The following is a 278,348-nucleotide window of genomic DNA, read 5'->3' as shown; positions in this document are numbered from 1 at the left end:
AGCAATGCTGAGGCCGAGGCAGTGTTTGTTCGGTTGTGCGTGGGGCCCTATTGTGAGGTTTCTCGGTCATACCTCGGTTCTTGGCTTCCCACGAGAAAGAATTCACGCCGAAGCCTGGTATGTTAAGTGGGTTCTTAAGAAAGGCGGGAGAAGTTTCAGGTCCACAGTCTCAGAAGATTGCATGCTATTTCAGGGAAGTATGCCAACCCACGTAGAAGTTCACAACTGGATACAAACAACCTCCCTCTTGGAACAGCGCACCCCTACTCGAGTGGAACTGGGACCAGAGAGAGCACACCCCTGGCACAAGAGCGGGCGCAGGGGCAGGGTAAAAAGGGGCCGGCCTTCTGCCGCCAGGGTATTTCAAATCTCTGCCTGGGGAGATGTGGTTGAAGGTATTGTTTGATTCATTGGTTCTGTTAAGTCCACCTGGGTGGGGTCACAAGCCTGGGCCTAGTTTGGGCAGCCCAGGTGTACCGCCCACCTGGCTTGGGGCCTGAATTTGAGCATGCCCAGTTAAGGGGTCTGCCTAGGTGTTTAATGCTCGCCTGAATTACTTCTCCACCTCCTCTAGGGGGGCTTTTGCAGGCATGGGGGGGGGGAGGGTCAACCCTCTGTCCCTACTCTAGCTACTATGCGGTGGCGTGGAGTCGGTAGCATCCAATTACAATACAATGTGGGTCACAGATACATGGGAGTTCCAGACCATGAGAACAGCTTACCAGAAGCCTGGAAGCAGGGTTGTGTAGGAGACGTTGTGGGAGGAGGGAGGAGCCTGCTTTGATTGGAGTGTGAAGTGTGTGAGGGGGAGGAAGTTGTTGGAAGAAAGAGCTAAATCATGGCTCCAGTGCCAGACTGAGAAACCTGGTCATGACCGTAGGGTACTGGGGAGCCATAGAAGAGTTTAGAGCAGTGAAGGGGGTCTGAGCATATTTATGTGTTTGGGCTGAGGTGTAGGGTATGGACAAGACAGCTGAAGACTGTTGGGAGAGCAGCTCCCATCTCAGGGACTTTGTTCCGTGCCTGAAAGTTGACCAGTTCTCCGATACTCATAGTTCTAGAACCATACATAGCTGAGAACAAGCCAAGACAAACCACTGCTGATAAGCTGGTTCCAACAGACCCAAACTGCCCCTGCCAGGTCTCAAGGCTGTGGATCTTTGCAGAATCAGACTACCACATCTTTCTCCCGTGGAAATGGCCCATGGGTTAGAACTACTAACCTTTTGGTTAGCAGCCCAGCGCTTAACCACTGCACATGGGTGGTAGTTACATAATCTGTTGTCAATTTGAGACTTACAAGTGAAGGGGTGGAGTTTACCTGTCAATCAGGTCGCAGCTTGATGACCTCATTTGGAGGCGCCAAAGAGAAAAACAACTTGCTGGAGGCGGGACACATGCTCACTCCCTGTGAGACATTTCTGATGAAAGCCACCTGAAGCTACCCTGATGCAGCCAGCGCCCTGGGAGCTGAAGGAGCCACGTGCAGACCCCTCCCAGCACTGATATGCTTACACCACCACTGGATCCACAAGACTTCCCACCCACTGGCCTGTGAGCTTACTGCAATCGGCGTCATTGCATGTGTTTTGTGAGTCTGAAGAGAACTTTATAGATTGGTATCAGACATATGGGCTCATATCAGACCTGTGGACTTGCTCTGAACTGGGGCTGGGATGTTAACTCAATATTCAATTGCTCCTGTATCTAAAGCTTTTTCTATACACATATGAATTTGTTTTTCTAGACTACCCAGACTAACACAAGGTAGAATAAAGCCTCATTTCCTAGCCTTCTTGGAATTTATCTATGGGCCCATGTCTAAGTTTTGGCCCATAGGATGTGAGCAGAAAGGATTTATGTGCTCTCTTCTTTCTCCTGGCACAGAGGATGACTGGGGTTCAGACAGCCATTTGGGGCCATGAGGTGGAAGCCATATTTTAGTTGAGCCATGAGATGGAAGCGGGTGGGACTATGGAACAGACCAATGAGTATTGTTTGGCTTCCCACCTGTACTTTCAAGAGTGAGAAAGAAGCTTCTAGCCTGGGTGTGAGCTACTGATGGTCTCGGTCTCTTGGTTACAACAGCCAAACGTTGATATCAGATACGGGTCAGAAGGATGAAGTGGAAAGTGCAAGAGCAATAAAGGAGGAAACAGGAATTCCAGACAGAGAACAATAAAGGCTCAGAGGTGGTGAGACCAAGGTGGAGAGGGGCAGAAGACTGGGCTAGATGCCGAAGAAAGGCATCAATCATGAAGGAGGAGTGGGGATCCAGGAAATAATTTTCAACAGGGTAGGTGTGACATGGGTCTAAATTAGGGGGAAGAAAAAAATAAATATATAGATACAGAGATGATAGGTATATAAGTGGATGGATGGATGGTGGGTTCATGGATGAGTGGGTGCATGGATGAATGGGTGCATGGATGAGTGGGTGGATTGATGGATGGGTGGGTGAATGAGTGGCTGGATATGTGAGTGGTTAGATGAATAAGTGGAGGATGAATGGGTGGGTGCATAGATGGATGGATGAATGGATGAGTGGATCAATGGATGAATGGATAGGTGAGTGGATGAGTGGATGGATGTGTGAGTGGATGGGTAGATGGATGGGTGATGAGTGAGTGAGTGAGTGAGTGAATGGGTAGTTGGATAGATGAGTGGGCGGATGCATGGATGGATGAATGGGTGGATGGATGGGTGGGTGGGTGGATGAGTGGATCGATGGATGAATATGAATGGATAGGTGGATGGGTGATGAATGGGTGAGTGAGTGAGTGAGTGAGTGAATGAGTGAGTGAGTGAGTGAGTGAGTGAATGAGTGAGTGAGTGAGTGAGTGAGTGAGTGAGTGAATGGGTAGTTGGATGGATGAGTGGGCAGATGGATGGATGGATGGATGGATGGATGGATGGATGGATGGATGGATGGATGGATGGATGGATGTGTGAGTGGATGGATGGTTGGGTGGGTGAATGGATGGATGGATAAGTGGATGGGTGAGTAGATGATAGAAAGTCAACTCTGACATCACAGTGACTTCAATTCAACAGAACAAAACATTGCCTAGTCCTGCATGGTCCTCACACTCGCCATCATATCCAAGTCCATCATGGCAGCTACTGTACTTATCCATCTCACTGAGGGTCCTCTCCTTTACCAAACACCATGTCCTCCTTGAGAGATTGAGGCCTCCTGGTGATGTGTCTACAGCAAGTGAGTCAGACAGGGTTCTGTGATGACTCATAGGATTTTCATTATCTAGCTTTGGAGTCGACCACCAGGCCTTTCTTCCTAGTCTGTCTTAGTCTGGAAGGTCCGTTGAAAACCTGCCTACCATGATCACCCTGATGATATTTCAAACACTGGTAGCATAAAGACTGCCATCACAGTGACTCTAAAGCCACCACAGTATGACACACTGACAGACAGGTGGTGGAATACAGACACACACTAAGATTCTTTTTTTTTTTTTAATTGCTTCTTCGGATTGCATGATAGATCACTCCCTCATCTCCTTCAGGTCTCCCCTTAAATATCACCTCCTCAGTGATACCTGGCCCAACAACCCTAATTGGTGTGTGTGTGTGTGTGTGTGTGTGTGTATTGAAATACACATGACTTAGAATTTGCCACCCCAACCATTTTTATGTGGATAATCTTGTAACATTGATTACATTCATCTAGTTGTACAGTCTACCCCCATTCTCCATTCATCATCCTTAAGAGAAACTCAGCCTGTGCCCATTCAGCAATCATAGTCACAGCAACAACCAGCTGCCGGTTGACTCCATGTGAGTCGAAGGAGAATGATGCTCTGTCGATGTTCAGTGTCCAGAGGCTAATGTGTTCGGAACCCGATCACCAAGCTTTCTTCCAAAGCACCTCCACGCTTTGGAGTTTGTGAGGGGCAGGTTTTGTTTTGTTTTGTTTGTTAACTCTTTATTGTGAACGAGGTGAAGGTTGACAGAGCAGACCATCGGTCTTACATGAAACGTTTCCTTTCAGCTCAGTGGCCCATCGCTCATCCCACTTCCTCCCTGTGTTTCCTGTTTCCATCCCTCCTGCTTTCACAGCTCTCTGAAGATCGTCCTTGGGGAAATGCTGCCCCTGAGATCTCAAATGGTGGATGATTCTAACACGGGAGGTGGGTTCAGACCCAGACCCAGTGGGCGACTAAGGGTCATAGTCTTGCCGGGGTCCCACCTGTCTCCATTTGACAAGTAAACCTGGTGTCCTTAATGATTTGTGTTTGGGATCCACGTGTTCCTCCCGCCCTATCCAGGACCTTCCAGTGTGATCCATTTGGGGAGAAAGGGTGAAGTTGTACGTGTGTGTTTGAGAGAGAGAGAGACAGAGACAGAGATATAGGGAGTGTGTGTGTTTACAGAACAAATTTGCTTCCACCATCAACTATTTGTACAGATTCTGTCCCCTGAGTTATAACTTCACCTCCAAACTTTTGATTGGCACATGCGTGTGTTAACCTGTTGCACTACGCAGGGATTCTGGGTAAGCACTACCTCCTCACTCTTCCCTGCCACCCACCCTTTCTGGCATTGTCGTTAGGTATCATCGAGTCAGTTCCAGGTAATGTTGACCCTTATGTGCAACGGAATGAAACACAGCTCGGCCTGGCAAGAAACTCAGCATCGGCCTCACAATGGTTCGGTTTGAGCCCCTTGGTCCATCCTCTGCGTCCATCCTCCTCTTCTTGCTGCCCCTTGACTTTACCAAGTACGATGTCCTTCTCCAGGGACTCGTCTCTCCTGATGACACGTCCAAAGTAGGTGAGGTGAAGTCTTGCCACCCTCTCTTCCAAGACAGACTTAATTGCTTCTTCTGGCAGCCTCTGATGCTTCCGATATTTTCGCCAGCGTGATCATTCCAATCCACCCACCTTGGTAACCACTTGGTTATCTTTGGTTGCTATGCATTTGCCTCCTCCAGATAGTTCACATATGTGGGATCCCTCAATAATTGTCCTTCGGGGCCTGCCTTCTTCTACTCTAAGTGTACTTCCAAGATGCATCTACATCATAGCATGGACCAGGACCCTGCTTCTCTTGTGGCAGAGTAATAACTCGTTGTGTGGGCAGACCGTCTGTTCATCTGTTCCTCAGCGAGATGGGCATTTGGGTTGCTTCCACCTTCTGAGCTGTTGTGAAAAAGCATTGCAGTGAATGAGGGTGCGGGCTTTCCCATTTTATAGAAGCAAAGTTCATGGGCTAAACTCACAAGGCACGTACGTCTCTGATCCAGGATCCAAACTCCAATCTGTCTGGCCTCTTTCCCTTCCACTGCTCACTGGGCCCAGCACCTCTGGGGCTCAGAACCGGTCTCTTCCAGTTTCAGAAAGGGGTTCCCCAGAGGGCTCCACCTTCACTCCCTCCCTAAGAACAAACAGCTCCCTCCTGCGCCCTCCTTCTCCTCCCCCCACTGACCCTGTTCTCAGCCTACCTTCCTGGTGCCTCCTGCCTCTCCCTGCCCAGCCCCATGAATGGTCATGGCAAGCAGAGAATCACCAGTCGAACCCCCTTAGACCAGGGAGCTGCCTTTCTCTGAGCTCTCACCCTGCCAGAGCACCACCAAAGGAGTCCTGGTAGCTCTGTGGGTCAAGCACTGGGCTGCTAACTAAAAAGTCAGCAGTTGAGACCCCCCCCCCCAGTCTCTCTGCAGGAAACCAGTGGAACTATCTGCTCCCCAGAAGACAGGCAGCCTCAGAAAGGCTAAGGGTTCCACTCTGTCCTGTGGGGACAGTGGGAGAGGCCTCTGAAGAAGCCCTGGTGCCATTAGTAGTTAAGTGCACCACTGCTTACTGAAAGGTCAGTGGTTCAAATCCACCAGCCGTCCTGTGGGAGAAAGTTGAGGCCGTCTGCTTCCCTAATGGTTTATAGCCTTAGAAACCACATGGGGGGAAGCTCCACTCTGTCTTCTTGTTGTTGTTGGCTTTGGTTGGGTGTCATTGACTTGATTCTGACTCACAGGGACCTTATGTGAGTCAGAAAGAAACACTACCTTGTCCTGCTCCATCCACATAATTGCTGCTGGGCTTGAGCCTGTTGCTGTGGCCACTGGGTCAGCCCATCTCCTTGATGCTGTGCCTCTCTACGATACTAAGCTCGGTGTCATTTTCCAGGGACCAGTCTCTCCCGATAACATGTCCAACGTACAGGAGATGAAGCCTCACCATCTCGGCTTCGAAGGAACCTCCTGGCTGCACTTATTCCAAATTGATTCTTCTTCTTGAAGTCCGTGTGCCTTTCGAGATTCTCCGCCAACACCGTAATCCAAAGGCACCGATTCTTTGATCTTCTTAATTCGTTGTGCATCTCTCACATCTACATAAGGCGATTGAAAGCACCGTGCCTCGAGTCAGATGTGCCTGAGCCCTCAGAGTGCCATCCTCGCTCTTTGGCGCTTCCCAGAGGTAGCTACGCAGCGGACATTGCTGTCGTGACACTGCCTGGTCTCTTGACTGCTGTTTCCACGAGCACTGATTGTGGGTCCAACCAAGATGAAATCCTTGACAACTTCCGTTGTCCGTTTCCGTGCGTCCTGAGGGCACCTCACAATGACAGGTCTGGGCCTGTCGACAGGGTCAAGATCGGAGGCTGAATGCAAATCTCGACTTGACTTTCGCACGGGGAGCTCCCTGAGGGCCCACACAAGATGCGATGTGGTTAACAAACTAAACTGATACCTGCGCAAGGAGTCCTCGTGGCACTGTGCTAAAGTGCTCAACTGCTAACCAAAAGATGGGTGATTCTAACCCACCGATCCCTCAGTGGGGGGAGGGGGTACGGGGTGGGGCAGGGGAGGATGTGGCCTCCTGCTTCTGGGAAGATTCACAGCCTTGGAAGCCCTGTGGGGGTAGTTCTACTCTGCCTTCTAGAGTCAAAGTGAATTGGTGTAGGAGCCCTGGTGGGTTGTTCATCGGGCTGCTAATGCTAAAGTCAGCAGTTCAAACCCACCAGCCACTCAGAGTGAGGAAAACGAGGCTGTCTCCTCGCATAGATTTACAGCTTTGGGAACCCACAGAGGCAGTTCTCCTCTGTGCTGTAGGGTCGCTGGGAGTTGGACTGGGAGCTAGAACTGACTCCAGAGCAGTGGGTTGGGTTTGTCAGTGGTGGTTTGGGTTGGGGTTTGAGCGTCTTCCATTAAAGCACGTCCAGAACAGCCCACGTCTGCGCGTGGCCCCAGCCACACTTGGAGTTTCTGGAAACTCAGGTTTGGGACCCATCCAGAGCTTTGAGCTGATTCAAAATGGTTCCGTAATTGCACTGATAAACAAGGGCCGGGTACACATCATGACCACCAAATCTGTTGCCCGCAATATTTGGCCCAAGTAGGAAACAAAACACCCCTGCCCATCTCAAAGCTGCTGGCCAACCCCGGTCATAAATGGCGGTTGACTCGGCTCCACCATGGCGGCCAATCACAACGCTTAGCGTGTTTGCTACTCTGCCGAGGGCTGCTAGGAATGATCCTCTCCCAAAGTCTGATCACACTCTTTCCTCCTGGGCGTTTCAGGAGCCTGAGGCGAGGAGATTGGATTATTGGGACTCTGGAGAGCAACACGCATTCAAAGAGAGCTGCCGGCCACCCTCTCGGAGGGCACTCTTTACACAGAACATCGCTGTTTCCTCCAAAGGTCAAACTCACTGTCAATGCGTCCCTTGAGTTCAAAACTGCCAGAGACGGAGGGTCAAGTGACCCCAGGCTACAGGCTCAGCTGGTGGCAATGCGTGCAGGGCCATGTTTTTTATTGCAATCGCTGAAATGTTTTGAACTGGTTGGAAGCCCTGGCCAACCCATTGGAGTTGTGGCGGCTGGTCGGTGTCGTTGTTTCTGCTGTCCTCGTTGTCATGGCCATCATCAAAGTCTCCATTTCACTTCCTCCCCCAGCCACTCCCTCCCCCGCCCCCCGCCCAGACTTCACCCTTCCTAAGGCATACCCTCTTTACGGAAGCCCTGTCTGCAATTCTGACTCAACCTTGAAATCCAGGCCAAAGCTCTGTGATTATATCCTCGCAGCAAACTTCCCTGACCCTCACCTGAAGCAGCCACACCTGCCTGCCTTAGAGTCGCTCCATCTCTGGAAGTCTTATTCACCTATTTGCCAACCTGCTTATCATCTGTCCCTCTCCCCACCCAACCCATGAGGGTAACAGCCTTGATGGGGCCTGGGCGTTTACTCACCTGCCCCACCCATCCATCCAGCACTTAGAACATGCTTGGTACACACACACACACACACACACACACACACACTCAAACTCAAAGATTTCTGATATTGTAAACTTTCTATGGAGACAGCCTCTTCTCTCGCCCGTGGACTGGCTGGCTGCTTTGAACCAGCAGCCCGGCAGTCAGTAGCCCAACGCCTAACCCATACCATCGCTGGGACTCCTGAGTTTCTGCTTGCGTGATGGTACAGTGTGGAAATAGACCAGATCGTGATGTTGGTTGGGCAACATGTTGAATACAACGTCACTAAATTACACACGTGAGGGATGTTGAAATGGCCAATGTCTGGTGACCTGTGTGGCCCAATTTGTTTAAAAGTCAGTTTGAGAAGGGATTGGAAAATAATCATTGCTTACCGGGTTCTGGGTTTCGTATGTATGGATTGTGATAAGAGTTGTATGAGTCCCTAATAAAATGTTTTTTAAAAAAACAACTTAAAAACAAACACAAAAGCAAAACCTAAATACATCCCACTGCCGTGAGGTTGATTCTGACTCACCTCAATGCTGTAAAAACTGCTCCTGAGGGAGGGGGGAAATGAGCAGCAGATATTAAGGGCTCAAGTAGAAGGCAAATGTTTTGAGAATGATGATGGCAACAAATGTACATATGTTCTTGACACAATGGATGTATGTATGGATAGATGGATGGATGATGGATTGTGATAAGATACGAGCCCCCAATAAAATGATTTTAAAAACAAACAAACTGCTCCTTAGATTTTCTGAGACTGTAAATCCGTATTGAAGCAGACAGCCACTTCTCTCTCTCTCTCTCTCTCTCTCTCTCTCTCTCTCTCTCTCTCTCTCTCTCTTTCTCTCTCTCTCTTCCCGTGGTTGGTGGCTTCAAACTGCCAAACTCAAGATGAGCAAGCCAATGCCTAACCTACAGCACCATGGGGGCTCCTGTACTTGGTACAAAACACTCAAAACCAAATTCACGGCCATCGTGTCGATTCTGACCCAGAGCAACCCTATAGGACAGGGTAGACCTGCCCCCTGTGGGTTTCTGAGACTCTAACCTTTTACTGGAGTAGAAGGCCCGGTCTTTCTCCTGAGGAGCGGCTGGTGTTTCCAATTACTCACCTTGTGGTTAAGCTCCGATCCTAAAACACTACACCCAGGGAAGCAAGCCTTAGAACTGATGGTGATGATGGATATACACCTATTTTTAAAAGCGATTTAACTATGGAAGTGTATGATATGTGAGTACTCTATCAACAAAGCTACTTAAAAAGAAAAGAAAAAACAAATTTGACCAATGGTTACCATGCGGGAAAGAGGAACGGTTGTAGCTTAGGGGACATTGAGTCTATGTTAAGGGTGGAATCGTTTAGAAAAGGATATCAATAGTGGTTGTACAACACAAAGAGTATGATCGATGGCACTGAATGATACATGTTGAACATCGGTGCACAACCTTCCTAATGCCGTAACCCTTTGATACAGTTCCTCATGTTGTGGTGACCAACCCCGACCCTCAACCATAACATCATTTTCGCTGCTACTTCATCACTGTCAGTTTGCTACTGTTAGGAATCGGGCAACCCCTGTGAAAGGATCGTTTGACACACACACACACACCCCAAAGGGGTTGTGACCCACAGGTTCTGAACTGCTGACATAGAAGGTGTTGAATTTGGAGGGTGTGTTGTTGCGTCTGTTTGGCTCACAGTGAGGGAAATAAAAATGACATGAATAACATTGGGTCCAAAGGAGAAGAAAATGCGCTGGAATTGATTGTGGTGGTCCTTGCACGACTCTTCTTGGTGGGGCTGGATTATCGAGTTGTGTGATGTGGGTGGTGTGCGAACAAAACCGCTTTAAAACCAAAAATACTATGCCCAGGGCCCCCAGGCCAAATCCTACTCAACCCCCAAGGTCCTATTGAGTTATCCTTAACCCAGAGGAGCCTTTTGCTACGTCCCGATCCAGGACGTTGCCTATGACACTTCCAGTGCTTAGGACACCATTCCTTCCTTGTTGCCATGTGCCACCATGCTGGTTCCTACTCACGAGACCCCCTGTGCCCGGTCCCACACGGCCCCTCAATCATTGTTTTGTCTGAGTCCATGTGCACAGCCACTGTGTCCATCCATCTCCTGGAAGATCTTCTTCCTCTTGTTCGCCGACTCTCTACCAAGCCTGATGTCAAGGAGCTGGTCTTCCCCAAAACATCTCCAAAGTCCCTGAAACAAAATCTCACATCCTTGGCTCGCAAGAACATTCTGTCTGTACATCTGCTGAGACAGAATTGTCTTTTTGGCTGGCAGTCCACGGTACTTTCAATAGGCTTCACCAGCACCATAACTCAAATGTATCAATTTTTGTGGTCTTCCTTATTCATTATCCAGCTCTCCCATGCATATACCTACCACCACCACCCCAAAAAACAAACTTAATGCCATCGAGTTGACGCCAACTCATAACAACCCTATAAGACAGGGTAGAACTGCCTGTGCCTGTGGGTTTCCGAGACTGTCACTCGTAGCAAGTGTGGAAAGACCTCCTCCAACACGCAGATCAGGCCACTGGAGATCCTCCGGCTCACATCACGTGCACCTTCGTCCTCGAAGTGACAGCTTTCTTCTTTAACACTTTACCATGTTTGGGGGTTTTTTTGCAGTAGATTTACCCAATGGAAAACATTGTTTAAAATTTTTTTAGAGAGAAAAAAGGAACATATACATATATGTGTAAAAGTTTTTGTTGTGAAGTAGGTAAGAGTTTACATTTTCTAGCATCATATTTTTTATTATTTAATCACTTATCGGGAGCACTTACAGATATCATTCAGATCGTTATTTGTTTTTGATTCAGCAGCTTAAACACTTTATCAAGCCTCCCAATAGCTTGTCCTGTCCCCCACCCCCACCTCCTCTTTGTTTCTTTCTCTCTTCACTCTCCTTCTTGGAGGCCTTTGAATCCTTGACTGCTGCCTCTGTGAGCATTGATCCTTGACAACTTCCGTCTCTTTTGCATTTATCATGATGCTGTGCAGTGATCCAGTTGTGAGGATTTTTATGTGTTTGTTTGTTTCCTTTTTACTGTGTTGTAGCCCGTACTGAAGGATGTAATCTCTGTTGTCATTGGAGAACTCCTCTTCACCCTTCAAAACCCTGTCAAGTTAACCCTTATGCAAAGAAGGTCATTGTGACTGCCTCACACACTTACATTAGGATTAAACCCAAGAACAAAGTTCCCTGGTAGTGTAGTGGTTATGCATTGGGCTGCAATCCCCAAGGTCAGCAGTTAGAAACCACCAGGGACTCCTTGGCAAAAGATGGAGCTTTCTACTCCCATAAAATTACAGTCTCAGAAACCTACAGGGACAGTTGTACCCTGCCCTGTAGGGTCTCTATGAGTCAGGAGGAATTCCATGGCAGTGAGTGAGTCAAAAAAAGAGGAAGAATGGCAAGGAGGGACGGGGAATTGGAGGGCGATCCGTGGACAACAGGAAGAGTATCATCAATGGCACTGAACTATACACGTAGACGTTGTTGAGTTAGTGACTATTTTGTTGTGTAAAATTTTTGTCAAGCTTGAAAAAAATTACATGAATAATGAGTACAGAGAAGAATAAAATGTCCTAAAACTGTGGTAAAGATTGTACAACGCTTCCTGATGTGGTCGAACTACTGAGTTATATGATGTGTGGATGAAGTGCCAATAAAGCTGTTTTAAAAAGGGAGAAGGGACCGAAACAGGGAGGAAATGGGATACAGGATGTTATAGTGTGGGAGTGCAATCAATGATATGAAACAAAAGGTGTATGGATTGTTGGATGGAAACCTGACCTGCCCTGTGAACGCTCATCCAGTTCACAATAAAAAGCTAGCTGCTTCCAGAAGATGATGCCCATGTAGAATCACTGTTCTGGGCTCCTGTTGTTAGATGGAAAAATCAAGAGAAAGTAGCTGCTAGCTTGAGAGCCAGAGCAGGCCAGAGACCCGTAAGCAGGCTGGAGATCCAGAGCAGGCCAGAGACCCGTGAGCAGGCTGGGGATCCAGAGCAGAGCTCTTGTCTTTCCTTGGCTGTGGATGCCGACCGAGCTCAGTCAGTTTCCCAGGACATCCTCAGCCGACGGCAGCAAGGTGGGCCTGCCCTTGCATATCCCCTTCCAACCCCAAACACAGAACTACAGCTCTGAGGGTACTGGAAGGGAGGGGTGGGAAGTAGGGGAAGACTCTGCTACCCCACTTGAGGGGAGAATTGTATGTGAATGGTTATTTTGGATGGTGTAAGATATGGCCAAAATAAATAAATAGATAAGGGGAGTGTGGAGGGGAGCTGATACCAAGAAAGAACATGTTTGGGAATAGATTGTGGTAGTGTTAGGTAGCTAGCTTAGGGACAGGGACTGCCTCTCCCATGCCTGCAAAGGCCCCCGTGGAGGAGGTTGGAAAGGCACCAGGCAACCACTAGACACCTACGAAGACCCCTAATTGAGCATGCTCATATACAAGTCCCTGGCCAGCTGGGAGGTACACCTGGTTGCCCAAACTAGGCAGACATCACCCAGGTGAGCTTAACTCAGTCAATGGGGTCAACCAATACCATCAACCTTGCCTCCCCAGCCAGAGGCTTGAAATATCCTGGCTGTGGAAAGCCACTCTCTCTTACTCTGCTCTTGGTTAGTGGTAGGTCGGAGGGTGGGGGCGCACATGGGACGCCCGGGCATGCCCCCTCAGGGCCCCCTCCAGGCCTGCTGGGGCCTCAGTCTCTCATGCCCTCTAACTCTCTGGCCTCCACAGCCTCTTGCCCCTTGGTCCCTCGGCCCCTCGGTCCCTGGGATCCCCCCAAGTTCTGCACCCATGGGTGCTCTTTTCCCCAGATGTGAGCACCTTTGAGACTGGGAAACCCGAAACGTGTCCTGTCCTTCCTAAAACACAACAACAACAAAAAGCCCTTGGATTACAAAACGGGCATCAGCATGAATTCTTTCTCAAGGGAAGCCAAGAACCAAGATATTTCCTAACACAACCTCCAGTGATGTATCATGGCCTGTCACTGTGGAAGGGCAGTGTCCCCAAGTGGAGACTCTCCTTGAGAACACGGGGTGAGACGCCTATGCAGGCCCAGGAAGTAGCCATTGAATAGATACAATTAATGTATGTGCAACGGTGTTTGTTCATCGGGCTTACGTAGCCTCCACGCTCAGCAGCCTGGGTCCCTGGCTGCCTCAAGCCGCTCCCCACTCCCCAGACTGAGCAGAACCGCCTCCCACAGTTCCCCGGGTTTCCATCTTTGAGGGCAATGTAGCTTGATGGCTAAACGCTGGACTGGTCGCCAAAAGAAAGGTCAGCGGGTCGAACCCCCCCACTGCTCTGTGTCAGGAAAATGAGGCCGTCTGCCCACATGAAGATTCTACACTCACCATCGAGTGGACGTCAACTCACAGCGGTCTGATAGGACAGGGTAGGAGTAGAAAGTCTCCTCTTTCTGCTTGTGAATGCAGAAACCCTGCCCTGGGCCAGCTTTGCTCTGTCCTGCAGAGTCACTACTTAGGGGCCCTGGTGACGTAGTGGACCGCTCACCCCAAGTTCAGCAGTTTCAAACCACCAGCCGCTTGCAGGGAGAAAGAAGGGGCTTTCCACTCCTGGAAAGAGTTACGGCCTTGGTGTAACAGCGCTTTTAGAATTTGTCTAGCAGGGTTTCCAGTTTCCTCCAAAAGACCCCCCCCCCTGAAAACAAAGGGGGTGGGCGGAAGGAGTTACAGTCTCAGAAACTCAACCCTCTTAGAATTTGTCTAGCACAGTGGTCCTCAACCTGCCTCGTGCCGCGACCCTTTCACACAGTTCCTCAAGTGGTGGTGACACCGCCCCCAACCATAAAATTATTTTCGTTGCTACTTCATCACTGTCATTTGGCTACTGTGATGAATCAGGCGACCCCTGTGAAAGGGTCCTTGGACCCCCAAAGGGGTTAGGACCCAGAGGAAGAGAACCGTTGGTCTAGCAGGATATTTGTTTTTCTGTAGAAGACACCCCACACACAAGAAAAAAGAAGAAGAAGGAGAGAAGAAATACATAAAGAAGTTAATTCCAATCTTCGACACCGCCAGGCCCCTACCCCAGGGGCAGTTCTACCCTGTCCTGTCGGGTCTCTGTGAGTCAGAACGGACTCAATGGCAGGGAGCTGACAAAGTCACTGGGAGCTCTGGTGGGTGACAGGTTGCGTTGCTAACCTCAAGGTCAGCAGTTCAAAACCACCAGCTGCTTTCTCTTGCAAAGTGTTCTAGTCTGGGAAACGCACAGGGGCGGCTGGACCCTGCCCTTCAGGGTCCCTGTGAGTCCTAACGGGCAACGACAGGGAGTTTGGGTTGTTTGTTTCAGGCTGGTGTGCGGGGTGGTCACTGTGAGCCGGAATCAACCAGAAGGCATGGGGTTGGCTCACAATGCGTGGAATGTAAGCTTCACAGATGCAGATTATCAGGTGAGTTCGAACTGCCAACTGTCAGCCCAGCACTTACGGTAACCATTGTGCCAACACGACACCGTCCCTAAAAGCCACAGCCGAGAACCCTCTGCAGAAGTTCTGCTCTGAGGACCACGGTGACATAGTTTGGGGACAGAGGTAGACCCAGGGCAGGAAGACCCAGGCAAACTCTTAGGGCACAGGCCCAGGCCAGCCTTGCCCTCGGCCCTGGCCTTCCCGAGTTGGGCTGTGCAGGAGTGGCCGCTCCGCTGGTATTTGGGGAACCCGGCTCTGCGGTCTGGAGAGAGGGTGGGGCCCTCTTGGCGACCAGCGAAGGAGGAAGGAGGGCCTGTCCAGCAAGGCAACCAGGGAACCAGGGCGGTGGCAGCGTTGGTTTCGGGCTCTGAGGCCCCCGCAGTCTCAGACACCTGACACTGGGCGCAGGGCTGGGCCTGGGCCTCATACCTGCTGCCCTTAGGAGAGGGTGTCCTGACCCCCAGTTCCTCCCTCAGACCAGGAGTCCTGACGCCCAGCCCTCCTCCTCCCTCAGACCAGGGGTCCTGACCCCCAGCCCTCCTCCCTCAGACCAGGAGTCCTGACCCCCAGCCCTCCTCCTCCCTCAGACCAGGCAGGAGTCCTGATCCCCAGTCCTCCTCCTCCCTCAGACCAGGAGTCCTGACCCCCAGCCCTCCTCCTCCCTCAGACCAGGCAGGAGTCCTGACCCCCAGCCCTCCTCCTCCCTCAGACCAGGAGTCCTGACCCCCAGCCCTCCTCCCTCAGACCAGGAGTCCTGACCCCCAACCTTCCTCCTCCCTCAGACCAGGAGTCCTGACCCCCAGCCCTCTTCCTCCCTCAGACCAGGAGTCCTGACCCCCAGCCCTCTTCCTCCCTCAGACCAGGAGTCCTGACCCCCAGCCCTCCTCCCTCAGACCCCTCTAAGAGAACACTTCGTGCCACCTGCACTGTGACATGGGGCTGGTGGCCGCCCCCTCTGAACCTCTGTTTTTTTCCTCTGTACACCCAGCTGTCCCAAAGATGACGTCGTGACCTATCCGCCAGCGCAGGCAGGCAGAGCCCCAGACATTTTTGTGGTGTGAATACCACAGAAGGCTCTAGGAAGAGAAATAAACAAGGACCCGCCTCCCTCACCCACTGGGCAGTGGCGTGGCAGCAGCCCTGCCTGTCTGCCTGGCCACTCCCTCCACCTGGGGCTGTCCGACTTGTCCTTCAGGTTGGCTCCTGCCTCCCCTCCTCCTCTGGGAAGTCCACCCTGCTTCCTGGGTTTCTGCTCCGCCCTCTGAGTAGTCAGTGATCACTAAGGTGACCAGATGTCCCGCTTTGGGCGGGACAGTCCTGATTTTTAACAAATTTTCCCGCATCCCGCAGCGTTTTTAAAAAGTCCCGATTTGGGGAAAGAATGCACGACAAGCTAGGGGATACGGTTTTCGGCTGCCACGTGGCTATTTCACCAGGATATGAGTTTTATCAACGGTGTCCCGCTTTGAAGGAGAGGCTGACCCTCAGTGACCGCCCTCACTGTGGTGGTAACACCACTGCCCAGCTCCCCCAATGCTGCATAGGGACACACACACACACACACGCCTCCCCTACGCCCCCCGAGGCCTATTCTCCTTTTACTTTGGGGACACTGGGACACCGAGAGTTTAGTGAAGCCATTTGCCCAAAGTCACACAGCCAGACAGGGCCAGCTTAGTCCCCACAAGACACCCGGGCTTGCTCTTGCCGGGTACCATGGTGGGTTATGTTGGGATTAGGGTTTGGAGTCACCATCTACTCCCCTGGAGAACAACGGCGTCTATAGGTCCTATAGGGTGCCTACAACTCCAGGGCAGTGAGGTGTTTTGTTTTGTTTTTGTTTTTGAAATGATACCGGGGAGAGGGCGCATGTGGGCAACCGGTCTGCATTCATTAAGGAGTCTGGGAGGCCAGGGCTCCCGTGGAGGAAGCCTTCGCATCTGTGGATTGAGATGCGCCTCACTCACATTCTCCTAAGTAGAAGTTATTCCCCAAGACGTTCCCGCGTAATGATGCCATTTTTAAGGTGCTGCTTGCAAGCACGTGGCCGCTGCTATATACACTGGAAGATCATCTGCTTGAGGGCTACCTGTCTGAAAGTTGCCAGCCTGTCATCAAAAGCAATCAGACCCTGTTGTCTGTCCCACCCTAAGCCGGGCCCATTCTCTTCTGATCAGGATAGGAGGTTGTTCCCCTAGAGCAGGGGTCCTCAAACTTTTTAAACAGGGGGCCAGTTCACTGTCCCTCAGACCCATTGGAGGGCTGGACTGTAGTTTTAAAAAAAACTATAAACATATTCCTATGCACACTGCACATATCTTATTTTGAAGTACACAAACCAAAGGGGCAAAAACACCCAGCGGGCTGGATAAATGTCCTTGGCGGGCCGCATGTGGCCCGCGGGCCGTAGGTTGAGGACGCCTGCCCTAGAGAAATGCTCAAAGACACCCGAAGGTCAAGCCAACTCAGCAATGACCAAGGTTAGGCTGCCATCGAGTCTAGAACCTGCCCACCTTGTTACGTGTCACACGCGTGCCTCTACTGCCTGCCCTTCCTATTGCGCGTACTCTCCTAGCTCGCCCCCCTCCTGTTACGTGTTAAACCTCTTATACTACCCTTTCCTGTTACATGCGTGCCCGAGATCAAGTAAACGCGTGAGATGACATGAAGCTCGCTCTCTGCCCGGACCTGGCTCCTGAAGCCATGACTGAGAGGTGAGCCCTTGCCTACTTGACCTTTCACTTGCCCCTCAATGACACAACCACCCCTTGAGCCCATTCGGTTGTGGGGAGGCACGTCCCCGACAAATTGACTTGCACTGAGCTAAGAGAGCTCTGCTATCAAGTGGTGCGTCTGCCCCAAGCCCCGGGGACCTCCTTTGCACGTCACAGTTGGACACTGAAGAAGGGAGTCTGATGAAGGAGCGCCCATGCGTTTGAGTCGTGGTGCTGGAGAAGACTACTGAAAATACCAGGGGCTGCTCAAAGGACAACGCCATCTGCCTTGGAAGAAGTAGGGCCAGAGCGCTCCGCAGAGGGCAGGATGGTGAGACTTCATCTTGCATCCGTGGTCAGGAGAGGCCCGTCCCTGGAGAAGGACCTCATGCTCAGTAAAGTGAAGGGCAGCGAAGAAGAGGGAGGCCCTCGAGGAGATGGACGGGCATGGCGACTGCCATCATGGGCTCTGGGAGTGGGCCCATTGTGAGGATGGCGCCGGACTGGGCAGGGTTTTCTTCTGCCGTGCCTGGGGTCGCTATGGGTGGGAACCAGTTCTGTGACGCCTACCCACAACAGCATCAAAGTGGTTGAAATGACTCCGGTGGCTAACCAGAGGGTCTGCGATTCGGCTCGCCGGCTGCTGGGCTGAAGAGAGATGCGGCCATCTGCCTCCGTCAAGATCAGAGCCTCAGAGGCTCCGTGGGGAAGTTTGACGCTTTGCTGTCGGACGGCTCGGAGTGGGAGTCGACTCAACAATGTGGGTTTGGGTTTGTGTTAAACGAACCTAAACACCAATGCATGGACATAGTGGCGACACCCATGGGCTCAGGCATAGCAGCAATTGTGAAGACGACGCAGGACCAGGCAGTGTTCGGTTCTGTTGGGCACAGGGGGTCTCTAAGGGCTGGAACTGACTGGAAGGCACCTAACAACCACGACGAAGTTTGGTGAGGGACCCCTAGTGGTGGAGGGGGTTGCACTGGGAAGCCACCCGCCAAGTCAGCAGTCGGAACCTCTCAGCCACTTAGCAGGAGGGAGATGAGGACGTCTGCTCCCATAAAGATTTACAACCTCGGAAACCCACAGGGGACCAGCTCCACCCTGTCCCATAGGCTTCCTGTGAGTGGGTCTCACTAAGCGGCACTGAGTTTGGGGTTGGGGGTAGAGGCTGATGGTTTGAACCCATCAGAAGTTCTGCGGAAGCAAGTTCAAACCACCCGCACCCCCTAGCAAGACATGACCGTGGTTCCATCGTAGACTTTTTAGTTACGTTGCACCGTACACGAGTAGCCGGTGCGATGGGCATTTCTGATGATGCTCAAGAACTTGCATTGCAGGTGGCATAGGTACTGCACTATTATCTACCTGGTAGCAACACCGCTTGGTAGTCAAGAGAAATGAGGGGCCCCTGGGCGGGACTTCTGAATTCTCTTAGAACCTCAAGGGTGTCGTCTTGCTTGGATCCACCATCTGTGCTTATGGAAGCAGCAGTCAAGAGATCAAACGATGCTTTGCCTTAGGTAAATCTGCTGCATGAGAACTCTATTTAGAGTATTGAAAAGCCAGGGGTGTTACTTTGAGGTCTACGGTGCACCCGACACAAGACATGGTATGTTCAATGAGAATGTTTGACATTGAATTAAGAAGACCGAAGAAGAATTGCCACGTTTGAACTGTGGTGCTGGAGAAGAAGACTGAAAGTGCCATGGACTACTAAAAGGAGAAACCGATTTGCCTCAGAAGTACAGCCAGGAGGTTCCTTAGAAGAAAGATGGCGAGACTTCATCCTACCTACTTTGAACATGTTGTCAGGTGAGTTAGGCCGGGTTGACCAAAGCAACAAATTCACCCCAGTCCAGTCCAGATCAAGTCTGATATTAGCTCATAAGACCAATACGAAACTATAGCTCCCTCTTCAGACTCATGCAGCCACATGCAATGATGCCAAATGCAGGAAAATCCCAGGTCGGTGGGTAAAAAGTCTTGTAGACCCAGTGGCGGTGGAAGCATCTCAGCGTTGGCGACCATTTATCTCGGTCACCGTCCACTCAAGCTGCGACCTGATTGACAAGCTAAACGCAACCCACGTGTTCCTACAGAGCCATGTTGACCAAAAAGGATCTAACTATCTCATCAGGAGAGACCAGTCCCAGGAGAAAGACATTGTGCTTGGTAAAGTAGAGGGGGAGCGGAAAAGAGGGAAAGCCTCAATGAGATGGATTGAAACTCACTGGTGCAACAATGGGCTCAAGCAAAGGAACAATTGTGAAGATGGCACAAGACGGGGCAGGGTTTCCTTCCGTTGTGCATCAGGTCGCTATGGGTTGGAACTGATTCAGTGGCATGTAGTAACAACCATCAGAACCTCAAAAGACCAAAGGAGGTCAGGTGTTGCTCCCACAGATGGTAGATCAGGCACGCACTCAAACATGGTATAAGTACAAGGATTATTGGTGTTAGGTGCCTTCAAGTCGGTTCCAGCTCATAGTGGGACTGTGTCGTACATGGACACAGAATGAAACAATGACTGGTCCTGCGCCACCTTCACAATTGCGGCTGGTCTGGGCCCCGGTGTTGCAGCCACTGCGTCAGTCTATGTTGTTGAGGGTCTTCTTCTTGTTTTGTTGACCCTCTACTTTACCAAGCATGCTGTGCCTCTCCAGGCACTGTTCTCTCCCGATGTTCAAAGCACAGGAGACGGAGTCTCACCATCCTTGCTTCTAAGTAACAGTCTGGCTGTACGTCCAAGACAGATCTGCTTGTTCTTCAAGAAGTGCATAGTCTTCACCAACACCCTAATTCGAACAAATGGACGCTTCTTGGGTCTTCTTTCATCACTGTCCGGTGATCATAGGCACACGAGCTGATTGAAAATGTCATGGCTTGGATCAGGGACACCTTAGTCGTCAAAGTGACATCGTGGGTCTTTAACACATTCAAGAGGTCGTGCGCTGCAGATTTGCCTAATGCAATACTCCTTTGATGTAGTGACTGTTGCTTCCATGAGTATTGATTGTAGAGTCAAGTAAAATTCAATCCTTGGCAATTTCAGTCTTTCATCCGTTTTTCACGATGTTGCCTAATGACTGGCCCAGGTGTGAGGATTTGGGTTTCCTTGACCTTGGGTCCTGAGCCACACTGAAGGCTGCAATCCTGGATCTTCACCAGCAAGTGTTTCAAGTCCTCTTGCCTGTCATCAAGCCAGGTGTGTCACCTGCAATCTTTCAGGTTATTCATAAGCCTGCCTCCAATTCTCATGCTGAACTTTTCCTCATGTAGGCCCAGCTTCCTGGTTTATTTGCTCAACGCACAGATTAGAGATCCTGAGACATCTATAGGAGCCCGTGTGGAAAGGTTGCTGAAAGGATACAATAAATGCGGGTCAGTAATAGGTTGCAATGAAAGGATTTTGCCTGTGTTCCTCGTCACCCCTCCATAGCATTGTTTCTCCTTCTCTCTGGCTGTTTAATCCAGCCAATCCAGGGTAGGGGTGTGCTTTCCCCCTGCCTCCCTCCCTCCCTTCCAACCTCACTGGTCAACATATGCTGAAAGAAGTGATAAAGCGCTGGGGGGAGGGGAAAAAAAGAAGTGATAAAGCAATAATGCACATACATACTCCAAACACAAAGCTATCAGAAATGTTTCTAACAAACACCTCTCTGGCACCTGCTCTATGCTGAGGCCCGTTTGACATGCAGAGCAGGGGAACTGAACATTCAAAAGTCTCCATACCCATGAAGCTTATGTTCCAACAGGGCAGATTGTGTTAGGCTAGGCTGACTAGAGAAACAAATCCCAATGACACTCATATATGGGTAAAAAAGAGCTTTCTACCAAGAAGTAATTATGAATCAATAAGATACCCCAGCCTAATCCAACTGAAGTCCTTAAGTCTGATGCTAGTCCATAAGTCCCTCTCAGACTCACGCAGCCACATGCAATGATGCAGCAAGCAAGATGACCACAGGCCGGTGGGTGCAAAGTCTTGTGGATCCAATGGCGGCGGTCATATCAAGAGCTCTGGCACCAACTAGAGTCTGCCCGGAGGGAGGTGAAGGCAGAGGGTGGGGGTAAGTCCAGAAGACCCTTCTTATGAGAAGGCCATGCCCACAAGGAATCGCCATCAAGCTGTGACCTGATTGACAGGCTGAATGCCACCCCTACACTTTTAGATAGCTTCAGGTTGACCTACCATGGAGGAAACCAGCCAGGTGTAGGGGTCAGAAAAGCACCCAGCGGCAACTGACAACAACATTACCCAGACGGAGGGCTTTCAGCTCAGTGGATAGATCAGGACAGTTCTGGAAGCAGGTTGCCTGTGTTCCAATACTGCCCGTCTTTACCTGACCTTTAGCTCTCTGAATTTCTCTATGCTTAACTTGAGTGTCTAGCATGTGTGCAGTGTCCATGTTGTGAATGGGAGCTTTGAGAAGAGCAAAGTGGTGTGTTCAAAGCTCCTGGTCTGTGTTGAGCACACAGGGAGAGCAGCCGTCTGGACCAAGGTAACAGAATGTGCTCCTTCGGCTGAAAACCAAAACATTCCTCCAATATTTTTTCACCTTCACTATCCAGCCACCACTCACAAAACAAGTCCAAATTCTTTCCTCTCCTCTCACATCCCCCTCTCCCCTCCCCTCTCCTCTTTCTGTAAATGTGTCTGGACATTTTTTTCTCCAGGTCATGGTCCACCCATGCCTTGTTTTTGTCGTGCGGATATGGGCCAGCCAGAGAGTGAACACAGAGTGTGTTTTAGTGGAAGAAAAGAGACGAGTTGTTTAAGTGGATGCATGCAGGGAAATGATGATCAGAAATGAACCCCACACACTTAATTCACGGTACAATTTAAAAGCAAACACGACCACCCCCACCCCCCAAAGTAGAACACCTGAGACCTGCGTGGTAAAAATGGTTCTGGGCACGGCTGCCTACCGAAGGGCTGGAGGTTCGAATCCGTGCGGGAGGGAGTGCCTGGGAAGAAATTCCTGGAGATCTACTCCTGAAAATAAGCAGCTGTTGAAATCGCCGCAGCGAGCAGGGCGCCATGGATGAGACTGACTCCATGGGAACCGGGCTTAGCTGTGGGCTGGGTTAGCATGCGCTATGTGCTCGGGAGAAAAATGAATGGGGTACAGGGAAAGCTGGGGGGCGTGGAATTACAAGATGCGGGGCGGAAGGAGGGGCAAGGGGTGCTCCTGTTTAAAGAGAGGGATCCACCAGGCCTCTCTGAGAAGGTGACATTCTAGCAGAGGTCAGAAAGAGGTGCGGGAAGCTATCTGGATGAAGGGCGTGTTCAGCAGACGGAATGGCATGTGCAAAGGCCCTGAGTCAGGAGGGAGCAGCAAGGAAGCCAGAGATGTCAAAGAGAGCAAGAGAAGGAGGTGAAGCCAGGCATAGCAAGAGGTCATGTTCTTCCAGGCCCGGAAAGACTTCAGATTATATTGGAGTGGGGTGTTGGGTCGGGGGATGTACGGGGGAGCCAGTGACATGGGGGGAACCTTGAACAGAGGAGTGACAGGAGCTGAATTAGGTATCCACAGGAGCCCAGTGCTGAGTCTGGATGGAGGCTGGGGAAGGAGAGGAGGGAAGATTCCTAAGGAGGTTATTGAAATATGAAAATAAGACAAGAAGTATTATTATGAAATCCTTTCAGACAAACCCACCAAAACAGGGAGCTATTGTTTCTGGGCATATCCTCCATTCAGGTGCACACACTTCTGAAGGAAATGTTTCCATCTCTCTAGCACTACAAACAGAGAGCTCTGGGGGCCGAGCGGTTACATATTGGACTGCGATCCACAGGGTTGGCAGTTCGAAACCAGCTTCAGCTCCACAGGCAAAAGCCTGGACTTTCTACTCCCATAAAGAGTTACAGCATCAGAAGCCCACAGGGGGCACTGTGAGTCATCATGGACTCGATGGCAGGGAGTAACACTTCGAACAGATTGAGCATGGTGCAGGACCATGGGCAGTATTTCCTTCTGTTGTACATAAGGGACTGTGGGTCAGTACATAGGGGCGCTATGGGTCAGAACCGACTGGCGTGCACCTGACAACACTTCCCCCAAAGAAGTCTTTGCTCTTTGATTAACACCACGTCAAAACAGCCCATGTGAAAACGGCAGTTGGGGCCTCCTCCTCAGGGGACTCAAATCACACTCCTTGGAAATGTTTAGGGAACGATGAAGCGGCAGGAGCACTATGGCCATTACATCATCTCCTGTCAACTTGCAAAGGGGTGGAGTCTAGCCTGTCAATAAGGTCAGAGCTTGATGACCTCATTTGGAGGTGCTAAGGAGATAAACAGCTCACTGGAAGCCAGACACACACTCTCTGCTTCGTCTTCCTGCTGACAAGACCAGACCAGAACCCTGGATCCACGTGGAGACCCACGCGAATGCTAAGTTGCTTCCACCACCACTGATGCACAAGACTTTCCACGCACTGGCCCACGATCTTTCTGCATTCGGTGTCAGTGCATGTGTTGCGTGAGTCTGAAGAGCAGTTTATAGACTGGTATCAGACATATGAGCTAATGTCGGACTTATGGACTTGATCTGGACTTGGCTGGGTGTTCTCTTAATATATAACACAGCAGGGATGTGGCAGGGATGGGATGAGGTTTCCCAGCACAGTTCTCCTAGGTCAGCCATTGCTACCCTTAGTGTGTGAGCAGGTGTTGAGCGACAGAATAAATTCCTCTGCGCACAACTTTCCTGGCCTCTATCTCGCCCCTGAGGGACAGAGACGATGCTGCTATGCCCCTAAAGGATTAGGGTCCCCAAAACCCACCGGAAGCCACTGTTTGGATCCAAAACTGAAGCTCATTGCTGCCGCCGAGTCGAGTCTAGCTCACAGCCACCCTACAGGGCAGGGTCGGAATGCCCCTGTGGGTTTCTGAGACTAACTCGTGACGGGAGCAGAAAGCTTCCACTTTCTCCCACTGGTGGTTTCGAACAGCTGACCTTGTGGTTGACAACCCAACTTGTAACCCGCTAGGCCACCAGGACCTTATTTTATTTTATTTTTTAAATCATTTTATTGGGAGTTCTTACAGCTTTTTTTTTTACAGCTCTTATGACATTCCACACATCAATTGTTTCAAGCATATTTGTACATAGGTTGCCATCATCATTTTCAAAACGTTGTCTTTCTATTTGAGCCCTGGGTGTCAGGTCCTCATCCACACAGGCCCCACCACCACCCTGGTGACCCCTTGATAACTTATAAATGATTATTGTTTTCATGTCTTACACCCAACCACTGTCTTCCTTCACCCATGTTTCTGTTGTTCATCCCCACCTTTTAAATTTTTTAAGGTCCCCCTTCCCCCAAGGAGAAGACAGCGTCTGACTGAGAGAGCTCTGTCTGCGGCTGTGAACTAAAGTCAGAGGCCTGGTCAAGTCGTTCTGTTTGGGTTAAACCCGTGCAAGTTGGCCTGGGACTCCGGCAGGAATCCTTTTGGACTTCCAAGGGCAAAAGATGAGGCTGTCTGTCTCTAGATGGACTACAAATTGGACCGCTAATGCCCAGGTCACTCTGAGGGAGAAAGATGAGGCAGTCTGCTCCCAGGAAGGTTACCGCTTCAGAAACCCACGGGCGCTACTCCTCTGTCCTATAGTTCTGCCTGGTAGGGTCGCTGTGAGTCAGATGCGCCTTGATGACAGTGGGTTACCGAGCTCCTGAGGAGCCCTGGTGGTGCTGTGGGTTAAGCTCTGACCTGCCAACAACAAGATCCTTGGTTTAAACCCACCAGCTGCTCCAAGGGGAAAAGAGGAGGCTGCTGCTTCAGTCAGTATACAAAGGATTGCTAACTCACAGGTCAGCTGTTCAAACCCCCCCTTGCCACTCCCCTTTGTCCTCCCCCCCATCACTTTACAGCTTCAGAAACCCACCGGTTCTACTCCACCCTATCATTTTCTCCCTTATAGGGTCGCTGCGAATCAGCAGTGGCTTCATGCCTGGGAATGGTATTAAATTCCAAGAGGCCTTTGGAACCATGCCAGCAGCATAATGAGCACAGGTTTAGCTTTGATCTTCAAGATAGAATAGGTGAGTTCCAAAGGGCTCACCTTGGCTCCGATACCCCACACACACCCCTCTGCAGAATAAAACCATGCAGCTTCAACCCAGTGAAGTCCTTCTAGGCCCCCCTCTCCTCACGTCTAGAGCCAGTGCCCTGCCCCTCACTCCAGCCTCGATGAGCACTGTCTGCTCTGCCCAAGGTCAGGTGCACCATCCAGTCCATTCTGACCTGCACTGACCCTGTTGCTCAGGGTGGAACTGCCCCTGAGGGTTTCTGAGACTGTGACTCTACACCGGACCTGAACACCTCCTCTTTCTCCCCAGGGGCGACTGGCGGGTTCAAACTACCGACCTTGCGGTTAGTAGCATGACCCACTGTGCCGCTAGGGTTCCAGGACACCCCCCCGCAACAAATAAAAACACCAAATTCACTGCCATCGAGTCGATTCGGACCCATGGTGACCCTGTAGGACAGGTTAGAATAGGCCCAACACCTTAACTCTGTCAGGCAGTAGAAACCCGTTTTTCTCATGTGAAGAAGCTGGTGAGTTGAAAGACCTACCTTGGGGTCATTGCCCTGGGGCATCGTAAATGTAAATGTCGCTCTTAGTTCTAGGGGCTTGAGTGTGGGGGAAAAAAAACACCTGGAAAAGTATCTGGACCCTCTTTTCCCCACCATCGGCTTTCCAGGTACCGGGAGGAAGGCAGCGGGGTGACTCTAAACCCTGCTCGCTCAGCACACACGCGGAACTCCATCCAAACCAACCCTGGGCTGCTTGTGGGTCTGTTTCCTTGCTAACAAAACCAATCTGTTTCCTCTGCAGCTTGGAGCTGGGGAATTCAGCTCTCACAGCTAACTACCAAGTCAGCAGTTTGACTCGCCAGCCCGGGGACACTCTGGGGGAGCGATAAGACTGTCTGATACCCTACAGACTTACAGACATGAAACCCACAGGGGCAGTTGGACTCTCTGTCCTATAGAGTCATTAGGAGTCGATATCGACTTGAGGGCCAGTGAGCTTTGGGGATTTAGACGCAGCAACTACTTTGAATTTGGGGTTCCAATTTCCCAAGCCACGGGGTCTTCAATCGCCTCATGTGCGTAAGAGGATGTTGAATAAGGAAGGTTGAAGAAGTCATCCGTGCATTTGTACTGGGTGCTGGCAGAGACTACGGAAAGTGCTGTGGACTGCCGAAAGGACAAACAGCCTGTCTCTGAAGACATACAGCCAGAGTTCTCCTTAAGAGGCAAGGAAGGCAAGACTTTGTCTTACCTACTTTGGACATGTTGTCAGGAGAGAGACCAGGCCCTGGAGACCGACATCACATAGGAACAATTGCGAGGATGGCGTGCCACCCAGCAGTGAGCACGTAGCATCTGTTACAGTGCCACAGTGCGTTAAGCGCTGGGCCGCTGGCCTCAAAGTCTGCGGTTCAGACCCACCAGCTTCACCGAAGGAGAAAGATGAGGCTGTCAGCCCGTGGGCAGACGTACAGCCCCCCAAACCCACAGGACGGATCTCTGTCCTACAGGGTGAGAATGAGTTGATATTGCACAGAGTTCAAGAGCCTCTGTAACTCAGTCAGGTATGCTCGTGGACTGCAACGAGCAAGGTCAGCGGTTCAAACCCACCCGCTGGTCTGTGGGAGAAAAAAGAGGCCATTTGTGCCGCCTTGGAAGGAAACACTATGCAGGGGATTCCCTGCGAGTCGGAATCGCCTCTGTACCAGAGTCCGGGGGCCGGATTTTGTTTGGGGGCCTATTTTTAATAACCCCGGTTTTTAATAGCGGCGATCTCATGGCAGAAGTAGACAACCAGACCTTTGTGCCTAGGCACCTGGGGTTGAACTCAAAATCTCCAACACAGGTGATGAGCCCCTTACCTGTTAGGCAAGCCCAGAGACTACACAGTCATCAAGGAGTCCGGGGGAGTGGGAGGGGGAGTGGTAGGCAGGGGGGAGGGACCCAGAAACAAAGCGCAATGTGTGGACTCCGTGCATCGCATCGTATTCTGCCTCCTGAAGACCGCACAGGTGACAGCGCGGACCTGGCTCGCGGAGTGTTCTTGTTAGAGCGCCAGGGCCTTTGTGCTAAGGCACAGGTGCTGGACGGGCTCAAACCTGCAACCTTTCTGTGAACCGTACATTCTTTGTCTCCAGATTAGGGTATCTTCCAGGGGGAAGAGGAGGGCGCCGGCGCGGGCAGCAGCCCTGGACCCGGGCTGTTGGCCTGGGTAGGGCAAGGGCAGACCCTGGTCGGAAGGCGAGTAACAAGCCGGGGGTTCAAACCTCGGTCGCTCGCTGGCTCCGCTCAGTCATCACCACCCAGGAGCTTAGCTTCATTCCCGATGAGCTTCCTCCTCCTGGGTCAGTGCGAAGGCAGCCTCCCCCTTCCCCCCAGTCGCCAGACGAACCCCAAGGGGCGTAGAACACCCAACTTTTCAACCGTGACAGAGCGCATGTGACCTCACGTGCGCGCTGTCGTGTGCGACGGGCGTTCAGATGGGGACAGGGGGATGTCTCAGGCTCCCCGAAGCAGGCCCTGCCCCCCTCGTGTCCCCGGGCTGCCCCACCCCGGGCCGCGGTGGCGGCGGGGCGGTGCCAGGTGGAGGCTCAGGTATGCGGGGGCGGGGCAGCCGGGAAGGAGCAGGAGGAGGGGCGCGGAGGCCCAGACAGAACCCGGAGCGGAGCGAGGGTCGGACAGAGCCGGACGGGGCAGGTGCGCAGGGGACCCGCGGAGCCCGACTCAGGGTCTGAGGGAGGAGGGATTGGGGCCTGGACTCAAAGACCCAAGGGATGGGGGACTGACGGTCAGGAGTCCCCGGGTCCGTAGAAGGGGGGCGTGTGTGTGTGTGTGTGTGTATGTGTGTGTGTACTTTCAAGTCTAAAGGAGAGGGCTGGGGGGGGGGGTGTTGATCAGGACTCCTGAGGTGGGGGAAGGGGGTGGCTGGACCCCTGTCTAAAGAAGGAGGGAGCTAAGGGCCTGGACTCCTGGATCTTAGGGAGTAAGGGCTCCCCTCAACTAACTCTAGGGAGGAGGGCTGAGGGTCAGAACTCCTGGTCTGGGGGAGGAGGACTGGGGGTCAGGACTCCTGGTCTGAGGGAGGAGGACTGGGGGTCAGGACTCCTGGTCTGAGGAAGGAGGAGGGCTGGGGGTCTGGTCGCCTGGTCTGAGGGAGGAGGGCTGGGAGTCAGGACTCCTGGTCTGAGAGAGGAGGGCTGGGGGTCAGGACTCCTGGTCTGAGGGAGGAGGAGGACTGGGGTCAGGACTCCTGGTCTGAGGGAGGAGGGCTGGGGGTCAGGACTCCTGGTCTGAGGGAGGAGGTCTGGAGGTCAGGAAGGCTGGGGTCAGGACTCCTGGTCTGAGGGAGGAGGAGGACTGGGGTCAGGACTCCTGGTCTGAGGGAGGAGGAGGGCTGGGGGTCAAGACTCCTGGTCTGAGGGAGGAGGAGGGCTGGGGGTCAGGACACCTGGTCTGGGGGAGGAGGACTGGGGGTCAGGACTCCTGGTCTGAGGGAGGAGGACTGGGGGTCAGGACTCCTGGTCTGAGGAAGGAGGAGGAGGGCTGGGGGTCAGGACTCCTGGTCTGGGAGAGGAGGACTGGGGGGTCAGGACTCCTGGTCTGAGGGAGGAGGACTCGGGGGTCAGGACCCCTGGTCTGAGGGAGGAGGGGCTGGGAGTCAGGACCCCTGGTCTGAGGGAGGAGGAGGGCTGGGGTCAGGACTCCTGGTCTGAGGGAGGAGGGCTGGGGGTCAGGACTCCTGGTCTGAGGGAGGAGGAGGGCCTGGGGTCAGGTCTCCTGGTCTGAGGGAGGAGGGGCTGGGGGTCAGGACTCCTGGTCTGAGGGAGGAGGGGCTGGGGGTCAGGACTCCTGGTCTGAGTGAGGAGGGGCTGGGGGTCAGGACTCCTGGTCTGAGGGAGGAGGGCTGGGGGTCAGGACTCCTGGTCTGAGGGAGGAGGAGGGGTTTGGGGTCAGGACTCCTGGTCTGATGGAGGAGGGGCTGGGGGGTCAGGACTCCTGATCTGAGGGAGCAGTGAGGAGAAAGAACCCCAGGTCAGCATCCCCTCTCCTTGGTCCCCAGGTGGCCGCCGGAGCACCTCATCTCATCACCATGAGCACCCCTGTCGGGTAAGTGCTCCCACGTGCACACACTGACTCCCGCTGGCCCAGCTGGGCTCTCTCTCTAGAGGGGACGCAGGGCCCGGTCACTTCTGGGCTGGGACCATCAGCCACCTCCTTGGGCCCTGGGGAGGAATAGAAATGTGAGGCTTTTAGGGCATTGTGCCAGGCGTGCCAGGCGACAGGTGCTCCACCAGCAACTGCTAGTGCTTCCGGGGAGTTACCCTGTTCTTTAAAACCCACAAACTTCCAAGGGGCTCTGTGGGAGAGGTCAGCAGTTTAAGCCCCACCGCCGCTCCCTGGGAGAAAGATGAGGCTGTCTGCTCTCCTAAAGATTTGCAGCCTCTGTACCCCCCTTCGGGGACTCTAGGAGTTGGAATTTATCCAAAGGCAGGCAGTAGGTGCGTTTTTCCGATTCTGTGACGGGAGTGTATGTGTACAGAGCAAACTGTTTTTCCAGTCTACGGTTTGAGCACATTTTGTTTCACGACCTTGTTTATCCTCGGTGTAAGCACCCTCTCCCACTTCCTGCCTGCTTTCCCTGGTCCTCTCCTTCTCTGCTCTCCCTTCCGGCCTGTCCTTCCATGTTGGATGGTTGGTTGTTCCAGAGTGCTACCCTCTCTCGTGACTGTTTCTCTTATACATCCATAGTCCGTGGGGGTGAGTTCAGTGCTTTACCTGAAGGGTGATGAAGGGCCACCTCAGTTGTCTCGAGGGGTCCACTGGTCTCTCCCTGACCAGTGAGCCTGCTCTCTCTTGTGATTTTTTTTTTTAAGCAAAAGGGAAGAAATTTATTGGAGCCCATACAGTAAACCCTAGAGGGGCCCAGCATACCCTACTGTGTAGGCATGCCCAGCACAGGGTCACACCATTCACTGTACCCCCCATGTTCCAGAGGGACTCCCCTCGAGCCGAGTCCCAAAGCCCCAGGACTGGCTGGGGCTGGGGACAGTCTCTTGTGATTTTGAATGTTGTCCCACATTTGCCCTCCTCTCTTTCCTGGACCTTTCAACGCGATCCCTTTCAAAGCGGTTGGTCACGGTGACCAGGCACCATCTAGTGCTTCAGGTCTCTGTCTGAGGTTCCTGCGGCCCATTGGTCCTGTGGACCGATGTTTCTCTGAGTCTCTGATTTCCTTCCCTCCTCCTTGCTCCGCAGGGGAGATAGCGTGTCCATAAATATGAGCTGTCGCAATGGATGTGTGGATGGATTGTGATAACAGCTGCAAGAGCCCCCAATAAAATTATATATATAACCATCTCCTAGAAACCCAGGGGCTTCCCTCCTGACAATGAAGGGCTCGAATCTCCTGGAGCAAACCCAAAGCAGCATAAAGGGATGGGTGGAGACAGTTCCACAAGGGACCGTGAAGAAGCCCTGGTGGCATAGTGGTTATGTGTTGGGCTGCTAAGCTCAAGGTCTGCAGTTCAAAACCACCAGCTGCTCCGATGGAGGAAGATGGGGCTTTCTACTCCCATACAGAGGGACAGTCTCAGAAGGTTCAAGAGGGAAGGGGGTGGAAATGAGCTGATACCCAGGGCTCAGGTAGAAAGACAATGTTTTCCAAATGATGATGCAACCTATGTGCTTGACACAATGGACGGATGGATGGATGGATGGATGATGATAAGAACTGTAAGAACCTCCAATACAACTTTTAATAATAATAATAAATAAAAATTTTAATAATTGATTACATGAGAAGAGTGACAGTCTCAGAAACCCACAGGGGCAGTTCTGCCCTGCCCTGTGAGGTTATTTGTTTATTTGTTTGCTGTAGGGTAGGGATCAGGGGTAATCAAATTGTGGGAAGGCTTGACATAGTGCCCAGGATAAAGAATAGGGGGCTGACAGCTGAAGGAATTTCTCAGGCCCCCTCACCTCCACCTGAGCTCGGAGTTTCTGTTATTTTCTCCCGACAGAAGGACCTCATGATTGCTGGGGATACTCAACCTGCAGGGAGAAAGGGATGAGGAGGATTTGGCTGGGGCAAGCCTGGACCCCAAGGGTGGGAGGGGAGAAGGGAATTTGCCATCTGTGGTGCACACGAATGCGAATCTAATCATTTATTGAGAGACTACTGTATGCGAAACCCTTTGAAACCTCATAGTAGTTACTGAGAGTCAAACAACCTGGCCCACAGTTCAAGGGATGCTCACAACAGCCCAACCAGATGGGTGTTATGGGAAGAGCCTATTTACAGAGGGGGAGACTGAGGCAGGGAAGGTGAAGCCACCTGCCCCCCACCCGGCAGACAGGGGATTGGAATCCAGGTGGTCCCACAAGCCCACAGTCACCAGGACCACTGCCTGCCTTCCCTGTCTTCTCACAGTCCAGCTCTGGGCCTGCTCTCCCCCCCTGATGAGCCTTCTATGGCTCCCCTTTGCCCTCACAATACAGTCCTGGGACATTTGAAACCCCAGGTCTCAAGACCTCGCTCTCTCCTCTTGGCTTTCCCTAGACCTGAAGCTGCCCCCAAACCAAGCGCCAAGTCTATCTATGGTGAGTTCAGGGGCTGAGGGGACCCAGGCAGACAGAACCCAGGTCAGAGGGACTGGGGTCCTAGACCTGGATCTGAGGGAGGAGGGGCTGGGAGCCAACATTCCTGGTCTGAGGTAGGAGGGGCTGGGGGTCAGGACCCCTGGTCTGAAGGAGGAGGTGCTGGGGCCCTGGATTGCGGAGTTCACTGCCCCATACCCTACAGAGCAGAGGAAGCGTTACTCCACCGTGGTGATGGCTGACGTGTCCCAGTATCCGGTCAATGTGAGTCTGGGGTTCCTGTGGCCGAAGGGCAGGGAGTCTGGGCATTGGGGGTGGGGGGAGGTGCTGGGCCTGGGGAGCTGGGCAGATGAAAGAGTAGCAAAACCAAGAAGCAGAGGGGGCTTGGGAAGCTCAGTTGACTCAGTCTTGCAATAGGGCTTCCGGTGCCCTGCCTCAGCCCCACACCAGTTCCTCCTCTGAACCAGGGCCCCAGTAAGAATGGGGGGACAGTTCAGATGCTTCCTGAGTGAGCAGGGGGTTGGCACCCCACAGGAGCCAGGTGGACAGTATGGCAGTGCAGAGGAAACCCTCCCAGGTGCTGCTAGGTGCCCGGGAGTTGATTTCTAATCATGGGGCTCAGGTCATGCCTTAGACCTGCTCCCTACCGTGGCCTCGGTAGGACAGACACCAGGCTTTGTAAAGTGGAAGGTCAGAGAAAAAGAGGACAGCCCTCTCTGAGCAGGACTGACACCATGGCTACAACAGTGAGCTCCCACATGGCCATAATGGGAGTGTGAGGCCGGCCCAAGACGGGTCGATGTCTCCACTGTTGCACACAAGGTCGCTATGAATCAGAGCCAACTCAAGGCCCTCAGTCGTTTTCTGGGAGTGGAAGGCCAAGTCTTTCTTCTGCAGAGCTGCTTGGTGGGTTGCATCACCCGTTTATTACTTAGCTCCCAAACTCTCTCAATCATACCCTGCTTAGAGGGGACTAGATGTAAAACAGGAGTCTCAGAGGGGCAGTGTTCGAACAGGTAACACATTAGGCTTCTAACACAAAGCTTGCAAGTTCAAGTCCACCCACAGGCCCATGGAAGAAAGACCTGGAGATTTACACACACACACACACACACACACACACACCAAACAACAACAGCCATTGAAAACCCTGTGGAACACAGAGTCTGAACCCACTGCAGGCTGGTAGTAACTAGATTGAAATCAGACCCCTTCCCTGGCCCCAGAGCCCTGGGGCCCTCATAGTTATGCATGGGACTGCTAACTTCAAGGTCAGCAGTTCAAAACTCTGTGGGAGAAAGACAGGGCTTTCCACTCTCATGAACAGTGACAGTCTGGGAAAACCACTGGGGTGGTTCCCCCCTGTCCTGTAGGGTCAGTAGGGTCAGCATTGATTTTTTTTTTTTTTTTTTTTGCGTTTTCCCCTGTCTGCCAGGAAGGTGGACCCCAAGGAGAGAAACTGCAGTACCAGGCAGGAGGGTGGTATGGGGTGGAGCCCTCCAGCGGCAGGCTCGGGTCTCACAGCTCGCTCTGTGGTCTGTTTCAGCACCTGGTGACTTTCTGCCTGGGGGAAGAGGACGGTGTGCACACAGTGGAGGATGCTTCCCGGAAGCTGGCCGTCATGGACAGCCAGGGCCGCGTGTGGGCCCAGGAGATGTTGCTGCGAGTGTCGCCAGACCATGTCACATTGCTTGACCCCCTCTCCAAGGTGCTGGGGGGCGGGTCTGGTGTCTGCGGGAGGAGGGAGGACACAGCTGACCAGACTGGGGACCTGAGGGTGCATCTTCACCCCCTTCATTCCTGTTCAGTACGCCCACCACCCCTCCCTCCTTTCTGAGCCTTCCAAGCCCCATCTATAAAATGGGGGTAATTGTTGTCGTTGTTGTTGTTTTTAATCATTTTATTAGGGGCTCATACAACTCTTATCACAATCCATACATACATCTATTGTGTCGAGCACATTTGTACATTTGTTGTCCAAAACATGTGCTTTCGATTTGAACCCCTGGTATCAGCTCCTCTTTTTCCCCCCTCCCTCCCCCTGGCCATGAAGTGTTGGAATTGGCCTCAGTCTAGCCCCGCCCCACCCCCCACCCCACCCCACAGGAGGAGCTAGAGTCCTATGCGCTGGGCGCCATCCTGCGCTGCGATGCGGTGACGCCCCCGGGCCGGAGCCGTTCACAGCTGCTGCTAGTATGTCAGGAACCTGAGCGCTCTCAGCCGGATGTGCACTTCTTCCAGAGCCTGCGCCTTGGGGTGAGCTGGTGCCTGGGGGCGGGGTCAGGAGAAGGAGGCGGGGTGTACAGTGTGGGGCGTGGTCTAGGGAGGTGGGGCCTGAGTGAAAGGCTTGGTCGGAGCAAGGAGGGTTGTGGTGGTCCTGGGAGAAAGGCAGGGCCAAGTGAGGGGGGTCGGGGCCTGATAAAAAGTGTGGTCGTGTAAGAGGAAGGGATGTGGCCTGAGAAAAAGGCGGGGTTCAGGCACTAGAACGGTGTGGTAGGAGAAAATGCATCCCTGGGGATGGAAGGGCGTGGCATGGTGGAGGGTGTGGTCAGGGGTCTGGCACAGTTGAGTTTTTGGGAGAAAGAGGGTGGCGGGGCGCGTGGAGGGGCGTGTCCTGACGGCATGATTGGCAGGCGGAGCTGATCCGAGAGGACATCCAGGGGGCGTTGCACAACTACCGCTCGGGCCGCGGGGAGCGCAGGGCTGCGGCGCTCAGGTACCTGGCTGGGGGGGAGGGGCGGGGGCGCGCGGAGGAGGGGCGATGGGTGGAGGAACGGAGAGGATGGCTTCTGTTCCCAGACCTCCATCTCCGTCCTCATTTGCGAAATGGACTGACTTGTAGCTCCAGGACCCCATCCTTCCTAGTAATGGTCCTCAGTTTGCCCTTCCTCCACTCGGTTTCCCTTTAGAGCGGTGCCCACCCCCGAATTCACAACCACTAAGCCCTATTTGACCCCTTCGAGTCACAGTGCCCTGCATTTCTGCGACTCTGGACCTCCTCAGGAGACAGGAGCCCTGGTTGCGCTGTGGGTTAAGCATTGGACCGCTAACCACAAGGTCAGGAGTTCAAAACCACCAGCCGCTTCGTGGGAGAAAGACAAGGTTTCCCACTTGCATGAAGAGTCACGGTCCCACAGGGGCATTTCCACCCTGGCCTGAAGGGGTGTCTGTGAGTCCGCATGACTAGGTGGTAGTGATTTTGGCTTAGTCCTATTATTGTTATTCCTGGGAAGAAGTCCTGGTGGTGAGGCGATAGACTCCTGACCTTAAGGTCCATGATTCAAACCCACTAATCTACAGAAGAAAGAGAAGCTTTCTACATGGGTAAAGAGTTAGTCTCAGAAACCTACAGGTGCACTTTTACCCTGCTCTATCGGTTGGCTATGCATTGGAATTGACCCATGCTAGTGTTTTGAAGAGTCAGAATGAGGAGCCCTGGTGGTTGGGGGTTAGGCATTGGTCTGGTAAACCCAAGGTCAGCAGTTTGAATCCCACCTCGCTCCGGGACAGTTGTACTGTGAGTCATAGGGTCGCTGTGAGTCAGGGTGGCTCCGTGGCAGTGAGTTTGGTTCTTTCTGTTCGAGTCGTTGGAACCGACCCCGTGGCGCTGGGTGTTTTGTTTTCGTGGACCCCCTCGGTCCGCCCAGCCACCGTTTCCCCTTCTTGCCCCGCAGAGCCACGCAGGAGGAGCTGCAGCGCCGACCTTCCCTGGCGGCCGAAACCCCGCCCCTGCAGCGCCGCCCCTCCGTCCGCGCAGTGATCAGCTCGGGGGAGCCGGGCGCAGGCCCGGGACGACCCCCGGCGGAGTCCATCCCCGAGGTGGAAGAGGCGCGGGCGACCCTGAGCAGCGCTGGCCCTGTCTCCCCGGACTTAGGGCCCCGGGGGCCTGACATGGCCAGTCTGCAGGCGGAGCGGGATGTGGTGAGCGAGCCAGCCCGGGCCCTGGGTACCGCGATCTAGAGGTAGCGGGGTCAGATACCTAGAGGTAGGGCCTGGGCGTCGGTGTAGCACTAGAGGTCTGGAGGCGGGGCTAGGGCGTGGGCAGTGTCAGCTGTCTGGAGGCGGGGCTAGAGCATGGGGCAAGGTCAGCCTTCTAGACGTGGATCTAGGGGCCAGATTAGCAGCAGCTGTCCAGGAGCAGGGCTAGGGCCTGGGGCGGGGCCAGGCGACTAGAGGAGGGGCCAGGACGTGACCAGACGTGTGAAGGCTGGGCTAGAGCATGGGGGCGGGGCCTGTGGTCTAGAGGCGGGGCTAGGGGGAGATCGGCTGTTTGGGTTCACACCAGAAGTGGTATCAGTCTGAACTGCTGCAGCTAATCAGACCTGGAGGCCCTGCTGAGGATTGATGGGGCTCTAGGCAGGGCTGAGGTCGGTGGCAGGGAGAGGCTTGGTCTAAGACGCAGACTTCTGGGAGGGTGATGGCGGATGGAAATCTGGGGAGGGCCAGGTATCTGCGGTAGGCGGGGGGGGCCGGGGAGCGTCTTTCCCGAGGGCTTCTGCAGAAGTGAGAATGTGTGGCTGAGGAACACCCCCACACACCCCTTTGTCCGTCCCCCAGGATATCCTGAACCATGTGTTTGATGACGTGGAGAGCTTCGTGTCCAGGCTGCAGAAGTCGGCAGAGGCCACCCGTGTCCTGGAACACCGAGAGCGAGGCCGCAGGACCCGACGCCGGGCGGCTGGGGGTGAGGGCACCCCAGAGTGCGGCTCTGAATACACCTCTCCCACCCGCCCCCCAATTCCCTCTCTCTCTCTCTCTCTCTCTCTCTCTCTCTCTCTGGGGTCTCCCTTCGCACCGCCTGCCAGGTCGGGCTCTCCTGTTTCTTTCGCTCTGACCCTCTGTCTCTTCTTCCCTCACCCACCGACAGAGGGCCTGCTGACACTTAGGGCCAAGCCGCCCTTGGAGGCGGAGTACAGAGACGTGCTCCAAAAGATCAAGTACGCCTTCAGTCTGCTGGTGAGGGCCCGTCCACGCCGGGTGCTGGGGCGGAGACTGGACGGCCGGAAGGAGGTCCACGTCCAGTGAAGCTGACCTGTCCTCACACCCCCTCTTCCTCTGCCCCGCAGGCCCGGCTGCGTACCAACATAGCCGACCCCTCCTCCCCAGAGTTGCTGCACTTCCTATTCGGACCCCTGCAGATGGTGAGGCCCAGCCTGCTGGTCCTCCGTCTCCACCTGCAGCAGGAGGGATGGGGGTTAGACTGCAAGGATGCCTGACCGCGTTCCAACTGATGCTCTCGTTGCAGATCGTGGACACTTCAGGCGGCCCCGAGTTTGCAAGCGGGGTGCGGCGGCCGCACTTGACATCGGAGGCGGTGGCGCTGCTGCGGGACACCGTTAACCCGCGTGAAAGCGCGCTCTGGACCTCGCTCGGGGACTGGTGGACCCGGCCGGGGTGAGGGGGGGGGGGCTAAGGGAAGGGACTTGGTGGTCGGTGGGGCAGCCTAAGTGGGGAGGCTGGGGCATCCCATTTGGACAGAAGAGGTGAGACTTGAAAGGGTGTGGCCAATGAAATTGAGGAGGGACGGGACCAAGGGCAAAGGCCTGGATGTGATTGGAGAAAAGGTCTAATGCTAAGATGCGATTGGGCTGCTGATTGAAAGTTGGGGGGAAGAAAAATGAGGCTGTCTGGACCCTCAAAATCTGAGCCTTTGAGACCCTCTGGGGCAAATCTACATTGTCTTGTGAGCCAGAATGGCTTTAGATGCAGTAGATTTAGGATTGGGAGGTTTGGAGAGGGGGCGGAGCCCGCGCACTGGGCAGCCCATGGGGCGGGGCTTAGGGAAAGGGGGCGTGTTTTGCGTAACTAGGCAGCTTGTTTGGAATCTGATGAGTTTTTAAAGCTGGGATGGGATTTGGCGACCAGGGTCGGTGTTTGAAGGGTTGGCTGGAAAAAAACTGTGTGTAGTTAATGGTGGGGAGCAGCCCTTGGGGGTACCGTGGTTATGCCTTGGGCTGTTCACTGCAAGGTCAGCCGTTCGAAATCACAAATGAACTCAGAAGCCACCCCTGTCTCCTGGCCACAGGGTGGAGCTACCCCCGGTTGAGGGAACCCCGTACACCCCTGAGTTTTACAGCGGCTGGGAGCCCCCGGCCACCGACCCGCAGGGCCGCGCCTGGGAGGACCCGGTGGAAAAACAGCTCCAGCATGAGCGGATGCGGCGGCAGGTGAGGCTGCGGGGAAGGCGGGTGGGGGGGGCGGTATCTAGAGGGCAACCACGGGCCAGGGCCATCGGGGTGCAGGCCAGCTTCTCTGACCTACTGCTCTCTTCCCTCCTTTAGCAAAGCGCGCCCCAGGTCGCTGTCAATGGGTGAGTGTCCAGTCAGGTGGGGCAGGTGGGGGATTGGGATGGAGGGTGGCCTGTGGGAGGCGGAGCACTTGGTCCTGACCCCGCCCCCTTTGCTTTGGTTTCTTCCTCTCCCCCTCCCCCTCAAACCTCATCCATTCTTTCTTCTCAGGTGGGTGAGGTGGTGATCAGGCTGGGGTTGGGGGGTAGGGAAAGGGAGAGAAGCAGGGGGAGGGAAGGGGGAGGGCCCCTTAATGCTAGGTCAGAGGGAGGAGGGAGGGCGTTGCAGGTCCACAGCCAATGGTTGACGGAGGCAGAGACTGGGAGGGGTCCCTGAGTGGGTGACATCTGAAGTGGGATCCCAGGTCCTCCAAGGGCTGGTAGTAGAGATGGGCGGGTTGGGAGTTGCAGACTCCCGGGTATGGGTATTTGAGGGTAGAGGCTGGGGGGTTGGCGTCTGGGGGTTGAAGATTTGGAGTCTGGGGCTGGGGACTAGGAGGAAGCCGACTTGGGACTTGAGGGGCTGAGAGGATGCTCCTGGTGTTAAGCTGTGGAGGCAGCTGTGGGTTTTCCCCAGAGAGATAAGGGCCGGAGGAAGCTGGAGGCAGGGAAAGCTTGAGACACCTGAGCTTTTGGGATCTTCGGGGAAGAAGCAAGGGAGAGGCCAGGAGGGCAGGCCTGTGGACAGGTAGAAGACATACTGGAGAGATGCCTCGTGGGCAGAGAAGACCCCAGAATTTCCACAACGGAAGAAAAGAAGGGGGGTCTGGATGGGGGCCCCGGCAGATAAGACCCAACAGAACGACAGCTACTGGCCCCACACAGGGGGTGCCGTGGCCCTGAAGACCCCCCCTCTCCCCTACACAGGTAAGCCTGAGTATTTCTTTCTTAGGGGGGTGGGGGCCGGGGGTCAAAGGGAGCATGTCCAAGAAACTGGCCCCCACATCCCCCTATATCTGTCTTGTATGTCTGCCAGACACCTGTCACTCATCATTCACCTGCTCTGAGCTCAGGGTCTTTGCAGGGAAAGTGGGAATGACAGTCCTTCCTGGGTTGTCAGGCTCCTGGTCCAGTCCAGCTGAACCATTTAGGCAGGGACTCTGGGGCCAGCCATGGCCCACCCCTGCTTCATGACCTGGACCCATTCGTTCGTTCTCCCCACCCCCCACCCCATCCACACCCACTGCCCGTCTGTGCACCAGACTTCCAACATTGTCAGAGGGCTTCAATACCTTGTGCTACTTTCACAGAATTACCACAAAGGGGGTGGCTTTCACAAACAGAAATGTGTTCTTTGACAGTTTAGGAGGCTAGAAGCAGGTGTGCAGGGAGCCATCTGTAAGTAGTTAATGCACTTAGCTGCTTAGGGGTAAGGTCGAAGTTCTAATCCACCCAGAGGTCCCTTGAAAGAAAGGCCTCGGAGACCTATTTCCAAGCAGTGGGTACTATTCTACCCAGAGACACACATGGGGTCACCAAGGGTGAAATCCGCTCCATGAGAACTGGTTGCTTGGGGGGGGGGGGGAAGAGTTTTCTTGTGATTTGAGTGGAAGTAGACCAAGCAGGTGACTGTCTGTTCGACAATTTGAGCACACGCTGTTTTGTGACATTTGTACCCACGATGACACAGAATTTTACCCATTTTACCCTGGTCTCCTTTCCTCCACCTTTTCATCGGAGCCTGCTTGCTCCGCCTTCTCTCTGGGCCAGTGGCAAAGCTACCTGTTGGAGCTTGGCTGGTCGATGGGTCAAAGCTGCACCCCTCGCTGGAGCGGGTATTGTTTGCCTTACAGTCCTGAGTGGCACAGTGAGCTAAGTACGCGTTGGACATAAGGCCGGTAGTTCAAATCCACCAGCCGCTCCTCGGGAGTAAGATGAGGCTTACTGCTCCCATAGCGAGTCTTCAGAAACCCACAGGAAAAGTTCTACACTGCCCTCTAGAGATGCAGTGAGTAGAAATTGACTAGATAGCCGTGAGCTTTTGGTTTTGTGGTGTGGCTGAGAGGCAAGCCACTGGGCTCAGCTCTAGACCTAAAGTACAAGGATGAAAGTCAGGGTCACCTGGTATTAAGTTTTGGCTCCAGCCGCAGCCGCCCCTGAGCCGACTGCCTCCTGATCCCCGCTCTCCTCAGTCACCAGGACTCTGCGTTGGAGGCGGAGCCCCAACTGGAGCCAGCACCGGCGGTGGGGAAATGGGTCCTGTGTAATTACGACTTCCAGGCCCGAAACAGCAGCGAGCTGTCTGTCAAGCATCTGGACGTGCTGGAGGTCAGGGGCGTGGCGGGCCGAGGGGCAGGGTAGATGGGGGTGAAAGCCCCAAAGTCAGGTTCTGAGCCTTCCCCCTCCCCCCAGGTCCTGGATAACAAACGCAAGTGGTGGAAGGTCCGGGACCCGCAGGGGCAGGAGGGATATGTGCCTTTTAATATCCTAACCCCTCATCCAGGACCCCCAGCGGGCCAAAGCCCTACCTGCAGCCTGGTGAGCCGAGACTGCGCGGTTTGGGGGGAGAGGCGGTTGGGGGCCAGAACTCGGTGTCAAGGATCCTGGCAAGGAGGTTCCTGGGCACTAGTCTCATTCTTAACCCGCTCCCCTCTAGAACAGCACGTCCCCCGAGCCTGTGGCTCCGGTTCGGTCCCACTGGGACAGCTGCGACAGTCTCAACCTGGACCCCTGTGAGAAGGGTGAGTGGTGGGGCAGCCCAGGGAAACCGAGACCCAGAAAGAGCACGTGGGTGGGTCCCGGGATCACGCCTAGGGAGGTGGAGGCCCCTAGCCCCGGCCCTGAGCTCCCTCCCTCCTGGCTTTCTGCCTGCAGAGAAATTCTGCCAGATGCTCAGCATCAATGAAGAGCTTCAGGTGCGCCTGGCGCAGGGCCGCTCAGGTCCCGGCCGCGCCTCCACCGCGGGACCCCGCGCCCAGGAGCTGCAGCTCAGCCCGCACTCGGACGCCTCGGAGGTCCGGGCTTGGCTACAGGCCAAAGGCTTTAATTCTGGGTGAGTAGCACCAGCGGCCCGCTCATTGGCTCTGAAGCGCGAGCGTTGCCAGCTGAGCATTCTGATTGGCCCCAAAGTAGGCGGGGCACAGGACCTGCTGTAACAGGCCGTGATTGACGTATTTTCTCAAGTTTCCATTGGAACCTCCGGAAAGCCCCTCCTCCAACCGGAAGCAGGATGCTTTACGATTGGAGGATGGGGGAACCGGCTTTCAGACACCTCTCCTCCTTCAGCATCACCCCGCCCCTGCGTGTTAGGGTGCTGCTGATTGAACTAATGGCTAAGTGGGAGTGATTGGAGCTGGGATTGGCTAGCAGCTGACCGTGACCCTTACCCCTCACCTCATTAGCACGGTGAACGCACTGGGCGTGCTGACGGGCGCGCAGCTCTTCTCGCTGCAGAAAGAGGAGTTCCGGGCCGTGAGTCCCGAGGAGGGGGCACGCGTGTACAGCCAGGTCACAGTGCAGCGTGCGCTGCTAGAGGTGAGCCCGAGCTTGCTTGCCCGCCTCCCCGGGGCTGCTCTAGGGTGGGGCGGGAGATTTAGGTCCGGGTGGGGGGGGCGCGGGGAAAGGGGTTCTGATGCCTGCCTCCGCCCTCCACCAGGACTCGCAGAAAGTGTCAGAGCTGGAGGCGGTGATGGAGAAGCAAAAGAAGAAGGTGGAGGGTGTGACGGAAGTAGAGGTCATCTGACGCTCTACAAAAAGTTTCGGAACCTCCCCCTCAAACCCAGGGCATGAGTGGATCAGTCCTTGCTGGGGTCCTGCTCCAGTGAGTGGACTGCCTGGCACGGTAGGGGGCGGGGCGCACTTGCCCATTAGAGGGTACGCTCAGGGGCCCAGTGGGGTGTAATATACCACTACTGCCCAGCCTATAAACAGCCTACTCGTGGTCGCCGTGTCAACTGCTTTGTCCCCTTTACCCAGCTACTTGGGGCCCAGCGACCTGGTGCCTCCTGCGGTCACAGCCTCTGCCTGGGACAGAGGGAGGTTTTGAGTTCTGTTTCCATCGCTGCCTTCAATCCTGGATCCTGCCCCCCCCCCGCCCCCCCCCCCAAAATGCCCTGCTTAAGAGAGCCTGGTCAGCTTTGAGGTGCTAAATTCCAAGTCTGTGGTCCATGCTCATCAGCCCTCCACAAGAAGGTGAGGCTTCCTTCTGTGAGGGCACTCAGTTCCTCCGACTAGAAGCCTGCCCTAACATTAGAGGCCCAGACCGGTCTTCTTCCCTCCTCTGCTACCCACCCACCCCGACCTGGCATGGGTGGCAAGGGGACAGACAGCTAGGAGGTCTAGGGCCCGTGCCTTGGCTCCAGCTCCCCACTCGTCCCCGCCCAGAGGGCCGCCGCCCGCTGGCCAGGGCAGGAACCGGGCGCACGTCCCCAGTGGCAACACCGCATCTTTATTTGTGATGCCTGAGCTTTCTCTCAAAAATACCTTCTCCCCCAAGACCCGCCCGCATGGTGGGCAGGAAGGGGGCAGCAAAAATAAAAGACGTCCCTCCCTATTGCACGTGGGCGTGGCCCTCGGGAAAGCCCCTGCCCGGCCCAGGCCTCGTGGGCTAGAGGCTGGCGGGCACGGTTCTTGGCACGTTCTTGGATCCCTGTTCTGTTTGGAGGAGGGGAGGGGGTGGCGGAGGGGCATCACACGTGAGGTGGGGGACCCCCCGGGGCGGCTACTCTAGTCCCTGGCTTCTGGTCCTTGCGTTCTGTAGTCCTCAGTGCCTTCCTGGCTCTTGCCTCCTGCCACAGTCCCTTCTCGGCAACGTCCCCCTACCTGGCTCGGCCTCCCACCTGCCTCCCTCCCTCCATCTGGTCTCGGGCGGCACCCCCTGGTTCTCCCCTCCCATTCAGGAGGGAGGTCCCTTAGGGGAGTTATGGCTTCTCAGAGTCGTCCCCGGAGCCCTGTCACTCGTGGTCACACGGGGAAGGGGTGCGTGTGGCAGAAGCAGCTGCATAAATACGGGGGGGAGGGGTCCTGCGGAGTCACTTGGAGAGCTTGCTGATGACGCGGATCAGAGCTGCATTCTCGTCCTTGAGCCTCTGGTTGTCTGCTCGGAGGTCCGACAGGGCCTGAGGGGTGTGCGGCCGTCAGCCACCCAGGAGCATGAGGACCCCTGACCGGCCTAGCCCCTACAGCCTCCCCAATCAGCCTCACCTTCAGCTCCTCCTCCAGCTCTGCAGCCTTCCGCTCCAGGGCCCTGCGCTCCTGCAACCGGCCGGGAAGGGGGAGTGTCAGGGGTGCGTCAGGGTGTGGCATGGACTTCTTTGAATCCGGCTCAAGTGGGTTGGGGTCTGGGGATATGCCTGTCATACCCCCAATGGCCCTACTCACGAATCTCTCCAGCTCCAGGAGGGCCGGCCTCTCGGCGAAGCGCTCGTGCTTCTGTTGGGCCCCGTGGGGTGGGGTGGGGTGGGGGTGTCAGAAATGCTCAAAGTCAAGGGCCCCATCCACCCCCAGCACAAACCCCAACCACCTTCAAGCTTCACCCTCATCACTCAAGACTCCAAAGGCCCACCCAAAAAAGCCCGGCTCAGAATCACTCAGGCCCACAAGCCCTACCTTCAGGCTCCACCCCCATAGCCCCACCCAGCCATAGGCCCCGACCCCTACCTCAGGACCGCAGTCCACCTTCCAATGCCCCAGCTCACAAGTCCCACCCCTCTCCTTAGGCTCCGCCCCCAGAAGGTACCAACAGCCCCTCACCTGTGTGGCTTTCTCCAGCTCCACCTTGAGCTGCGAGAGTCGCAGCGTGGTCTCTGTCAGCGCCTCACGCAGCCGCTCGTTCTCCACTCGCAGCTCTGCGTACAGCTGGGGGGGGGGAGGGGGAAGCAGGCAGAGAAGGGGGGTCAGGAGGGCCTGCAGCCCAATAGGAGTGACCATGCGGTGGCCTCACCGGACGGACGGACAGGCGGTGGACGCAGTGGGAGGCAGGGACCTAGCAGGGCGTCCCTGCATAAACCCTGCTTTGCTGCAGCGTCCACTCCAACCTCAACCTGGAGACCCGCTCCCCTTGGCTTTCCTAGGCGGCGCTTGCTCTGTAAGGGGGCAACCGCGGGTCTTTCTTCCACAGGGGGATTGGGTGGTCTTCAAACCACCCGCCCACCGTTAGCTAACAGCCCAGCGCTTAGCCGCGGTGCCACCAAGGCTGTCTTGGATTACGCCCCTCCCCTCCCCTGTAGCTTCTGACTGGTAGTGTCACGGAAGATGATCCCCACGTGCAGGCACCAGGCCAGCACCAGCAGCCCCTCCTAGGGCCGCTAGAGGCTCTAACTGCCTTTGGTTCAAAGCCTGGACCCATCCCCTGCCTGGCCCCTGCTCTGGGTCCCAGCAGCGCTGCCCCACGGCTTCTCGAACCTTCCGGAAACCTCCGTCTGGCTCCTCCTGGGCCTCGGGCTTGGGCCGGGGGCGCTGCCTGCGGGGCGCGGGACCATCAGGTGTGCTGGGGTGGAGGCGGGGCAGGGTGTCAGGACAAGGCCCACTGTGCCACTATGGGCGGGCAGCCCCACCAACCTCCCCGCCGCAGCCGCTCGTCTGGCCTGGTACCTGGATTCCGAGCCTCCCTCCGCAAGCTCCGCCTCCTCCCCCTGAGGATAGAGATGGTGTGAAGTCAGCACGGAGGGGGGGGACCGGGAGGCATAGCCCCCCACACCCCGCCAGCCCTGCTCTCACCTCCGCAGGTCCCCTGCGCTCCTTGCCAGTCCTGCGTGGCTCCCTGATGGCTGGTGGGCCCTGGCCTTCGGGCGCCTCTGCTGGGGGAGGGGCAGGAATCAGAGCAGACCCCTCTCTCTAGGGGGGCTGCCCACCTGCCTGCTGAGCAGTACGTGGTCCCCAAGCCCCAGGAGTGGAGCTCACCTCTCTCTGCAGGGCTCTCAGAGGGTTCTAGCCCAGGGACTTGGGGCCTCCGGGAAGGGTCCTGTGCGGGGAAGTGGGGGTCAGGCACAGGGATCCACATGCCCCCCCAACCCATCACCCTGACCCTTCTCACCAAGTTGGGTGGTGACTGCACCTCTGGCTCCAGGCCTTTCCCTGTGACCTTCTCAGCTTCCTTCAGGTCTGTCAGGGTCACGCCCTGCCCGGGTCAGAGGCCCTCAATCATGCTGTCCATCCCCACGCTCCCCGAGTAAGACCCAGGCATCGGGGACTCCAACCTCCTTCAACCAACCCTGGAGTCCTGACCCCCAGCCCTTCCTCCCTCAGACACAAGTTCTGACCCCCCTCCACCCCCCACCTGTGTGGACCTCCGAGACTGGCGCATGAGGCGGGAGCGAGCTTTCCGCTGGGATTCCGACTCCTCATCTCGCACAGGCATCTGGTAGGACCTGAGTGGACAGACCCTCAGAGACGGTGCTTTGAGCCCCACCCCCCACCGCAGCTGAGTCCCGTAGGGGGAAAGAGATCTAATCTATTCCATTCCCAGCAGGCCCAGTGCAAGCTACCTCCCAAGAGCAGCATCCTGAGCCCTGGGGTCTCCCAGCTAAGGTAGTTCTATCCCAGCAGGGAGCCCTCCTCCCCACCCCTCTGACCTCCTCCGGTCCCGAGAATCAGTTGGGGGTGCTCCGGGGGTATTTGGCTTCACTGGGGGTTCTGGCTCCGGTATCTTGGGGCGTTGGGCAGGAATGGAGTTACTCAGCTCCGACCTGGATGAATAGTTATTCAATCATTCATTCACACACTGATAAACCCAAATATGCTGCACCCTGGCCCTGCCCACCCCACCCTCACTGCCTTGTGTCCATTGGGACCCCAGGGACCCCAGGCTGTACTCTCAGGAAAGGTGTCCTGGTGGCACTGCAGAAGTGGTACTGGGCTGCAAGCTACATGGTCGGTGGTTCAAGCGCACCAGCCCAGAGTCTGAGAACGTCCTGGTGCTGCTGTGGGTGAAGTGCTGCCTGGTCCCACAAGCCTTGTGGCTTGCAAACCCTGTGCAGCTGGTGGATGTGGATTGGAACCAGGTGGATGGCAGCAGCTTGAATCTTATAGGAAGATGGCTATGACCTTCTTCAGCCCAGCATCTCTCACTCTCAAACTTGTGACCCCAGGCATGCAGCCCGATGCCTCACCCACTGTGCCACCAGGGCTCCGCTCTGGCGAGGCAGCAGTGGGGAAGAGGTGAGCAAACCGTGTGTCACTGTGCCGTGCAGGCCCTGAGCTGACAAGAGCTCTCTCTCTCTCACCCTGTCCCAGGCCACTCTGCTGTTCCCAGAGAGCGCAGAGCTCTCCATCACACTACTGTACGGCCTACTCTCCCGTCTGTGTCCCCTCTGTGTCCTGCGAGCCACAACGGGTGTGTGGCTTGCCCTTCGTGATCCCTGGCTTCACTGAACACCCACCCCTGGGTTCATGTTCTCTGTTAAGCGAGTCTTACGGGCCTAGTAGTCCATACCAAGGGCTCAAGTAGAAAGACAATGTTTTGAAAATAATGATTGTAACAAATGTAAAAATGTGCTTGACACGAATGGATGAGATGGATGAGATGGATGGATGGATGGATGCATGGATTGTGTTAAAAGCCATACAAGCCCGCAATAAAATAATTTAAAAAAAATAAGTCAAATAAACTAATAAAGAAATGGTAGAGAGAGAAAGAAGTGAGGGAAGGGACTGAGAAAGGGTTGGGATTGCTTGAGGAGGCAGGGGCAGTTGGGGTGTTCCTGTCATGTGACGGGGGCCTCGGAGACCCTCACAAGGCCGTGTGGGCTCCTGCAGCCCCCTCTGAAGGAGCAGGACATGAACTGCATGAGTGGGGGCGGGGAGCTGGTGCAAAGTTGCTGGGGCGGCAAGAATGCTGGGGCAGCTCAGCGCCAGGCTGGGGACTCAGGTGGGACCCGGGACAGCCAGGCAGTGTGAGCCATGTGTCTTAGGGCTTCAGACATGTGGACAGAGAGCTGCAGCCCAGTGTGGTGAGGACCAGAACCCAGAGAGGGGAGGGACTTGGAGCGCAGACTTGCCACCACCTCCAGAGGCCCACGCCCTGGGGACTCACTGGGCAGGCGGCTCCAGCACCTTCCCCGAGGAGGTAGGGGTGATTCTGGCAAGACGAGGCTCCTTGGCCTGTGGAGAGGGGAGGGGAGGCTAGATACCAGGCTGGTGGGGGCCCAGTCCCGCGGCCCCTCACCCTGCAGGCAGCGCACCTGGGTGGAGGCCCCTTCCAGCCGAGAGGAAGAGGCTGAGCGCTGCGGGCCAGCCCCAGGAGCACCCTTGGTCCCTCGAGTCTCCGGGGGACCCAGGGCACCCGCGCTCCCTGTCTTCTGGAGGCCAATGCGCCTGGGGAAGGGGGTCTCTTCTGGTGGCTGGAGGGGAAGGGGGGTCTCAGTGAGAGGGAAGGAATCCTTAACCTCTGCACGCCCCCCACCCCACAGCTATAGAACCACCACAAACTATAATTCCCATCAGCACTCAGGGCAGCTGGAGACAGACAGTTGGTTGACCCAAAGGATTCTGGGAATTGTGGTCTGTAATCCCCCTCCCTCTCCCAGACTCACTGAGAGGCTCTTAGAGGTGGAGGGTGGTGGGGAGGAGACGCCGTTGAGAGTTCGGGTTTCTGCAGGGGGTGACTCTGAGGTGGGGAAACGGGACACAAGGACATGACAGCTGCCTCTGAGGACCAGACAGCCCAGCCATCCTCCCCAAAACCCTCCTCCCTCAGACCAGGAGTCCAGATCCCCCAAGTTCCTCCTGCCTCAGACCTGTTTTCCTGACCCCCAGCCCCTCCTTCCTCAGACCAGGAGTCCACATCCCCAGGCCTCCTCCATCAGACATGAGAGTCCGGGTCTCAGCCCCTCACCCATGGGCGCTTCTTCTGCCTCGTCCTCGTCCTGGAGTGGGGGCCCCCCTGACCCCGCCGGTCGGCGTTCCTTGGACAGGTCCTGGAGGGAGATCTTCTCTCGGCTGCTCAGGCGGCTCACGGAGCTCCTGGGGGGAGGAGGGTGTGAGTGTGTGGAGCCTGAGCCTTGGGCGATGCCCTCTCCACACAGCCCAACAGGCACCCAAGGCGCCCTCCTACCTGCGGTGTTTGCTGCCCAAGGGGCCCTGCAGCTCAGGAGCCCTGCTCTGGGAGGCTTCCTTCTGGTTCCGTAGCTGCAGGAAGACAGCCAGGGGCGGGGCTGAGGACTCCCTCCCTCCCTCCCTCCCTCCCTCCCTCTCTCCCTCCCTCTGATGATTTCCAACCGAGGTAGGCCAGGGTGACTAAGCCTCTTAGGATGTAGCCCGGGTCCCTCTTCCCCAGGACCCCCGGGCTGACATGAGATGGTATCTGAAGTCTAAGACTCACATCCTCTTGCTTCTGGGCCAGTTCCTCCAGCAGGGTCAGCACCTCCTCATCAGCGAGGTCACAGGGACGCTGCCCCTGGTGGGAGAGAAGGGGACAGCGATGAACAGGCTGGGGGGCGGGCTCTCCTCAGCCCCCCCACCCTCCCACCAGCTCTCCTGGACTGGCTGGCCCTTACTGCGTGAGTCAGGGAGTCCATGCCCCCACCGTGCTCGGCCAGCAGGCGGCAGGCATCCTCCACGCCCCAGTGGGCAGCAGCGTGTAGGGGTGTCCAGCCGTCTCCGTCCCGGAGCTCTGTGTCATAGCCAGCCTGAAGGAGTAGCCTGAGGGGGGGGGGGGGTAAGCAGGACACTGAGGTTAGGGGTCTGGGCTGCAGGTGGGTGGTGGGAGGTGAGTAGGCTAGACCTAAGTGTTGACCTGTGAGGCCAGCTGTTATAGATCACTGAAATACCTCTGAGCTGTTCAGTAAGATGACCCTGCCCCCACTGAGATCCAGGCACTGAAAACAGTAGCCTGGGCCAGCAGGGGTCAGCCAAAGGAACCAAGTACTCAGAGGCAAAGTGGCAAGAGAGACAAACGTGGGAGCAATGAGCCCCAGAGACCATGCAGCATAACAACTTAGCACATACGTGTGCCAAATAATCTAGCCTGACATATCTACCAAACCAGTTCCAACTCACAGCGACCCCTGATGAGTCTTTCTGAGACTTGGAACCTTTTTGAGAGCAGATGGCCTCATGTTGCTTCTGCAGAGGGAATGGTGAGTTTGGGCAGCTGACCAGCCCCACATCTGCTCCACAGTAGGAACTATGGACAGGACCGGGAGGAGAAGTGGGCAGATGCACAGCCATCGTGGGAGAGCTTCACAGACCTCCCAGGATAGCTGGCAGAGTAACTGGGGGATCGAATTTAATGATGTTGGGGATTTAAATAGCACGATTACAAAGCCGACCTCATAACCTATATAGAACACTGCACTTGACGACACAATCTTTGCCAGGTTTCATACACCAAGGTATAAGGTAAACCTCGACACGTCTCAAAAGGCTGAAATCACCTACAACCCGTTCTCTGACCATCACCAAACCTCAATAATGGTGAACAGGAACTCTCACCGGCTTGGAAATTAAGGACACCCTTCCGAACAGCCCATTACGTCAAAAAAGGAAGATCACAACAGGAAGTTTTAGACTGAGTGACGTGGACAGCACATATCAAACTTGGCGGGCGCGTCCGTGGCTGTACTCAGAGGGACACACGTAGCCTTTCAAGTGTCTGTGAGATACCGTGGGGAAGGGACGCAAGCCACAGGAAGGTCCAAGGCAGCCGAGAGTCACTGGGGTACAGCAAGCACAGCACGGGGAGCTGAGGCCCGCTCTCAGCCAGCCCCGCTTACCTCATCACCTCGATGTAGCCCTTGGCGGCAGCCACGTGCAGGGCGGAGGCTCCAGTGCGTGGGTGCCGGGCCTCGGGCATGGCGCCCCCGTTCAGCCAGCACCTGGTGTCATGCAGCAGCAGCTCCTCCTCAGCCCGCTTGGCTGCCTCCACATCCACGCCTGGGAGGGCGAGAAGGGTTCATAGCACAGGTGCGGAACCCAGGCCCGACCCGGCTGTTCCGTTCCCCGCAGCTCTGCTGGCCAAAGACATGATCTGCTCCTGTGGAGGTGACGGCCTGGGAGACCACGGGGCCTCGCTACTGTATGGGGTTACCAAGAACCAGGGAGACCCCATGGGGCAGTGCTACCCTGTAACCCATGGAGCACCAAGGGCCACTCTTTAACACAAGGCGGCACACTGATCCAGGAGCTCCCAAGGAGCAGTCATCCCAGTCGGTCATCCCTACGGGATCTCAACTAACAACGGGGAGAGGCAGCTGTGGAAAGCACGTGACACGACACAGGGCCACAGCCCGTCTCCCAGACTCAGTGCACAGAGTGGGTCCCATGGCAGGTGACATTGAAGCCAGAGACCTGGGCCCTCAAAACACACCAACAAGGTGGGGCAGAAGGAGACAGAAGGGCCCTGGGGACCAAGAGCAGGGTGTGCCAGGGCAGGAGTCAGAGGGTAAGGCCCTCGTGGGAGAGGCAGCACCTAAGCAGGCGGCCAGGACGATGGAGTCTGCGCCCTGAGCAGGAGAAACAATGTAGCCGCTCCTCCCCAAGCCTGCAAGGACCAATGTCTCCTGGCAAAGCAGCAAAGTGTGTGTGTGTGTGTGTGTGTGTGTGTGTGTGTGTGTGTCCGTCCCCACAGACAACCGCGGCAACACTGTTCCCTTGCTCATGGTGACCCTGCTGTTGGGCAGGAGCATGGCCGCAACACAGACCATGGGACTAAGAGGCCTCTATGCGCGTCTGTCTCTCCCCGTCTGGAGCAGGAAGGGTGCAGATCAAAGTCTCCAGAAGGCAGTCGTCCAAAGAGGATAACAGGCCACAGGACCTGAGACCCGGGGCACAAGGTGCCGGCTGCAGTGCTGCCCGGCTCTGACAGGGATCGCAAGAGCAAAACGGAAAGCCTCTTGTTTCTCACGAGGAGCTACTGGTGGGTTTGCACTGCCGACCTCAGCAGTCCACAGCACAGCCTGCTACTCCACCACAGGTCCCTCAGAAGCCAGAACCCCGAGCCAAAGCCAAGCCGCCCACCACGAGCCCACCTCGGGGTTCCTGGAGGCTGTAAACCTTTCGAGGGGCAGCCAGCCCCTCCTTTCTTAGGGCGACCCCACCCCCACTCCCAGAAGCAAGGAGAGGGGGGGTGGGACTGCACACAGGCAAGCCCCGGGTGCTGTGTGTGGGACCCACAGGGCACAGGTGACCCTGTCTCTGCCCACCAGAAACAGAGAGAGGACCCCAAGCCCCTTGGGTCCCAAGCTGACTGCAGGCCCCATGTCCGCAACCGGCTGGCTCCCAGAGGTGCACCTCGGTGGGCGATCTCCGCCCTCAGCAGGCCCTCCATGGCGTCAGACTCGGCCAGGTCCAGGGGCAAGTCCCCGTCACTGTTGACTGCGGCGATGTTGGCCCCATGGCTCAGGAGGTACCTGGGGGGAGAGGGGAAGTCAGACCTGGCCGGGCTGGCCTGTCTGCAGGTGCTGTTGCCCTGGGCCTCACCTGGCGATGTCCAGATACCCGCAGGAGGCGGCCACGTGCAGGGGTGTCCAGCCCTCGTTGTCCGCCTGGTTGACCGTAGCACCCTGCTCCACCAGGAAGCGCACCACCTCTAGGTTCTCATCAATGCAGGCCTGCGGGTGGGGGTGGGGCAGCGGTCAACCAACCCACCAGGGCCAGGGGAGAAGGACCCAACCCACCGGGCACAGGGTCAGGTCAGGAGACAACTCCAGGGCCAGCTGCTCCACCCAATCCAGAGCAGAGTGGTAACCATGCCCACCCAGGCTTCCCAGCCCACAAAATAAGGTTGCCCCAGGACTTCTGACCCAGCCACACACCCCCAGACCAGGAACCCTGACTCTCACTCAGCCTCTACCCGTTCAGTCCAGGGCCCTGCAGCCGTGCAGTGTTTGTTTGTACACTTTGGGATTTGAGGCACCTCATCCTGCTCTATAGGACAGGGTCGAACTGCCTCTGTGGGTTTCCCAGGCGGTCACTCTTGATGGGAGGAGAGCGCCCATTTTTCTGCTGCACAGGGGCTGGTGGTTTCGAACTGCTGGCCTTGCTGTTCTGCAGTCCAAGGTGTAAGCACTATACCACCTGGCCCTGCCTTGCCCATCTCCCTCATGAAGGGGTCTTGCCCACAGTGGGCGGTCAGGGTGATCTGTGGGGCTCCTAGCACAGTGCTCAGCACGAGGTGGTGCTGGTGAGTGCCTGGCTCACCTCAGCCCACCTGGACACACGGGGCAGGGGTGGGGTCTCCCTGAGGAACGCTCCCTGCCCCAGGACTCTCCTCATCCCAGGGTCAGCTCAGCAGCCCAGCCCAGACAGCTGGACCACAGGGTGCAGGCCTGCTGTTACTGAGACTACCCAGGGGGTGGTTTGGGGGATGGGGTAGACAGAAATGATGCTCAGACCCCTGCTACTTGGGGAAACCTGGAGGGACCCTGGGCACTAGAGGAGGAGGGGTTGGAATCAGGACTCCTGGGTCCTCAAGATTCATTAACCCCTCAGATCCCTCGCCACAGACTTCCATCTGGGGGGCAGGAAGGAGCTCCGAGGGCCAAGAGCATGAAGTCATGGAAACTCAGGCTGCAAGGGGGCCACACGTGCCCTGGGAACGGGATGAACTCTGCGCTCCGTTTATTTCCACCCGGTTGTCATGGTGACAGGGGGGGCAGGAGGGAGACGGGCTTTTCCCTTTCAAGGAGCTGGCCCAGCACAGGCTTCCCTGAGAAAGATGCCCAAGGCTGGGCACCGGCACCAGACCCATACCAAACCCAGCCCTCCTCCCTCAGACCAGGGGTCCTGACCCCCAGCCCCTCCACTCTCAGACCAGGAGTCCTGACCCCCAGCCCCTCCACCCTCAGACCAGGAGTCCTGACCCGCAGCCCTCCTCCCTCAGACCAGGAGTCCTGACCCCCAGCCCTCCTCCCTCAGACCAGGGGTCCTGACCCCCCACTAGTACACCACCACCATCTGGTGGAAGAGTGTCGGCCTGACCCTGTGGTCCTGAGACCACCAGAGGTGGGGGCTGCAGGCCTGAGTCACACAGGTGCACAGCTAGGTGGGGATTGGTGCCAGGAACCCTGCCTGACACGGAATATAGCTGAGGTGCAGCCGTCACTTGCCCACATGGGGGCCAAGCATCCCAGCTGGCCCTGGCTTCTCAGTGCTGCTCCAGCTCAGTCTCTGCTGCCCTGGTGACCTGGTCACCCCCATGGGGCTGTTGCTAACCCAAGATCCCTAGGCGGGGTGGTGGAAGGCACCCTCTGCACCTGCCCCTATCCCCTAGTCTACTGCAGATTCCTGGAGGCCAGTGGGCAGCCACCCTCTTGGAGACAGACAGACACACACAGACAGATACACACACACACACACACACACACACACACACACACACACACACGAGAAACACAGCCTGGAACCCAGAGCCAGTGATCGCTCAGAACAGTCGGGTAGAAGTACTGTAGACTCAGGGCCACCAGGGCAGGTTATGACCCAAGAAAGTCGCTGGGTCTGGGAGGGAACCACACCCCACCTGCACTAGGGTCTGGGGTCCACACAGGGAAGCATTCAGACAGGCGGAGCCAGCAGCTAAATGCAGGTGTGCCCACAGCTCCTAGGGCAGGCCTGGCAACCTGCTTCCGAAGCCACAGCCTGGGGACCCTGTGGGGCCACTCTGCTCTGCACCGACCGGGGCTCCGCGAGTGGGAATGGTGGAGCCATCCTGTAGCCAACACGGCAGAGCGCGCACAACACCCCGCCATGTAGACACACAGATACATGAGTTCTCCCTGCTCTGCCGGAGGCGGGAACAGATGCCAATCCCAGGCCTAGGCCCTGGACCTGCACCGTCCTCCTGGGAACCTGTGGGTTGGGTCTCTTCCTGCACCCCTCCATCTCACCTGCCATGCCACCATTTCTCCCCAGGGTCCTCTTGGGATCCACTTCCCAAGGGGATTTGGGATAAGAGGAGCAACCTCCCAGGCAGAAGATGGAGGGTATGGGGTGGCCAGGAGGGTGAAGGGAGATGATGTAGTAGGCCTCAGGGGTGGGGAGGCTGAGAGCACCCCGGGGCAGGGGCTGCAGGTTCCTGGGTGGCTTAGAGAGGTAGACCTGGGGAGACGGCATGACTGCTTGCAAGCTGCTGCCGCCCAAATCAGAGGTCCAAAGCCACCCAGAGGTGCCTAAGAAAGGCCTGGAGATTGACTTGAAGCAATGGGGGTGGGGGGTGGACTTCGAGGGGAGATCTACTTTAGTGGGTAGGGACCAGCCACAGAAAGCCCTGGGTAGCACAGTCAGCAGGTGGGAGGGTGGAGCTGCCCAGATAAGGGTCTGAGGGGTGACTCATGGCCACAGAAGGACAGGTTGTATGGGCAGAGGTAGTGGCCGGAGTTCATGACCCCGGGCCTCGCTGTAGGAGGGAAAAAGAAGAGAAAGTCGCCAGAGGGAAAGGGAGAAGTGGTGGGGGGGTGAGGAGGAGGAGGAGGAGGAGAAGCCACCTTCCAGGTGGGGGGGAGGGGGAGACTCTGGGGGCCCAGGAGGGCTGGAGGCATCAGAGCCCCTGCTGGGGGAAGGAGGCGGCTGAGGTGGCAGCAGAGGGCACCATCTAAGGAGTTTGGGAGCTTGCGCAGGCAGCTCTGGGCTCAATGCGGGAGAGGAGTCCTGGGGTAGCTGCAGGTTAAGCCCTGCCAGGTGGGCGGGCAGGCGGGTCAAACCCACCAGCCAGGCGCTCAACTGGAGAAAGCCAAGGCTGTGGGCTCCCACTGACAGTGTGGGGAAACCCGAGAATCCCAGTGCACTCGATGGCAGTGGGTTGGGTTGTTGTTTGTTTGGGTTCTTGCTGGGGGGAGTGGGCAGACAGGGAGGAGAGATGAACCACAGAATCCGGAAAGGTTGTAGTTATTGGGCTCCCCAGTGAGCCGGGTGTCAGGACTTCCAGCGCCTGGGGTGTAGCAAAGTCCAGGGTCAGTGGAAGGTCTAGCGGCTTGATTCCAAAGGGGGTAGGTTCCGGGAAGGGGTTATTCGACCAAAGTGGCAAAACTAAAGGCCAGCGGAAGCATACAGGAATTGGAAAAGGGGCGCTCCTGATTGGCAAAGGAGGGTCAGGAGAGGTTGGCCCAAGGTGGGAAAGCTCAGGGCCAGTGGAGGGCCCAGGGGTTGAAAATGGGAGCTTGGAGCGAACCCCAAGAAAGCAAAGTCTAGGGCCAGTGAACTGGCTGAGGGTTGAAGAAGGAGGTGCCCTAGCGGGGACTGGGAAAGGGCCCGAGGATGGCCGAGCGCCGAATCAGTGGAAGGACGGACTGCGAGCCGGAGCGAGGGAGCTCCGGGGGTGCTGGTGGGCGCAGCTGGCGAGTGCGGCTGGGGCGCTGACCTGGTGCAAGGCGCTGATGCCGTCGGCGTTGGTGGAGTCCAGCACGGCGCGGGCGGGCGGCGGGCCGGCGGGGTCGGGCTCGGCTCCGGGCTCGGGGTCCGCGCGCAGCATCAGGCGCGCCTCGTCCAGGTCGCCGCCCGCGCAGGCCGCCAGGAACTCCGCGGCGCGCTCGAAGCGCACGGTGCGGGCGCGCCGCTCTCGGGGGCCCGGCTCGGCGCCCGCCCGCGCCCCCCACTGCCGCAGCTGCTCCCGCCGCCGCTCGCGGGCCGCCGCCGCCCCCGGGCCCGACCCCGACCCGTCCTCGCCCGACATCTCGCCGCCGCCCGCCAGCCCGGCCGGCCAGCGAGCGCCGAGCGCACAGCCCCGAACAGCCGCCGCCGCCGCCCGCCCGCCCCGGGGGCCGCCGGGAAGTGCCGCTGCCCTACGCCGCCCTAGGGATCTCCCGGGCCCCGCCCGGCGCGCTGACGTCACGACGGCGCCGCCCAGCGGCGGCGCTGGGAAATGGAGTCTATCCCCGGAGCGCTGCGACTGGCTAGTTCCCGGGTGGCGAGAGGGGCGGAGACAGGAAATGGGCCGTCCGCTGGGACCTCTGGGAAATGTAGTACTTAGTCTATGCGCGAGGGACACTGGGAAGTCCAAGCTGGAATAGCTAGCCACAGGTCGAGAGAGAATGCTCCGAGGCACGCTGGGAGATGAAGTCCGCGGCCACAAGACTACAACTGGCAACAATTTACAGGGAGAAGAAGGAAGTGGGCTTGGCCCGTGGTGTGTGGGAAATGAAGTCCGCGTCCCGGAGGCCACCACGGGCAATTGCTTGGTGATGGGCGTGGCGGAGCGGGGACAAGGGGCATGCCCCAGGGACATCCGGGAAGTGTCCGATGACCGGAAGTCGCTATTGAAAACAACCTGGGCTAACTATGTCCCCAACGAGCGTGTCTGAAACTAAATTATATCACTCACTTTGTAGCTTTAAAAACCGTATTTGCTCTCCTCAACTTGCAATAACCCACGGGAGCGGAGACTTTCGTCGTCCAGATTCACTGCTTTTATGTCCAGTGCTGAAAACGGAGTCTCAGAGCGACTCTCCAGGACAGAGTAGACACGCTCCTTGGGGTTTGTGAGACTGGAAATCTTTATAGGAGCAGACATCCTTCTCTCCTGGGCTTCCATAGTATTCAAGGCCATTGCGTTAGTTGATTCTGACTCATAGAGACCCTACAGGAAGACATTGAAAATGATTTTTGAGTGAAACAATGAGTGGGTTTTGTATGTAGTGGGAAAGCCAAGGGCATGATGAAAAATTGAGTCCACACCCAAAACCATTAAAAAAACAAACTCGTTGCCTTTTCGTTGATTCTGATTGATGGTGGTCCTACAGAACAGCATAGAACTGCCCCTGTGAGTTTCCAAGACTGTAACTGTTGGTAAGGGCTCTAAACTTCACCATCAACATATACCAATCTTGTTTCTGAATAATTTTTTTCTACGCGTTCTGCTAAGTTCAGAGAGAACACATTACTTTTCGGTGAGCATACTAAATTTTTGCTGGTGCCAATGATGAAGCATCATTTTCCGAATGTCTACGTGTGCCTTTTAGGATAGCAGTACTTAAATTCTGATTCCCACTTGGCACAATATTCCTAAGTCTTGCTGCTGTCAGTATTTCAACCATGACTTCTACTGGTTTCCAGCAATTTGGCGGCAGTTTTTGTCTGCTTTTAATATTTTCCGGTAACATCCATCTGGATTTGCCATCTTTCATATCCTGGATATGAAGCAGCAGGGTGCCTCCACAACCACCACTTACAATCAAGACGGTATTTAAGTTTACTGTGCCAACTTGTAAGTGGAGCATATAAGTGGAGATTAATCAGGTCACAGTTTTATTGGAAGGCAAAGAGATAAATGACTGCAAGGCCAGCCCAGTCTCTCTTGCTCTCTGGTGATTGGACCAGCATGCTGCTGCTTTAGCTAGTTCTCCACCCCAACCTGTGTGCTACACTACCTGTGGGCCAAGCCAACCCATGGATCCTGTTGCTAGAGCTTGAGGCTCCTTCAAGACTTGCTTCACCGCGGTGTTGGTGCATACATCACCTGAGTTTGCCTTACATTGCTTGAGTTTGATGTCCCCTTTGGGCCTGCTTAGCTCAGTTCCTGTGCTACTGACTGTTGCTGACCCACCCTGCTGTGTGATGCCTGTGGATGCCTGCTTTGCCTGAGGGAAGACTTCGAGGTCTGCTTCCTCCACCTTGGACCACGCTCCCTGTGTGAGTTGAAGGACTATGTTAACTGTTCCACAAAAGCGAGTTGAACTGAGCCCTCTGTACTGCTGTGTGGACTAATTAACTGTTATATTCCTTCTTGCTGTATAAGCCTACCCTTTTGTCTATGTATTTTCATAAGTGTCCTGGTTTTGTTTCTCTAGAGAACCCTGCCTAACACAAAGACTATAACCCTTTGTGAGAATATGAAGGGCTAGATGGTGGTTTCAAACTGCTGACCTTGCAGCTCGCACCTTCACACTTAATCACTATGCCACCAGCGCTCCTTCTGCAGTCTCCTGGGAGAACTGTCCAGGGAACCTAGGGCCATGAAATTTGTGACTCACGGGTTATGAATGTATGGCCGGATCAATGCCAGGCCGACTTCTAGCAGCAGGTGACCTTGAGTCTCCCACACACACCTGCGGAGCTGACCAGAGCTGGCTATGTAACCTGTCAGCAGCTTTGCAAGTTTTTTTTCTTGCTTTTACTCATGGCCCATTTTGTTCAAGGCCTGTTTTGTGCATGGTCCATTTGTCTCAGGGCCCGCTTAGCTCTGGACCCTCCACTCTGCACCTGGCATGGCCCATTTTGGCTCAGTGCCTGCTTTGTTCTTGCCCACCCCTCTCACCCAGCACGAATACACCCAGAACCAGAAAGACACCTTACATCCCAGAAACCAGGACATACATGTCCATATGTAAGCATCACTCCTGTAGTCTGCAATGAGACTCCTCCGGCCCAGACACTGTGGACCGTGGGACTTCGCCCAGGCTGGGTTTTTCTCCCCCCAAAAGTCTGTTTGCTCTAATTCAACTGATTTGGTCTCTGGCGCCTCTCGACTTCCTTACAATGAAAATCAGTCAATGGCCTTAGGAAATGTAGTACACAGGACTATGACCCTAAAGTTAAGGAGGCTCTATCCAAAGCCTCAGGGCACTCAGGAATTTGGGCTAAAAGGTAACTAATACTCGAAGGTAGCACCCAAAACCACACTGGGCTATGGAATGTGAAGTCTAGAATGTCTAATGGGAAACCCCTAATCCCACAGAGCAGGGTCCAAAGTGACAGCTCCCAAGAGCCTTCACCAGGCTCTTGTTCTACCTTGTGCCATGGAGCACTGTGGGAAATGTAGTCCAGGCTGTACTCCCTCCCTCGCAAGCCTTTCTGTGATTTGTAGTCCAGGCTAGGTGTTCCAATAGGCTTGGAAGGTTCATGTGGTAAAATATGAAATAATGCTAGCCTTCAGTACTTTCACTTAAATTCAAATTGGGGAGGAGATAGGCATTTTGAGGTAGGAACAGAGACCCGTACACAAGGCAGAGAAAGGGGTAAAAGTCTAGACACAGACAACAGGTTCTATTGTTTTTCTCCCTAAAGGTTATTGGTTATTGCAGTCATACCCCGCGGATTCCATTTCCCATTGTGTCCTAAGGCCATCTACTCTTCCGACTGATGCAAAGAACTACAAATCCCACCAGGCAAAGGGAGGGTTGAACACAGACACAAAGAAGATTGTATTCTTGCCGTCTCTTGGGATATGTAGTCCTTGAACACCTCCCGCACATATACGCACCACCGCTCATGGAAGCCAGAAGCAAATCTTCAGTGTGTTGTTTGTGTGTTTGTGGTCCTGAGTGTTTTTGCCCATGGGCCTGATAGTAACACTCTATAATCATCTGTATAATGGTTTAAATGTGTTTGTGTTGATGTCTGTGTGAAGATGTCAGTGTATATATTTGGTGGCTTTGATTCCTTATCTGCAGGAGATAATATTAGCTTGCTGTTAATGAAAGGGCTGATGGTTGAAACGCACCAGCCTCTTAGTGGGAGAAAGATGCAGCAGTTGTCTTCCATAAAGATTTAGTGCCCCCCCCCCACCAACAACAACAAAGAAAGATTTAGTGCCATGGAATGATTTGGAAGAGAGTGTCAATAATGGCTGGAACCACGAAGAATATAATCAATGTTACTGAATTATACATGCAGAAGTTGAATAGGAGAATGTTCTGTTGTGTATATTTTGCCACAATTAAAAAAATAGGTACAGGAATAACAGTGAGTACAAGGACAAAATTGTTCTGGAATTGATTGTGGTATTGGTTGTACAACTCTTCTGGATACGACTTTTTTTCCAAACTATTTTATCAGGATCTAATACAGATAGCACGTCATTCCGTAGTTTAATCACATCAAGCAGTATTGGGCAATTGCTACCACAAGCAGTTTAGAACCGTTTTTTCTTGAACTCCTTGATATCGGCTCCCCTGTGCTCCTCTCCCCTGCTGTATCTCCCCGCCCCCTCCCCCCAACCCTCATTCTACTTGTTGTCTCTGTAGGTTCATCAATCCTGGGTTTCATATACTGAAAAACAGCAAACCATATAACCAAAACTCAAGAGGGCAACCTGTAAAGACCCAATACATCAGAGATAAACTCCAATATAAAAATAAAATCAAAACGAGCAGCAGTGATTGAACTATTGAATTGTATGATCTGTGGTGAAGGGTCAAGAAAACTGTTTGGGGGGGCATTTACAGCCTTGGAATCCTGTAGGGTAGTTCTCGTCTGTCTCTTAGGAGCCTTTGCTCTAGGAGCCTTGGTGACATAGACGTAGTGGTTACGCGTCAGGCTGCAATCTGCATGGCCTACAACTCAAAACCAGCAGCAGCTCTGAGGGAGAAAGACTGACCTTTCTACTCCCATCAAGAGTCACCGTCTCCGGGACTCAAGGGGCCAGTTCTACCCCGTCCTACAGGGCTGCTAGGAGGCAGAACTGACCCGATGGCAGTGAGTTTTCATCTTTTTAGAGGGTCTCTGTGAGTCGCAATGACCCTTGATGGTGCAATGCTAATCACAAGGTTGGAGGTTGGAGTCCACCGGCTGCTTGGAGGGACGAAGGCGAGGCTGCCGGCTTCTCTCAAGATGGACAGCCTTGAAGTGCCACGGAGCAGTCTTACTCCTAGAAGGTCACTCTGAGTAAGAATGAACTTGATGCCTGTGAGTCAGAAGTCACTCGTCAAAGATAATGAGTTTGGGTTTGGGTTTGGGCCCAACCTACACCCTGAATTCTGGCAAGTGTTCCTGCCCAAACCTGTTGTCAGTCTTTGCATTGATTGCTATATTTAGACTTTCACCTGGACACACACACACACAACCCCCAAAAGAGTATTTTACCATGAAAATCAAACCCGTTGCTTCTGAGCCAGCCCCAGCTAATGTCCACCCTTTGTGTTACTCCACCCCACAGGGGCCCTTGGCTGTTCTTTCTCCAGGGCCAGAGCACCAGGGCCTTGGTCCAGGCTCCACTAGGTGGGTTTGAAACACCAACCTTCAGGCTGGTCATCTGATCACAAGCTGTTTGTGTCACCCAAGGACTACTAGGATAGTTATGGATTCCATCTCTGGAGTGGGCCATCCTGGGCCTACGTCTTGTTTCTGCTGCGAGCTGGGAGCTGGGCCAGTCTCTCTTGCCTCTGCTTCCTAGCGTGCTGGGATAAGGGGCACACAGTGTCTGACCGAGACACGGACGGATGAGGTTAGCTGTTGTCGCCACCCCTTCAGATTCTACTTGCTAGAGGTCTCTTCTGACTTCCCCTTTCCAGGGGAAGCTGCTGACTTCTCAGCCCCGGAGTGGAACGCTTGGTGCTTAACCTTGGACCCCGCAGGCACTCCTAGCTGCTACTGAGAAGACACTCAGGAGGAGGAGGAAGATAAGGAGGCAGAGGAGACACAGAGATGGAGGAAGAGGGGAAGGAGAAGAAAAAGAGGAGGAGGAGAATTCCCAGGAGGGAGAGGGAAAGGAGAGGAGAAAACCTTCCCTCGGCAAGTCAGACATTAGTCTGCGTTTCATGGAGAGGGTTCTGAAACGGGGGTGAACTGGGAGTCTTCAGAACCGTTATGGAGGGTGGGAGTGAGGGGGCAAGTGTATCAGGATCCAGTTCTGGATCCCTGCTGGGTCAGGGCCACCCTCAGGAGAGTGCTCTGCACAAAGGAGCCTTTTAGGTTTAAGAAGGACTTCGATCGCCAAGGATACTTTATGTCTGGCCCGCTATGGCTATTGCTACCCCCTTACTCAGAAACTCAAGCCAACAGGGTTTAAGGAACAAAAACAAAAGTTGTCCCAGAGTTGATTTTCCCACCGATGGCAGCTCAGGCGTTTTGTAAGAGCAGTGTTGGAAGTGAGTTAGCAGATCTTTCTTCCTGGGCATGTCTGCATGGACTCCAGCCCCGAACTGCTGGCTAGCACCCCCTCAGAACTTCTTGAAGTTGCTACTCCCCCACCCACCCACCTCCACCTCCTCAATTGAATTTTGCTCTCAGCTATGAACACAGACAGGGAAGAAGGCTGCCTTTGACGTGGCTCTCAGACAGGGATTAACAGAGGAGCAGGGTTTTGCCAAGTACAGGTTTATGTCCTCTGTTCCCTTTCCTGCCCAGCGCTCGCCAGCATGCTTGGTAAAGTGCAGGAGCAACGAAAGAGAGGTAGGTCCTCAGAGAGATGGGGTGAGACAGGGGCTGCAACCATGGGCTTCATTGAGGACGCGCAGGCCCGCGTAGTGCGTCCTTCCACCACCAGGGGCGCTACCTGGCCGGCAGCAGCAGCACCACCACCACCACGGCCACCGCCACGGCCACCGCCACCGCCACCGCCACCACTGGAGCCCTGGTGGCTTCCTGCGTTCCGCTTGGGACTGCTACCACATAAGGTCATCAGTTCGAAACCACCAGCCGTAAAAATAATTTCAGATTAGGAAAAATCCACAGGGGCGGTTCCACCCTGTCCTATAGGGTCCAGATGAGTCGGAATCGACTCCATGGCAGTGAGTTACCGCCACCAAGACACCGGATTTGGATCAATAATGACATCGAACGTAAATAGATGATAGATAAAATGAAATGAATAAATTAAATGAATTAATAATGAAAATAAATAATCAGTAGAGAGATAAATAATAATAAACATAATGACATCTGAAGGACTCTGAGGTGCCTGCAAAGGGCACGTTTATTTTGAGCTACAGAGAGGACAGTCGTTCAGCTGGCTCCCGGACGTTGGTTGAGGGTGGTGGATGGGGGCGTCCAAGCTGTCCTCATTTCCAGCGGCCTCCCACGCGGCCCTTCCCTGCCCCCTTCCGGCTGGAAGACGAGAAAGGGTTGCAGGAAGGAGGGGCCTCCCCAATTCCTGAGCAGAGCCCCCAAACCCTCCATTCAAACAAAAACCACAACACCCCCGCCCCCCCCCCCACAAATATCCATCCACTCTCCCAGTGGACAGTGTGTTCAGCTGCCCTCAGGGTCCCAGCTTGGGGGGTGGGGGGCTGAGGTCAAATGCCTTCTTGATGGTTGGGAGTGGAGTTTGGTGAGTGGCGGGCTTTCAGGTTGAGGTGCTCATGCATGTTAAGGAGCAGGGTGGGGGAAGGGCTGCGTGGTATATGGGTATATGGTAGGTAACATGCAAGAGGGAAGCTGGGCGGGGGAGAGCATGAGAAGAAGGGAGGGGGGAGAGGGGAGAGACTGAATCACAGACACAGAGGGGATAAGCAAGAGACGCAACTGTTCAGGAAGAACGCACCCCCAGGAAGTACAGAGATGGAGACTGGCTGAGCCGGAGACCACCGAGAGCAGGAGGGAGGAGAGAGAGAGAGAGACGGAGGGCCAGGGAGGAAACCAGAGGGTGAATCAGGGGACAGAAAGGCGGAAGGGGCTATGGGTCTCATTTATAAAAGGAAGAAAGCAAGAAGGCGTGTGGTTTTCACACCAAAAGGAACAGACTTTGATGGTGACAAAGAAGCCCTGACAAGAGCAGGGTCGGGGGAGGGAACAGGCGGCAGGAGGAGGGAAACATAAATACAATGTATGTTTTAGAAAGATACAGAGGTAGTGACACAGAGAATAGATACTTAGAAACACAGAGAATAGATACTTAGAAACACAGGGAATAGATACTTAGAAACACAGGGAATAGATACGTAGAAAGCCACACAGATTGATACATAGTCAACAGAGAACAACCTCGATTGATAGTAGCCTAACTGAAAACCAAACTCCCGGCCCTCCAGTCCGTTCTGACTCACAGCGACCCCCATAGGACAGGGTGGAACTGCCCCTGGGAGTTACTGAGACTGTAATATATATATATATATATATATATATATATATATATATATATATATATATATATATATATATATATATATATATATATATATATATATATATATATATATATTTAGATGCTTACAGCAGCTCTGTTTGCTGAGATGGTAACTCCCCCTTGGAGCAAACCGGTGGCTTAGAACTGCTGACCTTGTGTTTAGCTTGCTCCATTCGTAGCCCATTCTGACACCAAGCTTCTTTCCAAAACTCAAAAGCAAACTCACTGTCGTGGAGTCTATGCAGACTCACAGCCCCTACGGGATAGAGTAGAGCTGCCCCTGTGGGTTTCTGAGACTGTATCTCTGTCTCTCTCTTTAACAGTTTTATTGGCTCTTCAGCCACATATCACCCAATTCAATAGTTCAATCACATCAAGAAGAGTTGTGCGATGCCCAGGGAGCAGCTGGCAGTTCCGAACCTCGGCCTGAGGTGAACAGCCAACGAATGACCATGACTGCCACCAGGGCGCCTCGGCCAGTGCGATTTAAGAACACAGATGGAGCACACAGCCCCAAATATAGACACGAGTAAAGGAAGACGCACAGAAGACAAACTATATTCGAGGAGGGAAATTGCCAAAGGGCAGGCAAGAACTCCAGATTCGGGGAAGCCCAGAGCAGTGGAGGAGGCCGGTACAGTCCAATGGATTAGGGACCCACGTGGATTAGGGGGAGAAGGAGGGCAGGGGTGGTGTAGGTAGGAAGAGACCAGTAGAAGCCATCAGAGAGTGAGATGTTCACAGAGAGAGATCTGCAGACCCAGTAGGAAAAATAGGGGCAAAGGGAGAGAAGAGAGAGGCATTGACTAAGAGGGAGACAGAAGGAGAAATGGAAACTGAGAAAAGGGAGGAGGAGACGGGAGGAAAACAGACAAGAGAAAAGAGAGAGGAGGGAGAAAGCAGGAAGGAGGAGATGGGAGGCGGTGGGAGAAATCCCCAGTCAGAAGGAGGGTGATGGAGGTGGGTTGGGCTCAGAACCTTAGCTCTCACTTACAACTTCTGGGCGTGGCTAATGCGGTTGTACAGCACGTTGATCTGGGGAGACAGGAGGCAGCTGGCTGTGAGGAGGCCCAGGGACCAGGAGGCCAGGCCGGCCCACTCTCACTGGTCCAGCCTCTGCTCAGCCTGGCCTCCCCTACAGGGGATCGATCTCACCTCATATTTCTGCTGCTTCATCTTCTCCATCAGGTCGAACTTCTCAGACTCCAGCTGGTGGATCCAGTTGGAGAGCTCCTCGGCCTTGTTCCTGCAGGGGTGGGGTGGAGTGGGGAGGAAGGGCCATGGTGGGGGTTACATAGTCTCTTGTCAACTTGAGGAAGGGGGAGTCTGGCCTGTCAGGTCCCAGCTTGATGACCTCATTTGGAGGTGTGACGATGAAAAATGGCTCACTGGAGGTCAAATACACACACTCTGCTTCACCTTTCTGCTGACAAGACACACGGAGCTACGCTGGAGCCCTGGAGCTGGAGGAGCCATGTGGACACCCACGCCAGCTCTGAGATGCTTCCACCGCCACTGGATCCACAAGACTTTCCTCCCACTGGTATTGGACATATGGGCTAAATATCAGACTTCTGGACTTGATCTGGACTGGGTCTGGGATGTTTTCTTAATACACAATTACTCTTTATATAAAGTTCTTTCTTATACACACAGGAGTGTCTTATGAATTTTGTTACTCTAGTCCACCCAGAGGAACACAACTGTGATGGAGGGGAGCCGGGCCACGCTCTGCAGGTAGAGACAGCAAAGGACTTGGGGACCCAAGAGAGGTTGAGGGGACTCCCTGAAGGCACACAGCACACCTGTGCATTCAGCATTGGTGTAGGTGGGTGCCATCGGATCGGTTCTGACCCACAGCAACCCCGTGTACAATGGGAGGAAATAGCCCGGTTCGGCGCCTTCCTGGCAATGTTTTTTCCCCCTGAAGTTATGTGTTTAAATTTTTTTAAGAAAACAACCTTATGACCTTCAAAGTATTCTCCATTACACTTCATACATTTGTCAAATCTGTGATTCTACTCTTGGAAACATTTTTCAAACTCATCAGCTCGGATGGCTGACAGCACCTCCCTTGCTATTTTTTTTTTCCCAGTAGCATTCCCCTTGAATAGCCTGGTGGACTGCCGGTGACAGAGGGCAGGGTTCTGGGGCCCCAGCTACACAGGCCCCTTGCCTACCCACCCCAGTGCCCAGAGTGGTGAGTTGGGGAGCACCCAGCGTGGAGCTAGATAAGCCAATTCATTTCCCATCGCTGAGTAGGTCGGGGGAGGCAGCGCCAACCTTAATCACATGGTGGTTAAAAAAAAAAATAACAAGGGGCAGGTGGCAGGGAGGGGAGGCAAGGCCAGGGAGGGGGACAACCCCCACCGGCCGCCCCACGTCCCCCACCTGTGGCCCCCAATAAATATCTGCAGGGGACACCGGGGCTGGTGGCCCTGGCGGGGGTGGGATGGGCGCCAACCCTATTTCAGGCAGCGCTCAAAGTAGGTGGATCCGATGTAGCCTCCCCACATGGAGCGCTGCACATTCTGCTCAAACAGCCGTCAGTTGTTCTGCAGGACCTCGGCAGCCTCCTTGTTCAGGGGGTCTTCGGGCTCCAAGAAGAGATGCTGCAGGCCATCAATGATGGAGTTTATCGTGAGGGCCGGCATCCAGTCCTCCCTGAAGATGTTGAGGCAGCCATTGCCCTTGAGGTCGATGTTGGGATGATAAAGCATTGTTTCATACTTCACTTTGGGAGTCAGGGGGGTCTTGTGGGTAACCCTGACCCACCTTAAAATGGAACACAAACTTCCCACTTTGGTAAAAGCCTCATCAGGACAGAGGACCAGCTTGAAGTTGAGGAGGTCGTCAGGGGCTGAGAGGTTGAGATCACAGGTCTCGGGCAGGTTCAGCTTGCTTATGTCCTTCAGGGTCGGCAGCTGCTCCCTCGTGATGTTCTTCACCTCTTCTACACCGTCAAATCGCTGTCCTTTCACGTCCCTCTTCATTCTCGGGAGCAGAAAGAAGTCGCAGGGAGCGAAGTCAGGTGGTTCAGGTGCAGGGGGGCACAAGGAAGGCAGGCAGTTTTTTTGCCAAAACCCGGCACACTGAGATGGCTGCGTGAGCAGGTGCATTGTCGTGGTGGCAAAACCGGTCCCCCGGCTGCACAAGTCAGGTCTTTTTCGTTGGCACACTGTTAAGCTATCTTTTCAGAACCTCTAAACAGAAAGCTTGATTAACAGTCTGACCTGGTGGAACAAACTCCAAACGCACCACGAGTTGCTGTTTTCATCCTTTCGGGAAGTTGACGGACATCCAGAAGGAGGTTTGTCATCCGTTGACATCTCAGACATTTTTGACACGAGACAACCACATGTACACTTGAGTTTTCCCCCACAAGGGTTCTAGTGTTGGGGCCCACCGTCACAACCAGTATCCGTCCATCTCATGGAGAGCCTTTCGCTGCCCTCCACGCCACCAAGCATGATGGCCTCCTCCAGAGACCAGTCTCTCCAGACAACACGTCCAAGGTGTGTGCGATGAAGCCTCACCACGCTTGCCTCTAAGAAGCACCCTGGCCGTACTGCATCCAAGACAGGTCTGTCTGTCCGTTCCGCAGCCGCGGTATTTCCAGTATTCTTCGCCAGCACCATCATCCTCTGGGTCTCCCTTATCTTCAGGGCCCAACGTTCACATGCGCAGGAGGCTGTTGAAAGTTCCCCGGCTTGGGACGGGCCCACCGTAGTCCTCAGAGTAACATCCTGGCTGTTCAATCCTCTACATCCCCAGTGGAGGAGGATGTCACGGTTGAGAGCCCAGGTTCTGGAGGCAGAGGGCCCTGGGTTCAAATCTCAGCTCTGCCTGTCTCTGGTTCAGACACTGTGACCAAGGGATTCCCCTAGGTTCTTAGTTCTTCTCATAAAAAAATGAAGGAATAAAACTAGGAATGCTCTCTTCCCTTTGTCCTTGGAAACAGAACCTTGAGCAATAGTGTCCCCCGAGACCGTGCCCCCACCTGTTGTAAGTTTGTATTTCCTATTCTCCCTTGCAGGCAGGGGTGATCCATAGGATGAAAGTAGGCCATTGGATGGGGCTTCTAGGGAAGTCTTGGTGGGGAGGCCTTCCCTGGCAATTTCCCTCTGAGACCTGGATGTTGAACATGATGGCTGGAACTGCAGCAGCCACTTTGTGCCCTGAGGCAAGTCCAAGACTGCTGCTGAAAAATCAGAGACCTGGTGATTTCTGTCGCCCTACTATGGATGATCCCCCTTCAGATTTCTTGGGGGTGAGAAACTAACACCCATGTCTTCTGCTGCTACAGTCAGATCTGTTGTGAACAGATTCAATGTGGGGGTGAGAGAATGCCTGTGAAGTGTCGGGCACACACTAAACATGGAATGACACTGGTTGTTACTGTTCCCTTTATTCCTGCTCTCTCCAACTCATAGCAGCCCTATAGGACGGGGTAGAACTTCTGAGACAGGAAGAGTAGAAAGCCCAGTCTTTGTCCCAAGGAGCAGCTGGTGGTTTCGAACTGCTGACCTTGTGGATTGCAGCCCAATGCACAATCATTACCCCACCAGGGCTACTAATATTATTCCTTGTTTTCTTTTTGCCAACAAATGCCTCACTCTCTGGGATGCCTTTTACTTAGAAATGCAGAGCCCCCAAATGAACCTGGTTTTTGTCCCGGATAAACAACGATGTACTAACTTGAGAGCCTCAAAACAAATACCTTATGGACATACGTGATGAGTCTGTGTGGTGGTGGTGAATGTGTTTGTGTGCATGGGTTTGTGTGTGTCTGTGCGTGTACATGTCTGTGTGCTTGCATTTGTGTGTGTGTGTCTTTGCATATGAGTGTGACTATGTGTGCACGCGTTGTGTATGTGTGTCAGTGTTGGTGTGTGTATGTCTGTGACTGTGTGTATGTATGTGTGTGTCAGTGCTTGTGTGTATATGTCTGTGACTGTGTATGTTTATGTGTGTGTATTTAAATTTGTGTGTGTGTATTTGTGTGTGTTTGTGAGTGTGTGTTTGCATGTGAGTATGTGCTTCTATGTGTGTGTGTGTGTGTGTGTGTGAAGAAAGAAAGAAAGAGGTGACACAAGCTCTTGACCAGTTGTCATCAAGTTCTATTCCAATCCTGGCAGCCTTGGGGTGGAGCCGGGCCCTGCAGGGCTTCTGGTGGTGGATTTTCTAGAAAGCACTGCCAGGCCTTTCTTCTGTGCATTTTGGAGTCCATCGTCATCGGTTGGTCCTGTTGCTGGGGGCCCTGGAGCCCATGCTGGCTCACAGCATCTCCACGTGTTACCAAGGAGGCCTGCCCTGTGCTGCACTCATCTTACAGAATCCAGAGAGGCCGGTCTCTGTCCCGTGGAACTGCCAGATGTAACCTAACCACCAACCTTTCCATGGACCGCAGAGTGCTTAACCACTGCACTGCCGGGCTCCTGGTCACTGAACCCCGAGCCCACTGGTGACCATGGCCTGTGGGGCCTGGCAGGTGATGGGAGGGGAAGCCACTCACTCACTCACTTAAGGTTTCCTCAGACGTAAGAGAAGCAGCGAAGCGAAGGATGCCCACGCAGGCTTAGGACAAGGCCCATCTGTTGCTTTCTTTTTGAGAAATGAACACAAATTTTTTTTTTAAGAAATAGAATCATTTCCACGGGGAGGCATGGCCGACATCCATGCAAGATGTCTCAGAAGAGTACAAGGATTCTCCGTAAAGGCGAGACTTGGTCTTACATTATTTGGACCTGGTATCAGGAGAGACAAGTCCCTGGAGGAGGATGCCATGCTTGGTAAAGTCAAAACCAAGAGGGAGGGTGGCGTGGAAATGGGGAACCAATTACAAGGATCTACATGTGACCTCCTCCCTGGGGGACCGACAACAGAAAAGTGGGTGAAGGGAGATGTCTGACAGGGCAAGATAGGACAAAATAATAATTTATAAATTATCAAGGGTTCATGAGGGAGGGGGAGCGGGGACGGAGGGGGAAAATGAGGAGCTGATGCCAGGGGCTTAAGTGAAGAGCAAATGTTTTGAGAATGATGAGGGCAATGAATGTGCAAATGTGCTTTAACAATTGGTGTATTTATGGATTGTGATATGAGTTGTATGAGCCCCTAATAAAATTTTTTTTTTAAGTTGAAACCAAACCACAAAAACCTGACTCCTAGTGACCCTTTAGAATGGAGTAGAACTGTCCCCGTGGGTTTCAAAGACTGTAAATATTCCCGCTAAAATGATTAATAATAGTCGGAGCAGAGACCCAAAGCCCATCGGTAGACAATGGGACATCCCCTCACAGAGGGGCCACAGGGCTGAGTCAACCAGGGTGCAGTAAACACACAATATTCCTCTGGTTCCTTGAGGCTTCCTCACCCTCCAACTATCATGACCCCAGTCCTGCCTTACACTGTGGGCTAGACCAGAGCATGTGCACAGGTACAGATGAGACATAAGAGCTCATGACACATAGAATCTAGGAACAGGAATGGAAGTAGCGATACCAGGAGAGCAGGGGGGAAGGTGGGAAGAGGAGGGGAGGAAGGAGGAACCGATCTAGATGATCGGCACATCACCACACACACCTCTCCAGGGGACGAACAACAGAGCCACGGGGGAAGGGAGACAACGGTCAGTGTAAGATATAAAAATAATCATTTATAATTTCTCAAGGGGTCATGAGGATAGGGGGAAGGAAAAAAGGGTTGATACCAAGGGCTCAATAGAAAGTAAATGTGTCGAAAAGAATGATGGCGAACTAGGTATAAAGATACTTGCTACAATTGACGGTGAGCCCCCAATAGTATGCTCTTTTCATCAAAAAGGAAAAAAGATTCATCATAAAAATAATCAAATAAAACAAAACCTATCCCATAGTCAACAACAACAAACAAAGACTGTACGTGTTTCCAGGACTTAGAAAATTCATCTTTTCGCTCACAGGTCTGCCGGGGGTGGGGTGGGAAGGCGGCGTTGACTCCACCGTGTTGAGTTTGATTTGGGGGGTAGGACTCCTGGTGGTGCAGTGGATTACAGGTTGAGTGGCTAACCACAAGGTCAGCAGTGAGAAACCCCCAGTCACACCACGGAGGAAACTGAGGCTTTCTGTTCCAGGAAAGATGCACAGCCTTGGAGACGCACAGGCACGGCTCACCCATGTCCTATAGCCATGAGTCCGAATGGACTCAGTGGCTGTGAGTTTGGTGTCACCTTAGTTTGATGACAAGAAGCCCTGGTGGCTTCATGCTTCTGTGTTGAGCTGCTCATCACAAGATCAGCAGTTCAAACCCAACAGCTGCCCCACAGAGGAAAGGTGAGGCTTTCTGCCCCAGGAAAGATTCAAAGCCCAGGAAATTCACAAGGGGCATTTCTGCCCTGTCCTCCAAGGTCACTGTGAATTGGAACGGAGTCAATAGGCTCAAGTTGGATAGGCATCTTAGCTACGCAGGGATTCACGGGTTCTAAGTCCATTTCACCCAAACAACTCGTTCTCTCTCCTGTCGTCTGGCTGACCAAGGCTCTTTGTGTCACAAAATCAACCCAAACCCACTGCTATCGAGTAGTGGCCCTATGGGACAGGGCAGATCTGCTCGTGTGGGTTTCCAAGGCTGTGAGTCTTTACAGGAGTAGAAAGCCAGAGAACGGCTGGTGATTTTGAACTGTCAACCTCTTGTGTTTCATCTCAAGGCGTAACCCCTCTGCCTCCAGGACATCTTAGCAGGTACCAAGGAATTCTTGACCTAGACCTCCTCACCTTTGAAGGTGAGGTCAGCATTTGGACGGCTGAGTCTCTTTCCACCAGGACTGTCTCTTCCTCCCCTTCCCATCCCAATTCAGCTCCAGTGCAGGACCAGCCTGGCCTGGGTCTCAGGACACAGAGGTAGGCCCTGGGAGGCTGAGGGTCATTCCTCCAGGGGCCTTGTCTCCATCTCCACATGCTCTGTCTTAACCTGTCTCCTGAGGTCAGAGCTTCCCACCCTGCCTGAGGGGACCCACCACCACCCACAGCTTCCTTCCCCTCAGGGCCCAGCTTTCCCTGGGCAGCAGTATTACTCCCACCCACACGGGGGCGCCAGAGGCCAAAGGGACTCCCACAGAGGCAGATGCCAGAGAGTAGAGACAGCAGCGGCCTGCAGGGGGCGCCACGTGCACACCGCCTCGCAGCGCAGCTGCGCCCATCTCTCACCGAGACCACCTACCGGAGCTGGTCTTCGCCCATGTAGTCGATGTCCAGAGGCTTCTTCCGCTCTGACAGGATCCGCTGCTTCGTCTCCCGCCCAGTCTGGCGCTTACCCCGCTTTTGTTCCGCCTGAGGATGGGGTGGGCAACACGCTAGATCCCAGGGCAAGGATCTTCCAGCTGTGCTTTCCCCTTCCCCCGTGCCCTCCCCACCCCAGTCTGCACTACCGGGGCCTCCCTCAGACCAGGAGTCCTGACCCCCAGCCCTCCTCCCTCAGACCAGGAGTCCTGACCCCCAGCCCTCCTCCCTCAGACCAGGAGTCCTGATCCCCAGCCCTCCTCCCTCAGACCAGGAGTCCTGACCCCCAGCCCTCCTCCCTCAGACCAGGAGTCCTGACCCCCAGCCCTCCTCCCTCAGACCAGGAGTCCTGACCCCCAGCCCTCCTCCCTCAGACCAGGAGTCCTGACCCCCAGCCCTCCTCCCTCAGACCAGGAGTCCTGACCCCCAGCCCTCCTCCCTCAAACCAGGGATCCTGATAACCAGCCCCTCCTCCCTCAGACCAGGAGTCCTGACCCCCAGCCCTCCTCCCTCAAACCAGGGATCCTGATACCCAGCCCCTCCTCCCTCAGACCAGGAGTCCTGACCCCCAGCCCTCCTCCCTCAAACCAGGGATCCTGATACCCAGCCCCTCCTCCCTCAGACCAGGAGTCCTGACCCCCAGCCCTCCTCCCTCAGACCAGGAGTCCTGACTCCCAGCCCTCCTCCCTCAAACCAGGGATCCTGATACCCAGCCCCTCCTCCCTCAGCCCAGGGGTCCTGATCCCCAGTTCTCCTCCTCCCTCAACCCAGGAATCCTGACCCCCAGCCCTCCTCCCTCAGACCAGGAGTCCTGACCCCCAGCCCTCCTCCCTTAGACCAGGAGTCCTGACCCCCAGCCCTTCTCCCTCAGACCAGGAGCTCTTACCCTAAATCCCCCTCCTCCCTCAGACCGGGAACCTGACTACCAGCCCCTCTTCCCTCAGGCCAGGAGTCCAGTCTGCCAGTTCCCTTAGACTAAGAATCCAGAGCCCCAGCCTATTTATCCAACCATCAGAAACCAGGCAGATGTCTGGGCCCTCACCTTCCTACTTCCCTGGGACTCCAGGAAAGTGTAACTCACCTTGACCAGGTAACCCCCAAAGTGGGCCCCCATATTGGACAGAACCTTCTTCTTTTTAGCATCATCCTCAGCTCGCTTCTTGGCTTCTTCTTCCTCCTTGCGCATCTTCTCCTCCTATGGAAAGAAAAGGGTTAACCATGAGCTCTCCCCCACCCCGGGATTGAGGGGGGGGGGCTTCCAAAGGGGCCCCATGCCATGCTGAGAGGGGTGCCCAAAGCCAAGGCCAATACCAGAACCCTGTGGAACTGGCCAAAATGCAGGAGCTACCCATCTGCCTCTTGGCCTTGCTGTGGGACCTCCTACAAGTCCCTGCCCCTCTCTGGACCTGACTGTCTCCCCAAACAAAGCTTAAGATGTAGGAGTGGTATTGACCCGTGCTTGTTTCTTCTCTATCCCTCCAGCTTCAAATGACCAATGGTGAACTTTGTGGTGTGACCTTGTCTCTGGGTCTCTGGGTCCCTTCCATAAGCTACGAGTGAGTGACTGTGTCACAGGGTCACAGAGGGTGATGGAAGGGGGCTTGGGGTACTAAGGAGGCCCATGGTCTTGAGCTCAGACTTTCCAGTGAAGACATTATGATGCTGTAAAAGTCTTCATTAGAAGTTCCAGAAACAATGGCTTTATTCAGGGCGGGGAGGTTAGTACAATGGCTCTTTATACACCCAGCCTTCCCTGGCTTCATTTGTATCCAAATTGTTGCTCAGATTTGCAAGGAAAGTGGCTTAAAATAACAGAAACGTGTTGTCCTATCCAATTCTAGGGGTCCGAAATCAGAAAGGGGTCCCTTGTGAGTGAAATCAAAGTATCAGCAGGGGCTACGGCCCCTTTTGGAGAATTAAGAGTGGAATCCGTTTCCTTGCCACATCTAGTGTAAGAAGTCATCTAACATTTTAAAGGTGTTTTTTTTTTTCCCAAAAAGGAAAGGAAAAAAAAAAGTCAAGATGTCACATTGAGGCCTAAACAGCACCTGACTCCCGTCATGGTATTTTCGATCCCCTCATGTACATGGGAAGGCTGAGCCATGAATCTGGAGCCCTGAAAAAAAGACTCCATGCGTACGGATTCTGGCATTGGCAAAGAATAGCACCTATGACCTTGGACAGCCAGCACAAAGGAATCTGCCTCGGAAGACAGGCCGGTGAGAGGTGGCTTAGAAATGAGGATGCTAAGACTTCATCTCGATCACAGTCTCCTGAAGAGGACATCATGCTTGGGAAAATGGAGGAGCAGCTCAAAAGAGGAAGGGTCTCCCCAGGAGCGCCGGGGCTGCAACAATGGGTTCAAACACAACCCCAATCGTGTGGACACCACGGGACCAGTCAGCATTTCCATCTGTTGGGCACAGGCTCCCCAGGAATCCGAAGTGACCTGACAGCGCCTAACAGAAGCCACCTGCCTTCTTCCCTGCGATCCCTTCCTCCACCTCCCAGGCTATCCCAAACACCTTTAAATCTCTCTCTGCCTGACGCTTTAGCCCCCCTGATCATCTCCCCCTCTCAAGTTCCTTCACATTAGCCCATGCCCATCTACAAAGCCCCCTTTGTCACATCCTGGTCCACCCTGTGGATGAGGAGGTGAGCATCTTCGGGGAGACTGGTCACATGACCCACACCATCCTCCCCCCTAGTCTTTACAAGTAGTTCAAGGGGGTTGGGCGGGGGTTCCACTTGTCCTTGCCAATGTAGAATATGTTTCCAAGGCCTACACCGTTCAAAACATTCGAACCACCCTTCCCCAGCGAGCCAGTGCTCCGGTTAGCGAGGCCACGGGAATAAACTGGGTGCATTGCAGGATTTGTGCAGCAGACTTAGGGACAAAGAGGTGGCTAGTAGCTATTACATGATTTCTGTGATCAGCCGGCTCAGACAATGAGTAATAATAATAGTAATAAAATAGAATGAGGAGTGAGCTCCTTTGACAGATGGCCTATATGAGACCAAATGGTCTCTCAAGCAGAGATGAGCTAGATGTCAGAGGGCCGGGGAAGCAGGGCACGGAAAACCTACTAGCAGGATGGAGTGAATGAGAACGATGCCACATGATGAACACTGTAACCACGATCACCGAATGGTTTGTGTAGAAACTGTCTAATGGGAAGTGGGACTGTGTAAATTTTCATCTTAAGCACAACAAAATATTACTATTAAAGAAAGCAAAGCGGTTAAACCAAGGTATTGGCTGCCACCTTGCTATTTCCAAGACCCAAACCTTGATGGTCATGGGTGTGTGGGCATTGTCAGTGCCCAAGCCAGGAAAAGCCAGGGGAAATCAGAACAAGCTGGTCACTCTGCTGTCCAGAGAAGGATGGACAAAGGGTTGGAAAGAGAAAAAGCTAGGTCTGTGATCTTCTTTGAAGCCCCAGATCCAGCCATACCTGAAGCAAACAAAAGCCCCAAACATATAATAATATGAATCAACCTTTTTTCTTAATCCGTTTGGATTGCGATTTATGTATCTTCCAACAGAAAGTCTTTCTTTTTCTAGAAAGTCTTTTTTAAGGTTATTTCCACTTAAAAAAATAATATTTGTATTGACATATCTGGCTCATTCCAATATATCCCTTCCTTTCCCATACAGTTCTGTTGTTCAATCCCATTGGGTGGGGCTAAGCAATCATCAATGCTGCTATCAACTCCCATCTGCCACCCTTTCCACCCACCTCTACTTCCCATACCCTCAGGGAACCATTACTCCTGTTACTGTCTCTGAGGGGGTCACCTAGCTTGACTACCATGTACCCAGCGATCTTAAATGCACAAATAAACATGCACAAATCTAGCATGACTAATGAGGTCTATCTCGAGCAGACTATACTAACAGTAACAGAGGGAACTTCCAAGAACTAGAGGATTGTTCTGGGGTTCATCAGTGCCACACCGCACCCTGGATTCATCCTCCATTCTGTGAATCAGTCCTTCTAAGAGGGACCAGCAGTAAGATTCTTGACAAATACACAATGGAGACGTTTTCCCCCTAGATCACAGAGAAATCCACAAATAGAAAAGTCGAGCATCCAACCAGAGTCAAAGTAGCATTTGGGCTCCCGGGCAGTTGGAAGCGAGGTACCCACCGCCAGCTTGGCCTGTCGCTCCCGCTCCTTCTCCGTTCTGAAGCGCTGTTGCTCAGCTCTCTCCGCTCTACGCCGCTCCTGGAAGGGAAATGACGTTCCCAGACCCAATAAGTAAACAGGGGGAGAGGAGAGACACTAGGGGACCTCCCCCCACAACTCCTCCGGACTCACAATGCGATCTTTCAGGGCAATGAGCTCCTCTTCCTCTTTCTTCCGCTGCTCAAAATGCACGTCGATGAGCGTCTGCAGCTCGAGCAGATCTTTTTCCATGCGCTTCCGGTGGATGTCCTGCGGGACAGACGGTCATTTATTCTCAGGGCAGCGCCTGGGAGAAAGCGAAGGCTTCTCTAGACGGCTCTACCAGGGGTCAGGCCTCCCGCGTGCGCTCCAGGGAGCTCTTCTCCCATGAATGGATGTGCGGGTCCGTCTGTTATGGCGGTTTACTGACAGCAGGGGGCGGCCAAGCTCCTTGCTCTGAGACCAGTGAATTAACTACTGGGAACTATTTACACAAAGGCCTCCTACGGACCAGTCACAGCGCACGGCGCCCGGCGGTGGGATTAGCCATTACTTACATCGAAGTCTACGCGCTCCCCTTCCGGGATCTTTGGGGGGATCAGTGGAGGCACCACAGGACGACTGTGTGGACAGGAGAGAAAGAGCATCAACTGTTTGAACTCCCCGCCCAGAAGAGGGGTGTACTATTCGGGCCTCGTGCCACCCAAAGTGCGTAATCGGAGTTGAAATGGGACACGAGTGAAATATGCACACAGCAGACTCCAAAGGCTTACAGCCCCAAGCATCATGTAAGAGACCCGACTCATCATTTTTACATTTTATATGGATACATGGTGAAATGATTAAAATATTCATATAATGAACGGGTTGAAGAAAATACACTATCAGCATTCATTTTCTCAGGTCTGGCAATTTCTTTTTCTTTTCTCTCCCACCGCTCCAACATCTATGCTTAAGTCTCAATGTGTGCCAGCTCCTGAACGCCTTTTGGTGAAGTCTAGTCATGCCTTTTGCCTATGTTTTGATGGTCTTTTTTTGGTTTAACTTGTCAATTTTTTCTTTTTTAACTTTTAAATTTTCTCTTTTTTTTACGAGTTGATTATTTTTAAATCATTTTATTGGGGGGTTTATACAACTCTTATCACAATCCATATATACATCCACTGTATGTCAAGCACATTTGTACATTTGTTGCCCTCATCATTCTTGAAACATTTGCTTTCTAAGATTGCTTGTCTTTTTGTTGGTGAGATATTTGTAACACACACACACAAAACAAAAACAAACTCGCTGCCATCGAGTCAATGCTGGCTCATAGTGACCTTCTAGGACAGAATAGAACTGTCCTTGTGAGTTTCTGAGACCAGAACTCTTTATGGGAGTAGAAAGCCCCATCTTTCCCCCTCTCCGCTAAGTGACTGTTGGTTTCCAATGGCTGCCCTTGCAGTTAGCAGTGCAACACATAACCGCTACACTACCAGGGCTTTCTAAAATAGAGCTACTAAACATCTAGAGATCTACTTACAGCTGGATAGATACATCTGCTGCACAAGACCTCTTTAAAGTGTTGAACAGCAAGGATGTTACTTTGAGGACTAAGGTGCACCTGGCCCAAGCCAGGGTATTTTTCAGTTGCCTTCTATGCATGTGAAAGTTGAATGTTGAATAAGAAAGAAGAATCATGCATTTGAATTATGGTGCTGGCAAAGAATATTGAAAGTGCCATGGACTGCCAAAAGAACCACGAAATCTCTGTTGGAAAAGGTACAGCCAGAACGCTCCTTAGAAGCAAGTGTTAAGATTTTAGATGTGCTGTCAGGACAGACCAGTCCCTGGGGAAGGGCATCATGCTTGGTAAAGTGGAGGGGCAGAGAAAAAGAGGCAAGCCCTCAACCAGCTAGATTTACCCCATGGCTGCCACGATGGCTCAAACAACCGTTGGGAGGATGGCACAGGATCAGGGGTTGTTTTGCTTTGTTGTACAAAAGATTGCTGTGATAGGTAGGCTTATTGTGTAACCTGGCCAATAGGAACATGTGGAATTACTCAGGTTGCAGTTTGATTGTAGAGCAGAGATAAATGGCTCGGCAATGCCCACCCCTCACTTTCTTGCTCTCTGGTGATTGGACCAGCGTGCAGCTGCTTTAGCTAGCTCTCTGCTTCAACTTGTGAGCTACACTACTTGTGGGACAGCCAACCTGTGAATCATGTTGCTAGAGCTTGAGGTTCCTTCGAGACCTGCTTCACCGTGTTGCTGGTGTGTACATCGCTTGAGCTTGAGGTTGGTGAATCCTGTCTTCTTGCATTGCTTGAGTTCAATATCCCATCCAGGCCTGCTTCGCTAAGCTCCTGAGCTGCTGACTGTTGGTGACCTGCCCTGCTGTTTTCTGCCTGTGGGCAGACTTTGCCTACATTATGAAGACTCTGCTGTCAGCTTCCTTGACCTTGGACCCATGAGTTGAAGGACTTCCAGTATATTAACTGTTCCACAGAAGTGAGTTGAACTGAGCCCTCTGTATTGCTGTGTGGACTAATGTTATATTCCTTCGTGCTGTATAAATCTATCCATATATATTCATAAATGTCCTGGTTTTGTTTCTCTAGAGAACCCAGCCTAAGACAGTTGCTATGGGTCAGCACCAACTTCGCAGCACCTTGCAACAGCCCCCTGTGGCTGGAGGAGTTGATCCAGCATCCTCTGGCCTGCCTAGCTTAGAACTGACATCATCAGGATGACCAGGGTATTCATGGGTTCCCTGAGAGACAAGACTATGTCTAACCCATTGGCTCTGTACACACTTCTCTCAGCTTAGAGCCCTCATTCCTCAGGACTCAGACATCACCTCCCCCGGGCAGTCTTCCTTGATCACCTCGGTGCTGCTCTGGGACCCTAGGGTAACTGCTCCACCCATTGCTGCATCTGGGTTGGCTTCACTATATAGGGAAGGACAGAGTCTGCCTCGCCCCAGCGAGACCAAAACCAAACTCAATGCCATCGAATCGATGACAACTCATGGTGACTCTATAGGACAGGGTAGAACTGCCCCTGTGAGTTTCGGAGACTATGACTCTTTACAGGAGTAGAAAACCTGGTCTTACTCCTGCAGACCGGCTGGTAGTTTTGAACTGCTGATCTTGTGGTTAGCAGCCTAAGGAGTAACCACTGTGCCACCAAGGTGCCTTTCTCTGGCTGGGGGGTGGGGGTCGGGCAGTGATATTTAAGAGGACAAAATCCTGAATCCCTTCTACACACACACACACACACACACACACACACATCTCACCTGGGTTTGGGGCGCTCCTCTTCTAATGGGAAGGGGTTGGGGGTGGGGATACAAAGACACAGTTAGCAGGAATTCATTCACTGTGGGGGTGCACTGTCACAACCTGGGAAGGAAATCCCCAAGCCATCACCGCCTCTACCCCTGTCCCCCAGTCCTATGCCTTCCATCTATCCTCTTGGGAAAGAGGGGGGGGGGGTCGGAGAAGGGGAAGGGGGAACAGTGAGAATGAGGGTCACACGCAGCATCAGATATACATTCAGAACTGGTGGGGGGGGGTCTCCCTCCACCCCTCCCCTCTCCCCAAACTGGGAATCCAGCAGTCCCAAACTTCAGACCCTTCTCCTTCCATACCTCAAGGGCCTGCCCTCCTCCCCAGTGATCAGGCAGTGTGTGCTCAGCCTCCCTAGCTTCGAGTCCCACCCCACCCCCCTCCATCCCCTACACGCCCCCCCCACCATCCCTCATCCAGCCCTCCCTTCCTTCAAAGACCCAGCCGACGTGTCCCCAGAGCCCCCCTCCCCTCTAGGCAACAGGAACCCCTACTTCTAGCCTTGACTCTCCCGCAACCCCGGAATTCAGGCCCCAGCATTTGAATGTATATGGGGGGGACAGCGTGACGGGCAGGGAGGAAGGGGGCGGGGCGCCTTTCCGCAAACATCCAACCCTTCTGTGCCTTTTCCTCCAGGCGGGGGGAGAAGGTTTGGGTGTCGGTCCCTTTAAGAAGGAAGGGAAAGGCTATTTCCCTCCGTGGCCACCAGAGGGCTGCGGGGCTCTCTGTGGCTTAAAGGACCGGGTCTGGGGTGGGGACCGGAAGTTGGGGGGAACGCTGGGTGGAGCGCCCGGCCCGATGCTATCGGGGAGGGGGTTCTCCCCCGGGCCCCCTACATCGGTCTCGGGAAGCGAAGCGGTAGCGGTTACCTCGCTCGACCACCGGTTCCGGCTCCTCAGGGGCTGGGGAGGGGGCAGGAGAAGCGAGGATTTGGGGTGCGAGGGAGGGGGCGCGAAGGGGACAGGAGAGGCCACGCCCAGGGGCAGGAGGGGGAGAGAAGGGAGAGAGGGGAGAGGCTGTTAAAAGGACTGGGGCCGAGACCCTCGGGTGCGCCCCCTCCCTGGCCCAGCTACCGCCCCTGGCCCCCAGTGTCCCCAGCACACACAACTCCCCCCCCCAGCTCCGAACCCCTGTACTCCCATGTCCAGCTCAGGACCAGCGGAGCCCACGATCTCACCTTCCTCTTCCTCCTCTTCAGCCTCTTCTTCTTCAAGAGCCGGGGATTGGAGAGGGTAGAGAAGAGGGGGTGTGAGGTATTGAGGGGACCCCCGGGCCCAAGGGCACCAGGTGACACCTCCCCCAAAATAAAACAAGCTCGATTGTCTGTTCCCATTCATAGAGCGACCCTCGAGGACAGAACTGTTCTCCAAGGCTGTCAATCTTTATGAGCTCGGACAGTCAGGTCTTTCTCCCGCGGAGCAGCTAGCTGGTGGGTGCCAACCACTGGACCTTTCGGTTAGCGCCCCCATCTCCCACATTCTAACACCAGCGCACCCTCCTTATCCCTGTGTGCACAGTTTTACACAGAGATCTATCACACCTCACACACCTGCCATAGCTCAGTCCTGCTTGAGGAGCTGTATGTACGTAAGTCACCACCATCCCTTCTGGCGTGGCCTCCCCCCTCCCCGCCCCGTTATTCATGATTTTGCTTCCCAATCCCCTCTTCCTCTCCCCTCAGGCCCCAGTTTCTAATGCTCAGATTCTAGGACTTGAAACTCTGTGGCTTGCAGACTTCGAGCACCCCCAATTCTTAACACTTTAAAATTCTGATGCCTCCACGTTCAGTCAGCCCAACTCTAAGTCCTCTCTAATACCCCAAAGGCTGAGCCTCTGTTTTGGGGCCCCACCACTGGGACACCATCCCGCCCCAGCCTCCTACCCCAACCCTGTAACCCTGACTCTCAAGGCAGGAGGGGCGTAGTGTGGGCAGAGCGGATGATCAGAGGCCCTGGCTGGAGGCTCAGAACCTTCCTGAAAGTGAGTATCCGGAGAGCGTCCCGGCGGTTCCAGAGGCATTAAATGCGAGGGGCGTGTCTGAGGCCAGTCAGCTCCGCCCCTATCCCACCCATTGGCTGAAAGCAAAGTGGGTGTGTCCACCCAACGCCAGCCTCCTGGACTCACCTTCCTGCTGTTCCCTGAGAAATGGGAGGGCGAGGGAGAAAAAAGGAAGCGGGGAGTTAACGGCTGTGGGGTCTGCAAGGGGCCCTCCCCGTCTCCAACCCCCACCCCTCCGGCCATCAATGCTCACTCCTCATACTCTTGCTCTTCAGTGTCCGACATCGTGAAGGGACCTAAGAGCCAGGGAGAGAGGGGCAGGGGAGGTCCTGAGAGTCTGGCCTGATGGGTCTGAGGGTGGAAGAGGGCTGGGGGTGAGGACTCCTGGTCTGAGGGAGGAAGGTTGGGGGTCAGGACTCCTGGTCTGAGGGAGGAGGGGCCTGGGACCAGTAGCCAGGCCTTGGATGAGGACCGGGAGGCGTGGTCTGGTGTGGCCCCCACCGCCACCCCAGCTGTCCTCCTTTGTCTCATGACAGGTCCGTGGAACCTGATCCGTAGGGATCAGGAGGAGCTATTTGGGAAGGAACAGTGGCCTGAGACAATAGCTGCCCCACCCCCAGGGGCTATTTTGGGGGGGTGGCGTAGCAGGTGAAGGGATGACATTTCCTAATAAGGGGCTCCAGGGGGCTTCTGGAGGATCAGGCTGACACATACACACACCCTGGCCAGCTGGCTGTGTGTCCTCCCTGGTCACCTCTCCTCACCTTCACCTCCATCCAGGGTGCTGCCTTCTCCAAACAGCTTCTATCATAGGTCCATCCTGAGACCCAAATACTTAGACAGCCCCTGTCTGAGATCCCCTGAGTTCCAAGGTGCCCTGGCTGAAGACACCCCAAATCCCAGCAACCCCGGAGTCAGAATCCCACTTCATGCTCCCTGATTCTGGCCTCTGCAAGCTCTCCTATCTCCTATCAGTGTCTAGGACTAGACTCCAGTCTCTGATATTCAGATTCTGCCTCCTTGAAAGCTTCAGACCCCACCTTGGTTTCCAATACCCCTGATTCTCTTTCCCCCAGATTCTAAGATCCTCAAACCCTCGACTCCCCAGTTCCTGATACTTCTAAGCCCTGATACCTTCAGATTCAGATATCCCAAAGCTCCAACCCAAACCAAACTCACAGCCATGGAGTTCATGCTGACTCACAGCGACCCTATAGGACAGGGTAGAACTGCCCCATGTGTTTCTGAGACTGTGACTCTGTACGGGACTAGAAAGCTCTGTGTTCTTCCCTTAAGGTGCAGCGGGTTGTTTTCCAACCACTGGCCTTGGGGAGCCCAGCGGAATTCGTGACCACAAGGCTCCCTAAAAATCCAACAGCTCCAATGCTAGGTCTCTTATCTCAGCACCCTAAAATGTTACAGCTGTCCTTTCCAAGACCTTCAGTCCTGACACCCCAGTTTGGATGCACCCAAATAGCCACGATTTTGGTTCCGTGGCCCCCATGCAAACATAAAAACAGACATCTTTTCAACGTGCAGTCTGTGGAGATGTATATTTCAGCTCATCTTTCCAGTCAACAACTGAACACAACAAACCTCCCAGTAGCTGGCCCTGCTTGTCCCCACCGCCGTGTCTCTCCTCCCTCTTGGAAGATAGCATTTGTCCCTTCACCCAAGTTAACATCTGTCTATCCTCTAGCCCCCTGCCTGGCCCCGTCTCACCCCATAACCACCAAAGTCTGTTGCTTTGGGTATGAAAACCTCTATCTTGAGTTTTTCTCCCCCTCCCTTTGTAACAGTGGTCTCATGCAATATTTGTCATCTTGTGATTGACAGATGGGACCCCAATGCTTGACTCTGCAGGTTGGGGACTTGAACACCCCCACGAAGCCCTGCACCCTCTTAATCCTGAGGTCGCTGAGGATGTTCCTGGTGCTGGATTCTGTCAACTACATACAAGAGGGACCCGTCTGTACGACAGGAGGAAACACTGCCTGGCCCTGCGTCAGCCTCCAGGCAATTCGAGGTCCCCACCTCCCAATCCCAGTACCCCAGTTCTAAAGGCCAGATCAGCACATCCTCAAATGAGGACACTATAAATTCCTTCAGCTTTAGAGACCTCAGTTCTTGGAACCCCAGCTCCGGACATGCATCCCATTCCCAACACCCTCCAGGTTCAGAACCCCAGATCCTGACACCCACCCGGGCTGCGAGACCTCCAAACTCCGTCTCCACCTCCACCCCCATTTCTGACATCATCCACTCTCAGATCTCCCCCAGAGCCCCTTCTACTTCTACCCTCCTCTCTCCGCTCCACCCCCATCTCCCCGACACCCCCATCCCTCTTCTACTCTTTCCTTGAAGACCTTGTGGAGATTGCAGGTCCCCGTTACCTAAGGCTGGATCTTCTCCGCTGTTGGAGAGGGCTGGGCTGAGTGCCTTTGAGGAGGCTGGGGCATCCTGGGTTTATAGCCACCAGCCCAGCTGCCCCGCCCCCAGCCAGACAGGGAGGAGAGGGAATTCCTTTCTCCAAACAGTTGGCCGCCCTGCCCACGAGGCTCCAGGTTCTGGAGCCAAACAGCTCCCAGCTGCTCCCAGGCCCCTGCCTCACCCATACCGGATGCCTCCCTGGGACCCCAGGCTTGGAGGAGAATCCTTTTGGGCCCCCACCGCGCCTGGTACTGCTTCCATGTCAGGGTGCATCCCCTAGGTTTTGAAGCCCCTGAGCCCAGCACCCAGTAACCCCCATTGTCACGGAGGTTAACTCCAACCCGTGGCAGTGCCATGTACCATTCGCTGGCAGGAACTTTAGACCACACCACAGGGTTTGTTACGGAATGAACAGTGCCCGCCTCAAAACTACCGACTGTCTCTCCTCAGCCCTCCACTGGGGAAGAGCCTTGGAATTGCGGTGCCCCCCTCCCTGCCATTGAGTGGAGTCCCACGACCTATAGTGAGCCTGTGGGATGGGGAAGAACCGCCCCCCACCCCCACCCCGAGTGAGTTAGCTGTTTACGGGAAGCGTACAAAAAAAGAAGCCCATCTGCCTCGGAGGAAGTACAGCAGAGTGCTCTGAGAGGCCAGGACAGCGAGACTTGGTCTCACGTACTTTGGAGACCAGTCCTCGAAGAAGGGCATCGTGCTTGGTCAAGTGGAGGGGTGGCGAAAAAAGAGGAAGGCCCTCGATGACATGGATGGACACGGTGGCTACAGCCCTGGGCTGGGACATCGGAACCAGGGTGAAGGTCCCGCAAGATAGGGTCGTGTTTCCTTCTGTTTTCATAAGGTCTTTAGGAATTGAGACCAACATGACGGCACCTAATGTGTGTGTGTGTGTGTGTGTGCACCCTGATGGTGTGTGTATGTGTGTCTGTGTGTGCCCTGATGGCGCAGTGGGTTATGTGTTGGGCTGCTAGCCACAAAGTCAGTGGTTCGAACCCACCAGCACTCTGTGGGGGGAGGGAGACGTGATGAGGCTGTCTGCTTGTGTGGAGATGTAGCCTTTCATAAACTCGCAGGGGCACTGCCCTGTAGGGTCTCGCTATGAGTCCGAATTGACTCGAGGGCAGGGGTTGATGCTCGTGAGGGTAGTGCAGGGCCAGGCAGTGTGTGCTTCCGTGGCATGCGCAGTCGCTCTCCATAGGGGTGGAGTGCGTGGCAGCCCACAATATGACCATCCTTGGGGAGGTAATCCCATTTGGGAGCAGGGTTCTCTTTATTATGTTTTCAACCTCGACTGGAAACCACGCTGATTGGGTAGAAAGGAGGAGGCAGAGATGGGGAAGGGAGCTGAGGACCTTCCTCTAGAGCCGGTTCCAGCACATGGCGCTTGGGAAAAAACCCATCCCTTGAGTCGATTCCGATTCATAGCGACCCTATGCTGCCCCTGTGGGCTTGTTAGACTCACTCTTTAAGGGAGGGGAAAGCCACTTCAGATGAGGAAAAGCCCAGCCCAACGAAACCCCAGACCAACGGGTGGATTCCGAAGCAATTCGACTCCATAGAGTTTCCAAGACAAGGCGGTAGGTTTTCTCTGGCAGAGCAACTGGTGGGTTTGAACTGCTGACCTTGCCCTTCTCAGCTCAATGACTAACCCAGGGCACCAGACGGTTTGGTCCCCTCAAGGGCCTTCAGCACACACGTCTTGGAAGTGCTTGTGGGTTACAGAACACTTGCTGCTTCTGGCCGGCCGGGTTGTTTCTTGGGTCTCTCTGGCCCTCAGAGCCTGTTCCAGCTCTCTCTGGGACAGTGCGTGTCTGCAGAGTTCTGCCCTCCTCCCTCCGCCCTTTGTCTCTCCCTCCCCCCCCTCACCGCTTTGTCTGCTACCCGGATTCCACTCTGGTGATGACAGATGCTAAAGCCAGGGAAGCAGGTGTGTGTGTGTGTGTTGGTGGGTGGAGCAGTAACAAGGGAGAGATGGGGTGTCAGTGAGGCCAAGTGCAATCTCATTCCCACCTCCATCTGACCGGGACCTTGTTTAGCATCCCCCCCTCCCTTCCCCCTCTATGCCATGACCTTGATGTCTGCCCTCTCTCTGTCCCAGCGGCCTCCTCTTACTATCTCTGTCTACTGCCTCTGGTTTGGTTTCTCCGCTGTCTCTCTTTGGGGTTCTCTTTCTGGGTCTCTGTCTCTCCCTGGGCCCCCTGGGTGGTGGTGCCCAGCCTGCATGGTGCTGCCTCTGAGAACCAGCCTCTCTGGTGGTTCGTTCTGTGGAGAGGCCTGTTTCTGGCCGGCTTTGACTAGGTGCCTGCATTCCTATGGCTCCCTTTCAGGGTGTCTGTGTCTGGCAGTTCTCCCTCCGGGTGGGGGTGGGGCGTGTGTGTTTCTATTTCGGCCTTATCAGGGATCTGGCGCATCTGTACATCTGGTGTCTGCGTTTTTTACTTTCATTGCCCATTTTTCTCGGTGTTTCTGTCTGCCCCAACCGTAGCTACCCCCTTGAGTTTCTGTCTGTCTGTCTCCCTCTCTCTCCCTCTCTCTCTCTGACTCGATTTCTTTCTCATGGTCCCTCTCAGTTTCTGGGCCCCGGTCTCAGCATCTCTGCTCACCTCCTCTCATGCAGTGGACAAGTTGAGAACGGCCAGAGTTGGAGACCTTGGTCTTCTGCCCCTGGCCTGTTCTATAGGTTTGGAGGAGACTTGTCCTCGGGTGCTCAAGCCCCTTCTCCCTGCACCCCCTCCCGTGGGAGACACACAGTCACAGTCACTCCAGCTCAGAGAGAAGTGGCTTTACTTCTCAGGGGGCCGTCCTCGAGGCCAGGGTAGAGGGCCCGTGGGCTCAGCCCTCGAACTTTTTCTTGCGGCCTTCCATGCCGCTCAGAGCATCGATGTTCTTGCGCCAGTCTCCCACCTCCCGGTTTTCCTGGAGAGAGGAGGTGAAGGGTTAGGGTTTCTTCTACTCCCCCCAAGTATCCTCCACCTGTTCAATATCCTGCCTGGCTGCTGTGCTATGGATCTGGTTCCCACAGACAATGTCCGCCATGTTGCCTCAGGCACTTCCTGTCTTCCACATGCACTTCCTGTTTCCCGGTATGTATTTCCGGCCTTCCTGATTACTTGCTGCCAATACTTTCTGTCTTTCTCTTCTACTTCCTATCGCCCCCTTCTACTTCCTGTCTTTCTGTTGCCATTTCCTGTGTCCTTTCTCTGCTTCTCATTAAAGACTGCTGACGAACTGCCTTTCCTGTCAACACCATGCACCGCCTGCCTTCCGACTATGTCCTGGGACTGTTGCCCATCCTTGCACGGAGCCCTTCACCTCAGCGACCCCAGTCCTGACCCTAAGCCCACACTCACCTTCTCAGTGTCCTCCTTCTTAACTTGCTTGAGGTGGGCCCGCAAGTCCAGCGACTCCTTAGACCGAGTCCCCAGCAGCGCCTGCATCATAGCGTCTGCAGAAATCCGAACTCTCCGCAGAGTGGGCCGCTTAAACTTGCCCCGAAGGTCGTAGATCTTCTGGGTCAGATCGGCGATCTAGGGGACAGAGGGGAGGTAGAGTCCCTTCCCGCTGGCTCCTTTGAACCCCATCTTTATCCTGCCTCCCCGCACGCAGAGCTCATCAAGACATTCCCCAGCTCAGGCTCTTTCTCTGCCACCTTCAGGACAAAGTCTGAACGCCCCTCTCTAGGTCTCAAAGCCCTCCCCGATTGTCCCCATCTCTTAACACCAGAAGACATATCTCCCTCCAGCTGCACACATCGTTCGTTTCCGGGCCTGCTCTGCAGCTTTTAAAATAAGACAGGCGATTCCTGGATTTTGCATTTACTGTTCTCTCTGGCCTGGGGCAGCCGTTCCTGGTTACATTGCACTGGTTCGCCTGCCTTCTCCCCTCCAGGCTCACAGCGTAGTCCTGAGTCTCCTGGGAGCCCTAATCAAAAGCCGCTACAAAAGGTCATGCTGGGACCACAGCGCCTGGCATGTCACTGGACCCTGTTGGTAGCGGTGGATGTCATTGTGTTGATCTTACATTAGGTCCTAGATTAGGGACGAAGGGGGTTGTCTCCCCAGTGCCTGCATAGGGCCATAACAGAGGGACTAGGGAGATCCGGGGCATTAATAGGACACCTGTGGGAAAATCTAAAACTTGCCATGTGCAGACTAGGATCCCCACCCCCACCCCACTCCCTGCTAAGTGCAGGTGAAACCAAACCTAGTCACAACCTATAAATTACACAGGTACTGTATAGCCATGACATTATGCAGGTGTGCTTATTAAACACAGCCAGTAAGATCAGCCAATGTCCTCAGCCACTCCTCCCCCAGCCAGGGAGGCAGGAGAGAACAAGAGCCAGGTGTATGCAGCCCGGCACTCTCTCATGGTGCACCGCCAGCCTCTTTTCCTCTGCTCTTGTCAGGTGCAGCCAGCAAGCTGAGCGTGAGATGCATCTCTAATGCAGGGGGGCCGCAGGGGGCGGGGGCGGGGGGAGGGGGAACGCTTGCTCTGTTGGCATTTCCTGCTCTGCCTCCACGCTGATTCCTCGCTCCTGCTCCATTATTCCTTCCACGTGTTCTCTTCAGTCTGTACTGGGCCCTGCATGCTTTCCAGAGATAGCGTGCACTTTTGAGACTGCAATACCCGAAAATTCCCTTTCCCTCATAAAAGTGACTTGGATTTACAAAAGTGCTTCCGCTGTATGAATCTTTTCAGGGCTGTGAAGGGCGAACCACTTCAGAAACCTAACAGCCCCATTTGACAGGTGAACCGCCCTCCTACGGAGATGGTTTTCTTATAAGGGATCAGATCAGTAGGCGTTGGAGCCCCGGGCTGGGCTGGAACTGTCAATCTTTTGTTTTACAATCAAGTAATCAAGTGCTTAACCATTGCCACACCAAGGCCCCTTCAATGGACCCTGGAGGGACCCAGTCTGCCCACGGGCACCCACCTCCGTGATGTTCTTGGCGACTTTTGCCTCCACGTCGTATCTTTCTTCATCCGCCTTATCTACGCGTGCATGGAGCTGTCGGCACAAGTCCTGGTGGAGAAACAGCTCAAGTGTGATGGGGGAGGGGACTGGAGTCTGACAGAGGGGAGGCTGGGGATCAGGACTCGATCTGAGAGAAGGGGACTGGTGGTCTGGACTCCTGAGTCTGAAAGATGGGGCAAGCTGGGGTTCAGGACGCCTTGGGCTAAGGGAGGGAGGGACTGGGGGCCTGAGGAAGCTAGAAATCTTAGCATCTGGTCTCTGATGGAGGAGGAGCCAGAGAACTGCCAACACAGGAGCCGGGGCCCAGGCTCACGAGGATCTGCAGGAATTAGCCTGGGAGGGAGTGGACCTCCGCCAGCCCCGTGGGCAGCTGCAGGCCATGCTTCTGCGTTCCAGAGGCCAGCCAGCCCGGGAGATTGGAGCCCTGCACTGAGAAGCCATAACTGCTTCTCTTTCTCACGGGACGCAAGGCCAGACACTGGGAACCTAGCCCCCAGGCCGCGCAGGTACCTGCAGCTCTGCGAAGCTTAGCCCGGCCACCTCCAGAGGCTGGCACCGGGTACTCAGGGCTCGCCCCTTCTCCCCGCGCCGCTCCTCCGCCTCCTGTTCCAGCTCTTGCTTCGCAATCTGCAGCATCAGGATCTGCAGGCGGCAGGGGCCCGGCCCAGGGGTCACCTCCACCTGCCCTGTTTTCTAATCCCAGGTCTAATTCCAGTGACCGGCCCTCTCGGGGTGCTGTGCTTTATTTCAAAGGCCATTCTCCCCTAAACAAGGCTCTGACATAACCCCGGCCCACTCAGCCCGCCTCTAGAACCCTACCCTTCAAGATTGGCGCCCATCATCGGAAAGCCCCACCCTTTCTTGGCCACGCCCACGACGTGAACCACACCCACTGAAAAACCGAGATTGAGCCCTTGATCTCAAAGCAAGGCTCATCCCTCAGCCACGCCCCGATGAAACCACGCCCACCCCAGCACCACTTCCATATGAAGCCCCACCTCCAGCAACATTTTCCCTGTTAAGCTCCGCCCTGTGAGGACCCCTCCCCTCTCTCCCATTGGCGTCCTCACCTTCAACTGCAGTTTTCTGGAGGCAGAGATCTTAGACTTTTTCTGATGGGCGAGAGGGAGCACAGGAAGACCCAGAAGAGCCAATCAGGAGGGCGCAGAAAGGCTTCAGAGCCCACCTCCTCAAGCCAAGTCCGCCCCCAATTCCCACTCAGTTTACGGGGAGCTTGGCCCTAAGCTCCACCCACCCTCAGACCCCTCTCAGTCTGTGATTCTAGGTAAGCCCCACCCTCCTCCACTCTGACCAATCAGGATTCCCGTGGGCAACAGATCTCCGCCCATAAAAACTGACCAATCCGAACCAGCTGTCTATGAAACGTCTCCCTGTCATGTCTTTGAGCCACACCTCCACATAAGTCTGGGCTCCACCGCACCTTCCCCTTTTTCAATGACAGTGTCCTGACCTCAGTCTGCGCCTAGACCCACCCTGAAGCCCCGCCCCTCTGTGATCCCGTCCAATGCCCCCGCCTCTCACTGGCCCCGCCCCTCACCTTGGCATGGGGTTCGGTAGCGTAGGCTCGGTAGTTGGCAGAGGAGCGACGTCGGACAGGGGCGGGTGGGGGTCGCGAGTCCCCACCCTGGGATGGGGTGACCAAAGCTATGTCAGGACTGAGACTCAACTCATCTCCTCCCCCCGCCCCATCTTAGAACTATAGCCCCCACTCTCCACTCCACCCGAAAGCACCCCCTCCGCAGCCCTGGGGTACCAGCCTACGCCCTAGCCCCTCCTCACCGCATCGTTGCTCCTGCAGGGAGAAAAACAGGGGTGGGAGGAAGGATTCTTATTGAGTCTGGTCCTGTCCGGTAGATGCCAACTAGGACCCCAGCGGCCCTGCTGACCCAGAGGTCCAGGCCAACAGACTCCTGAGCTGCAAACCAGCCGTCCCCTTCCCTCTTCCCTTCTCAGGACTGCTGTCCAACCTCAGAGCTCACCCTCCCCAGGAATCCTGGAGATCGCCCCACCTCCCACCCCCTGGAGACCCCAGAAGCCCTCCCACCGGCCTGCACTCTCACTCACTCGTCTGCCATGCTGAGAAGAGAGTCTGGAGATGAAGGAAAGGGGGTGAGGGGTCACAGTGGGTGAGCTGAGGGGTGTCCCTGGAGGTGACCTTGGAGGTCCGTGGAGGTTTCTGTCTCCTCCTGGTTGTCGGAGCCTTGCTGAGGACACCAGATACAGGGCAAGGACAGACACTAAATATACCCCGCGCCCTCCGCCCCGCCCAGGATGCGAGATAACGGGGCGCGTGATGGCTGGGTCACCCGAGTCACCTTGGTGTCCTGGACATCAGGGCCCCTCCTCGCTCAGACCCAGGAGTACAGGGCCCCAGTCCCTCCTCCCTTGATTCCGGAATCCGATCCTGCCACCTTGCCTCCTCCCTCAGATCTTGGATCCTGAACCCAAGACCCTCCTCCCTCAGACCAGGAGTCGGGGTCTCTGGCCCATCGCTGAAATGTCACCCCGTGAGAACTGGGCTTTTGGGATCCGTTCCCCATCATCGTGCAGTTTGTTGACAGACCTGAGCATTCATCTGTGGGGGTCAGGTGCCTGCCCCTCAGTATCTCAGCATCCTCCCTCAGTCCCTTCTCACTGGTCCCCACTCCTTCTAATTCACTCGGACCCTAGAGAGCAGAGTAGAACTGCCCTCAGGGTTCCAGAGGCTGTACATCTTTATGGGAGCCTCAACTTTCTCCTGAGGAGCGGCTGGTGGGTTCAAACCATTGACCGAGTGGTTAGCTGCTCCGGGCAGCCCACTAGCCACCGGGGCTCCTTCCTCAGTCCCTTGAGGACTCCGATATCCGTCGCCAGACATCCTCCCCTCTCCTAGCCCCCTGGAGATATGTCGAGAGCAAGAACGGGGCCAGCAAACAGATTCACAAAGAAGTTCTTGCTCTTTATGGGGTCCACTTGGGTGGTGACCAGATCCAAACAAGAAGTCACCCCTACCCCACCCCACCTCTACACTGGTTAGGAATGGACATGCCTGTGACCAGGGGGCCGCTGAAGGGAGGCTTACGGGTTTAGAATCTTACGAGTGGAATTTAAGTTTCCGGTGGAACACTCTAGAATTCTAGAGCTGTGATAGAAGGCCACCATGAGTGGAGTGTGAGATTCCAGCAGCACCTGGGGGGATGTGTGAGAATACTGTGGGAGGCTCAGAATTGGATCTCCTGTGTTCTACTTCCACCACGTGACTTCAGGATTTGGAGATGGGGGGTCCTCACGGAGTGGGGTCTGACCCCCTTTGCTAAGGGGGGTGCCTTATCAAAGCCTCTAGGGGTGAAGCCACAACCTTTAAGAGGGATTTCTGCCACTCTCAGGACGGCCTGAAGGATTTAGAGGGTGGGGGGGATCAGGCCAGCAAGAGGCTGGGTGATATAAACAGGGGGCATGACCACAATGTCAGGGGTGTGGTCATGGCCTCTAGAGGCAGGGCTAATAGTGCCAAGTGGTTTGGCTGTAGCCTCAGGGGGTGGACCCATGACTTTCCAGGGGCGGGATCACGACATCAAAGGGCGGGGCCATAGCTTCAGGAGGTTGCACAGTGGTTTCAGGGGGCGGGGTCGTAGCTCCAGTAGGCAGAGTCTTGGCTTCGAGGGCTGGGGCTGTGGTTTCCAGAGACTGGGAAAGGGTATCGGGAGGTGGGGCCCGGGCTTCCATAGCCGGTGTCCCGAGCCCTGCAGCCCGGACACTGCCATCCAGAAGAGGGTCCTGGGACTTGTAGTAGCGCACAAAGGTCTCCGAGGACCCGGCCTCGGGCAGCGGGCTGAACCCCGCTGCCAGAGCTAGCTCCCCGACCCGGGCCGAAAACGCCTCCAGCTGCTCAGGCCGCAGGTCCACCAGGTACCTGGCGCCAAGAAGAGGCCAGTCAGTGGGGGTCCCACCTTCCTTCCCAGGCCCTGCCGGCCCGCCCCCCCCCCCCTCACCCCTCGGGCTTCTTGAGCTCACCGAGCTGACTCCACAGTCAAGCGCCCTCCGGGAGCCACGCAGGCCGCGAGCTCAGGGCTCAGGAGGTGGACCATCCTGCGGGGACACGGGGGACGGGCGGGGGGGGGGGCGGGGGTTGGGCGAGAGTCCCGGGACTGAGGGAGGAGGAGCTGGGGGTCAGGACTCCTGGTCTGAGGGAGCAGGTTCTAGGGCTCTAGCCCTGGATCCTCAAGGAAGCCGGGTCTGCTGTGAGCGGTCCCCTTACCCACAGGCCACGTAGAGCATCTGGAATCGACCCCTGTAGCAGCTCTTGTGGTGGAGGGTCTGGGCAGATCCGAGGGACAGGAAGTGGACAGTGAAGGACCCTTGGGCGGGGGTTGCTGTGGAAGAGGAGAGCGGGGTCATCCCTGCTGGGTGGGGTCATGGTCTGGGGGGTGGTCTGTGACCCGGAGAGCCTTATAAACTAATAGAGTGGGCAGGACGCACACCACTGGAGACAACGTGATTAGCGACCACCACGAAGCCCCAGCCCATGGTCTGTCTCAGCGAGGCCTTGGCACAGTGTAGGGAGCGCAGCCTGGCAGGCAGAGACACCCCCACCCCTTAGGGACAAGACAACAGGCTGAAGAGGATACAGGTGGGGGGGGGGGTGGCAGGTCACAGGTAGCATCCTCTCCAGAGAGGGATGGATATCAGAGATCCTGGCCCAGGATAGTGGGAGGGAAGCAGGGCTAGGCTCAGTGAATGTGTGTTACTATGTTTGAGTGTGTTTGTGTGAATGTGTGTGTGTGCGCGCGCGCGTGTGTGTGCGAGCGTGCATGTGTGATGTGAACCTAATCTAGCACCCAGTCAAAAGGTCCTCAGACGACTTAGATTTCCACCGGGTAAGTAAAAAATCTGAGCAGAAATCAGCATTCCAGCCCAAGTGTGACCATAGAAGAAAGGAGGGGGGGAGGCACCAAGAGCAGGATTCGAACCCGCAAGAGTTCCAGCGCAGATTGGCATGCCTGCAGCCTCGAACCTGGGACCATGCAGGGCGCTGCCCATTGCATCCTTTCCATGAGTCAGCGGGTCTTCACCATCCCCACCCCTAGCCCCCATTCCAGGGGCAGGACCTGGCCTCTGGCTTACCGACCTGCAGCTCTCCAGTCTCCGCTGCCTGCTGCACCTGCTCTGGGTCCCGTGGGGTGGTTCTCGGGCGCCCCCACGCCATGAGTTCCTGGAGCAGCTCTGTCACGTTGTGTTGTGTGATTTCGCCCGCGGTCTGAGGGGAGGGGGCGTGTCCAGACGCGGGGGGGAGGGGCAGGATGTGGGTGTGACTTTTTATGGGGCGGGGGTGAGGTGGGGGGGACAGCGTAGAGTTAGGAGGCCCGAGTACTAAGGACGGGCTTAGGACGGGCTTAGACCTTAGGGATCTGGCTTAAAAACCAAAAGGGACCCCAAGAATGTGGAGTTGTGGGGCTTGGGGATTGGGAGGGCTCACATGCATAGGCGGAGCCCTGGATTTGGGGGTGGGGCCTGGCATTGTGGAGGTGGAAACTAGGGAGCTGGAGGTGGGGCTTGAGCTGAGAAAGTGGGAGAGCGCACTGAGGGCGGGGTTTAGGGGTGAGAGGCAGAGCCTAGGAGTTCGTAGGCGGTGCTTGCATAATTTGGATGGCGTTGCCTTACCCACTTAAGGGGCGGGCCTAGAATGCCAGGGCGGGCCTCAGCGGTTGTGGGCGGGGCGTGGAAGGCAGCGGGTGGGGCCTCAGGGGCTGACCCACCATCCCAGCTTGGCCCATCTCCCACCTTGACTGGCTGCCCGTTACTGGTCCGTAGGAGGCTCGAGTCATCTGCTTCGATACCGAAGGCCACGAAGGGCCCTGTGGCGATGTCCCCCCAGTACCCGCGTGCCGCTACGCGCTCCCCACGCTGGGAAAGCAGGGAAGGGGGGAGGCGCGTGAGGCCTGGGATGGAGGAGCCGCAGTGGGCCAGGGCAGGGGTGTGCACCCACGTGGCTGAGAAGGCGCCCGGATGCCAGGGTCCGGTTGGGCACGTGGTAGGAGCTGGAGTCTCTGAGCTCAAAGGCAACGCCAGTGTCCCTCCAACGCCGGAACTCCCTGGTGTGGATGACCCGCGCCTGGGGTGGGGGACGCAGGGGGTCAGGGAGGGAGGGAGGCCTCAATGAACCAGGCATGTGGGACTCAGCCCGTCCTCCCCGAGACCCTGGAGTCCTGACCCCCAGCCCTCCGCCCTCACACTGGCGTCCCGCCGCCTTCACCCCGCGGTCGTGCAGCTTCATGTGCAGGTCCCAGTCGCTGACGCCGCGGCGGGCGTCGTAGCGGGAGCCCAGGTAGTGGCGCACCCGCGAGTCCCAGAGGCGGCTCATGGGGAAGGCCTGGGGCCCCTTCTCCCCGCCTGCCCAGAAGCGCAGCGCAGCCTCCAGAGCGTCCCTCTCCCGGAACTGCAGGAGACAGGGGTCGGGTGCCAGGATGGAGCGAGAACCTGCCTCTTTCGTCTCGGCCTCCCCATCCGTTGTGAGCCGGGAAGGCGCTCTCCCGCTGCCCAGATGAAGAAACCAAGGCCCCGAGGGCAGGAGCCAGCCTCCAGCCGCAGACCCCACCGCAGGAAAGCGAATCCTGGAGGCTGGCACTGAGGTGGGACCCCGCGCCCGGGCGGGGTCGGGGGATGGGGTAGGGGGTCGGGGGCACAGCACCGACCTTGAGGGCGCCGAGGCCCAGCCAGGGCAGCTGCTCCGCCAGGCGGTCAGGCTCGGGGACCAGGTTGGCCAGGCGCTCAGCCTGGGCGCGGACGTAGACGGCCACCGGGGCGCGCAGGAGCGCGTTGCCCCACACCTCCAGAAAGGTCTCGCTCCTCTCTGCGAGGGTTGCAAAATAAGGGGGGAGGGGAGCCCCCAGATCAGACCCGCGTGGGCGAAGGTTTCCTCTCCAACACCTATTCATTGGTTTGTATATCCATATCGTTGAATAAACGCAATAGAAAACAAAACAAAAAACACCCCACCACCGCCACCTCACCGCCATCAAGTCAATTTTGGCTCACAGCGACCCAATAGCACAGAGTAGAACCTTTCCTGGGATTTCCGAGACTGCAAACCTTTAAAATAATAGTTTTTTAAAAAAAAAACTGTTTTGTTGCATATAATTTAATAGGCTGATCATTTTAGGAATGGCCATCACCACCATCCGTTTTAGGACGTTGTCGTCTTTCTTGTGCTTGTTTTTAACCACCGACCCACTTGGGACTGTTTACTCTTTCCGGCGGTAGAAAGCCTCAGCTTTCTCCCCAAAAGCAGCAGGTAGTTTTGAACTGCTGACCTTGCCATTAGTCGTCCACTGGTAACCCACTCCGCCACCATTGAATAGTTATCCTGAAGCCCAACCAGCCAACCAAATTCACAACCGCGCGGAGTCCTTTCCAATAGAACAGAGGAAGGATTCCTAGGCTGGTATCTTGAGGGGGGTGGGTCCCCAGGTCTTTATTTAGTCGGAGAGCTTACCTTTGGGTTAGCAGGTGAGTGCTTTGACCACTGCACCATCCGGACAACTTTCCAATAAATTGATAGATAAATAAATAGATGGACAGATAAATGAATGAATACAATAATAAAACATCTCTGTCATCTGAGGAGCACCTGGGCCAAGCCATGGGTTTTTTGATTGCCTCATATGCACATGAGAGAATGCATTTGAAGCATGGTTCTGGGATTGCCAAAAGAACAAGCAAATCTGTCTTGGAAGAAGTCCCACCAGGATGGGCCTTAAAGAGAGGATGGTGAGGTTTCGTCTCACATCCTTTGGGCATGTGGTCAGGAGAGGCGAGTCCCGGGAGAAGGACATTATGGGTGGTAAAACAGAGGGGCAGTGGTGAGGACGGCACTGGAGCGAGCGGTGTATCCTGTTGTCGCTATGAGTTGGAATTGACTGGATGGTACCTAACAATTCCTATAAAGTGTTGTAGGAACAAAAGACGTCATTCATGAGCCCAGCTTACGTGTATATCAATATACCCAGAGGGCTGAGACTCTACTCATTTGCTTTATAAAACTTTTCACCATCAGGCCTCCACAGGAGAAAGATAAAGCTCTCTTCTCTCCTAAAGAGTTACACTCCATGATAAATTATGAACTATTATTTTCATATCTTACATCATCCACTGTCTCACTTCACCTACTTTTCTGTTGTGTGTCCCCCTGGGAGGGGATTATATGTCAATCCTTGTGATCGATTTCCCCCTTTCTCCCCCCACTTTCCCCTTCCCACCCCCCTGGTATTCTCATTATTGGTCCTGAGGGATTTATCTGTCCTGGATTCCCTGTGTTGCGGGCTCTTATCTGTAGCAGGGTACATGTTCTGGTTTATCAAGGATTCATGAGGGAGGGAGGGTGAAGGAGGGAGGGAAAAAATTAGGAGCTGATATCAAGGGCTCAAGTAGAAAGAAAATGCTTTGAAAACGATGATGGCAACATATGTACAAATGTGCTTGACACAATGTATGAATGAATGGGTTGTGATAAGAACTGTAAGAGCCGCCAATAAAAGTATTTTTTAAAAGTTACAGTCTCAGAAACCACAGGGGAAGTTCAACTTTGTCCTATGGGGTCACTATAAATCAGAATTGTCTCAATAACTGAATTTCTTTATTTGTTTTTAACGAGCCCCAGCAGCCCCGGGGCGCTGCTAAATAGATGTTGCACTGGTAACTGCAAGGCCCGTGGTTCAAAGGCGCAGGTCGCTCAGTGGGAGAAAATGGAAGCTGTGGGCTCCCTTAAAGATCGGCAGCTTAGAACTTTTATACAGGTTCACCACCAGTAGGAATCCACTAGATGGCAGTGGTGGATGCGCGCCGGACAGAGTTGGCTTTATTACCCAAGTGTAAGGAAGCTTCAGATCTCGTGGTTTCCTCTGCATTTGCCAAAAGCCCTCTTTGTGGTCTTGCTGCTGATGGTTTTTATAATCACTGATTTGGTCAGGTTTACGGTAGTGTATTGTGCCATCGATATTTAGGAACCTATGTCAGTAACTTTTAAAAAAAAGACTTAAGCAGTAATTAAAGGGAAAGGGTAATAATAAAATAATAATAGCTTCCCTGCAGTGACTAATAACGTCGGAATTCAGTCTGGACAGATTTTCCACCCTCATTTTGTTTTTAGTGGTCATGTCATCCATGGATACCCACACATATTTGGCCGATCACTCCCTTTGGAGAAAGATAACGGAAACAAAAAACACCCCGCAAGTAAAAACGTTTGTACTCTAACCCATCATCTAGGATAAAGTGTAAGTAGCTGCTTTTACAGCACGTTGTGTTTCGATCCACAAGGTCAGCAGTTCGAAACCACTAGTCGCTACGTGGGAGAAAGACGGGATTTCTACTCCCGTAAACAGTTACAGTCTCAGAAACTCACCGGGACAGTCTACCCGGCTGGCGGGTGGCTATGAGTCAGCATCGACTCAGCTGGTTGGTTTTTCAGATCCTTCCAGTGGACACTCTCAGCCCCCCATCCCCCAGTAGACACACAGAGGGTAGTGTCCTTAGTTTAGGAAAACACGGACAAATGTCACAGTAAAACGATCTCTGACTGTATTTATCACTCCAGTCTGCGATCTAAGTGGAGAAAAAATGTTACGGACGATTCCGTGTGATATGGCATGGAAGGAAGCCCATGGGCAAGGGTGACACTCTCAGTATGCTGAGCGGCGGCAACCCTACTGACACCGCTGCACCCCGATGGGACAATAAGCAGCTCTAAAAGCACCCCACGAGTGAGCGAGCGATGAAGCAGGGGACGAGGACTCTGGGACAATTGCATCTTTGAAATGCCAGGGTCCCCCGGGGCATGGGAGGGCCTGGGGGCCAGAAGGCCTGCATCCTTGAGCCTGACCTTGCAGCCCCATCTTCTCCGGTTCTTCTAGGGCTAGGCTGAAGAGCAGCAGGTGCCGGGCCACCGCTTCCAAGTTATTCTCCAGCACGTAGAACTGGAGGGATGGACAGGAAAGACTGATTTGGGGACACCCTCAGCCCCACCCCCTACCCCTTAGTCCCTAGCAGATTTGGGAGCATAGGTCTTAGTCTCTTCCTCCCACGGGACCTAGGAGTTCCTGTAAAGCCCCCACCCCACCCCCAACCCCACCCCTCAGAACACAGGGCCATGGGCTCCAAAGCCTCCACTGCTCTATCTGGAAGAGACAAGATCCCGGTGTTCTTCCTGCTAACTAGTTGCCATCAAGTTGATGACCCCGTATGTTTTCAATGGCTGATTTTCTGGAACTTGATGGTCAGACTTTTCTTCTGAGACACCCCCGAGTGAACTCAAACTTGCAACCTATCAGTGAGCAGAGTGTATTAATTAGCATTTGCACCCCTGAGGGGCACCCTTCCTCCCTCTGGAATCCAGGAACGCCAAACCTCAGTCCTTGTAGTGGCTAGGGTTCAGCAGTTAGGACCATTAGCTACCACCTGCCCGAGACTCATGCATCCAGGCTCCAGTTCCTCCTCCCTGCTTGGATCAGGTTTTAGATCTCCGCCCATTTTCTCCTGCAAGGACTCCGGGATCCAGCCTTCCATTCCAATCTCCCTCCTCCCTCCTTCCACAATCCCTGCTCACATTGAGCTTCCTGGGGGGCCAATGTGCAGCCCGGGCCAGGGTCCGCAGCAGGTGCCGCCCATCCACAGAGCCCAGCAGCAAGATATCGAGCTCAGGTACCCCGTGCTCTGTTACTGCTTGCGAGTCTGGCTCCACCAGTGGACCTGGTAAGGTGAGAGCCAGTCTGGAGTTAGTGGCCACCAGCGCATTCCCTGCAGCAGCCACACACGAGGCCCCCCCATCCCTGTCAGACCGATGGACTACAAATCCCAGCAGGGCTTGCACCATTCTTTTAGATTTTTTAAAGGGAGTTGTGCCTCTAAGCCTTCTGGGAAAAGTAGTGCGCACACAAGACAGGGTTATCCATTATGGGAGCGTCCTCTGCCGTTGGAGGATTAGAATGTTCGATGCCCCGCTGACCGCCCCACTCCCATCCCGCTCTAGGTGCTCTATGAACCCTGGGACTACAATTCCCTTAAGGCGCTGCGCCGATTGCCACAGCTGTGAAAGCAGGTGCTGTACCAGAGCATCCTGGGATTTGTAGGCTCACAGGAGACCGAGGGGTTGGGGTGGACAACTCACTCTCAGCCTGCAGGTCTAGAGCTGGAGACAGACCCCACCAGGACACGGAACCGAAGCCTGTCCCGGATCCTGCCGGTGTGGTCATCGCCCTGCGGGACAAACAACCTGGAAATGTCCAAACAATGCTGTCGCATCGCCAGCTCTCTCTCCTCTGTCACAACTCCTTTATTTCTCGCTATTTGCATCCATGTGACAGCCTCCTCACCTTTATCCTTCCAGGTATCTCGAGTCACTCCTCTCTCCCTGCTCGGGCTTGACTGCAGTCTTGTTTCCCCCGCATCTACAACCGCTGTCCACAGACCACGCCCGCTTTACCAATCAGCCAATGGGGACTATGCGAGCTGGTACCGCTGCTATCCATTGATCAAGGAAAGTGAGCAGGTCCCGCCCACCAAGAACTTTTGACCAATGATAGCGCGTGAAGGGCGTGCTAGAGAAGAGGGGGTGCGTGTGTGTGGACCCGGTTGTCCTGACGACGGCGGCTTCAGGGAAAGGGGCGGGGCTGGGAGAGGCTTAGCGCGGAGACTGGGTCGGTCCAAATTTCTGGAATGGGGAGTCTTGGGCTGATCCAAATTTAAACAGAGGGAAGCGCGGATTAATCCAGATTCACGTGTAGCCTTTAGTTTGTGTAACCTTCACTGTCCCCCTTCCTCCTCCACCTTGGGATCGACCGCCTGGGGTTTCTCTGCAGGTGGGGTGCTGATAGGTGGTTGATAACTTTTCGGGATTTGGGGATCTGTTTTTCAGCGCAGCCATTAAACTCTTCAAAATCAAATGATACACAGTCACAATTCAGTGCCTTGTAATTAACATAAAAGCAATCCGTACTGAGACTTAACCCTTTCTACTATAGGACGTGCTGTTGTCAAGGATCTTGGGGTGATGCACAGTTATTCCATCTGTGTTGAGGAAACCTGAATTGTCTGACCTTGCGTCTTCCTGTGAAGCTGGGAGCTTGTGACCATATTCCAAATATCAGCAGGATCATAATGTGTGGGCAGGCTGATTCAGGGAAGCGTTCAGACTAAGTCAGACTTTAGATTTAAGGTCATCCACTTATCTCTATATCCATCTGCCCACCTACTCATCCACCTATTCACCTATCCACCCATCTACCCACTCATCCTTCTATCCATCCACCCATCAATATACTCATCCATCAGCTCATCCATTCCATCCACCTCATCCACCCATCTACCCATCCACCTCGCTCCATCCCATTCATTTATCTTCCCCACCTACACATACACTGTCAACCCACCCACCCATCCATCCCTGGATCCTATTCAAACCTCCACCCCTCCATCCCTTTTTTCCATTCTTTTCATCCACACAACCACCCACCCACCCGCCCATCTACCCTACCATCCATTCACTCACCCACCCATAAACCCTTCCACCCCTTCACCTCCTATCTTTCTACCCATCTATCCACCATCCATATCATTCATCCCTCCTCCCCATTCACACATCTACCCACCCATCCATCTACCCATACCATCCATCCTTCCACTCCATCTAACAGTCTACCCCACCATCCATTCACTCAACCATCAAGCTATCCATTCCATTCATCCTCCTCCCCAACCACACATCCCAACATCAATCCATCCATCCACCCATCTACTGATCCATTAATCCACCCACTCATCCATCCACCCACCCATTCATCCTTCACATCTACACATCCACCCATCTACCCATCCAAACATCAGTCCATTCATTCTCTCATCCATCTCTGCACCCATTCACCCACCCACCAATCCATCCTACTGATACAGAAAATACTCTTTTAATTCAACACTTAGAAAATTAAATTGGCGAACTCCGCTCAGGAACTGGCTGCCTTTTTGTGGTTGTTGTTGGTCAATAAAGTTTTATTGGAATCAGGGAGAGGATTAGAAACCAGGCAGGACCTAGGTCAGGGAGTCGGGGTAAAGGAAATGGAGGATGAGACTCTGTCTCTAGTTCAAATGTTGACATTGCGCCCATCGTGGATTTGCTGCAGGGACTTTGTTCTGAGGGAGTCCTGGTGGAGCAGTCAGAGAAGCACTGGGGTGCTCTACACAATTGGCAGTTCAAACCCCACCTGCAGTTCCGTGGGAGGAAGACAATGTTATCTGCTCCGATCATGACTTACATACAGCCTTGCAAGCCCTGCCTAGGGTTGATGAGTGTCAGAATCAACTGGGTGCCAGTGGGTTTGGGCTTTCAGAATTATCTTCGGTGGTGAAACTGTGGGGAGTACTATTGACAGTGATTGTTGGGTGTTTTCAAACCTCCATACATTTTGGTGAGACTTCGTTTTACCTACATTGGTCATTTGTCAGGAGAGACTAGTACCTGGAGAAGGATGTCATGCTCAGTAAGGGAGAGGGGCGACCAAAGAGAGGAAGGCCTTCAATGGGATGGACCGACAGGTGGCTGCAACAATGGTCTCAAACAGAACACCTGTGAGGAGGGCCCAGGGCCCTGCAGGGTTTCCTTCTGTTGTACATGATGGGGTCACTGTGACCCTTCTGTAGCACATGGATGGGGTCCCTATGAATTGCAACCAACTCAACTGCTCCTAACAATCACAATACATTTTGGAACCCTCCTCTCAGCCCTGGGAAATGCTTTGAAGAAATGGGGTGCACCTCTTTTTCAAATTCCACAGTCAGTGATTTCTTGTCGGTGTTGTGAAATCAGCTGCAGCAGCAGTATTTACACCACGGGAAATGGCACACTGACACACCAAGTTTCAGAGAACCGACTGTTGACTGCCCATGTAGGCTCACATGCCTCCAGCTCCGCTTCTTCACATCGAGTCTCCCCTGTGGCACCCTCCTCTGCTCTCACCCCCAGCACCCAAAATTCCTGCTGAGACTCAGATTTGGGGTGTCTAGCCTCCAGTGGCGAAAAGAGGAAGACCTTCAGTGAGGTGGAGGCACACCATGGCTGTAACCGTGTGCTCAAACAGAAGAACAATTTTGAGAATGACGCAGGGGTGGGCGTTCTGTTGTACAGAGAGGGTGCTGCCAACTCCGTGGCACCTAATGAATAAGGACAACCGCTTCCAGAAATCCAAGTAGAACTGGGTTGGGATCGACAATCCACCGTCCGCGCTCACGGAAGCAACAGTCAAGAAGCCCAGCAACGATGATGAGCTGTCATGTTGGGCATATCACCTGCCCCAGCCCTCTTGAAAGCGTTCAAGGGCAACGATGACAAGTTGAAGATCAAGATGCCTGGGCTGGGCTCAAGCCGTAGTGCTTCCAATCGCCTCAGATGCGTGTGAACGTTGGGCACGGAATAAAGAAGACCGGGAAAGAATTGCATGTTTCTGAATGGTGGTGCCAGCGAAGAATACTCAAAGTACCACGGGCTGCCCCAAAGAACACTCGGGTCTGTCTTTGAGGAAGCACGGCCAGGATGCTCCTCAGAGGCAGGGATGGCGAGGCTTGGTCTCACGTGCTTTGGACCCGTTAGCAGAAGAGACCCGTCCCTGGAGAAGACAGCATGCCTGGTCCAGGAGAGGGTCAGCGAAAGAGAGGAAGACCCACCGTGGTCTGAGTTGGCCTGACACGGTGGCTGCAACCACAGGCTCCAACCCTGGCAAGCACTGTGCGGGTGGCCCAAGGCCAGGCAGGGCTTTGTTCCGTGGGACATGGGGCTGATGGCACATGGGACAGACTCCTCGCCGCCGCCGCCACCACCACCACCACCAGCACCACCACAGAGGCTCCAGAGTTGTGCTGCAACATGGTTGGTGGTGGTTCGGTCAGGCAGATTCCAGAGACCAGATACAGAGGTTTCTGGGGGTTGCCAACTCCCCACAAGGAGCCAGGGGCCAGGTCACCGCAGCTACTGAGCATTTATTTGAATCCAGGGGGGGCGTGAGGATCAGGTTGGGAACCCAGGCATGTGCAAGCTTGTATAGGGGAAGGGATCTGCAGAGGGTTGAGGCCACTGATTGTCAAAGCAGAAGGAGGACCCCTGGGGCAGGGGGAGGCCTGACAGCTCCCCTCTCCACCATCGGGGGTCCCTGGAACTGGTAGGCATGTACATGGGTGCGAAGTTGGCAAGTTATCATGATTGGCATAATGGAGGGGGATAGGGAGAGGGCAGGAGTAGACCAGAGGGTGGGGCAGGGGCAGGGTTAGTGGTAGAGAAGGCTTGGAGAGGGGAGTGGATTTGACTTGGTCAAGAGTCTGGGGTCCGGTGGCCTGAGTCCGGTTTGTCCAGGGGCCTGAGGGTGGTGCTCAGGGTGCAGGCGGTGGTCTCACTCGTTCAGGGGACCGCAGAGAGTGCCACTGGGCAATGGGCCTCCGGGGATTGGCCAGCATGTCTGCCCAGTGCCGCAGGCCAGCCCCGCCAGCCGCTGCCCCCACCGCCACCCTCCCAATGGCCTCGTTCTTGCCCAGCTTGTCGTAGTCCAGCACAGTCAGCTCCACTTGCACCTTCTGGGGTGGACAGGGGTGGGGAGAGGAAGAGGAAGGGGTAGTTGAGGGAAGCAGGCCCAGGGGAGGCACTTAGGTATCGTTGCTTAGGACATTCCCTCCCTGGAAACCAGCCTTATGGCACCCTTTTCCTTAGCAACCAGACTCATAGCACCCTCTCCTTAGCAACCAGACTCATGACATCCTCTCCCTAGCAACCAGACTCCTAGCCACCCTATAGGACAGCGTAGAACGGACCTCAAAGGTTTCATTTCTGACACGGTGAAACTTGAGAGTAGCAGAAAGCCTCATCTTTCTCCCTTGTGGTGGCTGGTTTGAACTGCAGACCTTGCTACTTGGTCAGCACTAGATGCAGAACCCTCTGTGACACCAGGATGCCTTCGGGTAAGCTTTTGAGGGGACATTAGATCGAGGACTGCGGCCTTCACTATGAGTTTGGTGGAGGGTCCAGGTCAGCCCAGATCCGAAGGTTTGACGGGAGTGCTCCAGGGGTGGGACTAGACATCGTAGTTGGGATGAACCTAATGGTAAGGAATCAGGAGCCCGGGTGGCATGGAGATTACACGCTGGGCTGCTAACTACAAGGTCAGCAGTTCAAAACCTCCCACTGAGGGGGATGAACAACAGAAACGTGGGTGAAGGGAGACAGTGGGCAGTGTAAAATATGAAAATAAAATCATTTATAAATTATCAAGGGCACACCAGGGTGGGAAGGAGGGGGAGGGAGGGGAAAACATCAGAGCTGATACCAAGGGCTCAAGTAGAAAGAACATGTTTGGAAATGTTGATGGCACCACATGGACCAATGTGCTTGATGTAAGCGCTCTAGAAGCCCCCAATGAAATGACCTATTAAAAAAAAAAACAACCAAATGAAAATAACCCATTGATCTGAGGGAAAGATGAGGCTTTCTACTCCTGTAAAGAGTCACAGTCTCAGAAACTCACAGGGATAGTTCTACCCTATCCTGTCGGGTCACTCTGAGTCAGAGTTGACTGGATGGAAGTGCTTTTTGGTTCAAAAAGAAAACACCCTTCCATGAGTGAGAGGGCTCCCTGGTCCTCCCCGCTGGTCCTCCTAGGAGGAGGAAGAGGTTGAGAACCCAACTTCACATCTGCAGGTCTCTAGGGCGTTGCTATTGAGTGTCTCTTCCCCATAGCACTGGGTGGTTTCTAAGGGCCTGGGGCTCTTGGGGATGGGTTGCAGAGTTGGGGTGATGGGCAGGTCTGGGCTCACCTGGACCTGGTCGCAGGGCACCTCAAAGCTGAAGGCCTCATTGTAATAGGGGTTCAAGGTGTTCTTCTTGATGGTAGTTTTCTTCTTCCTCACCTTTTTGCCTCCCTGGAGCAAGTGAACTTTGACATACGGATCTGGGGAGAGAGAAGTTACCTGGCTGCCTTCCCCCAGCCCTCACCTCCACCTCAGGAGAATGATTGAGGGAAGGAGGCATGGCGGAGGCACTTAAGTATCAGTGTTTAGTACATCCTCTTCTTAGCAACCAAACTCTCCCTAGGAACCAGACTCAGGGCATCCTCTTCTTAGCAACCAGGCTCAGGACAACGTCTCCTTAGCAACTAGACTCATGGTATCCTCTCCTACTGGAAGACCCCAATTAAGAAACGGAATGCTATACTTCTTTGGACCAGCATAGAGATTGACCCCCTATCCACCCTTAGTTCTCCCTCCCCTTCATGGATGCTAATCTGCGTTCTCCCAGGGGAATGTGGAACTGTATCCCACATACCCCCTGAGTGTGCCCAGGCACCTTCGAGACCTAAGCCAGTAAATCTGCCCACTTCACTGTCTTTGCTTTCCACCCACCTGACAAGCCCCCTACATCCATCTTCTTCAGGTTTTTTGCCTCCAGGACGATGACCGTGAGCTTCCCGGCTGTGGGGACATAGCGGAGGGAGAAGCAGATGTCCCCGAGTTTCTCTTGCTGAAAGAAGAGAAAGGCCCCTATCACCAGGTGCCCCCGGCCACACAGCCAGCTCCTGGCCCTCCCTCCCGCCTTGAAACGGAACGGATTTGACTGTATGGATCATATCACAGCCTACCACGGGAAGAAGGGGGCCTCCAGAACCCTTCCCTGTTCCCCTGCAGATCCCGGACATGGCTCCAGAGGCAGCTGTGCGGACAGAACAGGGAAGGACCGGGGTGTGCCAGAGTGGTGGGGGTCCTGTTACCACACCCATTCACCCCTGTGCCAACAAGCCAGAAAGGGCCTCAGAATCAGAGGGAGTCTGAGGAACAGGCTTTGCTATGCAGGTGACAGCCTTGCTTGCTGCAAAGCAAGGAGGGCTGGCAGTACGTGCTGTGGAAGACCCAGCTGGGGGGGGCCTTTACTGTGGATTAAAACCCCCAGGCAAAGAGAGGCAAGACTGCCATTGTCCAGGAGTTCATCTTGCTGTGATCCCCAACCGCTCGCCCGCGGGTGCATCAGGCTGGAGCCCCCAGGCCACGCTGCACTGGGCAAATCTGCTGCCCAGACCTCTGTAGTGTTTTGAAAAGCAAGGGTGTTGCTTTGGGGACGAAAATATGCGTGGCCCAGTCCGTGATAGCTCCAGTGGCCTCATCAGCATGGGAAAGTTGAACATTGCCTAAGACTGGAGAGGAATGGATGCATTAGAATGCTGGGTGCTGGCGACGTCTAGCCAAAGTCCCATGAACTGCCCTGCCCAAACAGATCTGTCCTGGAAGAAGTACAGTCAGAGTGCTCCTTAGCAGTGAGGTTGGCAACCAATCATAATGATCGATATATAAACCCCTCCCAGGGGGATGGAGAACAGAAAAGTGGATGAAGAGAGACAGCGGTTGGTGTAAGATATGAGAATTATATATATATATATAAATTATCAAAAAAAGGGAAAAAATACATATAAATTATCAAGGGTTCATGAGGGAAGGAGAGTGGAGAAGGGAGGGTAAAAAGAGGAACTGATACCAAGGGCTCAAGTAGAAAGAAAATGTTTTGAAAAGGATGACGGCAACCCATGTACAGATGTGCTCGGCACAATGGATGGATGGATGAATGGATGGATGGAGGGAGGGAGGGAAGGATGGAGGGATGGATGGATGGTGATAAGAGCTGTCCGAGCCCCCAATAAAATGATTTACAAACAAACAAAAAAGAAGCGAGGTCGACTGCCGCGGTGCCTGCAATCATGGACTGGAACATAACCACTGTGAGGATCGCGAAAGGTCAGTAAGAGTTGGGGACAGGACTCACAGTTACCAGAGGAAGCCAGAGGTACAATCCCGGGAGGGGGCGGGGCGTGAACCTGGTGGAAGGGTCTTGAGAGCTTGTAATTGGGCCAGGATGGGAGTGGGCGGTCCTAAACGCGGGGGCGTGGCCGAGCGTGCTCACCTCCTCTCGCGGAGTCGCCTGTAGCTCCCTCCAGGCCAGCACCGGCCGCCCCAAGTCCACGGAGCTCATAGGGACCCGTACCTCACCGATGGCGTCGTTGCGGGAGAAACGGTCGAAGTCGTACACTGCCATGACCAGCACTCTGCCCCCCAGCTCCACGTATGGGACCTGGGAGGGGGTGGTGCGCAGGAAGAGGATGAGGGGACATAGCGAGGCAGAGAGGGAGGGAGGAAGGGACGGAGGCACAGGGAGTTGGAGACCTGGAGTGGGGCAACAAGGACCTGCTCTAGGGAGTGGTCAGTGAAATCAAGCAGAAAAGTCCAGGTCCCAGGGAACACTACAGAGGTCACTGGAGCCCCAAGGGACAGTCCGGAGATGTAGGGAAGCAGTCTGGGGGTTGATGGAGTCCACAGGGACCAGTCAGGGTTCTAAATGAACAAACCAGGGGTATTAGAAGCCAATCAGAAAGCCCTGGTGATGTAGTGGGCTGGGTTACAAGTTGGACTGCTAGCCACAAGGTCAGCAGTTTGAACCTATCAGCTGCTTCACTGGAGAAAAATGAGGCAGTCCTCACCCATGTTGATTTACAGTTTCGGAAATTGCCCCAAATGGGTAGATGCCACTCTGGCCTATAGGGTTGATAGAAGTTGGGATCGACTCAATAGCAGTGGGTGGATTGGAAGTCCAATGGGACAGTGCAGGTTTCCAGAACCAAATGGGGTGGTCCAGGGAACAACCCAGGAGTCTGTGGAACCTAGGTGGGACAGCTCAGGCCTCAGGGGATAGTTCAGCCCCCCCACCCCGGAATCCTCATGGGACACTGGAACTCAAGAGAATGGCAGCATCAATGGATGGGCAACTGGAGTTCCAAAGGAACAGCCTAGGGGTGAGCGAGTGTCCTGAAAGGGACAACCCAGGGTCCAGCTCAGCCCCTGGAGCTGGTGTCGACCGCCTGCACTGTGTCTGCCCCTGGTCATGCTGAAGGTGCCCGTCCCCAGCACTCCGGGGACGGAGTGCAGGCTGCCCACAGACCAGTGATGACAGCAGCTCACCTTGAAGGCAAAGTTCTCTCCGAAGTGTGGGTTCAGCGTCTGCCGGTGCACCTTGGTCTCATACCGCCTCCGTTTGTCGGGCAGGAGATAGACCGACACATAGGGGTCTGAGGAACCACCCAAGTCCAAGGCGGCCAGTGCCTCGGCCTGGAGGATGCCCACCAGCAGCTGTGGGAGGCCCAGGCACAGTGAGAGGGTGGAGACACTCCTCTTAGCTGCCCCTCCTGGCTGTCCTCCAGCCCTCCTGCACCACACCCACCTGGCCACTCTGGAAATCGTAATCCAGTGAGTACTGCAGGCGTCCTAGATCATGCTTCTCAGCCACCTGTTGCCCTGGCCCAGGGGGTGCTGGATCCAGCTCCTCCACTTCTGGCTGCACCTTCAGAATTCAGAGGCAAAGGCAGGTAAAATCTTCCCCTGGTAGGGGAAATCCTTTAAGCTCTGAAGCCAAAGGGAACACAACAGATCCTTTGGGTCCTATTTGATCACTTATGGGCTAAGTGGAATCAGTGTTTGATTATTAATGTCTGCTCAGTAGGGACTAGAGATAATGATACACTGTGCTGTGCTATGTGCCTGTTGGTCTTTGATTAGTAATGTCTGCCAGGGGAAGGGAATGGGCATGGTGGTATGTGTGTGCTTACGGATGTTTGATTGATGTCTGCCATGGTAAAGGAACGGACCTGGTGATACATATGCTGTGTGTCGGGGTCTGATTAGGGTTGTCTGTCAGGAAATGGGAATGAACATAGGTTGTGTGTGTGTCGATGCTTGAGTAGTGGTGGGTTCTGCCAGAGGAAAGGGATAGTGGTGACACTTGGGAATGGTGTGTTTGACATTCTAGACTAGAACTGTAGGGCTGATAGTGTTACCCACAGGAAGGATGCAGGTTTTATCTCACACATTAATGGATGCACTGTGGTGATTGTCTAAAACCATGTTGGTTAGTGACTTTACCACTGCAAAATCATGGAGGAGAAGCAGCGTATTCAGAATCGGAAGGCAGCTCCTTAACCTAAGGCAGCAATTTTCAAATCTCAGTGTGAATCAGAATGCTCCTGAACAGTGTGCCTCTGTGCAGATTCCTGGGGTCATCGCCCAAGAACCCTGATTCAGTAGGTCTGTGGCTTGGTCTGGAATTTGCATTCCCACCAGGTCTCCAGGTGAGGCAGATGCAAATGGTCTTGGAACACCCCTGGTTTAAAGGATCCGGATGGAGACTGAGTACCAGGACCCTCACAATGATCACAGCAATTTTGGAGGAGAGGCTGTGGGAAATAGTAGCTATGACTGTGGGCTTACGGCTCAGAGAGAGAGAGAGAGAGAAATATAGAGAGAATATCTCAAACTCACCCTCCCTCCGGGTTAGGAACCTAGGACTCTGTATCCCTAATGCTCCGATCCTTGAGCATGTTCTCTTGTCTTTTCCACTCCAATGATCGCACCAGACTCCTCCACAGTCCCCTGGCCTCAGCTCTGTTCCCTACATGGGTTTCCAGGGCATTCACACCAACCCTCACCTTACCCTGTCCCCCTCTGGCTCAAAACTCCTCCCAGTTGCCTCCCACAAGTGGACACTGCTGCTTTCTTCAGACTCTTCATCCTGGAACTTGGTTATTATAATGTGCTCTGTATTATCCAACCCACCATCTCACTGGGTCCTACCCGTAATGCCGGATTTCTCCAAAAAGAGACCTTTCTTTCAGGTCTTTCTTCCAAGTCACTGCTTGGTGGATTTGAACTGCCAACCCTCCAGTTAGTTGCCGAGTGCATTAAGGCTTTGCACCACCCAGGGGCTCCATGTATTATCTGTCATTGTTCTGAGCCACTGGGTTTACTTTGGACCCATGGTGGCCTCATGTCATAGAGTAGAACTGCCCCGTGGGGCTTCCGAGGTTGTAAGTCTTTCTGGAAGCAGACTGCCATCTCTTCCTTCTGAGCATGGGTTGGTGGATTCGAACTGCCAGCCTTTGAGCAACGCTTGGACCATCATGCCACCGGGACTACGTATGTACTAGGGCAAGTGCAAATGCACTGCTACCACAATCATGGAAAGCTTTCTTAAGTGCAAACGTAAGAAACGTGAAGCTCTTGTTTCTCAACATGGCCTCCACCTAGTCCTACCTGCTTCTGAGGACGGGTTTCCGTCCCAGTCCTCCCTCCCTGAAGAACCTGGCACTCTTCAACTGGACACTGGGTCAGAGGGGGCCCTTTGGAGTTTCAACACTCTTGGAGTTTTGGGGGGAATATAAATACATCTCAAGGGGCAAGATGAAGACAGGGTGGATGGGCATGGTTTCTGCTGAGAAGCTTGCAGGGCAGCCCTCGTCAGCCTTGAAGAATGGGTAGGTGCCTTGCCAGGAATTCCTCAGTGCAATGCTTCTGGCCTTTTGGCCATCAGACGGCTTTCCATGGTCTCAAAACTTCTTCATCATAAGCCCCTGGGATCATCCTGTGTCCTCCAAGAAAATGGATCAAGATGACCCCCTTTTGGAGTCCCCCGTCCCTGAAAAAAAAATGATCCCTATAACCTTCTGAACTGACCTCCCTGTGTCATATTTAACTGGCCCCACAGCTCCCTTCAGAAGCCATCGTCTCGACTGTGCTTGAAGGCATCCTAACAAGATTCAAACAAGGGTTTCACTAAGAGAACCCGTCTGTAGCCACCCACAGGTTCTCTCAGTGCTATCCTTAGAGTAGAGTACAGTAGAGTAGAGTAGAGTAGAAATCACCCGTTATTCTGAAAAGTAGCTCAGTGTTCTCCAAAGATACCTCCGAATCTGTATCCTTCTTCCCAGAAGTGCCTTCCCCTTGTGCTGGCTTAGCTGTTGTCACCTCCTTCAGGCAGTTTCCAACTGCCGGCCCACACATGACCCAGTATGAGCCCTGATCTCCCATAATGTCCCCTACTGCTGACAAGGACAGGGGAAGCCACCTGACCGGTTTAACTGATGAGGCACCCACACCTAGACTCGGGGGAGGCAGTAGGCTGTGGGTGAGCCTGACTAGCCAGCGCCCTGACAAGTGAGGAGATAGGTGGGTCCCAGCCAATCAGGGACTACTGCTTGCTTTCCAACCAACCAGGGACAACTTCCATTTTTTCCCCCTGGAACACCCCAGCCCTGAGCCCCTGCCAGACATGAAAAGGGGCCTGTTAGGGGCGCTGAGGTTACATTAATGGTGGTGGAATGATGTGGAAAGATATCGCTAATGTTTTTTCCAGCATGAAGAGTATATCAATGGCCCTGGAGTGTACACGTACAAGGTGTGGGATCGGAGAATGTTTTTTGTTGCATGTGTTTCTGCCACAATCAGAAAACAAACGAGCAAACAGGTATACGAATAACCGTGAGTACAAAAGAGAAGAATACGTTCTAAGAATGGAAGGTGGCGATGATGTCACAGCTCTTCTTGGTGGGATTGGATTATTGGATCGTGTGACATGTGGACGAAGTGGTGATAAAACTGTTGAACAATAAAAATTTAAAACTAAGGGAGGGAGGGGGGGCTGATACCAAGGGCTCAAGTAGAAAGAAAATGTTTGAGAATGATAATGTCAACAAATGTACAAATGTGCTTGGAAAAATGGATGGATGGATGGATTGTGATAAGAGTTGTATGAGCCCCAAATAAAATGGTTGAAAAATTTTTTTAACTAAAATTAAATACCAAAAAAAAAAAAAAAGGAGGGGGGAGCTGCTGAGCTGCTGGGTCTCATTGCTTTTGCCCTTTCAGTAGAGTAGATCTGCTGGTGGACGGGGGTGGTGGGGTTGGGGGGGCTTGTCCCCAATGTATCCTGACCTTACTGCTCAGTAAACCTGCCGTGCTGCTTCCCCCTACCGTTTTGTTCAGTCTCTGCATTGCCACCATGCCTCCGCTCTTTTGGAAAGTTTGGCGGAGCTGGGAACCACCTGGAAAAGGGGTCACCGTACCCCCAACATGGCATGGATCACCCTGCATTCTGAATGCCTGTGTCGCTCTGCCTGGATCCCCCTCAGACTGAAAGCTGCATCTTCAGGTCCCCAGAGTTCAGTCAGGTGTAGACGGACACAATGACGAACTACAGCGCCAGGCTCAACCATCATGAAGCATGGGCAGGACCGAGTGACGTTTCGGTTCTGTCCCGTTCAGGGGGCTTTGAACCGGTTCAACACAGCCTGGTAATTGCCCTCGGAAACAAGGGCTGCGCATGCGCATTGACCAGCCTTATTTTGACCTAAATAGACAACCCACAGCGGTGCGCCCTTCGAAGACGGTGGCCAACAGCATCCTTGTGAATATGGCAAGCCCTGACCATAATGTTTGTCTCCAAAGGTCCAGTCACAGTTCTTTTTCCTGAAAGTCTCAGGAGACTGATCAGGGATGCTGGTCACTGTCCGGACCCTGGAGAGTAACCCACACTCAACACTGTGTAAGTTGGCTGCCATCTTTGAGCGGTGCATGGCTGTTTGCTTCCTACTTGGGGTCAGAATACAACAGGTTTGGCTGCTATGCCATGCATCTGTAGCCCTTGCTTATTATACTGAACCGTTTGAAACTGGCTTGAAGCCTTGATACGGTTACCTATAAGGTATCCATGCCTCAGGCACAGCTTGATGGCACCCTACAACCCCAGGTGGGGAGGAGACAGAGACGGAAACTGGGCAAACCATTGAGATGGGCAACGCTGTAGGTGGGAGCAGGATTTCGGCCACAGCTAGACCACACCTTGTCTATATAACTCCGCCCCAACTCCTTCACTTCTTGCAGGTGGAGCTGGGCTTGAGCTTGTATCTTCTTGCCAGACCTCCGCCGACAACGCCTCCGGTAGAGACAGAAGCAGCAGCTGAAGGCGAAGAGGCCAGAGACCAGCACGATCGTGGCCAGGGCCCAGGGGGGCACTGCAGAGGGGGTGGAGACAACGGGCATTGAGGACCCTGTGCGGACCCTGAAATCCTGACCTTGTTTTCCCTCCAACCACGTCCATTCCATCTCATTCCTGTGGTTTCCTTCCAACCCGATTACACCTGCCAAGCGATTTGATGCGCTAATCTAGGTAGACACCGGCTGGACTTCCTGTTTTATTAGTTCCAGCTCTCCCTTCACCCCCTGTCTAATTTCTGCTCAACCCCATGTTGCTTTTAGCAGGAGTTCTTCCGCTCCCAGGACATCCTCTGCCCCAATTATAACGAGAAAAGAGATTCTCCGATCCAAGATCCTATTCCAGTCCACATCCCTTGATCCAATTCTGGGTTGTCTTGCAAACCTAATTCTTCCTCCCTATTTCCTTCAGGTTCCAATCCAGCATTCCGACCTATAACCCCATCCGGATTTGTCAGCCCATCAGCCCGGGATCACGCGTCCGGATCCCGCCCCTTTGGAAATCCTGACCAGGCTTTTTGTGCGCTCTGACTTCAGGGCTTGCTCACCAGGGCTGTGGCTGATGCGGCTGGAGTCGGGAGGCGCGTCAGTAGGTGGAGGCCCCGGGGATGGAGGCTCTGGAAACATGGCGAGGGCGTTCTACAGTCCTCTTTTCGGAAGCTCAAAAGCGTCCTAGACGCCCACTCTCAAGCCAGGCATCCTTTGAAGCCCTGAACAGCAAAGAACTACAATTCCCATCGGCCCCTTGGGAAGGCAGCGGGGTACAAACCGGCCGTCTGACGCAAAGCATGCTGGGCGTAGTAGTTTCATCTTCTCCACACCTGAGGGCGAGCCCTGGGAGGGTTGGGGTTCCAGGACCAAAGGGACGCCGCCTCCCTTTAAGACACCCCCAGGAATCCTGCTGACTTCTGACCCTCCTTCCGGTCTTTGACACTTCGTCGGAAGTAGGAGCAGGAGGGCATGAGAACAAGCGCACGGAGTTGCCCTGGGAGACAGCTGGCTCTGCTCCGGTGGGTTAGAGCACCGATGGTTGCTGGGGTAACGGTCTGTTGCCAGGACAACGGGCGGGGCTTACGCACAAAAGTGAAGTACGGGCGGGGCAGGTTCCTTCTGGGAGCTCTTGGGCCCCGGGGCTCTGACTGGGATCCCGGGACGCAGAAAAGTGGGGAGTGTGGGGCAATCTGTGGTCCACGCACATGCACCCACATCAGGCCCCTCCCTCCACATCTGTCCCCCGCAGTTGAGACTCAGGTTCCCCTCCTCCCCGACTCTTGCGAGGGAAAGGGGGCCTGGGTGGCCTCTGATGAATCCCCCACCCCCTGGGCTTATTCCCCTATACCGCGCACCCCAGTCTTTGTCTGCACACCTGTTCTTGGTGTGTGTCTTCTGACTCCAATAGCCTTTGTCTGTCCGTCCTCCCATCTGGCTCAGGCCCCTGCCCCCTGTCTGAGTCTCTCTGGTCCTCTGTCCGTGATCGGGTCTCCCTCTCCCAGGGCCTCGGTCCATCCCCACCCCCACCCCCTTTGTCTGCCCTCCCACACCTATCTTCTCTCTGAATCCCAATCTCCCCGTTCCAAGCGCCAACCACCCTGTGCCCTCTCTTGGTTCCTCCCACCCCCGAGGGGAGGGGGATGGCTCTAGGGAAGGGAATGAGGACGGGGCGCAGGGAGTGGGTGCCAGCCCAGCATCTCCTACCTGTTCGGGGGCTGCACGGGACCCTCTGGGGAGACACAGCGGCACCAGCCCCGCCCGGCCCCGAGCGCGAGCAAGCCGGAGGCGCTGTCCAGGGTGCTGGTCTCGGCTGAGCTGAGCAGAGTGGGCTGTCAGCGCGCGCGCTCGCGCGAGTGCGCGCCTGTGTGGCCCCGTTCGTCTCGGGTAGGCGGAGCGCCCCGCCCCTCGCCCCTCCCTCATCCAAGAGCCGCGCTGGCGCCACGCCTGTTTGTCCCGGTCTCCCACTATTTTCTGTCTTCTATTCCACCCAGATGGCACCTGCATAGCCAGCCCCAGAACTGGTCGCAGGAGGAGCCTTTCTGGAGACCCAGGTATGCAGATACGCAAGCGCCACGATACCTGGCCTCAGGACCCAGGAGACCCAGGTATCCGGATGCACTAGACGTGGAAGGCGGCGCGTGAAACTTTCCCAGAAACTGGGCCCCCAGGAGTCCAACGTCTGCCTGACGAGCTTCCCTCTGCGCGTCCCAGGAGTCCAGCTCCCGGGCCGCCAGTTCCAGGAGCCGTGACCACATTCAAGAAAATCGACCAATCTAAACCTCCATCGGTAGGTGTAAAAAAAAAAAATGTGGTGGCGCAGCAGATAAGCGCTGGACTGACAACAGAAGGGTGGGTGGTTCGAATCCACCCAGCCTCTTGGAGAGAAAGAGCCGATGATGATCGCCCGTGAAGGTCAGTCTAAAAAAAAACACTGTGGGGGCAACTCAGCTTGCTCCCATGGGCTCACTATGAGTTGAAAATTGACTCCGTGTAAGAGCCCCCAATAATTTTTTTTTTAAAGAAGAAAAATGAACTGATTCCAAGAGCCCAAGCGGAAAGCAAATGTTTTGAGAACGATCCGGTCAACGAATGTGTAAGTGTGCTGTACACAATTGACGTATGTATGCATTGTGATAAGAGTTGTATGAGCCCCCATTAAAATGGCTCCAAAGAAGAAGAAGAAGAAAGTTGACGCTGTGGCATTATCAACAATTACAGATTCCTCCCCTCCGGGGTCCTTGGGAAGTGCAAAGGGTTAATGCACCAGGCTGCTAATCAAAGGGTTGGAAGTTCAAGTTCACACAGAGGCACCAAGCAGAGGACAGAGCGGATGATAACCTCCACGCCATCGAGTCCATCCAGACTCATGGCGACCCCCCTGTGGGGTTACTGAGAGTGTAACTGTTTACGAAAGTAGACAACCGAGTCGTTCTCCCGCGGAGCTGCTGGTGATTTCGAACTGCCGACCATGCGGATCAAAGACCCACGCTGTAACCACTACAACACCAGGGCTCCTCTGAACCAGCCACAGAAAACCACATGGAGTGCAGTTCCCCTCTCAGACCTAGGGGGCGCGTTACTCAGAACCCACTCGGTGGCCGGCAATCCTTCCTTAGGGCCTTGTCTCCAAACCTATATGTGCCTTGTCTCCAAACCTATATGTAACCTTTTGTTACTCTCCTATCCCAACGTTATATCCAGACCCAGAAATCCACCAGGGCGACCAGAGTTGAGGATAACAGTGATTTAATAAATTATGAGATAGAAGAAAAAACTGTACAAGCAATGGGGTACAGGGAGCCCTCTGGAGAGGGGTCACTTCACTCCTAGATTACAGAAGACTGATTTGGTTTACATGGAAAGGCTGCGCAGGGTCCTGCCTGCACTTGGCTGGAAGCCAACCAGAATTGTAGGCCCCCATTCCCTAGGGAGACCTGGTAGAGTGTGGTCACCGGCCGGGCTGCTAACCACAGGGTCAGCAGTTGGAGACCACCAGCCACTCCTCGGGAGAAAGACTGAAAACAGTGGCTGTCTCAGAAATCCACAGGGGGCAGCTCTACCCTGTCCTACAGAAATGAGTCGGGATCAGCTGGACGGTGTGAGGTTTTTGAGTTTGAGGGTTCCCCGGTCGGTGAAGTTTGGTCAAGCCCTGGGCTTCATGGGGAAAGGCCAGTGATTGGAAGCCAGTAGCTGCTCCCTAGAACAGTGGTTCTCAACCTGTGGGTCGCGACCCCTTTGGGGTCGCAGGGGTTGCCCAATTCATAACAGGAGCAAAATGACAGTTATGGAGCAACGAAAATAATTGTATGGTTGGGGCATCACCACCACACAAGGAATGGTATGAAAGGGTCGCAGCATTAGGAAGGCTGAGAACCACTGCCTTAGAAGAACGATGTGGCAAAGATCAGAAGCCCCATAGGGTCTGCTCTGCCCTGTAGGGTCACCAGGATTCAGTCTTTGTTCTCTAGTGCTGGTATTCTGGAAATACCACAAGGGGGTGGCTTTAGTGAACAGAAACTTATTTTCTGACAGATTAGATGTCCAGATTCTATGTGCTGGCTCTCCAGGTGGCTGGGCATCCATCTTACTGTGATCACCGGTTTAATCGCTCTTCTCGCTCATGATCAATTCCAGGTATATCCTACACGGATCCTGCCTCATGCATCCACCACAAGCGACTCATTCCCAAGCGGAATTATAACCGGAGGCACAAAGGTGAGGATGGACAACCAGATGGTGGGGGTGGTGAGGGATGTCATGAATCAGACTCGATGGCAAAGGGCTTGGAAATCCTGAAGGGTTGCTTGGGAATTCCCTCCTCTCAGTCGTGGGTTAGGGCCAGGCTCATAGCAACAGAAGGAAACGCTCCCTGCTGCTAAGTCTGTCTTCTTCACTTGTGGGTGCAGTGGCCACCACTGTGTCAACCCATCTCCTGGAGGGTTGTCCTCTTTGTCGCTGACCCTCGGCCTTACTGGGCACAACGGCCTTGTCCACGTAGGGGCATTCTCACCTCCTTTGAACCTCAGAATCCCTGAGTCAGTCCCCGCCCCCTCCATCCTGGAGACCCACTCCCCCTGCCTCTTCCTCCACAAGGAACCAGGAAATTTAAGTTCGCATCCACCTCTTCCATCAGGGAACCAGGGCTCCAGCTCCCCATTCCCCGCCTGCCCCCGGGCTCAGATCTTTGAGTGTACCATTCAATGTCTTCCCCCAAAAGAAATGGGAGTGTGAATTTTCTAGCCCTTCCTCCTGCAGGGCCCAGGGAGGTCTGGGGCCCCAGCTCTCTGTTCTCCCAGGGGCCCCAGGAGTCTGGAGTCAAGAGAGGATGGAGATCTTGAGTCTGGCTGGGCTGGTGTCGGGAGCCCTCATGCAGAAGAGGCCTCCAAACTGTGGGCCTGGATGGCAGCCACGTTCTCGTATAGCAGGTTCTTTGTTACGTTCTCGTACGTGACCTCCTTCTCCCCGGCTTGCCGTAAAAAGCACAGGATGCACTGATGAAGGAACACATACTGGGCCTGGGGAAGGGGGGGTGCAGGGTGTGAGGGGTGGGCTCCCCTGGCTTTCCCCTAGGGCTTCCCCAGCCTCTCCTCCCTCCCCAGCCCCACCCCTGGCTGGCCCTCATTACCTCCGTTTGAACCATTAGGGGACGGCTGTGTCTCATCTTTTTCACAAAATTGAAGGGCCCCACGGCACCCTCGCTCTCCAGCTGCCGGATCAAGACATCCAGGGCGATGAGGGTGCCGGTGCGGCCCACGCCCGCGCTTCGGGTGGGATAGGGAGGGGAGGTGTCACATCGCACGGGAGATGCCACGGGTAACACTCATGTCCCCCCAACCCCACCTCCCCCCAGTGATAGTTGGCAGCCCTCATGAGTCACACAGGGCAGCTAACCACAGCAAGAGCCCCCAGTGGGTGTCTCTGTGTGGGACAAATGGGCCACAAACCCGAAGGGTGGTGGTTTGGTTCCACCCAGAGCTACCTGGAAAGAAAGCCCTTCCAGATCCAAACCTGCTTCCATACAATTGGTGGTTGGGCCGAGGAGACGGGTGCTATAGCACCCTGTGTTGAAGAAAGTAGATGGTGCCTGGCTGTCAGATACAATGGCGTCTGGGGTCTTAAAGACTTGTCCCCAAACAAGCAGCCATCTAAGTGAGATGTCAACGAAGTCCACATGGAAGAAGAAGCACACCATCATCAGTCACCAAAGGATTATGAAGCACACAATCCAAAGTTGAAGGGAGGGATTGGGATTCAAGCCTAAAGTCTGAGAGTCTGGTTCACAGAATGGCATGGGTGACAGTGGGAACCCAAGATCCATTGGTAGAACTGCATGGGAACTCCCGGGATCTCCCTCTATCCACAATTGAGGGATAGGAGGAAGTGGTCACTTAACGGAGTGCATCGGTGGGTGACTTTAGAACAGAAGTTCAAAGGCAGAAGCCTGACCTAAACAGTTAAAGCTTGTCAGCAGATTTCCCTTGGGATACACGCTGGACCTGATCTGGTTTCCAAAATCTTATGCATCGGGGGAGGGGTGGTGGTGTATTGCTTTGTTTGGCTCTGGTTGGCTGTATTAAGGGTATCTCAGGAGTGTTAAGTCATTAGGGGTCACCCTATTGAAGTTGTAGTCTATGTGTTTTAGTTTTGGGGGTGTGAAAACCAGGACTAATGAACCTATAGCGTCAGCAAGTGGCATAAAGGTTATTTGAGGGAGGGGGGGACAAAGAAGGGGTGGTGGGGTGAAGGGGTGATGACGTCAAGGAGTCCATGTAGAAAAAGAATGTTTGGAAACGGATTGTGGTAGCAAATGTACCATTCTTCTGGTCGTGATTGAACCGTGGAGTGATTTGGTATAATTTTCAGCCCAATTAAAAAAATAATTCGGCTGTTGGAGACTTCCTTGGGTGCAATCCTACTTTGACCCGTGGGAAGCTGCCAGTGAGCTGGAGTTCACTTAACGGCAACTGGTTAAACCTGGTGCCTGTGGCTACGCCCTTGGAGGATACGGCGCATCAACACGGCTTGTGTCACGCTGCGTGGTTCCTGAGGTTCGCTGGTGTCCTGCCAGGACCTTGCTTCTTCCTCCCCCTGGCGGAATCAGAACATTCCACTGGGTCTGTAGACCATCTGTGTGGATCTGGTCATCTGCCGATAGGCATTCAGATTGGCTCCACCTTGTGGCTACTGTGAGTCCCTTAAGGCCTAGCGGGTAGGCAGTGGGGGGTGGGAGAGTAGGGGGTAGTTCTTCTTTGTCCCGTAGGGTGGCCTTGACTCAGAATCAACATCATGGCAGTGAGTTCGAGTTTGTTGTTGATGAGTCTGTCTGCGTTCCGAGTTTCAAATCATTTGGGTCTGTGTCTAGGCGTGGAACTGCTGGGTCCTATGGTAGTTCTACATTTAACTTTCTCACTGTATTCTTCTTTTTAAAATAGATCATTTTATTGGGGCTCTTATACTCTTATAACATTCCATACATCAATTTTATCAAACACGAGGCAAAAGATATTTATAGAGGTATACATATAGGCATGTATATATGTAAATATATGAATATATAATGATAGGGCTATAGATCTATGTACATATATTTATATGTTAAGTGTTAAGGTAGCAGGTGGACATTGGGCCTCTACTCAAGTTCTCCCTCAACACCAGACAAATGTGTTTTAATAACCTGGCATTCTGTGACTCTCCCTTTTCTGACCCACAATCGCTGAAGACAAAAAGTGTGCTTAAGCAAATGTGGTGAAGGAAGCAGTTGATGCCCAGCTATCAAAAGATATAGCATCTGGGGTCTTAAAGGCTTGGAGTTAAACAAGTGGAATTAGAGAATCAACAAAGCCTACATGGAAGAAGCATACCAACTCATGTGATCACAAGGTGTTGATGGGATCAGGTATGGGCATCAGAAGACCCCAAACAAGCAACCATTTTGATGCAAATGACTAGGGTTGGAGTGGAGACCCAATGCCCATCTGTTGACAATTGGACATCCCCTCACAGAAGGGCCACAAGGAAAAGATGAGCCAACCAGGGTGCAGGATAGCACGGATGAAACACACAACATTTCTCTAGCTCTTTAATGCTTCCCGCCCCCCCCCCCCACTCTCATGATCCCAGTTCTACCTGCGTAACCTGCTTCACTGGCCACCGATCTCCCGCCTCCTCCTCCACCACCTCTTTCCTGTTCCTCCAAACTTTCTGAGAACCCAGGGAACACCATCGTCTGACTCACAAAATGGGGCTTGTGTGTGTGTGTGTCTGTGTGTCCACAGGGGAGGGGCCTTACCTGCAATGCACAATGGGTGGACCTCCCCACAGCTGCTGGTCTATCCACTTCCGAAGGACCTTCCAGAAGGCCAGCAAAGGGGCTGGGGAGTGAGGGACACCATGATCGGGCCAGGCCACATAGTGGAATTGCCGCACAGCTAGGCTCTTCTGCTCCTCCAGCTAGAAGGAGGGTGAGTGAGAGAGGGGACTTGTGGGCTCAGGAGCCTTGGGAGCGGGTCTGGATGGTAGCCTTCTATGACTGATGTGGAAACGCTTGCATAGGGATCCTGTGGGCCAGTGTGCAGAGTTCTGGGTTGGGGAATGTGTTAGGGAGGGGTCTCTAGAGAAACAAAACCAGGACACTCATGAATATATATATATATATATATATATATATATATATATATATATATATATATATATATATATATATATATGGAACAGTTAATAGACTAGAAGTCCTTTAACTCATGTGGGCTGCCAGGTCCAAGATCAAGGAAGCAGACAGCAGAGTCTTCCCTGGAGCTAAGCAAGCAGAGTCTGACCATAGGCAGCAAGCAGCAGGGTGGGTCAACAGTCAGTAGCTTGGGAGCTTAGCAAAACAGCTCCAGGTGGGATACTGAACTCAAGCAATGCAAGGTAACAGGAGTCATCAGCCTCAAGCTCAAACGATGTATGCACCAGCATTGTGGTGAAGCAGGTCTCGAAGTAGCCTCAAGCTCTAAAGACATGATCCATGGGTTGGCCTGGCCCACAGGTAGTGTAGCTCACAGGTTTAGGCAGAGAATTAGCTAAAGCAGCAGCATGAATACTCCAGCATGCTCCCATCATCAGATAGCAAGAAAGATGGGGGTGGGCCTAGCAGAGCCATTTATCCCTGCCCTCCAAACAAACTGCGACCTGATTAATACCACATGTTCCTATCAGCTAGTTTGGTCAATTAAACCTAACTATTACAGGGGAGATGCCTGGAATGTTTTGGGATTGGGATTGAGAGCCAAGAAGGAGCTTACGTGGAAGAGCTTCAGGTCCCTCGTGGTCCAGTTCTCTGACACCTCCTCACCCACCAGGGTCACCTGCAGTTGCCCGTGGGTGCAGGTCTGAGAATCCAGGGGCCAATAATGCTCACATTTCACCTGGGGAAGCATGGGAAGGGGGAGTCAAACACCAGGAGGTCTAGAGGACCTTCCTGTGTGCACCTATTGTGTGTGCTGTTATCAACCCCACTTCACAGATAAGAAAATGCTGGTGGCCAAGCAAGGCTAAGTTCACGTGCCCCGATCATTGTAGCCCTTGTGCAGAAAAGTCTCACATGTGTATGGTGTCCATGGGCTTCCAGGTTTAGATCCATCATGGCCAAGAGGATTCTTCCTTCCTGTTATGGATCAAATTGTATCCACCACCTCCAAGCCTCAAATATGCATTGGAGTCTATCATTCACTGAATTGGGGTCCCCCAAAATATGTATCAGTCTGGCAAGGCCATGGTTTCTCAGTATTATGAAATGATCCTCCATTTTGTGATCCGATGTAATTATCTTACGTGTTGTCAATACTACTCCCTATGATGTTCACACATTTCAGTTACGATGCTGGTGGAGAACATTGAAAGTACCACAAGTTGTCAAAGGAACACACAAAGGTGGGGGGAGGAGTGGAGGAAGGGGGAACCGATCGCAATGATTGACGCATAATACCCCATCCCCCAGAGGGGGATGAACAACAGAAACATGGGTAAAGGGAGACAGCAGTCAGTGTAAGATATGAAAATAATAATAATTTACAATTCATCAAGGGTTCACGAAGGTGGGAGGGTGGGGGAAGTATAGCCCAAAGGCTCCTTGGAAGCAAGGATGGTGAGGCCTTGTTGCACGAACTTGGACATTTTATCAGGAGAGACCAGTCCCTGGACAAAGACCTCATGTTGGTAAAGCACAGGGACAGGAGAAAAGAGGAAGGCCCCCAACAAGGTGTTATCCAACAATAAATATGCTCAGAAAGGGGTCCACTCTCACCCGGCCAGACTCAATGCAGTTGGTCAGCATGACCAGGGTGTGGCTCTGCTGCTCCCACACCAGACGCCAGAAGTCACCCACCGTCTGGGGCAGGGGGCCTTGGGCTGCAATGAAATCTTGGGAGCTCCACAGTCCCTGCGGGAAGGAAGTGGGTGGGTCAGGGACGGACCTCTGCAGCCCTGAGCTTTGAAGGCTTTGTACAGCACTCCTGATGGTTGATTTTTATGTCAACTTGGCTGCGACTGTGGGTTGTTCGAGCTGAACGACTATCCCTGGGGAAGGACATCATGCTTCGAAAAGTAGAAGGGCAGTGGAAACGAGGAAGAGTCTTGGGGAGATGGAGTAACACTGTGGCTGCCATGATGGGCTTCCACAGAAGAATTGTGAGCGCGGTGCTGCTTGGCAGGGGCAGTGTGTCTTTCTGTTGTACACAAGGGTCACTGGGAGTCGGAACCTACTTGAAAGCACGTAGCCACAACAGCGTGACTAGGTCGTGATTCTTGGGGGTGCGGCTGAGCCTGGCTGACTGCTGTCCCAGTGAAGAGCATGTCCTGGAGTCACATGACCTGAGGGGATCTATGAGCCATTTGGAAGTGCAGTTCCTTGGAGGTGTACCCTGCTAGAGGTGGTGTGTTCCGGGTCGATCTTCCTCCCTCCCCCTCCACACGTCCCTCCCTCCCCTGAACTCTTCTTGTCATCTGGACTTTGCGTGCATATACCTGCAGAGGTGTCTAACCTGCTGCCTGACATTTTTCAATGCCTTGAACTAAATTTCTCTCTCCTTGTCTATCTAGCATTTCTATATATATCCATACATTGATCTTATCTATCATACATTTATTGTATCTTTATATGCATCTATCTATCTATGTATCTATCTATCCATGTATCTATGTATCCATTTATCTATCATCTATGTATGTATCTATCATCTATGTATCCATCCATCATCTATCTATCTATGTATCCATCCATCATCTATCTATGTATCCATCATCTATCTATCTATGTATCCATGTATCTATCCATCATCTATCTATCTATCTATCTATCTATCTATCTATCTATCTATCCTGTCTGTCTATCTGTCTGTCTGTTATGTTGTGTTTTTCCATACAATCCAGACTAAGACAGTGCCCTTATGGTCCCAGCTCCCAGTAAAAGTCCTTACAGGCATGAAGCTAGCGTTGATATAGTCAGAGCCTGGTTCCCCATGGAGGAGCTTCAGGGGCACACGGGACCAGTCATCTAGGGGAGAAGGCAGTATTAGTAATGCAGAGATGGAGTGGAAAGACCCAGAGAGGTCCAGTCCCAGGGGTCGGAGTTGTGAGGAGGTGAAAACAGACAGAGAGCACATGGAGATTGGAAGGGACCTCCCCGGGGAGGGTGCATAGGCCAAGGGATTCTCACCGGAACCCACCCGAAGGAGACCTTTGTCTCCTCTGAGGGCGCGAGAAAGGGAGCCAGGGATAGAGCGTGGAGAGGTGAGGGCTCAGGACAGGTCAGTGGAAATGGAAGAAAAAATAAATAAAAGCTCCTTGCCCTTGATTCTGACCCACGGCGAGCCCATGTGTTACAGGGTGGAGCTGGGCTCCAGACAGCTTTCTTGGTTATGACCTTGACAGAAGCCCATCGCCAGACCTTTCTTCCCCCTTCCTTCCATGGTGCCCCTGGGTGGGCTCAACTGCCAGCCTTCCGTTCACATTCAGCCGCAAGTCATTTGCAGGATCCCCCTCCACCCCACCCCGGGGACCCTACAACTCACAGGGCAGCACATTTCTGTAACGATTCTTGCCGTTGTTCTCTGGGGCTGAGGCCACCTTGTTGGGCTGGTTGAATCCCTCCAGGGTCAGTTGCTGGAAGTGGAGGCAGAAGAGGGGGGCGGTGAGATTGCAGTGTCTTTCCTTTCCATCCAGAACACCCTTGCTCTCGCATTGCCCCGTCCACCCCTTGTACTCTAGGTTTCTGCACTACCCAGAGAAATGGAGTGTATACCCGCTAACGCATCTGCAGGGCATGTGAAAGGATTTGGGGCACGGGTGGTGGGGGGAGCCATCATGGGGGAAGACTGGGGAGCTGGGTAAAGAAGGTGAGATCAGGGGCAAATGGGGGTATCCAGAGGTGAGGGAGCTCCTTTAGGATAGCCGAAACCCAAATCCTTATTTAAGGCTGTCAATTGCATTGGAAAGATAGATAACTCCATGCCTGAGGGTTCGGTGGTAACCCCACAAAATATGGATTGTTGCGTGTGTTCAGTCTCCGTGGGTTTAGGGGTGGGGCTTGGGGGTCCTGGGGCTCGGCTCAGCCCCCCCTCCACTCTCTTCCCCACCTGGTATTCCTCTGCAAAACCATAATGGCTGTCCTTCTCATTTTTCCGGACATGGTCGGCAAAGTCTTCAGCCCGAATATCTCCTGGGAAACTGTGGGGAGCAAAGAGTGGTGTATGTAGGAAGAAGCCATTTAAGCTCCTGCTCTAGTGACCAGAACCACAGGTCAACAGTTGGAAACCAAGGGAGAAAGATGAGGCTCTCTATCACCCCCGAAACCCACAGGGAGCTGCTCTATTCACTGTGAGTCAGAATGGACAGTGAATTACTATTTTTCCCTTTCTCTTTGGTTTTCAGCTCTGGGAATCAAAGAGATGGCATCTCGTCTTCCCCTTAAAGCAAGTCCCTTCCTCCTGCACTCTAGGTCCAGTGCCCTCCGGTCTCCTTGGGAGCTGTAGGTCTTGAGTTCTTTCTTTTCTTCTAGAGCTAGAGATGCTATTGATTAAGTTAAATGAGAGGTCTCCTGGATCAAGGACTTCTAACTTCCACACCTGTGAGAGAATATATCTCCGGTGCAGCCCTTTGCTGCTGTCACCCTGGCAACTGAATACAGACTAGAACCAAACCAGCCTCCGTTGAGTTGGCTCCAACCCATGATTGCCTCGTGTGTCCCAGAGCAGGACGGGGCTCCACTGGGTTCTCACAGGCTGCGATCTTTCAGGGAAAAGGCCACCAGGTCTTCCTTCTCAGACAACTCCAGGTGGATTCCAACTGCCACGCATTGGGTTAGCGGCTAAGTGCCCAATCATATGCCCTACCTAGGAATGGCCATCCTATAGGATGCCCATCCTCATAGGAAAGGAGATACACGGAGACAGAAAGAAGAAGGCAGCGGTGGTCATTACATAATCTGGTGTCAACATGAGCATATTAAGAGAGAAGGGGTGGAGTCTAGCTTGTCAATCAGGTCACAGCCTGGTGATGTCTCCTTGTGGGCGTGGCCTTCTCATGAAGATTCTGGGAACTTCCTCTCTCTCTCTCTCTCTCTCTCTCTCTGCATTAGTCTTCCTGTTGACAAGCCACGGAAAACTTGGTGAGACCTGCAAGAGCTCTCTCTTTCTCTCTTTCTGCTTCACCTTCCTGTTGAAGAGCCACACTGGGAGAGCTGGAGGAGCCACGTGGAGGCCCACACCAGTGCTGAGATGCTTCCACTGCCACTGGATCCACAAGACTTTTCACACACCAGCCTATGATCTTCCTGCATTCAGTAGCTGCGTGAGTCTGAAGAGGGACTTATGGACTATGGGCTAATATGGACATGATCTGGACTGGGTTGGGATGTTTTCTCAATATATAATTGCTCTTTGATATAAAACTCTTTCTTATACACATATGAATGTCCCTGGATTTGTATTTCTAGTCAACCTGACCTAACCCAGCAGGTGTCTCACGCCATAGCTGCAAAGCAAGGAGCTCCAATGAGCATATGGAGCTACCAGAAACTCCAAGAGGGGCATGAAAGACAATAAACTTCAGAACTCTCAGAGGGAATCAACACGGTGGGCACCCTGTTCTCAGACTCCTAGCTTTCAAAACGCTCAGACAATAAACGCCTATTGTTCTAAGCTACTCCTTTGCGACGGCAGTCCTAGGAATGAAAGCAAACCCAACCAACTGCCGTTGAGTCAACCTTGGGTCTGAGTGGACCTGAGTTCCGTAGGGTGCCAATAGTTGTGGTCTCTTGAAAGTGGACCACCAGTCCTTCCTTTCAGAGTGCCTCTGAGTGGATTAGAACCATCAACCTCTCAACTAGAAGCTGGGTGTGTAAGGCTTTGGGCTTCCCTGGAACTCCAGGAATCTCACACACTTCCCAACCCTCCTACTCACCCAAAGGCCAGATCCGATTTCTCCTGGCTCTTCTTATTCCTGGAAAAAGTATATTGGGGTGAAAGAGTCAGGAAAGGAGGACTAGAACCACGAGTCCCCATTCTTCTTCCACCACCCCAGGCCAGTCTCAATCCTGCCCCCGTCTCACCTCTTCCTCAGGAAGAAAACCAGCAGGCCCACCAGGATGAGAAGCAAGAGAACTCCCACAATGGCTCCGATAATTACACCTGGGAGGAGGAGGCATTGAGAGCAGTATTATAGGCCAGATCCAAGCCCCTGGTATCCTTTCTCCACCCTAACCCAAAGCTTGTGGTCAGGATGCGTGGTGTTTCATTTTATACGTCCACTTGGTTGGGCTGTGGGCCTGATGGTCAGATCAAATACAAGTGTGGATGTTGCTGTGAAGGTATTTTGTAGATGGTAAAATGTACAATCGGGAGGCCTGGTGGCATAGTGGTTATGCGTTGGGCTGCTAACCAAAAGGTCAGCTGTTCAAAACCACCAGGCACCCCTCAGGAGGAAGATGAGATTTCTACTCCCATAAAGAGTTGCCGACTCAGAAACTCACAGGGGCAGCTCTACCTTGTCTAGAGGTTCACGGTGCGTTGGCATTGACTGGGTGGCAGTGCCGGTGGTTTGAACACGCACACTCGGGTGGTTTTAAGTAAAGGGGATGGCTCCTGACCCTGTGAGTGGGCTTACTACAGGCTGGTGAAGGGCTCAAAGATGGACATTTCGGAGAGGAAGCTTCTGCCTCAAGAATGAAATGGAGATATCTCGCTGGTGTTTCTAACCCGCTGCCTGAACTAGAGATTTGGATCGGTAAGTCCCTACAATCATGGGAGCCAATTCTTTAAAAATAAAAGCAACCCATCTATAATATATATATATATTTTGGGGGGAAAGTTCATTATCTTTTCATTCCATTTTCCTCACATGTTTAAGCGTTTTGTTATAGTTATGGATTGAATTGTGTTCTCCCAAAATATGTGCCCTAAATCTTAGCCTCTATGCCTGTGATTGAAAGATTCCTGGTGGCATAGTGGTTACTCATTGAGCTGCTTACCGAAAGGTCAGCAGTTCAAAAACACCAGCTTCTCAGAGAGAGAAAAATGAGGCTCTCTGTTCCTATGAAGAGTTATGGTCTCAGAAATCCACAGGGCGCAGTTCTACCCTGTCCTATAGGGTCATTATGAGACAGTATTGACTTGATAGCAGTGAGGTTGGAATTTGCTTTTTTATGTTCTGTCTTTGTGATGTTACTGAGATAAGATTTGTGTAGGATGTGTCTTGAATCAATCTTCTTTGAGATACAAAGAAATCAAACAGCCACATACCCCCCAAGACAGTTTAACAAACCCCATCAAAATTTTAAAAAGATAAGAAAGATAGGTAGACTCACTAAAGAACTCAACAACAGTGAAATAAAGGACACAAAAATCCACAAACAAAAATAAATCAGCACTGAAAATTAAATAGGACAATGATAGGTGGTTTTTTGTGCCAACCTGGCCAATAGGAACATGTGGAGTTAATCAGGTCACAGCTTGATTGGAGGGCAAAGAGACAAATGGCTCTACAAGGCCCGCCCCTCTCTCTCTCTTGCTCTCCGGTGAACAGACCAGTATGCTGCTGCTTTAGCTAGTTCTCTGCCTCAGGCTGTGAGCTACACTACCTGTGAGAGAAGCCAACCCATGGGTCATATAGCTAGAACTTGAGGCTGGTGGATCCTGTCACCTTGCATTGTCTGAGTTCAGCACTCCATTCGGGCCTGCTTCCTTAAGATCCCGGGCTACTGACTGTTGCTGACCCACCCTGCTGTTTGCTGCCTGTGGGCAGACTGCCTGCTTTGCCTGAGGGAAGACTATGCTGTCTGCTTCCTTGACCTTGGACCCAGCAGCTCAGGTGAGTCGCAGGACTTTCAGTCTATTAACTGTTCCATGAAAGTGTGGATCTGCGGTGTGGACTAATTAGCTGTTATATTCCTTCTCGTTGTATAAACCTATATCTATCTATCTATCTATCTATCTATCTATCTATCTATCTATCTATCTATCTGGATAAGATATATGTGTCCTGGTTCTATTTCTCTAGAGATCCCTGCCTAACCTGAAAATGAAGAGACCATCAATACTGGCAAAAAAAAATTTTTTTAATGAAATGACAGCAGTAAAATTATACATATGGATAAACATGTCAAATGTAAATGGCTTATATGCACCAGCAAGGAATGAATAAAAAATATAACCCAACAATATGCTGTCTACAGCGGTACAGATGAGAACTGGAAACATGGGGAATCTAGGACAGATGAACCCCTTAGGACCAGCGGTGAGAGTAGCGATACTGGGAGGGAAGAGGAGCTAGAAAGGGGGAAACCTATCACAAGGATCTACATATAACCTCCTCTCTAGGGGATAGGCAACAGAAAGGTGGGTGAAGGGAGATGCTGGGCAGTATAAGATAAGATAAAATAATAATTTATAAATTGTTAAGGGCTCATGAGGGAGGGGAAGTGGGGAGGGAGGAAGAGGGGAAAAGGAAAATGAGGAGGTGATTCCAGGAACTCAAGCAGAAAGCAAACATTGAGAATTATGAGGACAACGAATGCGTAAGTGTGCTTTACATAATTGATATACATATGGATTGTGATAAGAGTTGTATGAGCCCAATAAAATGATTTTTTAAAAAAGAAAACATGCTGTCTGCAAGAGATATACCTTAGTCATAAAGACACAAATTAGACTGAAACTATTACAAAATACATACAAGACACTGACACTAAAACAAAGCAGAACCATCCATAAAAAAAATAAAATCAAGACGGTGTAGTATGGAAGAGACCAGACCAAAACCAGGGATGTACATGGTAGACAATGGTGGAGGAGGTGGGGAAAGGAAAACAAAAGGATGAATACAAGGAAGAAAAGGGTAGTGGGGTCATGGGGCATTAATCCACCCAAGGGGAGGGTATTGTTTATATCTCCACAGGGAAAGTGGGACCAGATTTCAACCCAGTGTCGCAAGGTGTGAATGCAATATCCCGGCGTGGAGGAGGGAACCGGTGGAGAGGTCTGGGAGGCTGGCCCCAGCACCATAAATTAAGTGGATTCCTGCCCCTCCCCTGAAAAGAATTTGTTCCAAAGGACGACATTGACTCTGCAGCTATGGGAGATGGACATATTTGATCAGAGCACACGGGAGCAGATGAAGGGGCAGGAGGAGAGAGTGGAGCACAGCCTGGCCCACCAGGCCGTGATGATGATGTTCCTGAGTAGAGCAGCCAGTCCACAGAGAGAACAACATGGCTGGCCCTACTATGAGACATGATGCCCCTCAGTGACTAAGGGCGATACAGGGGACAGCACCGGAGACACAGTGTGGGAATTGCACCTGACCTGATCCCACCACCCCGAGGCAAATCACTGGGGGAGTGCAGCGGAACAGCAAGGGAATGGAGTGGCAAGGTCCCCAGGGAATGCTGAAAGTGGACTTTGGGGCCAGGGCGTGGTGCCCCAACAGACTGGACTGGAAAACGCTCCTAAGGGCCAGCAAACGATCCCTGAACTAACTACAAGCTTTTCTCTTGTGAACTGTTTTGTTCTGTTCTTTTTCAGTGGTTTGTTTTGGTTGTTTTGTTGTCTGGTTGTATACTGTTGCTTTGTTTTCCTCTGTCTAGTTTTCGTGCATGTTAGTGACTCCACAGGTCTGTCTGAATAGGACAGGCTGGATGAACTATCTGGATGAAAAACAACGGGACCGACAGTTCCGGGGGGACTTGGGGTGGGGGGTAGGGGGGGTAAGGAAGTGGTGTTAACAAACCCAGGGACAAGGGAAAAACATGGGACCCCAAATGGTAGAGAAGGGGGAGTGGCAGGCCTGGTGGGAAATGATCAAGGGTAAGGTTGCTTAGAGAAGAGGTATACTCTAGCCCAGGTGGCGATGAAGCATGGTAGTAGGGCAGGAGGAAGGTCAAGGGAGATGGAGGAAAGAGCTAGGAGTCAAAGGGCATTCATGGAGGTCTAGACAAAGACATGTACATGCAAATATATATAGGAGGATGGGGAAATAGATCTATGTGTCTATATTTATAGGTCAAGTATTAAGGTGGCGGAAGGACCTTGGGCCTCTACTCAAACACTCCCTCAATGCATGAATACCTTCTTTTATTAAATTGGAACTCTATGATGCTCACTCTCCCAACACAACGGCTGGAGCCAAAGTGGGTGAACAAGTAAATGTGGTGAAGAAAGCTGATGGTGCCCGGCTATCAAAAGAGATAGTGAATGGGGTCTTAAAGGCTTGAAGATAAACAAGCGGCCATCTAGCTCAGAAGCAACAAAGTCCACATGGAAGAACACACCAGCCTGTGTGATTGAGTGGTCCCAAAGGGATCAGTTACCAGGCATCAAAGAACAAAAAATCATATCATTGACTGCACACCTCCATGATAGGATCGCTGAAGACAAATGGGTGCATAAGCAAATGTGGTGAAGAAAGCTGATGGTGCCCGGCTATCAAAAGAGATAGTGTCTGGGGTCTTAAAGGCTTGAAGGTGAACAAGCGGCCATCTAGCTCAGAAGCAAATAAGCCCACATGGAAGAAGCACACCGGCCAGTGCGATCACGAGGTGCCCAAGGGACCAGGTATAAGGCATCATGCAAAAAAAAAAAAGATATAAGTGTGTATGTATGTGTATATATGTGTATATGTATATATGTATGTGTATATATGTATATATATATATATATCATATTAAATGAAGGGGGAAGTGCAGAGTGGAGACCCAAGGCCCAAGTGTCGGCCAATGGAGATCCCCTCATAGAGGGGTTTAGGAGAGGAGATGGGTTAATTAGGGTGTGAGGTAGTATCGATGAAGAACACAGCTTTCCCCCAGATCCTGGATGCTTCCTCCCCCCAACTACCATGATCCGAATTCTACCTTGCAGGGCTGGATAGGACAGAGGCTGTACACTGGTACATATGAGGGTTGGAGGTACAGGGAATCCAGGGTGGATGATACCTTCAGGACCAAGGGTGTGAGGGACGATGCTGGGAGAGTGGAGGGTGAGTGGGTTGGAAAGGGGGAACTGATTACAAGGATCCACATGTGACCTCTTCCCTGGGAGAGGGACAGCAGAGAAGGGGGGAAGGGAGACTCCGGATAGGGCAAGATATGACAAAATAACGATGTATAAATTACCAAGGGCATATGAGGGAGGGGGGAATGGGGAGGGAGGGGGGAATAAAAGAGGACCTGATGCAAGGGGCTTAAGTGGAGAGCAAATACCTTGAGAATGATTGGGGCAGGGAATGTATGGATGTGCTTTATACAATTGATGTATGTATATGTATGGATTGTGGTAAGAGTTGTTTGAGTCCCTAATAAAATGTAAAAGAAGAAAAGAGAAAAAAAATGATTAGGGCAAAGACTGTACAGATGTGCTTTATACAATTGATGTATGTATATGTATGAACTGTGAAAAGAATTGTATCAGCCCCAATAAATTGTTAAAATAAAAAAAAATAAAAAATCATGACTAATTGGGATTCATACCAGGTATGGATGCATAGTTCCACATTAGAAAAACCATCAACATGGGGGGGGGATGAGAGGGGAGAAAAACCATCAACATAATCCGTCATAGAAATAAAGGAACAGAACCACATGATCATATCAATCCACACAGAAAAGGCATGTGACAAAAATCCAACACATCCTCCTGAAACAAGCACTCAATAAAAAATAGGAATGGAAATTTCTCAACATAATAAAAGGCATAGATATAAAACCAACACCCTTAATGGCGAGAAACTGAAAGCATTCCCCTTGTGAAGAGGAACAAGAGAAGGAGATGATGCTGTGTTACCACTCCCTGCTCCCATAAAGAGCTATAGTCTCGGAAACTCAGAGGGGACGTTCTACCCAGTCCTACAGGGCATGAGTTGGCATTGACTCGATGGTATGAGTTTTTCTTCTTCTTTATTTAAAAAAATAATTTTATTGGGAGCTCTCACAGATATTGTAACAATCCATAATCCAATTAGATCAAGCATAATTGCACAATTGCTGCCACCATCGGTGTCAAAACATTTTATTTCTTCTTGGACTCTTTGATGTCAGCTCTTCTTTATCCCCTCCCTCACCATTTTTTCTTTAAAAAAATGTACTGGCATTTTCAGCCAGAGTTATTAGACAAAAAGGAGTCCTGGTGGCTTACGAGCTGGGTTGCTAACTGCAAAGTTAGCAGTTTGAATCCACCAGCAGCTCCTTGGGAGAAAGATGAGGTTTTTCTACGTCTGTGAAGAGTTACAGTCTTGGAAACTCATGGGGATAGTTCTACCTTGTCTTATAGGGTCATGATGAGTTGACATTGACTCCATAAATGAGTTTGGTTTGGGGCAAATAGACAAGAAAGGGAAATAAACGTCGTGCAAACTGTCAAAGAAGAAGGAAAACTCAATCCTCAGAGGATGGGGTTCTATCCATAAAAATACCCAAGACTGGGCAAGAAAATTGTTGGAACTAATGAAAAGATTCAGCAAAGTGGTGAGGCTACAAGATCAATACACACAATTCAGTTTCTCTGAAACAAAAATCAGGAAAACAATACCACTTACAGTGGCCACCCCCAAAGATGAAATATTTAGGAATAAATGAAACCAGAGAAGCAAAGACCTGTACACATGCATTGCATCACAACCAAATCTGAATAGCAGGAGCCAAACGAGATGACTGGGAGGTCCCAGACATCCTCCTGGCAATTAGATGTCAGCCCCCAAATATTTCACCAGCAGAGTAAAAAGAGCACCTGAAGACTGGGAAATCTTTGGGGCAATGGCTTGTCAGACAAGGGACTAATCTCTATAATTTATAGAAAACTTTAAGACCTGAACAATTAAACAAGAGAAACACACCAATAAAAAGTGATTCAAGGACACGAATAGATACTTCACCAAAGAAGACATTCAGGTGGCCCCAACGCCATGAAGAGATGCTTATGGTTATTATCCATTAGAGAGATGCAAATCAAATCACCCCAGCATTAATAGCAAAGGCATGAAACAAAGCAGAAAGCCACAACTGCTGGTGAGGATTCGGGGACACTAGAACCCACACATATTGTTGGTGGAATTGTAAAATGGTACAACTACTGTGGGAAACAGTATGGTGCTTCCCAAAAAAGTTAGAAATGTATTAAGGTAGCAGACAGACATTGAGACTCTACTCAAGTACTCCATCAACACAAGAACACTTTGTTCTAATATTCTGGCATTCTGTGATGCTCACCTTCCTGGCACAATCGCTGAAGATAAAGCGGGTACATAAGCAAATGTGCTGAAGAAAGCTGATGGTGCCCGGCTATCAAAAGATATAGCGTCTGGGATCTTAAAGGCTTGAAGGTAAACAAGTGGCCATCTAGCAGGGAAGCAACAAAGCCCATGTGGAAGAAGCACACTAGCCTGTGTGATCACGAGGTGTCGACAGGATCAGGTCTTGGGCATCAGAAGACCCAAAACAGATAATCATATCCATGTGAATGAGGGGAATGGGGGTGGAGTGGAGACCCAAATCCCATCTGTGGACAATTGGACATCCCCCCCACAGAAGGGTCACAAGAAAGGGACAAGCTAGCCAAGGTGCAGTATAGCACCAATGAAACACACTTTTCTCTAGTTCTTCAATGTCCACCCCCACCATTATCATGACCCCAGTTTTACCTTACAAAGCCAGCTAGACCAGAGCATACACCCTGGTACAGATAAGAGCTCTCAACACACGGAATCGAGGACAGATAACCCCCCCCCCAGAAACAATAATGGGAGTAGTGATACCATGAGGGTAGGGAGAAAGGGGGAACCAATCGTAATGATCCATATAAACACCCCCAACCAGCGTGACAAACAACAGAAACATGGGTGAAGGGAGACAGCGGATGGTGTAAGATATGAAAATAATAATTTATAATGTATCAAGGGTTCACGAGGGTGGGAAGGGTGGGGAGGGAAAAATGAGGAACTGGTACCAAGGACTCAAGTAGAAAGAAAATGTTTGAAAATAATGATGGCAACATATGTACAAATGTGCGTGACACAGTGGATGGATAGATTGTTATAAGAGCTGTAAGAGCCCCTAATGATAATAAAATAAATTAAAATTTTTTAAGATGAGGGGGGGGGTAAAGGGAGAAATGGAAAGACCATATGTTAAAACAATCCTAATACGTAGTCTATATCCCAGAGATTAAAAGCCATACTACGGATAGCCAAGTGTACACCCATGTTTGTTGCGGCACTATTCCCGATGGCAAGAAAATGGAAACAACCTACATGCCCATCGGTACAAGAGGAGCTAAAGAAACCATGGTGCACACACACAATGAGAAACTGCCACACCATTTTAAAGCATGACGTTGAATCTGTGAAACACCTCATAACATGGAAGAACCTGGAGGCTATGAGATTGAGTGAAATCAGTCCATCGCAGAAGGCAAACTGTTTTATGAGTTCACTATGATTTTTTACAAATCAAGAAAAGTTCTTCACCTTAAAGGATAAATTCTTGGATGACTACCAGGGGTGAGGAGGAAGGGAAAGTGCATACTGGCCAGCGGCTGCATGCATTATTAATGTGGTGAAGGAGTAAACAAATAAGTAACCAAGAAGAAAACCTGCAGAGGAGAACTCATTTTGTGTTGAGTAACATTTTATTGCTCGCAAAAAAAAAATAGAAATACAAAAACTCAAAGGGCAGGTGCAATATATTATGCAAACAATCCTTTTCGAAGAGCAGAAGTGGGAATGATGTCTCTGAAGGCAAATCCACCCTACAAGATAAGGAAGGACATGATATAGTAACCAGAGAGCCAGTCCCTCACGAGGACACACCCAAAATAAATATCTAGTAACCCGAATGGCATAATAGCTCAGCAAAACCAAAAACGACAAATGTCAGGGCTTGAAAATACACGACTCACACCCCAACAGCACTGAAAGAGACACAGAGAATTCTGTAACAAGAGTAGGAGACTTCCACCCACCGCGCTCAGTGACGGACAACAAATAGAAGGAAACAACCGCTGCAAGCGCTCTCAATGCAACAACCAACCAGCGCACCTCACAGACAGAGACTATCCCACTCTTCCCAAAGCACGTGGGTCATTCCCTAAAAGGACCACGTTTAAGGCCACAAAGCAAGCCTCAACAAGACACACAGCCATTATGTGCCAATAAAACTGTTAAAGAGAGGAGAGAGAGAGAGAGAGAGAGAGAGAGAGAGAGAGAGAGAGAGAGAGAGAGAGAGAGAGAGGAGCACACACAGGGAAGAAATGGAAGAAGTGATGATACATGAAGGGGACTGCAGAGAGGGAGGAGAAACCAGCTGTGTAGGAATGGTTGAATGGAAAACTGATGATCTGCTCTATAAAGCTCCCCACCAAGTTCACAATAAAAACTTTTCTTCAAAAAGGAAATAATTGAAAAGATTCAAGACCGCGAACTAGTTCAAGGCATGTTCTCTGATTACAATAAAATATAATATAAAACTAGAAATCGATAGGAAGAAGAGCAGAGGTGAAAGCTAAAAATATGGAAACTAAATAGCATCTTGCGTAAAAACCACCGGCTAGTAAAGAAGTAGAAGATATATCTTTTAAAATCCTAGAATATAAAAAGAATAACAATGTAATATACAAAACAATTGGGACAGAAAAGCAATCAATATACACCCAAAAAATGAAGAGCCCAAATCAAAGCACTAACCTTAAAATTAAAAAAAAAAGCATTAACCTGAAGCAAATGTGGTGAAGAAAGTTGATGGTGCCCGGCTATCAAAAGATATAGCATCTGGGGTCTTAAAGGCTTGAAGGCAAACAAGCAGCCATCTAGCTCAGAAGCAACAAAGCCCACATGGAAGAAGCACACCAGCCTGTGCGATCACAAGGTGTTGACAAGATCAGGTATCAGGCATCAAAGAACAAAAAATCATATCATTGTGAATGAGGGGGAGAGTGGAGTAGGGATCCAAAGCCCATCTGTAGGCAACTGGACATCCCCTTATGGAAGGGTCTTGGGGAGGAGATGAGCCAGTCAGGGTGCAGTGTAGCAACAATGAAACATACAACTTTCCTCTAGTTCCTAAATGCTTCCCCACCCCACCTCCCCATCTCACTATTATGATCCCAATTCTACCTTACAAATCCGGCTAGACCAGAGGATGTACACTGGTACAGATAGAAACTGGAAACACAGGGAATCCAGGACAGATGATCCCTTCAGGACCAGTGGTGAGAGTGGCGATGCTGGGAAGGTGGAGGGAGGGTAGGGGGGAAAGAGGCAACAGGTTACAAGGATCTACATACAACCTCTTCCCTGGAGGATGGACAACAGAAAAGTGGGTGAGGGGAGACATCAGACAGTGTAAGATATGGAAAAATAATAATTTATAAATTATAAAGGGTTTAGGAGGGAGTGGGGAAATGAGGAGCTGATGCCAAGGGCTTAAGTGGAGAACAAATGTTTTGAGAATGATGAGGGCAACGAATGTACAAATGTGCTTGACACAATTGATGTATGGATTGTGATAAGAGTTGAATGAGCCCTCAATAAAATGATTTAAAAAGAAAACTAAAGAAAGCAGTAAAAGGAGCCCACAGTCCCCAAAAGAGAGGAGATAATAAATGTGGGCAGAAAAAAAATGGAAAGAGAGGCAGAAGAATCAAATAACCCAAATAAGAAATGAGATGGGTAATAATAAAAAAAGAAATGAAATGGTGACATTACAGAATCAACAGAAATGAAAAGAATCATAAGAGAATACTATTTTAAAAAAAACCCTGTGCTTTAGCAAATTTGGAAACTTTGAGGAATGCATTACATACCTAAACTAACACAAACCGAGGTAGAAAGACTGACCATGCATAATAAAAGAAGATATTGAAGAGGTTAGAAACAAACAAACAAAATATTTCCGAGCAAAGAAAAGAGAGGATTACTCCCAGATTCATGGTACGTAATCAGAGGAACCTAATACCCAAGCCAGGCAAAGAGATCACACACAAAAGAAAATTATAGATTGGCGTCTCAGGAACACAGATACAAAAATTGTTAATAAGATTCTAGCCAATAGAATTCAGCAGCATAATAAAACCTATTACATCGTAACCAAGTGAAATTCATGCCAGGCACTCTTTAACAAGCTGGAAGTATTAATGAACAACAAATAAAACATGTTTGGATCAAAATAGCAAGCGGAATTGACACACTGTAGGAGTCAGTATCTATAGTACAGTCTCAGTAGCCAAAACAGCCTGGCTGCGTACGGTGACAGAGACAGGGACCCATGGAACAGAGAACTGAGAATCCAGGAGTCAGTCTGCCCACCTTTGGACAGCTGTTCTTTGATAGAATCAAAGTCCATTAAAAGGGGGTCAACGCGGTCTCTTTAACAAATGGTGCTGGTGAGAGCGGCTATCCATTTGCAGAAAAACGAAACCTGATCCAGGGCTCACACAATATACAAAGACACAAGATGGACCAAAGATCCAAGCCTAAAACCTAAGCCGATACAGAACATCAGCGAGAAAATAGGGCAAACTTGTTCAGTGCCATTAAGTCCGTTTCTACTCAGGGAACCTTTCCCCAACAGAAAATGCACAGTCCAGTCCTTTGTCCTCCTTATTAATTTTTGGCATAAATAGACTATCAAACACACCCAAGTTGCATTATGAAGCGTAGAGTGGTGGAGAATTATTGCTTAATGGGGTCGGAGTTTTTGTTTAGGGTGATGGAGGGTTTGGGAAGTCGATGATGACGGAAGCTGTACGGTATCGTGAATACAATCAGCGTGACTCCATTTATAGGAAATGCCCGGGATTGCGAAAACCTGAGACAGAGAGCAGATGAGTGGTTACCCAGTGCCGTTCTGACTCGCACAAGGTTTCCACCAGCGGGAATTGTCTCCAGGTGCTAGTTTTAGGGTTGGGAGAGAATGAGGAGATTAGAAGGTGAAGAAGAAAAAATTAGGAGGTGATAAGCTAGCTCAGCCAGGCAGGGTTCCTTTTTTGGTGCAGAGTGAATATGGATGTGATGGTTCTTAGCACTCTGTGAATGCACTAGGAAGCATTTCAAATGGACGGATGGTGTGAGATTTGGACCATGGATGCAATGAGACTCCTTGATAAGAACAATAAGACTCCTTGATAAGAAGTTTCACGGGACCCCCTGGGGCCTCGCTCCCACTCTTAGGTCCTGGGGGGACGGGGGCTTACCTGCGCTCTCTGTGTAGCAGGTCACAGAGGTAGACGGAGCCCTTATTCCATCCCACACGGCTGTGACGGTGGCCAGGTAGGACCGAGCCGGCTGGAAACCTGACAAGGGCACTGGACTCCCACAGGAATTGCTGTTCAGGAAGACCTGCCCATCCACCGTCAAGTGGAAGCACTTGTAGCCTCCGTTGGGGCAGGGCCAGGTCAGGGAGAGCCCATAACCACCAGAGGTGCTGACACAGGACGTGATGGTGACAGGGTCAGGAGCTGGGTGAAGGAAGTAAACAGACTCAGTGAGGAGTCATCTCGCGGGACCTCCCACCCACCTGTCCCGCCAAGCCTCTGAAAATGACCCTCCCAGCTCTCCTCCCCCAAACTACAACCCTTTGTAGTCTACTACTGGTCAAATGCCTTTCAAACTACAACTCCCACGAGGCCTTGGATCCCTGTGTCATGGTAACACATGAGGCCATTACCCCATGGCCTGATGGTGTTTGTAGTCCACTCCCAGGCATGCCTTCAATAAGCCCAGGTTATTTAAGGTCCAGCTCACCTGTGGATGCCTGCAGGCTCTGTATGGCACTGGAAACGTTGTTCATCTCGGCCCACACACTGAACTTGTACCGAGTCCCAGGCGTAAGGGCCGTCACGAGGTACCATGTGTCACTGGTCTTGCCTGTCTGATTGCTTGTATCTCTTTGGGGTTCATTCTCCCTCTGGAGCTGTTTGCCATCAGCCCACCGGATCCCGTACACGTAGCTCTGAGAGGAAATGTCTGTAGGGGCCTTCCAGCTCAGCCTGACCGAGTCATTGGTCTGAGTTGTGTTGTGCAGGTCGGTGACTTCATTGGGCGCTGAGAAGTGAGGATAGGCCATTGAAGGGAGATGCAGCCTCAATGATCTTCATACCTCAGCCCGCTGCCCTCCTCCCTCCTCTCGCAAAGCCTGAGATTCCTCGGTTAACCTATGGTTCTAGTTTCTCACGGGGGAGGTTGGAGCCCAGAACAAGAGTCCAGAAACCTAAGGACCAGGAACGCCTTATCCTCCTTCCCCAGCTCCATCCCCGGGGTCTCCTCCATCATCCTTCTCTACGTTATCTTTCCTGTGGGCAGCCAGGGGTGGGTCGTCTTCAGTGCCAGACACATCAAGTTTATTTTGAAACCTGGTTTTATGCAACATCAAGTTTCCCGATGGAATTTATTCTTCTGAGTCCACCTGGCCAAAGGTGAAAACACCCAGCTGCCATCCCTCTCTATGAATATGGTCGATATGGTCCTCGCATGTATGGACAGAGAGGCTGGGTCCTCTGGATTCATGGAGCCCAGCATGACACGTGGTTGACTATTACCCAGCTAGTGATATGCCGAGTCCTGAGAGGTAACAATGGGCACTTCGGGATGTTTTTGACCCAAAGGTCCCATTTTCCAAGGAGAGAATAGAAAGTGTTGGTTGCTAACACAGGCTGCTGAGAAACATACTCACTATTCTGAGCCCCAGTGAGGTCAAATAAGGTCCCCCGGGTGGAGAGCACTGTACATTTCCCAAGAGACCCCCCAAACTCTCCCAAAGCATTCCTTCCCCCATCACAACCGAACAGGGTCTGTCATGGACAGTGTCTCACCAGTGGCTTCAGCGAGAGTCCTGTTTTCACTGTTAACTCGGTTCCTCTCAGCCCACAGTGTGAAGATGTATTCAATCCCAGCATGCAATCCCTCAACTGTGACTCTGGTGTCTCGGGTGTGTTGTGTACTTGGTATGCCGTCCTGCCTCAAGCATTGGATCCAGTAGGTGTGGGCTGGTTGGACTGGTCCCAGGGGTGCTGTCCAGCTCAGGGTAATGGAGCTGTTGGTCCGATTCTGCATTGTGATGCTTGTCACTGAGTTGGGAACTAGTGGAAGGAGCAGAACATCAGGATCCCCATGTCCCCAATCAGCCAGCATAAAGGAGAGCCTCCTAATATAATTCTAACATGGAGAGACATACTATACTCATAGCAATGAGATCTAAAACACCGAGGTTCCAGGATGGCGGAATTCCTGGATTTATCTGGACTTCAGGGACAAGTCCTAAGGTCGCTATGACTTTTCTTTATGCACCCCAGACCTACTTTGTAAAAGATCTACAGATGTCTCACCTGTAGGTTCAACGATCATCTCGGTTGTACTGTTGACATCGTTCCTCCCAGCCCAGACAGTAAAGTTGTACAGAGTACCAGCCTGCAGCCCTTCCAGGGTGATACTGGTGTTTGCAGTGTTCTTAATCCCTGCTATGTTGTCCTCAGGCATCCACTGCACCCAGTAGATGTATGGTGCTTGGACTGGACCCTCTGGCTGTGTCCAGGTCAAGGTAATGGAGCTGTTGGTCCGATGTTGCCCTTTGAGGCTACTCACTGGGTTAGGAACTGGCAGAAGGAGCAGAGAATCATGGTTTCTTTCCACATCTCCAAGTATCTCACATCAATGGGGACACATTTTCTCTGAACATCCTGATCCATAAAGAGAAGCAATCCTACCAAAGGGACCTAACCCACTGAGCCTCAGTGGTACTGGGATCCTTGCACTTTGTCTGCTTTTCAGGGACAGTGACAAGTACTCCATAAAAGACCTAAGGATGTCTCACCTGTAGACGTCTCAACCATCTCAGTTGTACTGTTGACATTGTTCCGCTCAGCCCAGACTGTGAAGGTGTACAGGGTCCCAGCTTCCAGCCCTTCCAGGGTGAAATTGGTATCTGGGGTGACTGTATTTATATTTGCGTTGTTCTCACTAGTCCACTGAACCCAGTAGGTGTATGGTGGTTTGTCTGGGCCCTCCGGCTTTATCCATGTCCAGGTGATGGTGCTGTTGGTCCGATGATGCATTGTGAGATTGCTCACTGGGTTAGGAACTGGCAGAATGAACAGAAAATCATCACATCCAATTCCGCATTCCCAAATATCCAACATAAACAGGAGACACCTTTCCCCCTGTACTTCAGAGACAAGCTCAAGGTGCCAATGGCCAGGCTTCACCCGCCCCAGACGTGCTCCATAAAAGACCTAAGGATGTCTCACCTGTAGACGTCTCAACCATCTCAGTTGTACTGTTGACATTGTTCCGCTCAGCCCAGACTGTGAAGGTGTACAGGGTCCCAGCTTCCAGCCCTTCCAGGGTGAAATTGGTATCTGGGGTGACTCTATTTATATTTGCGTTGTTCTCACTAGTCCACTGAACCCAGTAGGTGTATGGTGGTTTGTCTGGGCCCTCCGGCTTTATCCATGTCCAGGTGATGGTGCTGTTGGTCCGATGATGCATTGTGAGATTGCTCACTGGGTTAGGAACTGGCAGAATGAACAGAAAATCATCACATCCAATTCCGCATTCCCAAATATCCAACATAAACAGGAGACACCTTTCCCCCTGTACTTCAGAGACAAGCTCAAGGTGCCAATGGCCAGGCTTCACCCGCCCCAGACGTGCTCCATAAAAGACCTAAGGATGTCTCACCTGTCGATGCCTCAACTGTCTCAGTTGTACTGTTGACATTGTTCCGCTCAGCCCAGACTGTGAAGGTGTACAGGGTCCCAGCTTCCAGCCCTTCCAGGGTGAAATTGGTATCTGGGGTGACTGTATTTATATTTGTGTTGTTCTCACTAGTCCACTGAACCCAGTAGGTGTATGGTGGTTTGTCTGGGCCCTCCGGCTTTATCCATGTCCAGGTGATGGTGCTGTTGGTCCGATGATGCATTGTGAGATTGCTCACTGGGTTAGGAACTGGCAGAATGAACAGAAAATCATCACATCCAATTCCGCATTCCCAAATATCCAACATAAACAGGAGACACCTTTCCCCCTGTACTTCAGAGACAAGCTCAAGGTGCCAATGGCCAGGCTTCACCCGCCCCAGACGTGCTCCATAAAAGACCTAAGGATGTCTCACCTGTCGATGCCTCAACCGTCTCAGTTGTACTGTTGACATTGTTCAGCTCAGCCCAGACTGTGAAGGTGTACAGGGTCCCAGCTTCCAGCCCTTCCAGAGTGATACTGGTATCTGGGGTGCTGGTTCTATTTGTGTTGTTCTCACTAACCCACTGCACCCAGTAGGTGTAGTTTTGTGGGTATTGAGCCTCCGGCTTTATCCATGTCCAGGTGATGGTGCTGTTGGTCCGATGATGCACTCTGAGATTGCTCACTGGGTTGGGGGCTGGCAGAAGGAGCAGAAAAGCATCAATTCCACATCCCCAAGCATCTCCTATAAACAGGGGACACTCTTCCCACTACAGCGTCCTGATACATAAAGAGAAGCACTCTTATCAATGGGACCCCAAACTCTCAGCTTCACTGGTTCTGAGATGCTTGGGGTTTGTCTGTAATTCCGAGACAATCCCAAGTCTCCAATGATCCCCCTTCTCCCATCCAATTGAAAAACCAAACTTCTTGCTGTCCAATCAATGCTGACTCATAGCATCCCCTTCTGGGTTTCTCAGACTGTAAATGGTCCTGGGAGTAGAAAGCCCAGTCTTCCTCGTGCAGACCTGCGGATGGCTTTGAACTGCTGACCTCAGATTAAGCAGCCCAACACCTCACCACTACGGTGCCAGGGCTCCTTCACCCACCCCCAGAAGTGACTTAAGGAGGTTTCACCTGTCCATGCGTCTTTCGACAAACTCTGACTGTAGGAGCCATTCTCCTGGACCCACACTGTGAAGTTGTACAAAGTCCCAGCATTCAAAGCATGCACGGTGATACTGGTATCTGAGGTGCTCTGGTTTCCATTGATGCCGTCCCCACTCTGCCAATGGACCCAGTAGGTGTAGTTGGTTTGATTTGAGGCCGGAGGTGCTGTCCAGGTCAAGGTGATGGAGCTGCTGGTTTGACCCACTATCGTGATGTTTTGCACCGGGTCTGGTTCTGGCAGAAGGAGCAGGATGTCAGGGTTTCATATCCACTCGTCCACAAGGGACAAAACAGTGTTCCTTTCCCTCCACAGCCTCGATATGAGGACAGACTTCCTACAAGGAGACCTGGCGAGGCCTGGACTCCACAGAGAATGTTCAGTGGCAGGACATGCAAGGTCCTCCCTCCCCCTGCTGTGGTGGTTATATACGCTGTTGTCAACTTGAGACTATTAAGAGTGAAGGGGTGGAGTGTAGCCTGTCAATCAGGTCACAGCTTGATGACCTCATTTGGAGGCACGAAGGAGAAAAATAGCTCTCTGGAGGTGGGACACACACACATTCCCCGAGAAACATTCCTGTTGACAAGCCACGTGGAGCTGCTCTAGAGCCTTGGAGATGGAGACCAGCGCCAGCACTGAGACACATCCACCACCACTGGCTCCACAAGACTTTCCACCCCCTGGCCTGTGATCTTCCTGCACTGGGCGTCATTGCATGGGTTGTGTGAGTCTGAAGAGGAATTTACAGACTGGTACTGGACATATGGGCTAATATCCGACTGATGGACTTGATCTGGACTGGGCTGGGATGTTTTCTTAATATACAATGACTCTTTATAGAAAACTCTTTCCTATACCCATATGAGTGTCTGTGAATTTGTTTCTCTCTAACCTACCCAGACTAACCCAGCTCCCACCCCCAGTGCACTGCACCCAGGAGCTCTAATTCGGCGGCTCAGCTCAGGTGACGGGGAACTGATGGTCAGGACCTGAGACGCTGGTGTCCCACTGGCTTGGAGTCTGACAAATGGGGGAGAAGGGTTCTCTGTGAGCAGGGTGGGACCAGGCACGGTTCCTTCAACTGAGGCTCACAGGCATGAAGTCCAGCCTGTGTTGTGGGCAGTGGAAGCAGGCAGAGACCACTCACCGGCTGCTCTGGCCCCTGTCCATACGCACAGGCCCTGGGGAGAGTCCAGAGAGGGAGGCGTCACACCCCGGAGCTCAGCTTCCTGCACCCAGGGGAGTTCCTTTGGTGGGTGGGGCGTGTTAGTGGTTCTCCCTGCTCCCCACTCCCATGAGTCACCCCTACCTGAGGGGGAGGAGGGATCCAAGTATGCTGCCTCCTCCCCCAGGGCTGGGCTCTGACAAAGGTCAACTCTGAGCATGGCAGAGGGTGGTGCTCGGGGACCTGCCATCTGGGGTTAGCGTGACCGATAGGGCCCAAGGATGAAGGTGTGAGTTCCCCTTCCTGAAATCAACAGGCCTGGAAGATTGAGGACAAACAGCACCCCATACACTGGGAAGGCGGCAAAGACTGGGGTCGGGAGCAGGGGCTGGATGCCTGCATCTGTTGGAGAAGACTCTGGAGGCCTGTCAGGTAAAAGGGGGCCATGGATCTGCTGTTCTGAATCTGAGGGGGGACGGGTTTGGGGGTGAGAACTTCCAGGTCCGAGGCAAAAGGGGGCTGGAGAACCATGATCCTGGGTCTGAGAGACTAGGGAGTTGCAGGCACCTGGATTCCTGGATTGAGGAAGGAGCTGGGTGTCAAGACTCTGGGGTCTGAGGGAGGACACTCTAGAGCCTTGGGCTCCTTGGTCATGGGGGCAAAGTCACTGGACGATTAGACTCCTGTAGTATGATGACAGGAAGCTGGGTCTGGAATCCTGGGCCTTTCCAGCAAACCAATATCTTGCCTGAAGCTCACATTTGCTCTCCAGTCAAATGATGGATCGAGTGTGGGTCTAAGTCTCTCCCACAAGCTCTCCCGCCCTAGACCCTTCTTCCTGCTCCCAGGTATCATCCATCTCTCCTTCCTCTCACAGAGAACCACAGACCAACCCCCTCCACACGCCCCACCTGCCCCAGACCCTGAGTCCCTGCCCCGTAAGGGGAGCACTCACCAGCAGCACCAGGGTCCCCCAGGCCTGGAGGCCCCCTCTGGCCACAGACATGTCCCCAGACACTGCACACGGACCTAGAGACCGCAGCACAGCACCTTCCACTGCCTGGACTTTCAACCCCTGAAGTTCCCCTTGCTCAGCCCATTGGTGGGGCCAGAGGCCAGGCCAGGAAAGGGGAGGAGGAGGAAGTAGAGACTTCAGGGCTGACAACTTCGGCCCAGCCCAGTCTGCCATCATCCTCCCTTGCCTCCGCTTCTCATGTCGACATGGGGGCCACTGCTGCTCTGGGGGCCCACAGGGTCTCCTGCTCAAGCCCACCGAGACCCCTCAGCCCTCAAACCACCTCACCCCGGAAAGCTCCTGCCCCCAGCAGCTGAAGTCAACGTTGCTGAGAGTAGACTCTGCCCCCTCCAGCGAGTTTGGTCCACAGTGCAGACCCCAGAAGGCCTGTGTGGCAGGGGAATCAAACAAGGCCCATTTGTTTTCCTGAAGTCTATGGGGGCAGTGTATGGGACTCCTATGGGGGCAGGTCTACTGTGTCCCGCGGGGTCAGTATGAGTCAGAATCCCCAGCCGTGAGGGTGGGTTTCAGGCGTGCCTGTAAAGGTCACTGTGAGTTAGAATTCAACCCAACAACCATCCTTTCCACCCCAGAGCTGGCACTTGGTTGGTGGTAATCCTATTTGAGTGAGGATTTTATTTGTGACAGTAGTCTGGCGGGGTTACCTGGTGCGGTAGTGGGATCCCTGGGGGCTGTTCACCCTCAAAATCAGCAGATGGAATCCCGAGCCGCTCATTGGGAGAAAGATGAGGCTTTCTCCTCTTAATCAGGAGTGATAGTCTTGGACACTGTCAGGGCCAGTTCGAGCCTGTCCACCAGGCGTTCTGGGTCGGAATGGACTCAGCGGCAGGGAGTCTCGGTGGCTGATTGAGACGCTGTCCGGGTGCTGTTCACTCGATGCTACCATATCCTTCTCCACTCCCAGCCATGCCATGTAGGACAGGTGGAAACACTGTGTGGGAGTAACATCATCCGGTGTCAACTTGAGACTATTAAGAGTGAAGGGGTGGAGTCTAGCCTGTCAATCAGGTCGCAGCTTGATGACCTCATTTGAAGGTGTTACGTCGATAAATAGCTCACTGGAGGCCTGCTCAATGCTTTCTGCTTCATTTTCCTGCTGACAAGCCACATGGAGCTACACTGATGGAACCAGAGTCCTGGAGCTGGAGGAGCCACGTGGAGACTCCTGCCAGCGCTGAGATGCTTCCACCACCACTGGATCCACAAGACTTTCCGCCCACTGGCCTGTGATCTTCCTGCATTCGGCATCGTTGCATGTACTGCGTGAGTCTGAAGGGGAATTTATAGACTTGTATCAGACATATGGGCTAATAGCAGACTTAGGACTTGATCTGGACTGGGCTGGGATGTTTTCTCAATATTTCAAAATATTCTCAATATTATAGAAAGCTTTCTCTTATACATGTGTGAGCGTCTATAAATTTGTTTCTCTAGTCTACTCAGACTCACACACTGCTTGGTCCTGTGCCATCCTTGCTGGGTGAGCCCATTGTTGCTGCCACTGTGCCAAACCACTGCACAGAGGGGCTTCCCCGCTCATGTTGAGCCTGCACTTTACCAAGCATGATACCCTTCTCCAGAGACCCATCCCTCCCGGTGACACAGCCAAAGCACTTGAGCCAAAGCCCTTCCACCCTCACTTCTGTTTTAAAAAATCATTGTATTGGGGGCTCATGCAATTCTTATCACAATCCAAGCATACATCCATTGTGGCAAGCACATTTGTACATTTATTGCCCTCATCTTTCTCAAAACATTTGTTTTCTACTTGAGCCCCTTGGTATCAGCTCCTAATTTTCCCCCTCCCTCACCATTCCTCCTCCCTCACGAACCCTTGATAATTTACAAATTATTATTTTGTCATATCTTGCCCTGTCCAACGTCTCCCTTTGCCCACTTTTCTGTTGTCCGTCCCCCAGGGAGGAGGTTCTATGTAGATCCTTGTAATCGGTTCCCCCTTTCCACTCAACCCTCCCTCCACCCTCCCGGTATTGCCACTCTCACCACTGGTCCTGAAGGGATCATCCGTCCTGGATTCCCTGTTTCCAGTTCTTATCTGTACCAGTGTACATCCTCTGGTCTAGCCAGATTTGTAAGGTAGAATTGGGATCATGAAAGTGGGGGGAGGGAGGGGAAGCATTTAGGAACTAAAGGAAAGCTGTATTTTTCATCGGTGCTACACTGCATCCTGACTGGCTCGTCTCCTCCCCGCGACCCTTCTGTAAGGGATGTTCAGTTGCCTCCAGATGGGCTTTGGTCCACCCTCAGTTTTAAGGAGCATTGTGACTATACTTCTGAGTCAGACTGGTTCCTCCTTCTGGCAATGCGTGAGATAATCAAGTTTCCCCCAACAGCATCATGAGAAGACCTCTCTTTTCCCTGGTTGTCCAAGCATACACGGGAGCTTCAAAAAGTTTGGGGGAAATCCTACTGACGTTGAGTACTATTTTTCCATTTCCTTTACATGTGTGTGTGTGTGTGTGTGTATACACACACATGCCTTTTTTAATTAAAAGATCATTTTATTGGAGGCTCTTACAGCTCTTATAACAATCCAGCCATCAATAGTATCAAGCCCATCTGACCGTATGTTGCCATCAATATTTTCTAAACGTTTACTTTCTATTGCGCCCTTAATATCAGATCCTCTTTTTTCCCTCCTTCCCTTTCCGTTTTGAAGTCCCTTTTGTGAGGCCGTGAAAAAGACCACACCTGGGGTCAGGGTCACCTTAGTCCTCAAGGCGCCCGTTTTGCTTTTTTAGCACCTTAAGGTCAATTGCAACCAACGTGCTCCATGCGACGAGTCCACTGACTTCTTGACTGCTGTTTCCGGGGGCACTGCCTGCGGATCCGGGTGCCATGAAATCCTGCATCCCAGCCACCGCTTCTGCATTTATCCTGACGCTGGTGAGTGGGGAGCTGTGAGGGCTTGTTCCCTCCACGTGGAGGTGAAGTCCCATCTGAAGGCGACGCTCTTGGATCTGTCAGTGTTTCCCTTTCTCTGTGCGCGCAAGGTGCACCGTCTGCGTGCCGCGCCCGCGTGCAATGCGGGTGCTGCGTCCTTCTGCAGAGAGCCCACCTCCTCAGGTCACGTGTTCAGCATCCAGGTTGGATATGTGTGGGGAAAGGATACCACCTTGAGACACACCTCTCCTGATTGCAAACACAGCGTTCCCTTGTTCGAGTCCAGTGGCTGCCTCTTGGCCAACAGGCAGTGAAGAGTTATTCAATCTCCACGCTTTTGCAATATTATTGACGGTTTATTAGGATCCACACAGTCTCTGCCGAGTCGATAAGACACTGATAAGCATCATGCTGGTATTCTCTGCTTTCAGCCAAAATCCATCTGATATCCGCAAGAGCATATCGCTCATTGCACGTTCTCTTCGGGACACGGCCTGAATGTCTGGCTGAGTTTTCTCCATGTCCTGCTGCGATCTCTATTGTGGAATGTCTTCAGCATCATGTTACCTGCGTGTGATGTTAATGCTGTTTCTTCATGACTTTTGTTGGGTTGCCTTTCTTTGGAATGGGCACCTATGTGTATCTCTTGCAGTGAGTTGACCAGGTAGCTGTCTCCCAATTTTCTTCACATAAACAAACGGGCACTACCAGCGTCGCATGCCACTGTTGACATATCTCAGTTGGTGTCCATTGGTTCATGCCAATGCCTTCCGTGACGCTCGGCCTGCTTCCCTCGGTCTCAGCAGCTCCTGGTCACCCACATGCTCCTGAACAGGTGGACGACCATCCCGCTCTGTTGGGTGCCATGCCCGTGTGCTCCTTCCATCGCCGTCCATTGCTTCTTGTGTAGTGCCGTTTCCTGCCCACAGAAATAGTCAGCGACGGAACTTGAGGCGCGATGTTTGTCCTTGCGTTTGTTCAGCTGGAGGAAGGCTGAGTCTGTGTGTCCCTTTTGGTTTTCGGCCTCTTCTATGAATGGCCTTTGTGTCCCCCGAATGTGTACAACCCACATCAGGAAGCTGTGCCAACAAACGCAACAGAGCATCCAGGGTGGTCGCCTCACTTCCAGACCCCTTCTGTGCCTGGTCCCACCCACGATGCGCTGAGAGCCATGCTGTTGGGAGGGGCCAGTCCCTGCAGAAGGACATCATGCCTTGTCAGGTCAATGGGGCAGCGAGAAAGAGGAAGGCTGTCCTCCACAAGATGCATTGACACATGACTGCCATGGTGGGCACAGATGTAGGGGCAATTGTGAGGATGCTGCAGGACCGTGTGGTGTGTACTTCTGTTCTTCATTGGGTCGCCATGAGTCAGAGTGGACCCCGGGGTACCTAACGCCCCCCCATCACGTGGTGGGAGTTTCAAAGACAGCATGGGGAGAAGCGTCACCGGGAGCAAGTCACTGCTCTCCAGGCCTCACTGACGTCGCCAAGAACACCTCGTTCTCTTAACGGGATTATATCCACAGGTCCGGGGTTAGGATTCAAACCGTGGTGGACAGAAAGGAATGAAGTGGTCGTGGAATGTTGAGGCCCCCTGGTCTCTTGAGGGCTGCAACTCAATCCATCCTAGAGAGGGGGGTGGAAGCCGCCGTGTTGGGAGTCAAACTCCACCTGTGGTCACTCAGATGATTTAATGCCCACGGGACACACCTGGCCAGGGGTGGAGTCACACCTGTCCCTCAGGTCACAGTCTGATGCTGCCTGCGTCCTTAGGGGCGTGGCCCTTTCAGCACTCTGGCTCCCAGCCCGCTGGGACTCTCGTGACTGACCAGGAAGCTGCCTGAGTCCCGCCAGGTTGCCACTCACCTTGGACCCAGGAGACTTTGAACCTGTAAGTCAGCCTGCACTCTCCCTGTAGTCACTGTCATTGCACAAGAAGGTTGTGTGAACCTAAAGAGGGACCTATGGACTAGTGTCGGACTTATGGACTGGGCTGGGATGCTTTCCTGATGTATAATTACATTTTTTATATAAACCATTTTATTGAGGACTCTTACAGCTCTTATAACAATCCATGCACCAATTGTATCAAGCACATTTGTACAGATGTTGCCATCATCATTTTCTTTTTTAAAAATCATTTTATTGGGGGATCATACAGCTCTTATCACAATCCATACATCCATCAATAGTGTCAAGCGCATTTGTATATTCGTTGCCCTCATCCTTCTCAAAATATTTGCTGTCCACTTAAGTCCTTGGTATCAGCTCCTCATTTTTGCCATCATCATTTTAAAAAACATTTTCATTGTACTTCAACCCTTGGTATCAGTTCTTCTTTCTCCCCTCCCTCCCCAACTCTCCAACCCTCATGACCCCTCAATAAATTATGAATTATTATTTTCATATCTTTACACGGTCCACTGTCTCCCTTCGCCCATGTTTCTATTGCTCGTCCCCCTGTGGGTGGGAGATTTATAGGTTGATCTTTGTGATCGGTTGTCCCTTTCTTCCACTATAATGACTTCTTGATATAGAGCTCTCTCTTCCACATCTGTGAGTGCCCCTGGATTTGTTTCTCCAGTCAACCCGGCCTCACAGGCCATCTTTCTTGGAATAATCCAGTCATCTCATCCGTCAGCCCTGCCCGATGGGGGAGAGAAGAACAATGTGTCCCCACCAGGAGCGGGGTCACTGGGCACCATCTGGAAGATCGACAACCACAAGAGGCTTCTCACAAACTCATCCTTCCGTAGATGTTTGCCGTGTTACTGTCTCCTCTGGCATATCACACACACACACACACACACACCATAACTCACTGCTATTGGGTCGATTCTGACTCGTAGTGAGCAACCCTGGGGGATGGGGTAGAACCGTCCCCCTGAGTTTCCGAGGTTGCTGACAGTTTACACGTGGAGACACGAACCGTGGAGCAGCTGGTGGTTTCAAATGGCGGACGTTATGGCTCGCAGACCAAGGTGTCACCCCTACACCACCAGGGCTCCCCTCTGTCACTCGGGGTCACGATCAAGACAAAGGGACCTGAGGGCACCCAGCACCTCCAACAACATGTGTCTCCTGACAAAATGTGTTCTTTTTAAAGAGTCCCCCTACCCCTTTGGTTAGCAGTTGATGTGTGTCCCCCAAAAGATGTCTGGAAGTTTTAGCGTCTGTACCCGAGTGTGGCTATTTTCTAGAACTAGAGTCCTTGGTGATGGCATCCGTTAACATGAAGTCCTACTGGAATAGGGAGTGTGCTAGTCACCTGGGCATGGCGTCTTTATAAAGAAACGGGGGGGGGGGGCGTGTAAGACAGAAGATGCCGCGTGAAGCCTCGCTTATGTGCCTCAAAGTGCCTGGAGCCAGCAGGGGCCAGGGGAGAGGCAGGGGACAACTTCCCCTCACAGCCCTGATCCGAGTCTCGTGGACTCCAGACGTACAAGACCTCCATGCCTGGATGCTGGAATAACGGACTCCGATCGGAATCGTCTGCTTCGGCAGCCTTCGCTCACCGGTGCAGATGCTCCTGCTGCTCCAAGGGACTGCGCTTTCATAGCGAGAGAGACAGGCTGCATGGGGGCAGGGGAGGGGCTGCTGCTAAGACAGATTTTCAGGCCAATCCCACCACTGGGGCGAGAGTCTGTGCATGGTGAGCCTAGTACTTCCCTTGAGACTTCCTGAGGTCCACAGTCTCAGAACCTCCCAAGTGAGCCATTTGCCAGGTGACAGGCTTCTCACCTGGAATTCCTGCTCGCTGATCTTGAGCTCATGAACCTGCCCAGCTGCTGATCCAGGAGTTCCAGCCTGCTCCTCTTTCCCCCTTACCAGCCCACCAAGCTCTCTCCTTGATCCCCTCCTTCCACTCAGTTTCCCCCCTGCTCACCACATCTTCAGGGAGCCAGAAGGGAGGGTCAGGAAATAACCGGAGTCCACCCCAAAATGTCGCTTGGGAACTCGGGTGCCCCAGCTCCCTCTCCAGGAGCACTGGAGGCTAAAGCGTGTGGCTGTTAAACAAGGAATCTGCTGTTTGTCCCCACCAGCGGACAGGAGAGAAAGAGGTGGTCATGGCTCCTTTAACAGTTTACAACCTGTGGGAAAGTTCTACTTGAGTCCACAGGGCACCTCGAGTCAGATCGACTCAAAGACAATGGGTTCAACTTTAGGGTTCAGCCCCTTCTCTCACAAATCAATGGGGTGAAACATTATACACCTGGAGAAGGGAGCCTCCGGATAGCAGCTGGTCAGTGCAAAGCATGCTGGGTGTTCTCAGCCACACACGTGTACAAATATAAAAAGGGGGGCCAGACCTGGATCTTGACATGGGGATCAAAAATATGGGGCTAAAAAAGTGGCATCCACTTGCAGAGGATGCCAACCCTCTCGTCAGCATCAGAGCTAGATTCTACTCCCGCGTCCATCATCATCCACTCGCTCCCCTACACATTAGATTTTTCAATGCACAGTGCTTATTGGGTGTTAGGAATTGAATTGTGTTACCCACTGAGATAATGAACGTTTATTGTGCCAACCTGGCCGATAAACACATGTGGGATTAATTGAAGGGTGGAGAGATAAATGGCTCGGTGAGCCTCGCCTTTCTTGTCTCTTGCTCTTTGATCATTTGACCAGTGTGCGGCTGTCTTGCTTGTTCTCTGCCTCAATTTGCAAGCTACACTACCTGTGGGACAGCTAACCCATGGACTGTGTTGCTGTAATTTGAGGTTCCTTCAAGACCTCCTTCGCCACACTATTGGAATTTACATCTCTTGAGCTGGGGACTGTCGGACCCTGTCATCTGGCTGACTGTTGGTGACCTGCCTTTCTGTTTGCTGCCTGTGCCTGGATAGACTGAATTGCTCTACAGATGACTACCCGGCAGCCCTCAAGACTTGAAGGACTGCCATTGTCTCACAGCTGTCTCATGAGAGTGAGTTGCACTGAGCCATTTGTACTGCTTTATAATTTAATCAACTGCTTATTTCTTATGTTATATATATACCTATCTATATAAATATATATAAATATTAGCGTTCTGGTTTTATATCTCTAGAGAACCCTGTCTAACATACCCACCCACTCGACATAACCTGCTATATAAACTGCTACCCCTGTGGTTATAACCCATTGGAGAATGGGTTCTGTTGATGAGGTGGTATTCAGGTAGACCAGGTCTAGCATTCATCCTTGTTGAGATAAAAAACAGCAGAGTAAGCAAGTTACAAAGAAATGCGGATGGACATGTCCCCAGGATGTCCCTAAAGTCTTCCAAGGCACAGGACAGTGCGATGACCAAGACCACAAGGGACAGAACCAAACTCCCTAAGGAAGGAGAGGATGTCTGCCGCCTCCATGCTGTGGGAACCGGGGAAACTTGCGGATCCTCTTGCGTCTCAGATTCTTCCTATGTGAAAGGAGGGATATCCGTAGACCACCCCCCCCCACCCACCCACCCTTCCAATGAAAATACTGAGATCAAAATCAACCAGCTCATGGGAGGAACGCATCTTGCTTTCCAGCGCCTATCTGGGGCTCGATACATGCTGGATGTTACTTCTGGCCTTTAGGTTATCATTGGGAGTGTCTTCATTGTATTCCTGACCTGGCACCCCCAGTTCCTCCAGTGCACTTTGCAAAGATTGTACTGGTTCCCTGGAGCGGCCACAGTCCCAGGGTGACCCGAGCCTTCCCATGCCCCACAATGTGAAGGGCTCCCCTCACCTCCGTCTGCACCATTCCAGGACGGCCCCTACACATCCTTCTCACAATGTTGAAAGGCCCCACGCGGCCCTCAGCCTTCAGCTCTTGGGCCAGTGCATGCCAGGCAAATCAGCAGGCCTGGGGGACTTGTGTCTCTATGGAAGGTGGGAGAGAGAGATGGGGTGAGTCAAGTCATGAAGATGTAAGAGCTCAGAGGTCCGACGTGAGGAGCAAGGTACCCCGGGAACTGCGAGGTGGACGGTGCTAAGAAGGGAAAGGCAGCTTCCCTGACCCGAGAACGGGCCCTGGTCATCCATCGGCTGGACACATTGAGGTCACGGAGGCAAGAACCTAACGGAGAGCATTCTGGGTGGATTCTCCAAGGACCCCTCTGACATCTGCGGATGGACAGAATGTACCTGGATCTGGGAGAAGACCTTCCTGGTCGGGAAAGATCAACTTAAAACATCAGAAACACTGGCTCGGGAGGAGTCATATGAGAGTCTGGCCCTAAAGGCTTCCCAGTTGCAGGATGGACAACAGAAAAGTGGGTGAAGGGAGACAGCGGTTGGTGTAAGACATGCAAAAAATAATAATTTGCTGTATATACTCATGTATAAACTGGCCCAAATATCAGCCAAGACACCTAATTTTACCACAAAAACTGCATTTAAAATGTGGTGGGAAACCTGGCTTATACACAAGTATATACGGTATAAATTATAAAGGGTTCATGAGAGAGGGAGGATGGGAGAGAGGGAAAATGAGCTGATCCCAAGGGCTACAAGGAGAAAGAAAATGTTTTGAAGATGATGATGGTAACCTATGTACAAATGTGTTTGACACAATGGATGGATGGGTGCATTTTGTTGAGAGTTGGAAGAGCCCCCAATAAAATGATTAATTTAAAAAAAACTAGGAGGCAAAGGGCATTTATAGAGATCTAAATACAGGCATGTATGTATGTAAATATATTTATATATTATGATGGGAAATAGATCTAGGTTCATATATTTATAGGTTTAGTATTAAGAAAGCAGATGGACATTGGGTCTCTACTCAAGTACTCCCTCAACACAAGAACACTTTGTTCTAATAATCCAGCACTCTGAGATGCTCACCTTCCCCACACAATCGCTTAAAGCAAAGCAGATGCATAAGCAAATGTAGTAAAGAAAGCCGATGGTGTCTGACTATCAAAAGATTTAGTGTCTGGGGTCTTAAAGGCTTGAAGATAAACAAGTGGCCATCTAGCTGAGAAACAACAAAGCCCACATGGAAGAAGCACACCAGCCTGTATGTTTTCATAAGGTGTTGATGGGATCAGGTATCAGGCATCAAAGACCCAGAGCAAAAAATCATATTGATATGAATGAAGAAGAGGAGTGTGGAGTGAAGTCCCAAAGCCAATCTGTAAGCAATTGGACATTCCCTTACAGAAGGGTTGTGGGAGAAGACGGGCCAGTCAGGGTGCAGTATAGCACTGATGAAACATACAGCTTTCCTCTGGATCTTTAATGCTCCCCATCCCCCACTATCATGACCCTAATTCTACCTTACAAAGCTGGCTAGACCAGAGCATGTACACGGGTACAGATAAAAGCTGGAAACACAGGGAATACAGGACAGATAAACTCCTCGGGATAAATATTGAGAGTAGCCATACCAGGAGGAGAAGGGGAAGGTGGGGTCAGAAAAGGGGAACCAATCACAATGACCTACCTATAACCCCCTTTCAGGGGGATGGACAGCAGAGAAGGGGGTGGGGGGAGACATCGGACAGTGCAAGACATGAAAAAAAAATAATTTGTTAATTATCAAGGGTTCATGAGGGAGGGATGGGGGAAATGAGGAGCTGATACCAAGGGCTTAAGTAGAAAGAAAATCCTTTGAAAACAATGATGGCAGCAAATGTACAAATGTGCTCGAGACGGCGGATGGATATATGGATGTGATGAGAGTTGTATGAGCCCCAATAAAATGATTAATTACATAAAGACTTCCCAAAATGCAGGTAAGTTCAGGCCCCACCTCTTTTTGTTCCTAGATTCCTACCTCCCTGGGGCACTCCCTTGGCCAGGGTTTGCTGGTGGGCAGGGCTGGACTAGGGGCTCAGTCTTGTTCTCACCTGGCCAGACTCCACACAATTTGTCAACATGACCAGGGTGTGGCTGTGCTGCTCCCACACCAGGGGCCAGAAGTCACCCACCACTGACTCCTGAGGGCCCCGGAGACCCTTTGGGGGAGGAGGACAAGGGGACTGGGGAGGCCATCTCCTCCTTTCTTCCTGATTCTGGCTAAGCAACCCTATGCCCTCCTCCCTCCCTGCTCCTGCCTGTCCTGTTTCCATAGCTCCAGCCACCTCCCGACTCCCAGCCCGGTCCTCAGAGGCACACAGCTTCCATTGATGTAGTCGGATCCCAGCTCCCCAGGCAGGGGCTGCAGGGACACCAGGAGGAGAGGGGCCGACATCAGAGGCACTGGGGCAGAGAGATAGTCCTACGCAGAGATTTGGGGGTGTGGGGGGGGTGACTAGAGATGGGGACAGAAAGTTTGAGAAAACAACTCAAGCGTAAAGTCCTGAGGGCAGTTGGGGACACTTGACCCGGAAGTAGAGAGGAAGAGAGTTCTGAAGCGCTGAGACTGACGGAGGTGGAGAAAGGGAGAGGTTGGGAGATACCGGAGTGATGGAGAGACACGGGAATTTCAGAGTGTCAGGGAAGCTGAGAGTCAGGGTGAGACCTGGAACAAAGCAGAGGGAGAAAGATGGGGCGAGAGATCGACCCCGAGAGAAGACCAAGAAACCAAACCAACGCTGCCACCCAGTCCATTCCGACCCACGATGACCCCACGGGACAGGGAAGACAGAGGGGGGCAATTTGGGGAAGCAGACAGACAGACAGGGAGAGGTTAAGAGGCCAAGGGAGGCTGCCAGAGAGATTCCAAATGAAACAGAAACAACAAGACCCAGCGTGCGACGTGCTGCTGGAAAGAGGCAGGCACAGAGATACCGTGAGAGATACCCAGGAATGGACAGAGACAGACAGACATGGAAACCTGGATGGTGGCTCTGTCATGTGGGACCCAGACCCACCAAGAAATCCCACCGGAGGAGCAGAGAGGCAGAGAGCCAGGACTGGAGACCAAGAACAACAGAGACCCATGTGTGTGCAGGAGTCACAGAGAGAGAATGAGGAGCAGACACAGCATCTTAGAATGTCGGGGAGCCGTGTCACAGAAGTTGGCGGGCATGGCCAACAGTCACGTAGGTCAGAGAGACCCCAGCCAGTGATGGTGCCTGGGAGGCGGGCTGGCTCCTGGGTTCCCCTTGGGTAGGAGCGCGGAGTGGGGGTCTGCGGAGGGACAGAGGGAACGGGACTGCTGCACGCTCAGTGCTCCTGCAACTCACATGGCAACAGGTTCTCCTCACGGTTCTGGGGCACATTCTCCGGGGCTGCAGCCACTGTCCGGGGCAGCTCCCGCCCACCAGCAGCCATTTCTGCCCACACAGCACAAGAGGGAACACCGCACCATGGGGGTCACTTCTCAGGGTCAGCATGGCCCCTCTCCTCCCCGAGCTCCCTCTCCTGCACGTCTCCAGCGTTTCTATGGGGTCTGCGAGTGTCCAGCTCACAGCCGACACACCACCTGCCATGGCCGACCCAGGAGGGATTCCGTGGAGGAGACCAGAAGGAGCCGGGAAAACCCAAGCCAGGAGAATGGTCAGATCTCAGAATGTCTTCCCAAACGATCAATCACGATCATTTGTTGAACACCCAACACCCTAGAAGGTTAGCTCATGGCGTCTGTGGTAATTGGATGATTGTACGGGAGCCAGACACCCAGGGCTAAAGGTGCTTAAATCTGTCAATCAAGTGGTCCATTAATGACACCTGCCTCGGGGCGTGGCCTTTGGGAGGAGACTTAGGCACTCCAGGAGTGGTCTCTCTCTCTCTCTCCCTCTCTCTCCTCCTTCTCCTCCTCCTTCTCCTCCTCCTCCTCCTCCTCTTCCTCTTCCTCCTTCTCCTCCTCTGCCCTCCTGCCTGTGGGGACTCTGCCAGCCTGGAGGGGTAGACCCTTGTGAGCCACCTGACTCTAAGACCTGCGGACTCTTTGCCATGTTGCTGCTGACCTCCTGTCTACACCACATACACCCACCAGCCTGTGGTCTTCCTGTTTGCCGCTTCACCATCCTGCACCAGTGGCATGGGGCTGCGTGCATCTGAAGCGGGACTGATGGACTAGTGTCGGACTGACAGACTCATGTGGGACTGGGTTGGGATGCCTTCTTGATTTCACGACTTCTTGGTCTAAGTCTCTTTCTTAGGCAGAGTTGGGTGTCACTGGGCTCGTTTCTCTATACAACTGGCCTAACCCAGTGTCCAGTTCAGCCCCCCCCCCCAGGGGCATCCTCCCACCCGCCCGGCACACCTGGAAGTCCTTGGCAAAACCACAGTTGCTGCTCTTAATCTTTCTCAGGTGGTCAGGAAAGCGCTCAGCGAGGATGCCTTTGGACGAACTGGAGCAGAGGGGTGGATTGCACTGGGCTGGGGGGAAAGGTTGACCTTCCTTCTCCCCACAATGACCCCCAGCAGAGCCTCCTTGTCCCAGTAGTCGGCGTGAGCCTGTAGTAAGTAACCCAACTGGTGTCGGTTCTGTAGGTGCAAAGGGGAGGCTTCAGGGTGAACCTAGCTACACCTTTCCGAGGGTACGGGCAGCCAGCACCCAAAGTCTCTCCATTCCCTCACCCAGGAAATTCACACCCAGCACCGATAACGATAGCGCTTCTGGAATCATGATAGAAGTGGTCCAGTGATGGGGAGTGGAGTGCGGAGGAGTGAACAAGATCATTCCTACCGTTGGGGTCTGGGGAAGGAGTCCTGGGGGTGGCGTGTGCGAGTTGGGATATGGGGTGTGCTTTGTGGTGCATGAGAGGGCGTGTCTACCTAAGGTCACAGGTCAGCAGACCATTCACAAACCCCCAAAGGAAGGGCTTCCAGCAGCATCCCGCCAAATGCCCCACTCACCTGAGGAAAACCTCCCCCAGCGCAAAGGGAGCCAGAGCTGTAAGACTTGCGGGTAATAAAGGGTCATCAAGGATCCGTGTCCTTCCCACTGCTCGCGTCGCACACCACGGTGTATGCCACCAACGCCTCCGCCCTTCCCCCTCCAAAGCCCATAGGGACCGCCATCAGCCTGGCTCTTCCACAGGAAGAAACTCAGCAGGCTCACCACCAGGACGATGACCAGCAAGACACCGGCTGCCGCTCCCACCATGGCCACTGATGGGTGGGAAGGTTTGGGTGGGTTAATAAGCAGCTGGTCCTGCTCCCCATCCTTGGAATTTCACCCCCCCCCCCCACATTTCACTGCTGGCTGCAGTAAGGACCTTTCCAAGCAGTGTGGGTGGGTCATTGGAGGGGTGAGTGCCAGCTGTTTACTCTCCAACTCTCATCTCCTGGCTTCCCGAGCCCCACGCCCTGCATTACGATTCTATTGAGACCTATTTCGCACACCGTACAATGAACCCATTTGAACAGCACCGTCTGGAATATTCACAGTAGGGAGAACACCACCACGGTCCATTGGGAAACATGTCCATTATCCCGAATAGAAACCCAATACATGCTGACCATTAGGCTCTTATTCCCATCATCCCCTTCTCGCCGATCCCAAACCCAAAGCCAACTCACTGCCACCGAGTCAATTCTGCCTCAAAGAAATGCCCTGGCGGGTTTCCAAAACGACATCTTCGTGGGAGAAAACCTCATCTTTCTTCCATGGAGCGGTGGGTGGGTTAAAGCGTCTGACCTCAGGGTCAGTCATCCAACCTAATCCGGGGACCACCAGGGCTGGTGGCAGCCATTCATCTCCTTTGTGTCCCTCAGTTTGGGCCATTCTGGACATCTCCTGCCAACGGAATCCTAGTACACGCAGATTCTTCTGTCTAGCCAGAGTCTTCCTCAATAATAATAATAATAATAACAATAATAATTAAAGCATAAGAAAGGAAGACCCTCAATGAGATGGATTGACCTGGCGGCAGCAACGAGGAGTTCAGATGTAACAATCGTGAGGACCGTATGGGAAGGAAGTGTTGGGCATCCATCGGGTCGCTATGAGGTAGAACTCACCTGAGGGCACCAAGCAATGGAAATGCTCATTATGTGCTGCCGTCCTCTTCAGAGTCCCCGACCTGTCCAGTCATGGCCCCTGGCGATCCGCTCCTGGAAAGACTACAGCCTAGAGACATCTCACGGCCACCAAGAAAGAAGCGCCAAGAGCAGTGGCCAGCAGCACCAAGACCCGAAGGCAGAGCGGTTGGCTTCCCACCTCATGGATGTGTCGACCTGAGTGCCTTGCAGGAAGAGGCTGGCGAAGTGGGGTGTCCTTTGGACATTTGTCCGCCCTGAAGGAGCTTTGTAACATTCCTCAAGCAGAGAGAGGCTGAGGGGCCGCATGGCTGAGAGGACCAAGATCCGAGCGAGAGAGACATGCCAGAGGTACTTTGACCGCAAGAGCTGTACCCTTTAAAAAAATCATTTTATTGGAGGCTCATACAGCTTTTATCACAATCCATCCATCCATCCATTGTGTCAAACACATTTGCACATATGTTGCCATCATCATTTTCTAAGCATTTTCTTTCTACTTGAGCCCTTAGTATCAGCTCATTTCCCTCCCCCTCCCTTATTAGGCCCTGATGATTTATGTATAGATTTTTCATGTCTGACACCGACCGCTGTCTCCCTTCACTCATTTTTCTTTTGTCCATTCCCCTGGGAGGAGGTTCTGTGTAGATCACTATTGATTGGTTTCCCCTTCCTCTCCCCACCTTTCCCCAACCCTCCTGGTATTGCTACTCTCATTGGTGCTGAGAAGGACGGTATCCCGAATACTGCTGATGCTGAAATATAACCTAACCACCCTAATACAGCCCATAGCTGTGAAAAAAGAAAAGAAAGAATACAGTCTAAACTCATTCCACTGACTCACTGCTGACTCATAGTGACCCCGTGTGCATTTCTGACACGGCAACTGTTGACGGGAGTAGAAAGCCCTACTTCTCTCCCTAGAGCTGCTGGTGGTTTTGAACTGCCGACCATGCAGATCGCAGCCCAATGGGTAACCACTATGCCACCAGGGCTCCTCCAGAACCCAGACTAGGAGAGGCTTATGTGGCACCAGTACGCTGTCAATGGGCTCATTGTCCACTGGATTCCACTTGAGAGCACCCAATGGCAACAGCTGTCCTGCCTCTTAATCCTGACGTGGCTGTGCCCATCCTGTCCCCTGGTCTCTCAGCGGCAGTGGGCTCTACCTGGCCCTCCTGGCCATGTCCCATGTGGTTTCCCCGTGATAAAAACTCATTGCAATCTTCTAACCCAATCTCTCAACAACTCCTTGTCCCTCACAGTCATGTCCCATGTGATTCCATGATAGAAGCTTCTCCTATTGCTAATGCCCTGCCCTGAACCAAATCCATTTGCCTGCAAGTCCATTCCAGCTATGATAACCCTCTAGAACACACTAGAAGTTCCCCCCATAGGGTTTCTGAGGGTTCAAATCCTTATAAAAGCAGACAGCCTCATATTTCTCCTGTGGACCAGTCGGTGGACTTGAACTGCTGATTTTTGGGACAGCAGCCCAGCCTTCCACCACTGTTACCCTTAGGACTCCTTTGCTAGTGCCATAGAAGGGTGACTTCTTTCTCTGGGACCTGGGAGCCTTTCGGTCTTATTTGTCTTCTCTGTGTGAGTCTCACTTCCTCAGGCCTTCCCCGACCCTCCGAACATGACACCCACAGACCCCGCTGGGGCCAAAGGGAACACAGACGAGGTGGGGAAGATCCATGAGAGCAGGGAGGGGAGTCGGGCTTGAAGTCCAACTTCTCCCAAACATTCTTCTCCCCTTGATTCTCATTAAAATGACCACACAGAAAGATGGACTTTTTTCTTTTTTTAAAAAACTTTTTTATTGTGAGTTCGGTGAAGGTTTACCGGCAGATCATAGTTTCATGCACAACTGCTAATGAGCATGTGAACACATGCCTCCGCTGCAATCCCTTGAGGGGGATGGGGCAGGATCAGAGGCTGCTGTGGGTAGGAGGCGGGGAGCAACTTAAAGTGTTGGACTGTGCCATCGGTCAATCTCTTTTGAGATATAAAAGAGAGTAAACGAGGGAGCAGACATCAGAGGCACCTCCTGCCACCAAGACAGAAGACCCTGGAGCCGAGCCGAGGGTGCCCTTTGGACCCAGGACCACTGTGCTGAGAACATCCAGACCCAAGGGAGACAGATGCCATGAGACAGATTTCCAAGGGATACTGGATCCATGGACGTTGAAAGGAGACAAAGACTTTGGGCTGACACCGAGATACAATCTTCCTCTAGAACTGGTGCCCTGGATTTGGACGCAGAACGTCCTAAACTGTGAGAGAATAAATGTGTTTGTGAAAACCACCCCCTTGTGGCAGTTCTGCAGTCGAGAACTAAGACAGAAGCAAAGATCCAAGCCGTATACGTGAGACACCTTCTGTCTGTCCTCCTCCTACTCACTTATTCCTGTGAGCCACCAGCTCTGTTCCAGTTACCTGACAAATCCAGGTAACAGGACGACTAACCCAAGGGAGAGTCTTAGTGCACCGTGGGACGCACCCATCCTCATTTCTCGTCCAGCCACTGGGGACAGATTTGCCAACAAACCAGCAATGGCTCCAAGGAGAATGGGACACTATGTCCTGGCCAGGGGAACTGATGGACAGACTGAGAGTCAGGCAGGTCCAACTGGAGGGAAGGAGTGTTTGGCCAATAACTCAAACCCAGCTCAACCTGTACGGTCACCAGAATAGGAACTAAGGGGCGGGTTGGTTTGTCTCCCCAGTGGCTGCAAAGGGCCACAACAAAGGGGTTGGAAAGAAATCCGGTACATTCATTAGACACCTACGGAAAGATCCAAACTGAGCATGCTCAGACACAAGGCCTCTGTGTGTAGACCTGGCCCAGCCACATGACATCACCCAGGTGCGCTTAAACTCAGCCAATGAGGTCGGCCGATGCCTTCAACCACGCCTCCCCAGCCGGAGGAGATAAGAACCTGCCACAGAAAGGCCACGCCTCTTTGATTCCAGTCATGTTTGGGCAGGTCGGAGGGCGGTGTACCCTGGCGGCTCTGGAACCCTGTGGAGACTCTCAGGGCGCTCTTTGGGGATGCCCTGCTCTTGGCCCCTGGGATTTCCTGTGACTACCTGAGCCTTCCATTTTCCTCCTAAAAGTCACGTGGATTTACAAAAGTGCTTCTGCTGCACGACCCCCTTCAGCGTGGCGGAGCAAGAACTGAGCGAGGTAGAAAACACCCCAGACACCTAACAAACCCACTCCCACCGGCCAGTTCCAAGGGATAGCCACGCTAGAGGATGGAGCAGAACCGCCCAGTGGGTTTCCAAGGCTGTACATCTTTTTAGAAACGGACCGCCACCTTTCCCTCCCATGAAACAGCAGTGGTTCTTAACCTTCCTCATGCTGCAACCCTTTCATAGTTCATGTGATAGTGACCCCCAATCATCAAATTATTTTCATTGCTACTTTATCACTGTTGTTTTGCTGCTGTGATGAATCAGGTGACCCCTGTGAAAGGGTCGTTCGACATACCCCCACCCCCAAAAGGGGTCACGACCCACAGGTTGAGAACCGCTGCCTTACAGGGCCCCATGGGTTCAGAGCTTGCCCAAGGACCAATAGTGCTCAGCCGTCATCCGAGGGGATGCTGTTTGGGAGCGAGGGGCGATATGCAGATGGCACAGCCTTGCTTGCAGAAAGCGAAGAGGACTTGAAGAGACTGCATCTTCCCGAGGAAGGTCAAAGTCTCCAGCCTTCACTCTGGCGGACACCTCAACGTAAAAACCGAAATCGAGAGACGACGTGATAAATGGAGAAACGGTGGAAATGGCCAAAGATCTTATCGTCCTTGGATTCACTGTCCATGCTCATTGAAGCAAGTCAAGAAATCAAAGAATCTATGATTGCACTGGGTAGCAGTTCTCAACCCGTGGGTCGCGACCCCTTGGGGGGATGTCAAAGGACCCTTTCACAAGGGTCGCCCAATTCATCACAGTAGCAAAATGACAATGATGAAGTAGCCGTGAAAAAAATTTTATGGTGGGGGGGGTCATCACAACATGGAGGAACTGTATTAAAGGGTCACGGCACTAGGAAGGTTGAGAGCCACTGATATTGGGCAAATCTGCTTGCATGAGACCTTGTGTTACTTCAGGTTGACTAGAGAAACTAATTCATTGACACTCGTGTGTAAAAGTTTTAAATCCAAGAGTAATTGTATATTGAGAAAACATCCCAGCCCAGTTGAAATCAAGTATATAATTCCAATTATTAGCCCATATGTCTCATACTAGTTCATAAATTCCTTTTTAAAAATCATTTTATTAGGGGCTCATACAACTCATCACAATCCATACATACATCAATTGGGTAAAGCACATTTGTACATTCATTGCCCTCATCATTCTCAAAACATTTGCTCTCCACTTAAGCCCCTGGCATCAGGTCCTCATTTTTCCCTTTCCTCCCTGCTCCCCAATTCATGAACCCCTGATAATTTATAGATTATTATTTTGTCATATCTTGCCCTGTCCAACATCCCCCTTCACCCACTTTTCTGTTGTCTGTCCCCCAGGGAAGAGGTCACATGTAGATCCTTAAAATCGGTTCCCCCTTTCCAGCCCACCCTCCTATGCCCTTCCAGTATCGCCACTCTCACCACTGGTCTTGTGGGGATCATCTGCCCTAGAGTCTGTTTTCAGTTCCCATCTGTACCAGGTATACATCCTCTGGACTAGCCAGACTTGCAATGTAGGATTCGGATCATGGGGGTTGGGGGGATGGAGGAAGCATTCACAAATTCCTTTTTAGACTCACACTGCACATGCAATGACACTGAATGCAGGAAAATCACAGGCTAGTGGGTAGAAATTCTTGTGGATCTAGTGATGGTGGAAGCATCTCAATGCTGGCGCAGGTCTCCACGTGGCTCCTCCAGCTCCGGGGCTCTGGCTGCCATCAGCATGGCTCCATGTGGCTTGTCAACAGAATGTGAAGCAAAGAGTGTGTGTCCAGCCACCAGGAGCTCCCAGAATCGTCAGGCCAGGCCCATACAGAGGCCTCATTGGCTATGACCTGATTGACAGACTAGACTCCACTCCTTCGCTCAAGTTGACAGATTATTTAACTGCCACAGACCTTTGAAAGTGTTAATGAGGGGGGGGGGTTGTCAGGGTGCAGTGTGGCAACGATGAAACATACAACTTTCCTCTAGTTCCTAAATGCTTGCCCCCCCCCCCCGCCCCCAACTATCATGATCCCAATTCTACCTTACAAATCTGGCTGGACCAGAGGATGTACACTGGTAGAGATAGGAACTGGAAACAGGGAATCCAGGACAAATGATTCCTTCAGGACCAGTGGTGAGAGTGGGTGATACCAGGAGGGTGGAGGTAGGGTGGGGTGGAAAGGGGGAACTGATTACAAGGATCTACAAATAACCTCCTCCCTGGGGGACGGACAAGTGGGTAAAGGGAGACGTCTGACAGTGTAAGATATGACAAAATAGTAATTTATAAATTATCAAGGGTTCATGAGGGAGGACGAGTGGGAGGGAAGGGAAAATGAGAAGCTGATACCAAAGGCTCAAGTAACAAGCAAATGTTTTGAGAATGATGAAGGTAACAAATGTACAAATGTGCTTGACACAGTGGACGGATGTACGTATTGTGATGAGTTGTACGAGCCCCCAATAAAATGGCTTTTAAAAAAAGAGAAAGCGTTAAAGAGGCAAAGATGCCCTTTTGAGGACAACGGTGGGCCTGACCCAAGCCATGGTATTGTCAATCCCCTCGTGTGCAGGTGGAAACTGGACCATGAGTACGGAAGACGCAAGCAGAACGGAGTCATTTGAAAGGTGATGTTGGTGAACATCGAAAGTACCACAGACTGCCAGAACACCCCAATCTGTCTCGGAATGCTCTTCAGAAGCAAGGATGGTGAGATGGTCTCGCTTACTCTAAGTGTTACTCAATTGGACCAGTCCCTAGAGAAGGACATCATGCTCGGTGAAGTGGACAGCAAGCAAAACAGAGGACTGTCGTAAGTACATAACTTCAGGTCAACTTGAAGGTTAATCAGAGTGTAGGGGTGGAATTCAACCTGTCAGTCAGGTCACACAGCCTGATGAAGCTTCCTTGTGGGCATGGCCTTCCCTTAAGGAGGGCTCAGGGAACATGCCTTGACCTTCCTACTTGCTGGCCACCCTGAGAGCTATTGGGAGCCCTGCCGTATTTTCCACCGACCTGGGATCCACAGGGCCTGTGATCATCCTGCATTCTGCACCATTGCATGTGGCTTCGTGAGTCTGAAGAGGGACTTGTGGACTACTATCGAACTCATGGACTTGAGTTGGGCTGAGCTGGGATGTTTTCTAGATACAGGATTACTTCTGGATATAAGCATCTTTCTTCTTACACGTCACTGGGTTTGTTCCTCTAGCCAACCTGGCCTGACACAGTGACCTTCAATGAGACTGACTGAGACAATGGCTATGAGAGTGGGCTCAAAGGTAAACAATTGTGAAGATGGTGCAGGGCCAGTTTTGTCAGCAGAAACCAGGAGACCGTGGAAACCGGGCTTGGGCAGGTCCTGCCACCGATGTTCCAACTACACTTAGGAGATGATGCAGTTCTTAATGGCTCAAAGTCCGAGAGGAGTGCCTGAGGGTGGGTCAGTTATCTGTTTCCCATGGGGCTCAAACACAAAATCAGTGCTGCAATTGCAGTTTGGGTCAGAGTCTGGATCAGGGCCTGGGATGAAGTGGAGATGGGAGTTCTTGGTGCAGCTGGCATGAGATCTTCAAACCAGACTTCAAAGTTCCAGAGCGCTACATGAGGTCAGGGTTCAGTGACTGGGTAAGAGCCAAGGCCAGGGATATGCTCACTGTGGTTCCAATCCAGGTCTGGGAGCCCTGGGTTGTAGCGGGTCATGCGCTGGGCTGCTACCCATAAGGTCAGCAGTTTGAATCCCCCAGACATCCTGAGGAAGAAAGATGAGGCCTTCTGCTCCGTACAGATTAACTATCTCAGAAACCCAATAAACTCTCAAAACTCCCTGCCATCGAGTCTACTCCGACTCACAGTGACCCCCCCCCCCAGGACAGGGTAGAACTGCCTGAGGGGGTTCCAGCTCTTCACAGAACTAGAACGCCTCTTCTTTCTCCATTGGAGTGGATGGTGCTATCGAACTGCTAACCTTGGGAACTCGCTACACCACTCCTATTCAGTAGTGTGGGCAGCTCTACTCTGCCTCGCAGGGTCTTCTGATTCGGACTTGACTGGATAGCAGCGGGGTTATGCCACTCTTGTGCTTCCTCACTAACCTAATGGGCAATTCATTTCCCTCATCACAGGCATGACCCAACATAGTCCACGGCTACAGAGTTGATTCTCACAGGGGCATACTCAACCAAGTCCCTAAGACACAACGGGGGCTGTAGAGGCCGAGTGGGTGGGTGCAATGCTGACCCCTCTTTGGCTGCAGACCTGAGCCCCAGAGAGGGGTGCAGTGTGCCCATCCTCCAAGGCCCCTTCAACTTCCTCCCCTAATGCACCCCAATGAATGGGTTTCTTGTAGGTCCTCAGCTCTGAACTCGCCCGCCCACACCCCCACGGATTCTGAACTTCTGAAAATCCCCTAATAATTTTCCATAGGACGCAGGCACCGACTCGAGGACACACAAACTCCCCCTGACGTTGAGCTGAGACTAACAGCTGCCTTGTGGTGGCAAGGTGGGTGAAGTGCTGGGCCAGCAGCCGCTGAGAAAGGGGTCAGCTTCCATACAGCGACACAGCCTCGGGGACCGGACGAGCAGTGCTGTGTCACCCCACGGGGCCTCCATTGGTCTAGGTCACCGTCGGTCTGAACCTTGGCACCCGCTCCCTGTGGCTGTCCTCTCCCATAAGGGGCCTGGGTGGCAGAGAGGGCCACTAAGGTCAGTCATTCGAATCCACCAGCCACCCCACAGGAGGAAGATGAGACTGGCTACTCCTGTGGGCACCGTCTGGGAAACCCACCGGGGCGGATCCACCTTGGGAGTTTGCTTTGGTTAGGTTCTTTCCCACACACATCCCTCCCAAAACCACCGAGACGCCACCATTTCTCAGTCCACTTTACTGAGGGAAGGAAGGGGGCGCTGATAGCTGGGACCTGGTGTAGCAGGAGGCCCTCTACAGTGCTGTGTGATGTTCTGAGCCTGTGCCCCCACAGCAGGGGTCGACCTCCTGGTAGAAGGGAAGGGGAGGGGTCGGGGAGAGGGGTCGTAGCACCATGGGCACTGGCCCCGCTCAGCTGGCTTTGTGCTTGGGGCCATCTCGGACGGACAGGGAGATGAGGATCTGGGCGGCGTAGTAGGTGGTCATGACCACGAGGCGGGCGTGAGGCAGCGGCCAGACAAAGGTGCCCCAGGCCAGCACGGAGTCTGAGAAGGTGAAGAGCAGGGCCCCTGGGCCGGCGCTGCCTCCCCGGGCCAGACCACGCCAAAGCACCGCAGCCAACATGAGGCTGTAGGCGGCCACCGGGAAGGTCATGTCCGGGGGCAAGTGCAGCAGCAAGAAACAGAGGTACAGGCCGCTGACCAGGGCGATGGGCAGCAGCAGGGTGGGCCGTAGTGGGGAGAAGCCGAAGGCCACCAGGTAGAACAGGTGGGCAGCAGCAAAAGCGACCATTCCTGTGAGTGAGGGGATGGGCACCTGTGAGGGGAGGGGGAGCCCGCCCTGCCAATTTCCCCTACCCATCACGGACCCAGGACAGGGACTCTGCCCAGGGAGGGGGTGCTGTCTCCACCGCCACCACCCCCATCTGGTCTTCACGTCCGTCCGAGTAGAACTGCTCTGTGCCGTCTCCCCACCTCGCCCTTCTTGACGAAGCTGACCGCTTGAAGTGGGGCAGGGAGCTTGTGTTTTAAATTTCACACCAAGTACTACCCTGCTGGAACCCGCCCCCTGCTGCCCCTTGGACCCAACATGGCACCCACCTGTCTTTTATCTCCTGTCTCCTTCTTGGATAGGTGCCCTACCCAGACCTGCACTCACCTCAGGGCCTTTGCACCTGTTGTAAGCTCCACCTGGAAGACCCACCCCGAGTTGGTCCCCTCTCTACCCCTTCGGATGGTGCCCTCTGACCTGATGGCCATGCCTAACCCTGCACAGCCACCCCTCTCCAGGTTGCTGGGTGGTGGTGGTTTGCACTGTGGAGCTGCTTCTGACTTGTAAGCCCCAGGTGACAGATGACATGACCCCAGCACGGCCGTGTGCACAATGTATGCACACAGAGGCCGGGTTTTTCATGGCTACGATGTCATCAAAGAAACCCTGATAGGGCTGTGGCTTAACCTCGAGGTCGGCAGTTCACACCCACCCACCTCTTTAGGAGAAAGCACAGGCAGTTTGCTCCCAGAGACCCACCACCTCCCACCAAACACCCAACTCACTGCCTCCAAGTCCATATCGACTCATAGTGCCCCCAGCACAGGGCAGCGGGGCCCTGTGTTTCCAACTGTACCTCTGAGCGTAGAAAGCCTCATCCTCTGCCCTCGGAGCGGCTGGCCTTGCAGCCAGATGCACAAGTGTAACCCGGCATGCCACCAGGACTCCGAAAGCCTCAGGAGCCCCATCGAAGGGCACGCCGGGCCTGAACAGGCTAGGCTCCAGGGCACCAGGTTTGGTTTTGTTGCTTGTTTTTGAAATAACCTCATTAAGCGTCCAGAGGGGTGCGTGGGCCAGGACTCCACCCCAGGCACACGGAGTTACCTCCAGCTGTACTACGTGAGGGTTGATGTGAGCTGCAGCCAAACAGGCAGGCCGTGAATGAGGCCTCCCCACCCTCTGCTGCTCCAGACACAGAGGTGGAGCATCCCCCCACCCCACCAGGGCTGGCCCAGTGCTCAACTCCAGCGACACCAAGGTGCTGCTGTACCCTTCCCGAGTGTGCTCTGCCCAAGTGCCCCGGGAGGACTATCTGTAACCGCAGAGCTACACTCCTCTGCAGCCCACTGCCAGCCAGCTGGTTCCCACTCACACAGCAAGGGGACAGCTGACCGGAGGGCCTGTCTTTCCCTGCGTCCTCACTGATGATCTTTGGGGCTAGCTTTAACTGTGTGGCAAGGTCTCTTCCAGGAGAAACAAAGCAGAAACTGCCAAAACCCGAGGGGGGAGGGGGGGTGTCCAGGGACTTTCTGGATGCTCGGCTTCTCTGGGCCAGACACAGAGCGCTGACCCTCTGGGTAGCAGCTACCTGGGCACCCAGTTTTCCGGATATGTTGCTCACCATGCAGGAAGGCATCAGGCCAGATGAGGCAGGCGTCGCCCACGGCTGAGCACAGCAGGCCCCACTTCAGGAGGGTGGCTGTGCTCCCGGACGGTGCCAGGGCCTGCAGGCCAGCAGCCAGGCTCAGCACCGGCAGGCATTTAACCACGGCCCCCAGCAGGGACGGCGGGTCCTCAGGGATCCAGAAGAGGAAGTAGGCCGGACAGGTGAGGAAGAAGGGGGTGAGGCACTTGACCAGGCTGGCTGTCTTCAGGGGTAGGGTGAGACCAACACAGGGCACTGCTGACCTCCAGCGGCAGGCTCCTGCCCACTCCAACCACCCAGGGGTCTCCACCCACTGGACTTGCCACTTGGATCCAGGTATGGGGCCCCCCTGTCCTCCCCCATTGTCCCTGGGGAAGCCAGATAGATCTTGGCCAACTAGCCCGCTAATCATGGGCCCTCCTGCAGCCCCTGCTCACCCCCCACCCCACCCTGGGGTCTCACATGGCCAGCTCTCTTTCCCTGGGTGTCCATGGTGGCACGTCACCAAGTCCCTCTGCCTGGGCACTGGTGACTTTGGGGACAGTAGTGGTGAAGGGGAGACTATCTGGTTATATTTTAACTTGGGATTGTCCTGTGGACTCTGGGCTGATAACAGGGCCCTGGGGGATGTCATCCCCGCCCAGGGATAGCCCCACCTGCTACTGGCTGATAAGATGTGTACTGAGACCTGGGGTCTGTCCTCCACCCACACCCTGACCGGCTTCCTTCCACTGTGGGCCTGCAGGTTGAAACCGCATTTTCCAATTCCCAACCTAGAGGATGAAGAGGGTGGGGTGCTACTGAGCAGAAAGGAACACCCCCTCGCTGTCCTGAAACACCTGTCTCTACTTGCTCGCAGCCTCAAGGCCCCACTAATGGATGAGAGGCAGGCACTGGTCAGCCCACTGAAGCCATTCTCATGAGCATGGCAGCCTTGCAGGGTGGGGGTACGGGGCGGCTCCTGAAGACAAAGCCTCCCTCACCCAGCCTGGGGAATGGGGCTTATCTGCTGTTGCCTTGGGCTACATGCACCTGCGGGGGCAGGGAGCAGACCACATGCTCACCCAGTCATTGGGCCTTGAGGCCGGCAGGTGTACCCCAGAGGGTGGCACAGTCTGGCTGTCACCTTGGGGCTGGGGCTGTCCTCCCAGCCCCCCGCCTCAGGGCCTCCAGGGCATGGAAGAGGCAGAGGCTGCCATTTCTGCACAGCAAACAGGGTGGAAGCCGCCCCCACCCCCAGCAGACGCCCTGGCAGGGAAGGCGGCGTTGGCCCTGGCGCACCGCACGCAGCCGCAGCACCAGCGGTGGTCAACGTTGCCTTTATTGTACTCGCTGTGTGACAGCGCCACAGACATGCAGCACGCACGCAGCTCTCTAGGGAACGGGGTGCAGGGACAAGGTCACTTGGCAGCTGGGGCTGGAGCCCAACACTCAGGGAGGCAGCCAGACCCCTCAACCGAGAGCAGGGCATCATTGTGGGGGGAAGGGGCTGAGATCCAGCATCCCGGGGATGAGACCGTAGTCCTGTCTCCAGCAGGGACCTTGTGTTCCCAGATACAGTGACAGTGCAGGGCTGGGGAGTGGGGGTGGGGATCCGCTAAGACAAGACCCACCCACCCCAGCTCCCCTGCCCCTTCCCCCAGGAGGCCCTGAGCACAGATGGAAAGGGGTGGGGTGGGGGCCTGTCTGCTTGTGGGGGTAGGGTTGTGCTTTGCAGCCTGCCCACCCCTGTGGGCATGGACATCACTCTCCTTGAGAGGCTCCGTGCCCATATGACAGAGGCCGCTCCGCCCACCAGTCAACTCTCCCCATCTTTATTCCAGGGCCGGAGCCCTGCATCTCAGTGCAAACGGGGCAGGCAGGCTCCCTGGGCACCAGCCCCGGGAGGCCTGGGTCAAAACGAGGTGCAAGGTGGGGGGTGGGGCGCAGGGCCCGGCCTTGCCTCCACCCCTGGCAGAGTCCAGGGGGCACGGACTGTAGCGGGCACTGCCACCAAAGACCAGACGGTCACCTGGAACAGGAACAGAGGGAGCTGGCAGTAAGCACACAGCTACTCTGGGCGGCCGGCCCCCAGGTGGTCGGTGGGTCCCTGCTGTGCAGCGCACTGACGGAACTCACTGGGTGTTTGGGGCCGCGTGCCCGCCAGGGGCGGAGCCATTGGGCATCGGAGGTGACTGTCGGGCCTGGGCACTGCCGAGAAAAGGATGCTGGGGTCAATGGGGGTCACTGCCCATGCCACCCACTTGCCCGCCACTCACTTGCCACTCACCTCTGGCTTTGGGGCGGCCCTGAGGGCACCGGATTCTCCTCAGTGGTCTCAGGGGGTTGCTGGGCCATGGCAGCAGGGACAGAGGTAGAGGGGTCTCTGGTCGCACTGGAGGAGGGGTGGTCAGTGCTATAGAAGCCCACTGTCACCAGGTGGCAAAGTGGGCCCCAGGAGGCTCACTCCCCACCCCAACCCCGTGGGGCCAGCCATTCCTGAGGGGGTCTCCTGTAAAGAGCAGGGAGCAGGGGGAGGACCCCGGGGGGCAGCTGCCTGTCACCTGTCTGAGCTGGGGGTGCCCCGCATCTCACGGAGGGTGGCCTGGAGGTCCACAACGCTGACCAAGGCCTGGCAGGGGGCTGCTGTGGGAAGAGAGAAATCAGTGAGGAGAAAAGGGGGTGCAGGGGCAGGGAGGGAGTAGGGGGACTTGCACACTTCTCACCCGAAGGTTCTGCGACCTGGCCACTGGCAGAGGCTTCCTGAGGTGCTAAGGGGGCTGCAGGGTCCTTAGGCCTGGGGGGGTAAGAGGGGTATGCAGTCAGGCTGCAGCCAGTAGTGCCCCCCCAGTGCTCTGCCCCTACCCTCCCACCTGGCCCTGGATTCCTCACCTAACCTGCAGGGATTCACTGGCTGGAAGGGCAGCCAGGCTTGGGGTGGGGGGATCCTGAGGGCCATCCTGAGGCCCCTGGGGGACTGCGGGCTCCGAGATTCGGGGCTCTTCAGCAGGCACTGCATCAAACGTGGCTGTCCAGCCAGGGCCTGGTAGGGGGACATTAGGTAGGTGGGGGAGGCTGAGCACTGAGGGGGCACTGCACCCCATCCACCCTCATCGACTCCACTTACCCTGAGGAGCTGCCGCCATGGGCTCGGGGCTGGGGCTCGGGTAGGAGGGGGAGCCAGCCCCTCCCCTGGCTACGTGGGCCTCACTATCCTCATCCTCATCTTCATCCTCGTCGTCCTCCTCACTGTCCGTGCTACCTCCACTCCTGCCCGAGAAGCCCATGGGCCAGTTATTAGGCACCGGCCCTGGCGGCAAGTGGCCAGGGATGGACACAGCATGTGACCACCTGGTGGCTCAGGGTCACAACTGTGTGTGGGGATGGCTTATGTGTTACATTCAGAGCCTGGTGGCAGGGTAGCTCCCTGCTCTGGTGGAGAAACCCTGGGGCTATCTGGCCTGCCTGCGGGCCCGTCTGGCCTGCCTGCGAGGCAGGATGTGTGTACAGGTCTACCTGGAACCACTCTCCCTGGCAGGTAAAGCTACACCTAAGTGCGGCAGGGAGGCTGAGCTGAGAGCAGCAGTGTCTGGTGCGCCTCCACCTGCCTCCTCGGCACTGGACCCCAATGCTGACCCCCAGCTGCTTTGCAGAACCTGTCTGCCTGCGACTCCACAGTGGCACCCCACAACCCCACAGGGCAAGATGGGGCTGCCTGTGTGCCCAGATCTGTTCTGGGTGCTCCTGGGAGGCTTCCAGCCTGGTGGGCTGGCGTCAGGCTCGACGCAGCAGCTGCCGGGACTGGACCGACTGGCTGCCGTCTGGTCCCGTCCACCGCACAGGACCTCAGAGGGTTTCTGAGCCTTGATCTTTATGGAGCTGACAGCCTTCTCGTCCTGCCCCGGGTGTGGCTGGGAGGCTCAAACTGCAGACCCAGCAGTTAGCACCGTGCCTCAGGGTATGGAAACGCCTGCCCTTCCCAGAAACCGAGGCTCCCTCCTGGGCCGTGCTAGGGTTGTTAGGGAGGATGGGTGCCAGTGGCACAGGAATTTGGGCTACCACAGTCCCCCTCACAGTGCCAAGGCTGCCCAAGCCTCCAGACCCTGTGCTCCAAAGGGTGCCTTCATTGTGGGCCTCGCCACCTCCATGTGCCTGAGCGGGAACAAGCCCAGACCCAGTCTCAGGCAGTGACCAGGGACTTGCTGGATCATCCCACACTCCGTGGTGAGGGAACCCAGTGAGCCCCCTAGGAACCGCCAGGTGGGGGCAGGGAGGCAGGCAGTGGAAGTGGATGCTCAGACCCCACTGGGGGTAGCTTCTCCCCTGAAGCCCCCTTGGCTGCATCCTCCGTATGGGAACCCCAGTGACAAAACCCAAACCTGCTGCCTTGAGCTCTGCTCAGACCCTAGCACCTCCTAGTGGGTCACAGGGCTGGGCTACCTGGGGTGCCCAGTGGGCAACCTGTTCTAAGATGGCAGCCAGACCTTTCCCTCAAAGACCTCTGGGTAGACACCAGCCCCCCTGACAGACCTAGGCATGAGAGGGTTGCAAAGACTCCATGGAGCACCCCCCCCCTCCAGCTGTTGCCGCCGCAGGCTCTGCATGAGCAGCCGACTCTGCTTTCTCAAGAGGTGGCAGCTGGTAGGTTTGAATCGCCGACCTTGCAGGTGGCAGCAATGTGTGCAGCTCATCAGAATCAGGGATGGTCAAACGAGGTCAGCTCACCGGACACTCTGGTGCTGACCAAGGCGGGCCCCCCTGGGCAGCTGGCTGCCCCGCCAGGCGCTGTCCTCGCCGTCCGACTCCCCGGAACCCAGGCCCTCCTCATCGTCCACCTCCTCCTCATCGTCAAACTGCTGGATGCGCTCCTTGTAGCACATCTCCAGCAGGTGTGAGTTGGGCTGAGGGGAAGGTGGACAAGGTGGGCAACACTGACCTCACCAGGGACCAGGCCTGTACCCTTGCTGCCCAGCAGGTAAGGGGATGGGGACGGGGACGGGGAAGGGACTGGGCTGCACTCACGTTCTCGTCATCAGCGTTGAGGGAGAAGGTGATGTTGGCAGTCTTGTCAAAGGGAGCACTGGGGCAAGACAGGTGGGACATCAGGAGTGGGTTGGCAAGAGCCCTCCACAGGCAGGCCTGCTCACCCAGCTCCCCACTCACTTAGCAGCCCAGGGATGGTGGCCCCACTAGAGATCAGCAAGCAGGCCCAGGAGGAGCCTTCTCACCCGATGCTGTGTGTGTATGGGGGGTGGGGATATGAGGGGGCGTCTTTTACTTTGTCACTGCTGAGAATTTACACGCTCTCTCATCTGTTTGTCCAGGTGTAGCTCAGTGACATGAAGGACAGCCTGGGTGTGACACCTGTTCCCACCCTCCAGGGTCACCAGTGTGGTCCCACAGGGAAGATCTCAAAGCGGCACTGGCTCAAGCCAAGGCTGTGTTCCTATGAAGCAAGCTAGAGTTGGGTTTTAAACGGCTGTGGGGTGTAGGGTGAGGTGCAGAGTCAGACAGCGCCGGGACGTAAGGTGCGGCTGTGCGTCCCGACTCTGCTGGCTGTCCTGGTGCAGGGACTACACTCACTTGACGCTCTCCTCCTGCTCTCCGAACTCCTCGTCATGGAAGCCAAAGTGGTCAATGAAGGCTGCCGTCATGCGCTGCATCTGGAAGTCCATGAAGGCCTGTGGGGACAGTGGGTCAGGGCTGCAGGGGCCCAGGGCCCGGGATGCAACACAGCGCAGCGCAGCACATAGCCCACCTGCTGCAGCACGGCCTCCTCGGGGAAGCTGAGATCCTTGAGTCGGTCGTCCTCGTCGTCGCTGGATGAGTGCAGGGGCCGCGTGCTCACCTGCAGGCGGGCGGTGCGTCAGAGCCAGCCCAGGGCAGGGTCCGGGGGAGCAGGGACACAGCAGCAGCAATGGTCCTGCATGCTCCCGTCCCCCCGCCCAGGACCCATGGGATGGACGCACCAGGTCTATCATGTTCTTTTTGTTGGTCTCGGCCAGCGGCCCTGTCACGAAGACCTCCCACTGCTCCTGCTGCTCCTCCGGCAACTCTGCTGGGAAGGACAGGCCGTGAGGAGACAGGACTCTCCCAGCAACTCCCGGGTGTCGATGTGCCCCAGGGCCCTCCATGTCCCCACAGGTCCCTCACCCTTTAGCAGCTGGCCCAGCTGCTCAGCGTTAGGTCCCTTCTCCGCATTCTGCACCAAGGCATTGGCCACGCGGGTCAGGTGGCCCATGTAGCCTTTCCTCGGGCCTCCTTCAGACCTGGGTGGGCAGGGACAGGGCCGGGCACTGGGAACAGGTCCCTGTACAGCCCCTGCCCTGAGCCCCCCACAATCAATGTGTCTCTCACAGCCCCACTGTCCCCCCCACCCCCCCAAACAGCACTCACTGCACACGGTCATTCTCCTCCCACGACGTCAGGATGCGCGTCACCAGGCGGCACTGCTGCACCAGCTGGGGGGAGGGGGGTGTCTCAGGGAGGAAAGGGGGAGCCAACCCCAACCTGTGCTGCCTGTGAGAGGCCGTCAGCGTCACGCTTCTCCCCGTCACAGGCTCCCATTTACATAGCCCCTTGGCCCTGGCCTCCTCCTGGGACCCACTCACTCAGAGGCTCTCCTGCCTCGCCCTCTGCCACCCCTCCTTCTAGGCTGCTCCTTCAAGCCCACCACCCTGCACAGCCCCTATCTGTCCCCCAACTACAGTGGGACCTCTCACAGGCCTCCTGGAGAAACTGGTGGTGGTGCTCGCTCTCCCCCACCCCTCCCCTAGGCTCACGTGCTGGATGACAGGGTTGGGTGCGGAGCTCTCAGGGCAGCTCTCAAGCGGGTACCCCGCACTCAGCATGGCGCTCACACACATCTCCACTTGGGCATGCAGGAAGTTGTTGAAGACATAGTGGAAGAACAGATCCTGGGGACAAGGAAGCAGTATGGGCTGGTACCCAGAGGTGGCTCTCCCCCAGCCTTATACCAACGCCCATGCCCCCCTCCTACCAACACAAGTCCCCATTCCCCCTGCACCAGCACAACCCCCCGTCCCTGCCCTCCCCAGCACAAGTCCCTACCCCGGCCAGCAAGAGTCCCTGTCCCCATCCCCGCACCAGCATGGTGTTGGGCACGTCCAGCGCCAGCAGCTCCTGCATCAATGCAGAGTCGTTGGCGCTCAGGGCGCTGGCCAGGAGCTTGACCACGTGCAGCCGCATGTTCCCCAGTGGGGGGTCCAGGCTGCCCCAGGTCGTCTGCAGCGCCTCTAGCTGCAGGGGGACAACAGGCTCAGTTCCAGCCCACCCAGGATCCCCTTCCAGCCACACTCCTCCCAGCGCCTGGCCCACCTTGGGGGGCTCAAGCAGCAGCTGGTGGAAGTGACTGAGCCTGGGCCGCAGGGCGTGCAGGACGCCGATGCTGGATGCAGGGTTGTCCAGGGCGCCCTGGGCCAGCAGCTCCAGCTGTCCGTCTACGCTGCAGAAGAAGTTGTTCATGGTCGTGGCCTCGGACCTGCAGCGGGCCAGAGGGACACTTGCCTGAGCTGTGTCTGGAGGAACTGGGGCTGCAGGGGCACAAGTGAAGGGGTACCTGGCTGGCTGGGGGGGCCTAAGCTCTACAGGATTTCACCAGAGTAGGAGGACAGAGTCTGGTCTAGCTTTCTTGTCTGGGCCGGGCAGCCCATCATGGGGACATAGCAGACAGGCAGGTCCGCCTCACTCACCGGGGCCTCCGGGGCTCTAGCAGCGTCAGCAGCACCTGGATCCCATTGATGATGACAGACTGGCTCTGCTCCCCTTCAAACATGTTGCTCAGGAGCTGCTCAATCGTCTCCTGCCTGGCGGGACAGGATGCAGTGACCTCCTCAACCCCTGTCCCTCAGGCCCTGCCCTCGGCACCCCCTTGTCCCCCATCTGGAAATCATACTTCTCCAGCGTGCCCAGCAGCGGGTCAGGCTCTGGGCTATCCTGCCCCTGGATCATTTGCTCCCGGCTCAGACGGATGATGTCGCACAGGGACTGGGATGCATTGGAATGTTGCTGGGGGAGGGGGAGGGAGGCAGGGCTGAGTGACCAGCTGCCTCTCCCTGGGGAGCCTGGACCCTCATAGGTGCATGGGGACCATCTTGAGCTGGGAGGGCCGATGGTCCATTGGGAAGGGCTCACAGGAGCTTCACTGGGTGGCAGGGATGGGACAGGTCAGCCCCAGCCATGACAGGGCTTCAGGGGCAGCACCAGGCACGGATGCTGCAGGCCAGGCGGCGTCCAGGCCCAGAAGGGGTGGGTGGGAGACCCCTGCCCCTGCAGACATTCTTGTATCAATATATCCTCTCTGCCCCGATGCTGAGGAAGCCCGTGGGCTTCTAAGCAAGGCAGGTGGGCCGGGGACAGCACTCACATTGTCATCTTTGGAAGGGTGGATCAACTCGATTAGCCGCTGGACAATCTTCTCTTCATTGAGCCACTGGGAGTGAGAGGTGGGGATTAACTGCCAATCTGAGCCTGGGGGTGGGGTGGGGTGGGGTGGGGACATGGGGTCCAGGAAGGGCGGGTTGGGGCAGCTCACGTTGACAACATCATGTCGCAATTGGGGCCGCTCCACACAGGTGAGCAGGCGCAGCAGCAGGTCCATGATGGCCGAGGTGCCCATATGCTGCAGCAGCAGGTCCACGAAGTCGTCCTTCTTGCGCAGGAAGGACACGAGCTGAGGACAGGGCACAGGTCACGGTGGCCCAGGTCTCCCTGGACCCTGGGCGGTGGGGGTGGGGGTGGCCCCGCACCTGGTCGGTCTTGCGATTAATGAGGATGCCCATGACCTTGCTGAAGAAGCTGGCCAGCAGTGGGTTGAGGCTGCCACTGCTCTGCAGGAAGCCATAGAGCCGGCTTAGGAGGGCCTCATCAGCGCCCAGAGCCTCGTTGATCTGGGGCACATCCGAGGTCAGGATCTCGCAGGCCACACTCGGGTACCTGGGGAGGGCACCGGCTCAGGGCTGCAGCGGCCCCAGGAGGGCGGGGCAGGGGTGAGGGGCTGCTCTCTCTTACCAGCACCCTCACTCTGCCCTAGCCCCCCAGGCCAGCAGGCCAGCGGCCCCTCACCCTAACCCCGACGGAGGCTCACTTATAGCGCAGGCGCTCATCACCGCTGGCCGGCGGCTCCTGGGTGACCCAGGCCACCATGGCCTGCAGGTGGGGCGGCTGCAGCAGGAAGTCCAGCAGCTTGCGGTTGACCACCTTGCACTCCTGTAGCACGTCTTCCTCATCCAGCAGCTCAGGCAGGCTCAGGTCCTCCCGCTCCAGCAGTGTGTCCATGTGCGAGCTTGTGTGCAGGTCAAACTTCCAGAACATGGCGCCCTGCCAGCAGGGGCGGCGGTCAACACGGCCCCACCGTACACACGTCATCCCAAACTGGCCCGGCCTATCTAGCTCACAGCAATGCCTTCTGCAGGACCACTGCGATGTCCCTGAAGCCCAGGGCCCCCTAACTTCTAGCTGACTGTACCCCCCATACCCTTGTTGCTGAGGCTAACAGTGTCCCAGGTGCTCCGCCACCCCTCAGCCCAGTGCCACACGAGCTTCCTCCTGTGCTTGTTGAGCAAATTCAGACACCCGTGACAGTCGTGGCGCTGCTGCCTGGACATCGGCCTGGAACTCACCACCACCACCACCACCACCGTCGTGCGCGTGCACGCGCGCACGCACACACACGTCTGCCCTGCAAGACAGCAGTTACATACCAGGGCCCACAGGGACACACCAGGGCCCACAGAGACCATGCCCTTGCCAGGAAGCCATGGGGGGACATGGGACAAGATGAGGTGGGCTATCCCACCCCCAGGTCTGACTGTCAGGGACTAGGCAGGGGAGCACAGGGCCGCCTCTTCAGGAACAGCTTGTGTGTGGAGTGGCAGCAGGTGTCCAGCCCTTGTACACGTGACGCCCACACACTGCTCCATGTCCCAGAAGCTATTCCTCTCCTCCTGGACCATGCTGCTCCCCCGGCCCCCCCGCCACCGCCAAGCTGTCCTGGGTGCCACAGGAGCTGGCTCTGCTACGTCCCCCCGGCCTGGGCTCGCTGGCCCTCATCTCCCCTGCACACCTTCATGGCAAGCTAGGGGCCTGGGTCCTCTTCAAATTACTACCTGCTCTGCTGCCACCTCAGCCCCTCCCCTCACCCCACTTCCCTGGCAGCTCTAGGTAGCCTGGGAAGCTCAGGACAAACCCTGACCTGAAATATCCTCCACCCTGTCCGACACCCCAAACCACTCCTACTTCACAAACCACCCTGGCAAGAATGGACAAGACTGCCGGGCGCTCTTCACAGCTCTGCACGCACAAGGGAGGCAGGGTGACAAGGAAGAGGGGAACATACCTAAGAGACCCCTCCCCGTTGCCCACCTCACAGGAACCTGCATTCCAGATCACTCCTCACCTACAACCCCTAAACCTCCACACCATAGCCCCCTCTGACCCTCCCAGTCATACCCCCATGCCCAAATCTCCACACCACAGAGCACACACTGGGGCCCTTACCTGCCTTAGCCTTCACCAGGACCCTCCCTGTCTCACCCCACCTGACAGAAACTCAGAAGTCATCCAGCCAGGGCTCCATGGTGTCCACTCTCTGGCTGCCCAGGTCCGTCCAATAGGAAGCACCCCCCTACTCATTCTGGCCCAATAGGCTCCTACTGTCAACTCACTCTGCACCACCATCTGCTCATCACAATTCCCTGTCCACTATGGGGACCAGCCCCTCAAAGGGTTGGAGGCATCCGGGCACATGCTCTGGAGGGAGGCGTACCCGCTGTGGCAGGACATGAGTGTTTAGAGGGCAATGTTAACAAGGACCTGAAGGGCCAGCTGAGAAAAACCTGTCCCCCATTCATCACACGCTGAGGCTGGGCGCTGAGAGGGCAACCGCTCCCCAAGATGGGGCTTCCTAACTCCTGAGGAGGGTAGGGGTGGATGGCTGCAGATGCTGCATGTCTGGAGCCCTGGGGGTTGCAGTGGCTGTAAGACCAGACAGAAGTCTGCCATTGTCATAGGACATGGAGGGCCAGCGTCCGCCCCACTCTGCCACAACACACACACACAGGAAGTCCCAGACAGCCAGGGTAGGGTGAGACAGACGCCCCAGGTGCCCGGGACACAAACACGGTGCACTGCACGCAGGACCGACAAAGTCTGTCTCAGGGAAGTCCAGCCAGAGAGTTCCTCATCCGCGAGGATGGCGGGACTCTGGCTCTCATACCTGGGACAGGTCAACCAGCAGGAACCAGTCCCCGGAGGAGGGGGGTCACGTAGAGTAAACTAGAAGGTCAGCAAAAGAGGAAGACCCTCCGCAAGATGGACGACTGCAGTGGTTGTAGCTAGAGGCTCAGACAACTATGCAGATGGTGCAAGACCCGGTGGTTGGAGTCCCAACCGGTAGGACCTAACCAGGCCAGACCACCCTCCCAGCACCAGCAGCCCCCAGATGGATCCCGGGTGTGGCTTTCTGGTTTGTGGCAGCAACAGCCCCAGCAAGGTGAAGAGTAGGTACTCCCAGGAGACAGGCCCAGGCTTCGGAGACCAGGGTCCACCTAAAGACGACAGCCAGTCCCAGAGGTCAGAGGCCCCACCACCGCAGGATGCTATTCCCAAAGGCCACTGGAACATGCACTGTCAATGGGGGCCAGGGAGGGGAGCTGTGAAGGCTTTCTTAGGTGCTAGAAACATTCTAGACCCAGGAAGCCATGCTGGCTCTGCACCCCTGGCACTCACACTGTCCCAACATCAGCACCACCTGAGGCTGCCCCTCCCTTGGAGAGGCTGGTGTGCTGCCCTTGGCTGGGCCCCATCTCATCCATCTGCATCAAGATAGCTGGTGAGCTCCTATTGCCCCATTTCACAGACAAACAGATGGAGAGACAGGCCGGGTGGGTTCGGGGTGGGTCCTCGGAGGCTGTGCATCTTTCTCCTGGTGGCCGCTTGTCTCTAAGGCACACCCTGTCACTCTCCATCCTGCTGCCTGGAGCCCGCCTTCCCAGAGAGCAAACAGGGCAGCCAGTGTCAGACCACGTGGGGTGCTGGGATGGGGAGCATGCGGATATGGGGTCAAGGGACCTCACTCGAACCCCTTCCCTTGGTCCATGCTACTCCTAGGCCCACCACTCAGAGGCCCCAGTGCAGCCCCAGCAGCGCAGCATGAGACACCTAGAGTCTGTACACTGTGGCAGTCCCTCCCTCGGCCTGTCACGGAGACCACAAGCCTTCCGGGTGAGCGGCACCCAGACAGCTCCCAGCCTCCTCCTGAGTAACCGCAGGCAGGGCTCCTGCACCCCACCCCACCCCCATCCTCTGCAACTTTCAGCAACCTCTAGAAAGCGGAAGTGACAGCCATGGTTTTGCCGTTTGAAAAACTGTGTCTCTGGCTGCCAACTGAAGGGGGGAGGATAACTGAGAAAGGCACCCCTAGACCCACCACTAGCTTTGCAGACTTCCAACCAGATCCCTCACAGCTGCCCCCCCACTCCCTACCCCCCCGTCTTGGACATCAGTCGCCCCGACCCTCCAGGACCACCATAGGACTGGCCCTGGGCCTAGGCATGACCCCTGCTGTGCTAAGCTTGGTGCACCTACTCCCCCACTGACTGGCTGCCAAGGAAACGGCGGTCCTCCCCCCCCCCCTGTCTCCTAGCCTAGGCACCAGGAAGTAGGGTGAGGCACCAGGGACCACTGGGAGGGTCTCCCTGCAGCACCGGGTGAGCAGGGTCAAGAGGGCGGAGAAGACAGCGAGAGGGCACCTCGGGCCACTGACCACAGCTGCGTTGACAGGCCCCAGGCAGCCGCTCTAGCCAGAAACTGGCTGGGCAAGTCCAAGTGCAGGAGGGTGGGGAGCTGTGCACCGGCTTCCTGCCAACTTCCCCTCTGCAGTCAGCGCCCCGGCGCCCATGCCGGACCGGAAAGGGAGCCTAACCTCCCAGGCCAGGTCCTGAGCTGTGGTGGACCACTGGGATCCCAGAGGGGCCTAGCCAAGCTTGCATGGACAACACACTAGAACTGGAGCTGGGAACCTGGTTGCTTGAGAAGAACTGGGGGTGGGGGAGGGACTCCCAGTGAGGGGCACCTTCCCTGACCCCCAGCCCCAGGGGATGGAGGCAAGTGTTCTGGAAAGCCATTGGCAACAAGTAGACCCCACAGGCAAAGCAGAGCTGCCCCTCGGGCTTCTGGGCTGTGAGTGCTCAGAGCAGATGGCCTCAGCTTCCCCCTCGGTGCATGTGGCTGCTGGACCCAGCAGCCAATCATGTGCCTCAGCCAACACGCAACCCATGGCATCACCAGGGCTTCCTGCAATGGCCACGGGCTGGGAAGAGACAAAGGTACCCAGACCGCCAGCCCTGGGGACAGCAAAAGGCTGTGTCCATGGAAGCCCCCATAGCAGCAACTCTGATCTAACCAAAGGCAACCTCCACCAGATGGCCCAGTCCAATGGGCTCAGTGCCCTTCCTGCCAAGCACCAAACACCAGGCAGAGCTGTCAGGTAGTACTTCCTGGGGAAAGTGGGAAGGGGACCGTGCGTCTCTCAGCTGTCTCCCCATGCAATCCATGGAGCTCGGCAGCCTTCTCCCCTCCCCTGTGACTCTCCAGCCAGCCCCCAAGGGCAGCACTGCCAAGTCATGTGGGCTGCAAGACCGACCATGTGGAGACAAGCTGGGTGCATGGGCTGAGAGGGTGCAGGCCCCTGGGTGGCGCATGGCGGGCCCTTGGCTGGTAACCCAGTGGATGGTGGCTACAACCTACCAGGCAGCAGCTTCCATACAGACCCACGGGGCAGCTTCTCCCTCAATCAAAAATTAACAATGAAGACCAGACCAGTGTCCCACCTAGGCCACTCCATCAGAAGACAAAGGCTGGGGGTGCCAGGGTGAGCAGGCATCCATCAGTGGGAAGGAAGCAGCAGCCCATGGGCTGACCCCCGAGCACACGTGCACACACCACAGCCGATCACAGAAGCACCGTAGAGACGCCCGAACTGCACCTAGACAACGAGCCAGGCTCCACCACCTCCCAGCACTGCCACTTTAGGCTGGCTAACCCTTCGTCCCCCTGGCCTGGCCGTCAGTATTCCAGGGAAGGGCCTGCATGCTGCTGGAAGTAATGCCCCTGGTATCTCAGGTACCACCCAGGCCAGCCACGGCAGGCAACTTTCAGGGGAGAGGCCACACTAGGAAAAAAGGCCTGGTCAATTCCACCAGGAAAGGCACCTATGAAAGCCCCGTGGGCCCCCTCTGAACAAGGGTCCATCAGAGGCTGGAAGATGAGACCCTCAGTAGGAGGGCACTCAAAATGCACAGCGGCTGCAATAAGGCCTAAACTAAAAGCTGCCCAGAGGGGCTGCTGGCACATAGCTGGGTGTCAGGCCATTGGGTTGCCTCAGCAGCAGGGGCCGTCTCATGCACTGTGGGGTGTCCAGAGGTGGTGATACCCCATCCCCAGTCCCCATATGTACCCAGAGTGTGATCCCCTCCCCACAGGGACACCATCATCACAAGAGGCACGGTTCTGGGGTGGTCACCCCACCATGCCTAACCCCTGGACTGAGTCCCTTCTACCGACAAGGGCAGGGGAGCACAGAGCTCCTCCTCGGCTCACCAACGGTCACCCACCAGCAAGTGGCAGGGCCAGGACTGATACTTCAGCCTGCCCAACAACTACTAACTTCTAACAACTATGAAGCTTCACTGCCCCTCAGAGTCCATTCACAGCCAACTCCCAGTGTTCCCACAGGGCAAACCAGAACCCACCCCAGAGGGGTGTCACCGGCAACAGCCAGCCTCAGCTTTCTCCCTGAAGCTGAATTCAAACCACTGACCTTTCAGTTAGCAACCAAAGAGCTTAATCCACTGCTCCAAGGGAGCCCCTTACTACCTTTCAAAAAGGGTGGAAGGGGGGGCGCTGTCAAACCCTAAAAGTTAGGTCACATGGTCTCATTTAACTTGCACAAAAGATGCAGCAGTCAGAAAAGTTGGGGGGGGGAAGGGGAGGTGGATAACATTTCAAACGGGGCAAGTGCTGCCCCCCCTTGCCCTTCATGTGGTGAGCTCAATGTGTGGTGGTGCACAGAGTGGGTCCACAGGCCCAAGTCACAGCCCCATCCTTTCCAGAAACGTCTTGCCTTCCAGGCTGGTGTGGACAGTCACACTCGTACCCTCAGTGCCTTGTGGGTGGGGTGCATGCCTGTGGCAGAGGTGGAAGCAAGAAGGACCCAATGCCTGCAGCACCACCCACCACATCCTCTCTCCTGCAGTGGTCCCACCTTCAAGGATCGGCACAGGCTGTGGTGTGGCCCCTTGAAGCACTTCTCTCCCTGCATCTGTCAACTCCCACTCCTGGCAGAAGGGCCACCGGCTGGGCCAGTCCTACCAGTCCCTGCCCTGCCCTGGGCTCCAGTTATTGTGACTGTTGCCTGGCCTTTGTCTCCCCAGGGCCAGGCCCCCCACTGACCCAGACCCGGTCCCCCCAACGCCCCAGCATGCCTCCTCCTCGGACAGGGGGCCAGCCCAGAAGGCCACGGGGCTGGAGCCGCAGACAGGTAAAGAGGCAGCCAGCCCTCTCTGCTGTGTCCTGAGAGGAAGGGTTGAAGAGTCTGAGGGGAGATGGAGATGAGGGGAAGGGGCTGGGGAGGGGGCTACAGGGAACAGATTGGGGGGGTGGGGAAAAGGGGGGGAGAGGAAGTGAGCCCCAGCGAGGAGGCTGAGAGGAGGGACTAGGTGGGTGGGAAAAGACCTAGGGGATGCGGGGACAAGGGGGGCTGGGGGTAAGGGAGAGGAGCGCTGAGGATGGGGCAGGAGGAAATTGAAGGGGGTCAGGCGGTGGGGTGAGCAGAGAGGGGCTTGCAGACTTGGAAGGGGGGCCGAGGGGAAGGAGGAGGTAGCCTGGGGAGGGGCAAGTGAGAACGAGGGAGGAGGAGGGTCCGACAGGACAGAGGCTAAGAGGCACGAAGGAGACTCCGGGTGGGGGGCGACCCTAGGGCTGGGCGGGGAGCGTCGGGGAGGGTCTCCGCTTCGCTCCACTCACCTGCGCGTGGGGGGCGGCGGCTCCTCGCACTCGGGGCTCATCGGGGCGCCCCCCCCGCCCCGCCGGCGGCGGCTCCGGCCCCTGTTGGGGGGCCCGGTGGGTAAGGGGCGGGGGACGACGCCGGGGTCTGGAGCGCTCGGTGCGCAGGCGCCTCCGCCGGGGTTCCCGCGGCCGCGCGCGCGCCCTCAGATCAATGGGGGGGCCTCGCGCGGCGGGCTCCGCAGAGTCGGGGAGTGAGCACGGGGTCCGCGAGGTGGGGGGCGTCGACGCCGAGGGCCGCGGGCGGCGAGCTGGGCCGCGAGGCCTGAGCGGCGTCCGGCGGCGTCGCCCCGGTTTCCTCAGCTCCGCGCCCCGCGAAAGCGCAGAGGGCGGGCGGGGACGAGGTCCTCCTCCGCGGTCCCAAGAGGCCGCAGTGGCGAGCAGCCACCCACGGACGCTGAGGCTCACTTCCTCAACCTTCCCTTCCCCAAACCGTCGGGGTACCCGGCGACCGCAGCCCGCCTCAGGCCTCCGACGCCCGGCTCCCTCCGCCACTATCCCACAATCCCCCGAGCGCCCAGAACGCTGGAGGCCCCGCCCTCCCGCGGCTTCTCCGTGCGCAGGTGCGTCGCGGCCGCGCCCCGCGGTGCGCATGCGTGCCGGGCCCAGGCGCTCCCCGGCCCCACCCTCCCAGAACGCCGCCGCAGGGCGATTGCGCCCATTCCTGCCAACGGTCTATCCTCGGTAAACCCCGACGGCCCAGTGCGCAGGCGCCACTGCGCACGCAGCAACCACTTTCTCCTAGCACTCCGTTCCGTAGTGATCCTGCTCCGGGATTTCCCTTCTCGCTCGCTGGGTCCGCTAGGAAATTGGCTCTTCTCCGACCGCTTCTTGGGCCTATCTCCAGGTGGCGCTCCTGGGAAATCCATCCCGGACTTTCTCGGTTAACAAGACTCCCTCCAACCAAGACTAGCGGGTTCCGAATCACCCCTTAATTCTCTCGACGCCTTCTCGGGTCATAGCCCAGTATGTCTCTGCCCTACTTAATGCACAGGGAAAAAGTGGGTCTTTCTACTCCCGCAAAGAGTTAGTTTTGGAAACCCACAGGGGCAGTTCTACCCTGTCCTACAGGGCTACCGAGTTAGAATCCACTCAGTGAGTTTTTGTTGTTTACTTATTGTACAAAGCTTTATCTAACTTCTAAGGGAAGGTTTTCCTAGCCCTTGTTTCAGAATTCTTTATTGTGAGTCCATAGAGAGTCCTAGACTCCATAATCTTTATGGAGCTCTGTTGGCAGAGTTGTTAGGCTGCTAGCCCCAATATCAGTTCGAACCCACGAGTGGATCCACAGGAGGAAAATGAGACTTTATGTTCTGCCCAAAGTTTACAGCTTCGGAAGCCCTCGGAGGCAATTCTATTCTATCCTACAGGGTTGCTATGAGCCAGAATCGATTTCATGACAGTGAGAGCTTGTGATTCATAATTGACTTGATGTCATTGAGTTCTGTGGGTTTTTAAAATGTGTTTGGTTTAGGCCCAGAGCTTCCAGAACTCTAGTTCCTCAGGGTTTCGGGTTAATAAATTTTTCCTCTTTCATGTTCAAAAAAAAAAGTTGGTTTAGTTGGTTTTTGGTGGCCTTGTCAGGTCAGCATTGAACTGGTAATCACAGTATACCTGCATCAGACCCACCAGCCTTTCCACAGGAGACAGATGAGGCTGTCTGCCCCCATAAGGATTTTTAATAAATCTCAGAAATCCAATGTACAATTCAATATTCAATCATATCAAGAAGAATTGTACAATCACCACCACAATCAATTTTAGAATATTCTCCCCTAGCCCCATGGTTAAATCGCTTTTAAAATTGAGTTGTGTACCCGCACTATCATGACCCCAGTACTGCTTCATGACCGGAGTATGTACACAGGTATAGATAAGAGATAGGAGCTCACGACACACGGAATCCAGGAACAGGAGGGGGAATAGTGATACCAGAAGGGTAGAGATGGGGAGAGGGGAGGAAGGGAGAAAGGGGGAACCGATCGCAATGATCGACAGAACCATATACCCCTCGCCAGGGGGGAGAACAACAGAAATCACAGGGAAAGGGAGACAGCAGTTGGTGTCAGATATGAAAATAATTATCAAGGGGGTATGAGAGTGGGGGTGGGAGGGGGAAAATGAGCTGATCCCAATAGAAAGTGTCTAGAAATGAATGAAGGCAACATCTGTACAAACATGCCTGATGCAATCAATGTATGGACTGTAACAAGAGTTCTCAATAAAATTTTTTACTAAAAAATTTTTTTTAATGAGCTGTGTGATCACCATCAGTTTAGTGCTCCCTACTCCATTTGAGGAATCTTACAGGAATGCACCCTCAGCTCTTACTCCTACAGAGCCCTTAGATGGATGCAAACTACCAAGCTTTAGGTTAGAAGCTGGGCATTCAGCACTGTGACATCAGGCCTCCTTTCCCCAACCTTAGGAGAGACTTAGTTCAAATAATAGCAGCATGTTTTAAGAGAGGTTATTAGCAGGAAGAAGACAAGGCTTTCTACTCCTGTAAAGGTTTACAGCCTTGGAATCCAACCGGACAGTTCTAATCTGCCCTATGGGGCCGCTCTGAGTTAGAATTGATTCAGTGGCAATGAGTTTGGTTTTGGGGTTTATTAGCCTCTACTTGGAGCCCGGATGATGCCATAGCTAAATGTGTAGCTGCTAATCAAAAGTTGATGGTTCAAATCCACCAGCTGCAGCCCCAGGGGAGAAAGATGAGGCTGTCTGCTTCTGTAAAGATTACCCTCCTCAGAAATCCTATCCAGGGTCGCTGAGTCAAAATAGACTTGATGGCCATGGGTTTATGGAACCCTAATGAGATTCTTGCCACCCTGCTAGGTTTAAAATGAGCCGTCTAATAGGTGGGGAGATGGTGGGGAGCGAAACCAAACAACCACCAAGAAGGAAAAGCCAGGTGAAGCGTGTCCTTTGGACCTGCGATCCCTGTGCTGAGAACCTCCTAGATCCAGAGCCACAGGGAGAGTCTTCACAGCAGAGACGATGAGAAACAGTGGCAGAGAAGTGGTGGCAACAGAAGCAGGAGACCAGCAAGAGACGGTATAATGGGAAAAGGCCTTGTGAGCAGACCACTGATGGGAAGAGTTAAAAAGCTTTCTCACACAGGCCTGAGCAGGGGCCAAGGGACTGGGACAGAGAGGGGACCGGCTTTCAGATACCACTGAAAAGCTGTCTTGATTGAAGAACTGTATCCTAAATGATTTCTGATCCTGAATTGTATCCCGTCACTTTCCTAGTCACTTTCCTAAGAACACCCAATAACCGTATGTATGGTCTGTGAGTTCAGCATAGCCACTGCAATAGATTATTGAACACAGGAGATATAAGTGCAGGCGGAGAGGGGCTGGCGTCAGAACTGGTACTAAGGTTGGACAGGAGGACCGCCTGACATCCGCCTCATAGGAATCAGCTTTGGGTTGCTAGGAATGCGGATTCTCTCCCTGTCGGGGAGGGAGAGGAGGTCAGACGCGTGGAAGAGCCCACCTCCACCTCCATCACCCCCCTGAGCAGGCTCCAGAAGAGAGTTTGGTTGTTTGCATTGGGAGCAATACTCACACCCATCCTTAAGTCGGCCGGGAGACCCTAGGCACAAACCTCCCTCCGGCTCCAAGTAGAATATGGGGTGTAGCATTCCCCCCCCCAACCTCACAAGGTCCCCACGCCAGACCCACAAGGAGCGTTCTGATTGGTGCGGCTGAGGACACATGACTATGGCCCTACGGCAAGGGGTTCTGGGACGAAGCTGTCTACCTTAAGGCGGGTTGGGCCTCTAGTAGGAGCCCTTCGTGGTGCGAATGCTGCTGACCCGCTCGGCAGCTGACCAAAAGGTCTTGCGGTTTGAGGCCACACTGATTCACCGCCAAATAAAGACCTGCCAACGGACTCCCCAAAGATCAGCCACTGGAAATTCTAATGGGCGCGGCATTCTTCTATCTGCTCTGACACACTCGGGGTCGCCGTCAGCTGGGATTGACTAAAACTAGCTGTTTCTGTATTTTTAGGAGAAGGGCTCACTGGTAAGAGGATTCCGAGGGGCTGGGTGCATCCTCTGGCAACAAACAGACGCGGGGGAAGGCGGGCTGTCTGAGGAGAGGGGACCCCAGGAACCTAGAAGCCGGGGAAGTCTTGGATCGCCTGCGCTGATTGTGACTGTTGGGTGCGTCGTCAGAGCAGCTGCAGCGCGGAGCCACCCTGTGTCCACCAGGAGGAAACACCACCGCCGGGTCCTGCACCCGAGCCCATCGGTGCAGTGCCATGTGCGGCGTGCCTTCCCGCACTACATTGGGCAGTGTTCAAGGGAACCGACAAGTCCCTTTTCCTCGTCTGTCTTGGCCTGGGCGCTCGGCTGACTCTGTGGGATGTGGCTTACCGGTGGCACGGTCACCTGGTAGCCACCGCGGTTCCACGGGGGCAGTTCTGCCCTGTGGGCGATGGCAAAGGGGTTTAGGCGGGCGGGAGGCCGCAGATGCAGCCCCTCAGCGATGAATGGCACACAGGCACAGTGGGTCGCAAGAGTGCCGCTTTATTTGGCCCCGTTGCTAGGGACCGCCTTCTTTGGGGGGCTGGCCCACGCCCCTCCCCTCCGGCCATTCTGGCAGCACACACCTTCGGGGGAGGCAACAGGCTGTGGGGCAGGGGCAGGGGCAACGGCTTTATTGGAAGGGTGATGTGGACGTGACAGGTCGGGGTGAGATCAAGGCCAGAGGCGGGTAGGGGCCGGCTGCCTTTCTCGACGACCCCCACAGGGGGTTACGCAGAGGCAGGCCGATGTCCTGCCCTCCCTGGGGAGAGGGCTCTGTGGATGGGGTAGAGAGTTGGGGTCCCCATGGGAGGGGCGAGGAGCCGCCCCGGCTTCACCGGTCCATGCTGTCGTCCGTGGGGGTGGAGAAGCAGGTCCGGAGCAGCTTTTCACAGAACTCCAGCTCCTCCTGACCAGGGACCAGGGAGAGAGGCGGGGCCTGAGCGCTAGGACCCCGCCCTGCAGCCAAGCACGCCTCCCACACCTGAGGCCCCACTCCCCGGCTCTGCCTGCTACCAAGCTCCCACCCACGGCCAGGCGCCTGCCCATAGGCAGTCCCTGCACCGCCAGGAGGCCCCACCCTCAGCTCCGCCCACTGCCAGGCTCCCGCCCACCGCCCTCCCAGGGCGGGCCTGGGCACCTGGTACTCCTCGTGCTGCTGCAGCAGCTGGCAGCGGTGTCGCAGCAGCTCCTCCAGGCCCAGCTGTGGCTCCCGGCACTCCCGCACGCCCTGGGGGAAGTCCGTCACCAGGCTGCAGGGACAGGGGACGTCCTCAGCCCTCCTCGCCATGCTGGCCCGCACTGGCTCTGTGGCTGGACACATCTAGAGGGGATCACACGTGAGGCCCGTCCCCTTGCTAAACCTGTTTCCCCTCTGCAGCCCAAGCTCAAACCGGCCTCCTGGTGGGTCAGAGTAGAACTGTGCTCCAGAGTTCTGAAGTTGGATGCCAGACCTTTCTTCCGAGGTGCCTCTGGGTAGACTCAAACTGCCATCCTCTTGGTTAGCAGCTGAGTGCTTCAAACCACGTGCACACTCGCGGCCCCAAACCCAGTCCCCCACAAAAAGCAAGCTGGTTGTCACCACGTGGCCTGTGGCCCTGTGAGCGTCAGAGCAGAACTGTCCTTGCAGCTGGGACCTTGTGGCAGCAGGTGGCCAGGCCTCTCTTCTGAGGCACCTCTGGGTGGGTTCAATAGCTAACCTTTTGGCTGGCGGCCCTGCGCATCGCTTTTTGTGCCAAGCCCTCCCCTCTAGATGTAGTGGAAATTCAGTAAAGTGGGCCAGCTCCTGGGCTCTGGGGCCAACTCAGACCCCTAGCCTTTCTGGGGTAGCACCCACTCCCTCCCATAAGCAGTCTCCGCCCTGCCGGCCCTGCCCCCAGCACACCTGCACAGGGCTCCAAGTACGTGCTCGTGGAAGGGGCTGTGCTCTGTCCGGATCAGGGCCACCAGCTGCTGCACCATCCCCATGGAGCACAGGGTCCCTGGGGGCGGGAGGCAGGGCTCCGAGGTCAGTTCGCAGCAGGCCAGTGCCAGCTGCCCGCCACCCTGGCCTTCTCCTCCACCTCCGGGCCATCCCACCCTGCCCCGCCTAGGCCCGGCCACCCCACCTTTGTGTTCCGGGTGGCCCACCAGCAGGTTCTGCAGCAGGAACGCCGACTTGACCTTCAGCTTCTGCACCTGTTGCTGCATGGCCCGCATCAGCACAGAGAAGCCGTCCAAACGCAGGAACTGCAGCAGCCCCGCCTCCTGCTCCCGGACCAGGCCTGGGGGGGGGGAGGTGGGGGCGGGAGGGTAGCTTCCATCAGGACACGCAGTCATGGGAACCCGCCTCTCTTTTAAAGAACTTCTCATTGAGAATGGGCGGTCCTCCAAACAGACCCCCAACTTGACGCTTTGTAAACATAATTCAGCGACACGTTGTGGACGTTCTTCCAGCTGTCCAGCCCTCCCCACCCTCTCATCTTCCTAGCTGCCCCCAAACCCACCCCACCCCTGCCCCCAGCATGACGGCGGCTGTGGTCGCCAAGGCCTTCATCTGACTTGGATCCACAATCAGCGTTAGTGGAAGCAGCCGTCGAGAAATCAAATGTCACACACAGCACAAAACCTGACTTTAAAATGTGCCCCCCAGTGGGCTCCGAACCAGCGTGGCACTGCACAGCTGGCACCCCACAGGGAAGCCCCACGCCCGCTTTGACCCAGCCCTCAGCCAAAACCAGGTGGCTGTGGGGTTGACCCCGGGCTTGTGGCGAGCCAAGTGTCTGAGTGGGGCTGGGCGCCAGAGGGTTCTCCGTGGCTGGTTTTCGGGGAAATAGATCGCCAGGTCTTTCCTCCGAGGTGCACTGGGTGTAGTGAGCTGGCCACGTCTCAGCAGTCCAGTGCAGAAGTGACGGTCCCACTGGGGGCTCCAGCGTCCCCCTTGACACCGTGCTGCTCGCCGACTCACAGCGCCCCCATGCGGCAGGGCGGAATGCCCGCCATGTCTCCTAGGCCGCCATCTCTACAGGTGGGCGCACAGCCCCAGGTCTTTTCTCCTGGGAAGGTACTGGGCAGGCAGGCTGGACCAGCTTGCCTGTTAATAGCTCAGGGCTTAACGGCTAGGCTGCTAACCACACGGTCAGCAGTTCGAAGCCACCAGCTACTCCGTAGGAGAAAGAAAAGGCTTTCTGCTTCCATGGAGCGTTGCAGTCTGGGAATCCCACAGGGGAGGTTCTACCCTGCCCACAGGGTGGGTGGGAGCCAGAACTGACTCGATGCCAGTGGCAATCACCCCTCAGTACAGGGCCCTGCAGGCACAGTGGTCAGGCGCTCAGGGGCTAACCAGGAGGTTGGCAGATTGAACCCACTAGCCTCCATCCAAGCTGGGTTACTTGACATAGCCATCAGTCTCCCCTGTCACCTGGGGCCTTAGAGTCAGGATTGCCTCCAGCCCCCCCCCCTGTTCCCCCCCCCCAGGTCCTGTAAGTTTTTAAACTGAGCAGTAACCACCCTGTTTCAGCCCAGGGATGGAAGGGGCCTCTTTCCTCCTTCGCAGCAGGGTCCCGGGTGGAACAAAAGGTTAGGTATCTGAGGCTAATGGGAAGGGGAGCGGGCAGAGCCCACTTCATGTGGGAAACGGAGGACTGGGTAGAGAGCATAAGTGGACAAATTCTTTATTCTCACGATCGAGGAAGCCTGGGAGGCCAGGGTTCTGGGTGGAGAGAGGCCTTCACATTTGTGAGTTGGAGATGAGTCTCAGCCCCAGTCTCCTAATTAAACATCATCCCCACAATATCCTCCCATCCTAGTGCTGCCTTAATACCTCTTACAGGCACAGGGCTGAGTGCTCTCTGGCCGGCAGCTTTAGCTACAGGAGCAGACAGATTGCTACTGCTCTCCCTGCTCAGGGGACTGTCACCCCCCTTAGGTTACACCTCCAATGAGTGCAGGGCCCTCGAAGGTTAGGTACAACCCACTTTATGTATGTGGTTACCTGTAATTAGGAGTGCTGCCAAGCTCCAAGACTACGGTATATAAGTTGGTGAAAGAATACATTCTCTCTTTTTTTCCTACATTCTCTTTCCCTCTCCCGCTGCTCGGACCTGGATGCATGGAGGCGAGTCTCCTACAACTTGTGTCTTTTTATCCTTCCCTTCAACTACACAGCCGTCCCTCAGGACCCGTCCGGATGTAGGCTGACTCCCACACAGGGCTACTCCCTGGGCCAGGGCACCTGGGGATTGGCTTCTATCAAGACGGTGGGATTGGAAGCCCTCTGGGGCAGTCCCGCTCTGTCCCAGGGGCTTGCTGAGTCAGACACCACTTGATGGGGCCTCGGAGGGGCAAAGGCTGTGCATGCCAGTGGTCTGCCGTCTAGAAGACAGCCGTGGCTCCTAGGGAGAAAGGCCTGGACACCCGCTAGTATAAAGATGGCAGCCAGGAAAGCCTGAGCGGCCAGTTCCACTCAATGATAAACAGTATTTTCGCCAACATGATCGAGGGCAGTCTCCATGACCCCCGATAGCCCCTGTCCCGCCCACACAGGCCCCACCCCCGGGACTCACAGGAGATGGCAAAGAGGGCTTTGACGCGCACCGTGTCGCAGGCGTCGCGGTCAAGCAGCCGTAGCAGCTTGCGCAGTGCACCGAGTCCCAGCACCTGTTCCTGGATGGCCGCCACGTTCTGGCTGCACGTGCCGATGAGCTGCGCTGCCCGCCACCGCAGCCCTGCGGCCCCCGCCTCCAAGTACCGGCCCACCAGCAGGTGCATGCCCGACAGCTGGCAGAAGTCTGCTCGGAGAGGAAGGGCAGCAGGGAGGATGGGAAGAGAGAGAGGGCAGGGTGAGGCCCCAGGCCTGGTGGGGCTGGACCACTAGTTTTCAGCTAGACTGAAAACCTCAAGGTTGCCGGTTCAAGTCCACTCCCTGGCACCTCAGAAGAAAGGCCTGATCACCTATTTCTGAAAAACCCAGCTGCCCAACGCCGTTCTGGGCTGGCACACACGTGGGTCCCCTTGATTTGGAATGGACCCCAGCAGCTGCTTTCTTCCCCGCCCCTTACACACATCTTAAAGAGCATACAGGCTCAGGGTAGACTTTCTCTCCTAGTTCAGCTAAACCTGGGTTCCAGTTAAGGGCCCTTCAGGGAATGGTTTTGGTGTAAGGTTGAAAGATTTGAGGGTTCATCAATCAATCGTCTATGACCCCGGGCTAGAGTCCCTGAGAGTTCACCATTCTGTTCTGCATCCCAGCTTTTGAGGAAAGATTCTTCCTAGGACCTTGGGTCAGAATGTTCCATCTTGGAAGTGGGCACCATCTAGTTCCTCTAGGCCTCCTGTTGAAGGAGGAGGTCCTTCAAGGAGGCCATCAGCCCACGGTCCATATCCTCCTTCCAAGTGCTGAGTCTCTCCCTCCCTCTGCTGCTTCGGGCACCCACTGCTGCGCCCTGGATGGCCGCTGGCAGGCTTCTCCAGCCCCCAGGCACTACACACCACACATGGAGGTAGGAGAGGGCACTGACCCCACTCAGACCCTACAGCTGAGGTCCCACACAACTGGCCAATCCCTGGAATGCTTTCTCTCCCATGGGACTCCGGAGGGGAGGCCTATGAAGCCTGACCGCCCACCCATGGCAGGTGCCCTTCTCTCTAGCTCTCTGGAGGGCCAGTGGATGATGAGAGGGGTAGCCAGGAAAGGGGTGGCCTCCATGTGGGCTGTAGGGGGTAGGAGAGCCTGCCCTGTCTGGCATGGACAGAATGAGGGAGAGACTGGGGGTCTGGGAGGCAGGAGGGGCCCAGGTACAGAGGACATGGGGGAGGCCTGGGCGGGGTGTCCAGGGCAGGGGCCTCACCCGCAGCATTGTCCATGTTCTCACACAGGTCGGCCAGCAGCTCCAAGGCTCCCTCGCGCTCCTGCTGGTCGGCCGCCAGGTCCGCCTCAACGGCCGCGGAGGGCGTGGGCTGGGACAGCGTGCTGAGGCAGCTCTTCATCTGCTCCACCTCCTCCCGCTGGCCCCGGAAGGCCGCCGACATGGCTTCCTGCAGCCACTGCCGCCGCTGGGGGCCCGGGGGCAAGGGGAAACCAGGGATGAGCAATGAACGAGGGAAGCACAGCGACGGAACGCCAGCGCCAGCATCTGAGCCCTGGCCGCCCCTTCAATCAGCAGGCATCTCCTAGGGATGGGGGGTGGTTGGGTGGGGCAGCCAGAAAGAAGCCTTCGGGACAGATGTCACTGTCTCATCAGACAGCGCTCCGGCCAGGGCTGGGTGACCCTCATAACAATCAGGGCAGAACGTGTCCCTGGTCTGGCACGTCCACCCCATTCACCTATCACATTTCTCACTACTCAGGGAGGAGCAGGCGCATGAGCGCCTGGAGTCCGTGTTCTTAATTAACGTCGACCTGGTGGCGCCCTCAGGTAAACACTGGGCTGCTAACCCCAAGGACGGCAGTTCAAATCCACGAGCCGCTTCTCGGGAGAAAGGAGAGGCTGTCTGGTCCTGTAGAGAGTCATGGTCCTCGAAGTCCTGTAGAGAGTCGCTATAAAGCAGAACGGGCTCCAGGCCAGTGGGTTTAGCCAGTGGATAAGCAGCACTACTTGTCCTAACCAAGACTTTTGTACACATTCATCTCTGATGACCAAGCTATGTAACAGATTCTTCCAGACAGCAGGGAGGTGGCCCCAAGGCAGACACAAATAACTGCCAGCCAGCTTCTCCCAGAGGGCCATACTCCAGGGCAGCAGACCAGGCTAACTGTGTCCCCTGAAACTCAGCTACCGTGGCCCTCGTGTGCCGCAGTGTGATGGAGTGCGAGAGGAAGAGGGTGCTGGGCTGGCTGCTCATCAAAAGGCTGGCAGTTTGATCCCAGGCATTTGTGGGGTCAAAGGCGCGAGCCACACAACCCACAGGAGCAGTTCTGCTGGGGCCTACGGGGCCCAAATATGCTGGGATAGTAGAGTGGGTGGCGGTGGTTTGGGGTATGGCATGGACCTTCCCCGGTGGGTGGTTTTCTCAACTGCAATCTGACTCGGGAGAAGTATAGTCAGAATGTCCTTCGAGGCAAGGATGGTGAGATGGGGTCTCCAGGACTTTGGACATGGTGTCAGTCCCATCTCACTCAGTAAAGGGGAGGGGCAGCGGAGAGGAAGGCCCTCAGGAGGTGGGTTGACACAGTGGCTGCACAATGGGCGCAAGCACAGGAGTGTCTGTGAAGATGAGGAGGGAGCAGACGCAGCACTGTTCCTTCTGCTATAGATCACACACTAGAACCCTCCACGCGGAGTCTCTGGACTGGTTGAGGCTGGAGGACTCCGTGAGACTAGCTACACTAGCCCTGGAGGGTCACCCTGTGACTAAATAAGAGGTTGGCTCAGCAAATCATGAATATATCACCCCTGGGTGCTGTGCACCTTTAAAAAGTCACCTGTGTGAGGGAGAAGCCCGTGACCAGCAGGAGGCAGAGCCAAGCTCAGCCGCGATCCCAGGGGCAGCAACACCAGGAGACAGAGGGGCAGGTGCCAGCCCAGGGTACAGCTCAGCGCCTTCAGACAGGAGATCGGCTTGCAGAGCGAGGCACCCCTTGTGGATTTAACAGCACCAAGAGGACCTTTGTGACCTGCCCTAAGACGGCAGACAGAGGCCAAGGGGCTGCGTGGCTGCGAGATTAAGGACCAGAGAGACATGCATCTTGACAAGGCTGAGAAGAGGTGCGGTTTCTGTAGTGTTTTCTGACCTTGACTTGTGGTAACCTATTAACTTTCCTAATAAACCCCCTAAACTACGGGGGTAGGAGGTTGGGGGGTGGGGGATGGAATCTCGAGAATAGTCAACAATGACTTTTAACACAAAGAAGAAAAAGAAAAGGGGGCAGAAAAGTTAGATTAATGGACACATGAGAACCATAACAGAAATATTGAGAAAGTTGATACATTGTAAAGAATCTAACTCAGGGAGGAGGAAGCCGGGAGGGAGGGGAAAAATGAGGAGCTGATACCAAGGGCTCAGGCAGAAAGAACATGTTCTGAGAATGATGATGCCAACAAATGTACAAATGTGCTTGACACAACGGATGGATGTATGGATTGTGATAAGAATTGAAAGAGCCCCCTTCCTCCCCCTCCCCCCCAATATTATGATCCCAATTCAACCTTGCAAGTCTGGCTAGACCAGAGGATGTACACTAGTACAGATAAGAACCAGAAACACGGGGAATCCAGGGCAGATGATCCCTTCAGGACAAGTGGTGTGAGAGGCAATACTGGAAACGTAGAGGGAGGGTGGGTTGGAAAGGGGGAACTGACTACAAGGATCTACATGTGACCTCCTCCCTGGGGGACAGACAACAGAAAAGTAGGTGAAGGGAGATGTTGAACAGGGCAAGATATGACAAAATAATAATTTATAAATTATCAAGGGTTCATGAGGGAAGGGGGAGCGGGGAGGGAGAAAAAATAAGGACCTGATGCCAGGGGCTTAAGTGGAGAACAAATGTTTTGAGAATGTTGAGGGCAATGAATATACAAAAGTGCTTTACACAATTGATATATTATGGATTGTGATGAGTTGTATGAGCCCCTAATAAAACAATTTAAAAAAAGAATTGTACGAGCCCCCAATAAAATGATTAAAAAAAAAAATCTAACTCACGTCACAATTTGTGTAGAAATGGTTGAATGGGAAGCTAACTGTATAAACCTTCCGCTAAAGACATAGTTTTATGTATATAGTTATATATATAAGAATATATAGTTATATATAAATATATAGTTACATATATAGCTATATATAATATACAGAACATTAAATATATAAATATACATTTATATCATGTGTATGGTTTCTACATTTATTATTTGAATTTAAATATTGGTATTATATATTATTAATAGTCTGTGAGTTGCCATCTAAATGCAACAACTGGTCTCTTCCCAGCAGGAGGAAAAACAGTGAAGAAAATCAAAGGGAGAAGGAAACAGCTAGTCAGAAAGACTGGTGGGCCTCACCAATCTCAGCCTCCACATCCTGAGACCAGAAGAACTAGATGGTGTTCAGCTACCACTGCTGACATTCTGGAAGGGATCCCAGCAGGAGGTTCTGGGTAGAGTGGGAGGGAGATGTGGAGCAGAACGCACAGTCTTCAACAAGGCCAGGCTTACTGGTCCCACAGAGCTTGGTGGAACACAAACATCACCACCACCACCACCACCACCACCACCCACCCACACCCACACCCATACATACAGAGACTATGGCCATTAAGTACCCTTCTGGCCTGGAACTGAATCAGCCCCAGGGCTCAACCTTCAGCCCAATGATAAACACGGGCTTCTAGGGTGACAGTAAAGTAACACCGGGGAACTATGCACTCCTCCGATCAGGCAACCATTCAAGACAGCAGGGCACTGTGCCCAGAGATGAGGTGTCGAGGCAGGAGGAGGCAGGAAAGAAGGATGCGTGGGCGGTCAACCCAGAAAAGAAGCGGGAAGAGTGTCTCCAATAGCATCGATCAAAATGTGTATTGATGGTTGAAAGGAAAACCAATTTAGCCTGCAAGCCTTCCCTCAAATCACCATAAAGAGTTTTGTGTTTTAAACAGGAACAAGAACCCCCATGGAGCAGACCCAGTCTGCCCACAGAGTGTTGCTGACGCTGGTCAGGGACTAGGCAGCAACTGAGGACAGCTGACCGCTGGCATCTCATAGGAGGGCTTGACTGTGGGTCCCACCTCCCAGGTAAATGTGGGCAGGTCACTTACTTCTTTTACCTCTAGAAGCTAAATGAGACCCTGTCCCCAGAAAGTCAGTGAGTAAGAGGGAGACCTTCCACGAGATGGGTTGACACAGTGGCTGCAACAATGGGCTCAAACAGAACAAGACTTTGGGGGAGGGCAGCGGAACAGGCCCTGTTTCCTCCTGACATGTGCTGGATTGCAACAAGTCAGAACCAGCTCAAAGTACCTAACAACGGAGGGAAATGGAGCACCATGAGTACGGTTATCACGCTTCCCCGGGAGTCCTGGTAGTGCAAGGATTAAGCACCGGGAGGCCCCACAGTATAAAGGCCCGGCAAGCTGATCTTATCAAGACCACCCAAAATTTAAAAAAAATAAAGACAACCCAACTGCCATCGATTCCATTCCAACTCAGTCATCCTATGCAGGGTTTCTGAGAGTAAATATTCAGGAGGAACAGACTCCTCCTCCTCCCACTGAGCCGTTGGTGAGTTTGAACCACCAACCTTGCTGTGAGCAGCCCTCGCTCACTGCCATCAAGTCCACTCTGACTCATAGCCACCCTGTAGGGCAGAGTAGAATTACCCTGTGGGTTGCTAAGACCATACATCTTTATGGGAGCAGCAAGCCTCATCTTTCTCCTGAGGAGTGGCTGGTGGTTTTGAACTGCTGACCCCGCGATTAGCAACCCACCACATCCCCAGGGATCCCTAGTCAGCAGCTCAATGCCTAGGAGATCCAGGAACTCTTCTGAGGCAGTGAGGCTCCGTCGTGTAGGGTCAAAAGGAGTTGGAAATGGACCTGTCGGCCCCTAACAACAATGGCAGCGTTCTGCTTTGCATCGGCCCTGTGTGGTCTGAGGCACAGAGGGGATGTGACCTGCCCAAGGTCACACAGCTTGCCATCAGCATGACCTGCAGGTGAACCCAACCAGCCCTGTCCTTGGGGTCTGTGCTCTGCAGGAGGGTCCCCTGCTGCTTCGGGATGGCAGCCTGTATGCTCCACTCTGGGTAGCCCAGCCTTGATTAACCAGGGACCTCTCGACCTACACACTAAGAAGCCCTGTGAAGATTCTAACATCCCCACAGATTTACAAAAGAGCACGCACGCCCAAGGTCACACCATTGGGCCAGGTCTGTCTGTCTGCCAGGGGGCCTTACTTTTTTTCTTTTTTTTTTTTACTGTCACCACCACCAGGCTACTCTGCAGCCGCGCAGTGGCGGAGTATCCAGGAGTTGCTCCCTCAGCCCCAGACAACTAGATGTGACCTTCAACCGGCACGTGCCCCGCGTGAAGGCATTGTATCCTGGCCTGCCCTACCTTCCCCGTCTGGACTCCTGGCCCCTCACCCCGAAGACCTCCCCAGCATCCATTTCCCGCCAGCCACACCCCTGCCCCCAGCCCCTTTACCCCCATCCTTTACCTCCTCGCTCATGGGTTCTGGAGGGGGGTCTGGTTCTTGGGAGCCTGCGGTGATGGCCATCTGCAGCAAGCCTTGCAGGTTGCGTGGGGGCGGAGGATTGCCCGTGCCCCCTGCCGAAGAGGAGCCACCGGCCCCTGTAGAGCAGCCCTGGGAGGCTGGGGGCAGCGCCAGGGGGAGGCGGCTGCCCCCCGAACCTTTGTCCGCCATAGGACGTTTGTGAAGAGGAAGGGGAGAAAGTGATGGGAAGGGGGGTGTCCCCGCTGAGGCAGCTCTGTCGACGGGATGGGTCCGTTCCTGGGGGTCTGCTGAGGAGGTGATGTTTTAGGGGATCTCGGTGCCCCTCCACGACCCCAAACCATTCTGCCCACAGCCCCCCTAAAAACAGCCCCCATTTCTTTCTTCATACCAACAGGACCCTCGCCCAAAGTCATCAGCCCTTCCTATCTTCCCTAGCAACAGGCCCCTCCCACTCTGCCTGGCAACCAGCCCCTTCACCCCATTGCCCCGCTTTCATTCGCGTCTCTTAGCAACCCCACCGCCCCGCCTCTAAGGCATCAAGTCCTCTCTTTGGTTTCCCCAGCAACAGGTCTCCTCCCTCAGCTCCAAATTGGGGAGCCGCAGCGGACGGATCTCACCTCCCCGGGTCTCGAGTCGCCGCCGCTGCTAAAGACAGACTGGCCCGCACCTGACTCGACTGGGGGCCGCCATCTTGGCAGGAAATACGCACTCTCTCAGGCGGAAGTGCCGGCGCCCCCACCCAACGTCGGGGCTGTAGGCGCTAAATCCGACCCCCTGATTGGACGCGCGCCTGGCCCCGCCCGGAAAGGCCACGCCCCCAGGAGCAGGTCACGCCTACCTTAAATAGGTCAGTTGCCTGTTCCGGGCACCGCCCCCTGGCAAAGCTCCGCCTATAGAAAGCCCCGCCCTTAACGAGCCCTGCTGCCTCCTATTTGCAAGTCCTACCGCTCCAAGGCGGGGCTCGGCCTGGGCTGGACCCCACCCACGCCCGTGTCCCCGACGCCTCCGCTCCTCCGGGCCCCACCTGCATCTCAAGCTCCGCCCCTGTTCTAGGTCTTTCCGACTCTCCCTGCAGGCCCTGCCTTTTCCCCAGCCCCACCTCCTCCTCGGCGCGCCGGCCGCTCCCCGTTAAGCCCCGCCCCCCTGTCCAGACCCAGTCTCCAAGCCCAGTCCCCCCGCCCCCCATGGGCTCCGCACTTCATTTTCCCTCGAACCCTGGGGGTGCGGGATCACATTCCCTCCGGACACTTCACACTCCATATCTGCCCCAAACACCTTAAACCCACAACTCAGCCTCTCTGGACCCCAATTTCCCCTTCTGTCAAATGCAGAGACCTCCTCCCATTCCCTTTGTAAAAAAACGTTACATTGAGAATGTGTTGCAGGGTTACAGAGCAGACCCTCAGCCTTACATTCAAGCCTCACATCTTGCTCAGTGCAGTGTCCTCTCTGGGAACTGTCCCTCCTTCCACGTGCTCCCCGTTTCCCCCTTGCAGGTGTCCTCCTGGAGTCAATGCTGCCCTTTTGACTTTAGATGGTTGAGCAGTCTGGCGCAGAAGTGGTGTCCTTCCAGATCTGGAGGGTGACTGCGGGACATATTGGGGCGAGGTGGGGTGGGGGTCCCACCAGCCTCAATCCAACCAGTTATGATTGCTCTGTCTCATCACTCAGCCTCTGCCTCAGAGTTTCTCCCCTGGGTCTCACAGGAGACGCTTTAGGCCTGACAACAGGAAGAGATATGCGTAGGTAGAACCCAGTACCTGCTGGTGGCTTCAAACCAGTAAACCTTTCCATTTATGGCCCGGTGCCTAAACGTCTGTACCTGCAGAGAACTGAGGGAGCGGTGGTTTGTGGGGGCTTCCTAGGCCTCTCTGTGCCTCAAATGTTGGGTTCAGCTCTGTGAAGGAGGGGGAGCCGCTGGTCTGTGGAGAGGTTTGCTCAAAGCAAAATTGCTCAAAGCTGAATTTAAAGGAGGCTTGGTGGCAGCCTAGTGGTTACATGTTGGGCTGCTGCCAGCAGCCTCTAAAAGCTTTACATTCTGGGAAGCCCGGAGGGGTGGTTCCACCCTGTCATATAGGGTCGGTGTGAGTTTGTATCAACTCAATGGCAGTGAGTTATATTTTTTGGGGGGGTGAGATCAGGGAGGTGGGGTGGGGTATCCCCATAAGGAGGTGACATTCAACATCAGTGACATCAGCGTGTCTGCCACAGATGTACTGCGCACTGAATCCGTGTGCCAGAGGAACGGTGTGCAGGCACAAAACTTACGGGGGGGTGGCGGGCGGTCACCAAGGAAAATTGTGGCGGGGCAGGTGCCTGAGTTTCCCAGAGTACCCCGTGCGAATTTGCTTCCTCTGGTTGCTGTCACAAAGGAACACCAGCTACCTGTCATATGCCAAAAAGTGGACTGCAACTCAGACTGGAGCTGCCCCACAGCGTTTCCAAAGGAAGGGAGTCCTGGTAGCGCTGCGGGTTAGGCGGCGGCCATAGGGTTTCCAGGGCTGTAGTATAAGTCAGCCATACCTGTTAATATCACGTGTCTCACAGTCTTTGCTTCTGACGAGCAGCCTGGCGTACTTCTTCTGAGACGGTTTTTGTTTGTCCTTCTTTGGTAGTCCGTGGCACTTTCCATAATCTTCACCAGCGCCACCATCGAAATGCAGCGATTCCTCTTCCCGCTCCCTTATTCCGTGTCCGACTCTCACGTGCATAGGACTACTATATCATGTCTGGAGCAGGTGCGTCTTAGTCCTCAAAGGAACATCGCAGCTTTTCGATACTTTCTATGTGACTGTCATCTATGTAATATAAAATAATTCCCATTATACGGCTACCACGTGTATGTATATGACAGTAATAACGATTATTAAAAAAACCACAACGCTGTCTTACAAGGATCCTTGGTTAAGCATTGGTCTGCGAACCGGAGAGTCAGCAATTCAAATCCACCGACGACTTCTCAGAAGGTAGATGTGCTGCCGGCCTGCTGCCCTGAAGAAGGACTGTCCCTTCTCCTGTCCTACAGGGTCCCCACCGGTTGGGATGGACTGCAGGCAGGCTGTTCCGGGTGGGTTGGGTGATCGCATTTGAGTCACCTGGATTGTGTCCTCCTCCCAAAGCCTGGGGGAAACTGAGGACTGGGAAGTGAGTGACTGTGGATGAATTCTTTATTCTCATGATTAAGAAGCCCATGAGGCCAGGGTGCTGAGTGGAGGGAGGCCTTCACCCTTGTGGGTTAGAGATGAGTCCCAATCACATTCTCATATCTAAGATTAATCCCCACACTATCCTCCCATCATAGTGGTGCCTGAAAGTGACCTCTTACAGACACAGGGCTGATGGCCATCTGGCCAGCAGCCTTATCTGTAGGAGCAGACCTGTTGCTATTGCTCTCCCTGCTCAGGGGACAGTCACCCCCCCCCCGCCCTCACCTGCCCCCAGAACTGATATTAGGTGATTCCTCCAATGAACTCAGGGACCTCTAGGGTTAAAAAGTATTGCCCACTCTGTTATGTGATTACCTGTAATTAAGGGGGCTTGTAAGTCCTGAGACTATATAAGCTAATGTAAGAATACAGTCTCTCTTTCTCTCTCTCTCTTTGCCTCCCTCTCAGACCTGGTTCTTGATACCATAGAGGAGGTGAGCACCCCAAAACTTTTGTCTGCCATTTCATTTCTTCCCTTCAATTACACAACCATCCCTTAGGACCCGTCCGGATGTGAGGCTGTATCTCACAAAAACCATCCCCCTGATGACACCTGCAAGCTCCCCCTTCAGCCCTGTCACGGAGCATCTGCACAGCATCTGGACATTAAGGCGGGGACATCTTTGGGGAACTGTGATTCAACTTATCACACCTATGTACATACAGGTGTGGGCTGTACATGTGCATGTGTGTATCTTAATGGCAACTAGTTTGGGGTGTATAAAGTACTGGGACTAGGAAACTGGTGGTGGTAGCAATCGTACAATTCTTCTCGACGTGACTGAGATATGGAATATGTGACAGGTTTTAAATCCCAACTAATTATAAATAAATAGATAGATAGATAGATAGATAGATAGATAGATAGATAGATAAATCCCACAGGGACTAACAGATCCTATTTTACGTTTTAATGCAGGCAGATCTCAGAGCCATTGTAGGCTCGGTTCTGGGCAAGCAGAACAGGGATCTTCGATAGTGCTGGGCGTCAACAGTCTGGTGTCTCCAGTCCAGGAAAGTTGGGTCCAGGTAGGCCGCAGCGCGTGCAGCGGGGTGGTGGTGGTGTGTGTGTGTTGGGGGGGGTGACCCATGTGGAGAACAACCAAGCGGTGACACAGAGAGGAAGTGAGCAGCTGAGGCTGTTGCAGAAACGACACCGATGGTTGCTGCTCCACGGCAGGCCTGCCACCAACACGCCCCCCTTACCCGCCCCCATTCAAAACGGAACAAAACAAAGACGCCACATCCGCGATGTGCCGAACTGATCGCTGCAGATGCCGTGTTTGCTGCATATGTGTTTTTTTTTTTTAAACCGCTTCTACAAGTACATTCTTTGACAGGCATGGGATTCTTCATTATGACACCGTCTGTACCCTCTGCACCGAGCTGTTGCTCGCACACTGACTGGCAGAAACTTCCTGCCCTCTAAGGAGCCTATAATCCTGCCAGGTGCCCTCTCAGCTGTCTCCTGCAGAGAGACAGGCATTCTTAAAAAACAAGGTAAGCTAAACTGTTGTTCTGTTGTAGGATCACTCTCAAGAATGTACGTGGAAAAAAGGAGGAGCTGATCCCAAGGGCTCAAGTGGAAAGCAAATGTCTTGAGACTGAGGATGGCAGCAAATGCGCTGGACGCAATGGGTGCACGCATGGACTGTGAGAAGTGTCGCATGAGCCCCCAGTAAAACGATAAGGAAAAAAAGAGAATGCATGTGTTTGTTTTCGGTGTGAAGAGGATCTCAGGGCCCTAGTTTCAGAGGCTCATCTAGGCTGCATGGCTCCAGAAGGTCCAGAGTCCACGAGAATTTAAAATTCTGTTCTGCAACCAAAAAAATTTCTGTTCTGCATATTCCCCCTTGTGTTGATTATTCATAGTCTTAAAAAATTTCTTTTAAACAGTTTTCTTGGCACATCCTCCACGTGTCCTCCGTGCTGTTGTTTTTCAAAGGCCGTGGTGGGTGTTTGTTTTAACAAGGCGGTCCAGGTGTTTTCATTAGTCCACTCCAGCTCTGGACGCCCCCCGTGTGCGTCAGAATAGAGTGTGCTCCGTGGGGTTCGCAGTCTTCCTCAACCCACCCCCGAAACAGGTTGCCAGACCTTTCTTCCAACACACTCCTGATTGGACTCGGGCCTCCAGCCCTTTGGGTGGGAGCCAAATGAGCGCGTTCCGCGGGGACTGTGCCCACCGCCTTTGGGCTCCTGGGGCAGAGCACCAGGTGGACTGTGGGACAACCTGATGGTGGCATGTGGGTCACCCATGAGCTGAGCACAGGCTCATTCCTGGTTGCCTTAGAGTGGGGACTCGCGAGTTATTTGGGGTCCATATGAAGGTCTAAGGGGACCCCTGTCGTTGAGGTGACCCCCCACACTAGGCGACACCAGGGTCAAGCCAGTAAGGGCAGCACTGAGCTCCACCAGCCTTTCTTGGCCATGGGCTTTCAGGAGTCAGGGAGCCAGCCTTTCTCGCATGGAGACACTGTATGAATTGGAACTGCCAAGTTTTCTGGGAATCGCCGAGAGAAAACCATTAGAACCCCCAGTGACTTTAATGGACACAAGGAGTCCACGTAGGTCTGCAAAAATACCCACTGACCCAGGGGACTCCAGAACTTTCTCTGGAGCGCTGAACCTTAAATGGTGGTGTGGGGCCAAGATGGCGTCCAAGGATGCCCTGATGTTGGTGGCAGAGTGACACCCAAGGAAACTCCCCCTAAGGGTGACTTGGGGAAGGAAACAAGATGACTCTTGGGTCAACAATTTCCCTCTCTCTGTCTCTCACTTCACCTTCTGCCTGCTTGTCTCTTTTCCTCCACTCGTCCCTATCTCCCCTGACCCTCCATTTTACTTTTTCATTTTGGTGGAATTCAACACAGTAGAATATATGCCCATTCGTCTTTCCTACATGTCTGGTGTGATAGTTACATAATATGGTGTCAACTTGAGGCTATTAAGAGTGAAGGGGTGGGGTTTAGCCTGTCAATCAGGTCGCACTTTGTGACCTCATTTGGAGGCACTAAGGAGATAAATAGCTCACTGGAGGCCACACTCACACTCTCTGCTTGGTCTTCCTGCTGACAAGACACATGGAGCTATGCTGATGGAACCAGAGCCCTAGAGCTGGAGGAGCCACATGGAGACCCACACCAGCGCTGAGATGTTCCCACCACCACTGGATCCACAAGGCTTTCCACCCACTGGCCTGTGATCTTCCTGCATTTGTCGCTATTGCATGTGTTTCATGAGTCTGAAGAGGAATTTATAGATTGGCATTGGACATATGGGCTAATGTTGGACTTATGTACTTCACCTGGACTGGGCTGGGATGTTTTCTTAATGTATAATTATTCTTTGATATAAGACTCTCTCTTACACATACAAGTATCTCTGGTTTTGTCTCTCTAGTCAACCCAGACTAACACATCTGGTTCAGCATCTTCCCTACATGTCTGGTTCCAGGACACTGGTGACATTCTTCACCATGGGTCACGGTTTTCACCATCTCTGCCCATGTGGTTTCAGCCCCATTGGCCGGGACTCCCTGCCCGCTACGCTTCTCCTCTGTGCTGCAGAGTGACCATGGACTCTTGGAACTCAGAGACCTGTCTTTCCAAGAACACTCTTAACTCATTTAACTAAATAGCTACTTCGTTGAAAAATGACCCCAGGACATTATTTCCGTTGGTGGTTTGAAGATCTCCTTGGGGTGACAGATCAGAGGGGGAGGTCGCACCAGTCTCAGTAGGTCCAGGAAGTCTGGATTCTATACGCATTTGCAATTCTGTTTCACAGTGCCCCCCATTTTGACCTCTCACTGCCACCATGTCCATGCTGATTCATAGCAACCCCCTGTGGGTTTCTGAAAGTGGAAAGGCCAGTCTTTCTCCAGCAAAGCTCCTGGTGGTTTTGAATTGCCGACCATGTGGGTTGCAGCCCAATGCTAACCACTAAGCCACCAGGGCTGCTATCCCATTCTGACCATGCCTCCTCTATTGGCTGATGTGTCCAAGCATTCCGGAGTGTCACTGTTCGACCCCTCTCCTGATCCCTTGCTGTCCAGGGTCCTCTTGGTCAACTTCCCTCCATCCCTTAGGACCATTGTCTCTATTTCTCTTCAGATCTCTTGGGTCCCTTTTTCCCTCCCCCTGCCCTCCTTTCTTTGGCCCCCACCCCTGCCCTGCTTCATCTTCCCTTCTCCTCCTCCTCCTGGGTCTCTCCCCATCTGGCTCCCTGGGTCTCACTGACTCCCCTGAGGTGTCTCTCGACCCGTCCATCTCAGCCTGTCTCCACTTCCACTCCATGCCCTGGCTCTTTCCAGAACTATCTCTCCTTTTCTCCGTCTCTTCCCCTGGACATCCTGGCTGCTCGCTATCTGTTCTTCCCTCAGTCTCTCCATCGCTCCCTCTTCACCTCCCTCCCTCCCTCTGTCTTTCTGCCTCCATTGATTTCTCTCCTGTTTCTCCATACTTCTTTCTCTTCTGTTCCCCCCACCCCGGCTGCTCCGGGGTCTCTTTCTTTTCACCTCATCTTGGGCTGTCTCCATCTTTGTCCCTATCTCTCTGTCTCTCTCCATCTCTGTATCATTATGTCTCTATTTCTATCTCTGTTTCTGTCTATCCATCTCTGTCTCCAGCTCCATCACTCTGTGTCTGTGTTTCTCTGTGTCTCCTCTTCTCCCTTTTCAAGGTCTGGTCCCATCTCTCTGTTGTGTCTCTGCATCTCTCTCACCATCCATCTCTCCTGCTCCCTCTGATTGACCCCCGTCCGTCCGTCCGTCCGTACCCCATCTCTTCTTTGCTTTCTTCCTTTTTACTTCTGGTCTTGGAGTCCTGGAGGCTGAGGCCCACACGGTCCCTTACCCCCTTAGACTAATTTGTCTCCTTTGGAATTAGATTTTCTTGGGAACAAACCAAACTCACTGCCACACATTAGAACTGCCCCCTTTGCGTGTTCAAGACTGCCAGCCTTTTAGGAAAGCAGACAGTCTCCTCTTTCTCACCTGGAGCTGCCAGTGGGTTTGAACTACTGATCTTGCCGTTTCACCAGTTAGAACAGCAGGGCTCCTTGGTCAGAGGCCCCTTACATGGTCACTCACAAACTCTTAAGACGCTAGTCGCTACTCACCCAGGTAGCACGCCAGACATTGTGTCCCGTGGGCTATGCTGGCGTGCCCAATGACCTTGGCGTCCCCAGGCCCAGAGACTCATTTCCTGGGTTCTGGTTGAGATGTCCCACCTGTGTCACGACTGTGTTTGCAGCACAGGTGACTTGCGGGGACATCAGAGATCCGTCCTCTGCGCTTCTCCCAGGCTGTCATCTCTCTCCTCCGGTCTCTGCCTGCCCTGTCCCCATTCTCCTCCCTCCACACACACCTCTCTCTCCCAGGTCTGGCGCACATCTCTCTCTCCACCCTCCTCTGGTCTCAGCTCCTCTCTCAGGGTCTCTCCTGGATATCCTTGCTCCCCACCACCGCCTTTTTTGCCCGGATCCGTTTGCTTCCGCCCGGTCGCCATCGGCTACCATTCCAGTCATTTCTGTCCCCCTCTGCCTCCTCCCCCACCTCGCTGTGCGTCCGTCCCCATCCCGGTCCGTCGGTCCCTCGCTCTCCATCCTCTCCGCCTGCATCCTTCCCTCCTCCCCCTCCCTCGCGCTTCGAGGCCCGCCCCCTGCCCTGCTCCCCCTCCCCTCCCCCCCAGGCGGAAAGGGTTAACTTTGGGGAAGGGCCCGGAGTCCCCGGATGGTGATGTCAGCGTGTCGGAGAGAAAGGACGAGGTGGCGGGGGGAGGCGGAGAGGAGGAGGAGGCGGAGGAGAGCGGGCGCGTGGGGGGGCGGGGGGGACCTCGGCCCGCAGCATCCGCCGGTCCGCACCTCGGACCCCCCCCGGCGGGGGGAGGCGCAGGCAGGGGGGGCCCCGCCGGGGACGGGCTGGGGAGGGGGGGCCCGTGCAGCCCCCCGCCGGGCCAGGCTGACTCCCGGGGCCTGACCCCCCCCCGGGCCAGCCCCCCCTCCCCCAGCTCCGCGGCCCGCCGGCGGGGGGGCCCAACCCAGCCCCCTGGGGACCCCCGGAGAAGTAGGGAGCAGCCGGGGGGGCCGGGACGGAGCTGTCGCCGGCCCCCACCGGAGGGACGGAGCGCCCGGGCGCAGAGGGGGTGGCAGGGGGGCCTGTCGGGCCGGAACCAAGGGCACCATGTCGTCCGGGGCCAAGGATGGGGGCGGGGGCTCCCCCGCCTACCACTTACCCCACCCGCACCCACACCCACCTCAGCACGCCCAGTATGTGGGCCCCTACCGACTGGAGAAGACCCTGGGCAAGGGACAGACCGGTGAGCTGGCTGGCGCCTGGGGTCGCAGGTTGGGGGGTGGGGAACAGGGGGCGAGGGTCGGCCTCCTGGACGTTAAAGGGCAGGGGCTGCCCGTACCCCCGTGGACCCTGGGGTCTTTTGAGAAGGGATTTGGGGTCCAGACTTCTGTATCCCCAGCATGGAGGGGCCTGGGGGACAGGACTTCTGCGTCTGATGCAGGAGGGGCTGGGGTCCTGGAATCTTGGGTCTCTAGAGAGGAGGGGCCGAGACCTAGAACCCCCGTCCCCATCTCTGGTCTGAGGGAGGAGAAACTGGGATCTTGAACTCCAGGGTCCGATGGAGGAGGGGGCTGAGGGCCTGGGGTTCCTGGGTCTGAGGGTGGAGGGGCTGGGGGCCCACTGGGGCAGAGAGTGAAGGGTCTCCGTGCCCTGGGTGGGGAGCGATCCAGCGAGCTAGGCGGGCCTGCAGGAGCGAGGCCTTGGTGCAGTGCGGCCTCAGGCTGGGGCGGAGGCTGGGGCGGAGGCAACCTGGGTGATGGGGCCCAACGGTGGTACTGGAACCGGGCAGCAAAGTGTGTGAACTATGAGCGGAGGGGTGCAGTGGGAGTGTGAGGAACAGGACCCCTGGGGATGGGCTGTGGGGACCAGCTCCTCTTCAGCAGCTCCTCTGTCCGGCTGGAGCCGCAGACTCCTTCCTGCCGGGCAGACCTGGCAGTCTGGATGGACCATGTTGGGCTGTCTCTTCAGGGATGGGCCTGAGTCTGATGGAGCGGTCGGCTCCCAGATCCTGGGAGGAGGGGGTGGGAGCCGGGATGCTAAGTTCAGAGAAGAGGATCTGAGACCTGTGGCTGTGCTTCTTGGGGTGAAGGGGGTCTGGGGGTCAGGACTCCTGGTCTGAGGGAGGAGGGGGTCTGGGAGTGAGGACTCCTGGTCTGAGGAAGGAGGAGGACTGGGGGTCAGGACTCCTGGTCTGAGGGAGGAGGGTCTGGGGGTTAGGACTCCTGGTCTGAGGGAGGAGGGCTGGGGGTTAGGACTCCTGGTCTGAGGGAGGAGGGCTGGGGGTCAGGACTCCTGGTCTGAGGGAGGAGGAGGGCTGGGGGTCAGGACTCCTGGTCTGAGGGAGGAGGAGGGCTGGGGGTCAGGACTCCTGGTCTGAGGGAGGAGGAGGGCTGGGGGTCAGGACCCCTGGTCTGAGGGAGGAGGGCTGGGGGTTAGGACTCCTGGTCTGAGGGAGGAGGGCTGGGGGTCAGGACTCCTTGTCTGAGGGAGGAGGAGGGCTGGGGGTCAGGACTCCTGGTCTGAGGGAGGAGGAGGGGCTGGGGGTCAGGACTTCTGGTCTGAGGGAGGAGGGTCTGGGGGTCAGGCTTCCTGGTCTGAGGGAGGAGGGGCTGGGATCCTTAACTTTTTGGTCTGAGGGAGGGGGCACTGGGGTTCAGGAAGGACTCCTGAGTTGAGCCAGGAGGGACCCGAGGGTCTGAACTACTGGGTCTACGAAAGGAGGGTTGGGGTTCCTGACTTCCAGGTTAGAGTGTGGGGTTCTTGACTTTTAGGTGTGCGGGAGGAGGTAACTGGGGGTCTGGACTCCTTAGTTTTAGGGTGCAGGGTCTGTGAGAGAGAGGAAGGATCTGGGGTTCTGGACTCCTGGCTTTGAAGGAGGGGATGGGGTCCCTGCCTCCTAGGTCTGACAGAGGAGGGGGCTGAAGGCCTAAAAGCTTGGGCCATCCCCTTGATCACTGCATGCTTAGGAGGTGGGGGGGTCTGGGGAGATGTGGAGCATGTTTGGGGTAGGGGCCAAGATGAGTTTACCTGTGTTGGGAGACCTGACGAGTCTCGAGGCGAATGAGGGGTGGAGAATTCAAGGCAAGGAGGGATTAAGGAGATGACATGAAGCTGAGGGGGGCTTCGAATTGGACAGACCGAGGATGGGGTGAAAGTCCGGGGACAGCCGGAGTAGGGATGGCAGGGCAGTTCATTGAGGGGCTGTGGCAAGGAACCGAATGGGGAACCAGAGTGGGGGCTGTTTTATGAGAACAGCGTCTGTTGGCATCCCTGTGGGAGTGTTTGCAATTCAAACCAAACTCCCTAGTCCACGCCTACCCAGAGAGATCCCACAGGACGGAGAAGAATTGCCCTGGTGGGTTTCCGGGGTTATCACCCTTTATGGGCAGCAGCATCCTCATCTTCTCCCTGAGGGGCCGCTGATGGGCTTGAACCCTGGACCTTGGGTTTTCCTAGCCCAACGTGGCACCTCTACTCCACCCGACTCCTTGTGTTGTCCAGCCTGCGGGGGCAAGGAGGAGGGAAGGGGACAGTCAAGGGAACAGGTCACCCTGGCCCCCGTTGGTAACCCTGTCTCTCCCCCTATCCCCAGGGCTGGTGAAACTGGGTGTCCACTGTATCACTGGCCAGAAGGTCGCCATCAAGATTGTGAACCGGGAGAAGTTGTCAGAGTCCGTGCTGATGAAGGTGTGTGTGTGTGTGTGTGTGTGTGTGTGTGTGTGTGTGTGTGTGTGTGTGTGGCGGGTGATGCCTCGGGGAAGGGCAAGGAGAGACCTCCTGCTGACCTCCATTCCTGTCCCCCTGTCCGCCCCCTGTGCCCCCAGGTGGAGCGGGAGATCGCCATCCTAAAGCTCATCGAGCACCCGCACGTCCTCAAGCTTCACGATGTCTACGAGAACAAGAAATATTTGTAGGTATTTATAGACGCGCAGCCCGCCCCGTGCCTTCCCGTCCGTCTCTCAGGTGGCACCTTTCAGGGACCAGGGCCTAGAGGGGCCAGGGGAAGCTCGAGGGCTCCAGGCCTATGGAAAGCCAAATCTCTTCCCTCTGCACCCCACCCTGCATTCCCCAGTACACACCCATACTCCTCCCTGGATAGAGCCCTTGGGCATGGTGCACCCCAACAACCTAGAGCCCCACCAAGTGTTCCATACCAGTCCTTGGCCCAGGTCATCTCTGTCCTCTGGAAATCTAGATAGTACCAACCACACCAGACCCTGCTTGCTAAGGGCAGCTGTGTCCTGGTCACCAAGGCAAATGCCCCCTGGTAGCTAAGGTTCCTACTCTTAACTCTGGGTGCTCTAGCTAGATACCCCCAACAATGGGCCTCCTTAAGAGTTCCGTGTGTGTTATCTCAAAGTCTTTCATCCCTCAGGAAGGGTGGGGGTGGAGTCCAGCTGTCAGGACTCCAGACAATGGGCCTTTGTCTGGACACTAGAGACCCAAGGGACAGCTGGTTTGACCCTGGGGAGAAGGCACAGCCCTCTTGCCCCCGCCACCACCCAATCCCCAGGATGAACTGACTCCATCTCCTATCAGGCACTCTGTCCTTAACAGAGGCAGATGTAGCCCCAGGTGCTGGTGGGAGTTGTAATTCTCAGGCCTACCCAGATGTGACAGTCACTCGTCCCCCAAGTCTCACACTCCTCCCGCCGTCCCCTCCTGCTGTCCATGGGGCAGGATTGGCATTCGTGTTTCATGGAAGACTTCCTTTCATGACTGGATGGGAATGGAGGGCAAGGCTTTCCAGGAGCGCTGAGAAATGTGAGCTTGTGTTTCTCAGGGGCAGATGGGAATTAGAATTTTCACCTCCCGCCCGCTTGCTGCCTGATGGGATTTGTAGGCTCCAGTATCCAAGTGACTGATGGGAATAGGGAGTCTTGGTGTCCCAGAGGCTGCTGGGTATTGGAAGTCTTTTGACCTCCCAGAGGTTGATGGGAGTTGGGAGGTTTGGTTTGGTTTCATCGCAGTGAAAGCATAACTATCAAAACACGTGCTAAAATAAAACACGCATAACCATTTGGTGACCCGGGTTACATTTTTCCATGTGTGGCACAATTATGGCTACCCTGTGGGGAGCTAAGAGTTTTCCATCTCAGAGGCTGATGGGAGTTGGAAGGTGTTTTTTTTTTAATTCACCCAGAGGCTGATGGGAATTGTAGTTTTGACCTCACACACATTGATGAACTTGGTTATTGTTATTGTCCATGAATTGAGTGGATTTCCCCCCCCTTCCTCCCAAAGCATCTTATGAGGATGAGAGGCTAGGCTGATGGATTAACTATCGCTGAATCGTATGCCATCTGGCTGATTCTGACTCTTATGGACCTTGTGTGAGTGTGTGCATGCATGCGTGCGTGACATTAGCAGAACTGTGCTTCCTGGCATTTTCACTAGCCGTGACCTTGCTGACCTTCCCGTCTTCCTTCTGAGGCAGTTCTGGAGAGACTGAGCCTCAAGCCTTTCCGTTAACAGCCAAGTACTAGCCAGAGACTCCTCGAGAGAAGCTTATCAGAACGGAGGCCTCTGACCTTCCAGGAGCTAATCGAATTGTTGAGAGGAAAATAGGAGTCATGTTAATTTTGTCTTTTCCGTTGGGAGTTGGAGCCTGTACTTCCTATGGGCTGATGGGAGTTGTAGTCTTTCCCTCTTAGGTGTTGACCATTCTGAGGAGCAGAGATGCCTCCCAAGAAAGGTCTCGTCGGAAAGGTACCAGAAGGCATCACTCTGACACGCACAGGGTCTCCAAGTCAGACCCGCTGAGGTTTACTGGTTTATCAAAGGTTATTGGGTGAGACTAGATGAGGTTTCTGTCATCCACTGCCCAGAAGATGATGGGAATTAGAGGCGTGGCTGGTCAGAGGCTAGCAGAGCGGAGCGTCTTTATTTCCCAGAGGCCTGTGAGAACTGAGATCTTTGACTCCCAAGCACTAATGGAATTGCTTTATCTCCAGAGAACAATTAAATGTTAAGTCCTTTGAAGTGGGATGGGAGACTCTCCCACCTAGGGGTGGGCGTTGGAGTTTCTAGCTGCTTGTGGCCAATGGGAGTTGAGTTTTGGGGCCAGGTCAGTTCAGGCTGATGGAAGGAGGAGAGCAGGCCTTTGGGCCACCACATAGCCCCTTCCAGCCCTCTGCCCCCTCTGTCCCTGTCCCCTCCCCAGGTATCTGGTTCTGGAGCATGTCTCGGGGGGTGAGCTGTTCGACTACCTGGTGAAGAAGGGGAGACTGACCCCCAAGGAGGCCCGGAAGTTCTTCCGCCAAATTGTGTCAGCGCTGGATTTCTGCCACAGCTATTCTATCTGGTGAGGGGACAGCTTCTCGGGAGGCAGGGGCGTGGCCCTGAGGTCCGCGGAGGGGTGTGTAGCATGCCGATGGGAGGACAGTGGTGGTGAAGCCCTAAACAAGTTTTCACCTGTTTAATTTAATTTTTTTTAACGCGAGCGGTCACTCACAAACCACACAAAATTTAGGAGCCCTGGTGGCATATTGGATTAGTTGCTGGGCTGCTAACTACAAGGTCAGCGGTTCAATTCCACCAGCTGACTGCTCAGGAGAAAGATGAGACTTTCTGCTCTCAGAAAGATGTATAGCCTCTGAAGCTCACAGTGGGCAATGCTACCCTCTTCCTACAGAGTCACTATGAGTCACAATCAGCTTGAGGGCAGTGAGATTGGGCACAGAGCAGCTCTTGGCTGCTAACCACAAAGTTTAGAGACTCAAACCCTCCTGTGTTGGTCTGGGTAGACTAGAGAAACACATTCCTAGGCCCTCATAGGTGTATAAGAAAGAGCTTTATATATAAAAGCAGTTGAATATTGAGAAAACATCCCAGCCCAGTCCAGATCAAGTCCGTGAGTCTGATGTTAGCCCTTATGTCCAATACCAATCTATAAAGTCCTCTTCAGCCTCATGAAACACATGATGCCGAATACAGGAAGATCACAGGCCAGTGGGTGCAAGGTCTTATGGATCCAGTGGCAGTGGAAGCATCTCAGCGCCGGCAGGGGTCTCGACGTGGCTCCTCCAGTTCCTAGGCAGAGTCTATCAGCATAGTGCCTTGTGTCTTCAGTAGAGGGTCTCTCAGGGAGTGAGTCTTATCAGTAGAGCATCTACAAGGGAGTGAGCAGAGAGAGAGAGTATCTCTCTCCTCCAAGGAGGAAATACTGATTTCCCAGAATCCTCAGGAGACAGCCATACCCACACAGAGGCCTCATTGACTATGATCCGATTGACAGACTAGACTCCACCCCTTCACTCTTAATCCTCTCAAGTCCCAAATTGACACCAGATCATGTAACTACCACACCTCCCAAGGGCTCCACAGCAGAAGGGCCTGACCATCTGGCCCCATCAAGATGCACAGTCCCCGATGGGCAGTCCTATGCTGTCCTCCAGGGTCGATATGAGTCAGAATCCACTGGCCATCCGCAAACACCTTCAACCCAAAGCCACTGTCATCAGGTCCATTGCTTCAGCAGGGCAGAACTGCCCCTGTGGGTTTCCGAGGCTGTAAGTCTCTCCAGGAGTAGAAAGCCTTGTCTTTCTCCTGCTAACCGACTAGTGGTTTCATTCTGCGGACTGTGCGCTTAGCAGCCCCACACTTAATCACTCTGCACCAGGGGGCCTGGCAGGTGGAAGGACATACAGACTGTAGTTCATTCCCATTGTCCTGCAGTCAATTCCGACTCCCGGTGACCCTACAGGACAGCATAGATCTGCCCCTGTAACTTCTCCACGAGTGTACAAAGGCTCGCCTTTCTCCTGGGGTGCAGCAGGTGCCATAGTGGGTTATGTGTCAGGCTGCTGGCCACAAGGTCAGCAGTTTGAAACCACCAGCCCCCTCCGAGGGAGAAAAATGAGACTTGCTACTCCTGTGAAGAGCTGCAGTCTTGGAAACCCACAGAGGCAGTTCCACCCTGTTCTACAGCATCACTATGACTCAGAATTGACTCGATGGCAGTTGGCTTGTCTTTTTTTCTTTCGGTGATCTTTCAGAAATAGATCCCCAAGCCTTTCTTCTGAGGTACCTGTGTGTGGGGGTGGGTGGGTGGGTGGGGGGGCGACTGAGCAACCAACACCTGTGAAATGGTGTCTCACATGAATTTTGTTGTTGAGCTCCCCGCGTCCCCCAGTCCCTGTTGAAGAGCAATTTTAGATGAATCCAAAAAAGTCGTTGAACTCTGCTATGAATGGGGTGAAGATGTAGAGAAGAAATCCATTTGCTTTCTCTTTGTTTTTTCAAATGCTTTATATGTGGTGACGGGCCTATAGGGCAGATCATAGTTTTGTGTGTGACCATTTATATACATGCTAATTCTATTCATCCACCACAGTCCCTGCACTACACCATCGCTCACCCCACCCCCCTCGTTTCCATCCCTCCTCCTTTCCCAACTTTGTCCTTGGGCACATACTGCCCGTTTGATTTTAAATATTTGAGTATTCTAACATTGGGGGCCGGGGGGTCCCTCCCATCAATCTCTGTCATGACCCCGGTCTCCTGTGTGATTTGGGGTTTTCTCCTTATCAATCCAGGGACCGTCTAAAGTGATCCTTTTCTGAGTAGTTGGCAGTGGTAGTCAGGTACCACCTGGCTCTTCTGGTCTCAGGGTCATGGAGGCCGATGAGCAGATCCATGTTCCATTCAACGATTCCTATACGTCATGGATTGCAATTCCCACAACGGCGCTTCACTCTTCCCACTTCCTGGATTTCCCTTCCGCCTCCTTTCCTGACCCTTCCTGAATTCTGAATGTGGTCCTTGGTCACATACTTGTAAGGTCCAGTCCCACATCTGGATGGATTCTAAGGGAGCGGCCGTGTGATTGGGGGGTACATTAAAGAGACATGAGGCAAGGTGTGCAAGGGCTCACCTCTTCCGATCGAGGCAGGGATCAGGGTGAGGGACGAATGGGAAGGGAAGACATTAAGTGACAGATAAAAATTTGGGGATGCTTCACCTCCGCCATGGCTTCAGGAACCAGGTCTGAGCAGAGAGAGTGTGTAATGTATTCTCTCATGAGTTTATATAATCTCTGGCATGCAAGCCATGGTAAACACATAAGTAACAGGAAGAAGCTGTATCAGAGGCATACATGTAGCAGGAAGGGGATGAACTAGGGGGTGTTCACTCAATAGGAAGGGGAAGTACTAGAGGCATACGTGTGACAGGAAGGCTTACACTTAACAAGAGTCAAGATGGCAGCCTAACCTTGGTTGTCTCTGAGCTGGCTTGACCTTAGGTGTCTTTGAACTCTTCTCCAGGGAAACAACCTATCGTCCTTTCAGAAGGAAGTGAGTTGTACTTATAGAGTTAGGTGGTCTGACTGCTTTTGATGGCAGATAACCTTTAGGCAGAGAGCCTTCAAGCAGTTGACCTTCAAGAGTATAGTGAGCGACCATGTGCTTGCAAAGGACGCCTTAAATTTGGCATTATTATGGGGGGACATTGAGGGGAATAACTTGGTCTTAGGAGAATGTGAGTGGAACGCATCTCCAACCTGCAAACGTGAAGGTTCCCTCCACAGAAGCCCCAGCCTCCCAGAGAGTTTGTCTTCACTCTCTCCCTGGTTCTGTTTCCCACCCATGCTGCCCTTTTGATCTCAAAGGGTTGATTATTCTAAGGAGTGTGTACCTCCCTCATGTAATGGCTCATCCTATAGACCTGTCTGTGGCGTGGCTGAAAATGGATCCGCAGAGATGAATTCAGTTCCAGGCTTGAAAAGTAACTGAGAGCCATCTCAGTGGTTTTTTTTCCATCTGTCCATCTTGATCCAACTAATGAGCCTGGCATTTTGTCTGTTTGTTTTAATGATTTTGAGTTTTAGTCCACATCTTCTCCCCCTCTAGCCAGAGTTTTCTCACGTGATCTCTTTCAGAGGGATTGGCAGTTGTCCGTGGGGCACCATCTAGTTCTTCTGGTCTCAGGATCACAGAGACTGAGTTTCATGTGGCATCTTAGTCCTTTGGACAGATTGTCTCTAGGCGTCTTCAATTTCCACTTAAATGTTTGTTATTCTGTTTCGCTCAGCCCGGCGGGGAGAGACCAATTGTTCACTGCACCTTCCCTCATGTGGTTTGGATGCATGTATGGCTAATGACTAGTGGCTTTGAACAGCTGTTCTTACACTTTGTGGCGACATGTGTGCCTTTTTTGTAGGAATGGCAGACATTTTGGATCCTTTGCCTGCTTTGTAGTCAGGTTGCTTCTCTCTATTGTTGAGTTAAAGGAGTTCATGGAATAAACCATCTCTGAATGCACAAGGTTTGCATGTTTCCCCAGCGCGTTGACTGCGTTGATACTTTCACAGCACCATCGTGTTTTTCATTTTGATGAACTCAAATTTACTGAGTGTTTTTGTTTTTCGCTTTTATAGTTCATAGGTGTTTTTTTTTTTTCCTGTCACATTTAAGAAATGGTAGCTCCCTGACATAGTGGGTTAAGCTTTGGGCTGTTAACCTCATGGTTAACAGTTCAAACCCACTAGCCACCAGCCATTCCTCACAGGAAGGATGAAGTTGTCTGTTCCGTATAAGCCTTACAGCCTTGAAAACCCTATACAGGGTCACTGTGAGTCTGACTTCACTCAATGGCCATGAGTTTTCGTTTAATCTTTAGGGGAGGAGCCCGGGTGGCGCAGTGAGTTACGTGTTGGTGGTTCGAACCTACCCAATGCTCTGAGAGAAAAATAAAGTGATATTTTCTTGTACAGATTTGCTGCCCTACAGGGAAGTGCAGCGGAGCCCTGGTGCTGTAGTGGTTATCCATTGGGCTGCTAAAGATCAGGTCAACAGTTCAAAAGCACCCGCCATTCTGTGGGAGAAAGATGAGGCTATCTACTCCCGTGAAAAGTCACAGTCTTACACCCACAAGGGCAGTTCTACCCTGTCCTGTAGGGTCCCTATGAGGTCGGGACTTGATGACAGTGAGCCTGCGTTTTGTGTTTTGGAGTTAGTTCTGGTTTATCCTGTACGGTGGATATGACTTAGGACTGATTCAATCAATGGCAGAGAGTTTGGTTTTTTTGTGGTTTGGGCTTTGCCCAACTCAAAAGTCACGGAGATTTTCTTCTAGAAATTACGTGTTTTTCTTGGGGCCCAGGTGTCCCACTAGTTAAGTATAGGCTGCTGATGGAAACTTTACCGGTTTGATCCCACAAGTCGCTCCACGTGAGAAAGATAGGGCTGTCTGCTTCCATAAGGATTCACAGACTTGATTCCCTGGGAACGTGGGGCAGTTCTACCCTGTCCTGTAGGGTCGCTGTCAGTCAGAGGTGACTCGAAGGGCAAGGGAGTATATATAACTCAGGGGAGAGTTTATTTGACTGCAGAATTGACTTGAAGGTTACTGGTTTTGTTTTGTCGTTTTTAGTTTTAGCTCTTGTGATGAGATTGATGATCCTTTCAAGTTACATAGCTACGTTTTTTGTTTTTTTCAAATAATAATGGTCAGCATATGCTTCACATACCGTACAATTTAATCATCCAATCCTATTGAGATTTGTGCAGTCATCACCATCAGGTTCATTTTTGTATGTAGTTTGAGATAAGGGTTGAAGTTCTGCCTTTTTTTATTTGCATAGGATGTCCATTTGAAAATATGATCGTTAGTTCCAAACTCAAGGTATTAAATATACAGCATTTTAAGGAAGCCTTGAGAGGCACAAAGGAGTCCTGGTGGCACAGTACCAACTCTGCATTGCGAACCAGGAGGTCAGTGGTTGGACACCACCAGCCGCCCCATGCGAGAAAGATGAGGCTGTCCACTCCCGTCAAGAGTTACAGTCTCAAACCCCACAGGGGCTGCTCTACCCTGTCCTCCAGGGCCCCTAGGAGTCGACATCGACTCCGTGGCAGAAAGTTGGGGTTTGGGGGTTGGTGGTGTTGAGAATGTGCTCGGTATCAGATGCATGCTGGTCAGGGTCAGGGTCAGATTTAGCGATTTCCAGGCCCACCTTGGGTGGCGTTAGTGACACTCTTTGAGGGGTGTGACTGCCCTCCCCTTCTTCCTCTGAGTTGCCCCTGCCCCTCCAGCTCCAGCTCTCATAACTGGGGGATGTTGGGGGGTACGTGCCTATCTAACTGTGCCTACAAGCGGGAGAAGGAGGATACACAGTGGGGAACAGACGTGGCAGGCCCTTGGGAGGTGTGCTGTTCAGCGCCATCCAATCGGTTCCGTCCCACAGCGACCTTACGCTCAACGGAAGAGAACACCGCCCAGTCCGGCACCAGCCTCACCATGTTCCTCTGCCTGGGTCCACGGTGACAGCCATGGCGCCCGTCCATCTCCTTGAGGCCCTTCTTCTCCTTCGCTGCCCTTCTGCTTTACCAAGCATGAGGTCCTTCTCCAGGGACTGGTCTCCTGACAACAGGTCCGAAGTCTATGTCGGACCAAGCCTCCCCATCCTTGCCTCTAAGGAGCACGCCGGCTGTACTTCTTCCAAAGCAGATTCTTTGTTTCTTTTGACGGTCCCTCGCGCTTTCCATAATCTTCGCCAGCACCATCCTGCAAAAGCCCGGATTCCCTTCCAGTCTCCTCAGTGTTAACGTCCACATGCACGATTGGAAATACCGTGGTTTGGGTCCTTAAAGTCACACCCTTGTTTGTTGCGCTCTGTGCTCCCCCGCCTGCCATTTCCCTGAGCACTGATTGTGGGTCCAGGCAAGACGCCATTCTTGACGACTGGCATCTTGGCATGATGCTGCCTCTTGAGGCTATGGGCCTTCTGGACCGGTTGAGTTGTGATCCAGACTGAAGGCTGCCATCCGGCTTCTTCATCAGGGAGGTTAGGGGAAGCTGTGTCCCCGCCTTGCGCAGTGATTGGAGAAAAGCTAATCCAAACCGTGACAAGACAGAGTGTCTGAGGGTGCCCTTGCTCTGAGAGGCAGGGAGTGGGGTTCTGGGCTCAGAGGGGTCGATGGAGACCTAACCCCCGTCTCCATCCACCCCCCACCCCCTACCCCCGCAGCCACAGAGACCTGAAGCCGGAGAACCTACTTCTCGATGAGAAGAATAACATCCGAATCGCCGACTTCGGTATGGCCTCCCTGCAGGTGGGGGACAGCCTCCTGGAGACCAGCTGCGGGTGAGTGGGGGGTCCACCACTCCCAGAGCCCCCGGGCATGGGTTTGGATGCCTCTCTGGGGGCTCATGCCACCTCTCTCCCCAGGTCCCCCCATTATGCCTGTCCAGAGGTGATTAAGGTGAGCAAGGGGCAGGTGGCGTGCAGGGGGTTGGGGGAGGCAGAGGGAGCCAGAACAGTGGCCGCCTTGGTGTCAGCATCCATCTGGTCCTGGTCCTTCCTCCCTCCCTGCAGGGGGAGAAGTACGACGGGCGGCGGGCAGACATGTGGAGCTGCGGGGTCATCCTCTTCGCTCTGCTCGTGGTAAGCCGCCTCTCTCTCTCTCTCTCTCTCTCTCTCTCTCTCTCTCTCTGCTTTCTGGAACATTCTTCCTGGGGGTGATAGCCACCCCCACCCCATGCCCTACAGTGGCAGTCCAGGCAATGCTGACCTGGGTGACCCCTGTGGCTCAGAGGAAAGTGGCCAGTGTAGATCGGCAGGCCTTTCTTCTGAGGCTCCTGAGGGTGGACTGTCAGGCTGCTGTTGTATCAGAGGGGTCCCGGGGTGGCGGAGTAGATTGCACATTGGTCTGCGGACCACAAGGCTGTCAGAGGACATCAGCCTCCAACAACCACACAAATTGAGCATATATATATATATACTTATAAAGATCATAGTAAAGTCATAGAGGATAGGAAAGATGGGAGAGTTAAATAAAGGAGTCAGACACGTGTTATGGTAGGATGCTCACCTCACCTCCTCTTGATGGACCACGTGGAACTGGGAGAAGAGAGAGAACCTTTGCTATCTTGGGACATTTATAGGTAGTCATCAGACATGCATTTCAAGCTTTGCGCAGTGGCAACATCGTAGCCAATGAGGTTTACCCGAGGCGCAAGTATTGCTAATTGAAAAAAAAAAAAGACATGTATATTCAGCGGTTACATGCATCACAAGGCAGGTAGTGTCTACATTAAGGTCCCTGAGCTCACAGGTGAGGAAACCTGATACCTGCATTGGGGGAAGGTATGAGGGGATTGACTGACACAGCAGGTAGAGAGAAAAGGATCCTGTCTGCTTCTGTAGGGAGATAGAATCCACCATGTGCTCACTTGAAGGCAGCAGAGAGAATCTGTGGGAATCATTTTTAAAGCAGGATCATGTACTTGGACTTTACCTCTCTCTTATCAAAGTGGAGGCTTTCCTCCCGTGGAATACCAGCTCTCCAGCGTCCCTCTGTTTTAAGTTAGGGAATAGAGTCTTCATCCTATTTCCCTCTGTGTTAGTTTCCCACACAAGGTCAGCAGTTCAAAGCCACTGGTCGCTCCGAGGAAGAAACAGGAGGCTTTCTACTCCCATAAAGAGTAGAAACCCACAGGGGCAGGCCTACTCTGTCCCATAGGGTTGCTCTGAATCAGAATAGACCTGATGGTGGGGAGTGTGACTGTACTGTCCAGTCAGAGCTGATTCAGAGGTTGCTCTGTGGGCAGCAGGGCTTCTGTCCCCTTGTATGCGAGGTCCCTAAGAATCAGAACCGACCTGAGGGCACCTAGCAGCGATATGCAAATCAGGTGAATGTGGCCCATTGTGGGGATTGGATGGCTTGTGAACAATGCAAATAAGGTGTGCAGATCCTTCCCAAGGGCGGTTGTGGCTGCTGGGGGCCCACAGGTCTCTCCCAGGTCACAGGGACCCCGTGCACAACAGAAGGAAACACTACCCCGTCCTGCACCCTCCTTACCAGTGTCCTTAGAGCCGAGCCCATTGATGCAGCCACCGTGTCCATCAGCTCATCCAGGGCCTTCCTCGTTTTCACCGCCCCTCCACTCGACCAATCACAATGTCCTCCAGGGACTGGTCCCTCCTGACAATACGTCCAAAGTGCGTGAGATTAAGTCTCACCCTCCTCGCTTCGAAGGAACATTCTGCCCGGATTTCTTCTTCTTTTTAAAAAAAAATAATTTTATTGGGAGTTTGTATAACTCTTATCACACTCCATCCATCCATCCATCCATCCATTGTGTCAAGCACACTTGTACATTTGTTACCATCATAATTCTCAAAACATTTGCTTTCTATTTTAACCCTTGGTATCACCTTCTCATTCTTCCCCTCCCTCCCTGCCCCCATGAACCCTTGAATATTTATAAATTATTATTATTTTGTCATGTCTCACACCATCCAACTTCTCCCTTCACCCACTTTTCTGTTGTCTGTCCCCCAAGGAGGAGCTTATATCTAGATCCTTGTAATCGGTTCCCCCTTTTTACCCCACTTTCCCTCCACCCACCTGGTATCGCCACTCTCACCCCTGGTCCTGAAGGGATCATCCGTCTTGGATTCCTTGTGTTTCCAGTGTGCATCCTCTGGTCTAGCCGGATTTGTAAGGTAGAATTGGGATCATGATTGTTGGGGGGAGGAAGCATAAGTATTAGAGGAAAGTTGTATGTTTCTTCGTTACTACACTGCACCCTGACTGGCTCATCAACTCCCCAAGAGCCTTCTGTAAGGGGATGTCCAGTTATCTACAAATGGGCTTTGGGTCTCCACTCCACACTTCCCCTCATTCACAATGATATTTTTTTGTTCTTTGATGCCTGATACCTGATCCCTTCAACACCTCATGATTACACACAATTGATGTGCTTCTTCCATGTGGGCTTTGTTGCTCCTGAGCTAGATGGCTGCTTGTTTACCTTCAAGCCTTTAATACCCCAGACGCTATGTCTTTTGATAGCCAGGTACCATCAGCTTTCTTCACGACATGGAGTTTGGGTTTTGAGTTTTGTGTCATTAAGAACATACTCAAAAAAAAAAAAGAGTATACTCAGAGGACACACCAATTTTTTTTCCATCTCATCCATTTCAATTTCCTCCAGGTTTGCCCCACTTCCTCCTGTTTCCTGTTTCCCTTTCTCCTCCTCCCCACCCCTTAGGACTCTGTCCTTGGGGAAATGTTGTCCTTGTGACCTCAGAGCGCTGCTGATTCATATGGGGGAGGAGTTCAGTTCCAGACTTTCAGGGCAAGGATCTTCATGTTCAATGAATCCTCCAAACTCAACCCCTATTGTATCTCTCCCATAATTCTTTGAATGAAGCCAAAAGAGTGAACACCTGCTTGGCAGACTTGCATATGTATCCTTTTTGTCGTTTTCCTAATAGAATATTCACATATCCCACACTTCCACAATTAAACCACCTTTGAAAAGATTTGTATAGACATCATCACCATCCGTTCTAATGCTCCCTCCTCCCTCCCGAGTTCATGGCTTGATCCCCAAATCCCTTCATCTTCCCCATCTCCACGGAATAGTTTTTCTCTAAAAGAAAAAACACACACATAAAAACATGTGAATTTATAATTATAACCAGTATTTGTTGACACATTTCAATACTACTACAGTATCTAAAGATCTAAAAATTATACACCTATCATAAAATATTACTGCTGAAATGAAGCTTAATCTTTTTTTATAATTCTGGAGCAACTATTTTATTATTATGGTTTAAAAAATAGTTTTACTAGGGGCTCTCACATCTCTTATCACAATCCATACATTGCTCCAATATGTCAAGCACATTTTCGCACATGCTGCCATCCTCATTTTCAAAGCATTCTCTTCCCACTTGAGCCCCTGATATCAGCTCCCCATTTCTTCCTCCTCTCTCCCCTGCCCTCCCTCCCTCCCAAACCCTTGATAAATTATAGATTATTTTCCCCATATCTTACATCATCCTCCATCAACCCTTACCCACTTTCCCATTATTTGTCCCCCTGGGAGGGGGTTCTAGATTGATCCTGTGATCGATTCCCTCTTTCTCTTCCCACCCTCCCCTAATCCTCCTGGTATCTCTACTCTCCTTATTGGCCCTGCGGGGTTTATCTATCCTGGATTCCCTGTGTTTTGGGCTCGGGCTCTTATAGCAGTGTGCACACTCTGGTCTAATCTGATTTGTAAGGTAAAATTGAGGTCATGATAGTGGGGGGAAGGAAGCAACAAAGAGCTAGAGGAAAATTGTGTGTTTCAGAAGCTTAATCATTTTAAGGCCCCCACCCCAACCAAACTTTGACCTGTATTCCCAAATGACAATCTAGGGCTTTAAGAGTCCTTCCTTCCAAGTGCCTGCACGGAATTAAACACACACGGCCGTCCAGCAGATTCCAACTCACACGGCTTTGTGGGATGGCAGAGATCCCCACCCCGGGCCTTCAGAGCCTGCAGCTCCCAGCGAAAAGATGGGCTCCTCTTTGTTGCCAGCTTGGAGCTTAACCCATGGGGCCACTAGAACCAGTTTTCAAGCTTCAGCCTCTGCCGACCTCGCTTTGCAAAAGCTGGCGCTGTCATTGGCTTGTTGGCTGCCTCGGAGTCCAATTCTGGCCCCAGGTGACCCTGGGGTCCACATCCCAGGGCATTTTCAAGGCCCCTTCAGCAAGCAGTCTAGCATTTTTGCACCAAGTGCTGAGGAGAAGCCTGGGCAAATTGCAAACCGGCCAGTGCCTCAGTTTCCCCATCTGTGTTGGTCTTAGGTGGTGTTAAGCCTCGGTTCTGACGCACAGCGTCCCGCCCGGGTCCTGGGCCGTCCTCGCCATTGTTCTTAGGCTGGAGCCCACGGTGGCAGCGCCAATCCATCTCCTTAGGGGGCTCCTCTTTTGCGCTGCTCCCTCCACTTTATTACGCAGGATGTCCTTTGCGTGATGTCCCTCTTGGCACTCCGACATCATAAAGGTGTCCTTCCGCCTGTACTGTTGGGAGGGGTGGTTGCAAGTTGAAAGGAGAAAGACAGGCCTTTCTGCTTCTGCAGAGTACACTCGCTCCGGGTTCTAGCGGTGGGCTACTCAGTAGCGCAGCCTAGGACTGCCCGGGTTAGTTTCCGAGACTGAGTAGAAAGCCCTGTATTGCTCCCGAGGAGTGGCTAATGGTTTTGAACTGGGAAACCTTACAGATCGCAGGCCAAGATGTAACCAGTACGCCACCAGAGCCCCTCCGTAAAGAGTTACCATCTTAGAAACTCACAGGGATGGCTCTCCCCTGCCCTACAAGGGAGTTATGAGTCAGCATCATCTCAATGACAATGAGGTTTTCTTTTTTGGGGTACTACTAGTATGTATTATGGGGGTCGGTCTTTCAGTGCATCCTCTCAATGGCAGTGAGGTTTTGTTGTTGTTTTTTAATCATTTTATTCGGGGCTCTTAGACATCACAATCTATCCATCCATACATCGTGTCAAGCCCATTTGTACATATGTTGCCATCATCATTTTCAAAACATTTTCTTTCCCCTTGAGCCCTTGGTATCAGCTCATTCCCCCCTCCCTTATGAACCCTTGGTAATTTATAAATTATCATTTTTTTCATGTCTTACACTGACTGCTTATACTTTTCTGTTGTCCATCCCCCTAGGAGGGGGCTATAGGTGGATCATTGTGATTGGTTCCCTCTTTCTCCCCTCACCTTCCCCTTCCCCTCCTGGTATCGCTACTCCCATTATTGGTCCTGAGGGGTATATCTGTCCTGGATTCCCTGTGTTTCCAGCTCATATCTGTACCCATGTACGTGCTCTGGTCTAGCCAGATTTGTAAGGTAGAATTGGGGTCAGGATATTGGGGGAAAGGAAGCATTAAAGAACCAGAGGAAAGTTGTATATTTTGTCAGTAGAGTCTGTTTTGTTTTGGTTTGGGGTTGTTGGGATGTATTATTGGGTCTCTTCCAGTGGATTGACTCAATGGCAGTGGGTTTGTTTGGCTTTGTTTTGATTTTTGGTACTGTTTAATTATTAGTGTTTATTATTGGGTGTCTTCCAATGGATTGACTTGATAGCAGTAATTTTTTTTGTACTGTTAGTATGTATTCTTGGGTGTCTTCCAATGGATTGCCTTGATAGCTGTAACTTGGTTTGGCCTGCTGGAGTCTGATGCATATGACCCCCATATGACAGTAGAGTTGCCCTATTGGGTTTCATGGGCCATATAAGATGGGCTGATTCAAACTACTGGACCCTCGATGAGATGGATTGACACAATGGCTGTGACAACTGGCTCAAACTTAGCGACAGTTTTGCGCAGAGTGAAGGACCGGGCAGTATTCTGCTTTGTTGAACACGGGGTGGCTATGGGTCTGACCTCACAAGATGGATTGGCACGGGGGCTTCAACAAGGGGCCCCAACATTGCACAGTGCCCAGGGCTGTGAGTCAGAGTCCACTAACAACCACATGGAGCAGCTGGGCTGGCATCAGGTTGGGAGTCTGGGTACTTCTCAGTCCTGAGTAAAGGGTCTTGTCTCCCCAGGGGGGCCTTACCTTTGATCTAAGGGGTCCTGGCTCTCCCTTTTCCCTCAGTGTGGGATGGGGTCTCTGCTTTCTCTTGCTCCAGGGGGCTTTGTCTTTGCTGAAAGAGGTCTCCCTCTCCCTTGTACAGGGGGCTCTGCCCTTCGATGATGACAACCTGCGGCAGCTGCTGGAGAAGGTGAAACGGGGCGTCTTCCACATGCCTCACTTCATCCCTCCGGACTGCCAGAGCCTGCTCCGGGGCATGATCGAGGTGGAGCCGGAGAAGAGGCTCAGTGTACGTTTGTGAAAAAGAGCTGAGAGGGGATGGGGGTGGCGGGAAGGAGGTTGGGCAGTGGGTGCTGAAGGCAGGACCCTGGAGGAGTCCTCACGTGGCTTTACAAAACTTGTTTGCCAGTTCTCAGAGTGAGGGGTAGGAGACGGGGGCGCTGGCAGAGACTCAAAAGGGGGCCAGTAAAACTCTGCCACCCCAAAGTGGGCACCCAGGATGCAGGAGCTTGGACTACTACCTGAGTAGTAGGTGAGGTTTAGGGTCCCCCAAAACGACTCCGTTTAACTTTGATAGTGCACCTACTATGTGCAAATGAGCTCACTTTTGTTTCTCCACCCCTCACCCCTTCACAGCTGGAGCAGATTCAGAAGCATCCCTGGTACCTGTAAGTGTGGGCAGCTGGGTCCCCAGGGAGGCAGGGGCAGGGGCCCAACTACGAAGGACTTAAGCGGGTGGGGTTCCGAAGATGTGTTAGGAACTCCTGGTCTGAGAGAGGAGGGCTGGGGGTCAGGACTCCTGGTCTGAGGGAGGAGGAGGGCTGGGGGTCAGGACTCCTGGTCTGAGGGAGGAGGAGGGCTGGGGGTCAGGACTCCTGGTCTGAGGGAGGAGGGCTGGGGGTCAGGACTCCTGGTCTGAGGGAGGAGGGCTGGGGGTCAGGACTCCTGGTCTGAGGGAGGAGGAGGGCTGGGAGTCAGGACTCCTGGTCTGAGGGAGGAGGGGCTGGGGGGCAGGACTCAAGACCCAATGGCGGCACAGCCCCGGTCCAGGATAAAGAACCGGACTCAGGTCCCCGATTGCCCTCCCCAGGGGCGGGAAACACGAGCCGGACCCCTGCCTGGAGCCAACCCCAGGCCGCCGGGTAGCCATGCGCAGCCTTCCATCCAACGGAGAGCTGGACCCGGATGTCCTGGAGAGCATGGCGTCGCTGGGCTGCTTCAGGGACCGGGAGCGGCTGCACCGCGAGCTGAGGAGCGAGGAGTAAGACCGCCCCACAACCCAGCCCGGTTCTGCCGCGCCCTCAGGCCGCCGGCAGAGGGCGCGCAGGGGCGCGTGCGCACGCGCAGACGCGTCCCGGCCGCGGCTCGAGGCCGCTTGGTGGGCGGGGCTTACGATTCCCGTGTGGCGTCGTTACGGGATGCAGCCACTAGGGGGCGATAGGAGCCGCGGGAAAAGAGGAAGACTGGTCCACTAGTCTGGAATAGATGCCCTGACAGACACAAAGGCAGCCTAAGAATCAAACAATAATATATTGGGAGGTTGTCACACAACCTCCCTGGTTATGCAGCAATTAAGCGCTCATTTACAAATTTGGGGTCGTTCAGATCCAACCCAGAAAACCCCATAGGACAGGTCTACTCTGCTGGAACAGACTCCACGCCACACAATACCAGTGACAGCATTTCTGTAAGGTCACTGGTCCCCTTGGGAGTCTTCACCCTGTGGGACATCATCATGCGTGGTAACGTAGCAGAACGGTGAAAGAGGAAAACCTTCCACTGGATGGGTTGGCACAGTGGCTGTACGTATGAGTTCAAACATAAGACCACTGTGAGGGTGGCACAGGACCGGGCACTTTCATGCTGTTGTACAGAGGTCACTAGGAGTCGCCACCTGTGTGACGCTGGGTGGATTACTTGGTACCCTCCTCGAAAGTGGTTCGTAATAAGAGGACGAAGTTCATAAGTTTGTTCAGGGAAATTAAATGAATGAGCTCATGGTGAGCATTTAGAAGATACTTTGGGGACCCCTGGGGGCATAATGGCCATATGCTGGGCTGCTAACCACAAGGTCAGCAGTTTGGAACCACTAGCCGCTCTATAGCAGAAAGACTGGGGGGCTCTTTTTTTGTTTTTTATTTCCTTTTTTTTTTTTAATTAAAAGATAATTTTGTCAGGGGCTCTTACAGCTCTTATAACAATCCAGGCATCAATTTTATGAAACATATTTGTGTCTATGTTGCCATCATTTTTTTCTCTCAACATGTACTTTTTATTGAGCCCCTAAGGGGGCTCTTTACTACCACAAAGATTTACACTCTGAAACCGCTAGGAGCAGTTGTGTCCTGTCCCGTAGGGTCGCTGGGGGTCGAAGTGGACTTGATGGCAGTGAGTTTGGTTTTTGAGTTGTTCACGATTAAGTGCTCAGATGTTAGGGCCTGTTATTGTATTTAATAAAACGAGACAAAAGAAGCCAAAGAAACGGGTGTCTTGAAAAACAAACAAATGAGAGACCGCAAACACTGTGTGAAGTGGGGCCTGGGAGAGCTATGGCAGGTGGGAATGAGACCCCTAGCACGTGACTGCAGTCTTGTCCTCCCTCACCGCATTCATCTCAGGGAGAACCAAGAAAAGATGATCTACTATCTGCTCTTAGACCGGAAGGAGCGGTATCCCAGCTGTGAGGACCAGGACCTGCCTCCGCGCAACGACGTTGGTGAGAAGCCCAGAGCCCGTGCCTGGAGGAAGGCGATACGCACGCTAGTGCTGGGTTTTAGATTCTTAGGGCCTGACTGATGTCTTGGTTGGGTGATGATTACAAACTCGGCTGCTAAGTGAAGGGTCGGCCTTGAGAGCCCACCAACCGTGCTCCCACGAAGACCACAGCCTGTAAAACCCCTATGGGCAGGCAGTCCCATTGGGCTAAGAAGTCAGAACGGAACCTACGCCCTGTGCTGTGGCTCTTGTCCAAGCCCAGCCCATGCTGGGGCTCCGGTTCCCTGCCCTCACTCCCCGCCCTTGAGGTCTACGAGGCAGTTGGCCAGTGTCACGGTGAACTGAAGACTCCCTTTGCAGATCCACCCCGGAAGCGAGTGGACTCGCCCATGCTGAGCCGGCACGGGAAACGGCGGCCAGAGCGGAAGTCCATGGAGGTCCTGAGCATCACCGATGCTGGAGGCGGGGGCTCCCCGGTGCCCACTCGACGGGCCTTGGAGATGGCCCAGCATAGCCAGAGGTGGGAACCCCCGCCCCCACCCACCCGCTCCCAGGACCCATGGTCCCCAGTTGGAGTCGGGAGGTCCAGTTGTGTGGGGGTGGATGGGGGAGTGGCCTCATTTCCTCCCCTGGAAGCACTGTGGAAGGGGAGGCCCGTCTGAACCTTTGCAGCCTTCCAACCTGATTGGTTGCTTTGTGTTTTCATCAGATCACGTAGCGTCAGTGGAGCATCCACCGGGCTGTCATCCAGTCCCCTGAGCAGCCCACGGGTAAGGCCAGGTCCCTATAGTGGCTTTACGGGGCGAGTACTCAGCCGAGGAGCCAGGGGTAGGGAGACTGGGGGGCAATGGGTGACGTGCTTAGCTGCCAATCACCAAGTGGGCATCCAAACCCACCAGCCGCTCTGAGGGAGACATTGAGGCTGTCAGCTCCCCTAAATATTTAGTCTTGGAAGCCTTGTGGAACACTTCAGCTCCGCTCTATGGTGTCGCTGTGGAGAGGGTTTGGTTGGGTTTGTGTGTTTGTTTGGGTTTGATGTGCTCTGCTGCTGACCACGAGGTTGGCAGTTAAAGTTCACCCACAAGTGCCTTGGAAGAAAGGCCTGGTGATCTATTTGTCCTGCCCCTACCAAAAAATCCATTTATAAAAGCCTGTGTAATGCAGCTCTATTCTGACGCAAATGTGGGGTCACCATGAGTCAGAATCAACTCATTGGCAACTTTTTTTCTAAAGTGGGTAAAGAGGCTGAAGCAAAGATGGAGAAATTAAAATTACAATTCCCACAAGGCCATGAGACAGACAGTCCCACCTTCCCCATAAGACCCAAACGCTCGCATGTATTTTTTAAGTCAAGCGGCTCCTTTAACAAACGTTAATTGAATAACTCTTTGGTCCCAGTTAGGCTTCCGTAGGGGTGGGGCTAGTTGGACTACAAATCCCAGAGTGCACTGGGGCGGCCTCCAAGCACAGGTGTGGCTGAGGCACCTGAACACTCCTGGGAGTTGTCCACTCCTGTCTGCATTCTTCCACAGAGTCCAGTCTTCTCCTTCTCACCAGAGCCCAGCGCTGGAGACGAAGCCCGGGGCGGGGGCTCACCGACTTCCAAAACGCAGACGCTGCCTTCTCGGGGTCCCAGGGGTGGGGGCACCGGGGAGCAGCCCCCGCCCCCAAGTGCCCGCTCCACACCCCTGCCTGGTCCGCCAGGCTCACCACGTTCCTCCGGAGGGACCCCCTTGCACTCGCCCCTGCACACGCCCAGGGCCAGCCCCACGGGGACCCCGGGGACAACACCACCCCCAAGCCCAGGTGGTGGCGTTGGGGGCGCCGCCTGGAGGAGTCGTCTTAACTCCATCCGCAACAGTTTCCTGGGCTCCCCTCGCTTTCACCGGCGCAAGATGCAAGGTCTGGGGGCCGGGCGCGGCAGGCACCTGGGGCCTTCGGGGAGGAAGGGGCTGGCAGCCTAGACTCCCTGGTCCTGAAGGCATTAGAGTGCTTGGCCGCTAAGTGAAAGAAAACGTCTTGGTTAGAAAACCTGGACCCTTCTGAGGGGAGAATGACTTGGCAGTTGACTTCCATAAAAGACTCACAGCCTCCAGGGGAATATTCAGGCTCAGAGACCGTGTGGGGGGAGTTCTGCTCTAGCCTAGGGGGTGGCTGTGTAAGCCAAGACTCAGGCACTATGTGGGAGGATGTGGAAATCTGGAATGGACAGACCCCTCTGTGCCGCAGGTCATCCTTCCAACAACCCAGGCTTCAAGCCCCGCACACAGAGGCGTTGCCTGGTCTTGCATAGGGAAAAGGGAGGGGGCTGAGCCTGGAACCCCTGGGGGAAGGCCTGGACAGTGGAGTGATAAGCGAGCACTGACCACACTCTCTCGCCTCCCTCCCCCTAGTTCCCACCGCGGAGGAGATGTCCAGCCTGACGCCAGAATCCTCTCCAGAGTGAGTGCCATGTGCAACTGAAGAGAGGGGTTGACAGGGGATCTGCCCTATAGCCCCCCTTTCCCTGCTCCAACCACCCCCTCCCGTCCACAGGCTGGCAAAACGCTCCTGGTTTGGGAACTTCATCTCCCTGGACAAAGAAGAACAAATATTCCTCATGCTAAAGGACAAACCTCTCAGCAGCATCAAAGCGGACATTGTCCATGCCTTCCTGTCGGTGAGGGACCGAAGTCCCCCCAGTAGCCCCCAGTAACTGCAAATCCCAGCAGCCCCTGGGGTGCCACCGCCCTATAACTTGCCTGGCTTCCCAGTAGAGCAACATGGGATTTGTAGTTTTCTTGCTAGCGGGGCTGAGGCCTGTGGGGGCCAGAGTCGGGCACTGAATTCCAGTTCCCCAGATAATCACATCCCCAAGGATTGTCCAGTAGTAGCCTTGTCCCTACCACCAGGTCTGAGAAGAAACTGGTTTTCCTAGAAGCCCTTAGGACTGGCGGTCCACGGATGGGACTCACAGTTTCTGAGACACATGGGGCTCTAGGAGATATGGGGAGGGGGGCAGTCCCCGGATAGTAAGGAGGTCTGGTGGTTAAGTGCTTGTCTTGAGCTGTGTGACACATACACACCCCACCTCCCCACAGCTCCTTGAGAGAAGGACCTAGCAGCCTGGCCCTGTAAAGATGAGGGCTCGCTGCTCTGTCGCATGGAGCCTTGATAGCACCTAACACCACCACTGACACAAACCGTTAGTGTTGGCCAGAAGGCTGGACCGTAGAGTCTGCTGAGGCACTTAGGAAACAAAGCCCAAGGATCAGGGCCATTGAAAGTCGCAGGGAGTGTGCCACTCCTCCCATGGGACTGAGTTGGAATCAAAGTGGAGGAGGCCTGAAGCTTGGGTTGGTACTAGATGCACTGTTATTTCTTGGCTAGTCCATTTCAAGTGGAGAAAACGACAAGTCCCAGCAGGCAGTGGGGCTGCCTCATACTGCTTATCCCCCAGTGGTTGCTGGGACTTGTAGTTCCTGGGGCAGAGGGGAGGGAGGCACAGTAGGCGGGCAGGTCACTGGACTGACCCAGTCCTTGTGCCCTGCCACCTTCAGATCCCCAGCCTGAGTCACAGTGTGCTGTCACAGACCAGCTTCAGGGCTGAATACAAGGCCAGCGGTGGCCCCTCCGTCTTCCAGAAGCCCGTCCGCTTCCAGGTGGACATCAGCTCCTCTGAAGGCCCAGAGCCCTCCCCACGCCGGGACGGCGGTGGTGGCGGTTGCATCTACTCCGTAACCTTTACGCTCATCTCCGGTGAGTCCCTTCCCGCCCAACACGAAGCAGGGCCTTAGTTCTCAATTGATGCTACAGAAGAAGCATCACAAGGGGGCGGTTTTTAGAAACAGACATTTATTTTCTCACCGTGAGGAGGGTAGACGTCTGAATTCAAGGCAGGACCAATGGCCCTTGTCTTTTCAGTTTCTGGACCTCACCTTGCTGGTGGTGTAGTGGGTTCCATCCGCTGCTCTGAGATAGAAGAGACTATCTCCTCCTGCCAAGATTTACAGCCTCCGAACCCAAGATCAGGTCCCTGTGAAGCAGAAAACAGCCCTAGTGGTGCAGTAGTTACACACTGGGCTGCTAACCCTAAGGTCGACAGTTCAAAACCACCAGTTGATCTGCAAAAGGCAGGCAGTTTTACTAATGGAGTCCTGGTGGGATAGTGGTTCCGGATTGGGCTGTGATCCACATGATCAGTAGTTCAAAACCACCAGTTCCTCCTCAGGAGAAAGACTGGGCTTTCTTCTGCCATAAGCAATGACAGTCTCAGAAACCCCCACAGGCAGTTCTACCCAGTCATGTCACAGGGTCGCCGTGTGTCAGAGTTGACTCCAGGGCAGTGACTTTGTTTGTTGGGCTGAACATTGAGCCTCGGGTGTGAGTTCAGTCAGTTCCGGGACTGTAGGGTTACTGTGTGTGTGTGTGTGTGTGTGTGTGTGTGTGTGTGTGTGTGTGTGTGTAAATGAGTAGAACTGCCCAGGCCCATTTCCTAAAAATTCAGGCCACTTTCACAGGGACCAGGGGTGGGGGTGTCAACCTTCCCTTTGGGGACAAGGATTGCACAGGAGAGTGCTTCCTATGCAAACCCTGGACCCACCCTGCCCTCCCTCCCCAACAGAGGAGGAACAGTGGGACCCAACACGGGGTGGGGTGTCAGGATTTCTTAAGACTGAGTGCCACCCCTGGACACTCTCCCTGCAGGTCCCAGCCGGCGGTTTAAGCGCGTGGTAGAGACCATCCAGGCACAGCTGCTCAGCACGCACGACCAGCCCTCGGTGCAAGCCCTGGCAGGTGGGTGGCCGTAGGCAGCATTACCCTCTCCTGTCCCACGGGGAGGGGGCTAGGGCCAAGGGCATAGTGCCCCTCCATGCAGCCTGCTTCAGTAAAGATTCTGGTCTCGGAGACCCTAGGGGGCATTTCTGTGAACCAGAGTGAATTGGAGCGCAGAGGGTTGGGTTTGGATTGAAGGGCCTTGAGCAGATGCCCTTCCAGAGACCTGGTGCCCCCTTATACCAAGGGGGCACCACCAGTCACCCCTACCTTCATTGCTCACACTGTGGTTCCTGTCCTCCTTGATCCAGCCCCCCCCCCCACGTGGAACTGGATCTGGCTCCTCACCATCCCACTCCCCCTTCCCCATCCCCAGCTGCTCCCAGATTCTCAGGCCCAGCCACCCGCCACCTGTCTGCCCCCCACCCTCCATGGGTTTATGAGTATGATTTTGCCCAAATGACTCAGATTCTCAGTGAGCCAGACTGTCCTTACACCGGTCACTTTTTATGACCTCCAGAGGGGTACTGATAGAGATATGCAGAGGTGAATCCAGACCCTGGCCTTGTCCAGCTTCTAGAGGTCACTCGCTTGCTTAGGCTACAAGCCTCTCGCTCCACCTTCAAAGCCCAGCACCACTGCCTCCCTCTCACCGGCATATTCTACAGCCCTCTTCCTTCAGGTCCTGCCTGACCTTTTCTCAGGAAAGGTTCCTTTCAGGACACCTAGGAGTAAGACAAGGACCCCGGTGGCCCAGGAGATAGAGAGTTGGGCTGCTAACCGCAAGGTCAGCAGTTCAAACCAATCAGCTGCTCCAAGGGAGAAAGATGAGACTGTCTGTCCACCATAAAGAATAACCATCTGGGAGACTGTCCGGGGCAGTTCTACCCTTGTCCCATGGGGTCGCTAGGGGTTGGAATCAAGGACTCAGCAGTGGGGTGACACTTCTGTTACCCTTCTCTGGGTGTGGTTGCCAGGGGCAACCAGTAAGCGTGTTAGCTCCCCCGCCCCCCTTAAACTTTTCCTAAGGAAAGCTGATCCTAGAAACTGGGGACCTACCCAAAGGTCAGAAATTCATTTAAGAGCTTGGCCAGTAGGCACCCTTATCTACCTTCATTCCCCTTATAAGGAAATGGGGGACCCCAGACTCTGCCCTTTAAGTGCCCACAGGCCCCTGGCAATCAGTCCTTTCATGTGGCTGGATTACTAGAGAAATGTTTCAGACCCTAGAGAAATTTCCAGATGGGGACTAGAGTGGCCACCACAGGCCGCAGTACGGAGTGGTCTCACTTTGGGAGCTCCAAAATGGAGAAGCTGTTCTGGTCTCCCTAGGAAGGCCCTGAGACCCCAAGAATCTGGCCAGGAGTGCCCCCTAGTTGTAGCCAGGGCTGATTCGTATTTGTTGCCAAAGTGAGCTATTCTTTATCGAATAGTATGGAAACCAGAGTTTCTAAGGCTTCCTAAGAAGTCAGGCTTGCTCCAAATCCCACATGGGCCTGTTTTCAAAGCTGCAAGGGCTGGAGGGGGCTTGGGTTGTGGGCCCTTCCTGTTCTAGGGAAGCCAGGTCCTGTTGCTAAGGTGTGTCCCCATGGCAAAGGGCTCCTGACTTTTCAAGCCCTGTGATGATGAAAGCCCGAGCTTCGAGAGGATGAATAAGTTCTTTAGAATCATGACTTTGGAGATAATGAGCTCAACTCGTGCGGGGACCCTCCCCCACCTCCTCGATACTAGGAGCCTCAAGCTGGGGCTCTGTGACCTCAGGGCCTCCCTGAACCCCCTTCCTCCCTCACAGATGAGAAGAATGGTGCCCAGACCCGGCCTGCGGGCACCCCGCCCCGAAGCCTGCAGCCCCCGCCGGGCCGTCCAGATCCAGAGCTCAGCGGCTCTCCCCGCCGAGGCCCTCCCAAGGACAAGAAGCTCCTGGCCACCAACGGGGCCCCTTTACCCTGACCCCAGGGGGCTGGGGAGGGAGGGGAACCCCCCTCCACCCCCCTTCCCTGCCCCCAACTGTGAATCTGTAAATAGGGCCCAAGGAGTAAGTGGGGAGGGGGGACTCAAATAATCCGGCCTTGCCCTGCAGGGATGGGGCTCAAGGGGCCGTGCCCAATAGGGGGGTGGTCTAGGGGGGAACTGGGGGCGGGGGAGCTGTTTCTATTTTATTTATTGATTAATTTATTATTTTATTTATTGATCAATCTCTCAGCGGGGTGGGGTGGGGGAGGGACTGGGAGCTGGTTGGGGTGGCTTAGCAGATCCGGACAGGGCTGTCTGTCCTCATGTCCCCAACTTTACCCCCCTTCTATTACACCCCCCACCCCCCTGGTTCTCCCTTTCCCTCCCTGCCTCCCACACGACGTTCTGTACGGATTTGCTCTCCGGAAGGAATTCTGGTTTCGCGTGATCCTGCCTGCGTCCTTGTCTCTGATTCCGCCGGCGGCAAAACAAACAATAAATAAATAACCTTGATCAGGGATTGCAGCCTGGCGTGGAGCTCTGGCTTCCTGGCCGCAGGGCCGGCTTGGGTGCACCCTGGGCCCCCCAATCATGGCAGTGACAGGATGGCATCATGTCCATCGCCGCACATCCCCTTGGCTCCTGGACAAGGACTAAGGGCCACCCTCTGCTCCACAGCCTGCTAGCCGGCCTCCCAGGTGGTGGGGCCTGGGGTCGGATTCTCCTTTGTTTCTTCCGGCTGCACGGCTGGCGAGGGCCCCAGGCAGGTCTCCTGGGACAGCTGCTCCTGCAGGGAGCTGGGGGAGACAGGCGGTGGGGAGACGGGGCCAGGGGCGGCCCGGAGGCAGAGGGTGCAGCTGTCCAGCAAGGAGAAGTCGAAGGCCAAGAGGCCGACGAGCGTGAAGAGCAGCATGGCCACGGTCCACTCGCAGCCCGCTGAGGCCGAGCGCAGCCACCGCCAGCGGTGCAGGACCGTCACTTTACACCAGCGTCAAGGGCCTGAGAGCACACAGCAAGTCCCCGCACGCGCGCATGCCCTGAGGGGAGGGGCCCAGTGGGCGAGGCTTAACTGGGGAGCCTAGTGGGGTGCAGAGCAGTTCCCTGATGGCCCGACACTAAGGTTCTCCATAAGTTGCCTAGCCACCAGGTCTGCGGCCTGTAGAAATTCCGCTCAAACAGGGTGCCCTGGAAGCATCACTGGGCTACATGTCCGCTGCTGACCACCAGGTTGATACCCAGCAGGAGACAGGTGAGGCTGTCTGCAGGGCAGCGCCGGTCTGTCTGACAGGGCTGCTGTGAGTTGGAATGGGCCTGGTGGCAGGGAGCTTGTTTGAGCTTTTAGGGAGCCAACCATTGGGCCCCAATCAAAGATAGCAGCCGACAGCACCTGTACTCCGGGCTCGCAAAAGGTTCTGTAGGAAAGGGCGGCATCAGGACCCTGGACAGCGACACAGAGGGGGCCATCTTTGATTGGGGGTACGGCTGGTTGACTCCTACCCCAAACCAGACCAAACCAGGGCCATGGGGTCAATTCTGACCCAGAGGGACCCTAGAGAGCAGTGTAGACCTGTCCCATCTTTCTTCGCAGGTTCGAACCACCAACCTCGTGGGTTTCCCCAGCGTTTATCCACAGCACGCCACTACAGGCTCTTTTCTTCAAAAATAGTAAAATTCAGAACTCACTGCCATAGAGTTGATTCTGACTCAGAGAACCTATAGGACAGCATAGACCTGCCCATGTGGGTTTCCAAGACCGTTACTCTTTATGGGAGTAGAAAGCTTCATCTTCTTCCCTGAGGAGCAGCTGGTAGTTTTGAACTTCTGATCCTGTAATTAGCAGCCCAACACTGCACCCCACTCACAGCCATGAGTCCCTGCTGACTCATAGTGACCCCTCTGTGGATTTCCAAGACTGAAACTGTTGACAGGAGTAGAAAGCCCAGTCCTTCTCCCTAGGAACCAGTGGTGGCTTTGAACTGCTGACCATGTGGATGAATAGCAGCCCAATCTGGTGACCCTGGGCTCTTTGCCAAGCACACTGCCACGGAGTCAATGCTGAATCAGCGATCCTATAAGGGCAGGATCGAACCATGGGTTTCCGAGACTGTAACCTTCTAGGGAAGCAGAGCGCCTCACCTTTCTCCCTCGGAGCAGCTGGTGGTCGCAAACTGCTGACCTTGCGGTTAGCAGCCCAAGGCATAACCCACTACACCACCAGGGCTCCTTGAAAATACAGGGTGAAGACAGAAAAGCTGCCATTGTTATACTGTGGTCTGCGAGGTGGACAACAGCGTGACACACAAACCTAGAATGTTGTGCACTGACCCAGCATGTGACCGAAGCAGGGCGTGTGTGCAGGCTTCTGGGAAAATGACATTTTGTAAAAGTAATAAAATAATAAAATAAAGACGCCACGCTTACAGAGTGCAGTTCAGTGGGATGCAGTTAACAATAAAATAAAGCATGCAGGGCTTGGCAGGAACATGGCCACTTCTGACCCACCCAGAGAGGTCCCGAACACAGGCCGGGACATCTGATTCTCAAAGGTTGCCCAGCCTTGAAAGCCCTGTGAATAGTCCCACTCCACTGGCCCGGCAGGGACAACCCGGAAGGCCGTGGCCCTTATTCACCTGCTCAGGGGCATTCTCCTTTCGAGATTGTCTCCAGCTGCCATCGTGCCCAAGCAAATGCCTCCTCTTTACCTGGACCAGGTGGAGGCCCTGCCCGCTCCCAGCTGACCCAGGCAGCACAATGGCCTCGGTGCTCAAACCAGGCAGTGCCAACACATAGGCATGCCTAGGTGGGCATGGGAACCCAGCCAGCGATGCCCCTGGAGACAGGCCTGGCGACCTGCTTCCGAAAGGTCACTACCCTGACAGTCCCAGGAGCGGCTCCATGCTGTTGGAACTCCCGCGTGAATCCAGACTACTCACATGACTAGTTTGGTTAAGTTTGGGAAGGGGAGAGGAATAAGGGGCAGGACTTTCCAGGAAGGGTTAACAGGCTGCTTTTGTAAGCTGCAGCACCCACCCACCCACCAAGCACCCCCACGCTGTAAAGGGTTCACGTGCTTGACTCTGTGCTGAAAGGTCTGTGGTCGTGTCCACTGACAGGCACCTCAGAAGGAAAGGAGGCCTGGCTGTAGCCTTCCAAAAAGCCAGCTGCCTATGCACGGAGCCACGTCTGATCGAGCCTTTCTTGCCTGCTCATGTAGGTGTGCTATATGTCAGGATTATCTGGACACCAATTATCGACAACCCGGGGCCCACGGGGTCCCCTCATAGGCATCCAAACAGGATCCAATCTCATCCTCTGGAAATCTTCCTTTGGTTCCGAGGTCCCCACCTCCTTGACAGCCCAAGCAACACACCAAGCACACACTTTTGAGCCCCCTGTGCCACCTAGCCTCCTGCTCTGCCTGGATCTCAGGAACTCCATTCACCTGGTGGAGCCTGTCCACCACCTGCCTGCCCCTCACCTCATCACCAGCTGTCCCCCTGTCCCACCTCATTTTAAACATGTGGACCGGTTCCGGACCACAACTCAAACGAACTTGACAAAAAGCAACCCGTCTTAGGAACCTCTGGGTTTCCCAGTGCATAGAAAAGTCAAGTTACACACTGCTGTGGGGTCACACTCTCTCCTGTAATACTGTTACAGTGTCTCCCATGTTGTGATACTGTTTCCTGTATTGCGACAGTGTCTCCTGTATTGTAACACGGTCACACTGTCTGGCGTATGGTTACACTGTCTCCTGTGTGGTCACACTCACTCCTGTACTATTGTTACACTGTCTCCTGTATTGCTACACTGTCACACTCGCTCCTGTATTGTTACACTGTCATTCTCCTGTATTGTGACGCTGTTTCCTGTATGGTCACACTGTCTCCTGTGGTACTGTGACACTCTCTGCTGGATTGTGATACTGTCTCCTGTGTGAGAACACTACACAGTGGGGAATGCCCAAGCCCACCCCTTCCCCACAAGTTGTTATGAGTTGATTCTGACTCCAGGCAACACCTGTGTTAGAGACTCTGGCGGGAACTTAGGCTCTGCCCAGGGGTAAGTCCTTACAACCAGGTCACCCTCAAAAAGCTACCTCTGCCATTGAGTGCATTCTGACTCACAGCGACCCTGAAGGACAGAGTAGGACTGTTCTGTGGCATTCCAAGAGTGTCAATCCTTAGGAGAACAGAAAGCCTCATCTTTGTCCCTCGGAGCAGCTGGTGGTTTCAAACTACTGGCCTTACGCTTAGTAGTCCAACGCATAACCACAATGCCATCAGGACTCCTCATTGGTACTACACAACATTAAAGAAAAAACACAAAGGACCGGCCAACATCCTATAGTACAGATAAACCTGGAAGACATTAAAAAATCATGCTATTGAATAAATTCCAGCTCATAGATATCTACAGGAGAACTTACAACTGCCCCTTTGGGTTTCTGAGACTCCAATTCTTTATGGAAGTAGAAAACCTGATCTTTCTCCCAAGGAGTCGCTGGTGGTTTAGAACCGCAGACCTTGAGGTTAGCAGCCCAATGTGTAACCTACCATGGCTCCTTCCCTCAAAATTAAAAAAAAAACAAACCAAGCTCACTGCCACTGAATTGATGCTGAGTCACGCGATCCTACAAGACAGGATAGGACCACGCCTGGAGGTTACTGAGACTGTAACTCTTTACAGGAGCAGGCGGCCTCATCTTTCTCCAGCAGAGGGGCTGGTGGTTTTAAACTGCTGACCTTGTGGCTCACAACCCACTGCACAGCCAAGGTGCCCGCAAGGCTCCTCCCCTTAATATTAGCCTCTTAGAAATTGGCACTGGTGTGTGCCTTATTCATCAGAGGCCAGATTGTCTAGATTCCGCCTGTTTTCTCCATGAACCCCTTCTTGATCCTAGGATCTAATCCAGGCTACACCACTGCAGGGACTGATCTGGCTTTTTTTTTCTTTATAACTTTAAAATTTTTTAGGTTTAAAAATTTGTTTTAATTAAAAAAATTTTTTTTAATTCCCAGGACCCTCCCCCCACCCCCCAAAAAAGTCAGCCATTTTCAATGATTCCTTCAAAGGAAGGGCAGGAGAAGCAATCGGCTACAGATGGGTAGAGGTTAACTTGGGTGACCACAACCAACCAAAGTCATGACCATCCATCGAGTGGATTCTGACTCACCAGGGACCCTGTAGGACAGAGTAGAACCGCCCCTGTGGGTTTCTGAGGCTGTTACTCTTTACCGGAGCAGACAGCCTCCCCTTTGTCCTTCAGAGCAGCTGATGGTCTTGAACTGCTGACTTTGTGGTTAGCAAGGCAACACGTAATCCACGATCCCCCCAGAGCTGCTCTGGGGGGCATTAGAAAACAAAACTCTGCCACATGGTCCCTGCCAACTCACAGCGACCCTAGAGGACAAGGCAGAAATGCCCCCTGTGCGTTTCTGAGACCGCAACTCCCTACGGGAGTAGAAAGCCCTGTCTTTCTCCCCAACCAGCAGCCGATGGTTTCAAACTACCGATCTTCAGGTTAGCAGCTCCTTGTGTTATCGCTGCACCACCGGGATTTACTCAGATCGAAATAAGCTCATCACAAAAACGAGATCAACACTGTAGGAAAACACTTATTTAAAAAAAAATCAAGAGGTGGTTTACATACAGAAAGAAGTGTTCTTTGGGGGAGAAAAAAAAGAAGAAACGTTTTTTGATGAGTGCCAGGCCCGGAAAGGCAAATCAATCAGTAGAGAGAAGACACCTATTGGCATGAACCAAGGGGAAGGAGAAGGCAGTGTGCGTCAGAGGGAGGACAGCACAGGATGACCGAGGCAAAGGGGGACACTGCTGACCTTGCTCTAGTAGATGCATTTGGATGACCTGTACATATCCCAGCACCTGGTACTGCACTGTGGGCAGGGCAGGGGCAAAGGTCAGGCTACTTCTTAGCTATAGCCGTACAGCGTGATGGAATGAGTCACCTGGCTTGGCAACTTCAGGCACAAACTCAGGCTATTAGGCAGCTAGGACAGGGATAGAGAGGGTTGCCCCTCCCATGCCTGCACCAGGCCCCCTACAGGGGGGTGGGAAGAAAAAATCAGGCAAGCTTTAGCCACCCATCAAGACTTTAACTGAGCACACACCAACTCAGACCCCACCCCATCCGCCCTCAAACCAGATGGGCATTACACTTGGGTGGTTCAAATTAGGCCCAGGCTCATGACCCCACCCAGGTGGGCTTATTTCAGCCAATGGGGGTCAGCCAATACCATGTACCAGGCCTCTGCAGCCAGAAGCTTTAAATATCCCGACAGTGGGAAGGCCCGGTCTTTTTACTCTGCCCCTGGTCAGTGGCAGATGGAGGTAGGAGGCACCCATGCACTGCCTGGGCAGGCCCCCTCAGCACCCACTCTGAGCCTATTCAGGGCCCACAGCCTCTTCTCTCACTCCCTTTGACCTCTGACTCTATGTCAATGGGCGGTGGGAGAGGATTCTCTCCTCTTACCCTGCTCCTGCGCCTTCTGGGCCATGCCGTGGTCTCTGGCCTCAGGTCACTGCATGTGGGCATGCAGGCCCACCAGGTTGCCTGTGTTCAGTGGGAAGCCCAGCGGGGTTTGCTTGCATTTTGGCAGGTGTCCCTGAAATAGCGTGTACTCTTTTGAGACTGCGTAACCTGAAACTTCTCCCGTGCTTTGTAAAAACCCACCTGGATGACAAACCAAGCTTGGGAGTGCATTCTTTCTCCTGCGAAGACCAGAACCGAGGTGTGACCCACCCTAGAAACCTCACAGGGGGACACCAAGGTCAGTGGGCACCGTATAGCTACAAAGGCAATGTTCCACCTCCTATTTCAGTTGAGTATTGTCTGGGGCCGTCCCTGCTCATCCAGAGCAAAGACTGATGGAAATCAAAGCTCCAAGGAAGCAATGAGTCAACGGATAATGGACCACATGAGCCACAGCCTCCAGTACCCTGAGACCAGAAGCACTAGGTGGTGTCCACAACCTGACAGTTCTGATCAGGGTCACAGCAGAAAGTTCTGGGTGGAGGAGTGGGAATGCAGGATGGAATTCTCAATCAGAACCAAGCCCAGACGTGTTGGTCGGAGGGAGATTGGTGCAACACCCGAGGACTGCGAGTCGTAGACCCCTTTAAATACGGATGTGACCTCCCTAGAGAGCAACTGTCAGCCACACAAGAGACCAATTTATAAAAGGGGTCTTAAAGGTTTAATTTAAGACAAGCAGCCATCCAAGTGAGCTGTGAAGTCTGCACAGAAGGAGCATGCCAGGTCCGTGCGATCTAAGGATTGTAAATAATATAATCCAAGACCAGAGGAAGGAACTGTATTCGAGCTTAAATTCCAAGCACCTGGCTGGCCAAAAGTTATTGCTGACAATGAAAGCTCAAGACTCGTTGGCAGAGTATCCTCATGTGGATTAAACCTCTGCTGAATCCCTTCGGACCGTCCACCAGGAAATGCACGTGATCTTGCCTCCCAGAGGGAGAGTGCATTGGAAAATGGATCACCCACCTCCAGCCACTAACCAGCCCAGGGAAGGGCAGTATCCCTTGTGGGCTTGCCTGGGTGTATCCTTGATGGAGAGTACAGTCCTGGGGGTGGCCAAGTCATGATTCATGCTCGGAGCACCTTGGGGAGTGTGGTAGGTAGTTTATTGTGCCAACCTGGCCGATAAACACATGTGGGATTAATTAAAGGACAGAGATAAATGGCTTGGCAAGCCTTGCCTTTACAGTCTCTTGTTCTTTTATCATCAGATCAGTGTGCAGCAGCCTTGCTTGTTCTGTACCTCAATTTGCAAGCTACACTACCTGTGGATCACCGAACCTGTGGATTGTGTCGCTATAATTTGAGGTTCCTTCAAGACCTGCTTCGCCACACTATTTGAATTTACATCTCTTGAGCTGGGGACTGTCAGACCCTGTCATCTGGCTGACTGTTGGTGACTTGCCTTGCTGTTTGCTGCCTGTGCCTGGATAGCCTGAATTGCTTTACAGAGCTACCCGGCGGCCCTCAAGACTTGAAGGACTGCCAGTGTCTCACAACTGTCTCACGGAAGTGAGTTGCACTGAGCCATTTGTACTGCTTCATAATTTAATGAACTGTTTATTTCTTATGTTTATATATCTATATATATATATATACACACACACACACACAATTATTAGCATTCTGGTTTTGTTTCTCTAGACAACCCTGTCTAACACAGGGAGTGCCCTGAACCAATCTTGTAAGTGCCTCTGTCTACTGAAATGTATTTGTCCTGATCACAGCCCCATCCCTACTCTTAATCCCAACTTAAGGACAACGTATTTACCTGGCACCCACTATGCATTCATGAGTTTTCCTTGACACCCCCCTCGTCCCCATGTCCCTTTTAAAGCTCTGTATCTCAGCAAACTCTTGGACATTAATGGTTTCCCTCCTTTGGAGGATATGTCTAGTTCTTTATTTTGTCCTTATCCCATTTCAGAGTTAATACTTGTTCTCTTAAATACATGGAAAATAGATTGATAGACAGATTAATGGAATTTCAAAAAATAAAAGTAAGACCTGTGAGAAATGGGGAGGCGGGGATGGTCCAAAACCGAAACTCAGAAGGCATCAGGAAAGGACAAATAGGAACAGGGAACCCAGGGAGGAAGTGGGAGAGTTCTGTCCCAATGCAGGGGTCACAACCAATGTCAAGGACCAAATGTGTAGACCTAGTGGAGCGGAAAACTCTTACGCTCTGTAAACGTTCCCTGAAAGGACAATGAAACACCGAAAACCACTGCCATATCATGACGGCCACCACCAGCCACCGTGAACTCATTATCAACTAATGACAAACAATGAACTCAACTCAGCAGCTGACTTCCAGGTTGGAGGTTGGAATCCAAGCAGAGGAAGACACACGCAGCCTGGGGAGAAAGCAATTTGGCCAGAGGACTTAGGGGCCACACATGGATCCCAGCCTCCTTGACCCTGAGACCAGAGAAAGTAGATGGTGCCCGACTACCGGTATCAACCGCTCCCAAGGAATCACGTTAGAAAGGTGCTGGAACGAATGAGAGAAAAACATGGACCTGACCCCCTCCCAGGGGAACAGACAACAGAAGAGTGGGTGAAGGGAAACATGGGTGAGGGTAAGACATGAAAAAATAATAATTTATAAATTATCAAGGGTTCATGAGGAAGGGAAAAATGAAGAGCTGATACCAAGGACTCAAGTAGAAAGCAAATGTTTTGAGAATGATGAGGGCAACACGTGTACAAATGTGCTTGACACGATCGATGGATGGATTGTGATAAGAGCTGTATGAGACCTCAATGAAATGATTGAAAAAGAAGAAAAAATGAAAAACATGGACCAACAAACTCAAACTCCAAAAAGAGGCCATGCTCATTGGTCAGATAAGAGGCTCCTCCAGGAGGCCCTGAGACAAAGGGTCTTGGTTGCCCTTCAGGTGTGGAATTGAACTCCCCCCCCCCCTTGTGGCTCAGTTTTCATCCAAACGATAGACAGGTAGGTATGAGGGCAGCAGTCATACTTAAAAACAATCAGTTATGTGAGATGCAAAGGGTTGAAGGGTGAAGTTCATAGGAATTAGGGAAGGAGGGACCAAAAAACAGGAAACATAGAGAGGAAGGGGGATAAGACAACATTGCATTGTTACTTTGCTGAGACTGCAAATCAACCAGCCGAGACTGCTAGTCAACCATGGAAAGCGGAGTGTGTGTGGATCTGGTGAAAAGATTCTGCTCTGGGAACCTCGACCTGATTAACAATGAAACGTTTTGATGGCCAAGGTAAAGGGGGTCGGGTGGGGAGAGAGACACGTCCCATGGGGACAATTCTACTGGGACACGCCAAGTGGTGCCACGGATTGGAATCTGCTTGGTGGCAGTTGGAGAAGGAAGTCTATCCCCTGACCACAGAGAAGCAGTTCTTGCAAATCAGCAATACCTCTAGACCAAGGCCCCGACCAAGGAACTTTGCCCGTCTGAAACTCCGTGGTTCCCACACTTCCTGACCGTCACTCCATGAGCCATCGAGATGACCGTGTGGGTCATCATCACGCGGGACTGAATGGTGGCTCACTGAAAGCCAGCCAATGACACTCCCCTCACAAGCCACCTCCCTTTCTCCCGCCGGTAGCTTTGGGCCCGGCTTGGTGATGAACCCACATTCTATCTCAGTGGAAACCTGGGTACCCAGAAGTAAGAGTCTGAGGTTTCCCCAGTTTGCACGTGGAGGAGAGAGGGGATCAACCCAGGGAGCCTGAACTGGAGCCAGTCAGCTCTCTCAGCTGGGTCCTGGTCCTGGGTGGTGGGAAACTAAAACTGAGGGAAATATGATGAGGACTATATTTCCTAACTTAGAGGGACTCTGCAAAGCTGGTCTTCCACAGCAGGAAACCCTCCACCTTGGTTAAGTTAGAGGTGAAGTCCAAGTACATGATCCTGCTTTAAATATTCCCAGAGATTCTCCCCTAACAGCTATACTGCCTTAAAGTGATTCTATCTCCCCATAGAAGCAGATATCCTGTTGTTATCTCTTCCTTCATCCCTTCCCCCAATGCAGGTATTAGGTTCCCCCACCTGTGAGCTGAGGGACCTTACTGTAGATTCCACCCACCTTGTGATGTATGTAACTACTGAATATGCATGTCTACAGCTACCTATAAATATCCCAAGATAGTAAAGACATGCTCTCACCCTCTGGTGTCCCAGTTCCACGTGGTCCATCAAGAGGGGCTGAGGTGAGCATGCTATCATCAAATGTGTCTGAGCCCTTTATTTTATTCTCTCTCCTATCTTTCCTATTCTCTATGACTTTATGATCATCTTTATATGTCATCACTGTACAATCGCACCTACTGACCCTTCGGTTGTTGGAGTTTGGATTCCTCTGACACTCAGTTCCCCCAGAGCCTGTTCCATCAGCTCCATGAGGGCCTTGGGGGCAGGGCTGTCCGTGAACTCCAAATCACCAAGCCCTAAACCATGGCCACTCGGGAAAGCCCTGGTGGTGTGTGTACCTGCTGGGCTGCTATCCACCAGGTCAACAGTTCAAAACTATCTGTCCCTCCTCAGGGGAAAAACGAGGCTTTCCACTCCAACTAGAAGTCACTGTCTTGGAAATCCGCGGGAGGGGGCAGTCCCGCTCCATTCTCTAGGGTGGTTGGGAGTCCGAATCAACTCGATGGCAGAAAGTTGGGTTGGTTCACTTTGTACCCTCCTGACAAGCGAGGCTATATGGGAGCCTGGGGTCACAGCCACTGTGCCCCGCCCTCTCCTTGAGGGTCTCTGTCTACTTCACGGACCCTCTACCTTACCAAACACCATGTTCTGCTCAGAGCACACAGGCAAAGCAGCCGGTAGGCCAGCGCGGAATTGCTTGCCATCTGGGGGCTACTCCGTGGTGAGCACAGGTGGGTCCACTGAGGTCCGGAGTCAGACAGACGGATGGCAGCGAGGCATGGGCGAAGACGCTGACACCCCTCACCCCCCCAGGCCCGGTCCCCAGCCCCGTAAGGATACTGACTACCATGAGGACGGTGCAGGTGGAGCACAGGAGGAGACGGAGCAGCCCGAGCCAGGGGGGACCCGGGCGCGGCAGGTCCTTCCTCAGGTGGAACAGGAGGAGCTGCAGCCAGAAGTAGAGCACGCCCACTGCGAAGGCGAAGAAGGAGCCGGTAAGGTGCACCGGGCGCAAGTGCTTTTGCTGGTGGAGAAGGGGAGAGAGTGGGGGGTCAGAGACATGACTGATGGGGGTAGAGAAGGGGAGAGAGCGGGGGGCCAAGACATGACTGATGGGGGTGAAGGAGAAGAGGGGAGAGTGGGGGGGTCAGAAACATAACTGATGGGGTGAAGGAGAAGTGGGGAGAGTGGGGGATCAGAAACATGGTTGATGGGGTGGAGAAGGGGAGAGAGTGGGGGGTCAGAGACATGGCTGATGGCGGTGGAGAAGGGGGGAAAGTGGGGGTCAGAGACATGGCTGATGAGGTGGAGAAGGGGAGAGTGGGGGGTTAAAGACATGGAGGGGGTGGAGATGGGGAGAGTTGGGGGCAGGGACATGGTGGGGGTGGAGGGGAAGGGGACACATCACAACACACCACAACAGTGGTCCACAGAGTGGTTGTCAGTGGCTAACCGAGAGGTCATGGATCTGAGCCCACCATCCACATGTAGCCGGAATGGATGCAGATCTACTTCCCCAAACTTAAAACAATAACAATAATGACCGGCCATGGATGGAGCGCATAGCTTACGTACTCCAACAGGAGTTGGAAACCACTGAATAGGCGAACGGTTAGGGTTGTATTTCCAGCCCTGGTGGTGCCTCGGGTTAAGCGCTTGGCCGTTCACTGATAGGTCAGTGCTTTGGACCCACCAGCCGCTCCTAGGGAGAAGGGTGAGGCTTTCTGATCCTGTAGAGTTATAGTCTCGGAAACACACAGGGGCAGTTCTATCCCGTCCTATGGGGCCCCCCTGAGTCCACATCAACTCAAAGGCACTGGGTTTGGGGTTTTGATGCTCACTGCAACCTCAGGCACTAGAATCCTGCTGGGCATATTAAACAAAACACCTCACCACCAGGCAACCAATTCTGACTCCAGGGGCCCCAAAGGACAGAGTAGAACTGCCCCGGTGGGTTTCTGAGGCTGTCCATCTATACAGGAGCAGACAGCCCCCTCCTTCTGCGTGGGAGTGGCCGATGGGCTTGAGCCACTCGCTCGCCTTGTGGTGAGCAGGGAAATAGTCCCCCCACAATGCCACCAGGGCATCTTTAGTGGCTGACAAAACACAAAAGCCTCAACTCACTGCCATCGAGGAGATGCTGACTCAGTGACTTTTTTTTTTTTTTTTAGGTTTTAAGAAATCATTTTATTGGGAGCTCTTATAACAATCTATACATCAATTATATCAAGCATATTTGTACATATGTTGCCATCATTTCCAAACATTTTCTTGAACACTTCATATCAAGTCCTCCTACATATCTCTCTCTCTCTCTCTCACACACACACACACACACACACCTGCATGTAGACGACATAAATGAACTACAAGTCCCAGGAGGCCATGCAAGAGCCTCTAAAACAAGGGACATGTGGCCCCCAGTGCCTTCTGGGAGTTGTAGTCCCAGAAGCTGGCAGGGAAGCCAGCTGGGATTTCCATCTCACCTGGAAATTGCCAACCACAGAAGTGCCCACAGCACTGAGGAGCCCGGCCCACAGGATCAGCTGGTTGAACCCCCTTCTGACCCCCCAGTCCCTCAGCTGGTGGTAGCGCAGAATGAAGATCCAGGCGGCTGCGAGGAGAGGCAGAAGAGTGAGAAACTGACCCCCTCAAACCAGGAGGTGGGAGATGGGTAGGATCCAGACGACAGGATTGTGGGAAAGGAAGGGGCTAGGAAACCGGATGCCTGGGTCTGAGAGAAGATGTGGCTGGAGCTGGGACCTGGGTCCTAGGAAGGAGACACTGTGGACTGGGTCCTAGGGAGGAGGCTGGGGGCCAGCGTCTGAGGGAGGAGGCCAGCCCTGAACTAAGAGCACCTGGTACTCACCCACTGCAGCTCCCACATTGAGCACCTGGCTGAAGAGGCAGCTCTGAGGTGGTTCAGACCCACAGGCACTGAGAGAGATAAAGGGTGGTCCAGTGCCCCCTCCCAGCCTGTGCGCCCCCCCCTCCCGCTATCCCAGCCACAGAGACCCCCCATCCCAGCCACAGCCCCCCTACCTGATGTAGGGGAAGCGCTCCGTGAGGTTCACAGTCTGGTTGAGAACTGCAAGCGAAAACCTGTAGTTGGAAGGACATCAGTGGGACAGAGGGCTCCCTACAACCTTCCCTCTGCCACCCTCGCCTGAGTGCCCAGAAAGCAGGGCTCCCAGTCCCTCTCCCTAGGACCAGGATTCAGACGCCCATCCCTGCTCCCTCAGACCAGGAGTCCTGACCCCCAGCCCCTCCACTCTCAGACCAGGAGTCCTGACCCCCAGCCCCTCCTCCCTCACACTAGGAGTACTGGCCCCCAGCCCTCCTCCCTCAGACCAGGAGTCCTGACCCCCAGCCCTCCCTCAGACCAGGAGTCCTGACCCCCAGCCCTCCTCCCTCAGACCAGCAGTTCAGACCCCCAGCCCCTCCTCCCTCAGACCAGCAGTTCAGACCCCCAACCCCTCCTCCCTCAGACCAGGAGTCCTGACCCCCAGCCCCTCCTCCCTCAGACCCAAGCGCCCATCGTGCAGTACTCACACAGTCCAGGTGCCGGCGACAGCCCAGAGGGCCAGGAAGATGGGCAGAAGGGACAGGTGGCCCCACATCCTGTCTCTGTAAGGACAGGGGAGGAACCACTCCCTGGTGGCCAGCTGGGGCTCAGGGTCAAGATGCTGAGGGTTGTGACCGCATGCTGTAGCAGACCTCCCCTCTCAGGACAGAGGATGTGAGTCAGGGTGGGGGTGGGGTCCAATCTAACCTCACCCTGCTGCCTTCCGCTCTGGGCACTTGCCTGGCTCACAGCAGAGAGAGGCCCAGCTCCTTCTGGTTTCACACTCCACCATCCCCCAACTGACTCCCCAACTTCTCTAGAAGCCTCCTTCAGGCCCTCATGGTACCAGCCACCTCAAGGTCAGTGGTTTGAAGCCGCCAACCTCTGCTGGAGGGGGCGGGGGAGAGGAGGCTGCCACTTTGGCCACCACCTCCAGTCCAGCAAACTCACGGGGTTGCTTCTTCTACTCTTGTCTCAGGGTTGCTATGAGTCAGACAGTGGCTTCCCCTTGCTGCGTTCTCTGAATGCCAAGCAGTGTCTCCTGCCATGTTCCCAGGCGCCGGCCCTGCCTCCCTTGAAACATTCAGATAAAGAAAGCTCTACTTATGGGGTGAGGCAGGACCCAAGGGACAAAGTCCGTCCTGGTGCCCTTGGCTAACGCCCACTTTCCTCAGGCCTTGCCCCCAGCCCGCGACTTCCTCCTCAGCACCCAGCCCTCAGCTCGAGAGCCCAGGAGGCCATGGGAACTGACTTCCTCCGGTTTTGTGGGTTCAACGTTCAACCTCCCAGCCCTGTCCTTCCCCTGCCAAGAGCTAGGTTCCAGCACTCTCCGCCATTCTTCTGAGTCCCCGATCTCCTCTTCCCTGTGGAACCCAGCACAGTGGGTTCTCAGCCACTCCTCTGTTTGGCTCCCCGGCTCTGCCCTTTCCTACAAACTCCATCTGACTCACAGCAGAACTGACCCCTGTGAGCTCCGGAGATGGTACCTCTTTAGGGGGAGCAGAAAGCCTCGTCTTCCCGCGTGGTGAGGCTGGGGCTTTAGAACTGCTGGCCTCGCAGCTGGCAGCCCAGCTCGTAAGCCCCTCCACCCCTCACCCAGCTCTTACCTCCTCCTGGGACCTGGAGCCTCCATCGGGGCCATCTCCTACCTCTCTGCAGGCAAGCCGTAGCTTTAGGATCCAGGCTTGAAGACCTCAGGGGCCTGACCTTGCCCCTCCCATCTGTGCCTTCTTTGCAAATACTCAGGAGTTCCCCTACAGGCAGGGTGGGGGTGGAGAAGGAAGTCCTGAATGCTTAGTTTCTCCATCAAGATGGCCCACCTAGGACACTGGCGACCTTCTGGACTCCCTGTCCTGCTTCACTCCTTCAGGGCACCTCCCTACCTGTGGCCCCTGCCCTATCTCTCTGCCCCTCCCCCAAGCCTCCTCAGCCTCCCTAGGACCTAGAGATCCTGACCCCCCAGCCTCCTCCTCCCTCAGACCAGGAGTCCTGACCCCCAAGACCTTCCTTCTTCAGACCCAGAGTTCTGACTCCAAGCCCCTCCTCCCTCAGACCCAAGATTCCTGTACCCCCAGCCCCCATCTTTTTTTTTTTGAGAGTAAATCCCTACAAGGCAACCAGCTGCTGTAAAGTATACAATCCAGTAATATCGCTACTTCCACGAGATTGTGCAACCGCCACTGGTAGCTGGTTCCAGGACTCTCTCAGCCCCGCCCCCCAAGGAAGCCCTGTCCCCACGAAGCAGCTCTCCCACCAGCTGCCAGCCTCCACGCCTTGGTCCCTTTCCATCTGCATGCGTCCTGTGAATGGGGTCACACAGTATGTGGCCATAGGTGTCTGGCCATGAGACCTTTAAGGCCCATGCAGCGTCTCCCACTCCTCTTCAGGGCTGAGTAGTATTTCATCAGGCCCGCCACTTTGGGGTCCTCGGACGCCGAGGCCTGCTTTTGCTTCCATTTCACTTCTGTTCTTGTCTCTCAGCTTCCTTAGGAGGAAAGACGGGTAAGGGAGAGGCAGAGAGATGTATGAGGTGACTATTGGCGGAGAAGAGCAAAGAGAGCCAAAGATACGGGGAAGCAGCTAGCCTGAAGGATCAATATTCACAGCCGTCATAGGACAGAGTAGGACAGAGTAGAATGGTGCCTGTGGGTTTTCAGGCCTGTGACTCTTCACAGGAGTAGAAAGCCTCTCCTGTCTCCCGAGGAGTGGCACTTGGGTTCAAACTGCTGACCCTGCAATCATCAGCCCTGTGCATACCCCACCCCGCCTCCAACATTGACAGTGCGCCCTGTGGTTATGGTCTCTGTGGCAGTTACATCATCTCCTGTCAACTTGCTAAGGGGTGGAGTCTAGCCTGTCAATCAGGACATGGCCAATAAAACTTCCATGTGGGCATGGTCTTCTCCTGAGGTTTCTGGGAACTCCTGTCTTCCTTCTTGGAGGCAGGAGACACTCTGTGCTTCGTCTTCTTGCTGACAAGCCACATGGAGCTCCACTGATGGAGCCAGAGCCCTGAAGCTGGAGGAGCCACGTGGAGACCCATGCCAGTGCTGAGATGCTTCCTCTGCCACTGGATCCACAAGGCTTTCCATCCACTGGCCTGTGATCTCCCTGCATTCAGCATCATTACATGGCTGCATGAGTCTAAAGAAGAATTTATGGACTAGTATTGACATATGGGATAATATCGGACTTATGGACTTGATCTGGACTGGCCTGGGATATTTTCTTAATGTACAATTTCTCTTTGATATAAAGTTCTATATAAAGGTCTCCCTTACACATATGAGTGTCTCTGGATTTGTTTTTCTAGTCTACCCGGACTAACACAGTCTCTGTGGTAGTTACATCATCTCATGTCAACTTGATGAGTCTAACTTGTCAATCAGGTCACAGCCTGATGACATCTTCCTGTGGGCGTGGCCTTTTCATGAGGATTCTGGGAACTTCTCCTTCTCCCTGGAGGCGGGTCACACACTCTCTCTGCTTCACCTTCCTGTTGTGGAGCTGGAGGAGACACGTGGAGATGCCCCACTACCACCACTGGATCCACAAGATTTTCCACCCACTGGCCTGAGATCTTGCATTCAGCATCATTGTATGGGTTGCGTGAGTATGAAGAGGAATTTATGGGTTAGTATCAGACAGATGGGCTAATATAGACCTACGGACTTGATCTGGACTGGGCTGGGATGCTTTCTTGATATACAATTGCTCTTTGAGATGAAGCTCTCTCTTACCCTTATTTTAGTGCTCCCGGATTTGTTTCTCTAGTCCACCAGGCCTAACCCAGTCTCATTGGGTGTTATCCATGATGCGAAGGAGACAAGATTCTCAACACAAACTCACTGCCGTGGAGTCGATGCTGACTCACAACGACCCTATAGGACAGGGTGGAACTTCCCCTGGGAGGTTCTGGGACTGCTGCTCTTTATGAAAGCAGACAGTCCCAGCTTTCTCCCTCGGGAAGGTTGGTGGGTTCGAACTGCTAATATTGCAGTTAGCATCTTAGTGCATAACCCACTGCAACACCAAGGATCCTGAAGGTAGTATTAGGGTGGGATGTTTGGGTTGGTTTTTTGTTCTGGTGCTAATTGGGTGGGAGTTTTTCAGGCCATCAATTCCGTATTCAATAATGTCGGCCATTTAGCAACTCCCCAATAGTTTGCCCAACTCCCTCCTTTGGTTTGTCTTCTCCCTCTCCTGGAATACTCTCTTCCCCTTCACCCAAGTTAGCCCCAGTCAACCTTCTAGCCTGCTGCATCCTCTTCCTCCCTTGCCCTCTCCCCACTTGCTAGCCATCAAAGATGGTTTCCATTGGTGTGAAAACCTCTGTCTTTGAGATGTCGAAGGGAAGAGGTACCAGAAATTAAAACACACACACACACACACAACTATGGTACTCACCTAATCTGGTGTCAGTTTAAGGATTAAGAGTGTAGGGATGGAATCTAGGCTGTCAATCTGGAGCTAGCCAATGAGAACTTCTGTATAGGCATGGCCTTCTCCTGAGAATTCTGGAAACTCCGGTACTTCCTCCTTGGAGGTGGGAAGACATTGCTCTCTCTCTGCCACTCCCTGGGAGACATTGCAGAAGACAAGCCACATGGACACACCAGAGCTCGGAAGCCAGAGAAGCCACAGAGAGACCCCTGCCAGCACTGAGATGCTTACAACACCACTGGACCCAAAGACTTTCTACCACTGGCATGTGATGGTCCTGCATTTGGCTTCATTGGGTGTGTTTTGTGAGTCTGAAGAGGACTTTATAGATTGGTATCGGACATATAGGCTAATATTGGACTTATGGACTTGATCTGGACTGGGTTGGGATGTTTTCTCAATGTTCAATTGCTCTTGAAAATAAATCTATTTCTTATACACATGGGTGTGTCCGTGGATATGTTTCTCTAGCCTACCCAGCACATGAAGGGAGACGTCGACAGGGAAAGATATGACAAATTAATAATTTATAAATTATCAAGGGTTCATGAGGGAGGAGGGAGCAGGGAGGGAGGGGAAAAATAAGCTGATGCCAGGGGCTTAGGGGGAGAGCAAATGTTTTGAGAATGAACAGAGCAATGAATGTACAAATGTGCTTGACACAATTGATGTATGTATAGATTGTGATAAGAGTTGCATGAGCCCCTAATTAAATGATTTAAAAAACAAAACAAAAAAATAGAAAAGAGAGAGAGAGTTTTATATAAAGGGTAAGTGCACATCAAGAAAACATCCCAACCCAGTGCTGCCCAAGCCCACAAGTCCAACATTAACCCATTAACCCATATGTCCAACACTAATCCACAAAGTCCTCCTCCATCCCACAAAACACATGCAGTGATGCTGACTGCAGGAGGAAAGCCGAATCAGTGAATGTGTAAGCATCTCAGCACTGGCAGGAGTCTCCACACAGCTGCTCCAGCACGCAGGGCTGCATCGGGGTAGGTCAATGTGGCTTCTCCTTGGGGATGTCTTGCAGGAAGTCAGCCTTGTCAGCGAAAGCAGGGAACTGGCTAAAACAGCTGCACCGTGGTCCGACCATCAGAAAGCAAGAGACCCGAGAACTCAAAAGGGAGGCTCACCGAGCCATTTATCCCTCCACTGTTCAATTAAACCCACATGTGTCTATCAGCCAGGTTGGCATAATGCACTAACTACCTCAGAACCCTAAGATGGGAGGGAGAATACTGAAAGGAGGAGTTGAAGTCAGAAATGATGGAGTGGAGCCTTCCAACAGTGTGGAAAAGTTGGACATTTGGGACATCTTTAACCTCTGCCTTACAGGGATCAACCTAATGCTGTTCTTTTTAAAATCTCTCCAGCAGCCAGTCTCAACAAACCTGAGACCAGAAAGATTAAACGGTGCCTGGCTATGACTGCCACCCTCTTTGGAAGAGGTCCTAGCAGTCAATCTTGAATAGTGTGGGGAAACCTGTGAAACAAAACTCAAAGCATGAAAAAGATCAGGTTCACTGGCCTGACAGAGACTGGTGGATCCCGGAGACTTAGCCACCTTTCAAGCGTGGTGCTGAACTTACCCCGGGGCCCCACGTTCAGGCAAATCATAGACCTGCAAGGTGAACAGTAACACCAGGGCGGTCCCCACTCCTTAAGAAAATCAACCGTAGGAGATCAAAAGGGCAGCACCTGTCCTGGGAGCAGGCTCAGAAGGCAGAAAGGGATAGGGAAGAAGGATAAAGGGGCCCGAGAAGCACCAGGAAGAAGTGAGGGGAAAGCCATTACATTGCTGGGACTGGGGCCATTGTTACCAACCAAAATGGGAAGCGGGTGGCCGTACTAGAACTGACGGATTGCATAATTCATTTTAAAGGCGATTTCACCATGGGGGTGGGTGGTGTGGTTGTCCTGAAATTGAGGTGGTAATGTTGGCACAATTCCCCTTGATATGATTGAACTGCTGAATGTCATGATATGTAAATGATGTGCCAATATAACAGTTATAAAAATAAAACTAAAATTTCACAAATAAAAATGGGGGAAAAAGACAAACCCCATAATTGTTTCATGAGGTCCTTCTGCATGTCTGGCGGTGCACAAGGCATCCCTGCATTCCAGTCCCTGAACCAGAACTCAAAGTGCTCACCTGCAGGGCGCCCCAGATGTGGGACACACAAACACAACAGGGGCTAACTGGCGGTGAGGGTAGCCAGTGGGGCTGGGCATGGTAGACGGGACCAGGTGTTGCAGGTTCAAATAAGTGACAGCCACTGTTATGTCTTGAAATTTGGAAGATTCTTTTATTCACTTATGACCAGACTGTGAGAATCTAAAAGTGACTCTTTTGATTGTAGTCCGGAGTGGAGATGATAGCTAAGATATATCAGCAAAATCCCATTTACCAGGAACTTTCCTATAGCGCGAGCAGGGATGCCAAGAGCAGAAAGCAAAGTTGATGTTATCATTCTTTGGAGTAAGTGAACATTGCCGGGAACAGGATTGATTATAAGATCACAGTGGAACAATATTAACAAATAACAAATTCATTCATTAATAGTCATCACCACATTCAGATTACAACATCAAACAAAGGAATGATATTGAAACATAACAAGATTAATCACAATGTCCTGATCTTGGGAACACAAGAGCACATTCTAAAATCCATCCCTAGTGGAACTTTCGGAGATGGGAAGGGGACGGCAGCAGTTTCATAATCTTCTTTCAACTTGAAGGGAGTCTTCCTGTCAATGGGGTCACAGCCTGATGACCTAATTTGCAGGCATGACGGAGATAAATAGCTCATTGGAGGCTAGACCCAGTGTCGCTCTGCCTTCCCTTTCCTGCTGTGGAGATACTCAGAGAGCTGGAGGAGACACGTGGAGACCCACACCAGCGTGGAGATGCTGCCACTGCCACCGCATCCACAAGACCTTCTACCCACTGGCCTGTGATCTTCCTGCATTCACCATCAATGCATGTGCTGTGTGAGTCTAAAGAGGAATTTATGGACTAGTATCGGACATACGGTCTAATATTGGACTTATGGACTTGATCTGGACTGGGCTGGTGTGTTTTCTCAATATACAATTGCTCTTTTATATAAAGCTCTTTCTTATGCACATATGAACATCTATGAATTTGTTTCTCTAGTCAACCTGGACTAACACAGGGATGGAGGCAGGTCATTCATCAGCCAACAAAATGGCGTCACTTTGGTCAGTTTGGACATTTCATGGAGTAGAATTCTCCTGAGCCTCACGTAAGAGAATGGTTTCTTTCTGTCTCCCCGCAAATGCCCCCTCCTCCCTGTTCCAGAGGCCACTGTCTGAATCAACAGCGGGATCTGGTCATCTTCAGTCATGCCTTGTTTCTTTTACTCGTATGAGATGTCAGGTTGCCAAAGTCCAGCCTGGGCACTGGGCATCCAGATGTGAATCAGACCCAGCTCTGGCCCTCCAAGAGCTCTCTGTCTGTGGGCAACGCAGAAGGTCCTAGTGACAGACGACTCATGGGGTTCACACACAGATGTGACGTTCAGAGGAGGGGAGTGGGTACCACCAAGTGCTCACTCAGCTGGGACAGTGTCCTTCCTCACCCCAGGTTCTGTCTTTTTCCTGACTCCTCTTCCTCCTCCTCCTTCTACATCTTCCTCCTCCTCCTCATCTCCCTCCTCCTCTTTCTTCCTCGTGTTTCTCCTTTTCTTTATCCTCCCCTCCCCCTTTTCTTCTTCCTAATCCTCCTCCTTTCTATTCTTTGCCTTCCTCTTTTTATTCTTCTTCCTTCCTTCTGTTTATTAAACTTAAAAAATTGTGAATTCGGTAGGGTTTTACATTTCAGAGAATTAATTTGATGTCAGCCATTTAAATGACTTATCAATGTCACACCCCTGTTAGCTTAGCTTACCTACGCTCGTCTGTCTGATTTCTCTTTGATCTCTTTCTCTCTCTCTGTTTTTTTCTAATCATATTTTGAGGGGCTCTTACATCTCTTATGACATTCCATATATCCATTGTATCAAGCCTATTTGTCCATAGGTTGCCATCATCATTTCCAAAACGTTTTCTACTTGAACCCTCTTTTATCTCTTCTAGAATGCTACCCCCCTCTTTTTCTCTTCTTTCTCTTTTTTCTTCTTCCTCTCCCTCTTTTTTCTTTCTTAACATTTTTCTTCTTCTCCACCCTCCTCCCTCTTTCTTCTCTTTTCCACCACCTCCGCCTGTTCCTTGCATGTCATGACTGACTTTGTGTTGATGGCCTCTCTCCTCCGGATGATCTGCCTTGGTCTTTAAGACTTAATAAATGTTCTCCTGAAAATGACATGGAAGATTTGCAGTCTCTTTAGTATCCTACAAAATGTAGGTTAGGTTTAAAATATACTCCTTGGCTCTCATTTTATTCATTTTGTTGGTGTCAATATGCACCAGACATACATTCATTCGGAAACGTCTACCGATGCTATGGTTCAGGGGCGGGGAGTGCGGGAAGAGAACCCAGAGTGAAATGTAACTTAGAGACACCCATTTATTAAGTCTCAAAAAGGACAAAGCAAGACACAAATATCATCTGATGAGGCCACAATGGTGTCCAGGGACTGAGAGCCCAAGTGACCACTTAAGTAGGACATGGCAAAGGAAAGTGTCATGAAATCATGACTGGCAGCAGCTTCATTTGTCACGGTTGCAGGTAGGATTGGTTAAAGATTGGTTACGGACACTCCGACCAAGACAGCCAGAGTCTGACTCCTGACCGTGCCACCCCACTACCTAATTTACACCAAAGGTACACCCAGGCAAGTCGCTGAGGACTAAGTGGGTGCATAAGCAAATGTAGTAAAGAAAGCTGATGTAGCCCGGCTATCAAAGATATAGCATCTAGGGTCTTAAAGGCTCTAAATTAAACAAGCGGCCATCTAGTTCAGAAGCAACAAAGCCCAACTGGAAGAAGAACACCTGCCTGTGTCATCACGAGATGCCAAATGGATAAGGTATCAAGCATCAAAGAAAAAAAATGTCAAATCATTTTTGGAGACCCAAGACCCATCTGTAGGCAACTGGGCATCCCCTTACAGAAGGGTCATGGGGAGGAGACAAGCCAGTCAGGGTACAGGGTAGCAATGATGAACCATACAACTTTCCTCTAAATCCCAAATGCTTGCTGTCCCCATCCCACCCCCACTATCATGATCCCAATTTAACCTTACAAACCTGGCTAGACCAGAGGATGTACACGGGTACAGATAGGAACTGGAAACACAGGGAATCCAGGACAGATGATCCCTTCAGGACCAGTGGTGAGAGTGGCGATACCGGGAGGGTAGATGGAGGGTGGGGTAGACAGAGGGAACCAATTACAAGGATCTACATATAACCCCCTTCCTGCGGGATGGGCAACAGAAAAGAGGGTGAAGGGAGACATCAGACAGTGTAAAATATGGCAAAATAATAATAATTTATAAAGTATCAAGTGTTCATGAGGGAGGGGGCAGCAGGGAGGGAGGGGGGAAATGAGCTGATACCAAGGGCTCAAGCAGAAAGCAAATGTTTTGGGAATGATGATGGCAACAAATGTACAAATGTGTTTGACACAATGGTTGCATGTATGGATTGTGATAAGAGTTGTACAAGCCCCCCCTAAATTATTTATTTTTTAAAAAAGAACAATGACAAGCCTGCTAAAAGTCTTAAGACATGGACAAAATAAGAGAACATTATACTCCACAAAGTCAATCTCATAGAGATGAATATTTTATGGCACCATTATTATAAAAGAAAAATGGTTTTCACACCAAAGCATAAGGCACTACAACTTAAAGGTATGGGGTAGGAGTTGAGGGAGAGCACACAGAGAGGAAAGTAAAGAGTGGAGAGAGAAAAAAGAAACCACATATTGGGCGGTGTTTAATGGGAAACCGTCACTGATTTGATGAGATGGCTTGTCCCAACTACATAGAGTATGTAGTGTCCTTGTGTGTAGTCTATTCCACAAACAAAAGGGAAAACATAATACATATCTAAATAAAAACAAAGAAATCAAGTTTAAAATGCAATAGAGAGAAAGAGAAGAGATGTGGCCTTAAAAGCCCCCCAAGGTATGGTCGATTCGTTGTCTTTTGAAAAAGATGGCCTAATTTGAGCCTTTGCATAGGTACATTCCTGCTCTTTCGTTTTATCTCCCCACCCCCAATTTTTAAAAGATCATTTTATTGGGGGCTCTTAGAGTTTTTATAACAATACTTATGTCAAGTGTATCAAGCATATTTGGATGTATGGTGCCACCATCATTTTCTAAACATTTTCTTTCTACTTGAGCCTTGGTATCAGCTCCTCTTTTTTTTTTTACCATTTTATTGGGCGCTCATATAACTCTTATTTTTTTGGACTCGAGGGTAATTTGTTTATTATCCATCACAGGCATAAACCCTTAGAATACTCTCAGTTCGTTGAGGACAGTAGCTCTTTTGTTCCCATTTTTGCAAAGGCACTGCCTTGCACGTATTTGAGCCAACAAATATTTTCTGAATAAAGGAAGGAAGTAATGGCAATTTCCCTAGTTATTAAAAAATTCCTTATCCACATTGTCTTGAAGTTGTTTGCTTTCTTTTATAAATCGTTTTATTGTTTTCTTTTTTATAAATCATTTTATTGAGCTCTGAGATAGTTAAAGTTTATTGTGCAAGCCTGGCCAATAAACACATGTGGGGTTAATTGAAGGGTGGAGAGATAACAAGCTCAGTGAGCCTCGCCTTTCTAGTTCTCTGATCTCTTGCTCTCTGGTGGTCGGACCAGGGTGCAGCTGCCTTACCTAGTTCCCTGCTTCAGCTGGCAAGGCTCACTTCCTGCAAGACATCCCCTAGAAGTCACACGGACCTACCCAGATGCAGCCCTGGGTGCTGGAGCAGCCGTGTGGAGACCCCTGTCAGCGCTGAGACGCTTACATGCTCACTGACTCGGCTTTCCTGCTGCAGTCGGCAGCATTGCATGTGTTTTGTGAGATAGGCAAGGACTTTGTGGATTGGTGTTGGCCATATGAGTTAATGTTGGACTTGTGAACTTGGGCAGCACTGGGTTGGGATATTTTCTTGATGTACACTTACCCTTTATATAAAACTCTCTTTTGTACATATGAGTTTCTGTGGATTTGTCTCTCTAATGTACCCAGACTAACACAGGCTCTTACATTGCTTACCCATACATCAATTGTATCAAGCATATTTGTACATATGCAACCATCCTAATTTTCTGAGCATTTACTTTCTTTTTTTTTTCTTTTTTAACCAGAGCATTTACTTTCTATTGGAGTGCTTGGTATCAGCTCCTCTTTTTTCCCTCCTTACCCCCACCTTCCCACTCCTGCTTTTGTGGCAAAAAAGAATAACCCTTTAAAAAGATCCCAAACAGGAAAACCCTCCAGAGCCCTTACCCATAAGAGCCACACACTGGTCTGAGGGCTAAAAAAGGAGGAAAAGTACAACGGAAACAGGCTTGGATTCTCTTGTGACAGACAAGTTGCTTTCAACAAACCCAAGAATATGCCAGAGCACGTCTCGCCAGCCTGGCTTCTAAGGAGAATTCTGGCTGTACTTCTTTGAGAAGACAAAATAAAGCATCACAAGAAAAAGTGCAAAAACCTGGAGCTAAAAAAAGCAAGAAATGATGGCGGCAGATGAGCAACTATGCTTGACACATGGATGTATGGATGGATTGTGGTAAGAGGTATATGATAAACAATAACAAGATTATTTTTAAAAAGCAAAAGAAGGAACACAGTTCTCAACCTGAAAGAAGAAAAAAACACAACTATGAGTAGGACGTGGAGATCCTGGGGGTGTGGGAACAATAGCAATCTAGCTGAGAGAAATTATTAAGAGGCGGAGGTAGGGTAAGCATAATGCTGGGGCAGGAGGAAGGTAAAAGGAAACAGAGGAAAGATCTAGGAAGCAAAGCTATGGATAGAGATATAAGCATAAGTGTGTGCATATGTAAATACATTAATTCAGAAGAACAGAGTTGTTCGCCTATGTACATACATTTATATGGCAGTACACCGAGGTAGTGGACAGAGTTCAAGTCTCTGCTCATACCTTCCCTCAATGCAAGAACACTTTCTTCTAATAACCTGGCATTCTGTGATGCTCACCTTCCCAGCACAATCGCTGAAGAAAAAATGAGTGCATAAGCAAATGTGGTGAAGAAAGTAGACGGTGCCCAACTATTAAAAGATGTCAAGTCTGCGGTTTTAAAGGCTTGAAGTTAAACAAGCGGCCATCTAGCAGAGAAGCAACAAGCCCACATGGAAGAAGCACACCAGGCTGTGAGATCACGAGGTGTTGTCGGGACCAGGTAACAGGCATTGGAAGACCCATAACAGAGTTATTTTTGAGAACAAGGCGGGTTGGAGCAGAGACCCAAAACCCATCTGCAAACCATGGGACGTCCCTTCACAGACAGGTCACAGGGAAGGAATTAGTCAACCAGGGTGCAATAAAGCACTGATGAAACACACAATATTCCTTTGATTCCTTGAGGCATCCTCACCCCTCACTATCATGACCCCAGTGCTGCCTTTCACTGGGGGCTAGACAGGAGCATGTGCACACAGATAAGAGGTAAGAGATGGAGTTCAGGACACATGAAATCCAGGAACATGAATGGGAGTAGCGATACCAGAAGGGTAGAGAAAGGTGGAAAGAGGAAGGGGGAACCGATCCAGGTGATCGACACATCACCACACACTCCCCTTCCCTCCAGGGCGACAAACAACAGAACCCATGGGGGAAGGGAGACAACAGTGGGTGTAAGATATGAAAATAACAATCATTTATAATTATCAAGGGGTCATGGGGGGTGGGGAGAGGAGCTGATACCAAGAGCTCAGTAGAAAGTAAATGTGTAGCAAAGAATGATGGCAACCTATTTACAAATATGATTGATACAATTGAAAACAAAGTCAGTCTCAAGTTGCAATACTGAAAGATTTTATGCATATCAAAGGAATACAGAAAGAATACGCAGAGTCACTATTCCAAAGAGAATTGGTGGAAAGTCAGCTATTTCGAGAGGTATCGTGCAATCAAGAATCAGGGTCCTGAAGGAAGACGTTGGAGCAGCAATGAGGCATTAGCCAGAAACAAGGTTCCAGGGATCACCAGGACAAGAAGCCCGTGCAGAGCTGGAAGCACCCATCAGTCTATGTCGAGACATTTGGAAGGCAGCGACTTGGCCAACGAACCGTAAGTGATCCCTATTTGTGCTCATTCTGAAGAAAGATGACTGAACAGAAGACGGAAAGTACAAAGCAATGTCTTTCCTATTCTGCACAAGTAGAATTTTGCTGAAGATGATGAAAAAATGTGTGTTAGTCTGGGTACTTTAGAGAAACAAATCCACAGAAACTCCTGTATAAGAGAGAGTTTTATATAAAAGTTAAGTGCACATCAAGAAAACATCCCAACCCAGTGCTGCCCAAGCCGACAAGTCCAACATTAACCCATATGTCCAACACCAGTCCACAAAGTCCTCCTTCATCTCACAAAACAGACGCAATGATGCTGACTGCAGGAGGAAAGCTGAATCAGTGTACGTTTAAACATCTCATGTGTAAACATCTCAGCGCTGGCAGGGGTCTCCACACAGCTGCTCCAGCACCCAGGGCTGCATCGGGCAGGTCCATGTGGCTTCTCCTCAGGGTCGTCCTGTAGGAAGTGAGCCTTGCCAGCGAAAGCAGGGAACTGGCCAAGGCAGCTTCACTCTGGTCCGACCATCAGAAAGCAAGAGACCTGAGAACTAGAAAGGCGAGGCTCACCGAGCCATTTATCCCTCTGCCCTTCAATTAACCCCACATGTGTTTATCGTCCAGGTTGGCAAAATAAACTACCTACCTCAAAATGGTTTCAGCACTCCCCCACAGGAGCTGCCAGAAATTCAAGCCAGCTTTAGAGGAGGATATCCCTGCTGACGACGAGGTGATCAGAACGATGTTCACGTGGGTCTTATTGACCATGCAACGTCATTGAACCCTTGGTATCAGCTCCTCGTTTTTTCCCCTCCTTCCCAACTATAACTCTGTACAGGAGCAGACAGCCTCACCTTTTCCCCAACGAGCAGTGGGTGGGTTCCACCTGCTGACCTTGCAATGACTCCTTGTCACTGTCCATGGCTCCTTGTTGACAGTGTGGGGAGTTGAACCCACTGGATGGTAGCAAACAACCATCACAACAAAATTCCTGACTCTCTCCCTCCATTGCCCCAGGTGACTAGAAACCAGTCATACCTTGCATGGCTGCTTGCAAATTTCCAAGACCACAAGTGCCTGCTTGAGTCTTACTCCTCTTTCAGGAAAACAAAGTCAGTGACCACTGAGGTGACCCTCAGGACCAAACTCACTGTCCTCAAGTCGATTCCAACTCAGCGCAACCCTACGGGATAGGTAGAACTGCACCTGTGGGCTGTGAGACTGTAACGCTTTTTTAAAAAAAAAAATCATTTTATTGGGGGCTCTTACAGCTCTTATAATAATGCACACATCAATTGTATAGAGCGCATTTGTGCCTATGTGGCCATCCTCATTTTCTGAACATGTTCTTTCTACTTGAGGTCTTGGAATCAGTTCAGCTCCTCTATAATTATTTTCATAACGTACACCATCTGCGGTCTCCCTTCACCCACTTTTCTGCTGTCCATCCCCTTGGGAAGGGCTTATATGTCCATCAAGAGACCACAACGCTTTGCTGGAGTAGAAAGCTTCATCTTTCTCCTGAGGAGCAGCTAACGGTTTCTAACTGCTCGCCTTGCGGTTAGCAGCCCAACTCGTAACTGCTATGCCACCAGGGCTCCTCTCAGATGATCGTAGGCAAGCCCTTTTCTCCCACGCTCTGGGATTCACTAACCACCTCCCTACAACAGCACAAAGGTGTGTTTGGTTTTCTGGCCTCCCGATGGTTGCTGCACGAAACCCTCAGGACATGGCTGAGAAAACTGTCCTCCAGTGGGGAGAGGGGTCCCAGGCACGCTGGGTGACTCTCCATTTGGGAATTAGATTCTATCCAGTGTCCACTGGGCACCGTGCAACTGCCGCTCATTGCATGGTGATGGCTGATGTGTTGCTAGGATACTGGGAGTTATGCCAATGATACGTCAAAGGCAAGCAGGACCATTGATAGTGGGTAAGGTACATCAGAGCATCCCAACCAAGACAGACTAGGAAGGCAGGCCTGGATTATCTCTTTCCTAAAATCGGCCGGTGAAATGTCTAAGGGTCACAACAGGATGCTGTCTAGTCAATGCTAGGAGATGATGACCATGGTTGGACACCCAAGAAATCCCACTGCCACCATCGATCTCAACTCACGGAGACCTTATATAGGGATTGTGAAGCTGTAAACCTTTATGCGACCCGATAGCCTCAACATCTTCCCACGGGGGTGGCTGGGGGTCTTGAACCACCAGTTGGACGTTGGCAGTCCAACTCTTACCCAGGTGAGCAGAGCTCCTTCCCTAGACTTAAAGGTACTGAAAGCCCACAGTGACTCTAACAATGGACTCAAGCACGCCAAGGGGCTTCGAAGGTGATTGCGTTAGGCAGAGTTCTCAAGAGAAGCAAAACCAGGATGCTTATGATTTTATATATATGAGGATATATTTATACAGCGAGAAGGAATATAACAGCTAATTAGTCCACACAGCAGTACAGAGGGCTCAGTTCAACTCACTTCTGTGGAACAGTTAATACACTGGAAGTCCTTCAACTCAGGAGGGCTGCCAGGTCCAAGGTCAAGGAAGCAGACAGCTGAGTCTTCCCTCGGGCAAGGCAGGCAGAGTTCACCCTCAGGCAGCAAACAGCAGAGCAGGTCACAACAGTCAGCAACTCAGGAGCTTAGCAAAGCAGACCCGGATGGGATATTGAACTCAAGCAATGCAAGAAGACAGGATTCACCAGCCTCAAGCTCAAGCCATGTGCACACCAGCAGCATGGAGAAGCAGGTCTTGTAGGAACCTCAAACTCTAGTGACACGATCCATGGATTGGCTGTCCCACAGGTCCTGTAGCTCACAAGTGGAGGCAGAGAACTAGCTAAAGCAGTCGCACACTGGTCCAATCACCAGAGAGCACGAGAGTGAGGAGTGGGTGTTGCCAAGCCATTTATCTCTTTGCCCTCCAATCAAACTGCGACCCGAATAATTCCACATGTTCCTATTGGCCAGGTTGGCGCGATAAACCTCCTTATCCCAATGACATTGGGCCAGCACTCTTTGGTTTTGTGTTCTGTAGGGTCTCCAGGAGTCAGAGCTGCATTCTCTTCCCACTTGAGCCCCCGATATCAGCTCCCCATTTCTTCCCCCTCCCACCTCCGCCCACCCTCCCTCACAAACCCTTGATAAGTTATAGATTATGAATTTCTTATCTTACATCATCCTCCATTGCTCCTCACTCACTTTTCCATTAGTTGTCTCCCTGAGAGGGGGTTCTTAGTTGATCCTTGTGATCAATTCCCACTTTCTCCCCCCACCCTCCCCTAATCCTCCTGGTATTTCTACTCACCTTGTTGGCCCTGAAGAGTTTATCTATTCTTGATTCCCTGTGTTGCTGGCTCTTATCTGTAGCAGTGTGCATGTTCTGGTCTAATCCGACTTGTAAGGTAGAATTGAGGTCATGATAGTGGGGGAAGGAAGCACCAAAGAGCTAGAGGAAAGTTGTGTGTTTCATCAGTGCTAGCCTGCACACTGACTGGCTCATCTCTTTCCTGTGACCCCTCTGTAAGGGGATGTCCAATTGCCTACAGATAGGCATTGCGTCTCCACTCCGTGCCCCCCCTCATTAACATTGGGTATGGTTTTATTCTGGGTTTTAGATGCCTGATACCTGATCCCATCAGCACCTCATGATCACACAGGCTGGTGTGCTTCTTCCATGTGGGCTTTGTGCTTCTGAGCTAGATGGCCACTTGTTTATCTTCAAGCCTTTAATAACTCAGATGCTATATCTTTTGATACCAGGCACCATCAGCTTTCTTTACCACATTTGCTTATGCTCCCATTTTGTCTTCAGTGATTGTGTGGGGAAGGTGAGGATCACAGAATGCCGGATTGTTAGAACAAAGTGTTCTTGTGTTAAGGGAATACTTGAGTTGAGGTCCAATGTCCATCTGCAACCTCAATTCTTAACATATAGCTATGAATACATAGTTCTATTCCCCTCTCATTTTATATATGATATATATATATGACTATATTTAGGCCTCTATAAATGTCCTTTAATCTTAATCGTAGCACAGGTCAAAATTGCAAGAAAACAACCCAAATTTCCATCAACAGATGAATGGATCAAAAACCGGTGGTACAGACACATGATTGAGTACTACGTGTCCTCAAAATGCAGTGAGGAATGCATGAAGCACATTGCCGCACGGGAAGAACTGGAGGAAACCATGCTAAATGAAGTAAGTCAAGCACAACAGGACAAGTACAACATGAGTTCTCTGAGGTAAGCTTAAAAAAAAACAACCCAAAACCAAAACACGGGGCATAAGGGAGAAGCTACTATATACATCCATCCCTGGGGTGAGGTCCAGCAACTATGTCACGGGCCAAACCCAATCCAGCCAACTAAATAAGAGGGGGAAAGAAAGAGAAAAAGACAAAATAAAAAAAGACATGGGTAGGGGGGGAGCAGGGCATTAATCCACCCAAGGGGAGGATATTGTTTATATCTCCATAGGAGAAGGAGAGAGAGACCGGGCATCAACCCAATGCGCCAAAACATGAATACAACATACTAGCATGTAACAGAGGTCTTCAGGGCCAGCCCCAATCCCAACTATGTTGGCCACCACCCCATCTCCCCCCGTTCAGAAGAATGCACTTCAGAGGACAGCACTGGGGCTACGGCTTGGGGAGAAGGGTGCCGGATTAGAGCACACGGGAGACATGAAAATGGATGGAGAGGGAGGAGAGGACATCCTGGCCCACCAAGTCCTGAGGACGATGTTCCTGCTCGGAGCAGACAACGCATGGGGAGGACCGTAGGGCAGGCCCACCATGGGACACAGCATCCCTCACTGAACCATGATGCGGCCACAGTGGGAGAATAGTGCACAGTCTGGCCCCATCACACTGGGGGAGGCATGAGGGCATGCAACAGAGCAGCAGGGGGAGCGAGTGATGAAATCCCGGAAGAATAACAAAAATAGGCTTGGGAGACAGTGTGGCACCCCATCAGACTTGACTGAAGGCCAACAAACAGACCTTGAACTATTTATAGGCTTTTCCTTTTTTGTCAGTGGCTTTCTTTTTGGTTATTGTTATTTTTTGCCTGCTTTCTGCTGTTGTTATACTTTTTTTGGTTTTGACTTCCTTTGTTGTTTTATTTGGCTTTGCTTCGTTTTTGCACTTATTAATGGCTCTGCGTGTCTAGCTAGATAAGATAGGCGAGATAAATAATTCGGAGATGAAAAGAATGGGACCAATGAGTCTGGGGGGATACGGGAGAAGGGGAAGCAGGAGACCAGAAATGGGGGTGGGGTGGGGGTGGAGAACCAACCCAGGGAAAAAGGAACAACAAGTGAACTAAAATCAATGGAAGGAAGGTCGCATGATGCCTAGTGGAGCTCAATCAAGGGCAATGTAGCAGTGAGGAATTACTAAACCTACATGAAGCCTGAACATGATGGCGGGACAAGAGGGAAGTAAAAACGAAATAGAGGAAAGAACCAGGAGGCAAAGGACATTTACTTTTGTTTTCTTAATACATCCCTGGTGGCATCATGGGTTATGTACTGGCCTGTTAACTGAAAGGTCAGCAGTTTGAAACCACCAGCAGCTCGTCGGGAGAAAGAGGAGGCTTCCTACCCCTGTACAGAGTTACAGTCTCTGAAACCCACAGCGGCAGTTCTACTCTGTCCCAATAGAGCACTGAGTCAGAACGGACTCGATCCGCGGCAGTGAGTGTTTTCTACGTTTTTTACTTAGTGGTGTTGTGGGTTACAGCGTGGGCTGCGAACCACAGATGCAGCAGATCGAACCCATCTGCCGTTTCTCAGGAGAAAAAGTGAGGCTCTTTGCGGCTGGGAAGATTTACCCAAACACCCCAAACTCACGGTCAATGAGTTGATGTTGACTCACATCCACCCTATAGGGCTGCAGAGAACTGCCCCTGTGCATTTCTGAGACTCTAACTCTTTACAGGTAGAAAGCCTCACCTTCCTCCCGTGCAGTGGCTGCTGGTTTTGACCTACTGACTCTGTGCTTGGCAGCCCAGTGAGAAGCCCGCTCTGCCACCAGGGAGGCTTAAAAGCAACGCCTTACAGCTTTGGAAATCCACAGAGGCCATTCTACTCTGCCCACTGGATCACGACCAGGCCAATGGAGTCGCTGACAGTTAAGTTTTTGAGGGGGACTCTTTGGCCATAATTATAAGGATTCATGGATTTAATTATCCGTGTAAGAATGGAAGACAATGCTGCAGCATTAGAGTTTAAATTCTGAGCACTACATTTGCCAAAGTCTACAGATTACAAAAAAAACTTCCAGATCTGTTTTTTTTAAGTTTTATTGATCTATAATTCATATCTTACACATCTCAGTAGTTCAGCCGTACTAAAAAGAGTTGTACAAGCACCACCACCATCAGTTCTAGAAGGTTTTCTTCTGCTTGTGCTCACTGTCAGTTCCCCATTTACCTCCAACCTCCCCACCGCCTCCCCAATCTATCTGTGAGTCTCCATGTGGTTTCAGCCTCCACTGAATTCCTTCTGACCATGAACTAGCAGCGCGATGGTCTTTGCTTAAGACAGGGACCACTGGCCAGCCCAGGGAGGGCCAGTCAAGCCCTGGGGACATTCCCTGGGTGTTCACCTTCTGGGGTTTTGCAGTGTAAGGGATGTCTGGCTGTGAGTCACATCCAAAGGGCCCTGGTCAGAGGGTCCTGTTCAGTCTCACAAACTCCTGGCCCTACTCCTGCTTCTAAAGTCCTGTCTGCAGCTGAGATGGATTGATCTGCCACCAACCGTGTTGGGGTGAGAGTTTATGGTTATTGGCGCATGCCCTGTGTAAGCCACCAATTCTTCTTAAACGTGTGCACGGCCATCATGACCCCAGGCTGAGGGTCTCCCTCTTCTAGAGTAACAGTCTTTGTTTTTTGTCTTGGTCCCGTTTAAGGCTTAGCACATGCTCTTTATAAATTCAATCGGAGATCTGGGGTCTCTTTGCTACCCTACAGGAACACTGGGGTAAGGGTTTGACTGCTAACCGCAGGGTCTGCAGTTCAAAACCACCAGCTGCCCTGCAGGAGAAAGATGAGGCTTTCTATTCCAGGGAGCGGTCACAGTCTCAGAAACCCACTCGGGCTGTCCTCGCCTGTCCGAGGGGGTCGCTAGGAGCCAGGATTTATTCCAGGCCAGTGAGCTCGGTTGGGTTTTGGGTTCATCTCCTGCAACAGTGCCTAGAACCGCGGTGTGAGCAGCAACTCACGGCAATACCGCATGTGCCTGAAAACCAGACGTTTCAAAACCCAACCCAGGTCTCGGGAGTCTGCGATCCCTCAAGCAGCAGCCCTGGAGGATAGAGTAGAACTGCCCATCGGCTGGAAGTTCCTCCTGCCTCAGGTAGTTCCAGGGACTGGTGAGCCCAGGATAGCTGGGACACTACAGGTGGCAGAGGCAGACGAGCCCAAGCTCAGCCGATCAGGTGGCTCCCAGGATCGCCAGGCAACGTGGCATGCAGCTTGCTCCAGTCCAAAGAGCCCCGGGCGACGAGCCAGAGGCAAGATTCGGGTTTCCAAGGCTGCCTTCTTTATACAAGAACAGACAGCCTCTTCTTTCTCCTGTGGAGCAGCGGATGGGGTCAAACCTCAGACCTTGCTATTAGCCGTGGAGTGCTTTGACCAGTGCACCCCCAGGGCCCCTCAAATTGCCCTCAAACGCTCTGTTAAAAATTACTAATATGTTATTATGTTTTCTTTTTTAAAAATCATTTTATTGGGGGCTCATACAACTCTAATCACAACCCACACATAAATCAATTGTATAAAGAACATTTGTACATTCATTACTCTCATCGTCCTCAAACCATTTGCTCTCCACATGTTATTATGTTTTCAGTGAGCATTTGAACCATAAATTAAGTCCCCCAGGGACTATTTCTGTACCACGTCTTTTGTAATGTGACACGTTTCACAATGACTCGATGCTCTCTTTCTTTATGTTCTGTCTGTCCCTTTTACCTGGACTCTAGTTTCCCTGCCCCTTTGTGTACCCCTCTTTTCTTCGATCCCTGTGGACTCTTTGGTCTTGGATAGGTGTTTTGATGGTGTTAAACGTTTCTAACAGAGCTCTGTGCTCAGAGGAACTGCCTTTTGTGTTTGTGAGGCATTCTGTTATTTAATGAGAAAGTGACCCCAGGGGGAATCATTTCCATTCAAGGCCCAAAGGTCATCTCAAGGCAATCAGTCTCAAGGTGTCCTCTGGTCTCAGCTGGTCCAGTGTCTTAGGCAGGGTTCGCTAGAGAAGCAAAACCAGGGATGTTGGCATAGTGGGTTATGTGTTTGGCTGCTAACCACAAGGTCGGCAGGTCAAAACCAGCAGCCACTCAACATGACAAACATAAAGCTAAGTACTCCCATAAACGTTTGGAGTCTCAGAAATCCAAGGGCCGTTGGAGTCTGTCCTATAGAGTCAATGTGTTAGTCTGGGTGGACAAGGGAAACAAATTAATGGACACACATATGTGTATAACAAAGAGGGTTTTGTTTGTTTGTTTTAGAAAGAGGTTTTATATACAAGAGCAGTTGCACATTGAGGAAAACATCCCAGTCCAGTCCAGATCAAGTCCAGAAGTCCAATATTCGCCCATATGCCCGATGCCTATCTATGAATTCCTCTTCAGACTCAAGAAGCACATGCAAGGACGCTGAATGCAGAAAGATCACAGGCCAGTGGGTACGAAGTCTTGTGGATCCAGTGGGGGTTAGAAGCTTCTCAGTGTCGGCAGGGGTCTCCATTGGCTATACAATGATTGACAGGCTAGACTCCACCCCTCCACTTGTAAGTAATCCTCTCAAACTGAAAACAGATTGTATAACTATCACAGTCATTATGAGCCATCATTGAGGCGATGGTATTGAGTTTGAATTAGGTGGGTATAAAACCAATAACAAACCACTGCCACCAAGTCCGTTTCAACTCGGGCAACCCTATAGGGCAGAACGCGACTGCTCTTTGGGATCTTCAATGTGATCAGTCTTCATGGGAGCATCTAACCTCATCTTCCTCCCAAGGAACAGCTAGTAGACTTAAACCACCGACCTTTTCGTTAGCAGCCCGATGCCTACCCCACAGAGCCACCAGGAAGCTCTAAGTGTATCTCCAGTTACGTGTACTTATGCAAGGAGTCCTGAGTTCTGGGAGGCCATCAAGAAGATCATAAAGCAAGAGATCAGAAGGTCATTTAAAAGGCAGGAAAAGATGAAAGCGATGGCAGAAGAGACTCTGAAACTTGCCCTTGAACACAGAGTAGCCAAAGCAGAAGGAGGAAAGGAAGAAGTCAAGGAGCTGAACAAAAACTTTCAAAGTCTCATCATGGGATGTGCAAAGAGCTGAAGTTAGAAACCCCCAAAGGAAGAAAGTGCTCAGCACTTCTCAAGCTGAGAGAAGGGGAGTGAGATAGTTAATTTATTGTGCCAACCTGGCCGATAAACACATGCGGGGTTAATTGAAGGGCAGAGGGGTAAATGGCTCGGTGAGCCTCGCCTTTCGAGTTCTTGGGTCTCTTGCTTTCTGATGTTCGGACCAGGGTGCAGCTGCCTTAGCAGTTCCCTGCTTTAGCTGGCAAGGCTGGTTTCCTGCAAGACTTCCCTGAGGAGAAGCCACATGGACCTACCCCAATGCAGCCCTGGGTGCTGGAGCAGCCGTGTGGAGACCCCTGCCAGCGCTGAGATGCTTACACATTCACTGACTCGGCTTTCCTCCTGCAGTCGGCATCACTGCATGTGCTTTGTGAGATGAAAGAGGACTTTGTGGATTGGGTTTGGACCTATGGGTTAATGTTACTTGTGGGCTTGGGCAGCACTGGGTGGGATGTTTTCTTGATGCATACTTAAAACTCTCTCTTATCCATGAGTTTTTGTGGATTTGTTTCTCTTTAGTATCCAGACTAACATAGGGAGAAAAAGAATTCAAGCCTCGAGTTGAAATAGTGAAGGATTCTAAGGGCCAAACAGGTGGTACAGGACCTGGGCAGTGTTCTGCTCTGTCATACACAGGGTTTCTCTGAGTTGGAATCGACTCTGTGGCACCTGGGGCGGGGGGGGGGGGGAGGTAGTAAAATGGTGTGTTTTCTGGGTAGACTAGAGAAACAAATCCAGAAACACTAAGAGAGAGTTTTGTATCAAGGAGTAATTGTATATTAAGAAAACATCCCAGGCCAGTCCAGATCAAGCCCACAAGTCCTATGTTAGCCTATATGTCTGATAGTAGTCTATAGATTCCTCTTCAGATTCACGCAACACATGCAATGATACCAAATGCAGGAAGAACATAGGTATGTGGGTGGGGAATCTTGTGGATCCAGGGGTGGTGGAAGCACCTCCAGGGCTCTGGCTGCTGTCAGCATGGCTCCATGTGACTTGTCATCAGGAATGTGAAGCAGGGAGAAAGTGTGGTCCTCCTCCCAGGAGAAAAAGAGGAAGTTTCCAGAATCCTTCTGGTGCCTGTTCCCTTGTGG

The 278,348-nt window shown here is 53.3% G+C and overlaps 12 protein-coding genes, 1 non-coding gene and 1 pseudogene across 30 annotated transcripts; 4 read left to right on the top strand and 10 right to left on the bottom strand.

Moving 5' to 3' along the window:
• The first annotated feature begins 13,868 nt into the window (after positions 1-13,868).
• Positions 13,869-13,931, top strand: LOC142432892 (U7 small nuclear RNA). Its single transcript, XR_012780986.1, has one exon. It is a non-coding gene; the product is annotated as a U7 small nuclear RNA (small nuclear RNA).
• A 15,623-nt stretch (positions 13,932-29,554) lies between these two features.
• Positions 29,555-42,297, top strand: EPS8L1 (EPS8 signaling adaptor L1). The gene is made up of 19 exons (XM_075537820.1): positions 29,555-29,571; positions 32,024-32,064; positions 32,267-32,325; positions 33,608-33,769; positions 34,168-34,317; positions 34,695-34,777; positions 35,736-35,982; positions 36,619-36,745; positions 36,929-37,017; positions 37,128-37,202; positions 37,307-37,455; positions 38,087-38,228; positions 38,343-38,371; positions 40,480-40,615; positions 40,700-40,825; positions 40,944-41,028; positions 41,162-41,339; positions 41,689-41,821; positions 41,943-42,297. Exons 1-19 carry the CDS (start codon positions 29,555-29,557, stop codon positions 42,027-42,029), a joined length of 2,115 nt encoding a protein of 704 aa, XP_075393935.1. The 3' UTR covers positions 42,030-42,297.
• Positions 42,298-42,713: 416 nt separating this feature from the next.
• On the bottom strand, positions 42,714-55,950 carry PPP1R12C (protein phosphatase 1 regulatory subunit 12C). Of its 2 annotated transcripts, none has more exons than XM_075536796.1 (22): positions 55,578-55,950; positions 51,704-51,834; positions 51,515-51,633; positions 49,999-50,158; positions 48,781-48,925; positions 48,606-48,680; positions 48,339-48,412; positions 48,120-48,247; positions 47,818-47,891; positions 47,467-47,625; positions 47,319-47,386; positions 45,859-45,972; positions 45,564-45,654; positions 45,321-45,404; positions 45,188-45,248; positions 45,005-45,084; positions 44,879-44,919; positions 44,690-44,774; positions 44,039-44,143; positions 43,667-43,717; positions 43,490-43,540; positions 42,714-43,404 (listed from the first exon to the last, which is right to left on the bottom strand). In XM_075536796.1, the coding sequence occupies exons 1-22, from the start codon at positions 55,887-55,889 to the stop codon at positions 43,318-43,320; spliced, it is 2,295 nt and encodes a 764-aa protein (XP_075392911.1). In that variant the 5' UTR covers positions 55,890-55,950; the 3' UTR covers positions 42,714-43,317. The 2 variants fall into 2 exon arrangements, with proteins under 2 accessions (XP_075392911.1, XP_075392912.1); XM_075536797.1 differs by having other exon boundaries at positions 45,005-45,081.
• A 6,868-nt stretch (positions 55,951-62,818) lies between these two features.
• Positions 62,819-81,787, bottom strand: TNNT1 (troponin T1, slow skeletal type). 11 transcript variants are annotated; one of them, XM_075537161.1, is made up of 12 exons: positions 81,726-81,787; positions 80,933-80,962; positions 80,625-80,657; positions 79,707-79,728; positions 76,980-77,043; positions 76,576-76,692; positions 76,405-76,482; positions 73,335-73,448; positions 72,195-72,304; positions 65,151-65,241; positions 64,990-65,030; positions 62,819-62,977 (listed from the first exon to the last, which is right to left on the bottom strand). In XM_075537161.1, the coding sequence occupies exons 1-12, from the start codon at positions 81,772-81,774 to the stop codon at positions 62,932-62,934; spliced, it is 795 nt and encodes a 264-aa protein (XP_075393276.1). In that variant the 5' UTR covers positions 81,775-81,787; the 3' UTR covers positions 62,819-62,931. The 11 variants fall into 11 exon arrangements, with proteins under 11 accessions (XP_075393276.1, XP_075393279.1, XP_075393280.1 ...); XM_075537164.1 differs by having other exon boundaries at positions 81,638-81,728; XM_075537165.1 differs by lacking the exon at positions 81,726-81,787 and adding an exon at positions 81,658-81,713.
• A 5,191-nt stretch (positions 81,788-86,978) lies between these two features.
• Positions 86,979-90,415, bottom strand: TNNI3 (troponin I3, cardiac type). Of its 2 annotated transcripts, XM_075536868.1 has the most exons (5): positions 90,247-90,415; positions 89,687-89,818; positions 89,135-89,224; positions 87,549-87,725; positions 86,979-87,114 (listed from the first exon to the last, which is right to left on the bottom strand). In XM_075536868.1, exons 2-5 carry the CDS (start codon positions 89,810-89,812, stop codon positions 87,031-87,033), a joined length of 477 nt encoding a protein of 158 aa, XP_075392983.1. In that variant the 5' UTR covers positions 89,813-89,818; positions 90,247-90,415; the 3' UTR covers positions 86,979-87,030. The 2 variants fall into 2 exon arrangements, with proteins under 2 accessions (XP_075392983.1, XP_075392984.1); XM_075536869.1 differs by lacking the exon at positions 90,247-90,415 and having other exon boundaries at positions 89,687-89,914.
• A 1,814-nt stretch (positions 90,416-92,229) lies between these two features.
• On the bottom strand, positions 92,230-100,636 carry DNAAF3 (dynein axonemal assembly factor 3). The gene is made up of 12 exons (XM_075536910.1): positions 100,543-100,636; positions 100,338-100,426; positions 99,777-99,919; positions 99,054-99,147; positions 95,869-96,026; positions 95,430-95,612; positions 95,163-95,288; positions 94,958-95,080; positions 94,301-94,433; positions 93,435-93,549; positions 93,191-93,265; positions 92,230-93,089 (listed from the first exon to the last, which is right to left on the bottom strand). The coding sequence occupies exons 2-12, from the start codon at positions 100,420-100,422 to the stop codon at positions 92,708-92,710; spliced, it is 1,617 nt and encodes a 538-aa protein (XP_075393025.1). The 5' UTR covers positions 100,423-100,426; positions 100,543-100,636; the 3' UTR covers positions 92,230-92,707.
• A 3,945-nt stretch (positions 100,637-104,581) lies between these two features.
• SYT5 (synaptotagmin 5) lies at positions 104,582-114,685 on the bottom strand. The gene is made up of 8 exons (XM_075537450.1): positions 114,607-114,685; positions 113,906-114,078; positions 109,458-109,577; positions 109,199-109,366; positions 108,147-108,314; positions 106,601-106,718; positions 106,016-106,149; positions 104,582-104,782 (listed from the first exon to the last, which is right to left on the bottom strand). The coding sequence occupies exons 1-8, from the start codon at positions 114,683-114,685 to the stop codon at positions 104,582-104,584; spliced, it is 1,161 nt and encodes a 386-aa protein (XP_075393565.1).
• A 4,229-nt stretch (positions 114,686-118,914) lies between these two features.
• On the bottom strand, positions 118,915-147,079 carry PTPRH (protein tyrosine phosphatase receptor type H). Its single transcript, XM_075537819.1, has 21 exons — positions 147,029-147,079; positions 146,056-146,089; positions 144,905-145,141; positions 144,171-144,434; positions 143,738-144,004; positions 143,305-143,571; positions 142,872-143,138; positions 142,387-142,653; positions 141,874-142,140; positions 140,807-141,106; positions 140,257-140,520; positions 128,136-128,214; positions 127,988-128,026; positions 126,163-126,253; positions 125,599-125,689; positions 125,005-125,081; positions 123,834-123,968; positions 122,833-122,955; positions 121,839-121,999; positions 119,175-119,310; positions 118,915-119,064 (listed from the first exon to the last, which is right to left on the bottom strand). Exons 1-21 carry the CDS (start codon positions 147,077-147,079, stop codon positions 118,915-118,917), a joined length of 3,567 nt encoding a protein of 1,188 aa, XP_075393934.1.
• A 22,895-nt stretch (positions 147,080-169,974) lies between these two features.
• TMEM86B (transmembrane protein 86B) lies at positions 169,975-172,537 on the bottom strand. The gene is made up of 2 exons (XM_075537818.1): positions 172,102-172,537; positions 169,975-170,503 (listed from the first exon to the last, which is right to left on the bottom strand). The coding sequence occupies exons 1-2, from the start codon at positions 172,535-172,537 to the stop codon at positions 170,121-170,123; spliced, it is 819 nt and encodes a 272-aa protein (XP_075393933.1). The 3' UTR covers positions 169,975-170,120.
• Positions 172,538-173,992: 1,455 nt separating this feature from the next.
• On the bottom strand, positions 173,993-188,706 carry PPP6R1 (protein phosphatase 6 regulatory subunit 1). Of its 4 annotated transcripts, none has more exons than XM_075536568.1 (23): positions 188,149-188,706; positions 181,211-181,443; positions 180,873-181,059; positions 180,659-180,796; positions 180,491-180,556; positions 180,020-180,132; positions 179,817-179,930; positions 179,443-179,605; positions 179,212-179,364; positions 178,887-179,021; positions 178,501-178,565; positions 178,258-178,373; positions 178,074-178,159; positions 177,863-177,952; positions 177,688-177,785; positions 177,127-177,184; positions 176,830-177,005; positions 175,232-175,374; positions 174,997-175,147; positions 174,831-174,901; positions 174,669-174,750; positions 174,395-174,520; positions 173,993-174,315 (listed from the first exon to the last, which is right to left on the bottom strand). In XM_075536568.1, the coding sequence occupies exons 2-23, from the start codon at positions 181,435-181,437 to the stop codon at positions 174,240-174,242; spliced, it is 2,634 nt and encodes an 877-aa protein (XP_075392683.1). In that variant the 5' UTR covers positions 181,438-181,443; positions 188,149-188,706; the 3' UTR covers positions 173,993-174,239. The 4 variants fall into 4 exon arrangements, with proteins under 4 accessions (XP_075392683.1, XP_075392680.1, XP_075392682.1 ...); XM_075536565.1 differs by having other exon boundaries at positions 178,074-178,162; positions 188,149-188,281; XM_075536567.1 differs by having other exon boundaries at positions 174,395-174,499; positions 178,074-178,162; positions 188,149-188,281.
• A 4,001-nt stretch (positions 188,707-192,707) lies between these two features.
• HSPBP1 (HSPA (Hsp70) binding protein 1) lies at positions 192,708-204,126 on the bottom strand. 2 transcript variants are annotated; one of them, XM_075537075.1, is made up of 8 exons: positions 203,991-204,126; positions 203,356-203,657; positions 198,052-198,256; positions 196,768-196,992; positions 194,332-194,487; positions 194,109-194,205; positions 193,365-193,476; positions 192,708-193,133 (listed from the first exon to the last, which is right to left on the bottom strand). In XM_075537075.1, exons 2-8 carry the CDS (start codon positions 203,560-203,562, stop codon positions 193,059-193,061), a joined length of 1,077 nt encoding a protein of 358 aa, XP_075393190.1. In that variant the 5' UTR covers positions 203,563-203,657; positions 203,991-204,126; the 3' UTR covers positions 192,708-193,058. The 2 variants fall into 2 exon arrangements, with proteins under 2 accessions (XP_075393190.1, XP_075393191.1); XM_075537076.1 differs by having other exon boundaries at positions 203,356-203,660; positions 203,991-204,096.
• Positions 204,127-212,476: 8,350 nt separating this feature from the next.
• Positions 212,477-240,559, top strand: BRSK1 (BR serine/threonine kinase 1). Of its 2 annotated transcripts, XM_075536216.1 has the most exons (19): positions 212,477-212,896; positions 215,246-215,340; positions 215,478-215,563; positions 217,817-217,957; positions 224,624-224,740; positions 224,825-224,858; positions 224,972-225,040; positions 231,133-231,279; positions 231,627-231,658; positions 232,081-232,251; positions 233,609-233,706; positions 234,066-234,225; positions 234,415-234,475; positions 235,238-235,607; positions 236,099-236,147; positions 236,241-236,364; positions 237,245-237,443; positions 238,392-238,481; positions 240,253-240,559. In XM_075536216.1, the coding sequence occupies exons 1-19, from the start codon at positions 212,761-212,763 to the stop codon at positions 240,408-240,410; spliced, it is 2,337 nt and encodes a 778-aa protein (XP_075392331.1). In that variant the 5' UTR covers positions 212,477-212,760; the 3' UTR covers positions 240,411-240,559. The 2 variants fall into 2 exon arrangements, with proteins under 2 accessions (XP_075392331.1, XP_075392332.1); XM_075536217.1 differs by lacking the exon at positions 212,477-212,896 and having other exon boundaries at positions 215,478-215,567.
• LOC142432810 (U4 spliceosomal RNA) lies at positions 225,564-225,645 on the top strand (annotated as a pseudogene).
• TMEM150B (transmembrane protein 150B) lies at positions 238,859-255,832 on the bottom strand. Its single transcript, XM_075536218.1, has 6 exons — positions 254,662-255,832; positions 254,152-254,211; positions 253,979-254,046; positions 253,596-253,723; positions 251,950-252,133; positions 238,859-241,391 (listed from the first exon to the last, which is right to left on the bottom strand). The coding sequence occupies exons 1-6, from the start codon at positions 254,727-254,729 to the stop codon at positions 241,096-241,098; spliced, it is 804 nt and encodes a 267-aa protein (XP_075392333.1). The 5' UTR covers positions 254,730-255,832; the 3' UTR covers positions 238,859-241,095.
• Between the last annotated feature and the right edge of the window lie 22,516 nt (positions 255,833-278,348).

Source organism: Tenrec ecaudatus, chromosome 18, assembly GCF_050624435.1.
Source record: "Tenrec ecaudatus isolate mTenEca1 chromosome 18, mTenEca1.hap1, whole genome shotgun sequence".
Lineage (NCBI taxonomy): Eukaryota > Metazoa > Chordata > Mammalia > Afrosoricida > Tenrecidae > Tenrec > Tenrec ecaudatus.
The sequence above is the reverse complement of the archived record's forward strand: the minus strand, read 5'-3'. Positions and strand labels throughout refer to the sequence as shown.

Coding starts and splice junctions, on each gene's coding strand:
- TNNT1 (XM_075537157.1), bottom strand. CDS start 81,092: ATGAATGGGAACAGACAATCGAGCTTGTTTTATTTTGGGGGAGGTGTC. Junction 76,483..76,575: donor TTGCCCTGAAAGATCGCATT/GTGAGTCCGGAG, acceptor TTTCCCTTCCAG/GAGCGGCGTAGAGCGGAGAG. Junction 65,242..72,194: donor ATGGGCGAAGACCAGCTCCG/GTAGGTGGTCTC, acceptor CCACCCCTGCAG/GAACAAGGCCGAGGAGCTCT.
- PTPRH (XM_075537819.1), bottom strand. CDS start 147,079: ATGTCTGTGGCCAGAGGGGGCCTCCAGGCCTGGGGGACCCTGGTGCTG. Junction 143,139..143,304: donor GATGGTTGAGACGTCTACAG/GTGAGACATCCT, acceptor TCATTCTGCCAG/TTCCTAACCCAGTGAGCAAT. Junction 119,065..119,174: donor CCCTAATGGTTCAAACGGAG/GTAATGAGGGCC, acceptor CCCCTTCCCCAG/GCCCAGTATGTGTTCCTTCA.
- PPP1R12C (XM_075536796.1), bottom strand. CDS start 55,889: ATGTCGGGCGAGGACGGGTCGGGGTCGGGCCCGGGGGCGGCGGCGGCC. Junction 45,405..45,563: donor AGTCTCGGAGGTCCACACAG/GTGGGGGGTGGA, acceptor TGACCCGGGCAG/GGCGTGACCCTGACAGACCT. Junction 45,085..45,187: donor TGAGAGCCCTGCAGAGAGAG/GTGAGCTCCACT, acceptor CCCCTCCCCCAG/CAGAGGCGCCCGAAGGCCAG.
- TNNI3 (XM_075536868.1), bottom strand. CDS start 89,812: ATGCTGCAGATTGCGAAGCAAGAGCTGGAACAGGAGGCGGAGGAGCGG. Junction 87,726..89,134: donor TCGCCAAGAACATCACGGAG/GTGGGTGCCCGT, acceptor TCTGTCCCCTAG/ATCGCCGATCTGACCCAGAA. Junction 87,115..87,548: donor AGAAGGAGGACACTGAGAAG/GTGAGTGTGGGC, acceptor TCCTCTCTCCAG/GAAAACCGGGAGGTGGGAGA.
- TMEM150B (XM_075536218.1), bottom strand. CDS start 254,729: ATGTGGGGCCACCTGTCCCTTCTGCCCATCTTCCTGGCCCTCTGGGCT. Junction 254,212..254,661: donor GTCGCCGGCACCTGGACTGT/GTGAGTACTGCA, acceptor TTCCAACTACAG/GTTTTCGCTTGCAGTTCTCA. Junction 254,047..254,151: donor GAGCGCTTCCCCTACATCAG/GTAGGGGGGCTG, acceptor TATCTCTCTCAG/TGCCTGTGGGTCTGAACCAC.
- SYT5 (XM_075537450.1), bottom strand. CDS start 114,685: ATGTTTCCAGAGCCTCCATCCCCGGGGCCTCCACCTACTGACGCGCCT. Junction 114,079..114,606: donor CCGCATCAGCCACAGCCCTG/GTGAGCAAGCCC, acceptor CCCCCTCTGCAG/TGCCCCCCTGGGCCCTGGCC. Junction 109,367..109,457: donor ACGATTTCCAGAGTGGCCAG/GTGGGTGTGGTG, acceptor GGCCTCCCACAG/CTGCTGGTGGGCATCCTCCA.
- DNAAF3 (XM_075536910.1), bottom strand. CDS start 100,422: ATGACCACACCGGCAGGATCCGGGACAGGCTTCGGTTCCGTGTCCTGG. Junction 95,613..95,868: donor TGGGCCTCGGCGCCCTCAAG/GTCGGTGCTGTG, acceptor TGTCTCCTGCAG/TTCCGGGAGAGGGACGCTCT. Junction 93,090..93,190: donor TTGACTGTGGAGTCAGCTCG/GTGAGCTCAAGA, acceptor TCTTGGCGCCAG/GTACCTGGTGGACCTGCGGC.
- BRSK1 (XM_075536216.1), top strand. CDS start 212,761: ATGTCGTCCGGGGCCAAGGATGGGGGCGGGGGCTCCCCCGCCTACCAC. Junction 212,897..215,245: donor CCTGGGCAAGGGACAGACCG/GTGAGCTGGCTG, acceptor CCCTATCCCCAG/GGCTGGTGAAACTGGGTGTC. Junction 231,659..232,080: donor CAGAAGCATCCCTGGTACCT/GTAAGTGTGGGC, acceptor TGCCCTCCCCAG/GGGCGGGAAACACGAGCCGG.
- EPS8L1 (XM_075537820.1), top strand. Junction 38,229..38,342: donor ATGAGCGGATGCGGCGGCAG/GTGAGGCTGCGG, acceptor TCCCTCCTTTAG/CAAAGCGCGCCCCAGGTCGC. Junction 40,616..40,699: donor AGCATCTGGACGTGCTGGAG/GTCAGGGGCGTG, acceptor CCCTCCCCCCAG/GTCCTGGATAACAAACGCAA.
- HSPBP1 (XM_075537075.1), bottom strand. CDS start 203,562: ATGGCGGACAAAGGTTCGGGGGGCAGCCGCCTCCCCCTGGCGCTGCCC. Junction 194,488..196,767: donor AGCCCTCTTTGCCATCTCCT/GTGAGTCCCGGG, acceptor CCCCCCCCCCAG/GCCTGGTCCGGGAGCAGGAG. Junction 193,134..193,364: donor AGCAGCACGAGGAGTACCAG/GTGCCCAGGCCC, acceptor GTCCCTGGTCAG/GAGGAGCTGGAGTTCTGTGA.
- PPP6R1 (XM_075536565.1), bottom strand. CDS start 181,437: ATGTTCTGGAAGTTTGACCTGCACACAAGCTCGCACATGGACACACTG. Junction 177,953..178,073: donor AAAAGAACATGATAGACCTG/GTGCGTCCATCC, acceptor GCCCGCCTGCAG/GTGAGCACGCGGCCCCTGCA. Junction 177,006..177,126: donor TCAACGCTGATGACGAGAAC/GTGAGTGCAGCC, acceptor CCTTCCCCTCAG/CCCAACTCACACCTGCTGGA.
- TMEM86B (XM_075537818.1), bottom strand. CDS start 172,537: ATGATTAGCGGGCTAGTTGGCCAAGATCTATCTGGCTTCCCCAGGGAC. Junction 170,504..172,101: donor GCCTGATGCCTTCCTGCATG/GTGAGCAACATA, acceptor CCTCACTCACAG/GAATGGTCGCTTTTGCTGCT.